This window comes from Thamnophis elegans, chromosome 12 (assembly GCF_009769535.1).
Source record: "Thamnophis elegans isolate rThaEle1 chromosome 12, rThaEle1.pri, whole genome shotgun sequence".
NCBI lineage: Eukaryota > Metazoa > Chordata > Lepidosauria > Squamata > Colubridae > Thamnophis > Thamnophis elegans.
Window position 1 is genome coordinate 9730580 of NC_045552.1, and position 243954 is coordinate 9974533.

A 243954-nucleotide genomic window follows, 5' to 3' on the forward strand; every position below is an offset into this window, starting at 1 on the left:
TATCGTCCGCATATTGATGGTATCTTATCCCGTGCCTGCGGATGATCTCTCCCAGCGGTTTCATGTAGATGTTGAATAGTAGGGCGGATAAGACCGAACCCTGAGGCACCCCATATGTTAGGGGCCTAGGGGTCGACCTCTGCCCCCCCACTAACACCGACTGCGACCTGTCCGAGAGGTAGGAGGAGAACCACCGCAGCACGGTGCCTCCCACTCCCACCTCCCGCAGTCGTCGCAGAATGATACCATGGTCGATGGTATCGAAAGCCGCTGAGAGGTCAAGGAGAACCAGGATGGAGGGATGTCCTCCATCTCTGGCTCTCCAAAGATCATCGGTCAATGCGACCAAAGCGGTTTCTGTGCTGTAACCGGGTCTGAAGCCTGACTGGAAGGGGTCGAGATAGCTAGTAGGTTCGAAAAAAATTTGAAACCCACCACTGATGAATTGGTAGAACACTCCTGCTATCACTGACAGGGCAAGCCACTGGTATATAGAGAACAAACCCTGCTCCCTTCTAACATTGATGATGTTGCCTAGTTAGGTAATAAAATGTCTGCAAGAAAACAATCAAAATCAGAGAGCATCAAGGACGCCACCATTCAACCCTGAGCTGCAAATATTCTCTTCTATGAGTAAACCAGTAAATCAGGGACTGGTTTGGACAAAACTCAGCAGCACTTTTTCGTGCAGCTGTTGATAAAAATAGGATTGCCAACATGATCGCCAACGTCTGATGACGGATACAAGAATACGTAAATACTCTGTATTGTCTTAGAACCTCAAAAATATTTAAGCAGTTCTCGGGGTTATTTGATGGCTGATGGGTCATCTATTGAATTTTCCACCACCGTTTCTTTCTATTCCCAGACATTTGGACAGCGTCTTTACCAAGAGTACACTTGCTATACTGTCTTCTTCATCAGCATTGAGATGTGCCAGATTGCAGATGTGCTTATCCGCAAGACACGGCGACTTTCTGTCTTCCAGCAAGGATTCTTCAGGTAGATCACACTCTAGCACCTCCAAGTGAGATCTTCCTAGACTGGCACAGTTAGGAACATGTTTTTTGAAATCCACGTCTGTTATGCTGCGATACTATACATCAGAACAAAAGGATAGTAGCCAATGGTTGCTTGGAGATGTTGACAGAAATATGATCAGTGAACAAAATATTAATATGAAGGAACCTTCAGGATTGTCCAACAATTCAGTGGTGACTTTGGATATCGAAAGAAAAGTTGAATTAGACTCTTACCTTGAACCCACTTGGTTCATTGAAGAACTGGTACTCATATTGGAAAAGTGCTATTTATAATATAATAGGAAGGATTACAAATATTCTACATCTCTAAGGAGGTTCTTACTAGAAATAATTTTTCCAGTAGGCAAATGGCACAAAATTTAACTTTGCTGATAGATACTACAGCTGGAATCTTTTTTTAACTTTTCCAACCCAACAAATTCAATCTGTTGTTTGATCTCTTGCTCATATACTTAGTTTTCGAATTTGTGTTGGTTGGGGAGTGTTTTCCTGACCAAATGGTGTTACTGTGTTTCCCCGAAAATAAGGCAGGGTCTTATTTTCTTTTGACCCCCATAATGGCCTTAGTTTCAGGGAGGTCTTATTATTTTTGAGGTGCAGGAGGCAGTGAATGTGGTCACCTCATGGCTGCTGCTGTGTTGCAATATTTTCGGGGAGGGCTTATTTTAGCGCATGCACTCAAAAACCCAATTGGGCTTATTATCTGGGGAGATCTTATTTTCGGGAAACAGGGTAGTGATGGGCAAATCTGTATCAAACATGAGGGAATAAGCTCCTTTCCCAGAAAAATTGACAAATTGCAACCCAATCCAAGATCAAATTTGAGTTCTCCCTAAACTTGACCATTTTGGGAATTCAACAACAGAATAGGAATATTTGCCTTCTTACCCTGGAATTGGCTTCTTTCCACTGAGTGATCCAGTTCTGCCAATGATCAATGACCATCACCCAATTATGGTCTATTCAAAGCAGAAAATCAAGAACAGACACACATCTTCCATCCAGCCCTTTTCATCTCTTTCTCTTTCAGAAATAAGGTCTTGGTGATTGCTATTGTGTTCCAGATCTGTGTGGGCTGCTTCCTCTGTTATTGCCCTGGGATGCCCAATATCTTCAATTTTATGCCCATACGGTAAGAACTTCTATCCATTGGTATTCTAACGTGACAAAACCACGTCTAAAAAGTTCTCACGAAGACATGCTACAGGGCACAGTTAGTTAGAAAAGCCCACAGCCACCTCTGAACGTGTCTCCCCAAAACCTCAGATGCATGATTTTGTGTAGTTTGTTTTGTGTTGCTTTGTGGTTTACAAGAGATGGCTTTCAATGCTATACCATATAAGAATCCTAGCAACTCTGGCAAATGTGAATAAGCAAGCCAACGTTCTCTTCCCACATTCTTGCTTCTCTCTTTCCACTGTACGATATTACTACACTCTAAGCATGCCTATAAATCTCAGCTCTCCGGACACTTTACCCTTTATTCAGGAATTAGCTATCTCAGCAAAAAAAATCCCAGACAAAACACAACAATCTTGACTAATCACACACAAAAAACCAAAAGATGAAGCATAGAGATATAGATTTGTCCACTGCAATACATAAACATCAATAACTGTATTTATATATTTGATTTGCAATCTACACTTTATAACAGGAGCTCAAGGCAGGCTCTAGTTCTAATTCCTCCAATTCTTTTCCCCAAACAATAATCCTATGAGGTAGGTAAGGTTGAGAAGGGGTGAGGTGAGGGGGAGCCCAAAGTATAGAAGGAAGCTTCTATAGCTGAAGGTTGATTAGAATTTGGGTCTCCCCATTTCTGGTCCAACCTTTACCACTATATTTCACTGGTTTAAAACCTAGTTATTTTGCCTCTCTTTCACAAACCATTTCTTGTTTCTTTAGGAAACCCCACCTCATATCTTAGAAATCCTTACTCAACTTGCTCTAACATGTATTTTCCTCTAGCTGCACTTCCATTGTCTATTGTTTCTCCTATCCCATCAAACATTTAGATATTAAATTCAGCAAAGCAAGAGTAGCTCATTTACACATCACCTTATAACAACAGTAAGTACAGACACAGGGAAAGACAACAAGGAGTTAAAGAGCTAGAAGGCTACAGCTTAATCCTCCTGATCCAATTCTCCCCTTTAGCTAAGTGGGAAAAAGCAAGTTCCCTCAGAAGAGGGAACTTCCTGCAGCTCGGGTCAGCACCAAGGACAGCAGTCACTACAGCCCTACATTGCAACTGTCCCCCTTTTTCCTGGGACCCAGCAGGAGAAAGCACAGATCACAAACTGAAAAACAAAGCTTTGGGGCCGTATTTGTGTTGCAGAACGATGCTCAGTTCCTGTCTCCTTCAAGACACTTCACTCAAAGATGAGATTCAGCTCAACGGGCTAACTTTTGAAGCTTTTAAGCTTAACTTTGTCCATTCTTTTGTCATCCCCCCCCCCCCGTCCAGATTCCAGTGGTGGTTAGTGCCTCTACCATTTGGACTTCTCATCTTTGTGTATGATGAAATCCGAAAATTGGGAGTCCGGAGACACCCTGGAAGTAAGTTACAAGAATGGGTAAGGAGAGGAGGGAAGCACAAGTTGACATAAAGTTCACAGAAGGCTTGATTCAGACATCTTCTACTGCAATTCCCAATTCTGGATCACTCAGAAATAGTGCTGTACTACTAAGGGTACACCTCTTTGTTTTTCCGTCGTCTGACAAACTGCCGTGGGCATTAGTGATGCCACTGTCACCCTCAACCTGATCCCCATGTTGTTTCTTTCTTCCAGGTTGGTGGGACAAAGAACTGTATTACTAAAGATGAAACTCTGGGCAGAGAGTTGCGCTGCCTGGGCTGCTCCCTGTGGGTGCAAAGTACTACAGTCAGAAGGAACCTTGGGATTTGCTTTCTTCGTTAGCTACACCTTCAACCAAGCTTGCTGAATTCCTTACCCTTCCTATGATGAAGTTCCATACCCCACACGTCCTCCTCCAGCTACTCTGGGACTAGAATCTGCCCATCATCAAGAAAAAATATTTGGGGATGCTGATATGCATGGGGAAACGGACGATCCTTGAGATGGCAACCAAATATAAACATTGGTAGAGATATAAAGTGGTTTTTTTTATACATATAAATATTTAAAAAAAACAGGTTTCAAACCCCAAAGCCTGCAAACGAGGCAATATGACCTCAAGGGAGAGTAAGCTGAGCAGGTTGAGTAAGTGGTTTGCCTCCGTTTGTCCTCTCCATAGGAAAAGCAAAATTTAAAAACAACACCGACTATAAGATATGTAATGGCACATTAGCATCTTTCAACTTCTGCACGATTTGGATTTTTGGTCTCCTTGGATTAGAAGTTCCCAAAGCATAAAGATTACACAGAAGAACTTTCTCACAGTGGATGAAAGGAAAGCAAGAGAAATTCACACACAGGCAAGCAGTCTACGTTCAAGATAACCAGACGTTGAAGCTATACTCTCCATTCCTTCAAATTCTGATTACCCTCTAGCCCAATGGACTGCAGTAAGAAAAATAAATAAATGATATATGCCTCATGACGGCATCAGGCAAACATGACTTATATACTTGCACCATACTTTATGATGCAAGTAAATAATTTTGCTGTTTGCGTAATGGTGTTGTTTTGAAATCATTCATCAGCTATCAAATGGGCAGATCATATACCACCACAAACCACCACCTCCTGTACTTGTGAGACTTCCCTTCCTCCCTGGCTACCACCTTATGAATAAAGAGAATGATCCTTCCATTTTTCTCCAGTCAATTTGCTCACCTATGTGGAGGGAACTATAAGATTGAATTAAAGGGAAGGATCGCCCACAAAGTCTCACTTAATGGCTTTTAAGAACCCTGATCCTGCAGAAGAAAATACACCAAGTCAGACTTTGGGCTAGTGTACTTCATCTAACTGTACTTGCTGATATTTATCAATTACTAGCAGATAACCTGGCATTCCCCAGCTATTTATTTATAGCTGGGGGGGGGGGGAATTTCCGGATCAAATGTAATTTCTAATGTTGGATTTTTCCCCTTACTAGAGGGAGCCCCCTGGTGGAATACTATGAAGCTGTTACCATGGTATCTCCACTGCGCTGCACAGTAGAAGCCATTTTACGGCAGTACAGTAGAAGCCATTTAAAGGCACAACAGGCTGCATCTTAACACACACCTCAAGGGGTGTTAGGGCTGTCTTACCCCCACAGTATTTTTTTCTCCAGAGAGTAAATCATCTGTATGCCAAGTTTGGTTAAAATTGCTGGAGGCATTCCAGAGATATGCTGGATCATACATAGACACACACAGCCATTTTTATACATATAGATTATTATCTTTAAAAGATAAGTATAATATATGCCCTGGGACAAAAATGAATCTTTCCACTTCTGTTGCTTTAGACAAATGGAGGACAATTAGATATATATATACCCACATGGACTAGAGGGTTTCCAAAGAGTGTCACCATAACACCCCCTAAATCTAGCCAGTTACCGTTCACATTTCCTGAACAAAACAAAAATGGTTTGCAGAGGGAGAACTCTCTTGTTGAGAAGATCATGCAGAGAAGAGGGACCTCTCAGAAGGTTGGGACTATCCAAATGACCCTGTGTTTTTCATTACCACTTGGAACTACATCACCGCATCCTCCACCATGAGCATCCATGCACTGTTGCCATATGCAAGAAGGAAAATAAAGGTGCACTTTATTACTGTCCCCATGACAGGCGAAACCATAAAAAGCCTTAATTTTAACTTTGCCATTTTATCCCCAGCTACATATGGTTTTGCCTGCGAACCTTTATACACACCAAAGCCTAAATAACCTCAGCTTCAAGTATAATTCAAGTGTTACTAAAATTCACTGTGCCTTTACCTTTGAGCATCTCCAAACCCCCGTCCAGCTTTAGGTTAGATAGTAGAGCAACAGTTTCTAGGAGTGAAGAGTGCCAGATACATCACGACGCAAATGATGGAGCCTGTAACACAACTGATGTACTTGCATCCAATGTTATAATAAGTGTTACCTTGTGTATGATGATCTTATGACGTACTGTAATTTTTATATTATTGTGGCTGGTTATGGATGCCGACGCAATAGAACTAAGGTTGAATAGGGTAGGAATATGAAATCGTTCTGTACGGGTTCTGTTGGCTTAGTGGGTTGCATAAACATCATCGTAGTGTCACACGGTCCGATGCCTAGAGCCGTTCCGCTGAGCCGCTCCTTCCTCTTCTCGCTGCCTCCAGAGTCTTCGTAGCTCCAATGGCTTCCTCTTCACCTCCAGAGGGCAGCTGCTGCGAGGTTTGGCTTTTTGCCCCCCCCCCCCTTTCACCGGGAGCCGGTGCTGCAGGACCTGCAAATCTGCACGAGCGCAGATCGCGCCTAGGCAGGCAGGAAAGGGCGCAAAATTCGAGGTAGGAAAGATGGAAAAATTTAAAAATAAAATAAAAGCTGTGAGAAAATCCTGTGGATGCTGCAAAATGGGAGAAATAATACTACAAACATATCCTAACTAACACTATTCACTGGAGAGTCACTGAATAGCTCCTGTTAGGCCGAAGACTGAGGTTAATCTGGGGAGTCACCAGAAGGAACAGAGGGAGTGTCCTCAGATTTACCTCAGTCTCCAGGCAATTGGGCCGTAACAATACCCATACAGTGACTCCTCCCATGCCCCACCTTGGAGACACAGGTGTAGAGAACAGCCAAATGAATTCAAACTGGGCAAAGTATAAATAATACTTTTTTTAAATTAGCATCATTCTTGGAATTGCCACAGTGGAACCGATCTCACCGCAGGAAGGCAGTGCAAAGGCCTGTGTGTCTTTACAAACAGAATCCATAGCTGAGCTGTCTTAGGATGTACAAAGACGTGGTCTCTCATGTTGGGAGTTAATAATTGGTGGCGCTTCAGTTGCTGTGTACCAGGGTGACAAAGAGAGCCAAGGAGCTGAAGGAAAGGAGGCCAGTGATCACCGCTTTAACCAGAAGCGCAGTCCAGCTACCCAGGAGGAAGACGTGCACAAACGATCTAGAAAAGCAGAGAGAAGTAGTTGAGGCCTGGGACTTTAAAGCTGGCGGAAAAAAAATCCCACTATTGCATCAAAAGCCCAAGCTTGATTTGTACATCGCGATGAACCAAGATACCGCAAATCACACACACGATCAGCTACTAACTATAAAAATAAACAAATGTTGACTTTCTAATATAAAGACCCAACAAGCTGACATGATGGCTTTCAGTGTTGGATGAATACAACCAAATGTAGCCAAGGAGAGGGGCATCCACTGGGCAGGGGAGGGTTAAAAACAAAAAAGCCAAGATGGTGGCTTTGATCACAGCCGCGTCCCCCGTCTTACTTTTTGACCTAGCACAAATACTGGGGAAGTTCTCCAAGGACTGCAGCAAAGGAAAGTCTCGATTCTTTGAGAAGAGGGGTTTTAAAGAGCCATGGCGAGGATGTGGAAGGCCCAGCTTCAATTTCTCACTCATACAAAAAGGTTACTCAGTTCTGGGGGGGGGGGGAAAGGATTCTTGGACAGAAAATAAAAGAACGGGGAAACAAGGATTTGAACCAAGGATCTGGAAGTTCCCAAGGTTTTCTCTGTCACACACGCAAACCCCGGTAACCTCCCTCGACCACCTTAATTGCACCAAGAACACTCACTCCATAAAGAAGGCTTTGTAGATACTGACACCTAGGAGGAAAGTAAGAGGCAATCGGTAATGTTTGGGTAAATCGTAGCGGGTGAACATCCAAACCAGGGCAGCGGTGGCGATGTAATGAACCTGAAAGGACACAAAACGAGGGATAAGGAAAGACTCCCAAATGCTTTCCAAAACCTACCGTATTTTCCGGAGTATAAGATGCACCTTCTCCCCCCACCCTCAAAAAAGAGGGTGAAAATCCAGGGGCGTCTTATACATTGAATACAGCATTTTGGGCCCCGTGAAACCCCGCCCCCTTTTGCAAAAATGGATGTGCAGAGGCTTTGGGAGACCTGCAAAGGCAAAACGAGCAAAAAACCCCGACTGGTTTTTGCTCGTTTCTGCGCCCCCCCCCCCAGCCCCCAGGAGAATTCTACAAGCCTCCCAAAGCGTATGAAAACCTTGGTTTTTTTGCAAAAAAAAAGAGCCCGTTTTTGTAAAAAACAGGTTGCTTTTTTCTCATTTTTGCCCACCCCCCCCCCCCGCCCCAGTCCCCAGGAGCACTTTGGAAGCCTCTTAAACTTTCTGCATGCCCCATTTTTCACAAAAAATTGAAGTGCACAGAGGGTTTGGGAGGTCTGCAGAGTGCAAAAACTTTTTAAAAAAATTTACCTCTTCAAAATCTTGGTGCATCTTATACTTTGGTGCGTCTTATACTCCAAAAAATACAGTAACTGCCAAGCAAAACATCTGACATCCATATATCAACTGGGATTTATAAAACACTGCAGTATAAAACTCAAATATGTTTCTTCCAAAGCTAGCTAGCTAACCAGCTCTGTCCTTGTCTGATTGTCTCCTTTACAAAGTCCTTAACTTCAGGCTCCTCCTTGGTATTTTGCTGACCTCTAAAGTTCACTCAGTTTCCATTTTAGCTCTTGGGGATGGGGAACCCAATTCCTTACACCAGTGTCTCTCAGCATTAGAAGCTTGAAGATGTGTGGAATTCAATTCCCAAAATGGTTGGCTGGGGAATTCTGGGAACTGAAGTCCACACATCTTCAAATGGCCACAGGTGAGAAACACGGCCTTAAGAGTTTTTCCTCCATCAAAGAAATAGTTTGGGGATTTTTTTGCTGGAGTCGTGTTTGATTGCAGAAAGTTTCACATTCACAGAATGATCTCTTACTTCCCAGCTCTATTACACCTCTGATGGAGTCTTTTAATTTGAACAAATATATATATATATATATTCATGATATATATTTTTAAAATTAAATCTCAATAAATGCATTAAAGTATATGAGCATCCTGTCTGTGAAATATTATTTTATTTCACTCTTTTACATGCAAAGATCCACAAATTTAATGGACGGATTGATATTTTTAACTGGACTGCAGTGGTGGGTTACGACAGGTACGCCCCAGTACGGGCGTACTGGGGCCTGCCGGGAGCACTAAGGACCATTCCGGTATGGTGCTCCAGAGGGCCCACCCACCCGCCCGCACTCTTTACCAGTATTTGAGCAGGTGGAGTGTCGCGGAGGAGTCGCGGAGAGTCCCAGGTGGTAAGTACGCACGCACGCGCTGCGCGCGTTCATGTAGTAGATGCCCGGCTCCATTGCACCATACCAGTTGCAACGGGATCCGGAACCCACCACTGCTGGACTGCCAATCCAAATGTTTCTAGCAAGGAGGCAAATCTATATACATTACCAAAAAAACCCACCCCTCTCAGTAAATAAAAAAAAATCTTCCTAGTCCTCAGTGATTTAATCCTCCTGTCATATGAGGTATTATTTTAGAGCGCAACTGAAAACAGGGAGAAAATTAATACTTACCAGGCTGATGTTGGAATCAATACTCATCTGAATGTATTTCCAATCAAACTCGATGCCACGAGCTCCCACCCACAGTGGGATGCATCTGTTGGAAGCACGGAGGCAATTAGGACGGGAAATAAAGACAGAGACACAAAACTTTGCACCGCAGCCCTGCAGGCTGCCATTTGTTGAGCCGGCATCAAAAATGTGGGCAAGCAAATGCCAACCTGGTTTCTCCCATCCCTTTTGTGAGCAGTGATAAATCCAACTCACCGAGACATAATGAGTTCCGCCGTGGCCCAGCCCAGTGCAGCGACCATAATCTTATATTCTCCTTTTCCCGCGTTCCGGGACATCACCAGGTGGAGACCCACCAAGTCAGCCAGGTCTACAGTAGCTTTCATGAACTCCTGAAACACAAGTCAAAGCTCAGAAGCAGGCAAGCAAACTCCATGTTTCAACCCCAAAGTTTCACTCTCTCTCACACACACACACACACACACACACACACACACACCAAACCCAACAAAGTAAGAGCATTTAGTTAGGTCCCTGAACTGGATCTACAGGCAGTAGCAGCCAGTATTTATACTTATGCTCCAACTATTATTTGCTAATGGACGTGAGATTACTGTGCTACAGATCTGCAAAATATACCGATACTCACTTGCCCCTGTCCAAGGAAAGTACTCAAACCCCAAATTACTCTACACTCAAAAGGTATTTCTCTCAGCAAGACGGTCTTACTAAGGAAAGTAAATACTTATGTAATAAAACTTTCTGCCACCTTGAGCATTTTACATAACAAAGAGGAGGATGCTAACCTTTTCAAGCATAGGGTTTCCCCCCCCCAACAATGGAAAATAGAAATTTCAGTTTCAAAAAAGGCGCCAGCCCCCACAGCTCCAGATCACCAAACTCACAAGATTTATATTGGAGAATGACAAAGTACAAAGAAAAATCCACCAGGGGGGGGGGGGGGGGGAAATCACTGTCCTTTGGATTTTTGTTTTGTAAATACATCAGTCTCTTGAGCACCTGGCAGTATGCAAAATGTAAACTTTTAAGACTCTTCCTTGCTTGCCACCAACCACACTTACTCCAACAAAATCGTACGCTCCTGCACCACCTTCCCAGGTTGGAAAGAATGTAGCTAAAAACAGCATCTGTAAAAGACAGAAAGAGAATAGTCCACTGCAGCATTTTGCCATCACAGGCCTCACATTTGTGCACCCAGTTTCGCATTCAGCCCTTCATCCCTCCTTCAGCAAAAAAAAAAAAAAAAGTGTTAACCCCATTACCTTGCATAGCTGGACAAAGAGGTAGGTGGCTCCTGCTTGCACACATCGCCAGAAGGCATTATATTCTGACCTGCATGAGAGAAACAGCATAAACATACCCTGGATAAAATGTCTTATTTTTGCACAGCATTACACTGGAGATTGCACCATACACTGATCGCCAATGAATGAATGAAAATGCTGCTGCACCATCCTAAAAAATACCACATGGTTTTCAGGGGCTGCAGCCTGGTGTAAACTCCCAAAGCACCATTTAAAGCAGTGTTTTCTCAACCTTGGCAACTTTTATTTGGTTCCACCACAAATCCGCAAAGCCCTTATCCGCGGAAACGTAAGCGCGAAGACTAATTCGCGCCGTTCTAAGCGCTAAGGAAAAACGCAACCCTACCGCGATGACATAATTGCGGAGGGCAAATTCGCGCATTCCCAAGCACTCAGTACCCTAAACCTAACCCTAAACCTAACCCTAAACTTAACGCTAAACCTAACCCTAAACCTAACCCTAAACCTAACCCTAAACCTAACCCTAAACCTAACCCTAAACCTAACCCTAAACCTAACCCTAAACCTAACCCTAAAACAAACCCCTAAACCTAATCCTAACCCTTACGTTAATTGAAGTCGGCTTTCTGCCGCGGCGCCGTTTTAAAGCGCCCTTCTGTTGCAGCGCTGTTGTCGTGGCGGTGATGACGCGCGGTGATGACGTCGCGGCTTTAGCACCGCGATTTTATCACCGCGATTTTGACGAGCGCGGTTTTGTCGTGCCACGCTTTTATATATCTGCATGCATTCTTGCCCAGCCACCCCCAGATTTTCTTCCAAGCCAGGAATCCAGCTCAGAGTTTGCAGCCTCTTCCTTGGCAAGAGGAGAGCCCACTCCCCTTTTTTTCTCACCTGCCAGGCAACTACTGCACCTTAGGGAACGGCCAGGGGCAAATTGCAACAGTCCTAGCCAGGAGTCTGTGTGTGTGGGCGAAGCTAGCTTAGCCCTTGGCCCAGCAAGGATGAGCTTCTGGCTGTGAAACGGCAACTTGGCTTTCGTTAGAGAAGGTTAATTTGCTGGTAGGATATATTAAAAGGATTTTTTTTAAAAAAATTAGCTGTAAAGGCTTCCTGGTGCATTGAACAGCAGTTACTGCAGTATTAAGGTGGTGTTTCTCAACTTTATAAATCTGTGTACGTCAACTCCCAGAATTCCCCAGACAGCCATGTAAAAAGTAAAAAGAAAAAAAATGATACATTAGGCCATTAGGTCTTAAAATCTGCCAGAAAAATATCATAAAGGGGACTAAAGGACTAAGTTTTTTCAACTCTGCAACTTTGGCTGGGGAGTTCAGGCAGTAGAGCTTTACACAGAGGTTTAAAGTTGCCAAAATTGAGAAAGGTTGGTTTAGAGACTGTCTATGAACTACAGCGCAGCCCCTGATGTTGTAAGCAGCCACAAATTCTCACTTGCAGTCACCCTCAGCACATAATATGCACACACACACACACACACACCCCTCTTCCAAGTAAGAAAGACACTCACAGGCCGCTGCATTTATAGGTGATAAAATAGGGGAAATAAGCCAGGGCAAAACAATTCCCAAAGTGGAAAAGAGTCATCTTGGCACACAGGTGGACCAGGTGGGATGGCTTTTGCCACCTAGTACTGTGGTGATGTTCCTATGGAGAGACAGAGGGAGAAAAAAAATCAATCAATCAATCAATAGTAATACAGGGGGTTCCTCGGCTTCCGACAATTGAGCGCAACATTTCTGTTGTAAGTGACAGATTTGTTTATACAAAGGGGGGGGGGGTGTTCCTCAGCTTACAACTGCAATTGAGCCCAACATTTCTGTTGTTAAGTGAGCTTTGCTCCATTTTACAAGCTTTCTTGTAACTGAAGCTATTAAGTGAATCCCAGCAGTGGATGAGTTAGCAACCCAATTGTTAAGAGAATCTGGCTTCCCAGTGACTTTGCCGCTCAGAAGGTGGTAAAAAGGGATCGTGTGACCTTAGGACACAGCGAAGGTCCTAAATATGAATGCGTTGCCCAGCATTGCCATTTTAATCCTGGGGATGCTGCAAAGGTTGTAACGGGGGGGGGGGGGGGGGGGGAAGGGGTCCAAAGTTTTCTCAGGGCCGTTGCAACTTTGTTCACTAAGTGAACTGCTGCAAGTCAAGGAGTACCTGGAGACCCAGAGCCTCCGTGCACGCGCACAGACACGTGTCCTTCTCCCCCCCACACACATTCCAATTTGCCCTTCCCCAACGACCTCCCTTCCAGCAGACTACAACCCCTATCAGCCTCAGCCAGGGAGACAGGATTGAAGGGGTGAAGCGGATTGAAGGCAAGCCATGGACAGTCAGAGTTACCCACACACACACACACAGGTTGGAGATACACACATACACACACACACACACACAAACAAACACAGAGGAAAGATCAGATACACACACGCAGGTCGGAGATACACACACACAAACACACACACAGAAACACAGAGGGAAGGTCGGATACACACGCACGCGCACGGAAGGCCAGATACACACACACAAACACACACGGAAGGTCAGATACAAACACACAGAGGGAAGGTCGGATACACACACACACACACACACACACACACACACGAAAGATTGGAGATACACACACACACACACAAACACACAGAGGGAAGGTCGGATACACACACACACAGAGGGAAGGTCGGAGATACACACACAAACACACACACAGGTGGGATACACACACACAAACGCACACACAAACACACACACACACACACACACACACGGAAGGTCGGATACACATACACACACACAAACACAGAGGGAAGGTCAGATACACACAAACACAGAGGGAAGGTCGGATACACACACAGACATACAAAATACACACAGAGGGAAGGTCGGATACTCACTCACACAGACACAAACACACACACAGAGGGAAGGTCGGATACACACACACACACACACACACACACACGGCTGCTCTTGCTCCCGACTAGAAGCGCCTCAGGGCCAGCACCACCACCACCCCGACCCACCGCTCCAGAAGCGCTCCCAGAAATGCACCCGCGTCTCTCTACGGAGCTCCCCGCTGAGGGAAGCCCCCAAAAGCCTTTTCCTCCCTCATCAAGCTCCCCCGTCCTCTTTTCCCTTCACATACACGTCCTCCTCCTCAAAGGCATCTGCGCGTGCGCCCGCTGCGGTGCCCGGTTGGGTGGTGGTTATTGTAGTTCTTTCCCGCTGCCGCCCCCTCCTTTTTCCATAGAGCCCTGGGAACGCGACGCAATACAATCCCCATAATGCCTAGAGGTTTGGTCGCGGGAGGGGGAAGGAAGGGCGGCTGCATGGAGGGAGTCGTAGTCCTTCATTTAAATCACGTCGGCCTTAACGCGAAGGGCGGCGTGTGGGGAGGATTGCTGGAGAGAAAAGGAGGGGAGGGGGAGAGAGAGGAGGGCGCCTGCCGAGTGGTGCATCCTGGGAGTTGCTGTCGGAAGGTGACAAAATGGATGGGAGTTGTAGTTCTCGAATCTAGTTTGGACTACGGGAGTTCAGTGAAAGTGTAGAAAATGCTTTTCGCCACTTCGTTTTGTAGGCTGGAGCAGAAATCTCATGTGTTGCATTTCTTCCACGAAAAGTATATCGCGGGAAAGTTGCAATCCTTAAGGCGTTTCCCTTCTCATCCAAAAGTTTCTTCAGAACTTTGGAAAAATCCCTTTTTGCCAAGCAGTGATCTCTGAAAGCCTTTAAAGCATAACTTCCTTAGCTTTTTGCTACTTCAGTTTCCTTTATCGTGTTTTCCGGGCCGCACCGAATTGCTTGCAGTTGTGCAGCCTTGGAAATTGAAGGAATGGGTCAGCCAGTCAATCTAAAGAAGTGAGGTGCGTAATATAAGCTTGACAGGCTGTAACGTCATTTGTTCAGGTGTATCAATATTAAATATAGCTTATGTTACAGCTGAACCCATAAATCATGGGTTTTAATGTCCATCACAGCTCTCCTGCCCATGTATGTATCATGCTTGCTTGTTTAATGCTAAGTTGCAATCAGTGATTGTAATTTTATAGGTGTCTCATGGGTTGCAATTTTATATTAATACATGTATTTTTGCCTCATTTTATTTGCCAATATGAGATTTGATTTCTACTTTAGAGTGGCGTTGTTTTATACTGTTTGAAATCAAACAAATCAGTGATTATTCAGTGTAATACATACATAGAAAAAGAAAATACTAATAGCTTTACTATTAGTGATAAGACAAATTTAGAAGCAGAAATTGCATTTTCTTGAGCAAAATAGCTTAGCGTTCTTGCAGCGTTTAAGATTTGAAAAAGTGTGGAGTGTAGAAGTTTCCTATGAAGTGTGTTCCAGAACATGGAGCTGTGAAAACTGAATGCTAGGAGCTGTATCTCAATAACATCTGAGCTAAACATCTGAGCTGGGGTCTCTTTTGATTCCTGTTGTAAAGACAGACCAGAGACATTCTCCATCATATTCACCATTTTACCATTTGCCTCGACTAAACAGTGTTTTTCTTAAAAAAAATAAAACCCTGATCATTGCTGCATTTCCAAATAGTTCTTTCTTCTGCATGTAGAAAATGATTCCATTCAGAAGTATGACCTCTTGTGGTCAGAAAGAATCCTTTGACACGATTGAAGAGCGGTTTAAGAGAGAGGTGTTTGCTTAGCCTTTGTGATCCATGCTGATTTCTGTAAGTTCGAACCATCAATTGTTATACCAGTAGTTTTGATGCGGTTGTATAAAGTATATGAATTTTTCTAACAGGTTATTTAACAGATTAAGAGTTGGAAGGGACCTTACACCATTTCTGAACGATGGCAGTCCGGTCTCTTCTTGAAAGTCTCTTCCAGTGATGAAGCTTTCACAACTTCTGAAGGCAACTTCTTTCCCATTGGTTGATTGCTTAGTCAGAAAATGTCTCATTTCTAGGTTGAATCTCTCCTTGTTCAATTTCCATTCATTATTCCTTGCTTGGCCTTCAGTTGCTTTGGAAAACAGTTTGGCCCTCTTCACTCTGTGGCAGCCCCTCAAATATTGGGACACTGCTATCATGTCTCCCCCCCGGTCGTTCTCTTCACTAGACTAGCCATGCCCAGTTCCTGCAACCGTTCATCGTATGTTTTAGCCTCCAGTCCCCTAATCATCTTGGTTGCTCTTCGCTGTATTCTTTCTAGAGTCTCAACATCTTTTTTATAGTGTGGTGACCAAAACTGAATGCAATATTCTAGGTGTTGTCTTACTAATGTTTATTATACTTGTATAATAAACATTAGTAAGACAACACCTAGTATACTAAGGCTTTATAGAATGGTATTAGTACTTGATCTTGATTGTATCCCTCTGTTAATGCAATTTAGGATTGCATGTGCTTTTTTGGCTGCCGCCGTAATATTAGTTCATATTTAATTGATTGTCCACTAAGATTCCAAGATCCCTCTCAGAGTTACTGCTATTAAGCCTGTTTTCACTCAGTCTACATGTGTCCTTTTAGTTTTTCTTTCCTAAGTGTAAGAGTTTGCTTTTCTCTACATTGAATTTCATTCTCATTTTCTTATGAGAAAAAAACATCCATGAATATCAATCGAAGCAAAACAGAAGTTCCCAGGGAAGCGGCAGCTTCCAGTGCTCAGAAACCTCCTAAAGCATCTTTGTTTGGCATGATCAAGAGCACCAAGTCCACATCCCTAAGACGTTAAGATCACACATGGATACAAATCAAGGTCAGTTTAACTCGAGTGGTTTTTATTTCAACACTTGCAAGATCTTTGAAGACGCTACAGCCGCACAAACCAATGCATAACCCCAGAGAGTAGACTCCTTTCTCTAGGGAGGAACTTTGGTGCAATTTATCTTCACTAAATAAGCTGCTGTGGAAAGAAGGATTCACGCTCACGGATACACACACACACACGTACACACAAAGCTTTACACAAAGTGCAGTGTTTGGGATTCTGTGGTTGAAGCAAAGAACCTATTGACTAAAAGTGGCGAGGCCCTCTAATCGAACAGCCTGGAATGTAATTCGGATTCAGGGTTCAAATCTCCTCCTTGCTGTACATGTGCTTCAGGAGATCTACTACACGACAACTGTACCCATATTCATTATCATACCTGCCAGGGAGAGAAAAAAAACATGAGCAAATCTGTATATTCATGAATGACATTATATAAAAGTTAAAGGCTGGAGCAACTCTTGATATACAATGCCCTTCTCTGAAGTTATTCCATACTTTGGTTTCCCAGATTCTGGAACACTGGGTTAAGGAAAAAATGCACTAACTATAATCTATAATTATAATGTGTTGCAGGCCAGTGGTAGTTGTACAGGCACTCCCTGTTTAGCAACTACCTTGTTTAGTGACCCTTTGTAATAAGACACTAATTTTTAAAAATCATTTTCCATTCAATGCCTGCATTTGTAACCAAATCTGGTTAATGCTAAGTAAAGCTCAATGTATATACTTTATGGATTGGGAAAACATCCCAGTTTTAAATGAGAGTGCATGGGCTTTTTTGGCTGCCGCCACACACTGTTGGCTCATATTTAATTGGTTGACCACTAAGATCCAAGATCCCTCTCACAGTTACTGCTATTAAGCCTCTTTTCACAGTCTATATGCGTACTTTTGGTTTTTCTTGCCTAAGTGTAAGACTTTACTTTTCTCTACATCAAATTTCATTTTCATTCTTATTTTCTTATGAGAAAATCATCCATTTAAATGCCAGGTGTATTTTCCATGTTACAGTTCAATATGTCTCCATTATTTGAATTCTAGCATTAGCTGATGAAATTAACTCTAAAAGGGATGGCCTGGTGTTTTGACAGACTGAAGCCATCTAACTATATCCTTACTGGTGAAGGAAAGCAACTCAAGAAAATTTTGTTGGGCATTTCTCCTTGTGGCAAAAGATCGTGTGATAATCCCCTGGCCATTTTCCTTATGAGCTACAATATCTTGGAAAGCTCAACTGAAAGTCTTGATTATACATATAATGAAAGCAGCAAGAATCATATTTGCCCCAAATTAGAAACTAAACAAGCTAACAATAGATAAAGGACTTGGAGTACTTCAAGACATAGGGAAGATTTTATGATTGGCTAGAGAAAGGAAACTAGAAAAGAAAGGAGAAAATATAGAACCCAGACTATGCACTGTTAAATGGAAAAGGGGGGGGGGGAGGAAGGGGAAATCAGAAAAGAAAATATTAAATATATAAGTATATACTATACAAGAGCGAGATACAAAGGGGGTGAATATAGTTAGGATAGACTAGCGAAGGTAAGGGAATAAGAAATATTAAATTATATTTGGGTTTGTGGAAATACCATCCCAAGAAAACATAAACAGAGACCTGAAAGAGACACCTACAATAATAGAAAAGAGAGAGAAAGGGGAGGAGAGAATGAAAGAAAGATGGGGGAAAGAAGAAATAGGTAAGTAGAGGAGAATGGAAGGGAGAGGAAGAGAAGGAGAGAGGGTAGGAAAGGGAAGAGGAAGAGTAGGATTAGAAGAAAGGTAAGGGAAGAAGGAAGGGTAAGGAGAGGAGGAAGGAAGGAAGTAGAGAAGGGAGGGATGGAGAAAAGAAAGGGAAAATAAAGTGGTGTTACAACTGGAGGAAGGGATGGTAAACAAAGCAACCCAAACTGTATATTATAACCTATTAAATGAAATAACAAATGTATAAAAATGATAAATGTAAAGAAGAATAACAATTATGTGAATGTATACTTAAAATGGTATGTAAGAGAATAAAAAAAAAAAAAAAATTCTGGAAAGCTCAACTGAGAGTCGAAACAAAGGGCTCAGCTTACCAGGAGATGAGCTTCACAAAGTTATCATTGAGGGAGATGCCTGCTCCAGCATCAAAAATAGAGGAACGTTCATCACCAATGAAATCAGTCGAAACCACCTGCAAACAAAGAAGAGAAAATTACAGTATACGAAGAAGATGGAAGGAGACGCTTGTATTAACCAACATCCTGGGCTCAAAGCTTGAATTTTGTGAGTCAAACCCTTCCAAGAGGATCAAGGGCACTGCCACTTGAAATGGAGTGCTTCAAATTCAAATGTTTTGCACGCTTCTTCTATAAATCCCAAATGATTAAGCAGCCTGGCTAAAGGGTTCACTATTTTGGACAGAGTCTACAGACATACCCTTTATCAAAAATTGTGTCTGGCACTGCATTTGTTTTTAACTGTTACAACCTGCAGTTGGCCTTTAGGTTTATCCACACATTCCCCTCTTCCTCATAGCTACATGATGGCCGTGTTCCAATATTTAAGGGACTGCCACAGAGAGGAGAGGGTCAAGCTATTTTCCAAAGCACCTGAAGGCCAGAGAAGGAATAATGGATGGAAACTGAACAAGGAGAGATTTAACTTGGAAAAAAGGAGAAATTTTCTGACCGTGAGAGCAATCAACCCGTGGAACAGAAATTGCCTTCAGAAGTTGTGGGAGCTTCATCACTGGAAGCCTTCATGAAGAGACTAGACTGCCGTCTGTCAGAAATGGTGTAGGGCCTCCTACTTGGCCAGGAAGTTGGACTAGATGACCTACAAGGTCCCTTCCAACTCTGTTAATCTGTTAATCTATCTCATTTCCCATTATTGACATGGCCTCATGACATAACATCATCTCATCTCCAGCCTATAGCTGAGGCTGCTTAACTATATTTGTCTGATTCAAGGTTAAAACGATGTTTCCCATTTTCTCCCCACTCAGCTTTCTATAGGCTCTCTGGCATTTCAGTGGTGTGCTATTCTTGCTCTCTGAGCTTGGCTGTTTGGTTGCAGATATTTCATAATCCACCATCATTGTCAGAGAGCATGAGACTTCCTGCCTGTTTATATATAGTCATTTGCCCTGCCAACTTTGGTGGGGGTGTGGTTTCCTCCTTGGTAGTTCCTAGAGCTACAGATGTTCTCCTTTACTGGGACTATAGTAGTTGCACAAAAGGCACCAGTCTCCCTGCCCACTGGCCTCCCTGGCTATTTTCAGTAGCTGCGGATTTTTTTGATTTTGATTTTATTGACATTTGTAGGCCGCCCTTTTCCCTGAGGGGACTCAGGGCGGCTCACATAAAATCAGGGAAGGGGAAATGCAGACAATAACAAAGACACATATAATAAAAACAGTAACCAACATGCATTCATCATTCGGGAGGGGCAACTATCTTCATCCCCAGTCTGTTCCTTTGAAAAGTGTCCAAGGGCACTAAGGCTTGAGCAGCATGACAAAGCACGGGGCATCTGATGCCAGCTCTTTCTCTACCTGAATAAATAAATGTTCTGACTGCCAGCAAAACAGCACAGGTTAAAGAATGGAAATCCATCCACCCACACCTCTCAGCACAAAACATATACACACACAACACCTCTGTAGAGACAGTACAAGAGCGAGACGGCAAACAAGACTGTAAGATGGAGTGACCGGGAGAAGGAGGAGTGAAAAGAACAAGAGTAAGTTAGGTGACTGAAAGAAGAGCGAGGGAGGGAGAGAGAGAAAGAGGGAGAGAGAGGATAATCCATGGATAATCTGATGGTTGGGCAAGAGTTGATCCACTGGGTGGACAGAAGCTTCCTGGTAATGCACAGAAAGCAGAAACACCCCCCCTCCACTCCTCAGATCAGCTAAACCCACCGTCTTGTCCATCAAAACTCACCCTTTTCCTTCCTTCACCCCAACTCACGTTAACAATTGGTGATGTTTTTCCCACCAGCAAGAAATCCACCAGTGGCTTTCCCTAGCCTGATCCTTATCACGGGCTTCCACTTGTCGGCATTATTACAAAAAGCAAACAACAATCAGCTGTTAGAGCACATTATGCCGGCCTACTCTACAGGTTGCCTTGCATTAAATCTGCTGAAGCTTAAGATAGCTCATCGGAGCACCTTAAAATAATCCTGCAGCTCGCCAACGGAAACATAAACAGTGTGTTTACCTCGTCTTCTGTGTATCCCAGGATCCCTTTCATTGGCCCTTTAGCTGCCTTCTTGATAGCATCTTTAATCTGAGCATAGGTAGCTGATCTAGAAAGGCGGCAGGTCAGGTCAACAACAGACACATCACACACTGGCACACGAAATGCCATGCCAGTCAGCTTCCTGGTGGGGGGGGGGGGTGGAGAAGAGATTTGGTCATTAAAAGGAGAAAGAAACAGTTCCCATGGCAGTGTAGATTTGAAGTGTCTTACAACCAACCCCTCTGTCTTTCAAGGAATGAGGGTGAGATCTGACAGTCTGGCATCTAAGACTAAGACTCCAACTAAGTTGTTCTGACCCAGCTCCCTAAACACGACAAACTCTCTATTTAAATCAATGATTCCTTTATTAGGAGTGCCAGCATCACCAGCAAAAAAGTTTCTGTCTCAATGTAGGCTAACAGGTCTGTCCAGCAGTGGGGTGAATACTCTGCCACATTTATTCATCTCCACCCCCTGCCTTTTATCCCCAGAACTAGGGTGGGGCTTCGCTAGCAGTGGTGGCTCTTCTATCCCAAGGATCAGCCCACAGATTTCCACTGTTCTCCTCTCCTCTGCCTTCGGCACATCCAGGTGTCAGGCACTGGACCCAGCTGTTCCTCCTCTTCCTCATCAGCCACCTCCAGACCTGGGGTCTGTTGACTCTTCATCTGATGGACAGCCCAGGCTCCACCGCTGTCTCTCTCCTTCTAGCTCCATTCCTTCTTCCCCCTCGGAGCTCTCAGGTTGCCTTGATGCTGACCCTAACTCCCACGCCTCCTCCTCCTCCAATTCAGCTCTGGGTGAGGCCAGCAGCCAGCAGGCCACAACCTAAGTATTGCCAACTGCAATAAATATCATTTGGCAGAATCTCTGCTATTTTGTTTTCTCTGTTTTTGCTAATGTCTTTATTATTTCCTTAATGACATCAACAACCTACCACATTGGGGTAGATTGACCCCACTGGGCCAGCAGTCTATCTAACTCACTCAAAATAAGTAAGGATAGGTTTTAGACTAACTCTTTCATTCTTTCATCAAGTAAGCATGGCTAATGATCAAAGGTTACAGAATAAATAATATAAAACATCCGGGTGTCCGAGAAATATTCTCAGAATGAAATCCTGGCAGTTCTATGGTTTTCCCTCATTCTTATGATCAATAATTAGAAATACAGCCTTGCTAATCTCTTATGGTCACATCTTTAGGATTGGCCCAAATGCACAACGCCACCCCCACCCCCTCTTTTCAGAAGTTAAATTTGTTCTGCATACCCATTAAGTTCAGGAATGACCTTGCCCACAGCTTTGGCAGCACCGGTAGAAGCTGGAATGATGTTCTGGTGAGCACCCCTCCCATCACGCCAGGCCTTGGCAGAAGGTCCATCCACAGTTTTTTGAGTGGCAGTGTAAGCATGGACAGTGGTCTGCAGACCAGAAATGTCAGTTGGTAAGGAACAGACGATGCAAAGCATTTTTCAAGAATAGATTTGATCTAAACAAGTCACTTGGGTTTCCTAAAGGGGCCGTTTTTCTATGTACAAATGGAACTAATACATAATACTTAAGGGTGTATTTGCTATCATTTGCAATCTTTATTTTTATCTGCACTGATGCACAAATGCTGAAGACAGAAGTGTATGCCAAAACTTATGGAAAGTTATAGTAAATTTTTTTTTTAAATCAATTCAAACTGGAAGAAGTGAGTTACAAATGATTTTGCTATAAGCAAATACAGTAAAATATGACTGTTAGCCATCCATACTCAGAATTTTACCCGCCCTCCCCCCGCCTGTTACTTGATTAGGAAGCCTGGTATTTAAGGACTGAAAGACAACTATAACTCTATAACTTGGCAAACTGAAAGTTATTGTGTGGGATTAATCGAAACACACCCAGCCATCTCCCGAGGAGTTCCATTATCCATTATTCCCAAACCTCCATAGCTATAAGGAAAGGCAGTATCTGGACCTCATTGGAAGGAGTGTGTGTGTTCTTCGTGGAATGAAGAAAATCATTTTAACCCTGTTTTTTTTCTTTTTGAGATCAAATTGTTTTTACATCTTTGTAGACTGTGTGTGTGTGTGTGTGTGCGCGCGCGCGTGCGTGCGTGCGTGCTTAGCTGTCTTTGGTTTTCTTTCTTTTCTTTTCTATAGTATAGTCTTTATTGTCATTGTACAAAATAAATACAATGAAATTTTCTTTTCTTTTTCTTTGTTGTGTGTGTTCCTTCAAGTCAATATCGACTCCTGACAACAGGCAAATCCCTGAAGCTTTCTTGGCAAGATTTTGGACGTGGTGTGCCCTTGTCTTCTTCCTAGGAATGAAAGAGAACAACTGGCCCAAGAGCACTTCAGTTGGCTTTGTGTCTAAGGACACATCATCTCCAAGCTTCTAACCTGGTGCCTTAACCGTGACATCAAACTGGCGCTCCCGTTAGGAATTTGGCAGTATAAAAATGCCATAAATCAACAAACGAATAAGCCCATTGGAAAGAATGACATAGTTCTCACCATCAGGCCCTCCACAATGCCAAAATGCTCGTGGATGACCTTGGCCAAAGGTGCCAGGCAGTTGGTGGTGCAGGAAGCATTGCTGGAAAGCAAGAGTTACACATGAACCTGAATTTTTTGATGTTGTTCGGCACCCAACCAACTCGCATAATGAAGTTACGTCTCAACACAGATCTATATTCTTGGGTTCTCTTAAGTTTTTCGCTCCATCCCCAAATCCAACAAAGATGAACACACAACTATCATCTCTCCAATGATTCATGCCAATGATTCAGCATTGTTTAACAGGGCTTTGGGGAAAGTTCTAAAGCAGTGTTTCTCAATCTTGGTGACTTTAATTCCTGTGGACTTCAACTCCCAGAATCCCCCAGCCAGCAGTCACCAAGGTTGAGAAACACTGTTTTAAAGGGTGCCATGAGCTTCGAATATTAGCTGAGAAAGCACACCCAATCTTTCCTCGCAATTAAGAGTTTGCTCAATAGGTTGGCCCATGAAATAACCCAACAGAATGAAATTGCAAAGCAATCTTACTCAATTAAGTTTCTTAAATGGTGTGAATAAAGCTGCTAAGACTTGCCTTCCCTGTCAGTGCCTGCCAGTGCCTGCCTTATTGCACAGCCTCCCTCCTACGATTCAGAGGGCCACAATCCTCTTGGCCTTCCAGAAGGTTGCCAGAACCTGGCTCCCCCCCCCCCCAAAGGCTTCAAGGACAGGATATTAGGAGAGGCTCAATAGATATGGGTCTGTTTTTGTGAAATTGCTATGTTGTGCTTTCATTTTCTTCTTTGTACTGGATTATTTTAATTGCCTAAAGGGAGGAAGGGATTGCACTGATTTTGTATAGATTGGTCACTGCCTGTCAACCCATAAGCTTTCCCCCAGGGTTCCACCACAAAACCGCGTTCGACTAAAGGGCGCTCGACGAAACCGCGTAGCTGACGTCATCACAGCGCGACAACAGCGCGGAGAAAAAAGCACGCTGTAAACGCTAAACCTAAAATTAACCCCTAAACCTAAACCTAACCCCCCTAAACCTAATCCTAAACCTAACCCTAAACCTAACCCTTAACCTAACCCTAAACCTAATGCTAAACCTAACGCTAAACCTAATCCTAACCCTTAACCTAACCCTAACCCTAACCTTAACCCTAACCCTTAACCTAACCCTTAACCTAACCCTTAACCTAACCCTAAACCTAACCCTAAACCTAGCCCTAAACCTAACCCTAACCCTAAACCTAACCCTAACCCTTAACCTAACCCTAAACCTAACCCTAAACCTAACCCTTACCTTAACTTGAATCGGCTTGCTTTCAAAGCGCTATTTAAAGCGCCCTTCTTTCTCCACGCTCGCTGTTGTCGCCCTGTTGATGACGTCAGCGACGCGGTTTAATCGGGCGCGCTTTAGTCGAGCGCGGTTTTGTCGTGCCGCGTTCCCCCAGTTGGCCAAGTTCGATCTTACCTCACAATGGTCATGGTAGATGGATCGTACTTCTCATGGTTGACTCCCATAACAAACATGGGAGCATCAGGCGATGGGGCAGTCACCACTACTCGCTTGGCTCCTCCATGGAGATGAGCCTGTAAAAAAAAATGGCAGATTTCTGTTATAAAAGATCAAATTCTGGCAGCCCACAGGCAGTAGAACAAACAGCTTCAATAAGGAGTAATTAGAACAGAGGTCTTCAAACGGGGCAACTTTAAGGCTTGTGGACTTCAACTCCCAGAATTCTGGGAGTTGAAGTCCACAAATCTTAAAGTTACCAAGTTTGGGGACCTCTGAACTATAAGATTTATCCCAGTGCAGCAGAAATCTGTGCTGGCACGTTATAAAAACCAAACATCTAAGTGAAATCTCCTGAAACCCAACAAATAGCACGAAAGGGAATTACACTGGTTCTTATCTCAGAGAAGGGCCCTTCCTCAAGATACTTACCGAAGCTTTTTCAACATTGAGGAAGACGCCGGTGGATTCTACTACATACAAGGCACCTGCATCTGCCCAAGGAATCTCAGTTGGTTTCATGCTATGAAATACAAGAGGACAATCTTTATTCAGACCTGCCCACTGGGACTTCTACTCAAGCAGGAGATGACTTTCAGGGCCTCTAGGCTTCAGCCAAGTAATTGGATGAACGTGTAATGGAATCTCCTCTCCTCCCTGACCTTTAGAAACATACGCATCCCTGACATTCACATGCTCTTTTCTTGTTTAAGTATGCAACTCTCAACTGAAGGTTTACCCTTCCGCAGGAGCACCTCAATTAGATTTGCATGCTGTGAAAAGCAATGAGTTATGCAATAAATGGCAGTTGGCTAAGTTCACACATGTGGCATCCAGACAAGCGAATTGGCTTCATTATAGCTCCTAATCCATACTGTGAGAGAAAGAAGATGGTACAAAATGGAAGAGAATTTGTTAGATTATTCATGACTGGGAGACATGGTAACAAGGTCAGCCAATGAATAGGTATAGCAACTAAGTCAGCCAATGGGAGCCTAAACAGATCTGAGTCTGTGCTGAGAATAGAAACTGACACTACTCTGCCTGCTCTGGACTCTGAGATGAAACTGTTCTCTCCTGCTTGTGTTCTGCTTGTAACTTCCACCACGTTGAAAGAATCTACTATTGGTATTATACATTTATTTATCTGTTAATGTTAATTAAGAAGTTAATGAATCCAGCTGAATCAGTTATCTGTGTGTGCTTTCTGGATTTGATTTTTCTGCAGCAAACTCTGACAGAATTGATAAGATTACCCTTTCCCAAAGAGCCCAAAGCATTGGTTTTATTCTAATATCACTAGTCACCCTGTTTAAATCTGCAATTATGATGCCCTGGGAAGGCATCAGAAAAACAAAGCATTGTAAGAACTCCATCTCCAAAGACACATTCGACAGAGGGGCAACTATATACATTTGCTAAAGAGCATAATTCTGGTTTTCATTTCATTTTTCTTACACCCGCAGGGGCCACACTAATGCAAACCCCATGAAATAGTGTTGTGCACTCTTATAGTCAGGTGAGTGTTTAAACAGCCTCAAATGAAAAAGTCTCAACTTCTTCAAACTGCCATCTCGTAAGGGTAGAGGAGACAGCCAGTTTGTTGCAGGAGTTAAGGCCGCGGGTTGGAAACCACAAGATTGTGAGTTCAAATTCCACCTTAGACACAAAGCCATTTGGGTGAGCTTGGGCTAGTCTTTTTTTCTCAGCCCAAGGAAGTAGGGAACGGCAAACTACTTCCGAAAAATGTTGCCAGGGAAACTGCAGAAGTAATCCAGACTTTCGCCAGGAGACAACAATGATTGGAGGGTGGGCACACACAAGCACACGCACACAAAGATAGTTATATTCTCATAAGTGTCTTTCTAAGCTGCCCAACTACCAAAGCTCCCTGGGCATACTGAGAATATTAAAATACTAAGATATTTTAAGTGGGTAAAACAATGAAATGGAATGAATGCATTACGCTCCGTCTTATTCCCACTTACTTCTGGAATACTGCGATTTTTGAACCGTTCACTACCAGCTTTCCTTCCTCTGCCTTGACCTCTCCCTTGAAGCGCCCGTGAGTAGAGTCATATTTGAACATGTAGACCTGTGGAGGAAAGAAACTAAAGCCACATCATGCCAGGAGAACTAAACTTGTGCCACCTCTCTAGCTTTAATCATCGCCTTCTTTTAATGACCCCATAATCCCTTGCAGGGTGGAGTCTGGGCCACTGAATGAAGCTGAGTGTTTGCTGGCCAGATGCCTTTCCTGTCGCCAATGCAGAGTTTTTTTTTTTTCAGCAGATCTATTCTCATTGTGCCCAGAGAAATATCTGCCTCTACCTAGAATCGAGCTCACGGCCTCCCAATTGTGAGGAGAGAGCTCCACCTCTAGGCCACCGCAACCACTCACCCCTCTAGCTTGATAGAGCTCTAAAAAGAGACCGCCAATCTCCATTTGTCTAGGCATCTGACAGCTGCACAAGGATGCTGGGTTTTCACATGGTGGGGCACCCGATTCTTATAATTGCTTAATAAATGGCCATTACAACCTCGATTCAAAGTTCCAACATCCGCCCACCACCACTGCAGTCACGTGATTGCAATCTGGGTGCTTGGCAAACTGTATTTATGTACATTTGCAGCCTCCGAGATTGCAGGGCTACAACTCTATCTATCTATCTATCTATCTATCTATCTATCTATCTATCTATCTATCTATCTATCTCTATCTATCTATCTATCTATCTATCTATATCTATCTATATATCTCTATCTCTATCTATCTATCTATCTATCTATCTATCTATCTCTCTATCTCTCTATCTCTCTCTATATATATATAAGATGTTTTTTTTTAATTTGTGCTGATAAATAAATAAAGGGAGACTAGTATAGATCTATTTCAAGCTATTTAGCTCTCATCAGCTAGCCATAGTTGTAAAAATCTAATAGATACCTTTCACCCTGGCTTCGCTGATAACAGATAAGAGCCTGTGGCCTAATGGCTAAGATGTCTGCCTAGTATGTAATATAGCCCAGGTTCAAATCCCAGTAAGGGTATGGCTAGCTGATGAGAGCTAAATAGCTTGAAATAGATCTATACTAGTCTCCCTTTATTTATTTATCAGCACAAATACAACACACACACACACACACACACACACACACATATATATATATATATATATATATATATTTGCCAGAATTTTCCAGCAAAAAAATAAATAAATCCCACTGCAAACAATGGGTTTGCTTTATGACTGTTGCAATCACTTAACAAGCGCCGCAAAAAAAAGTTGCCAAATTAGGTCAGTCACTTAATGATTCACTTAACAGCCAGCGCAATTTATGACAGTGATTTTGGGCTCGCTTATGGTCATAAGTCAAGTACTAGTACCTGTAAACAGAGATCATTTCTGTTTCCCAAGAATCACTAAATATCGAGTTAGAAGAGTCCTAACCTCTGCTTACACTCTGTTGCTGGACCTCTCCATCCCAGCATATTTCACAGCAAGAGATGGGGCACATGTAGGAAGGACCTTCTTACCAGGGTTTCAATGAACTCTGACACTTTTCATATCCGGAAGGAAACTAAACTGCCCCGGAAGGAAACTAAACTAATTTCCACAAGAGGTTTCTTGTAGTCTCAAAAGAAAGCCATTACCATGTAGTTCACATCAATGTAAGGGTCATTGACAGCCACGACTTTGACCCCCTTCTCCACGCAGGCCCGAAGGACCAAGCGCCCAATACGTCCAAATCTGCAGGAGCAAAGAAGCCCATCCATTAAAGCACATTTCCAAACCCCTTTGGTACAATTTATTTATTTATTTTATTTATTTATTTGACTTCTATACCGCTTCATAGGGCTTTCAGCCCTCTCTAAGCGGTTTACAAAAAAAAAAATTAGCAAATTGAGTCAGCAACTTGCCCCCACAGTCTGGGTCCTCATTTCACCCACCTCGGAAGGATGGAAGGCTCACAATTAAGGTGAGCAGAAGGGATTACTTAAAAAGAGACTTCCTTTAGTGCAATGTTTCTCAACCTTGAGGAGAGGGGAGAATAGAGAATAGAAGAGAAGAGAAGAGAAGAGAAAAGAGAAGAGAAGAGAAAATAGAGAATAGAATAGAAAGTAGAGAGAATAGAATAGTTCTTTATTGGTCAAGTGTGATTGGACACATAAGGAATTTTTAATTTTAAGACATAAATCTCCCAGAATTCTCAAGCCAGCGTGAGGGAGGTAAGCTCAGGTCCCATGGGCATCACCTCTGCCCATATCTGTTTTTAAAGTGGCCTCTGCAAATTGTTATGGCCTTCGGATAGATAAGACAGCAGGAAGATTCCCAGGAGGCTTGGAAGTCAGGGGTTTGCCTCTCGGTTTCATGTTGCACTTCCACCTAGGTTTCACTGCAACTTTCCAACTTAACGTAAACCATCACATGGTGCAACTCAAAAATTCTGACTGCAGAATCACTAGGGAATCAAACCAGCAAGTTTTATTCAATCACAAAGGCTGTGTTTGAACATGATTGTTGAGATAGACAGACAGACAGATAATCCATTTCATTTTCTTTCATTAGGAGGGCATTTTCAAGAAACTAAGAGTACTGTTTCCTAATGTATGGACTTCAACTCCCAGAATCTCCCAACCTCATCTTCGAATACAAAAGTATCAACCGGGCAAGGAAGAAAAAAAGCTTACCCATTGATTCCAACAGCAAACTCCGCCATGCGTTTTTTAGGTGGTGGAGGCGGTGGAGGGGGTGGAGGTGGAGGAGCTTCTGGCTCTGGCTCTGGGGTAGGTGGCTGGGGTGTTGCCTCTGACTCAGGGCTACCTGGCACTGGCTCCGGAGAGATCTTTGGAGGAGACCCGTCACTGATCTCAAGCCTGGAGGAACATGAACATCAAAAAAAGGGCAAACATAATTGCAAATTTATCTTGGTTGACATTTGTAACCTTCAAGCATAGCCTCATTTTGTGTGTGTGTGTGTGTGTGTGTGTGTGTGTCTGTAATTTACATCTATATATTAAAATCAATAAACATGACACCCTAAAATTATTATTCCAAGCTGAATCTCAATTATTAAAAAAACTACTGCAGTTGCATGAATAGTTTTACTAACTCAATAATTTAAGACCCTATTAACTTCACCGAAAGGTCCTCTCAGTAAATATCTTTACCACATCTCCACTGGAGCAAGAATTTGCATGTATTTTTCTCAAGGACATTCTTGAAATCAATATTCTAGCTATGTCATCCTTCTGTACATTATGTAGTGAACTCTACAATTGCCAGATGTATTCAGCTTACATTTCCATCTTCTAACTACAAATTCAAAACTTACATATATAGCCTAATTTTAGGATTCCATTCCTTCTTCTCTACTGTTTTTTTTTTTTTTTGTAACTTGGTTTGACAAAAACTTTCTGAGAATTCAAAGTTAGCATGTTTACCTTCCATGGGATCAATCAGAATGATTCTATTGTGGCTCTGAAATTATTTTTCTCTTGAACCAGTGTGGTTATGGCCAATTCACATGTAGACTGGTTTCTCTCATCACTAGTCTAAGCCATTCTATTATTTGTTTGCATTTGGCTTAATGCAAAATATAAACCTCATCCATTATGGCTTGTAAATCATGGGTTCTGATCAACGATTGCAATGAGTATAGTTTACCTATTATTAAATTCATATTAAAAATGATTACAATTCTTCTTGTCAAAATTTGACAAAGGTGCTACTTTAGATTCTAAGAGAGAAGGAATGGCAGATCTTACGTACATATCTACTCCAATCACCATAAGATCCCCAACTGTTTCTACAAATTCTTTCAAGGCTAATGGATCTATTATTTGTGAAATTGAAACAAACAAGCAAAAATGAATGCTAGGATATACTGGTATTCCTGCTTTATGTAAAGAATATTCAAGATCATTATTTTTGAGAGAACAACCAAAAAGTTGTTTGATGCCTCCAAACAAAGAAAATCTACAACAAGTAGATGTTAATTAATTTCCATCTGGCTGGGCAGGCTTCTAAAGGGACATTTTGGAAATGTTATTTTTGCTAACATCTATCCCTCCATTGATCTTAGTTTGTGAGTATACATGAAAGTCATTTCTTTCCCAGTACAATATTCTATATTGATAGGCATACCGCTATCCTTTAATGAAGCATTGGATAACATATGCCCCCCACCGCCACGCTACAGCACTGCTGGGCTACAATTCCCATCATCCCCACCACTTCTCAGGTCGGCTGAAGTTGCTGAGAAAAGTAGTTCAACAATGTCTGAAAGATCACAAGCTCCTCATCCCTGTTTCAGGGCGTAAATCAGAAGATCTTACCATTGATTATATCGATTCCATAAACTTCATGGAGGAGATAACAATTAACCTTTAAAGTCTTTCAAGGTGATTTTCTTACCTGAACACTTTGACACTAACTGATGTGCTACACTGATCCATTTTCGGTGAACTATTGCGCTGATTTCATATACTGGCTGACCTATCTACTGCTTCTCTACCTAGAGACACTGAAACAGGATTTCAAAAAAAGTTAATATTCTCAGCTGAGCATTCTTTAACTATTATCAGAACACATTTCACTCCATCTCCATTCACGAATCCTTTTCAAAATGGTTTTCATTTTCTTTTTATGTTTCAATTCACAGACTGACAAATGTAATGTCTTCAAACAACTTGGGATAGGGCAAAATACTTGGTTTCAATTAACTATCCTAAATGTGTATCTTCGAAGGTTTTTTGGGGTCTTGAACTTGAAGATTTGGGGGGGGGGATATCCCAACCAAAGTGCACTTTTTCACTCCCAGCACAGATCTATTACATCAGGGCTCCCTCAAAGTGGTCAATATCAACCCCAACAATTAGTGAGCCTATCCAAGAGGTCAATAAACAGCTTATTTAAAATAAGATCAATAAATGCCTGGGGGGGGGGGGGTGTCAAACGATTGCTCCTGAAAGATTGTGATTAAAATTCACTATTCTCCAACAAATATCAATGCCCTTTTTTGATGCAGGCTTCCCATTAATGATATCAACAGTTCTAGTAAGAAAAGGTATGTTAAACCTTACATTTTAAATATTGCCTATTTTATAAAGTCACTATTATCTATTATTCATTGTGTTGTGTGTTGTTATTAAAGTACTATTTATTACTTTCATGTGTTTCGTGGTCGATGAATAATCTGAAACTTCATAAAGGGATTAATGAGCTGAAGAGTTTGGGGACCCTTGTATTAAATCAAACTAAGCCAGGTAATCCGATGAGACACACATTTTGTTCCAATAAACACATTCTCTGGGACTTTGTGTTTATTTGAAACCATTTTCTGACAGCGCATCCCGCACAACACTTCTTGGCAACTACAAGACAGAACAGAAGCCATCTTCATTTCATCCCTGCCAATTCAACTCTGCAGTATTCCAAAAACACATTTTAGCCGGTTTACTAAAACACTTTACAGATTCATGACAATCTTTTTGTTTAGTAGGTAATTATTTATGTGTAACACTGCACTATCAAAAAGGAAGCTGGAATACATACCTTAAATGCAAAGCCAAATAAAGAAAGAAACCTTTCTTCTGAAGTATAGCAGTAGCAACAGCTTGCAGTTCAGCTATGAAAACTGTTGCTATAGAAATCAAAAATTTGAGAATATGAGCTATCTTCTTGTAATTCTAGGATCTGTTCATCTATTTATTTTATTTAATGTGTATATAAGCTGGCATATTCAGCATCTATTAGTATAAGCATATTTGGCAATGGCTTGGGATTTAATGCTAGCCACAAAAGATTAGCCCAGGAAATATTTCTTCCATACCAATGTAAAAATTGATTATACCGTGTTTGATGCTCCAATCTTTCATATGTGCAATGGAAACGTTTTCACCAATCATAGAAAAAAGAATGCATTCTCATTCTCATTGCAGGCTCTCAGTTGCTGCAGTGCTACTCTGTGGCCAGGAACAGAGTGCCAAGCTTACCCAAAAACATATTAAGGAGGTACCAGTCCAGAACTAGCCTCGTCATGTACAAGCAGTCTGCTGTTGTTTTTTAATATCGTGGTTGCAACAACTATGACCTTGAAGAAGTCACTGGCACAGAATGGCCTCCCCTCAGTTTGCCTGAATTCCAATCCTATACAATGTAGGGTAGGTGTCGTGTTTGTAATGTCACACAACTGTAGCCACAGAAATGTAAGTGGAAATTTCTTAGTACCGACGCATTGATCTTGCTGACAGCAAATGCATTCTAAATTTTCAATTAGAAAATTGGCTCTCCTATTTCAACCCAGTATCTGCCTCCAGCCCTCCATTGCTGGCTTTTGATTTCCATCGCAGAGACAAGAAGCCCAGCTTGCATGCTTCCCTCTGGGGGCCTAGACAAAATGATCCATTCACCACAGCATTGAAGACTTAAATCTCCCCATCAGAGAAAGGTCAGGCATTTCATCCAAGGACCATCTCTCCCCCAAAGTCACCTAGCTGTTGCTGCAATCTCCAATGCAGACAAGCTAGCCAGACACCAGCTGCGCTTTCCTATCCCATCAAGCTTAATGTGGGTTGCCCACCATGACTTAGCAACTGTGCAAAAATCAGGCCACTCTGGCTTAGTCAACTAGTGGCAATTAAAATAAAAAACATTTCAGCACAGTGTTCTGTATGCTTAAATTTAGAACCATCACTGGCTTTAAAGGCTTTTAAACAAATATAGGCAAAATATTTGAGCACAAAAATATGCATCATAGGAAGAAACACACTTGTGCTACATCATCTAATTTGCAATGGGAGGGGTGGTTTTATTCACAATATAACACACTCTTACAATAACATGCAGTACTGCTACCTAGGATCCTGCTGACAAATGGAGGCAGGTTATCCTAAGCCTGTCGGGTTTTTTATGCCAGTGAGAAAGTGACATCAAGAAGGCAGATCTGTGCAATCAGAGCTGAATTGAGAAGCAAGCAAACTAGCGTGGTCTTTTTTTACTTTCTCCATTTCAAAAAAATGTGCAGGTGTTAAATGAACTACGCCTGAAGATCTCATGCATATAGTCACACAATACCTTTTTCCACTTAAGTGTGGATATATCAGGGTATATTTGGACCTAATTTTTTTATATGTATGATTTGGAGAAGAGGGAAAAATAACCCTTTCCTCTCAAACAGGAGCAGGGAATAGAGCGAGGGAATCCAATAGATAGGTTTAAAGGAGCTAGAAGGGGAAAACAATCATACAGTATATAGACAGGCATTAATTTTTCATTGATTTCTGCATCCTAAAGTATTCCCTTTCCTGAGTGAAGGTCAAGGACTGAAGCTCCTCATCTATCCGCCTTTTAAATCTAATCAGGATTATCAATTCCCCTGGCGTTTCTGACGCAGTTGCATTTTTAGAGGGAGCCATTGCACAGACCAGGGAGCACAAGCTGATGACTCTGCATACCCATCTTCCTATACTCCGGGATCTCTTCTCTAGCAAGAACAGGGGATAATCCTTCCTGCTGCATCTCACAAAGGCTGTAAGCTTCGCCAGCTGCTCATAATCCCCAAGACTATTGCAGGCATCCTCTCTTCTCAAGGACAAGGGCCTTTTCCTGTCTGCTTTCTGAGCAACTGCGGTTCTACAGCAACCAGCCCTGCGGTCCCCTCCTTTGCAGCAGCTAGCAATCCCATCTAAGCCATTATTTTCCCCATGACAAATCTAGAAATCCCCTCCAGACATTATCAAGGGGTCGTCAAACCACCCAAAAGCCTCCACTCCAAAGGCTTGAGCAAAAACCAACTCTCACACCCACCCCACCCCCGTAGTCATTTCTAAGGGCAAGATATTGATTGTGTGCCAAGAAGCTACATCACTCCTCAAAATGTCCCACAAAACCCATCTCACCAGGTAAGACCACCTCTGCGCCCATCCCTCCTTCAGCCCACCAACGCTGATGCCCCCCCCTCCAGATAACCTTGCAGGCCTTTCCAAGGTTAACTAGTTTTTTAAGGGACCTTCCTCCATCTCCCACAAACCAGCCTATCGGGGACCCCCTTCCATTTATTTCTGCTCCCCTTTTTTAGGGGCTATTCCTAGGCTTTTCATTTCCCCTTTTTTTCCCTCTTTAGCATCTTGGTTTAAATCACTCCACCACCACCACCTTCTCTTCGTCTGCACAATTCAGGCTTATTTTTATATAACTTCCCCCCCTCCCCGGCCTCATTTTGCTTGGAGGGGGGTCCCTTCAATTACTCCTCTGCCCATCATCCCCCATTAGCTTGAACCATGGCCCCTATGCTCAGGATGATGGGAGGTGCCCCCAACACCCCCTAGACGAGCACGGGGAAGGGGGGAAGCCGCTGAAGGAGACCCCTGCCTCCTTGACGGCCGCCCTGGTTCTCCACCTCCCCTTCCCTCCCGCTCACCTGTCCGCCTTCCCAACCGAAACGAGAGCCTCGATAGCGTCGAACACGGAGAGTAACGGCCAAGAGGTGGCTTATATAGCTGCTAGGCAACGCCTAAGGCTCCGCCCCCTCTCCCACCAGCCAAAGCCTATCCTCCCCTCCTCATCCCTCAGAAGACACGCCTCCGTCTGTCTCCGAGCCCGGGGGCGGGGCGGGGGGGGGGCTCTCAAGGAGCCGTAATGCGCGTGCGTTGTGCCGCTCAGTCAGATAGATGGTGGTACCCGGAGCATCCTAACGGCTGCTTTGGCCTCCCGTTTGCGCGTGCGCAGTGCGGCCGTGGTTTCCTGCCGCGGAGGAAGGAGAATGCTGGGCCTTGTGGTGTCCTTTGGCCATTGTGGGTTGTTAGAATCTTTTCGGTTATGAAGTGGCTCCTGCCAAACGTACGGGAACCTGCAATTGCCATAGTCTATTCCCAACCATGTTAGCCGGGGTGATCTGAATCAGCATGGAGAAAAATCAAGTGTTTCATGTGACAGCACACCTGTGCGGGAAGCTGAGCAGCAAGAGAAAAAAGGCATCTGGTGATGGAGGGGGGGGGGGGACGGTGCAAGAAATAAGTTTGGAGTATTTAATTTGGAGCAACTAGATTAGTTGCTATTTCTCCAATGCTGGTCAACAACTGTATAAGAGAGACAAGCAATTTTCAAATAAACATCAAAATAAATAACTTGCAATGTGTCTCCCCCTTCTTCTTCAAACTTGAATTTTATAGCTTTTATTTTCATAGAGTTTATCAGTTGGATGCTGAGGTTCACAAGATTACACATTTAATATAGATGGCGAGTTTGATTTTGAACAGAGACAGGAAAAAGCTAGAAGGGGGGAAAAACAGATTCAGAGTGAAGACAGAGTAAATGTTTCAGCAGATGAACATAGCAAGAACTCTTCCAGACTGGTTTTGTCCTCTGACTAAAGTTGCTTTTTCTGCCTCTCATTTTTCTGCCACATGGCGCGAGGGAACCACAAGTGCAAGCCGGTTTCGGTTCTAATATTGAGATGAGCCAGCACAATTGAGCTATTAATAATTTAAGAAACGGGAGCAACAAGAGGAAGAAGGATGCTGATGAAACAGTCACTCTCCTCTATGTCCTTGAAAAAACATCTTTCTCAGAGCACACCTACCCAACATGGAAGATTTGGCCTAGGGTTCATCAAAGTGGTCAATATGGACTCTCAAGGATTAATGGAACTATCTACCGGATTGAAAAATGGCTGGGAGTCAATAGGTGGTTAATAAATGATGGGGGATTCATTGGAGTTGATCTCTTGAGGTCTCTGTAGAGTTCCATTGCAATCAGTGCTAGCGGTGAGGTAGCTCGTGGTGAGACAGCATTAACCAGGGTTAGTTGTTCATGTTAATATTATTATATGAATAATTTACAATAAGATTTACAAAAACTTAATTCAAATTCTTAACCAAGTATTCTAAGAATCTAAGGTATTACATATACCACGATGAGATCACAGCTGCCTGTTTATTTATAATTTATTTATTATTCATGTTATTAGTTAAAGTGATATTCAACTTATTTTCATATAAATATTTGAGGGATCAATGAACAATCTGCAACTTCATGAAGAAAACTGGAGAGTTTGGGAACCCCGATATATAGCAAGCTTCTCATCCAATTATATGTTCCGTGACTAGGACAAAAGCAAAGAGCATTCAGTCTTGTCATCAACTCCTGAAAAAGAGGACCACAATTATCTTAAGAAAATGGCTGAGTTTAAACATTATGCAAAGCCACTGTTTTTTGCTTGAATAAAGTCAAATTATCTGGGATCACAATCTGCAACATAATTGGTAAACAACAGCTGGGATTTTACATTGTGCTAAGCCAGATATATTCAAACCATATCCTAACTGCACCTACTGAACTCAGTGCTCCTATTTTAAAACTGCTTTATGGTTGGATTCATTTAAAGATACTAATTTGAAACTAGAAAGCCTGATTTTGCAGGAAGAACAATAATTAGAAGCTTTTAAAAAATCCTATACAGCTGATCTAGATTTTCCACTTCATTCTGTTTAGGAATGAAGGTTGGTTGTCTTAAGTCACATTACTTCCATCACTCAATAGATGAAGATGGCAGTAGCATCGCTAGAAGCATCTATCAGGCCTTCATATACATCACTATCTCCCCCTCAAGGAAACAATTATATCTCAAACAGCCCCAATCATCTTATTTCCAGAATTTTTCATGATTTTTTAGAATCATGTATTGTCTTTTTTCTGTTTCACATCATCACAAGCATCCTTCTGAAGCTACGGAAAGGATCGGCTGGACTAGAGTTTGAAGACAGGTTTTTAACTCTACAGAATTGCACAGATGATCGGTTTGCGGGCCTAGGGCGATGGTGAAATGCAGCTAAAAATAACTCATGTTCTCCATTGAAGCATGCAAGAATTGTTCGACCGAGGACACGCAGGCACAGAGGTTGTAGGGATTCAAATAAGATTCTCTAGGTTACCTGGGCCGATGGGAATTAACCAAAGCAGTAATTCAATTTATAATTAGATCTAGTTGCCAAAATAGGTTAATGTCTCTTTCTTCCCAAAGCCCCTATTTTGTGAGTTGACATCTAGTGATTGAAAAACCAATTTTTGCAAATCATTAAATATATGAAATGATTTGTGTTTTTGTTTTTTTAGGCGTTCAGCTCAAACTGCCATTTTAAATCTTGGCCAAACAGTAGCAAGCAGTTTCGGGAAATCATTTGATTCAGCATGGCAGACTTTTATAGATGTCATTTTCAGACCCAATAAAATGATTTTGAATATTGCAAAGTGCTAAAGGACTTCCTGAACAAAGCAGTGATGACGACGCCTTTGGGAACGATTAGCATTGTTCTTGGGAGAGAAAACAGATGTTTTCCCCCTGTGGTTGGCAGTGTTGGGAGAAGGTTGGACAGATCTTGTATGGGAAAAGGCAAGTTTAGGCCAGGGCGATTAAAGAAAACAGAATGGCAGTGAATAAATTGGAGCAAATAAAAATAAGTAGAAAGCTCAGGTGTCTACGATGAAAATAGGTCAAGAAATAAAGCAAAACTGGAAGGAGTGATTCACAAGAATTATCTACAGAAAAATGGTCGAGTCAGAAAACAGCACAATGGATAAAGAAATCAGTGATCGGATGCTGCAGGTTCTAGCTATCAATTTAGAAAGTTTAAAAAAAAAACCTCTACACATTATTGATCCATTTATTTCAAGTTATTGGTTAGTGGGCTCTAAATTGTTAAGTACAATAAATAAAAGAAGGAAGCTATGTTAAGATTTATATCCTCATCTCTGTATAAGGCAATATAGGTAATGGTCCCTTGCTGCTGATTTTCCCTACCAACAGCATTGGGCTGCGGAGAGGGATGGCCCAAAAACACACGACCAGTTTCCCTGCCAGAGAGAGAAATAGAACTCATAGGCTCCCCAATTTCTAGTCCAAATTCTGTATCACTACACTATCTATGGCAGGGGTGTCAAACTCGCGTCGTCGTGGCAGTGTCACTCCATGTAGCATGATTTCCCCCCGCCCCTTCGCTAAACTGGGCAGGGGCGTGGCCAGCACGTGACGCATCCAGCCTACGAGTTTGACACCTCGATCTATGGGTTCCATACCTAAAAATACTTTTTAAAAAAATAAAAGAACTGCATCTTGCTCCTGTTCAAGAGGACTGCTTCCTTCAAGCTTTACCATGATTTCGCAGGGGTGTCAAACTGGCGGCCCGCTGGCCAGGTGAGTCATGCACAGGCCACGCCCACTCCAGCTCCGTGAAGGGAAAAAAAGATCACGAAACATCACATGGCGGCAACCTTTGACACCCGTGCTTTAATGGAATATCAAGATGACCTGGGGGAAGAGGGAAAGAGAAAAGACCCCCCCCCCAGTGGTTTTTTGGGGGCAGGGAAAGAAACTTAGGAAGGACCCACCCACCCCCAATTGATCAGGCAGTTAAAAATAGCGGCTGGAAGTTTGCACCATGAGACATTATTGCTTGCCAAGAATTAAACACAGGAGACCATTTTCTGTGTTATTTTGTTGCTCACTGCAGCTTTGTGGCAGGCAGTTTCACCCCTATGAAATGCTATGAGTGTTTCTACACATATCTTTGAGAACACCTGTTTATGCTACGAATAATACCCAAGGCACCATTGAAAAATCTCGCTTTTTATTCACAAAGCACATCCCTACATTGTGAAGGCATCGAAGAGTGAAGGTAGTCTTTGTTGTTTCTTATGGCCATTCAACAAGATATGTAAAGGTAGCTAATCTGGCTGGTGAACACAAAGACATTCTGTGCTAGCAACTCATAAGATTGTCCCATTGTGTTGTAATTCCACACAAGAATTATTGCCTCCCGCTGGACAGTTCTAGAGTATCATTCATCTATATTTATTTTTCTCTCTGTAAAACTGCCACAGAGGACTTAACGACAAGTTCCAGGAAAAGATGGATGTACGTCATCCAGCAATGCACAGGTGACAGTTTTCAAAATAAACAGCAACTGCAGGAATCTGTTATTTATTATTGTGAAAATAGCAGAACGAATCATTCACATTTTCTCATGTCCTCCAATATGGTGGGTAATTTTCAGAATGAATGTTTAGATGTCCAATATGCAACCTCGCACACCTGGAAGATATAAGGGCTGGGAAGACTGGACTAAAAACTGGTAACAGGAAGAATTTCAATCCATTCTGAAAATGCTGAACCTAGCCGATACATGTGCTCTGTTCATTTTTATTTTCATTCCTATAAAAATGTAATCTCTTTTTTTAAAAAACAAAAAATTGTAAAAAAAAAACTTGCTCACTTATCACTTAAATATTTACAGCATCAGTAGTTTCATACTCGGATTCTAAAAAACCCTAAAATTATACACATCATTTAAGTAGCAAGTGTGTTTAAAGAACTCCTTTAAAATCAGAATGAAAAAGGTATTACATATAAATTCATCTTCTTTGGAATCCTCTTCAAAATTACAGGGGGGCAAAAAAAATAAAAGACACGTTAGGTGTCCATGGGGCATTCGATGAAATAAAACAATTTCTTTCTGTCTGAACAGTATCCAGCGATCACATCTGAAATGATCCTCTTTCCAGAATAGCATTCAGAAACACATAGCTCTGAAATTCAAAAGGGGCACCCAAAAATGTATTTTGAAAATGTCTATAATACTACGAGAATCTGAAGGAATCTTGAAGGATCCTAGCCTCCCTCTGATGAAGATGAGCTCAGACATTGAGAGGTGACCGGGTGCAGTCAGCCTGGATTTTTTAATGGCTGCTCAGATCCAGCATAAATGCTGTGGCGTTTCATCTTTTATTCTCCTGAATAAAACTGATGCTGACACATGAAGAGTGTTCCTGTAGCCATTCAAAACACAGAATCTCTCATATTCCAGAAAGAGCAGAACGAATTAAACCACCAAGCTTTCTCTGCTGACAGCATGATTCTGTAGAGGAAAGAGAAAATCACGGTTAATCACGGTTAATCGTACCCATAAAATCTCCTCCAGTATCTTCAGAATTGTTTTAAGATTAACAACACAAGATTAAAAGTAAATACCACACTGGCTACGCACACACAAACACACATTTTACAGACAGGCTCCAAGGTGCAAACATTGGCGTCTTGGATCAGGAGCTCACTGAGACATAAAAAAGATATAGATAAATCCAATATAGGGGTGGGGGATGGACCCTTTGCTACAACAGTGATTGCTAATTCGATTTGAAGGGATAGGGGTAATCCTATGAAATCATCTTGATTTATTCCATGCAGAAAATACTTTCAATTTGGTCTGTGATGTGTCTGCTCCTGACTTATTCAACAAGGAATGACTGGATTACACTGCATTAAGCAGTGTAAATACAACCAGACACATGATAACGAAAGACAATGCACAAACCATTCATACACAATAATAATGTGAATATTTTGCTCAAAAGGAGCAACTATAAGCCTAATAACCATAAAGTCTTAATAAGACCACACTTAGAATATGGCATCCAATTTTGGTCGTCACACTATAAAAAAGATGTTGAGACTCATAGAAAAAGTACAGAGAAGAGCAACCAAGAGGATTAGGGGACTGGAGACTAAAACATAGGATGAACGGTTGCAAGAACTGGGCATGGCTAGTCTAGTGAAGAGAAGAACCAGGGAGACATGATAGCATTGTTCCAATATTTGAGGGGCTGCCACAGATGGGAGGGGGTCAAGCTATTTCCCAAAGCACCTGAAGGCCAGACAAGGAATAATGGAGCAAACTGAACAAGGAGAGATTCAACCTGGAAATCGGGAGAAATTTTCTGACAGTGAGAACAATCAGCCCATAGAACTGAAGTTGCCTTCGGAAGTTGTGGGAGCTTCATCACTGGAGGCTTTCAAGAAGAGACTGGACTGCCACCTCTCAGAAATGCTGTTTGGGCAGGGAGTTGGACTAGATGACCTACAAGGTCTCTTCCAACTGTTAATCTGTATCTAACTTCGCTTTATCCACAGCATCTCCATTTATAAAGCATTACAATTGTCCGTCCTTCTCCCCATTTTTTAACCTCACCCTTCGCAGCTTGCGGTCCTCCTTGCCGCGGGAAGACACAGATTCGGTCTCTGTGTACGGAGGCGGTGGAGGAGGAGGAAAGCCACTGCTATCTTCATCCCGTTTTTTCCTGTGGCCGGATCTCCCATTGGAGGCGCTTCTGTGATCCAGGTCTTCACGGCTACCTGCCCGCTGCTTCTTCCGCAGTGCTTCCTCCAGGAGCCGGTTATCATAATGGGTTCGCTCCAGGTCATCCCTACTTCGACTTCGACGCCTACCGTAGCGCTCAGAGTCGTAACGGGAGTCAGGAGAATAATCGCGGTGATGGCATTCGTTGTCTGAGCCGTGCTGGCCCCGACCTCTGTGCTGGGAAGGATAGGAGTCCCGTTCATAGTCATCTAGAGCATCGACTGAGCGGGAACGCGGGCGTCGGCCATAGCTTCGGGGCGGGGAGTCTTCATAACGGTCACGCCAAGTGGCGGGGGGCAGCAAGCGCCGGCTCTCGTTGCTCCGTACGCTTTCCTCCTCCAGGTCACTGATGGGAGACATGGCCTGGCCACGCAGCCTCCCCATGCCCTGCCGCAGCTCATAACGGCGATCGTCTTCATGAAGAGAACTCAATTCACTCATCACAGAGGCTGGAAAACAAGACAGAGAATTAATCCTTTGTTCTCCTCCCCGACAATAAATGGCGCTGCTGGGAAAGGATCAACTGGGCACACTCCCTTTTCCTACACCGAAGGACCTCAGCAAAGTACCTTTCTCAAGCCTCCCATTGGGCTGCCCTGGCCGAGTAGGGTCAAAGTTAGCCAGCTCCTTCTCCATGTAGTAGAGCACCCGCATGGAGTCATCCTGCTGGTTGGCTTGGATGCGATAGCCACTGCGTACAGCTGGGGAAGAGAGATCAATAGCAGGCTTTAGGACATAGGCCGGTCATTTTTTAATTTTTTTTATTTTTAAGGAGCCGTATGCCTCGAGGAGATGGCCAAGTAGGTTGGCAATCGCGTGACTTCACCCAACCGCTGTCGCCTTTCCAACTGCCATTGGAATTGGAAGAGGAGGCAGGATCTTCTCTGCCGATTGTAATCCCCCATTTGTGCTTTGCACCACGTGCTGCTGGTTGCAGCATGAAGCACACGGAGGGGGCGGGGCTGGTGCCAGGAGATTTACCTCTTGCTTCAGTAACAAATTTAGAGTTAAACAAGGAAGCTCAAGGCTGTAACACTATAGACGAGGAGTGTGTGCAATGTTCTCCCTTCCGTTAAGGGGGAAGATCTTTCTGCTGGACTGAGAACTTATCTCCAAGACCCAAGGTTTGAAAAGTTCATCTTTTCAGCACAAGGACCAGCCTGCCGGTGGTGTCTAGCAAAATGTGGCAGGCACAGAGATTGCATGAATCTAAAAAAATAAAAATGCCCCAGGTTGAGTCTCTTCAAACAAGTGTTTGGGGTTCCACCACAAAACCGCGTTCGACTAAAGGGCGCTCGACGAAACCGCGTAGCTGACGTCATCACAGCGCGACAACAGCGCGGAGAAAAAAGCACGCTGTAAACGCTAAACCTAAAATTAACCCCTAAACCTAAACCTAACCCCCCTAAACCTAATCCTAAACCTAACCCTAACCCTAACCCTTAACCTAACCCTAATCCTAAACCTAATCCTAACCCTAACCCTAACCCTAAACCTAACCCTTACCTTAACTTGAATCGGCTTGCTTTCAAAGCGCTATTTAAAGCGCCCTTCTTTCTCCGCGCTCGCTGTTGACGCCCTGTTGATGACGTCAGTGATGCGGTTTAATCGGGCGCGCTTTAGTCGAGCGCGGTTTTGTCATGCCATGAGTGTTTGGAAGGGGTTTTGTTTAAAAGGAGCGTGGTTTAATTTTACGAAGCTTAGATGGCTTGGACTTTCCACCTTTGGTCATACTAGGTAGAAATTCAGCAAGCAGAAATCCTAACATAGCTGCATGGCACCAATTAGATTGATTGATTGATTTGATTGATTTATTACATTTATAGGCCGCCCAATCCCGAAGGACTCCGGGCGGCTTACAGAAAGTAAAATTTTAAGAGAAAGTTTAAAAACAAACAAGAGAAAGCAGATTAAAAGAAACACATCATGCACCGAGTCTAATCAGGGCTGGACCTCGGTCAAGAGGTCAACAGCCCCAGGCCTGCCGGAAGAAAAAGTGGAGGATTTTTTTTTTCCTAAGCAGGAAGGGTACATTTTAAAAATCCAGCTGCAAAGCTAGTGGCACTCCATAAGCCAAGCATTGCAACAGCGTTTCCCATTCTGTGTGATAGGTAAGAAGAATTAGCATCACCCTCAGCTGCAAACAGCTGGGTCAGCCAAGTGAAGCAACGTGATAATTATATTTCCTCTGCTGAACAAAATGTTGAATCATCAGTGTGAGCGGTTTTCCCACAACCAAGCATGCCTGATCAGACAGAAGCAAAAACATCCAAGCAAACAGACAGACAGAAGCACAACATCTAAGCAAACATTTCATGTTTCTCACCAGCATTTGCCACACTGTCTGTATCCCTCAGGAGAGGCACTTGGGAGCTGTTTCCACCAACTGTAAATACAATCAAAAGAGAGGAAAAGGTTTCCATAAAAGGGATAGCAATAGCAATTAAGATTTATATATACCGCTTCACAGTCCTCTCTAAGTGGTTTTACAGAATCAGCCTATTGCCCCCCCACAATCTGGCTCCTCATTTGACCCACCTCGGAAGGATGGAAGGCTGAGTCAACCTTGAGCCTGGTGGGATTTGAATTGCCAAATTGCAGGTAGCCGGCAGTCGGCAGAAGTAGCCTGCAGTACTGCATTCTAACCACTGCGCCACCATGGCTCAGTGACACATACAACCAGTAGTAGGCAGGACAAACTGCTCCCCATGGCTGTATTTCTGAATCCTAGCAGTGGCCTGCTATACAACATTGCAAGCTATGCTTTCACTAAGCACATTACAGTACAAGCCCTGACAAGCCAAAAAATAAGTGGCGAGTTGGTCTAACTCTCTGCTTAATACAACAAAAATCTGCTGATTGAAGATTTCCAAGGGGAGAGAGAGAATTCTTCCCTTCCCCCATTTTTTATCAACTAATTGCAATTGTCAAAGAGATCTAGCATTAGGGACACCCAGAAAAGGCATCCAATTAGATCAGAGGTGGGTTTCTACCAGTTCGCACCTATTCGGTAGAACCGGTTCGTCAAATCTACCGAACCGGTTAGAAGAGGTTCCACCAGTGGACCCAGAAAGCAGGCCACACCTACAGAAGAGGTTCCAAAAAATTTTGAAACCCACCACTGGTCCTTGGATATGATTATTCTACACTATCATGCTCATATTTATAAAACTCAGTGCCTCTGTGAAAGGTAAGGATGACGACTGCGTTTGTGGTGCAATCAGAACATGGCGTGTGTTGAAGTTGTTTTAACGCAAATCAAAGATGCCTTTTAAAAAACAAGTTTACATCCTATTCTTATGCATGCCAGTGCTGTGTGTGAGGTAATTTAAGGTGGTTCTGACAAGTGTCGTCGGCATCTTCATATCCGGTCACATGGGCGGCAAGCCACTCCCATCCGGTCACATGGGCGGCAAGCCACTCCCATCCGGTCACATGGGTGGCAAGCCACTCCCACAAAGTAGGCCACACCCACAGAGTAGGTGCGAACAATTTTTGAAACCCACCACTGAATTAGATTGAGGACAATCCAAAAGGAAACCGAAGATACAACTCAAAAGGGTAAGCCTCAAGAGTAGCACAAGATCTTTTAGACCAGGGGTGTCAAACACGTGGTCCACAGGCCGGATCTGGCCCCCTGGAAAATGTAAGCCATCGCTTCAGCCCAGCCTCCCCAAAGTGAAGAGGAAACATTGGGCTAGCGTGGTTTTGGCCCAGTCTACCCAGTGCAAAGAGGAAATATGCCAGCAGTTTGGGGGAGTGGCGTCAAGCTGGCCATGCCCACCCAGTTGGCTACACCCACCCAGTTGGCCCAGCCCACCTGCCCCACCCCCCGAGGTCAACCCCAGCCCTGATGCAGCCCTCACTGAAATTGAGTTTGACACCCTCATTTTAACTGTGTTAATTCCACTAGCTGTGAACTAGCTGTGGGGCAACCTAAATCCAGTGGAGGCAAGCCACTTACCTGAGCTGGCTCGATCATAATCCACTCCATAACCATTGTACATTGGAGACATTGGACCCATGGGGATCATGGTGCCTGGGGGAGCTGTTTTCAATGGATTGCTGGAGGCATAAATACTGGGTGCATAAACACTGGGGACTCCAGATGTTGCAGCTTTCCCTGCCATGTACACTGGAAAGACAAAGATTTCCAAATAAAGCTCTGGTGTTTGCTTTTTAAGAGACCTTGCACGTGGCAAAGTGGTACAGCCCCGAAGAACACCTGGCAGGGATTACAACCCACAGTTACAGCCATTAACCTTGAGAATGTGATCCCTGGATGAAACTCGATTCCTTTGCAGCCTTCTGGGAATAATAATAGTGCTTCTTTTTTTCAATTTAATGGTCTTGGGTTGGGAGGAGGAGGAGGAGGAGGGCGTGGTGGTAAGGGATGCAAGTAAAGAATCACAGAATATTGATCATCTGTATGGGTAATCCTTGATTTATGACTACTCGGGCAACGTGACCCGACAAATGTGTGCACAACAAAAGTGTGCCGACAAAACCGTGGCGCGAAAACTGCTACGTCATCAACACGTCGACAACAGCACGCTGACAACAACGCGCTGACAGAAGCGCGATTTAAGTTAAGGTAAGGGTTAGGGTCAGGGTCAGGGTTAGGGTCAGGGTTATGTTTAGGTTTAGGGTTAGAGAGCGCTTCTGTCGACGCGGTTTAGAACTCGCGGTTTTGTCACCGCGGTTTCGTCGGGCACGCTTTTGTCGGGTGCCCTTTTGTCGGTGAACCCTCGGGCAATAATGGTTCAAAGTTGTGACAGCACTGAAAAAAGGTGTCTTGCAACCTCAGAGTTACAGCCATCACACCACCCTCACAGCTGTAATTGTGAATTGAGCGCTCGGCAACCAGTTCACACTTCTAATAATCGCCGCAATTTGTAGTCACATGGTCGTAATTCGAGACTTCCGACCAGCAAAATCAATAGGGGAAGCCAGATTTGTTTAACAACCCTGGTTTAAAAAAAATGCCCCTAAAATTGGGTCTGGTCATATGATGACTCATTTAGCGTCCAGAATTCCAGAGTCCTAATTGCGATCATAAAGCAAGGACTCCATTTATTTAAATGTTCTTGGAGAGCCGTTTTAAGCTTGACTGTAAATTAAAGCATCAGAAACAAAACAGTGTAGCTTCAGACACACCCTGAATACACCCAGTTTAGGAATCCAGATAGCCAGTCTGAACTCTGTTTACCGCTGTAGTTCTGAGTGGGATGGCTTCCATCTACCCACCCCTCTCCAGCCAGGCCCTGCTAAGCATTTCCCCCTTAACTGTGGCCCTCTCAATATGCTAAGGGACTACAGGACTTCCAACCAACACAGCTGGAAGTCGCCAGACTGTGGAACATGGTGAATATTTTGCTTGAATCCATACGAATAGCGTATTTATTTCTTTATGTTTCTTCTACTTACAAGAAGAAGAACCTGTTCCTTGAGTCCCGAACATTTTGCTTGAATAAATACAAATAAATATATTCATTTCTTCATATTTCTTCTGCTTACAAGAAGAACCTGTTCCTTGAGACCTGTTTTGACCTAGGCTTCCCAAGAGTGTGAAGCAAACTCCTTGACCCCCAAAAAAACCCTTTTATTAATTTACTGTGAATTCTGCTCATTCACATCCAGCGAAGTCTTTCAAAGGGAGGATTTACAGTCACAGACCTTATCTGGCTTGGAGAGCTGCCAGGCTGATCTCTGCAAAACCTGGCAAGGAGTCTCGGAGAGTCACAAACCAATTAAGCGAACTAATTGTCTCCTGCAAACTCCACTCCCCTTTTGCTCCTCTTTTGTTTCCTCTGGGAGGGGCCATTCATCGTCCACCTGTGGCCTTATTCCCAAGTCGGCCGCTGTTCTTTAGCTGTTCCCTTCGTCTGGCCACTCTGCACATGCGCACACTGGGAACTGGCTCCTGCTGTTCATCTGCCTCACTGATGTCTGACTCTGAAGGCAGCTGATAACTGGCATACGGCTCTGGCCCCCTCTCTGCCTCTGACACAGAGCCCTCATCAGAGCCTTCCCCAGACTCCAGGACTGGCCCAGGTTCCTCCCCAACCTCCTCGCTGTCCGAATCTGCTGCCAGCTCTGATGGCCGCTGGCAGGCCACAACAAGACCCGAACAACTACAGATGTTTTGAGAAGATCTGCTTAACCACTTCTAGGGAAACTTGAAAGAGGATCTGTAAAGGTAACTTACGTGCTTCGGGACAGCAACATTTCTCTGGGCAACAAGGACATCGGAGGTAGCAGCAGCAGGTATGAGGACAGCACTGGCACCAACAGATTCCAAGGAGCAGGAAGACCAGAAAGAAGGCCAGCACAACCAAGACCACAAAGACCCAATCTAGGAAGAAACCATGGGAAGCAGCCCTCAGAGATACAACCAACGAATCCCATTGTATCGAGAGAGTCAGCTGTTGTATGTTTGTTAACATCTACCAAGCGTCTATAAAGATGGGGGAAACAATCCCAGCATCTCACTAACCGCACTCTCGCTTGGTAACTAAACATTTAGAGTTTTAATTACCGTATTTTTCGGAGCATAAGACGCACCGGAGTATAAGATGCAGCAAGATTTTGAAGAGAATTAATTAAATTTTTAAAAACCTCCCAAAAACGGCCCGTTTTTCATGGAAACAGGCCCATTTCCCCCCCCCCCCCCAAAAGGCACGAATAGCCTTTAGGGAGCTTGCAGAGTGCTCCCAGGGGCGGGGGAACAAAAAATGGCCCGTTTTTCACAGAAACGGGCCTGCTTTCCCCCCACAAAAGGCACGAATAGCCTTTAGGGAGCTTGCAGAGTGCTCCCGGGCGGAGGGGGGGGGGGAGATGAGCCAAAAAAGGGTCTGTTTTTCGTTTAAAAAAAGGGCATGGATAGCTGCTGGGGGCTGGGGGGGAGGTAAAATTCCTGCCCTCCCCAGCCCCAGGAGCTCTCTAAAAGCTTCTTAAAGACTCTGCAGGGCCATTTTGGTGAAGGGGGCAGGGTTTTGGGAGGCAAAAAATGCTGTATTCAGTGTATAAGACCCAGATTTTCAGGCTCTTTTTGGGGGGGAAGGGTGCGTCTTATACTCCGAAAAATACAATATATGCTCTGATCTGGGGGGCTGCAGTGGATGACGCCCAAAAACATAGATAAGGTTTCCAAAAATCCCCTCATTTGAGTCTGGCCAGTGGAGCAAAACCCCAAATAAGGGAGTTCCCCTAGGGCAGGGGTCTCCAACCTCGGGAACTTTAAGGATTGTGGACTTCAACTCCCAGAATTCCTCAGCCAGCCGAGGAATTCTGGAGAGCCCTGCCCTTGGCTTTAAGATAGCGGTCCTTGTTTAGCAAAGGACGGGCAGACTTTTGGAATGAACTGATCTGTTCAGTTGGCCACGCCATTTCAGGTGCAATTTCTCCATTCCTCTTTATACAGGTAGTCCTCGACATACGACCACAATCGAGCCCAACATTTCTGTTGTTAAGTGAGAGATTTGTTAAGTGACTTCCCCCCCCCCATTTTTTTTTTACGACCTTTCTTGTCTCGGCTGTTAAGTAAATACCTGCAGTGGATCAATTAGTAACCCAGTCGTTAAGTGAATGGGGGTTCCCCACTGGTTTTGCTTACCAGAAGGTCGCAGAAGGGGGGGGGGGTCACATGATCTTGGGACCCAGCAACGGTCGTAAATACGAACCGGTTGCCAAGCATCAGAATTTTGATCACGGGGCTGCTGGGAAGGTCGTTAAGTGTGAAAAATGGGTCATAAGTCCCTTTTTTCAGTGCCGTTTAACTTCAAACGGTCCCTAAGAGAAACTGTTGTAAGTCGAGGACTACCCATACTGATTTTGTTTCCTTTAGACATATCCCTGTGGTGGATAACACTGGTTCTGAGCATTTCCTCCTCCTCCCCCTATTATTTGTCGATCACCGGACTTTATTATAGTTGACAATTTATACTTCGTGGCAATGTGGAAAATCCCACCTACCATATACCTCTGGGGGATTTGAAAGAACATTTCTTCAAGCAGGGCCTATCAACCCCAACAAGGGAGACCCTTGTCTTCAACTTACACTAAGCAGAAAGGTATCACCAAGGGGGCCATAGAACAAGGACAGAGGACTCAGAAGTGGATTTTCCAAATAAAGAAAGCTCCACCAGCTTTTCATGGACAATCAATACAGGAAGGGAAGAGCACATAACACTTAATAATAGCACTTAGACTTATAAACCGCTTTACGGTGCTCTTACAGCCCTCTCTAAGCGGTTTACAGAGTCAGCCTCTTGCCCCCAACAATCTGGGTCCTCGTTTGACCCACCTCGGAAGGATGGAAGGCCGGGTCAACCTCGAGCCTGGTGAGATTCGAACCGCCAAATTGCAGTCAGCCGGCAGTCAGCAGAAGCAGCCTGCAGTACTGCACTCTTAACCACTGCGCCACTACGGCTACATCCTAGCTTGCATGCCCAACTTCACAGGAAGTGAGAGGTATGAAGCAGACTATGGAACTGCATTTGTAACTCGGCCCAAAGCTTCACAGTACAATAACCCTTTGCTCTAAAGCCCGCATTTTTGCAATGGTGCCAAGGGGCACATTTTTTGGCAACCTGCGAGGAGAACGGGAAAAAATTGCAACAAGGTCACACAGTAAAAGAGAAAGGAAGACAGACAGACAGACAGACAGACAGGCAAGCATTTCAGAATCCTTTGCATTCCAAGCGCTTCTACTTCTAACTTTGAGAAATCCAAGGAGAGGGGATGCCAGGGGGGAGGTGGGGGAATTAAAATAATAGGGAGGGAGAGAAATCAACCCTTTCCCAACCACTTAGAAAGTAAGCATGGAAGAAAAAGGCAGTACCTTCCATTTGCCCTATCTGAAAGTCTGGCAAAAGCTCTGAAACACCGGGGGACTTGCCTACAGAACAAACAAAGAAAAACAGGAGAAAGTTACGAAGGTATCTGGCTGACACGGAAGTAAGGCTTTCTGAGCCAGAGGGATAACTGAAAGGGACGGGCTTCAGGGAAGACATGGGAAACTAGAATCCATCCCGTAACAGGAAAAGCTGCCCGGAGTTTTTATCAAGAGTTGGACAGGACGAGTTGGCAAAGCATTTACAGCAGGAGAGCAGCCAGCAAGGACGCTCGGCCCATTGCTTGACCTCACGTCCCTGCGCAGTCGCGTGATTGCGATTCAGGTGCTTAAGCAGCCAGCTCGCCATTGTGACATTGCAGCATCCTGCAGTCACGTGATCTCCGTCTGCAGCTTTCACGGCTGGCTTCCGACGAGCAAAGTCAATGGGGAAGTTCGCAGGAGGGCATAAATGTGTTCACATGACCATCGGACGCTGCAATCTCGTTGGGAGTCACCTAAGGAGGGGGCGACTGGAATTGCCATCGTATGTTTGGGCAGTCGTATGACATCACACTTCATGATTCTGTTGCTTAGCATTGTTACCGTTGTTAACCGAGGACCCCCTGTATCCTTTACAAGCAACTGCTCTTATACAGCACGGATACCACTAACACCGAGCTTAGTAGATTGACTTGATGCTTCACTGGAAGCTCCTCTTTTAATGACCCCCATAATCCCTTAGGGGGGGGAGAGTCTGGGCAACTGAATGGAGCTGGGTGTTTACTGGCCAGACGCCTGTCCTGTCACCAATGCGGAGATTTTTTTTTCCTCTCCAGTACATATATTCTGTGTGAGAACCCAGAGAGAGAAATATCTGCCTCTACCTAGGATAGAACTCACAACCTCCTGATCAAGAGGCGGGAGCTCCCACCTCTAAGCCACCACACCACTTTTGATGCTTCACTGGAATCCTCCGTGGAAATTAGTTGTAAAAGAGAGGCTGAAAAAGCCAAGGCCAAACTGCTGTGCCTGCACATTCGACGCAGGGTCAGTCCAGGAATTAAGTCAGCAATCTATAATTTGCACCCACATCCTTTCACGCTTCTCCCCACAGGTTTCCTTAGACGATAAGAAAAACTGTGTCTCTGCTGTTCCACACCAAGAGTTAAGAGTTCAATGCCAAACTAATACCAATCATTTGAAATATTCTCTGTAATCTATCAACCTTTTGGCCACCTCCGCTGCACAACGCAGCCCTCTCAATTATTTAGCTAGTCAATTTGGCTGGTCCGTTAATGATTACGCCCCAAGACAAGTTTTCTGTTCTCTGTTTTTTAATATTGGTTTCAAACCTTTCAAACAAACTGGCCCCAGGGAAGAGCACGGAGAAAACGTACTCTTCCTGCCGCAATGGGTTATCTGCACACGAGCAAGGCATAATCCTTTCAGCAGAGAAACAATGAGTGTTTAAGCTTATGGCTTTCATCTTCAAGGTATTTCCAGCTGAACAGGATAAAATAAATGATTAATCTAATTGTTAATTTTAATCTAATTTTTTAAAATTGTATTGTTAATATTAATTGGGTTTGTTTTTGGATACTCTTATTTAATTTCCTTTTTAACTTTTGTAATGTGTGTGTGGTTTTCTTTTAATGTTGTGCGCCGCCCTGAGTCCTTTGGGAGAAGGGCGGCATATAAATCCAATAAACAAACAAACAAACAAGATATGAGGAATGCTTAAAAGGTGACAAGCTGTTCAGAGCATTGCCAAGTGCCTCTAAGTCAGTGTTTCTCAACCTTGGCAACTTGAAGATGTCCGGACTTCAACTCCCAGAATTCCCCAGCCAGCATTTGCTGGCTGGGGAATTCTGGGAGTTGAAGTCCGGACATCTTCAAGTTGCCAAGGTTGAGAAACACTGCTCTAAGTCAAGAAAAAGAAGGTGCATACAGACACATAGACATCCTTACTGAGCAATATGTTTAAAAGATTTCCCTTCCCAGATAAGGCCATACATACATGTTTGTTTGTTTGAACAGTTTATCCTGGCACTACCAGGTGCACCATCCATCGCAGCTCTCAGCAAGGAGTTTGGCAGAAACAGAAACAGGAAATGACAGTCGAATCTTTGGAGACTCTGGTATCTGAAGGGAAACAGCCCCCCCCCCCGCCCCGCACGGCTGTTAACACGAAGCCCAACCTCAAGACAAAATAATGCTGTGTGCATCAAGGCTATCGCCAGGCGCACAACCTTCTTCTTGGTCTGCTCCCTCCAGCGGGAGGTACACACAATTCTCCAGGGAGCATGTTGATGACAACATTGCAAATGTGTGGGAGGAAAATCAGGCCACCAGCATGAGCCAGGACGTTAAGAAGCTATGTAGGGTCACACCCATAAAAATTGATGGTTTTTTTAAAAAATGAAATAAAATCAAAACAATCAGATTTTTTTTAAATGTAAATTTTTTTTATCAGATTTATTTTAATAAAATGCTTTTTGGAGTAAAAATCTACCTAAACAGAGTTTTCTATTTAAGATATATTGATAATTTAGTTTATTCAGCATGCAATGGAGCTTAGTTATGCAGCACGAGGCTGTATATTCGGCAGTATTTACATTTTTGGTCAACTCATTCAGCAAATCCAAGCTCTCTGCAAGCTAAATAGGAAACCTTCTGTCAGGTGCGCCTTCGTTTAATAATCAAGAAAGGAACCACTCAACTCCATGCTTCAGAATTAAGTGTACTTTTACTAATTACAAACGATGAGTAGCAAAGCAAAGCTGAGTCTGAGTAAAAAGGCGCGAAAGCGATAGATATCATGGATAATTCAATCCCCTCCCCTTGGCACCCCATTTCATAGTCCAATAATAATTCACCCAACCGTCAGGTGGGAGATGTCTTCAAAAAGCATCATCAGGCTGGAATGCTGGACAGTTAGCCTTGGCGGGAAACTCCCTTCTTCCACATGCGCAGATAGATGGTCAGGACAGCTCCTAATAACAATCCTCCAGTACATAATGATTCCCCTCCCAAATACCATGCCCCCCTTCCCCGTTTCAATGGCAGCCGAAAAGCAGCAGCAAAGCAGAGGCTGACACCTTCACTGTGTTTGCAAATGTTGTTATTAAAGATTCTAACTACTAGCAAGAACAAGTCCTTACATTTAAAGAGGACCTGTCATTTCAGATCTTTCATGGCAGTGCCTGTTAACAGGCATCCACTCGCCTGTTGCTTATCATGTCCCTCACCTTGTTGTGTCAATGCCGCATCACCGGTCGTCCCATTAAAGTGAATGGGACTGTCGGTGAGTCAACTGCAGGTCAGAGGAGGAGCCGCCGCGGGACAGAGATTACAGGTGCTCTTTAAAAAGAATGGCTTAAATCAAATTGATTTAAACCAAACCTTTTTTACTAGTGATTTAAATCGAAGTGATTTAAATCAAATCTACCCTAGTCATACCATTGAGCCCAGCATCCAACAATCCATAGTGGCCAGCCAGATGTTACACAGAGAAGCTTACTGTAAATGTAGGGCACTGAATAGCTCTCCCTTGCTTTATATCTTCAGTACAACATATATACAGTTGTTATGCATGGAGATTTTCTACAGCTGACCTGGTGAGAAATTATACACAGTCCTTTTCTACTCTTGTAAATTTATCCATTCCTGCTTCTAGCTTTCTTCTACCAGGTATGTTATTTGTATCATCTGTGAGCAGAGGGTCTTCTTCGTTTGGGTAACCTATTATGATAATGGCATAATATGGACTTTAAAATATATTCTAGAATTACTGTTTCAGCTCTATATACTGTATCCAAGAGATTCAAACATAATGCAGAAGATGAACTAAAAGATAGAAGTGGATTTTCAGTGCCATGTTTAGAGCATAATTTTAAGAGAAGGCGTTGGGAGGAAGAGGCTGAAGACAGTTGTCAGCATTTCTATTGATTTTTTTGATAAACAACAAGGAAGCTTTTAGAGGAGTGTTTCCCAACCTTGGCAACTTTAAATTGTGACGACTTCAATGCCCGGAATCCCCTAACCAGCATGCTGGCTGGGGGATTCTGGGCGTTGAAGTCATCACAGCTTAAAGTTAGCCAAGGTTGAGAAATATATTTCCTGGAATGTCTGGATGATAAGACAATTGCCATGTTGGCTGACATTTAAAGGCAGCTGCATCTGAACCTTTCTTGGGGGAAGGTGCCTGGTTCTGAAGCAGAGCATAATTCCCCCTTTTTTATTATTATTCCTGGTCTTTTGAACAGCATCTCTAACAAGGAACATTCAAGATTTGGAAGGCCTACATAGCTCTTCCCTGTTTTTAATGATAAGTCATAAAAGTCTCTCATAGTCAGGATCAATGTTATAAAGCCGGCCAATTGAACATTGCTCATGAAAAAGGAGAAAGGGAACAATACTGGCTTCCCACCATTTCAGACACAACTAGGTATGAAAAAGATGGTGACACAGAGAGAAGTAGCAGCTTGGGCTATTGCAGGCAAGGCATTGGGACTGACCCAGCTGGAAATTAAGCAGACAGTGCAAGGCCAGGACACAGTAAAGGAGGCAGAAAGTGCTGAAGTCCCAGCCATGAAACATATACGTTCTAATTCTCAGGCTGGACCTATACAGATATAGGGGGATGGGGAATAAGAATAGAGTAGATTGGAGTGTTTCAGTTTAGAACACAAACTTATTGGGAGTGGGAAGATGGTAGTTCTGAAATTTCCCTCCTACTTAAAATAGCAATAGCAATAGCAGTTAGACTTATATACCGCTTCATAGGGCTTTCAGCCCTCTCTAAGCAGTTTACAGAGTCAGCCTATTGCCCCCAACAGTCTGGGTCCTCATTTTACCCACCTCGGAAGGATGGAAGGCTGAGTCAACCTAGAGCCGGTGAGATTTGAACCACCGAACTGCAGATAGCAGTCAGCTGAAGTGGCCTGCAGTACTGCACTCTACCCACTGCGCCACCTCGGCTCAAGAAAAGCCCAAATCTATAAATAAAAAATGGGTCAGAAGGGAGAAAAACTGTAGCTAGCTTTCTCCTTGGCATGGTTACGTATGTGTTTCACACTAAAATGGTCATCGGTCCTGCTTTCTTAAGCCAAATATTGATCCCTACAACATGCAAAGCCTTAAACCATGATTTACAAGCCACAATGGGCTAGATTTGCCCAATATGCTATGCAAAACCAAACCCAAGCCAACCACGCTATGCTTTGGTGCAGGTGTGAACCAAGGCTGTGTGCATTTCTGTGTGAACAATAAGGACACTTTTTCAGTAACAGGAGCTGCATGCCGTAAACTCATTCCTTCTGCAGGCAAATCAAAACTAAATTTTACCCTTTTAACTTGATGCGGCTAGTTTTGTGAGCGAGATCCTGTTGGCCACTTGAAGTGGCTTCCTACCTTTAGGGGACTAATGTAATTAAGATATCCTGTTCTCCTTCCTATTATTTGCATGCACGTAAGAGTCTCCTCACTTACCCAATACAATGAGTTCAGCGTAGGCTTCGTTGTTGCCTTGCAAGTCTTGGGAAGATGTCACAGTGCAGTAATAAACACCACTGTCCCCCCAAGCAGTCTGCTCAATGTTGAGGTCAGCATCTACAGGAAGAATGAACAAAACAAGGAACTGTCAAAATGGACACCAAAACAATTCCTCGTGCTCAAATAAAGAATATCCTTCAGCTAAATTCCCTATATCTTTGCTCAAGGTTGCACCACTGCAGCAATACAGAAACCTGAGGATAGTTAAAAAGAAAGAAATTATTGATGAACTTCACAGGGATCAGCTGAATGTGCCCATGATTAAAAAAAAAGAGTAGAGAAAGGATGAGGAAGGCCAATCCCTTATTATGTACCTATTTTCCTATTATCCAAATCCATTTCTCATTTGAATAAAAGAATGAATAGAGCTGGCTGATGAAATGCTTGTGTATTGGTTATGGTTATAATATACCTTTCCTTCGGAAGTTCAAAGTAACATCCACGGTGTTTCCTCTTTCTTTTTCTTTTTTTTTCTTTTTGCCCTCAACCACAACTATGTGAAGTAGGCCGGCTGTGAGAAAGTGAATTGCCCAACGCCATTCAGTGAACTTCTGGAGGAGGAACAAAACTTGGGTCTCTCGGTTCAACCCAACATCTGAAGCAATGCATGACTCTGGTTCTATTCCCAGGATAGCATAAGAACAGATTCTGGTGACCTGGTTACTCATTCTTTAGTAGCATCATAAACCAACAGCTAAAATGTGTTGTAAGTTAATTGTATCCTTGCTATTACAAGATATCAGCAAGGCTGGGGGGGGGTGGGAGACAGATGATTAGCCAAATTTCCTCCCTTTGGAATTATTTTTTTTAGCTATTAGTTCATTCCATCCCATTACTACATCACGGTATCTATGTATAAACTACCTTGTGGCGCACGAGTAACTTCAAAAAGTATGAGTAACTTCGAAAAGCACGAGTAATGTGCTATTTTACAAACATAGCCTTCTATTATATACAAAGGTCATTCTCTAAATATCTTTTCACTTTCTGTAATACAGCGGTACACCAGAACCAAAACTACAAATCCCCCCCCCAACCCTTATAGAACTGAGATAACCAAGGCATTAAAACAACACCATGAATATTTAATGGAGGAAAATCCCTTGAAATAAATATACAAGTGGTGTTATTATTGTTCAATTTTGTTCGACTCTCAGAGACTGCCTGGACTGCAGTTTTCTTGGCAAGGTTTTTCAGAGGTGGCTGGCCATTGTCTCCTTCCTGGGGCTGAGAGAAAATGAATGGTCCAAAGTCACTCAAGCTGGCTTTGTGTCCAAAGTGGGATATAATAGATTGGAGCTTGATCCATGAGATCCCTACATGGCTTAAAACTGTACACACAGCCAAATCAATAGCCGTACAAGGCAGAAAAGTATTCTACTCCAATCTGAAAGCTGCGTGTTTTACTGAAAGGAGGACAAAACATTTAGATAGCTTTCTTACACTGCCCAAAGATGTAAAAAGGACATTCGAGTTTGGTGGCATTATAAATCTAGTTAATAAATAAATGTTTAATTTCCTTGGCCACCGAATAGCACTTCGCCTTCTTCCAGCAGATGTCCAAGTTTAAGATCCCTATTTATAGTTTTAAATGTTTTATGGTATATTTTAATTCTACGTCTGTAAGCAGCCTACTTGCCTCCAGCAGGATGGTAGCATACAAATGTAATAAATAAATAAATAAAACTCTCCCAGTTTAGCTGACGCGTTTCAAGTTTATTCATTTATTTATTCAATTTTTATCACTGCCTATTCCCAAACAAGTTCCTGACCAACATACCTATCAAGTCTAACCCTGATTAGCTTCTCACCCCAGGGGAGATATTTAAATTCTCAGTGCCATCAGAGGATGTAAATGTCCTTTTTTTATTGAAAATGTTTAGAAAAAAAAAACTTTTGCAAATGTTTACCTCCCCCCCCCGCCCTCCCCCCCCAAACTCCCCTCCCAACTTCCCCCCCCCCCCGACTTCCCAGAACAAATACAGGGTATAAATATTTAACAAAGATGTTCTAAAATAAACTTTTAAAAAGTATTATCTTTCATTTGAGCTTTAACTCCTATTTGCTAGGCTAACTCTAAACAGATTATATCATTCCTTGCTTCTTCAGTCATAAACTATCTGGAATTTCTTAGTCCCATATTTATTTTGAATATAGTCAATCCATCTTCTCCACTCCAGTTTATATCTCTCATTTGAGTGATCCTTGAGATATGCTGATATTTTAGCCATCTCTGCTAGGTTTGTTACTTTTAATGTCCATTCTTGAATAGAAGGCAAATCTTCCTTCTTCCAATATTGCGCCACCGTCTTGCTGCCGTTATTAAATACAAAATCAAGTTAGTCTCTATAACAGTACAATCAGTAGTTATACCTAACAAGAATAACTGAGGGGTAAACTTTATCCTTTTTTTAAGAACATTTTGCATAATCCACCATATTTTTATCCAAAATGCTTTAACCTTTTTACAAGTCGACCACATATGGTAATATGTAGCATCAACACAATGACATCTCCAGCATTTAGGTTGTAAATATAGCACAACGGATTAGCAAATGTTCTTAAAGGCACCCATGGGTGTCTATACATGAGAGAAAGAAGAAATGTGAAATGACTAGAGTTCTGACTTGTACACTGCGAAGCCATAGGCAGGTAGTCTTCGACGTACGGCCACAATGGGGCTCAAAATTGATGTCGCTAAGTGAGGAAATGGGTTAAAAGTGAGCTTTGCCCCATTTTACCACCTATCTTGACTGCATTTGTTAAGAGAGTCACTGCAGTTGAGTTAGTAACACGCCACGGTCGTTAAGTGAATCTGACTTTGCTTGCCAGGTCACAAAAGGGAGGTTGTATAGCCCCTGGACACTTCAGTACTGTTGTAACTTTGAACAGTCACTAAATAAACTGTTGTAAGTTGAGGATTACCCAAACTGTGTACAGGGAGAGGATGTCAATATTATATTTGTCCAAGTCAGCGGCTCTCTTGGACTTAGAAATCTTTAAATCTTTATTACGGTCAAAGACCAGCAATACACATTAGTTTTTACACTATATTAAAAATACTAACATTAAAATATGATTAATATAATTAAAATTTATTGACATTAAAAGTGGACTTAGAAAAGAACAGTCATCAATGATGGAGAGAGGAAAATAATTTGTTAATATAACCAATACAATATATTAATGATGAATTCATGACCAGCATTACTTATTAAGTAGACTTTCCTATGAAATACCATTTTCTTTTCTCGCTGGAGTCAAAAATAAGAGTTTGTTTTGAAGAATGGGATCAACCTTGCTTACAGGAGGAGGCGGAGCTGAGCTGACTTAATGCTATTTTATGCAAACTTTCCAAGGGAGTGGCCCCCAAGTAAATCTATATGTCTGGGTGTAAACATGGGAAACGTGCCAGGGGCTGTTCAGAACTCCAATCAAATCCATCAGCAAGGCTGATGCAGAGCGAGAAATCTTTGCAACCGCAGTGAATTTATGGAACCATCACTTACGAAATGTTTCAGCAAGGAGGTGAAGGAAGGGGCTGCACAAAACATGTCAGAAAACCACAGGAACAGACTCAACAACACAGGGGTGTCAAACTGGGTTTCTTCAAGGGCCGGAGCAACATTGTAGTTCTCCTCTATGGGCAGCCGGAGGGGGGGGGGCAGGCTGGATGGCCTCCTGCAACACTTTGCCAGCCAAAATAGAATGCATGGGGGCTCCCGCATAGCCCGTTTTTGGTCAGGACACCCCGTTCTGACACCCAACACCCTGTTTTGGCTGCCAAAGGCACCACGGGCCGGTCCTTTGCTATTTCCAGGCCGGCCCAGCGGGCCAGATTTAAGCACTCCGCGGGCCACATCTGGCCCACGGGCCTTGAGTTTGACACCCTTGCAATAACAGCCAAACTGCTAAAAAGGTCATACGTGGATCTGTAAGTGAGCTAATGGATTCGTCCAAGTTCAGCATCTGGAGGACGGCTTGCTGTACCTACAAATTTTGTTAGCAGCAGGGCAATAAAACCTGCAAATTAGTTTCAGTTTTCTGCATCTCCTTTCAGACCTAAATTATACGTCTGAAAGGCGCCTTCACCGACGCAGCAGTTTTGGTTCAGGACAGCACCCTGCCATATAATTTAAATTCTCTCCTGGGGTGATAGTCGCGCTTGTGTGTGTGTGTGTGTGTGTGTGTGTGTGTGTGTGTTCAAGCATAACTCTGGAACGCCTCGAGCAATCTCAACCAAATGTGGTACACAGATGACTTACCCTCTGGAAAGAAATATTGTGGGGGTAAGACACCCCTAAAACCCCTCATGCGTGTGTGTGTGAGAGAGTTCTGTTAAGGTACAGGCTGTTGTGCCTTAAAATGGCTTCTACTGTACTGCTGTAAAATGGATTCTACTGTGCAGCGCATGGTAACAGCTTCACAGTACTCCACAAGGGGGCTCCCTCTGGTAAGGGGTAGAATCCAACATTAGAAATTACGTTTGGTCTGGACATTTTCTCCCTATAAATAAATACCCAGGCAATGCCGGGTTATCAGCTAGTTATAAATAAATAAATAAATCCATCAACATTTCCGGTGAGGTTGGATCAACAGGCTGTAAACATTTCAAATGAGGAAATGTTGCTTTAAGAATCTTCGTGGAAGCATAAAACCCTGCCAATGTTGGGTTTGATGTTATTATCAGCCTGAATCAAGCCATTGCAGGAAGAAGATCTTGTCATTGAAAATCATGGACCATGATCTACCAGGGAGTTGAAATCTATGCAAAAGTTTCCAAAATTGAGAAATACTAGCCTAAAAGTTACAGTCAGTTCTGTCACTTCTCATTCAATACAAATTCTACCTTGTGCAATTATGAAGGATGTGCAGAAACAGAGATAGGTCATTCCTTTCAAAGCCCAGGGGGCGGGGGGTTCACACTGTGTATTCTTGCTCTACTAAAGCTTAAATCTTATGTCCATTTTTCTTACTAAGATCAAAACTTTGAGCAAGTACTTTAAACCGTGCTAACAATTAAAATTCCGTGGCAAAGCCAAAAAAACAGATTAATGCTGGGTGAATAACTTCTAATAAGGAAACCACCATGCCTGCCTGACAGCATGAATGTCAGCAGCAAAGAAACATATACTACATATTATAAGATAGCTGCTTTTAAAATATGAATATGACATGCACCCTAGACTTGTTGTGCACGGTGGAATCTGTTCTTACAAGAGTTAGAAAAAGAATATAAACAGGGAGAATCGACAACAAAATTAACAAATACCCCTGTACAACAAAAATAGAAAACATCCAAATGGAACCATGGTAGTACAGAGTCTAATCTTGCTAGAACTTGAAAGAAAAGCTCCCGTTGATTACACTAGGATTTTGGGGACAGGGGTCATGCAGTAAATGAGAGAAAAAACATGCAGCATTTCTAAAACTGACCATAGGTGCTTGTTTTAGAACAGGTTATCACAGGCTTTGGAGGTATTGCCATGGACTTTTGACCTGCTAAATTCATCAGTATTGCTCATTCTTGTTTTCAACTTCCCTTCAGGTCCTTGCTATAAGTTATGAAAAACAACACCCACATTAAAAATGAAGTAATATTCAGACTCCCGCAGTGGTTTTTCTGACACACAACACACAAGAGAAAATTGCAAAAGGATTACGAGAAAGTACCTAAGTTTAGTTCCAGCTGTAGGAAACTGAAATATTTATAGCACAAGCCCCCATTTGTTAACCAATAAGTCGTTCCATATATTTTGGAACTGCAACATTTTTAAGACTACAGTGTCAGGGTTCCAAATACCATGTAGAATCAAATCAGAATCGAAGGCAAAACTATGCTTAAAGTCCCAATTTAATAAAGCAGGCATGTTGGCACATAGCTGTGGGATCCCAACTCTGGAAGTTACATCAGAATCCCACCCAGTTAAAAATTCATGATCTTGTCCCCACACCCACAATCCATCACATGGTCCAATCTCCTTCTTCCACGCTGGCGTCCATGCCCAGCTTCTTCCGGTCAGGTGTGAAAGTGCAGAGACAAAGGATGACCTTGGCTTCTAGCAAAGAATGAAAAACAATACATTCCAAAATCCTACTCCTTCTAATCCCCCCTCCCATTGACTATACTTAAAGAAACAGCATAATGAAATAAGAGAAAGTGTGGCAGGCCAAAATTCTAAAAGGAATATAAATGCAGGCCTGACATACAGATTAATAGATTGAATAACAAGAACAGTGTTGTTGTTGTTGTAGTTAGTTAGTTAGTTAGTTAGTTAGTTAGTTAGTTAGTTAGTTGCAAAGTCATGTCCGACCCATCGCGATGCCATGGACAACGTTCTTCCAGACCTTCCTGTCCTCTACCATCTTCTAGAGTCCATTTAAGCTCACGCCAATTGCTTCAGTGACTCCATCCAGCCTCCTCTAGGACTGACCGGTTGGATTGCCTTGCAGTCCAAGGGACTCGCAGGAGTCTTCTCCAGCACCATAGTTCAAAGGCCTCAATTCTTTGGTGCTCAGCCTTCCTTCACAGCCATGCATTGCAACTGGGAAAAACATAGCCTTGATTATACGCACTTTTGTTGGCATGGTGATGTCTCTGCTTTTTGGTATGCTGTCTATATTTGCCATAGCTTTCCTCCCCAGGAGCAAGTGTCTTTTCATTTCTTGGCTGTAGTCCCCATCTGCAAGGATCTTGGAGCCCAGGAAAATAAAGTCTGTCACTACCTCAATTTCTTCCCCATCTATTTGCCAGGAATTAGAGGGTTGAATGCCATGATCTTTCTTAATGTTGAGTTTCAAGCCAACTTTTTCACTCTCCTTCTTCACCTGCATCAAGAGGCTCTTTAGTTCCTCTATGAAGAACAATACTCTATTGCTGACCTGATAACTGGTGCAAAACATCTGGAGATTACCAAATTATCTTCTCATGGAATATAAGGTATTGCTCAGCAACTTTAAAATGTGTGGACTTCAACACCCAGAATTCCCCAGTCAGTCTTGCTGTGGAAACTACATGTTAGACAAAGATCTATAGCTCAAGGCTATGTACGCTGAAACTAAACATTTTCTCTCCACTTATTTAGAAATACATTTTTTCTGAAAAATGTGCATAATGGTTATTATACTTTAGAGGGAAAGCAAGGTTTCTCTGTTGAAAATTGCTCCTTGCATTCCAATACATGTAAATTTATTCTTCTCCAAAAGAAACATGGGGAAGTTATGGAATCTGGCCACACCTAACTTTCTTTGTTCTTTAAAAGGGAACACAAACAAAATTCTGGTATTTTGCCATCTTTCTATTCTGGGCTGAAGGGATTTACAGCTTTTTTATTTTTCAAAGACTCCTTCATGTCATTTTGTAATGTAATTTTCCTGGCTGCAAAGATTTACAATTGCCTTTTTGTAGAAATCAGGGTGTAGGCATCACTTCCCAATGTAGCCTAGAGACAGGATCTACACCTTCTGATCTACCACTCAGAGACTAAGTTCAAATGTCCTTAATTTTTCATATTCCGCTGGATATTGCAATCTAGCTTGAACCTTTTTTTAAAAAAAAACCTGAAAAGTATTAAAAGTAATAAAATAACAAAAGTTTATATCCCCAACAGAAAATTGGACCAATCAACTGAATGCCTATTATTGATAAAGCAAGTTTTACTTGATTTATTTTAGCGTAGCAGGAGTTATTTCAATGTAGAATTTTTAATACTTTTACTCTTCATTTAATTCAATTTCATTGTTCTGAATTCAAGGGCAACCTCAGTTCAAACCCCCAGGAATGCATTTATGTATTTTTTTCAGCAAAAATCCTGTAGTTAATTCTTGAAACCTTAGTGCTTAAAATAGCAAAAAGAAGCAAATATCATGATATCCACTTGGAAATGGGGAGGAAAGCTATATACCACCATTAGGAAAACAGATTCATTGCTTGCTAACAATCAGAGTAAGAAAACAAGGATCATAACACAACACAGCCAATAACACTGACTGCTTACATGTCACAATAAGCCAGAATTCTGGGGTCATGCTACAAAAAAATAAGCCTTATAGCTACAGAGCAAGGGACACGGTGGTTCAGTGAGATGCTGAGCTTGTCGATCAGAAAGGTCGGCGGTTCAGCGGTTCAAATCCCTAGTGCAACATAACGCAGTGAGCTCCCATTACTTGTCCTAGCTTCTGCCAACCTAGCAGTTCGAAAGCACCTAAAAATGCAAGTAGAAAAATAGGAACCACCTTTGGTAGGAAGGGAACAGCGTTCCGGGCGCCTTCAGCGTTTAGTCATGCCAGCCACATGACCACAGAGACGTCTTCGGATGGCGCTGGCTCTTTGGCTCTGAAACAGAGATGAGCACCGCCCCCTAGAGTCAGGAACGACTAGCACATATGTGCAAGGGGAACCTTTACCTTTTACCTTAACATAAGGCAAATTACAGCAATGCACCCATTTCCCAAAGCATGTCTTTCTACACACCCTTCTTGTAGGCGAAGATGACTTTAACTTCGGCTGGGATTGGTAAACACGGACACAGCTTACAGAACTGTGCTCACTCACCTACCTGCAATACTAGCGGAGTATTTAAAAACAACAACTTTCCTAAATCTGCCACCACCTGGCATTCTTGTTTATGCTCTCTGTCTTCACCAAACAACAATGACTATGTGATAAGACTGTGAGCTAGTATTTTGGTGTTCTGTACATACCATTTGTGATACTAATACGCCGGCCCTGATAGAAGTCCCCCAAGGTGACTGCGTTGCCTTGCTTAGTGGCCACAACTCGCACGGTCCTGGAATTGTCTTGACATTCCACGTAAGGGTTGTATCCCGGATTGTTCGTCTGTAGCTGGTTGTTGAGCTGGGTCTCCTGGCTGCCGGGGTTAAAAGCATCAGCTAAGCGGCTTCGGCAGTAAGATTTGTATTTCCACGTGACAATAACAGGCTGAGTTGCTGTAGTCTGATAGTTGCACTGTAGAGTCACACCTTGAAACAGGATGGCTACGTTGAAAGGATTCGGCACAGTGACCTGCATTGCAATGGCAGAATCTGTAGATTGGAGCAGATAGAAGGGAACAGTGAGTAAAAGCAACATCTTTAAATGCTAATTCACTTTCTTTTTACAGCATTCCTTCTTTCCAATTATTACATGACAAGAAAAGCCAGAGCTGGCTTATCTTCTCAGCACAGTTTCCTCGGGCCTGTCAAGAGCCTTATTTCAAGAACTTCAGTCTGCAACCATCTGGAACCTACACTTACCCATCAACTCATCTAAATCAAGCTTAAGGAGAACAAAGAGGAAAAAAGAAGATTCCCTTGTTTTGTTTATAACACTTCAATGTTCAGAACCAAGTTGCATCTACCATCCTCCCCAGCAATTTAAGGTACTATTCGTTACAAGTCCTGAACATAAATGTTCAGGGATCTAAACTGCAAAGATGCATCTACTGCACGATATTCCCAAAAAAATCTACTTTCCAGGATGCCCATCTGGTTGATTCTTAGAAATTCTTTCTTATAAAAGGCAAACAGGTGAACAGTTTACCAAGATCTTCGTTTCTTTTATTCACTCAGGAATCTGCTACTATTTAGAGATGACAGAGAAATAACTTTTTCGCCCAGTCTTACAAAACGGGCAACAAAAAATTCTAGCTTAAGAAATGTCTGTCCGGTATTAATTTAAGTATATAAGTCTGGTACATTCTGATCAAAGAGAAAAAAAGAGAGAGCAATATATCCAGGACTCAGCCTCCAACCTCCAAGTGGCAGTGTAACTTCTTTTCCCTCTGATGTTACTATCCTCTTTATATTCCTTTTATATCTTCTTTATATTCCAGGCTTAAAAGAAACAAAATAAGCAGCAAAAACCCCTCCAAACCAATATTATAAAAATAAAGAAAAAGATTTAATCCAAAGGTAAAAAAAAGAAATAGAAGAAAAACCAATACTTTCACTTTAAAAAGTAGGAAATACTTGCGAAACTTCCGTTCCCACCCCCCCAAAAAAAGGATAACACACTGTCCAATATAGCTTAATTTTGCCGCTTATTTTTCTTTTCCTTGCAAGTTTAACTTAGCTCTGATTTTTGGGGGGCAGTCTCTTTTATAACAATAACATTTCCTCACCAGATGGACACACTTCTCTTTCTGCTTTCCTCCCGTTCCGGAGCTATCCCAACTTCAGCAGCTTATGGCTGCGCATCTGTCGCTGGCAAAAAGAGATTCTCTTGGATGAATCAGGGACTTCGCGATGTCCCTGAGATGAGCAAGACATACTCTTCCCTGTCACCGTCTCTTCGGGACAGTTTAGGTCCAAAAGAACCATCCAGCAGCAAAAGTATTGACTGCGATCTCGGAGCACGACGTATCATTGCGACGTCAGCTCCTCGTCCAAGTCTGGTACATTCTAAGGCAGGGATCCCCAACCCCTGGGTGGCAGCCCACTACCGGATTGTAGCCTATTCGCAACCGGGCTACACAAGCAGCGGGCCAGCACGCACATGTGCACATGCAGCTCAACTTACGTGAGTGGTGGCCTGGCATGTGTGTACATGTGCACGCAGATCCACTTGCCTGAGATGAGTTGTGTGCCCGCCACTAACATAGGTTGAGCTGTGTATATATGTGTGCTCGCATGGCCTGGTTCCCCTCTCCCCGCACCATCCATTGGGCGCTGAGTCCCAGGTTCTAAGGCAAAGTGTGAAAAGTACCAGTTATCAATATCTGTTCTGTGCCTTCTAGAGCCCTACCGAGAACAGAAAGAATCAAGTTTGGGGGTCCTTTATTTCTTTTTTCAGAGGGCTGGGGTTTTTAAACAGAGAAATACCGGGAAACAATACTTTTTATGGCATATATCTCATTGTTCAAAATTTCTGAAACTTCTTCCCTCATCTACACAAAGCCTGGCTCAACCCTTAAGCTATACAGGGTATACACCCCCTGTATCCTGTGTGAATAAGTCAGGCTTCACTGTATAAAGTTCAGGGTTTTCCATAAAATATATACAATGCAGAGAGATATGACGTATAAGTGACTAATCGCAATGTTCACACCACATTCTACTTTTGAACTCAAACAAACTCTGTTATGGTTGAATAGTTGCAAAACCATCAAGTAGTTTCTTTGGATTTGGTTTGGTGGGTTGTATAAACCCAACAAAAATCAAAGCAATGTCGCAAGAGATGACAGGCTGCTATAAACTCTCCAAAATGCATCAATCTTCACTGAAAACGCTTGGAAGAGTAAATTTATTGGGTGCCTAAAAAGACAAGACAGCCGCGCCTCCATTCCTTTTTGGGGAATAGCCTTCAAAAGATCAAAAGCCTCTGGAAAGAGCTCTGACTGTATTTACCAGCCAATTTTACAAGGGATTTTCCACCTTGGCAAAATACCGTATATACTCGAGTATAGGCCGACCCGAATATAAGCCGAGGCACCTAATTTTACCACAAAAAACTGGAAAAGTTATTGACTCGAGTATAAGCCTAGGGTGGGAAATGCAGCAGCTACCGGTAAATTTCAAAAATAAAAATAGATACCAATAATGTTTTTGAATATTTATTTCAAAGAAAAACAGTAAACTAGCGGTGTATTCAATGAAATACTTCACTCACCTCATGATGCTGATGTCCCGCTATGATGATGATGTCCCGTGCAGCCGCGGGAGCGATGTCCCGCCTCCTATGACACACGGCACAGTGATTCCTATCATTGGATCACTGTACCAGAGGAGGTGGGACATCGCTATGTGGCTGCTTGCCATAACAAGGAGGAGGTGGGACATCGTTGCAGAGCGGCAGGAGGGGGAGGAAGGGGAATCGTAAGACAGCCCTGCATTACATTAGAACGTGAGGAGGGGGGATGGTGCGGTGCGCGCTGCGCGGCAAACTGACACAGAGGGAGGGGAAACTCACAGGGGCGCCGGGCCATTCACGAGCGTCACCCAGCGGCATGGCCCCGCCCCTTTTTCTCCTCCATTTCGGGCACATTTTTCACTGACTCGAGTATAAGCCGAGGCGGCTTTTTTCAGCCCAAAAAGTGGGCTGAAAAACTAGGCTTATACTCGAGTATATACAGTAATTCATTTCATTTTTACATCAGTTTCCCCCCCCCCAAACCCCCAATTGTCCAAAAAGAAAAGCCTTTTCACTTTTCTACTTTCTAAGTTTTGTTCTGACAAAGCTAGTCTAACACCCTGTGTATCTTTTAGTCGTAGTCTTCCCACTGGTTTCATTTGTTTTTGTGGTTTCATTCCAGCCTGAAAGGGGGATGGTACCAAGATCAGTTTCCTCCCACAAAGGACCTGCAGTTTCGATGTGTGTGTGTGTGTGTGTGTGTTTGTGACAATCAGCTCCAGTCTGGATCAGTCATCAGCCTTCCAGGAAGGAAAGTCTAATAAGGCACACCTTACAGGCTTCAAACAAATACACAATTGATCTTGCGACAGAAACCAAAAGTTCCTTGATTCTTCCTGAAACATTCCCTCCTTTACAGAGGGTGACAAGCTAGGAGCTGGCTAACTCTCCTTCCCTTCCACGGATTGTACGTTTTACCTTGCAGGAAAATGATAATATGCCAAACACCACACGCCCTGCCATGTATTGATCACATGAGATGTGAAAAAACAACCTGAACAATGTAATAATAAAGGAATTGCTTTGGCTTCAAATCTTGCATTTCAAATGCTTTTTAAGGTTCTTACCAGTAGAGCAGGGATGTCAAACTCAATTTCACTGAGGGCCACATCAGGGTTGTGTTTGACCTGGGGTGGGGGGGGCAGGGTGTGTGGCAAGGGTAGGCATGGCCAGCTTGGTATCACTTGGCCCGCCCAGGTTCCGTTTCAGCCCCAACGGCCTCCTGCAGCCCTCTACCAGAAAAAAATAAAGCCTGGGGCTCCATTCTCTCTGGCAGACGGCTGCAGGAGGTTGTTGCGGCTGAAAACGGAGCCTCTGAGAGCCACACACGGCCCTCCCGAGCTCCGTTTTCGCTGGCAGAGGCACCACAGGCCGGTCCTTCCCTGTTTCCAGGGTGGCTCCACAGGCCAGATCTAAGCACCCTGAGTGCCAGATCCAGCCCTTGAGTTTGACACCCCTGCTGTAGACATACCCGACTAAACTCTTATGGTAGCCTCGGGGCTTGTGCAAATACCCCCCAAAACACTGGATACGGCAGAAAAGCTGTATCTTTGGCTCTATCTGGAAAACCTCACAGCTATACTTTCTGTCCCTACATGAGTTGGAAAACATTTAATTTTCCATCACTGGGATAAGCGTGCACAAGGGAGGGGGGAAAGTCATGGCTTCTTCAAATCACCCCATTTCCTTTCCCTGGAGGGTCTATTCTTTGTTCCTTCCAGCAGGCAAGACAAAGGCAAATGACGAACAGGAAATGCAAAAGGAAGGGGGGGGGAGGCATTTTCCTCCTTTCTTTGGGCTATGAGCCAGGTAAATAGTATATGCTAAGAAACCTTGAGCCCAGAAGAGCCAAGGATATTTTCCTTGTGAAAAGGAAGCTAGCGTTAGTCGGAAAAGAAGGGCTCAGGGAGAGGTGGAAAGAAAACATTTTATTACCAGTAGCAGAAACCCAGACTGAAGTCCACTCTCAACCCCAGAAACCCACTGTGTGCGCAACATATTTTGCAGAGTTGTTGTTAAGAGACAGACTGGAGGAAGCACTATATATGGAAAGGAGGATTATCAATCTAACAACAACAAAACCACAATGGAGGTGTGAATGTGCAAATGCACATCCACAAAAACACCAGCTGCAGATCTAGGTCTCCACACCAAGCCCCATTACTGCCTTTGTACGACCGCACCATCACAACACCAGAACACCCAACAATTCACTGTACCCACATTCCCTTAGCCACGTCCATTAACAATCCCAAAAGTTGCATTTGCACCAACCAACGCGCGATCCTCCATCGCTTTTAACCAAGTTCATTTTAAATGCGGATTTTTTAAAAAACTGGGGGGGGGGGGTAAAAAAAAGCCCTCTTTTCGTGTACAGGCAGTCCTTGACTTACGACCACAATGGATCCCCAAATTTCTGTGGCTAAGTGAGACATTTGTTGTGAGTTTTGCCCCGTTTTACGAACTTCCTTGCTGCAGCTGTGAAGTGAAATCATTGCAGTCCCCTTAAGTGAGTCTGGCTACCCAAATTGAGTTCCCTGGTCAGAAGATCCCAAAAAGTGATCACATGACCCTGGGACACAGCAACAAACGTTCATAACTATCAACCAGTTGCAGACCATTTGAATTTCGATCACATGATCCCGAGGAATGCCACAAAGGTCAGTAACTCTGTAAAACAGTCACTTTCCCCCCCAGGGCCGTTGGAACTTTGAACGGTCACTAAACGGGGCTGTTGTTAAGTCGAGGACTACCTGTATACGACCTCCCCCTTGGGAAGTGCAACAGTAGAAAAGTGGGATCATTCAGAATCCCGATTCAGCAGGTTGCATGTCAACAGGTGCGGATCTGCTTTATCCAGAAAAGCGCTGTTTCAGGCGACTCTCCAGAAAAATCGCCCCGGGGATCCGAGCAAGATCTCACCGCCGAAGATAATAGGGGAAGGAGGAAGGGGGGGGGGGGGTGAGAAGGCTGGCAAAGAAAGCAAAGACCCTTTGGGGTTTCCCCCCCCCAGGCGAAGTCCGCGCGGGAGAAGCCGCGGGGAAAGGCGATTGGCGGAGGGGCGCTTGGCGATCGCCCAATCAGCTCCCGAGTCTCCCCTCCTCTGCGCCCTAAAGAAGTGGTCCCCGAGGAGTCTCCCCTTCAGAGGCGGGCGGAGGGGCAATGAGGGCGGAGGGGTCACGTCGTCGGGGAGCGAGCGGGAACTTTTCCCCACCACCCACCCATCCCCGTTCTTCTCTCTCTCGCTCACCTAAAATCCAAGCGGTGCCCAAGAACCACAACAGGGGCAGCGCGGCGACCAGTCGACGCGTCCTCCGGGTCTCCATTTCCCCAACCTCTGTACGGACTTCGAGCCGGGAAGGAGGGCTGGGGGTATAAGTTGCTCCCAGACGCGTCCGTTTCCAAGCCCGCTTCGCCCTCGGGGGAAGCTCTCCAGTCGGGACTCCGCCACCCGCTCCGCTCTGCTTCGCCTCCGAGGCTGCCCGCGTCTCGGTCCGCGCGATCCACAGGTGCTGCTGCCCTCGCAAGAGGCAACCTCGCCCAATGAACGGAAAGTACCAACTCCTTCAGGGAAGCGGGGAGCCTCCCGCCGAGGCTTACTCACGGGGAAAGTATTCCCCTTTTTTAGGGGGCGGGAACTGACTCACTCGTTTCTTGACCTCGTCTTCACTTTTTTAAGGGCGAGCTGAATAATGACGAGAGAGAGAGAGAGAAAAAAAAGAACAAAGGTCAGACTTCGTGTCTTTCTTTCTACACTCCTCTCCCCCCCCCTCGGGACGATGGTTAAGCCTCAAGGCGTCCTTTGAATGCATTAAGGAGCCAAACTATTTGGGAAAAGGGGGGGAGGAGAGAGTGAAGGAAAACTTTGCGAAGTCTTTCTCTGCCCCCCCCTTCCCAAGGAAAAGTGAACTCGCCCAGGTACTGCCCAAAAGGAAAAAAACACAACTTTCAAATACCAGGAAAGGTGAAAGTTTATGAGCTTTTTTTTTTTTTTTTTTAAGACTGTTGGTCCGGGCGTCTATCTTATAACAGAGGCTGGAATATAAATCGTGGAAAAGCTGAAAAATCTCTGCTAGTTATTTATTCATTGTTATTACTTTTATGTTTCCTATTACTTGTTTTTTTTAAAATATATCACTTTCTACGTGCTGATTTTTTTAAAAAAAATTGGTTTAATAAAAGTCTTTTTTTTTCAAGTTTTCCATTTTTTTATTTTTTACAAATATATCAAATCAATGCATGAGCAGTGTGGCACCTGTTGTGTCATACATTCTAATACAAATAAAACCAATAAAGTTAATCCTAATTATTACATTCAATCAACTTATAAATGTCTAATAATGATACACATTTACATTAGGTTACAATCTGTCATTGTTCGATTATTCCATGTTTTCTCGTTATTGTTTTTATTATATAAATAATAAATACTAATATTCCCCCTTCTCTTATTTCTGCCACTTATTCACTTATAAACATGTCTTTGATACGCAATCAGGTTTTTAAAATATTAATAATATAAAGCGGTCTTGTTAACTGGCCTATTAGAAGATAACATTGTATATAGCAAAATATAGAAAAGGAAATAAAATTCCCATGTGGTGGGGGGGGGTTTCGTAGATTTTCACGGGTATAGGTATGCTGGTCTTGTTGTATTCGGGTCTTTTCCCATGTAAGATTTACATGGGAAAAGACCCGAATATAACAAGACCAGCATGTGTTTGTGTGTTTTCGTAGATTTTCACGGGTGTAAGTATGCTTGTCTTGGTGGTATTCGGTTCTTTTTCCGTGTAAGATTGAAATTGTCTTGGCAACATTTCGGCGAGGTCTCACTCGCCATCTTCAGGCTGCTGTTTTCGGCTTAAAGTGTGATCGGAGCTGCCATCTTTCTATAAATCTTGGTGGGGGTGTGTGGAGTGCTGGCGTTGTTTCAGTAAGTGGATTGATTTGCTGTGTGGCTGTATCACAATTGGTAGATTGGTGCTGATTGATGCTGGCTGTGTGTCCGTTGTTGTTTTGTGTTGCAATGGCCTGGGTGGTGGGTGGGGCTGTTATATAGGGCTGTTTTTACATGTTAGGCAGTCGTATTAAATGCCTCTAAGCCACAAGCTCTCCTCCCTTATCAGCTGAGCCAAGGAAATAATTGTTATGTCAAAGCACCTGGTATGCCCAAATAAGTAAGGGCATGGCTAGCTGATGAGAGCTAAATAGCTTGAAATAGATCTGTACTAGTCTCCCTTTATTTATTTATCAGCACAAATAAAACACAAAAATGGTATTTCTGCCTGGAAGGCTCCTGGAGTGGAGCTGAAAGGGGAAAGGGAAGCAGTAAGCTCCCTCCCATATTTGGGAATGCCAGGTGCTTTGACAAAACACTTATACCAGAGGTGGGTTCCTACCGGTTCGCACCTATTCGGTAGAACCGGTTCATCAAATCTACCAAACCGGTTAGAAGAGGTTCCACCAGTGGACCCGGAAAGCAGGCCACACCTACAGAAGAGGTTCCAAAAACTTTTGAAACCCACCACTGACTTATACATACATACACACACACACATATATACATATATTTATTTATATACATACACATATACATCACACATACATCACACACACAGAGACAGATGCGCGTGCACATGCACGCACATGTGCACATGCGCGCGCACACACACACACACACAAATCCAGGATGTTAAATCGATATTGTATCTGGGTGGGTATCCAGTCTTCCAGAACAAGGCCAGTTTTAACAGCAGTATTGTTCTGCCTATTGTGACATCAGGCGTGGTGTCACAGCTGGTTTTTTTTTTCCTTCCCTGGGTTTCCTTAATAGCTCAGTACCCAGCTTGCCATGTCCAGTTGGGCACCCTTGTTGGCTTTCCTCCTGGGTCTGCTCTTATCCATCGCTGAAGGTAACCATTATGAAGGCCACTGGCTGGGCCAGCCGTGTCTCCCTGGCCAGCCTTGCGTGTTAGCATTTATCTCCAATAACCCTGTCGTCCTCCGCTGTCCCCGCTCTTCGTACAGAGGCCACATCACTTGGCAATACCTCGACCCCTCTTGGACCGATGAGCAGCCCCTCACCTTCTTACGCTCACGCGGGACTTCCTGGCCCCTGTTTAGCCATGACAAGCTGCAGAGGCTACGTTTCAAATCCCGACTGATTGCCGGCACCGGCAGCCTGTACATCTCAAGCCCCACCCGAGAAGACTCAGGGTTGTACACCTGTCGTGCAGGAGACGCCACCCTTGCCTATTACGAGGTTGACTTTCAGGATGCTGAGCGTCTCCACGTGTCACACACAGAGCTGGGAGAGGCCAACTTGGGCAACGTTACGGTGCTGCTCGACCAGGGGGCACAAGCCACCCTGTTCACCTCCTGGAGTCCTTGGCAGTCTTGCAATCGCTGTGGCCATCCCGGGGAACGGAAGCAAGTGGGGTTTTGTTATGCCCAGCTGACTACGATGGACTCTGAGGAGGAAATGCCCATGCCTTGTGGGATGGCTAGGCAGAAGTATTCGACGTTGCCGCAACGGGGACCAGAGCTGAGAATAGAAACCTGCCAAGTGCGCTGTGAGACATCATACTTGGCTGGCCAAGAGGAGCCCCACTGGGTGCCATTCCTGGTCTTCACCAACTACCACCCCCAACTGAAAGCCACTGCTCACCTTCGCTGCCCAGCGTCTTCCATCTACAGGTACTAAAGTCTTTCCTGTCTCCAACACGCAGACCTCCCATTCTGCTTAGCACAACGTAGCTCATTATGTAGTACATTAGAGTGTGGGTACTCCCATCTACTTACGAACCCAATTGAGCCCGACATTCCTGTGGCTAAGTGAAAGGTTTGTTAAGTGAATTATTGCAGTTGTTAAGTTAAGGTCATCGTTGCTAAGTGAATTCGGCTTCCCCAACAACTTGGGTGGTCAGAAAGTTTGCAAATGATCCTGGGGCATTGCATAAATACGAGTCAGGGTCTGCATTTTGATCACATGACCATTAGGATGGCGCAACGGTCGTAAGTCCCTTTTTTCGGTGCCATTGTAACTTTGAACTGTTACTAAATGAACTGTAGCCTGTCGCGGACTACCTGTATCGTAGCCGCTGTGGTTTGCTTATGACATCTATCATTGTAACATACTTCCCAATGACCGATAAGATCACATACTCTCTGCCACATACTTCCCAACGACCGATAAGATCGCACAGGGAGGGCCTTCTCCGGGTGCCGTCAGCCAGACAATGTCGGCTGGCAACTACCCGGGGGAGGGCCTTCTCTGTAGCCGCTCCGACCCTCTGGAATAAACTGCCCCCAGAGATCTGGACCCTACCCACTCTCATGGCCTTCCGAAAGGCTCTTAAGACCTGGCTATTCCGGCAGGCCCCGGGCTGTTGAACTCACGATTGAGTTCCAGCCCCGATTAGACTGGGTGTATGTTGTGGTCTTTTTTAATCTATGTTTCTGTGTTTTTAACTTTCATTTTTAAATGTATTGTTGTAAGCCGCCCGGAGTCCTTCGGGATTGGGCGGCCTATAAATTCATTAAACTTCAACATCAACATCAAACATCGTTTATTCAAATCCACTAAGCAAAAATGTGCTTTGTGGTTCAGCTTAGTGCACTGTATAAATTCAGTCTTTGTAGTTTGCAAACGTATTGATGGCTTATTGCACTGGGACCTGACTACGGTTAAAGCAAGTCATAATTTAACAGCAAGAGCACTTAGACTTATAAACTGCTTTGCAGTGCTTTACAGCCCTCTCTAAGCGGTTTTACAAAGTCAGCCCTTTGGCCCCAACAATCTGGGTCCTCATTTTACCCACCTCAGAAGGATGGAAGGCTGAGTCAACCTTGAGCCAGTGAGACTCGAACTGCTGGCAGCTGGCAGTCACCAGAAATAGCCTGCATTACTGCATCCTAACCACTGAGCCATCGTGGCTTAAATATATCGCATAACTTCTCTGTCTTGTTCCCACATTTAAAACTGCTTAGCTGTAGAGATTCTCAGTCATCCAGGCCACAGTTGTCCCAAAGGTGTTTTTTCAGGAGGGAAACTGGACATTCTTATTTTTACTTTTGAAGGCGTTGAAGAAGCTTCTTGGATGAGAAGCGAAACATCTTCAAAAGAAAAAAACAAGAAAGTCCAGTTGCCTCCTGAAAAAGCACCTTTGGGACATGATTGGCTGTTGCTCCTTTTCTCCATAAACATACCCTACAGGATCTTTAGCTGAAAGGGGGGAAATTTCAAAAATTGTGTGACATTTGTAAGCCAGTCACAAGGCTGCTTCCTCCACATTCATCTAATATTCATCCAGTTTGGGTTGCCATGATGTAAAAAAAGATGTTTTTGAGTATTTGAAAATTTATTTATAGGCCGCCCTTTTCCCTGGGGGGACTCAGGGCGGCTTACAACTCAAAGGGAGGGGGATACAAACAATAACACATAAGGACAATACATAATTAAAAATAGAACACAACATTCATACCATTCGGGTGGGGGTGAGTTACATTCTTTAACCCCAGGCCTGACGGGATAGCCAGATTTTAAGGGCTGTGCGGAAGGTCTGGAGGGTGGTGAGGGTACGAATCTCCACGGGGAGATTGTTCCAAAGGGTCGGAGCTACTACCGAGAAGGCTCTCCTCCGCGTATGTTGAAACTCTGGAAAGAGTGCAGAGAAGATCAACCAAGATGATCAGGGGACTGGAGGCTAAAACATAGGATGAATGCTTGCAGGAACTGGGCATGGCTAGTCTAGTGACGAGAAGGACCAGGGATGACATGATAGCAGTGTTCCAATATTTGAGGGGCTGCCACAAAGAAGAGGGACTCAAACTATTCTCCAAAGCACCTGAAGGTAGAAAAAGAAGCAATGGGTGGAAACTAATCAAGGAGAGAAGCAACTTAGAACTTGAGGAGAAATTTCCTGACAATAAGAACAATTAACCAGTGGAACAACTTGCCTCCAGAAGTTGTAAATGCTCCAACACTGGAGGTTTTTAAGAAGAGATTGGATAACCATTTGTCTGAAGTGGTGTAGGGTTTCCTACCTAAGCAGTGGGTTGGACTAGAAGACCTCCAAGGTCCCTTTCAACTCTGCTATTCTATTCTATTGTTTCTATTATTACTCCTAAGGAGTTCAAATTCCTGCTAGCTTTTTGCAATCACCCAGAGACATCTTAACACAGTACAGTTATTATGCTTGCCACACTTAATTATATAGTGGGGTTTTATTTTCAGAAGGAAACTTTGTTGAATTAGTGCACTGAGGATAGCAGTTTTCCTTATCCAAATTTAATCGCTTCCACTTAGTCTGTCACCAGCAGCCCTAACACCAGGAACAGGAGAAACAGGAAATGTTGATTTAGTTCTCTTGGTTTTGCTTTTATCTCTTGTACCTTGTTAAAAAAAAGAAAAGACACATTAATCATTGACGAGTTACATGAACCTTTCACCTTCGGGTACCAGATGGAGTTCCAGTTCTCCTATTGGCAGCAAGACTCATTTAAAAAAAAATAAAATAACCAGGAGCAACTGAATGAAGCACACACAATAGAAACACAGCTGCAGGAGCTCCAGGATTGAACTAAGCCAAAGCTGCTGTTGGCAGAGTAAGCAATTGAACTTGCAAGTCGATCTGACCTATTATTATTCTCCAGGTGGTAACATCTGATCATCCTTGCCTGGGGCTTAATAACAATAGTTCTTGACTTATAACCATTCTTTTCATGACTGTTCGAAGTTCAGAACATCGTCATTTAACGACCCTATAATGGCTGGATGCCCTTCCTATCACCAATGCGGAGTTTTGTTCAGGGAAGGTAACAGCATTCCATCCGCCTTTGGCGTTGAGTCATGCCAGCCACATGACCACGGAGACGTCTTCGGACAGCGCTGGTTCTTCAGCTTTGAAACGGAGATGAGCATCGCCCCCTAGAGTTAAGAGCGACTAGCACGCATTACCTTTACCTAAGTCTGGAGCTCAGTAGAAGGGAGTCGTTTCCTTTTGTCTTTACTATACTTTTTTTAAAAGAAACTTTACTTGGTTAGGCATCCTGTTAAACCCCAAACAGTCCTTTGAGCCTAGGACTCAAGTCTATTTTCAGCTCCTCTCCTTTTCCCTTGGATCCAACTTAATTATCTACTACATTTTTATGTGCCTACCAGTGGTGGGTTTCAAATTTTTTAGAACCTCTTCTGTAGGTGTGGCCTGCTTTGTGGGAGTGGCTTGCCAGCCATGTGACCTGGTAGGAGTGGCTTGCCAACCATGTGACTGGGTGGCCGTGGCCAACATGTCAAATGTGGTGAAATTCACTTAACAACGCTCTTGCTTAGCAACCAAAATGTTGGCTCAGAAACTCTGGCATTTGAAGCTGCCAAGTTACAAGACCCTTGCACCCCTAACCCTTTAGGTAAAAAAACCCCAGGGGTGTTCAAACTTGACAGCTTTAAGACTTGTGGACTTCAACTCCCAGAATTCCTCCTCCAGTCATGTTGGCTCAGGAACTCTGGCATTGAAGCGTGCAAGTCTTAAAGCTGTCAAGTTACAAGACCCTTGCACCTCTAACCCTTTAGAAAAAAAAACCCAGGGGTGTTCAAACTTGACAGCTTTAAGACTTGTGGACTTCAACTCCCAGAATTCCTCCTCTCACTCTTCATCTTGATGATATGCGGACGGGCACGGGGAGGGAGCTGGAACCGGTTCTAAACGGCACGGTAGATTTGTGGAACCTCTTCTATGGCAGGAACGCACCCCTGGTGCCCACCCATCTAATATACACAACAGGAATTGGGTCTGGTTAGTCTAGAGAAAAGAAGGACCAGGGGTGGCATGATGCCAGTGTTCCAATATTTGAGGGGCTGCCACAAAGAAAAAGAATTCAACCTATTTCCCAAAGCACTAGAGAAGGCAAAACAAGGAACATTGGATGGAAACTAATCAAATAGAAAAAGCAACTTAGATCTAAGGAGACATTTCCTAACAGTGATAACAATTCACCAGGGCAACAGCTTGCCTTCGGAAGTTGTGAGTGCAGCATCACTGAAAGAGGTGACTAAGGCATGAGTAACCACGAATAGGCACAAGCAGTACACAACACAAAGCTTTGGCTGGCCATGGCTGCCACCTGCTTTTTCCAGCAAGAGTTGTGAGTCCAGGGGGGGGGGGGGGCACTCCAATTTTTTGCAATTTTTCTAGGATGAATCGATGGATCAACAAATGAATAGATAAACAATCCTACATACAATTAGGCATTATTTGAAAAGAGAAATGCTGCAGGGTAGAACAGCCTATTTGTAAACTGGGAGTGGGGGAGATTCATGGATTGTTCTAAGCCAGAATGAGTAACCTGTGAATTGTGGGGCCTGTTACTGTACAGTTTTTTCCAACCCCTGAAGCACATTGTTATTTATAGAGATGTGGTTTTGTTCCTTTTTGTGAGAACAATCAGTGTGCTAAGCATCTGCTAAAATACCTAAGAACAGTGAACACCTTCCCCCCCACCCAAGCAGGACACCTGCAAAAATAAAAAATAAAATTAAAATATCCATCCCTTTCACTCCATCTGTACAGTTTTTGAAGGACTTAGCAAGAAAAGGTGAAGATACACTAATTGCATAAAAAAGATTGATTGCCCCTTCTCATCCTTTTTATAACAGATTTTTTAAACAGATTAACAGAGTTGGAAGGGACCTTGTAGGTCATCTAGTCCTTCACCACCCCTGCCCAAGCAGGAGAACCTGCACCACATCTGACAGATGGCAATTCAGTCTCTTGTTGAAAGCTTCCAACGATGAAGCTCCCACAACTTCTGAAGGCAACTTCTGTTCCATTGGTTGATTGCTCTCACTTTGTCAGAAAATATCTCCTTATTTCCAGGTTGAATCTCTCCTTGTTCAGTTTCCATCCATTATTCCTTGTCCAGCCTTCAGGTGCTTTGGAAAATAGTTTGACCCCTTCCTCTCTGTGGCAGCCCCTCAAATATTGGAAAACTGCTCTCATGTCTCCCTTGGTTCTTCTCTTCACTAGACCTAGCCATGTCCAGCTCCTGCAACCTTTCATCGTATGATTTAGCCTCATCATCTTGGTTGCTCTTCTCTGCACTCTTTCTATGAGTCTCAACATCTTTTTATAGTGTGGTGACCAAAACTGGATGCAGTAGTCTAGGTGTGGTCTTACTAAGGCTTTATAGAGTGGTATTAGTACCTCCCTTGATCTTGATTGTATCCCTCTGTTAATTTGTTGGGTGATAAATAAGCAAGAGGTGTATCAAACTAATAGAGTAGAGTAAAGTAAAGTAGAGTGTAGTGTAGAGTAAAGAAGAGTGTAGAGTAGAGTAGAGTAGAGTGTAGTGTAGAGTAGAGTAGAATAGAATAGAGTAGAGTAGAGTACAAATAAGCAATCAGGAAACAGTCCAGTGTTTGCAGATCATATAGGCTGGGCTTATACAACACACTGAGCTAATATTGCAGCAATCCTATGATCACTTAGCATATTGTGCAAATCTCACTAAATAGGAATAGGCAATATAGATGGTTCAAGAATATGAAATACAGAGGGGCTGGTAGCCTAGGCAGCCATCTCTGATATCAAATCAAGGTGGTACAAATATATAAGGTTACCACCTTTTATCTCATTAAAACTGCAACCTCCATTGGCTGCAGTAGTTGTAATGTAATAGAATAATAACAGAGTCAGAAGGGACCTTGGAGGTCCTCTAGTCCAACCCCTTGCTCAAACAGGAAACCATATACCATTTCAGACAAATGGCTGCCCAATCTCTTATATGTTCTACCTTATAATATCCAAATATTACTGTATATACTCGAGTATAGGCCTAGTTTTTCAGCCCACTTTTTGGGCTGAAAAAAGCCGCCTCGGCTTATACTCGAGTCAGTGAAAAATTTGCCCGAAATGGAGGAGAAAAAGGGGCGGGGCCATGCCGCTGGGTGACACTCGTGAATGGCCCAGTGCCCCTGTGAGTTTCCCCTCCCTCTGTGTCAGTTTGCCGCGCAGCGCGCACCGCACCATCCCCCCTCCTCACGTTCTAATGTAATGCAGGGCTGTCTTACGATTCCCCTTCCTCCCCCTCCTGCCGCTCTGCAACGATGTCCCACCTCCTCCTTGTTATGGCAAGCAGCCACATAGCGATGTCCCACCTCCTCTGGTACAGTGATCCAATGATAGGAATCACTGTGCCGTGTGTCATAGGAGGCGGGACATCGCTCCCGCGGCTGCACGGGACATCATCATCATAGCGGGACATCAGCATCATGAGGTGAGTGAAGTATTTCATTGAATACACCGCTAGTTTACTGTTTTTCTTTGAAATAAATATTCAAAAACATTATTGGTATCTATTTTTATTTTTGAAATTTACCGGTAGCTGCTGCATTTCCCACCCTAGGCTTATACTCGAGTCAATAACTTTTCCAGTTTTTTGTGGTAAAATTAGGTGCCTCGGCTTATATTCGGGTCGGCCTATACTCGAGTATATACGGTGCTATCTGCTGAAAAGATATCTGGACTGGTTGGGCAGACTAATTCGTTTTTAGAATATTTTAATATAAAAACTCTTCAAGACTGCAGACCCTCAATGAAGAGGCATTTCCTCTTGTCTCCCACGTTGCACAGAAAGCCTCTTCTAAGATGAAGCTGGGTTCACACGTTGCATTCAACCTCCATGTGGTTAGGTGATTGGTACTGGAGAGTGCTATACGAGCCAAAGGATCATGGCTTGGAAACCGTTAGTTTTGCATGGTGTTTGAGTCCTGTCAGTTGCAATTTGGTCAACAAACTATGGCTTAGTCTGATCAAGGAACCTGGGCATTAAAAAAAAATATGGCCTCTGTTGGCTTTCAATCCTTTCCTTTTATTTGGGATTGATGTCTGATTCTTCCTCTTGTATGAATGACCTTGTCTCTTCCCTTCATCAGCCCTGTCTACTGGCAGGTAGGTCTCACAATGTTGACACACCTTCAGCTTCTCCAGAAGAACTTCAACGTCTCCAGAAGTTCCCAAAGCTTGGACAAAGCCACTGGTGGTGGGATCCTGCACCTCTCCTTCCAGAACGATTCACACAGCACTTTCTACCAGTGTTTCGTGAATAGACGTTTAGCGGGCAAGTTTTTAGTTACCTCTCCTGGCGCGGTGAGCCCACCAGGGGAGCTGGCTCACACTTACTCCATCATTGAGGCCTTGGTGGTGGGCCTCTCCATATTCCTGGTGTTCCTGATGTTTCTCAGCATAATTGAGTCCTGCAGGAGGAAACCAGAAATTACTGTGGTCTAGAAGACGGCGTGTGAACTTTGGTGGACACCTTAGGAAAGAAGGTGTGGATTGCTGATTAATAAAGATATTGACTGACTACAGCATACGTTCAAGTACAGCCTGGGTTTTACATAAAAGAAAAGGTTAAGGTTTGTAGGGTTGGATACAGTGCTTCTATATGCAGCATCACACAGAGAAGGCAAGCCACAATTTCCATCACCCTGCATAAAACACCTGGTTTCCCACCTCCTAAGGCAAGGTCTGGATCCGGTGTTGAAAGAAATGTCCTTCTGGGTTCAGCTCCAAGTGGGGAAGAAGACACTGGAGACATGGAGGCTGCTTGGAAAGATGGTTTATTGTTGGACAGGGCCACATGGCTTGAGCCCTGAACAGAAAAGATGATCACATGCTTCAATGTTGGTGGAGAAGAAGAGAAGGGCTGAGGGAGGGGCTTGCTAGGCTTTTATACCCTGTTTAGTCCCACCTCTCTCTTTCCTGTTCCTGTGTAAGAAATGTATTCTGATTGGTTGTCAGACTCCCATGGCGCCATGCAGGGGGCTACTTTCTAGGCTATGATGAGTTCTCAGTTGCCTTGTGGTCAGTTGAGTAATATCCCTTCCCCCTACAGCTGCAGTGAGGAGAAGTCTTTATTATGTAAAGTGGGCTAGCCTGGCCATCTTAATGGCCCATTAGCTGGGGATGGGCAGAAAGCTATAGGCAACTATTCTGTCTTTTAAAACATGTTTCTTTTCACATCCAGAGAAATATTCTGCCTTTTCAATATTTCCTAGGATATTTCATTTTTCTGGGAGAGGGCTGGATGATAACTTCCCACACTGGCCCGTGAAGGGCTTAGATCTGGCCCATGAAGTCGATCTGGAAATAGTGAAGGACGGCCCCACGGTGCCTCTGCCAGCAAAAATGGAGCTCCGTTTTAGCTGGTAGAGGGTTGGAGGAGGAAGCCATTGCAGTCAAAAATAGAGTTCGCCGGGGGCCCTGTGCGGCCCTCACGAGCTTCGTTTTCACTGGCAGAGGGTCACAAGAGGCCATCACAGCTGAAAAACGGGGCTCATGAGGACTGCAGGCAGCCCTCCCGCGCTCCATTTTTGCTGGCAGAGGATTGCAAGAGGCTGTCGCAGCTGAAAACAGAGCTTGGGAGTTCGTTTTCGCTGGCAGAGCACTCGGACCGCTACAGGCACCCCCGATATCAGTCATGTCAAGCTGGCCATGCCCACCTTGGCCATGCCCATCTTGCCCCCCCCCCCCAATGTCAAACACAACCCCTGATGCGGCCCGTAATGAAATCGAGTTGGACACCCCTGTGCTAAGAGATAATTTACAGTGAGCCTACTACAGCCAACGAACTGTGGATTGATCTATAGCAGGATTGCTGGGCTGGATTGGGCCCTCTTTCTCTTCCAAAATATAGATCAGGGTTCCTTTAAAACATTACACTTCCTTTCTCCCCCCACCCCACCCAGTGGTGGGTTTCAAAAACTGTTCGAACCTACTCTGTGGGTGTGGCCTCCTTTGTGGGAGTGGCTTGCCGCCCATGTGACCGGATATGAAGATGCCGACGACACTTGTCAGAACCACCTCAAATTATTTCACACACAGCACTGGCATGCATAAGAATAGGATGTCAACTTGTTTTTTAAAAGGCATCTTTGGTTTGCGTTAAAACAACTTCAACACACGCAATGTTCTGATTGCACCACAAACGCAGTAGTCATCCTTACCTTTCACAGAGGCACTGAGTTTTATAAATATGAGCATGATAGTGTAGAATAATCATATCCAAGGACCAGTGGTGGGTTTCAAAAAATTTTGGAGCCTCTTCTGTAGGTGTGGCCTGCTTTCCGGGTCCACTGGTAGGACCTCTTCTAACTGGTTCGGTAGATTTGACGAACCGGTTCTACCGAATAGGTGCGAACTGGTAGGAACCCACCCCTGTCCCCACCCCACCCCGAACCTCCAAACAAACCCCTGTTTCAGTGCCAAATTAGGCAATGGCTGCTGCCTACAGTACATCACTGTGACACTAGGGGTCACTGTGACATAAGATGCGCTCTGTATTTTGGGTTGCAATGCCCAAATAATTTGAAGATGAAGGCTGTTTTCTATCCACCGAAGTCCACTCCTTATTAGTGGCCATTACATCTTCAGATAATCCTGAAAAGTGGTTTCCACTCTGTCTGTGTCCCATTTGGAAAAATTATACAATCCTAATTTTTTTAAAGATGCTGTTTTTTATCTGTACCGGTTTTGTATGTGTCAGGAAGATGGGATCACCATCTGAAGCCAGCAAATGGCTTGTTTGGATTAGCTTAAGGTAAAGGTAAAGGTTCCCCTCGCACATATGTGCTAGTCATTCCCAACTCTAGGGGGCAGTGCTCATCTCTGTTTCAAAGCTGTTACCTTCCCACCAAAGGTGGTCCCTATTTTTCAACTTGCATTTTTACATGCTTTCGAATTGCTAGGTTGGCAGAAGCTGGGACAAGTCACAGGAGCTCACTCCGTTACATGATGCTAGGGATTCGAACCACTGAACTGCCAACCTTCTGATTAACAACCTCAGCATCTTAACCACTGAGCCACCTTGCTTAGTGAACCCATTATGGTTTCATTCATTCATTTCAGTGTTTTGCTTCTGTAAACCACCTGGAATCACCACCACGACTGAGTTGGGCAGCCTCATAAATTTTCTTAATGAATAAAAATGTAAAGATCAAAAATATTTGACCAGGAGGAAATATTCTAAATAACATCCTCTTTCATTTTTCCCCCTACACTTTCCCTCTTTTGAATAACATGTTTAGAATAGCAATGACATTTATATACCGCTTTACAGTCCTCTCTAAGTGCTTTACAGAGTCAGCACATTGCCCCCACAATCTGGGTTCTTATTTTACTGACCTCGTAAGGATGGAAGGCTGAGTTAATCTTGAGGCGTTCAGAATCAAACTCCTGGCTGTGGGCAGAATTAGCCTGCAATACTGCACTGTAACCATTGCGCCCACACGGCTCTTGAGAATATTTGTATGCTTGAAGTCGTTTTAGCAAAATAGCTCAAAGAGAAGTGTTACCTGGTCCATCCAAAGGCATCAAATAAGCCAACATTTCAGTTCCTGCCCTCCATGAGGCTCATGTTTCCCCAATACTGCCTCTTTTCATCCTAGGCTTTCACTGAATTCACATATTGGATGAAGATGTAACACAAGTTGCTTGGTCTTTAATTAGAGTCCAACCAGCACAGTTTATGACAAAGTATTGTGCAGATACATTTCATTTCTGCTCATCGTCAAGTTAAGAAAACTTGACTTTGGGGCAATGCACCTCTGTTTCTATGGCTACCCCATGTTTACAAACACGGGTTAGAGGTAAAGGTTTGGGCAGCTGGAGGATGTGATAATTCACAATAAAACGCCCAAGGGCCAGTGAAATATTCAATGCCACCCTCCCAACCTATAGAAATATTTATACTCCGATGAGGACAATGCTCTCTTTCTCTGCTACGAAGTGTAAGGCCTTAGCAGCCAGAGCGAACGTTCCCTGCAGCCTTTGTCCTTACAATGAATCACTGAATCACCCACCCGGTGCACACGGTTGTCGTCAATTGACTCATGGCCGATCACAACTGCCCCTTTGTCTACAACTCGCAGGACGCACAGTGGGTGACTGACACGATTCTCTCTCTCTCTCTCCGTGCCAGGAGCGGTTAGGGTGCAAGGATACTTCATCTTATCACTGAGGAAACAATTCCTTTGCCCGTCTTTCCAGGGAGAAACTAGGCACTTGGGCCTGCCAATATTTTTTTTTTAATTTTAATGTCCCTAATTGCGAATTGCCAAGGCTGAGTGAAGAGACACAGCTTTGATCCAGGCCTTAGGAGCTTCACTCCCATAATAGCACCAGACTTGAATTAAACCAACCCGAGATTTATCTTAAAAAAAAAAACATATCCAATCTACTCAATGGGGCTCATAGATCATGCTTTAGTGCAGTGTTTCTCAACCTTGGCTACTTGAAGATGTCTGGACTTCAACTCCCAGAATTCCCCAGCCAGCATTTGCTGGCTGGGGAATTCTGGGAGTTGAAGTCCAGACATCTTCAAGTAGCCAAGGTTGAGAAACACTGCTTTAGTGAGTTCAGTCTGGAAGGCCAGGAATGACCAAGCCAGTCAACATGGGCTTGGCATGGGCTACAAGCACTGGTTGGTTGGCTGGTTGGATGGCTGCTATCCTGCCCTTAAGCCACATCTGCAGAATTGCTTTGCTTTGGAGGTCATAGCATCTGTTCACAAGCCACCTTCCTCCACCGGGACCTTCCAGATGTGTCAAATGACAACTCCCACCATCCTCACCTAGCCAACCTCTATCAGTTTTGGGAAAGCTCTACTCATAACATAACTAGGACATGAGGCCTGTCGTTGAGATCACAAATGTATTCCTTAAAAAAACATGACAGCTGTTGTGTTGTTAGTGTTTGAGGGGGGGAGGAAGCAGAGGCAAAATAAAGACGATAAAACACTTTTTTGTCCTTAAATGCTACCTGCATCTGACACTAGGGTCTTCTTTTTTTATATATATATAATGTTTTTTAATGTTTAATTTAAAACAAATACAACATCCTTCTTTACATGCTATAGAAAGTGTATCAGTTGGTTACAAATAGACTTTTGTGCATCACTTCCACAGTCAACAAACATAATTCATGTTAACTCGAGCATTTTAACTCAAATATTCATACATGTAACCATCATCATATATCCATTTTCATTTGACTATAATTGTTATTAAAATAATAATAATAATAATAATTTTTGTTACTTAAACAACACATGCCCACACCAGTGGGAAAGGAAAAAATCAAAACACAGAGAAGACAAAAAGAACAAAAAACAAGGCAGGGGGGGGGGGGAAGGAAAAAAACAAAAAAACAAAAAAAAACCACAGGTATATATTATAAAAAAGTATATCAGCTGGTTACAACATGTTTTGGTGCATCTCTTCCATTAATTCATATTAATTCAAATATCTTAACTCAAATGTTTACCATATTGACATCATTATACCTCCACTTTTAGTTGACTACAGTTATTTAAACATCCTTCATCCTTAACTATGCCAAAGATTTAATCCATAACCACATGCTAGCATTTCATTTACTTGTTTGTAAAATCCTCTATTAACATCAAATGCTCATATCCTGTTTTACCTAAACATCCATAATATTTAATACCAAAAATTCCATCTTCCATGCATATACATGACACTAGGGTCTTCTGGTAACCACTGTCTTCTAACCCAGCTGTCACAAACTGGTGGTCCGCAGAAAAATTATTTGCACTAAATCACAGGTCCTCAAACTACGGCTCCTGGGCTGGATGCGTGCAATGAATGTTTGTGTTGCTGCAGAGAGTCTTCCCCCTTTGGGGTCTTTTTGTGTGGGTCGGAGGGGGGCATAAATTCCAACTTGGGGTCTGCTTCTGCCTCCTGGTGCGAGGCTTTGGACGAAGGCTGGAGGGAAGTGGCACTGGTGGCGAAGAGCCGGAGGGCCTTGTTCCAGTGGGACTGCATCACGGCGTGGAACTGGCTGACCATCTCAGCCCGCTAAGCCTCCAGGTGCCGGTCCCTGGCCTTGTACTCCCACAGGTCTTCTCTCTGCTTGGAAAGCTTCTGCTCGTAGTCTTCGGTGAGGTGCTTCTGCTGAGCCTCCTTCTTGATCAGACCCAATTTGAACTGAGCCAGTTGTTTTGCCAACTCTTTCTCGTGGTGGCTGCTTAGCTCCAACAACTGCTTCCTGTTGGGGCCCTAAAGAGCCCGGGCAATCAGGTGAGGAGTGGCCAAAAGAGGAGGGGTGAGTAGAACCCAAGAAGGCACCCCTCGACGTGAGTGACATCGAGTTGGCTATGCCCACTCAGTCACGTGACCACCTAGCCACACCCACCCACCCAATCATTAGGCAGATCATATTAGTGATCCACGGGATTTTAAATTATCCGAAAGGTTGGTGACCCCTGTTCTAGCCAAACAATCTCTATTTTGAAACTGACTTTCATTTAACCAAGGTGTTGGGTTTTGTCTCTTCTTCTCCATCTCCTGGCGAAACCGAAGGAGCTGTCCCCAATTTGTAAGCGTGCAAGACAGCCTTACTTGCATAGAGAGATGCTTCTTTAGCACCCATATGTCCCTGAAGGAAGCCAGGATAATGACCTTGGAACAGGAATCCAGAAGCCATTAGGACAAGAAGAGGTTCTCAAAGAAGCATGTGTTAAGTCCAGGGACGTGGGAAAGTCTTTCAAAAAAGACTCAGACTGACTTTCCCCGATTTCCTGCGGTGTAAGGAGGAGAGAAGGGGAAACAGGCAGATTTTCAAGATTCTGTTACTCTGGTTCATCTCAATATAATACCTGGCCTCCTTGTGGATCAATTTCCTGACAAGGTCTACCTTACAAGTACTCCAGAAGACAGTATTGCTAGCATGGAGATGACTAAGTTATGATTTATTAGCCATATGTGCAGGGGGGGGGGAATCCTATCAGTTTAACAACTGTTTGCTGAGCGCATGCTTTGCCTAATGTGCCTGACCCATGCTGTGCACATGTGTGCAGTCCACTGGAAAACAGCTGAGGTGTGGCAATCCATTCTGCTGTGCCTATCAGCTGGGCTGAAAAATAAGGAAATATAGGTGCGTGTTGCCAGAGGGCGGGCGGGACAACCTGAAGGTCGGCGTGAACCTTCCCCAGACTCCAGGACTGGCCCATGTTCCTTCCCAACCTTCCCAACCTCCTCACTGGATCTGCTGCCAGCTCCGCTGCCCACTGGCGGGCCACAACACTGGTTCTTGACAGTACATTTACTGTGACTTTGTAAAGTTACAACAATGCCACTGAAAAAAGAAACCTATGACCATTTTTCACACTTACGACCATTGCAGCATCCCCATGGTCACGTGATCAAATGTCAGGTGCTTGGCAACTGGCTCATATTTATGACGGTTGCAGTGTGATCAACTTTTGCCACCTTCCAACAAGTAAACTCAATGGGGGAAGCCCAATTCACTTCACAACTGTGGCAAGAAAACGGGACAACGTCCACTTAACAGATGTCTCATTTCACAACAGAAATTTGGGGCTCTCTTGTGGTCATAAAGCGAGACACTTGCATTGGCTAACTCGTTGCAGCAAGTGAAACGGACCTCCCAGTTTTGGGCTAGGCCAACACCCATTCAAAATGGCGCTGGGGCCTGGCTTCCTGTTGATGATGTCTTTCTGAATTCCATCCACCTTCTTCTCTTTAAAACCCTCCTTCAAAGCACTTCGTTCCTAAATCCCTGCTTGCTTCGTTTCTGGGATGTTTTCCCCCCTCCTTTCCCTCCCCGTCCCCTATCACTCCCCTCCTGCCATCCATACGTAAGCCCAGTCACGACATCGTCCACATCTGCACATCACTTCATCCTGACATCTTGCGCCTGCTGTTCAGTAGGACAAAGTCTACACAGGAGCCCATTGTGTGAGGAGGCGCTTTCCCCCGGGGAGTAGATCTGCCTTGTCGTTGGAGCTGACGTATCCTGGTACACTGAGCTGGGCCTGAAGAATCATTTCATTTTCAAGGACATAACTTCTTGGAGAAGAAGCAAGGATCCCAGAAGCAGACGAGAAGCTTTTCCTAGGATTCCGGGGGTGAGCATTTATTAATTCAATACTGCTGTAGCTAGATTATGTTGGGTTCCAGATGTAGTCAGTGATGGGATTCAAATCATTTAACAACCGGTTCTCTGCCCTAATGATTTCTTCCAACAACCAGTTCACCAAACTGCTCAGAGCGTTAACAACCGGTTCTCCCAAAGTGGTGCGAACTGGCTGAATCCCACCACCGGATGTAGTGGTTTAATGCAGGAGGTTGCCATCTCGTTAGATGATTAATTCGTTTCAAACATGGTAAGATGATTCTGTTTACGGATGCCTAGGACTTCCCTCCTGAATCTTCTCCTGACCCCATCTGTATTTGATGAATATTTGGGAGAAAACTCAAGTGAGGGATTTGCCATGGTCCGTAAATCAGTCAAGAAAGAATATGGGATCCATCCTGAGAAGCACATTTGAGAATTTCATCTTCTACGAGATGACGTTCTTCCTTTTTAAAAATTTGCCTTCCAATTAGACTTGACTTCCAGTGACTATGGAGCCAAATTCATGCAATCATTTCTGCTGGATTATCAGATGTGGTTTGCCCTTGTCGTCTTTCCATGGCTGAGAACAAAGTTTTGGCTCAAAGTCACCTATCTTCTCATAATCCATCACCTTCACCGGTACACCAAACTGGTTTTTGAGTGGGTTTATTTAAATAACTTTGATATATTTAAATTAATGTAAATTAAACCCACAATATTTAAATTTAATGTTTTTATATCTAGATATGGATTGGGAGGAAGTCTTGCTTAGCTTACTAAAAGGAAATATATCGAAGAGTATTTCAGCCTTGTGTGTATGTATACAGTATATGACAGAGAAATGGTTTACCTCGTACATCAGAAGAAGGTTAAGATAGAGAGTCCCGGATTAAGGATGACATCACTTCATTCAACAAGGAGAACCCAACTTTTAAATGTTCTGTGTGAAATAAACTAATAAAAAAGAAAAGGTAGCTCTCTTGACTAATGACTAAAATTGGGATCAGAATTAATGTTGTTAAGCAAGACAATGGTTAAGTGAGGTGCTCCTGATTTTATGACCTGTTTTGCCTGGTTATTAAACAAATCACTTGCAGTTGTTAAGTGAATCTCATAGTTCATAAATTAAATCTGGTTTCTTCCTCCATTGAATTTGCTTGTCGGAAGCTGGTTGGGAACCAATCATAATGGCCCTTGGGTGATGCAACTGTTATCAAACATCTTCTTAAAAACTTCCAGTGTTGGAGCATTCACAACTCCTGGAGGCAAGTTGTTCCACTGATTAATTGTTCTCACTGTCAGGAAATTCCTTCTTAGATCTAAGTTGCTTCTCTCCTTGAATCGTTTCTACCCATTGCTTCTTGTCCTGCCTTCGGGTGCTTTGGAGAATAGCTTGACTCCCTCTTCTTTGGGGCAACCCCTGAGATATTGGAACACTGCTAACATGTCTCCCCCAGTCCTTCTTTTCATTAAACTAGACATACCCAGTTCCTGCAACCGTTCCTCATATGTTTTCGCCTCTAGTCCCCTAATCATCTTTGTTGCTCTTCTCTGCATTCTTTCTAGTGTTTCAACATCTTTGTTATTAATGCAATTGCCAAGTTCCCAAATTTTGACCCCGTGACCATGAGAATATTGTGAAAGGTTGTAAGGGTGAGGATTGATCATAAGTCAGAGCCACTGTAATTTTGAACAGTCACTAAATGAGTATTTGTAAGTTGATGACTACCTGTACTGTAGATTGGAAATGATGAAAATAGTGCCTGTCACTCACATCTTGTGGTTTTTCATTAACAACTTGGAGAAGAAGTTTACGTGACAGGATCTTGTTAAATTTTAGACATTCCCTGCTGCTAGTGATGAATTGTGCTCTACCACACCAGGAAGCTACCCCAACATTCTTACTGTACATTCACAGGAAGAAGAATGGGGTCTATAATTTAATTGTAAACTTTGAAGGGATGTAACATTTTCTGCTCTATTCTAAAACTCATAGCAAAAGGCCAATAGTTATGCAAGTTGAAGGCTCTGTGGCACTCGGAAAATAATAACCACAATACTGAAAAAGAAACGGCTTCAAAAAGCAGGAATAGTGACATTTGGACACAACTTAATATGTGATGTTGTCAGAGTGATGGATGCTTTTGCAACCCTAGCTATTTAAAAAATTTTTATCGCAAATTGCAATAACAAAAGGTTTAGTCAGTTTAGTAGTTATTCAGTTTACGTTTCTATAACCTTCAAATATATTAGTAATATCCATGAAAAGGAATGTAGTAGGAAAGTATGTATCTGAACATGTTACTTTGCATTGTAGGTATGCATAGGTATAATCTACTATAATTTCCTTTGAGAATGCTCTCGTTTTCCTTGCCTGCCCATTGCCCACCTACTCACTCTTGCATATCGAAAATGACAGTGAAAAAGAATTTTTAAGATTTTCTGCAGTTTAATATTTTGATCATATTAACATTTTTTTAAACATTTTCTAAGCCTAAAATCTATTCAAACCTGTAGAATATAATTCACCAACAGGAGAATAGGATAAGACTGTGTATGAAGTGTTGGTTGATACAGGGTATTAAAAATAAGATCAGGAATTGGAAGCAGTCCATGTGTTATTTCTACAGTCCATATTCTGTTCTATTCTTTTCCATATTCTGTTCTACAGAGGAATGATTGAGTCTGTCATCTGCACCTCTATAACTGTCTGGTTTGGCTCTGCAACCCAACAAGACAGACAGAGACTTCAACGGATAATTAGAGATTCAGAAAAAACAATGGCTACCAACCTGCCTTCCATTAAAGACTAGTCAAAAAGAGGGCCGTGAAAATCTCTACAGACCCCTCACATCCTGGACATAAATTGTTTCAACTTCTAACCTCAAAACGATAGGGCTCTGCACACCAGAACAACTAGACACAAAGACAGTTTTTTCTCCAAATGCCATCACTGCTTAACAACTAATTCCCACAACACTGTCATATTACCTACTAAGACTCAGGGGTGGGTTTCAACTGATTCGCGGCGGTCCCTGCGAACCGGTTGGTCGGCGAACTCGGAAGTAAGTAACTTCCGGGAACGGTGAAAGGCCCACCCGCGTGCCCACGCTCCTTACCCGGTTTTGACGAGTTCATGCATGCGCAGGACGCATACAGCACCTGCGCGATCCTCCAGGAGCAGCTGGAGCATCGCACAGACGCTAGTACACATGTGTGCACCACGTGCATGCACACGCGCGCCGCACGCGTGCACAAGGATGACGCCGGCCCCGTTCCAACCGAACCAGTTGGAACGGGGCGAGAAACCCACCCCTGCTAAGACTGTACTACTATTATTATCCTCTTCCTTCCTAGTATGATTACATTGCTTATTAGTAACCTATGACTATCACTAAGTGTTGTTATCTTATGATTCTTGATGAATGAATTATATTTTATTTTTCTTTATGTACACTGAGAGTATTTGCACCAAAGACAAATTCCTTGTGTGTCCAATCACACGACCAATAAATAATTCTAATTCTAATGTTTAAAAAAAATATCTTACAAACTAAATATTGAAGGGAGATCTCATTAAAATCTATTCAGGTAGATTTATTTTTATTTATTTGATAATAAAAAAATAAATAAGATTTGGAAAAATCTCTTGCCACCCCCCCCCACCCCATTTTTGCTTTGTCCTTGTGGCAAAGGAATGGTAGAAGTTACAACATATGTTATTGTTACCAATTACGTTGTTCATTCTGGTGTAGTGTTATGTTTTACAGTATATCCCCTTTATTATTAACTAAATTTAAGCTTGTAGAGATTTATCTCATGTGCTGTTGTTATTAGCTGCCCAATAATATCATTAGTTTAATATGGCCCAGTTTTGTTTTATGGACTATAACATTCATCAAGATCAATTACATTTATGGTTTATACGTGGCTGTTTATAATTTTGCTTTTACCCATTTTTATTTTGTAACATTTTTGAAATTTGCTTTTAATCTGGTATGTTTTTTAACCCCCTTTATGCATTTTCTAAGTGGAATTTAGTGCAACAAAAGAATGGGGAGCAGAAAATCTTTTATTTAAAATGGCACTTCGATGAAGCTGGGGTTAAAAATAAACCATCTTGTATGAAGTGGATGCAGTTTGGATTATAACCAGGAGGGGACAGGAGGGGATAACAAGACATGGGCAAAAGCAATTTTGATTAAGGAACAGCTTTATCTTGGAGTTGTTGCAGAGATGAAACAGTTAGACAGCATTTGCTAGTCCTCTGTCATCGATCAATCGCAACAAGCATCTTGAAAGTATGTATTTCTATTCTGCTCTGTGGCGGGATTTATGGAATGTATTGAATCGTGTTTTGTTGAACCAGAGTTTGTTGAACATTGTGCTGGGTTCAGAAGCCAGTGTTCCCCAACCTCAACAAGTTTGAGAGGTGAGGGTTTCAACTCCCAGAATTCTCCTAGGATCCTAGGGTGAAGAAGGATTCATGGGAGTTGGAAGTCCACGCCTCTTAACCTTGCTGAGGCGAGAAACACTGATATAAACCAAAGAACTATGATAAGAAGATGTTGGATAACCAATCGTCTGAAGTGGTATAGGGTTTCCTGCCTAGGCAGGGGTTTGGACTTGAAGACCACCAAGGTCCCATCCAACTCTGTTATTCTATTCTATTCTAGTTTCTATTCTAGTTTCTATTCTAATTTCTATTCTAATTTCTATTCTATTCTATTCTATTCTATTCTAATTTCTATTTTAATTTCTATTCTAATTTCTATTCTATTCTATTCTACTCTATTCTATTCTAATTTCTATTCTAATTTCTATTCTAATTTCTATTCTAATTTCTATTCTAATTTCTATTCTAATTTCTACTCTTTTCTATTCTACTCTATTCTATTCTATTCTAATTTCTATTCTAATTTCTATTCTAATTTCTATTCTAATTTCTATTCTATTCTACTCTATTCTAATTTCTATTCTAATTTCTATTCTAATTTCTATTCTATTCTACTCTTTTCTATTCTATTCTATTCTACTCTATTCTAATTTCTATTCTAATTTCTATTCTAATTTCTATTCTAATTTCTATTCTATTCTACTCTTTTCTATTCTACTCTATTCTATTCTATTCTAATTTCTATTCTAATTTCTATTCTACTCTATTCTGTTCTATTCTGTGCTTAGCGTGGTAAGTAAACCCAACTAAGGTGGCTTGCTAATGGAGCCCTAATGAGTCATCATAACGCCTGAAACATAAGAATGGCATCTTTTTAAAAAAAAATCCTTTAAGGCAGAAATGGAATGGAACCTCCAGTTCCATGGGCACAGGCAATCTTCCAATCCACCAAGGATGGTTCCAGAAACTGCTTGTGACTGTGATCAGTGAAAATGGGCAGCAGAGTTTCCTGCTATTTTGAAGTGCAGAACAGATGGCGTTTACAGCACAAAACTTAAAATAAGCAAATCGCAGTTTTAAAAATGAATGTTTATTGTGAAGAAGTTTGTCCTTATGTTTTGCCAAGATCCAGTTCAATGAATCTCAAACCTGGCCCATTTCAAGACATGTGGATTTAAATTCCCAGGATTCCTCAGCTAGCATGGCAGGCTGAGGAATTCTGGGATTTGAAGTCTACAAATCTTAAAGTGATTAAGGTTAATTACAGAATAGCAGAATTGGAAGGGGCCTTGGAGGTCTTCTTGTCCAATCCCCTACTTAAGCAGGAAACTATGTGATTCTGTACAAAATACTGATCAAGTGTGTTGTTATTGTTAACTACCACTTGCCTTGCTCCAATTTTTACACTGTATTTGCCATTATAATAGCTGTTTGCCTCTATTGTGTGGCTTGGTAGTGCGGTGGTTAGAGTGCAGTACTGCAGGCTACTTCTGCTGACTGCCGGCTGTCTGCAATTTGGCAGTTCAAATCTCATCAGGCTCAAGGTTGACTCAGCCTTCCATCCTTCCGAGGTGGGTAACATGAGGACCCAAATTGTTGGGGGTAAGAGGCTGACTCTGTAAACCGCTTAGAGAGGGCTGTAAAGCAGTATACAAGTTTTATTTGCTATTGTTCATTTGGAGACCTGGTTTGTGAGATCTCCCATATCAGGTCATCCATTAGACCTGACTTGTTGAAAAATATATACAATCTGTGCTACCTCCATCTATAGATTGGATCCACAATGCATGCAATTGTTGAGCCAGTTATAACTAGATTGAGACATAGCACTAAACTACATACATTATGGTTGGTTCATAATGGCTGGGCTTGGTCTGAGGAGTGAATCACAACCATGTTATAGCTTAGCACAGTGGTTACCAAACTTGGCAACTTTAAGACTTGTGGACTTGAACTCCCAGAATTCTCCAGCTAGCTCTTCTGGCTGGAGAACTCTGGGAGTTGAAGTCCACAAGTCTTAAAGTTGCCAAGTTTGGGAAACACTGGCTTAGCACATCCCATGACTCTTATGACCTCCCCTCAAGTAGGGGGGCAAGTGATGCCATCTGCCTTATATGACCTCATATTCAAAATGGCATAATTGATGCAATTCACATAATGCCATGCAACCTGTGCTATCGGTGTGGCCATTTATGGGCACACATGACTCCATCTGCAGGCAATTTTGCAAATTCAGAGCACCTACCAGTTTAGAAGTCAGCCCTTACTGGTTTCATTATAGCTTCTTTCCAAACAAACAGGATGATTTACTTAACCTTACAGAATTTGATTTGCCGTCTTCCTGCATAATTTCCCTAATTGTCATTCCGGCAGTTAATGCTTCACTGTTGGTATCACTTGGTAACATAATGATAAATGGATCGTTTCAAGACACTCAGAGTAATTTAAGAGCTTCAAATTGTTCTTCAAACTTCCTTACTGAGAAATAGCTGTGATTTCACAATGTGGAAACATGACAAATCTTCTCTCCATATGTCGAGTTCTCAAGAATTAATAAGTTGAGAGCCATTTAGGTACAATCATATCAGCCTTCTGTTTACTGCTATGTATTTCTTTGAGGCAGCAATTGTTCTTAACAGGTAAAGCTGTTTTCCAATCCTTTGTAGTCACACAGAGAGATCTTTCTTTGGAGGAAAAAAAAAATACCGTGATTGTCTTTGTTTCAATCAAGGGGAAGAAAATGATAGTCTACAGTTCCTTCAAGGGCAGGATCTGCAATTGAATTTATTAAAAACAGTGAAAAATATATGCTTGATAGGGCTTTTAAAATATTTACAATTCTAACACAAGTAAATACTGCAGATGGCAAGCCTCATTTTTTTTAGGAGCATGTTCTCTTGGTTCTTGCATAAGAGATGCCTCTCTCAAGGTGGCATTTGTTGCAACTGCACAAAATCAATTGATTTTGCAAATTTATTATTCAGAGCAACGCTGTCTTGAGAGGTGAAAACCACTGCTTTCAGTGAAACTTATTTCCAATAATCTTGGAAATCTTTTTTCTAAATAGGGTGAAGCCTGGGAGTGAATGTTTATGGATAGTCTCAGTCATCCAGGTCATGGTTGCCCCAAAGGTGCTTTGTCAAAAGGCAACTGGACTTTATTTTTCCTTGAAGACGTTTCACTCCTCATCCAAGAAGCTTCTTCAGCTTCCTCTTCAGAACTGAAGAAGCTTTTTAGATGAGAAGCAAAACGTCGTCAAGGTAAAGGTGCAGTGGTGGGTTTCAAAAATTGTTCGAACCTACTCTGTGGGTGTGGCCTCTTTTGTGGGAGTGGCTTGCCGCCCATGTGACCGGATATGAAGATGCCGACGACACTTGTCAGAACCACCTTAAACTACCTCACACACAGCACTGGCATGCATAAGAATATGATGTAAACTTGTTTTTTAAAAGGCATCTTTGGTTTGCGTTAAAACAACTTCAACACACGCAATGTTCTGATTGCACCACAAACGCAGTAGTCATCCTTACCTTTCACAGAGGCACTGAGTTTTATAAATATGAGCATGATAGTGTAGAATAATCCTATCCAAGGACCAGTGGTGGGTTTCAAAACATTTTGGAACCTCTTCTGTAGGTGTGGCCTGCTTTCCGGGTCCACTGGTGGAACCTCTTCTAACCGGTTGGGTAGATTTGACGAACCGGTTCTACTGAATAGATGCGAACTGGTAGGAACCCACCTCTGTAAAGGTGCCAGTTGTCAGTTGAAAAAGCACTTTTGAGACAAACCCGACATGGCTGACTGAGAATCTCCACAGACCTTCTGCCTTTTCCCTTGCAAATCACTGCCAACATAGGAAGATGGGAATGCTGCAAGCTGCTGAAGGGATGGTTATAAAATTAAAAAAACACAGGGTCTCATACAGATCTCCTTGGTTATCCAAAACCCTTTGGCTATAATCTTTTTTTTCTCTTAGAACTGAAAGTAATTCCCCCCACCAAACAGAATGAAGAAGATGTTTGTGAGAAGAAGGGGGGGGGGGAAGGTTGGTACCAAAATGGCGTAATAATATGATCACTAACCTCCCCTCAAAAATGTTAGTCTCAGAACTAATTCATGCCACAGATTTTTCACTCAAACTACCCCTCCATTCCCTCAGGTTCTTACAATACAATAATGCAATACAATAGCAGAGTTGGAAGGGAACTTGGAGGTCTTCTAGTCCAACTCCCTGCTTAGCAGGGGTGGGTTTCTCGCCCCATTCCAACCAGTTCGGTTGGAACGGGGCTGGCGGCGTCCTCGTGCACGCGTGCGATGCGCGCATGCACGTGCGTGGTGCACACATGCGTACTAGCGTCTGTGCAATGCTCCAGCTGCTCCTGGAGGATCGCGCAGGCGCTGTATGCGTCTTGCGCATGCGTGGAAGCGCAGAACTCGTCAAAACCGGGTAAGGAGCGCGGGCGGGCGGGTGGGCCCTTCGCCGTTCCCGGAAGTTACTTACTTCCGGGTTCGCCGACCAACCGGTTCGCAGGGACCGCCGCGAACCGGTTGAAACCCACCCCTGCTGCTTAGGCAGGAAACCCTATGCCCTTTCAGACAGATGGCTATCCAACATCTTCTTAAAGACTTCCAGTGTTGGGGCATTCTAAGTTGCTTCTCTTCTTGATTAGTTCCCACCCATTGCTTCTTGTCCTGCCTTTGGGTGCCTTGGAGAATAGTTTGACTCCCTGTTCCTTCTGGCAACCCCTGAGATATTTGAAGACTGCTATCATGTCTCCCCTAGTCCTTCTTCTCATTAAAGTAAAGATACCCAGTTCCTGCAACCGTTCCTCATATGTTTTAGCCTCCAGTCCCCTAATCATCTTTGTTGCTCTTCTCTACACTCTTTCTAGAGTCTCCACATCTTATTTCACTTAATTTAGAAAGCAAAAAAAAAAAAGCAGCATTTTGCTTTATACAGTTTGAAACGCTGCCTTTATCGAAGACAGGAAGATAAAGCTACAGACCAGTTCATGATTAATAGTCCAATATTTGCTGTGTACTTTTTCTAAGGAAGAGTAAGGCGTTAGGCTAATTCTGTTCCTATCAGAAGATTTAACGCAGTTTCATTGGCTTGTTCATAGCCTGCCATGCCCTGAGAGTTTATTATGAATCATAACAATGTCACAAGTCATAAGCAGACAAAATACTTCTTGCTAAATGGACTATAATAATAAGACACTAGTCTGGACATCATGAATCGTGGCATCCTGCTTAAATAATGAGAAAGAAGACTTTAATGACTCTAATCTATACAGGTAGTCCTCGACTTACGACCAGTATGGAGCCCCAAATTTATGTTGCTAAGTGAAATATGTGTTAAGTGAGTTGTTAAGTTAGTAACACGGTTGTGAAGGGAATCTGGCTTCCCCATTGACTTTGCTTGTCAGAAGGTCACAAAAGGTGATCCCTGGACACTTTGTTGGGGGAAAAGATGGCATAAGGAAGAAAGAAAGAAAGAAAGAAAGAAAGAAAGAAAGAAAGAAAGAAAGAAAGAAAGAGAGAGAGAGAGAGAGAGAGAGAGAGAGAGACAGGGAAAGAAAGAGAGAGAGAAAGAAAGAAAAAAAGAAAGAAAGAAAGAAAGAAAGCTCTCAAGACCACCTCCTGACACAATAAATGCAACAATATCTGTTCACCCATCAGAATTTCATGGAAAATTTCCCTCCTTTGGCTAGGAAATGTAAAACAAATTCTTTTTCATCAAACTGAGTGAAAATTGGTAGAGAAAAAAAGCCCATGAGCACTTTTTCCATACACACCAATTGGTTAACAGAATAACAAGAGTTGGAAGGGACCTTGGAGATCTTCTAGTCCAACCCCCTGCTCAGGCAGGAAACCCTATACCGTTTCAGACACAAGGTTGTCCAATTCTTAAGAACCCTCAGTGCTGGAGCACACACTATTTCTGGTGGCAAGTTGTTGCACTGAACAATTTGTTCCAACTATCAGGACATTTCTCCTCAGTTCTAGGTTGGATGATCTCTCCTTGATTGGTTTCCACCCATTGCTTCTTGTCCTGCCTTCAGGTGCTTTGGAGAATAGCTTGACTCCCTCTTCTTTGTGGCATGACGCTGCTGTCATGTCTCTCCTAGTCGTTGTTTTCATTAAAGTAGACCTACCCAGTTCCTGCAACCTTTCTTCATATCCTAAAGGTGCTTTTTCAAGAGGCAACTGGACTTTCTTGTTTTTCTTTTCTCATCTAAGAAGCTTCTTAATCTGTTGCTTCTCCTCGTCTTGGATGAGAAGCAAAACGTCTTCAAAGAAAGACAAAGGAAGTCCACTTGCCTTATGAAAAACCACCTTTGGGACAGCCATGACCTGGATGACTGAGAATCTCCATAAACATTCTTCATATGTTTTAGCCACCAGTCCCTTAATCATCTTTGTTGCTCTTCTCTGCACTCTTTCTAGAATCTCAACATCTTTCTTATATCACTGGGACCAAGCTCTCCATGTTAGCAAATGTGCCCTCCTGAAACTACCATATATTTTTTCTTACACGTGTGTTCTGACCCCCTCCTCCGTCCAGTAACGAAAGCCGAGACAAGCTTAAAGGGAATGTCCTTTAATAACAAGACCAGACTCTCGGTGGCTGAAAGCCAAACAAACAAACAGATAAGGACCTTGGCAGCAAGTCCGACAAACCTTGGCAGCAATCCAGCCTGCCAAGTTAGTTTCTCTTTAGCCAAAGTGTTGACTTCTGCAAGAAGGGCGTGGCACAAGCAGTCTTTTTTATAGTCTGGAGAGGAGCCTAATGACCATCAGCTGAGCGTAATTACCTCCTGTAATTACATAATTGTTCTTGACGCGGAGTAGCTCTTCGACGGCGTGCATCCCGGAACAACTCACTGTTGGTTTCTGGATCACTCTCCCTTGTCTCCTCCCCACTGATCCAAGGCTAAGGCCTGACATCATGGGCACACACCCTTTGGCTTTCACCGCTGCTCCATGCCTCAGGCACCTCCTGGTGGCCAACCAGTCTCTCTGCGCCCTGCTCGGAGTCAGAACCCTGTCCAGGGTCCTCCACATCCGCCAAGGCCGACTCATAGGGCCCCTCACTGTCGGAGTCTGGTGGCAGCTCCAATGGCTCCTTCTGGGCCACAACACACATTTATATAAGAATTGTGTTGGTTTCCCCCCTGATCTCTCCCCACATCCTTGCAAACTTTGGTGAGCATTGCAGAAAATTAGGGCTGAGCATGGGGCTGTTTACTCACGTGTGAAAATTGACACAGGGAAGTTTGTCATGGCAATGTGCATGGCGCATGAGTCCAGCCATAAGGGAGCTATGCTCAGAGGAAGTCAAAACAGGCTCCCCATATGCCATGCAGATTCATGTAAATTCACAGTAATAATTAGGAACGAATCCTGACTTCCTTGTGCCAGAATAGCTGTAGAAGCTGCAGGCAGCGGGGGGTTGAAATGAAAGTCAAGATCCATGCCAGTGATTCAGAGTTCAGCACAAAAGCCTTTTCAATGAAAACACACCCATTTCTCCCAACATAGCTATCTAGGAAGAATCAATGAGGTTCAGCACAGCTGGGGACCTCCAACGATGCTCGGTCTTAACAGATCAACAGAGTTGGAAGGGACCCTGTAGGTCATCTAGTCCAACCCCCACCCCAAGCAGGAGACCCTATACCATTTCTGACAAATGGCAGTCCAGTCTCTTCTTGAAAACTTCTGGGGATGAGGCTCCCACTTCTGAAGGCAACTTCTGTTCCATGGGTTGAAGGTTCTCCTTATTTCTAGGTTGAATCTCTCATTGTTTCGTTTCCATCCATTATTACTTGGCTGGTTTTCAGGTGCCTGTCTTAATTGAGGTAGCGAGGGCTTAGAGTGCAGTACTGCAGGCTACTTCAGCTGACTGCTAGCTGCAGTTTGGCAGTTCGAATCCCACCAGGCTCAAGGTTGACTCAGCCTTCCGTCCTTCCGAGGTGGGTCAAATGAGGACCCAGACATTTGGGGACCATAGGCTGACTCTGTAAACCGCTTAGAGAGGGCTGTAAAAGCACTATGAAGTGGTATATAAGTTTAGGTGCTATTGCTATTGCAGTCTGACTCTGCCCACTGCTAGGAGTTTGATCCTGACCAGCTCAAGGTTGACTCAGCCTTCCATCGTTCTGAGGTGGGTAAAACAAGGACCCAGATTGTTGGGGACAATAGACTGACTCTGTAAACTGCTTCGAGAGGGCTGTAAAAGCACTATGAAGCGGTATATAAGTCTAAGTGCTATTGCTATGAATGCTGCAGCTAGCTCGGAGCGACTCAAAAGCAAAACCCTTCTGCTCAGTGGCTGTACAGGGTAGTCCTCGACTTACGATTACCTTTGGGACCAGACTTTCTGTTGCTAAGCAAGGCAGGTGTTCAATGAGCCTTTCATAGAACCTTTTTTGACATGATCATTAAGCAAATCAGGCAGTCATTAAGTTCATCGGGCTTCCTCCATTGACTTTGCTTGTCAGAAGCCACAATGATGCTGCCACTGTCATAAATACATGCCAGCCGCCAAGTGCCCAGATTTTGGTCATGTGACCACAGGGATGCTGCAACGGTCATAAGTGTGAAGAGCAGTCATTGGTTGCTTTTTTCAGTGCTATTGTAACATTCAATGGTTGCTAAATGAATGGCTATAAGTCAAGGACAGGATTTAGAATGTTTTTAGCAAAATCCTCCCAAAACTCACAGAAAGGTAAGGGCTTTGGATACAGATTTCACTGTTCCAACTGGGTGGATAATGTGAGGACAATTTTAAGGCTACTGTTTCAACCTCTGTTCCCCCGTCTGTATAATGACATAGAAATAACTAAGGTCCATTGATTAAATGTGACCCAAGTTAGGGAGGTTTCATAGTCTTAGTAAGCCTTAGTAAGTCCACACCTAGAATCCTGCATCCAGTTTTAGTCACCACACTATAAAAAAGATGTTGAGACTCTAGAAAGAGTGCAAAGACGAGCAACCAGGATGATGAGGGGACTGGAGACTAAAACGTAGAAAGAACAGTTGCAGGAACTGGGCATGGCTGGTCTAGTGAAGAGAAGGACCACGGGAGACATGATAGCAGCGTTCCAATATTTGAGGGGCTGCCACAGAGAGGAGGAAGGAAGGGGTCAAGCTATTAGCTGAAGCACTTGAAGGCCAGACAAGGAATAATGGATGGAAATTGAACAAGGAGTGAAGCAACCTAGAACTAAGGAGAAATTTGTTGACAGTGAAAACAATCAACCAATGGAACAGTGTGTCTTGTGTGCTCCATCACAAGAGGTTTTTAAGAAGAGACTGAACAGCCAATTGTCTGAGAGGTATAGGATTGCCTGCTTGAGAAGTCAGTTGGACTAGAACAGTGGTCCCCAACCCCCGGTCCGCGGACCGGTGCCGGGCCGTGGAGTACCTGGCACTGGGCCGCGCAGCGGCCGGGGGACATGAACAGCTGCCCAAAGGTCCGCGCGCGCGCTGGTGGAATCCCCGGGCGCTGCTGGTACCGCCGCCACCGCCGCCCCCTGCGAAACCCAAGAGCGGCTCTTCTCCTGCGAGGCGGCTGGCTGAACAGCTGCCCAAAGGTCCGCGCGCGCGCTGGTGGAATCCCCGGGCGCTGCTGGTACCCGCCGCCACCGCCGCCCCCTGCGAAACCCAAGAGCGGCTCTTCTCCTGCGAGGCGGCTGGCTGAACAGCTGCCCAAAGGTCCGCGCGCGCGCTGGTGGAATCCCCGGGCGCTGCTGGTACCGCCGCCACCGCCGCCCCCTGCGAAACCCAAGAGCGGCTCTTCTCCTGCGAGGCGGCTGGCTGAACAGGTGCCACCACTGCGCGCCTTCCTGCCTCAGCCGCTCCATCGCTTCCAAGGAACGGCGGTAGCAGCGGCAGCTTTACTTCTGAGGCGCTGCACACTTCCCCAATAGTCGTCACAGCCCAGGTAAGAGAACGGGAACTTCCCGCCTGGCTTCCAGCCCGCACCGAAAGGGGGCCGTTGGGGTTTTTTGTGGAGCTCGGAAAGACACGCGTCAGCAGTGCGCGTCCGCCTCCTCGGGGCCACTTTTGCCCAAGCGCCCGAGGCAGCCAACCTGGTAAGCAGGTGGTGGTTAACTGGCGCCTTTGCTGCAGGTTTTTCTGGAAGGGGCCACTGCCGCTGTCCGGAGGTGACCTTGAGCTGCTCGCTCGCTCTATGCGGGGCTGGTGGGGCTGTGACGCTCGGAGGTGGCGCGTGTGGGAGTGAGAGGCGCGGGGACTGGCTTTCTCCGGACCGGCTTTCTCTGGGGGGGGGGGGGAAGGCGAAGGACCAGGCTGCAGCGCAAAGGCTCCTGGGCCGTGCGCAAAAGCTCCTGGGCCGTGCGCAAAGGCTCCAGGGAAGAGAGCTCCGCGCGCCCCTGCGCGCGCTCAGCGGGCCACGGTAAAATTATCAAAGGCTGACTGGTCCGCGGCGATAAAAAGGTTGGGGACCACTGGACTAGAAGACCTTCAAGCAGGGCCGGATTTTCCTATAGGCTAACTAGGCTTCAGCCTAGGGCCTCAAGATCAAGAGGGGCCTACATTCAAATTGTTAGCAAAATTAAAATTACACTATTCTAAAAACAGTGAACACTAAAACACTGAACCGAAAATAAGGAGAAATTCTACGCATAGGACTAATAAACAAACATAAAAATGTATTGGTTAAGATCGTTCCAGCACCGCGGCAGTTGGGGAGCCCGCCCACGTTCCCGGCACCGGCGGTCGGGCGAGAGGCGCGGCCGCTCCTAGTAGCCGCCCCGTCGACGCGGAGCCCACCAGCGGCCGGGCAGGTGAGGGCGAGGGGGCCGTGCAGGGCAGCTGAGCACAGCAGGGGAGGCGGCTGGCCTCGCTGCCTTTGCCGCAGAGCAGAGCCGCCCTCCGTCGGGAGGCCAGCTATATATATTGATATATATTGATATATATCACAGTAATTATGTATTTTATTGTCTCTCGTGTAATTTACAAACTTAAAAATGGGAGGTGAAAGGGCCTCATAAGTGGAATAGCCTAGGGCCTCTTTTCATCTAAATCCGGCCCTGCCTTGTATTGTATTGTATTGTATTGTATTGTATTGTATTGTATTATTTGTATGCCGCCCTTCTCCGGGAGGACTCAGGGCGGCGAACAATTCAAGGGGGGAAAAAAGGGGGAACATAAAAGACAAAATACAAATAATAAAAGTAGACAACAGTCCCGCAACCATACATGTCGAGAGGGGAGGGAACTCATCACCCCCAGGCCTGCCGGCATAGCCAGGTTTTGACGGCTTTTCGGAAGGCCTGGAGAGAGGTGAGGGTCTGAATCCCTGCAGGGAGTTCATTCCAGAGGGCCGGAGCTGCCACAGAGAAGGCCCTCCCCGGGTAATAGCCAGGTGGCATTGGCTGGTAGATGGCACCCGGAGGAGGCCAACCCTGTGAGATCTAATGGGTCTGTGGTAGGTAATTGGCAGCAGGCGGTCTCTCAAGTACCCAGATCCAATACCATGAAGGGCTTTATAAGTTACGACTAGCACCTTGAAGCGTATCCAGAGACTGATCGGTAACCAGTGCAGCTCGCTTCAAGGTCCCTTCCAGATCTGATCTTCTATATTCCTTCCTACCTCGTAAGAGCCAGCCTTTCCTTTCCATAGCTCTGCTAGATTTCAGCCTTCAGATTTCCCAGGCAACGTGACCCAAGGCAATTTGGGAGATGCAGTCCAATCTATCTAGAAAGGATTACTTGGTGGAAGGAAATCAAAGCAGGCTTCCCATATGGTTAGGCCAAGGAGCTGGACCCCTTACCAATTCATTTGGAAAAAAAGTCATAAATAATATCCCTCAAGGATGTGACAGGTTGCTAAAATCTCCGGAGCAGTGTTTCTCACCCTTGGCAACTTTAAGAAGATGTGGACTTCAATTCCCAGAATTCCCCAGCTACAGGACAGAAAGGTTTGCAGGCCATTAAAAATGGAACTGCATTGTGTTAGCATGTTATACAGTGCCTTCATTTATCACAGTGTAGCCTTGAGGAATTCCGAACATACCCAAAGCACATTCTTCAAACATTCTCCCTCTTCCCACTATAGTGGGCAGGCATACGCACGCACACGCACACACAAATACACACAGAGCCTGCAGAAAACAATTTCAAGAGCATCATCTGTGTTCCATGTAATAAAATTATATCCCTGCGTTATACAAGTGACCAGGATTGGAACAGGAACATTCACACGATCAGCCAGACATATACATCAAGGTTGCACTACCATAATTTAGTGTTGTACCTATTTATTCCTCTGCCTCTGGGTTGGAATACTGTTGCTTATGAAGTCCATATGGTAAAGGTTCCCCTTGCACGTATGTGTTAGTTGATCCTGACTCTAGGGGGTGATGCTCATTTCCATTTCAAAGCCGAAGAGCCAGCGCTGTCCAAAGATGTCTCCGTGGTCATGCTGGTGACATGATCAAACGCCGAAGGCGCATGGAACGCCGTGACCTTCCCACCAAAGCGGTTCCTATTTTTCTTGCATTTTTACCTGCTTTCAAACTGCTAGGTTGGCAGAAGCTGGGAGAAGTCACGGGAGCTCACTCGTGGCACTAGGGATTCGAACTGCCGAACTGCCGGTCTTTCTGATCGACAAGCTCGGCGTCTTAGCCACTGAGCCACCGCATCTCATATGAAGCCCCTACTTCTATGCATAAAATCCACGTACTCAGGAACAGGCTAAAGCAGAGGGAGTTGAACTCTATAAAGGGGGGAAATCCTGGTGAGATCTCAAAACCCAATTCCTCTCCTGCGCGTGGAGGAATGGAGCATTCTGTCTCTAGCCGTCCAGCCCTCTTCTTTGTTTGGGTGACATTCCGTCCAATCACCTGGATGAAATTCCTTGTTGCCTGTGGGTGGCTCAGCAAATGGAAAGGAGCAATTTTCCTCTTAAGCACAAAAGTGGCGTTTAAACAGCCAGCTCCTAACCTCACCACATAACAAAGGCAAACATTACTGGCCAGCAGGAATCCTCCAGCATTTGGGGGGGCATAAATAAGTTGAATGAATAAAAGTGGTAATGATGCTAAGACTGTCCCCCCACACACACACCCTATAGCTTTTTGGGGGGCACCAGAGAGCAACCCCACTGCATGCCCTGGTGCTCCAGCTGATAGGGACTAGCCAGGTACTAGCCAGTTGATGGGAAAATGAAAGACTTTGGCCAGGTAGCCCTGGTCTCGAAAGACAAGGAGCTGATATCCCTTCACCTCTTGATCGCTGCTCTCCTTCTCTCCCCCAAAATTAGGCTCTCATGCTAAAGGTGTCAGGCAAGCCGCTGTCTGCGCTCAAGCTAACCATCATTTAACTGAGGGCTGGGATAATGACACAGTCCAAGGGAGCTGGTGAGGATGGAAAGAATAAGCTGCTCCTTTTCGGGAGCACCAGGGCCAGCTCCAAACGTAACCACCCACAAGTGCGAGATGTGCTTCGAGAGAGGCAACCAATGTACTAAGCCAAACATTCCCCCCCCCACTCCTGCAGCAGCCTGTCTTCACTCTTCTCCCCCCCCCCCCACAGCACACAGCCAGTGGAATTTGTGTGTGGGCTCTGCTTGCTGAAATGCAGAGCTAACATAATTGGGCACCCACCAAGTCTCCTGTTCCTGGGAAGATGCCGCCAGCTTTGCCCAGATACTAAGTGTGGATGCTCTGACTTACCCGGTCTTGGGGAAACCTGGATTTTAATCCCAGGAGGACAGAACTGACAAGGGCTGCAATTTAAGGTCACGGGATAGATTTGGGCATCGGTCAAGGCTGCCTCCTCCCTCGAGGGCCGAGTCTCCGGTCTCCCCAAGAAGCCCACTGCAGTTTGGCTTTGTTTCCGGTGGCTTCCCTGGGCGCCGGCATCTGGCTCTCCTACCTCGAAGGCATTCAGACGTTCCTCTTTCCTTTCCAGATCTCCCACCCACCCACCCTGCCCGGGAAATTCAGTGTTGGAGGCATGAATGGGCAAGGACAGCTGTAGAAGGTTGAAAGGTAAGGTGCGTCAGAAGTGGTATGGATGTATCCAGACGGTTCCTCTTGCACTCCAGAGCATGAGTTTGTCCCATAGCTTCCTCCCAACCTGTTTGTCAATGCCAAAAAGGCTGCATAACTTCTTCTAAATGCTCTCTCTCTCTCCCCCCCTCTCTCTTTCCCTCCCCCTCTCTGTCTCTCCCTCCCCCTTTCTCTCCCTTCCTCTCTTTCTCTCTCCCCCTCTTTCTCTCTCACCCTCTCTCTCTTTCCCTCCCTCCCTCTTTCTCCCTCCCTCTCCCCCAACTTCTCTCTCTCCCTCCCCCACTTTCTCTCCCTCCCTCTCTCTCCCCCACCCTCCCCTCTCTCTCCCTTCCCCTCTTTCTCTCTCCCCCTCCCTCTCTCTCCCCCTCTCTCTCCCTCCTTCTCTCTCCCTCCCTCTTTCTCTCTTTCTCTCCCTCCCTCTTTCTCTCTCCCTCTCTTTCTCCCCCACCCTCTCTCTCTTCCTCCCCCTCTTTCTCTCTCCCACTCCCTCTCTCCCCCTCTTTCTCTCCCTCCTTCTGTCTCCCTCCCTCACTCTCTTTCTCTCTCTCCCTCCCTCTTTCTCCCCCACCTTCTCTCTCTCTCCCTCCCTCTCTCTCCCCCACCTCTCTCTCTCCCTCCCCCTCTTTCTCTCTCCCTCCCTCTCTCTCCCCCACCCTCCCTCTCTCCCCCCTCCCTCTCTCTCCCCCCTCTCCCTCCTTCTCTCTCCCTCCCTCTTTCTCTTTCTCTCCCCCTCTCCCTCCCTCCCCCTCCCCCTCTCTCTCTTTCTCTCTCTCTCCCCCTCCCTCCCTCTCTCTGTCTCTCTCTCTCTCTCTTCCAACTGAAAGCTGTCTCCAGCTTTGGCAGTTTTCTGCAAACTAAAGCATCCAATTATGAAGCAGCTCACCAGGTTACTGAGGAATCTTATCTGTTATTGGGTCAAACCAGGTTCCAGAGAACAGGACTGCTGAGACCTTGAGTCAGCTTAATCTAAAAGGCTGCATCACTTTGGGATTGAAATTCCCCCGGGGAGGGGGGGGGCTTGAAGCAATTGGAAAATTTTGTGGGGGGGTGGTGGCAAGCAGAGGCATTTCCTTTCCTTTGAGACTTGGGATCAGTCCCTCGGAGTGATCTGAATTGCTGTCTCCCCTCAAAAAGACAATTCCTGGGGGCAGATTCCCTTGCTTCAGTCCGGTTGATGGAACAAGCAGAATGCGAAGTTCATTTGGAGGAACCAGGGAGAAGAGGATATAACTGGAAAAAGTCCTCGGAGGGAGGGAGGGAAGAGCAAGGGGCCAACTCTTTATTTGAGATAGCAACGTCGCTTGAGCTGGTTCCTTTATCTCTCCAGAGCAGCATATTTACTTTGCAAAGAAGAAGAAAAAAATCTGGATCCAATCTCTGCTGGTTGGAGAATTCTGGGAGTTGAAGTCCACACACACATATCTTAAAGTTGCCAAGGTTGAGAAACGCTGCTCTGGCGAAAAGGACCAGATAAACAGGTGCTGAGAAAATACCTTTATGCAAGACCTCAAAGCGGGCACAGCAAGTGAGATCGTAGGGAAATAATCTGAATCGCTTTAAGTCTGTTTCCTTATGTTGTGGGAACAAAGGTTAAAGCAGCTTTCCCCTGTGTTTGTCTTGTCCCCAAGTTATGTTGGGCTAGAAACAGCCATTATCCACAGCTCCTGGGAAGAATGATGGGGTGTTGTAGTCCATCCTGATTGCCAAACAGGAGGTTGGAAAAGATTAGACTGCAGGAATAGCTGAGCCCTCAGAAGCTTTTGCTATAAATGTTTTCTTTCGAGAATCACCAGAATATCTTGCATTTCCTCAGGACTAGCAGGGTTTTTTTTTTGCCTATGGATATCCCACCTTAGAGAGGGACGTGGTGGCTAAGTGGCTAAGACGCTGAGCTTGTCGACCAGAAAGGTCGACAGTTCGAATCCCTAGTGCCACGAAACGGAGTGAGCTCCCGATACTTGTCCCAGCTTCTGCCACCCTAGCAGTTCGAAAGCACGTAAAAATGCAAGTAGAAACATAGGAACCACCTTTGGTGGGAAGGTAAGAGCATTCCGTGCATTTAGTCACGTCGGCCATATGACCATGGAGACGTCTTCAGACAGAGCTGGCTCTTCGGCTTTGAAACGGAGATAAACACCGCCCCCTAGAGTCGGGAACAACCAGCCCATATGTGCATGGGGACCTTTACCTATCCCAGCTTAAAGATATAACCCACCTTTTCACCACCTTTATTTTTGGCAGGAGCTGATGGTCAGGGGGAAAATAAGGTGGAGTCAGCTAAATGGGCTTGACTTAAGCATGGAGATAAGAACCTTGAAAATAAATGCTAGATCATACTCCAAACCAGTCTGCACCTATTCAGAAGTAACCCCTGTTGTGTTCAAGATGACATGCCCTAATTAATGCACTCGGGAGTTCAGCTATGATTAATGAGTAAGATACTTCTAAAGTATTTACTGCATGACTATTTTTTTTTAAAAAAAATCTGACGATGATTATTGCCACTCTGGACAAATGACTGTCTGAAAATGGAAATCTAGAATTAAAAGTATCTGAAATATTCCAGCTGGTTGATGTAGAAAGGGGATGGGGAGAGGTTCGGGTTTCCTTGAACTGGTTTTTAGTCATTGTCATTAATCAGGCAGTTCTCTGCTTGTCCGTTGAGAAGACAGTCTATTTGAATTCACAAGGGTTTGGATAAATGGGTATCATGCTGAATGGAGGACACTCTTAAGAGAATAATGTTATGTGAGATTGACAAGCAAGAGCTCTGGGCCAGCTCTATAATTATGTAAAATGAGACAGCTGCCTTGGCAGCAGATGGAGTGGGAAAGCACAGAACAGTGCCGAAGAACAGAATTATGTGAGCCATATATAGACCTGTCATATCTGGGTAACCAGTAGATGGCAGCAAAAGAGATTCTGAGGCCCTTGACTCTTTGCTGCCACCTACAGGCTGCCCATTCCAATTACAGTGACTCTATTCACATCAGTTATAGTACTTTTAAGCCCTGTTAACTCCTGTGGGAGTCAGATGAGGGAAACCACTTCACACAACCAACCTGTGCCATTTATACTTCTTCAGGCATTGCTCTCTTTATGCTTTCAGATGAGACATGGGGACTGGGTTTGTAAATCCTGCTAAGCCAGATGATGTTTGTTGAATTCGGACTTAACACATTGTCAGACCCAAGTGCTATGGTTTATAAATCTTAGAGCATGCCTTAATGTATTGTGTGAATTGTGCCAAACTTGTTTTCATTAACAAGATGCCACTAAAAAAGCAATCTGATTTAGAGTAATAAAGACAGAAAATAATTGTATTTACTTCCTTGCACACATATTGTGCTTTTTCCCTTAAGTTCAAGGAGGCACCTCCAAGGGTCTTCTTTCATCTTGCCCATACCACTGTAGGAAGTTAGCACCCACCCCCTCCCCCTAGAAGAATGAAATATCCTAGGAAATATCGAAAAGGCAGAATAGGATATTTCCCTGGATAAGAAATGGAGAAACATGTTTTAGGCAGGAAACAGACTCATTCTTAATAGCCCCCACCTTTGTCAATGGGCCATTAAAAGGCCTGAGAGAGTCTATTCTATATATCAAAGATCTCTTCCCTTCAACTCCAGGGTGATGGGATTAAGGCATGATACTGATGAAAGAAATGTCCTTCTGGGTTCGGCTCCAAGTGAGGAAAAAGACACTGGAAACATGGAGGCTGCTTGGAAAGATGGTTTATTGGTGGACAGGGACACATGGCTTGAGCCCTGAACAGGAAAGGTGATCACATGCTTCAATGTTGGTGGAGAAGAAGAGAAGGGCTGAGGGAGGGGCTCGCTATGCTTTTTATAACCTGTACAGTCCCACCTCTCTGTTTCCTGTTCCTGTGTAAAAAATGTATTCTGATTGGTTGTCAGACTCCCATGGGGCCATGCAGGGGCAACCCTCTAGGCTGTGTTTTGAATCCAGGTTTGGTTGAGTTCTCAGATGCCATGTGGTGAGTTGAGGCCAATATTATCCTGCTTTAATCCCATCCCCCCTGGAGCTGAAGTGGAGAAGTCTTTATTATGTAAAGGGACTAGCTTGACCTTCTTAATGGCCCATTGACAAAGTGGGGATGGGCAGGAAGCTACAGGCAGCTATTCTGTCTTTTAAAACATGTTTTCTTTTCACATCCAGAGAAATATTCTGCCTTTTCAATATTTCCTAGGATATTTCATTTTTCTGGTAGAGGACTGGGTGATAACTTCCTACAATACTATTAGTCCTTTGCCAATCTCACCACAGGGCACCTGGGAAGAAGCAATGCTCAACCAAACTTGGACTCAAAACACAGTCTACAGAGTTGGCCCTGCCTGGCCCCATGGGAGTCTGACAACCAATCAGAATACAAGCTCAAGATCAAAGGCCAGAGAGGGCATAAAACCAGGGTCTTTCAGCATCTCGCTCTCTTTTTCTTCTTCACCCAACATCTTGACGCATGTGATCCCCCTTTTCTGTTCAGGAGTTCAAGTCATGTGATCCTGTCCACCATTAAACCATCTTTCCAAGCAGCCTCCATGTTTCCAGTGTCTTTTTCCCCACTTGGAGCTGAACCCAGAAGGACATTTCTTCCAACACCGCAACAGCCCTGTAAGATGGGTTGAGAGAGCCACCCTCAAACACAGCCAAGAACAGCAGCTTCTCCTAAAGCAATATTTCTCAAACTTTAAGATCTGTGGATTTCAACTCCCAGAATCCCCCTGTCAATGCATGCTGGCTGGGGAATTCTGGGAGTTGAAGTTGCACGTGTCTTAGAATAGCCAGGTTTAAGAAACATTGCGTTAAAGCCTTTCCCTCACAACCTTTTTGTTTTTAAAACACGTCTTAGCATTGTACAGATTCTCAGTCATCCAAGTCAGGGTTGTCCCAAAGGTGCTTTTTTTCAAAAGGCAACTGGAGTTTCTGCATCCTAAAAAGATGAAAATAACCAGCTCTCTGCAAGGAATATAAATTTTTCCATTTCCCCACTATCAGAATTGAAGGAGCTTCTTGGATGAAAAATGAAACGTCTTCCAAAAAAAAAAATAACGAGAAAGTCCAGTTGCCTCTTGAAAAAGCACCATTGGGACATGTCTTAACATTGTGGTTTTTAATAACCTGGTTTGCAAGATTTTGTTACGTCTGTTGTAAAGCAGTGATGTGCAGTCAGGGGAGGCAGGGCCCCACCACTGTCATCATGAAAAGAAAAGGAAAATTAAAAGGAAAAAGGCTGAGGTAGTTGCTGCCAGAGTCACAGTGGATGACTCTGCTTAGTGCTTAACTGTTTAAAAAAGCCTCTAAAAAGAGTGCCCTCTACAGGAGGAGGCAAGAGAACCACGTGCCTCATTTAATCTATCTTTATGATCACTCGAGCAGAGTTAAGCAAGGGTTAAAAGCTGAAAAATTCCTTATGTAGAGCTGGGACGCAGACATAGCACCGGAGCGGCCAAAAGCCTCTTTCTTGAAAGCGCCTTTTGCCCACATAGCTGCGGGGCGCAGGGCGCCTCTATTTCGGACATAGCTGCGGGGCGGGCAAAAGCTGCTTTCTTTCTTTTTGCCTCACCAGCCATAAACCTCACCGCACGTCACTGTTGTAAACATACCTCAAATGTTAGCGAGTGTGTGAAATTCAAGGTGGTTTGTGCATTGCAGAGGTCAGTCTCTCACATCTAAGGATTCATATCAGCAAAAGCACCATCCATTGTGCTTTTAATAATGATTTGGCACCTGCTAAAGTTTGAGGAAAAACTGTCCGAAAGAAACCCAGTGGGACGGGGTCATTTGGAAGCAGATTGAAGAAAAACATCCATTATCCATCGTCAGGGTCAAAGTTTTAGGTGAACATGGCAACAGAGCAAGAGGAAAAGAGAAAGCAGTTCTGTTAAACAGGCTGTGGCATGTTTTCGGTGAAAATAACCATAGACACAGACCAATTGTGGAAAAAATGTCTAAAATTGTTTTCTTGCCTGTTTTTCAGACAGTAAGACCTTCTTTTTCTTAGAGCTGCTTAGAAGTTGCATTCTGTTTGTTACCATTCATGAAGTCAATCGTGATTTCAAAGCCAAGTTTTCAAAAGTGACTTGCCAATGATCTGGGCTGGGATAGAGAATGATTGGCTCAAAATCACCCAAACAGTTTCCAGGCGTAAATGGGATTAGAACTCAACATCCGAGCTTTTAATTCACCATCTTAACCACTGGACCAAATGGAATGTGTTTATTCGACCTGCCTTTCCAACTTCCTTAAAAAAAAATGTTTTTATTTTCCATTTTTTCATTTTCATACACTCACATATATACTGTGCATAGCCGGGGCCATACAACATTAAACAATAATCACAGCAATTCCTCTTGTCAACAATACCCCCCAAAATAGAAACCCAATAAGTGGAAACCCTCTTCCACTCTCCATACACCTCTTTCTTCCACCTCCCTCCAACTTTCTATCTTCCCTCTATCATTCCCCTCTACCCTACTTTCCCTCCCCCTCTACCACTCCTCTCTCCCGATCCACTCCCTCCCTTCCTTCTCACCCTCCCTCCCATTCTCTCTCCCGCCCTCTCTACCCATCTTTCTTCTATCCCACTCCTCCTCCCCTTGGTGTATTTCCACTATATGTCAATGTACTCAACTTGTCCTATTTTTACAGAGAAATTAAAGAGAAACAGTATACATGTGAAGTCGCATTACATTGAAATCTAACACATAGTATATATCCCTCCCTCCCCTCATCCTTTCCAACTTTTCTCAATCCTCGTTTATTTCATTTTTGTTTTATTTATTCAAATATATTAGCCACTTAACTAGTAGTAACTGTGAAAGGGATCTTGGAATCCTACTGGACAACCATTTAAATAGGAGCCAGCCATGCGCAGCAGCTGCCAAAAAAGCCAACATAGTTCTAGGCTGCATAAACAGACTGATAAAATCAAGATCACGTGAAGTGTTAATACCACTTTATAATGCCTTGGTATACTGTATTCAGTTTGGGTCGCCACGATGTAGAAAAGATGTGGAGACTCTAGAAAGAGTGCAGAGAAGAGCAACAAAGATGATTAGGGGACTGGAGGCTAAAACATATGAAGAACGGTTGCAGGAACTGGGTATGTCTAGTTTAATGAAAAGAAGGACTAGGGGAGACATGATAGCAGTCTTCCAATATCTATGCTGCCACAAAGAAGAGGGAGTCAAGCTATTCTCCAAAGCATCTGAAGGCAGGACAAGAAGCAATGGGTGGAAACTAATCAAGGAGAGAAGCAACTTAGAACTAAGGAGAAATTTCCTGACAGTTAGAACAATTAATCAGTGGAACAACTTGCCTCCAGGAGTTGTGAATGCTCCAACGCTGGAAGTTTTTAAGAAGATATTGGATAACCATTTGTCTGAAGTGGTGTAGGATTTCCTGCCTGATCAGGGGGTTGGACTAGAAGACCTCCAAGGACTCTTCCAACTCTGTTATTATATTCTAACTACAATGGACTCTGTACAATATACAAAACTAGAAAAAAAGCCCTCAAAACAGCTAAAAGCATTACCGTAAATCAAAGAGACAAGTCAGACTAATAAAAGCAAAATAAAAAGAATTAAAAATTAAAAGGGAGAGGTGGCACAGTGGTTAAATGCAGCACTGCAGGCTACTTCAGCTGACTGCAGTTCTGCAGTTCGGCTGTTCAAATCTCACCGGCTCAGGGTTGACTCAGCCTTCCATCCTTCCGAGGTGGGTAAAATGAGGACCCGGATTGTTGTTGGGGGGCAATATGCTGACTCTGTAAACCGCTTAGAGAGGGCTGAAAGCCCTATGAAGCGGTATATAAGTCTAACTGCTATTGCTATTGCTATTGCTATTGTTGTAGTGGCCAAGGCATCAAGCTACAAACCACGAGGCCAGGGATTCCAGAGAGTTCTGTCCAGTATAAAGTCAACTGAGTGTTGTTATACCCTCTCAGCCTGAGGAAGGAGGCAATGGAGAACTTTCCATTGCCAAGAAAGCTGCAAGGATTTGTCCTGGCAGTTGGCAAGAGTCAAAAACTGACTTGATAAAAATCACCGTAAAAAAAAGCAGAGGGTCTTTGACGAATGACAAACGCCTTGCTCTTTATTCGATATCCCTTCCTGAATTTGCATAGCCCTGATCGGTCTTCAGTTCCATGCCACTCTCGTTGACACCGTTGTTATAAAGATCTGGCTGTGGAGGTAACCTGAGCAAAATCTGCACAGCTTTGAAAGAGCAGGAGTTAAAAAGAACCGACACCCACGGTCGCAACCTCCTTGCCAAGCAAGCTTCAGCCTCCTGGCATGTGCCCAAGCCCAGGAAATGAATGGTGCTGGGCTAAGGAAAATTGGCAGGTCTGGTAGGCTTAGGGAGGTGGGCACAGCAGGGCTGAAATTGCCTCTACGTTCAAGCCAAGCTGATAAGAAAACATATATATCGCATCAGGAGTAATTGGAAATTCTGGAAGGCGTCCCGTTTATGGTCTTATGGCTTTCTGGTTAACAACATGTATAAGGAAACCAACTCAGCTTTAATTCTAGATGAGTAGCAACAGAGTTGGTATTCAGCCTGTTCTGACTGGTTCTGGCAAACTGGTAGCGAAAATTTTGAGTAGTTCGGAGAACCTGCAAATACCATCTCTGGCTGGCCTCACCCCCATCTATTAGCTGCCTCCTGAGTCCCAGCTGATCGGCTGGGTCTTCTTTTGTTGCCCTGCACAGGATAAAAGTCAGTGGTGGGATTCAAATAATTTAACAACCGGTTCTCTGCCCTAATGATTTCTTCCAATAATCAGTTTGCCAAACTGCTCGGAAAGTTAACAACCGGTTCTCCTGAAGTGGTGCGAACTGACTGAATCCCACCACTGATAACAGTGCTGGAAAGCAGGTTAGTGGGGTGGGGAGGGAATGTGGATTTTGCGGTATCCTTCCCCTGCCGCCACCACAAAGCCACGCCCACCAAGCCACACCACGCCCACCAGGCCATGCCCACAGAACCGGTAGCAAAAAAAAAAAAAAAATGGAATCCCACTACCGAGTAGCAGTTGCTCACAAACACAGAGAGAGTTGGTTCTCCTGTTTGAGGACATCCTCAACCAAAACAATTTCCTACTTTTATAGAGTTACAGATGTTTACCTGGAGGGAACAGGGAAACAAGCTGTTCTCTCCAGCTGTGAGCCTGCAACACATCTACCTACAGTTTTTAACCACTGTTTATGGCTCCCCCCCCCCCCATTTTCTGGATTTGGGTGTTTTTTGAACTGTAAACAAACTGCAAGGGTGAGATTTGCACACCCTGGTGAGGGATGAAGCATGCTAAGCTGCTGTGGGACTCTGTGTTGAAGGCAAACAAAATATCTCATTGCTGGAATTGCCCGAAAAGATACCATTGTCAGAAATTAAAGTGGAAACTCCCAAATGCAGCTCCAGGATTCTTCCGAGGGGGGAAAAGAAGGCAGCATCCTATAGAGAGAGGGGGGAAGAGAAGATCAAGGTGGTGGCCATAATGATGCATCCAAAGCCCCAACCCTTTTTTATTTTGTGCCCAGACAATGCACGTAAGCCATAGCTTCACTCACATCTTGCTGCTGCCATCTTGGCTTTTTACTCCCATGGACGGCTCAGTCTTCAGAGGTATAACAGAATAATAAAATTGGAAGAGACCTGGGTGGTCTCTTCTAGTCCAACCCCCTGCCTAGGCAGGAAACTCTACACCACTTCAGACAAATGGTTAACAGAGCTGAGGTGGCACAGTGGTTAAATGCAGCACTGCAGGCTACTTCAGCTGACTGCAGTGCTGCAGTTCGGCTGTTCAAATCTCACCGGCTCAGGGTTGACTCAGCCTTCCATCCTTCCGAGGTGGGCAAAATGAGGAGCCAGATTGTGGGGGCAATATGCTGACTCTGTAAACCGCTTAGAGAGGGCTGAAAGCCCTATGAAGCAGTATATAAGACTAACTGCTATTGCTATTGCTCTTGCTATCCAATCTCTTCTTTAAAACGTCCAGTGTTGGAGCATTTACAACTCCTGGAGGCAAGTTGTTCCACTGGTAAATTATTCTGTCGGGAAATTTCTCCTTAGTTCTAAGTTGCTTCCCTCCTTGGTGAGTTTCCATCCATTGCTTCTTGTCCTGCCTTCAGGTGCTTTGGAGAATAGCTTGACTCCCTCTTCTTTGTGGCAGCCCCTGAGATATTGGAACCCTGCTATCATGTCACTCCTAGTCCTTTTCATTAAACTAGCCATACCCAGTTCCTGCAACGTGTGTTTTAGCCTTTGGTCCCTAATCTTCTTTGTTGCTCTTCTCTGCACTCTTTCCAGAGTCTCCATATCTTTTTTTACAACCAAAGCTGGATGCAGTATTCCAAGTCTAGTCTTATCAAAGCACTATAAAGTTGTATTAACTTATTGGATCCCTGGTGCGAAGAGGTAGCTCATGTGTGCTCATTAGCCCTCCATCCACCTCCCCTGGATTATGTGTTACAGCAGTCTCAGTGTCTCTTATTAAGTATCATTGCATAGGAGCTGCTGGGACAGAGGAGGGAGGCTCAGCGAAAGGTAAGCTCTCAAGCGTTTGTCTTTGAGGATGGAGATTGGCCAGGAGCTCTTCTGAAATTGCAGGTTTTTACCCCGGGTTGTGGGTCCTTGGAAAGCGGTGGCCCCCTTGATCCCGAAGCTGGGTGGAGGTGAAACCAAGTGCATTTGGCAGAGATGGGGGCAGCTGGCAGGGAAAAACAGAAGAGGCCTGGGACAAGAGGGACATTGAGGGACCCACACAGGTTGCCTTTTGTTAAGGGCCCCACCCCGCCAGGATCAAAGCACCCCTTGTCCCCAAGGCCCTGAAGGACGCTGGCGAGTGGGTGTCACTAGCAGGCAAACAACAATATGTGCCTGTCTTCTCTTCCCCGAACAGCTCTTCCTTTTGAAGCGGGCTCCCTTTGGGGATATGTTCCCTGGTGCTGAGGATCACACGGGACTTGCAGGTTATCGGAGAAGGGAGGCACATGGGTAGGTTTAAGGGAAAACAGTCGGAGCCCAGGAGGACAGAGTAGTGGGAAAGGTGGACAGGAGACCAAAATGCAACCAGAACAGTCTGCCCCTGTTTTGAAGGCGAGGTCTACCCATCACGAAATGAAAGCCTTAAGCTAGAGTTGAAATTGACCCAGCTGCACCCTGGTAGAGGCATCAAAAATGCCCTTGGGTATGAGCCATGGCTGTGCAGTGGTTAGAATGCTGCTATATTGTAGGCTAATTCAGCTCCGCGCCCAGGAGTTCGATCCTCACTGGCTCAAGGTGGACTCAGCCTTCCTTCGTTGGGGACCCAGATTGTCGGGGGGGCATAGGCTGACTCTGTAAACCGCTTAGAGAGGGCTGTAAAGCACTGTAAAGCGGTATATAAGTCTAAGACCTCCTATTGCTATGATCAGCAGCAGGCTTGGCTTTCTCAGTCCTGTGCATCGCCCATCTTCTTTAAGGAGCCCAAATCAAGACAGGAAGAATGAAAAATACCCTGATGCCAAATATGCTCTTGAGTGCATCTGTTTCCCACCCACCCCCACACCCATATTTGCGTTTCCTTTAGCCTGGAGGCATTTCCCCCCTCCCCCACCTCTTCCTACAGACTTCATAAGTCTCCTCATTGATTTCCATTAACCTGCTTTGCAGAAGCTCCTGGAGAGATTTGAGAGCCTCAACTGGAAGTGGGGGAAAAAATAAGAGTTCATGTGCTTTGGAGGAAAAGCATCTGTTCTGCTCTAAGCCGCTGCCCTTTCTTATCAGAGGAAGAACCAGGAGCTGTCAAATCAGGCTGTCAAATAAAATGGAACAAGTGGGACTCTAACGAAATAGTGTGGGGTTAGAGTTGCCCCTGGAAGCTGTGTTTCTCCTCCGAAATCTGGATAAGCATTCCCCAGAATAGCTTAAGGAGGAGGAGTTCAAGCTTTACACCGTATTTTCATCCAAAGGTTTGGACGAAAATACATACATGGCTAGAGAAAATAATAAAACAACACATAGACCGAAAACCAGAAATATTTTTGTTAGGTAGGCCAGAAAAATATGGTAAACAGGAGGTATATTTAATATTACATCAGTGGTGGGTTTCAAAATTTTTTGGAACCTCTTCTGTAGGTGTGGCCTGCTTTCCAGGTCCACTGGTAGAACCTCTTCTAACCGGTTCGGTAGATTTGACAAACCGGTTCTACCGAATAGGTGCGAACTGGTAGGAACCCACCTCTGTATTACATGTTTTGAGAACAGCAAGAATTGTACTTGCACAACATTGAAAAAAATGAGGAAATCCCTGCAGAGGAAAATCTAATCAGAAAAATATTAGCCTGTGCAGAAATGGATAGGTTAACATTCAAGATAAAGGACAAAGAACACATAGAATGTTTTTTAACTTGAGATTTGTTTTACCGATGGTTGGATAATAAAAGTAGAAATTAGAAACTGGAAGAATATCATTATATATAAGTAAAGAATGTTATTACTGTTATCCCTGTATATTTGTAAATTGACTCAACAATATACTGCTTATTACGGTAAGCACTTATATATGTTAAGGAAAAATGTATAACTAAATAAAAAAATTTAAAAAGCTTTACACAGTAGACTTAAGACTGTTCAACTAAATCAAATTACATATAAACCAAGTTTCAAGAGTCCCTGTTCCAATTACAGTCTGGTTCTGATTATCGGAACTGAACTGAATTCATTACTGAACAGCCACGGAAAAATCCATTTCTCCTTGTCACCCCTTCTTCCCCCAATTATTATTTTTTCCAAGCAGGAAATTGAGTACCAGCAGTATTTAGAACATGCCAGGTTCCATATTATTTTCTTTGATAAGTCTTCTGGTTGTCTTTCCCCTTTTTTTTCATATCACTGAGGCTCATAAAAGCTCATCAAAGAAATCCTGGTGATTTCAGAGTCTATAGATTGGCTACCCTCAATAGCCTATGAATCTTTGAACTACATAGCAAAATGATCTATTTGTGACATTCTTCTCTTGCAAAAGGTATTGGCTGACACTTCACCTTCTTGCCTTGTGCTTATTTGCTTGCAAATATATCTATTTCGCTTCCAAGTACAAGAACATCACTAATTAATTATAATCTGAGCCCATGATTCCATTTTCTCAGCTGGGCAAAGGATCTGTGAATCATACCAGGGCAGCCATTTCATTTCCTAAGATTTAAAGAGACATCCGTGTTAAATTGTAAATCTATTTCTTCCTGGAAGCATAAGGACTAGAAACATGCTCTTTATATTAAAAAAACAAAAACACGATGCTCCCTGCAGGATGCTTAACTATAATTGTGATGGGGCAGGAAAGGAAGCTGCTGGCAGATTCGAGGACAAAGAAGCAGAAGTTGGAGGTGAATAATCAGTTGCCTTAGCTACAAAGACATTTCGATTTGTCATTAGTTCCGGAGACACACAACTGGAGGGATTTTGCACATCTGATATTGTTTATTCCATCTGGCAACACAGATACCCTTGCGGGGATAATATATTATTTCAGCGTAGCGTTGTTACAATTTGAAAGCATGCTTTTCCCTAGTAGCACCAAAGATTAAATCCCGCAATGGGATTTCTGCATGGGGGCGTAATTTTGGACTCTTTAAAGGCTTCATTCAGGGCATTGAAAATTTGAATTGATTATGTGCCACGAAAATGATGTTGATGCTTATCAAGCACAGAGATTTTTCTTCAGGAAGATTTGGTTCTTCAGCTCTTCCAACAGTGCTGTTACTAAGTCTACCACTACTTCTGCTAGGCATTCTCTTCTCTTCCTTTCCATCTTTCCCAGCTCTAAAGATCATTTGGCTGGTAAAGAATCTTTATTATATCCCAATGTATTGATTAGCAATAGCAATAGCAATAGCAGTTAGACTTATATACCGCTTCATAGGGCTTTCAGCCCTCTCTAAGCGGTTTACAGAGTCAGCATATCGCCCCCACAATCCGGGTCCTCATTTTACCCACCTCGGAAGGATGGAAGGCTGAGTCAACCCTGAGCCGGTGAGATTTGAACAGCCAAACTGCAGAACTGCAGTCAGCTGAAGTAGCCTGCAGTGCTGCATTTAACCACTGCGCCACCTCGGCTCTGATTGAACGCATAAATAACATTGTGGGGTTCCTGGAGCTCCCTGAGTTTGGCTGTTTGCTTGCAGACATCTCAATACCCCGCGAGATAACGTCATCAGTTTGAGTGAATATGTGATTTGCCGCCTGTTTATATACAGGTAGTCCTCAACTTAAACCATTTGTTTAGCAGCCATCTGAAGTTACGAGGGTCCTGAAAAAAGTGGCTTACTACCAGTCCCCGCACTTACAATTGTCATAGCATCTCTACTGTCAGATGGTCAAAATTTGGGTATTTGGCAACCAGCATGTCTGTAGCAATAGCAATAGCAGTTAGACTTATATACCGCTTCATAGGGCTTTCAGCCCTCTCTAAGCGGTTTTACAGAGTCAGCATATCGCCCCCACAGTCTGGGTCCTCATTTCACCCACCTCGGAAGGATGGAAGGCTGAGTCAACCCTGAGCCGGTGAGATTAGAACCGCTGAACTTCAGATAGCAGTCAGCTGAAGTGGTCTGCAGTAATGCACCCCAACCACTGCGCCACCTCGGCACTTACAAGGGTTGCAGCATCCCCAAGGTCATGTGATTGCCATTTGCAACCTTCCCAGTTGAATTCCAACGAGCAAAGTCAATGGGGGGGGCAGTTGGATTCGCTTAACGACTGCACGATTCACTTAACAACCTCAGCGATTCGCCTTGACAGTGCAAAAAAAATGTCGTAAAAATCAGGGTGTGACTCACTTAGCAACTGTCTTGTTCATCGATGAAAATCCTGGTCCCAATTGTAATAAGGCAAGATCTACCTCTCAGTAGTTTACCCTTGCCAGTATTGGAAGGAGTATTGTTACTTCCTTGGTAGCTTCTTTCTGGTTCCACCACAAAACCGCGGTAGACTAAAGCGCGCTCGATGAAAGCACGTACGTGACGTCATCACAGCGCGACGAAAACAGCACACTGTGAGCGGTAAACTTAAAATTAACGCATAAATCTAAACCTAACCCCCCCCAAACCTAGCCCTAAACCTAACCCTAAGCCTAACCCTTAACCTAACCCTAAACCTAACCCTAAACCTAACCCTAAACCTAACCCTTAACCTAACCCTAAACCTAACCCTAAACCTAACCCTAAACCTAACCCTTAACCTAACCCTTAACCTAACCCTAAACCTAACCCTAAACCTAACCCTTAACCTAACGCTAAACCTAACGCTAACCCTTAACCTAACCCCAAACCTAACCCTAAACCTAACCCTAAGCCTAACCCTTAACCTAACCCTAAACCTAACCCTAAACCTAACCCTAACCCTAACCCTAAACCTAACCCTAAACCTAACACTAAACCTAACACTAACCCTTAACTTAACGCTAACCCTAACCCTAACGCTTAACGTAACCCTAAACCTAACCCTAACCCTAAGCCTAACCCTTAACCTAACCCTAAACCTAAGCCTTAACCTAACGCTAAACCTAACGCTAACCCTTAACCTAACCCTAACCCTAACCCTAACGCTTAACGTAACCCTAACCCTAACCCTAACCCTAACCCTAACCCTAACCCTAACCCTAACCCTAACCCTAACCCTAACCCTAACCCTAACCCTAACCCTAACCCTAACCCTAACCCTAACCCTAACCCTTACCTTTATGTGAATCGGCTTGCTTTAAAAGCGCTTTTTAAAGCGCCCTTTTTCTTTCTTGTCGCGCTGCTGATGACGTCACGTACGCGCTTTAATCGGGCGCGCTTTAGTGGACCGCGGTTTTGACGTGCCACGCTTCTTTCTAACTGTATAAAATTATATGTTTAAAAGCGAAGCAGAAAGACGGTGGGTTATTTGCCAAGTGCAGCTCCTTGGTGTGTCCTTTTTGTTAATTCGGGGGCCTTCTCTAGCTTCCTCTTCCGACGGGTGAATCCCAACTATTGAGCTCTGTAACTTGCTGTGCCAAAGCAGCACATTTCCATTCAATAAGCAAAATGGGGTTTATACAATGTGCGATTCCCTCCCCGAGAACTGTATATGATTCAAGATATTCCTGAAATTTCAGGCTCTGCTGGGTGATCTGCAAATTTCCATCAGCCAGTCAAAAGAAGAGAAATATGACGGTTTCATGGAACACTCACTTTATGCTTTCAGGAGGGGTCTTCTGGAGAGGGGCCAAAAAAGTCTATTTGGAGACCACAGCCCCGTGCTCAGAACTCCACCCTTTTTAATGATGCTCACCGTAAGAGGAGTTGGGCTTTGAGCACAAAGATGTAGCTCCCATCTGCATCTACATCTTTGAATGTGAAAAGAAGGGAATGACATGATAGCAGTGAGCCAATATTGGAGAGGCTGCCACACACACACACAAAAAGAGGGCATCAACCTGTTCTGATCGCCCTCGTTCCACACCAAAACACACTCCGAGCCAGAGATAAATTACAGCATTTAATTAACAGACAAACAGGTCCTTGGCAGCAACCTAGCACAGACAAGCTTGGGCAGCAATAAACACAGATAAGGCTTGGCAGAAATCCAGCCTGCCAAGCTCATACAAAGTTCTCTGACATTCGATTCTGTGTTGACTTCTGCAAAGAGGGCGTGTGCACAAGTAGGCTTTTTATAGTCTGGAGAGGAGCCTAATGACCACCAGCCTGAGCACAATTACCTCCTGTAATTGCGTAATTGTTCCTGACGCCTAGTAGCTCTTCGATGGCGTGCATCCAGGAACAACTCACTACTGGCCTCTGGCTCACTCTCCCTTGTCTCCTCCCCACTGGTCCAAGGCTCAGGTGCCTCCTGGTGGCCAACCAGCCTCTCTGCGCCCTGCTCAGAGTCGGAACCCTGTCCAGGGTCCTCCACATCCTCCAGAGGCGACTCAGAGGGCCCCTCGCCGTCGGAGTCTGGTGGCAGCTCCAACGGCTCCTGCTAGGCCACAACATCAACTTATTTTCCAAAGCAGGCAAGACAAGAAACAATGGATGGAAACTAATCAAGGAGAGAAGCAACCTAGAACTAAGGAGAAATTTCCTGTCACTGAGAACAATTAATCAGTGGAACGGCTTGCCTCCAGAAATTGTGAGCATTCCATCACTTGAGGCTTTTAAGAAGAGGCTGGATGGCCACTGTGTCTGGAATGGTGTAGGATCATCTGCCTGAGCAGGGGGTTGGACTAAATGACCTTCAAGGTCCCTTCCAACTCTGTTATTCTGTCCTTGACTTTTTTGATTCCTTCCCCACCGACATCCCAGTACATCTTGTCTTAGTGACAATGAATTGCTGACATTTTCAGCATTCTTTCCCTGAGCAACTCCAGCTCAGCTCATATAACCAGGCCTTGTTTGTCTGATGGGTGAATCCCAACTATTGAGCTCTGTAACTTGCTGTGCCAAAGCAGCACATTTCCATTCAATAAGCAAAACGGGGTTTATACAATGTGCGATTCCCTCCCCGAGAACTGTGTATGCTCAAGATATTCCTGAAATTCCAGGCTCTGCTGGATGATCTGTAAATTTCCCTCAGCCAGTCAAAGGAAGAGAAATATGACGGTTTGCCAATCTTCTTCCAAGAACTGTAATGATATGTGGGAATTATTTTGGAAGCAGGAGGGAGAACCACAGATAGGAGAATCGCTCAAGAGATGTCTTGGCCTACAGAAAGAAGAAGGGCAGGTGAAGCATTGAAAAGAAGGACTAGGGGATGACATGATAGCAGTGTTCCGATATTTGAGAGGCTGCCGGGAAAGAAGAGGGAGTCAATTTATTTTCCAAAGCACCAGAAGGCAGGACAAGAAACAATGGATAGAAACTAATCAAGGAGAGAAGCAACATGGAATTAAGGAGAAACTTCCTAGCAGAGAAAACAATTAACCAGAGGAGCAGCTTGCCTTCTGAAATTGTGGTCTTAAAGACGTTGGAGGTCTTTAAGAAGAAACTGGACAGCCATTTGTCTGAGATAGTATAAGGTCTCCTGCTGGAGCAAGGGGTTGGACAAGAAGATCTTCAAGGTCCCTTTCAAGTCCGTTATTCCATTATTCATTTCAGGAGGGATCCTCCCCAGTTTTCCAGAGAGTAAAAGGAAAGGAACTTTCAGTCTTGCAAGATTTTGTGAACGTAACCTTATAGTAAAGATAGAGCCGGTACTCCTGGTTGGGCTTCTTGTCTGGATTACCTTGCATTGCTAGCAACAGCCCAGGATCCATAACCAACAATCTGGGATTATCAATCCTTAGGTTGCTGTTGCACTAGGACTTCTAGTGTGTAAAGAGCCGAGGTGGCGCAGTGGTTAAATGCAGCACTGCAGGCTACTTCAGCTGACTGCAGTTCTGCAGTTCGGCTGTTCAAATCTCACCGGCTCAGGGTTGACTCAGCCTTCCATCCTTCCGAGGTGGGTGAAATGAGGGCCCGGATTGTTGTTGGGGGCAATATGCTGACTCTGTAAACCGCTTAGAGAGGGCTGAAAGCCCTATGAAGCGGTTTATACGTCTAACTGCTATTGCTATTGCTATTCTGTATGTCAGATGGGTTGGCAGTATTTGACTTTGGCCATCTAGGAGTCCTGCCAGTTTCTCTTCTCCACCCCAAACGGGACTTATGAAATATTTCTGATTTTTGTTTTTAACCGCCTCACTGCTTTTATGCTGGGGACATTTCTCCTTGCATTAAGGGTCTCCCAACAGTTGGGCTGCTGTAGGGTGGGCATCGGATTTCAAAGCGCCACAGTTCTCTGCCCTAAAAGCACATTCAGGCAGGGGAGAATATATGAAGTACTGCTTCCCTCTGCTGGCACAAGGGAGCAAACAGAATAAAACAATGTCTTGGTTGTTGTTGTTTTTTTTAAAGAAGAAAAATATTGTTATATAAGCTTTGCGTTTCATTCCAATCTCTGGGAGAAGATCCCTGCCCAAGTTGGCTTTCCAAAAATTAGAACCAGACAGATGTTAGTGTATAGGATGAAAATCCAACAAAGATACCTTGGATAACACCACGTTCATTTCTCTAGGACAGGATTCACACATCACACCAAGAGCCACTATTTCCTTAACCACACTTCGCCAGTAGTCTGGCTTTACACAAGATAATATGTCAAATTAGACAATATTACAGCTTAGGCAACGTATGAATGTGGTGTGATTACGACAGCCCCTTTCAACTTCCAGCACCGAACGTGGATGCCGGAGGAGGTTTGTGTATGAATTCTCACCAATCATGTGTGTTTGTGTGTGTTTCTCTCCCTCTCTCTCTCTCTCTCTCTCTCTCTGTGTGTGTGTGTGTGTGTGTGTGTTTTCTAGCATAACTTTGGAATGCCTCAAGCAATTTCAACCAAACTTGGTACATAGATGACTTACACTCTGGAAACAAATATTGTGGGGGGGGGGGGGGTAAGACGCCCCTTTGGGGTGTGTGTTCTGTTAAGATACAGCCTGTTGTGTCTTAAAATTGCTTCTACTGTACTGCCATAAAATGCCTTCCACTGTACAGCGCAGTGGAGTTGCCATGATAACGGCTTCACAGTACCCCACAAGGGGGCTCCCTCTGGTAAGGGGGAAAATTCAACATTAGAAATTATGTTTGGTCCGGACATTTTCCTTCTATAAATAAATAACATGGGCAACATCGAGATATTGGCTAGTATTGTATAAAACATCAACAAAGGGTTGAAACAATTTTCCTACTGAGCATCCTCAGGTTCAGGTTGTATTCAGTAGCCTTAAACCTCAATCTTGGCCATTTGATAGTGGACATTCAGGGAATTCCAATCGACATGAAGTAGCTCGGGTTGAGAAATCCTGTTTAAACCCTTCAATTCCTGAATATTGTCTTTGCGTGAATGCACAGCGAATGCATACAATCTGCATATTAGCTGTAACTGACCTAGTTAGGGGAGGCAAACAGGAAACAACTTCTGGTGTACTGGCAAAAATCCAATTTCTCCTTACTGATGGCCTGATGCTGTGCATGCCTGAGGTCTAGCTAGCAGTTTTCTTCTGTAGGACCTCTCTCTACAGAAGAGAGATCACAATGGAAAGGTTAGCCTTCTAGGGCAAAGTTTCTCAATCTTGACCATCTTAAGATGTGTGGATTTCAACTCCCCGAATCTTCAGAGTTGACCTACACACAACTTAAAGTTGCTAAGTTTGGGCAACGCCACTCTAGGGAAATGTTCTACTACGGCAAACAATTGTCCTCTTACTATCAATGTCATCCTACTTCTCCCTTTTTCCCTTAGGTTGACCGACACATTTCTTCAAACATAAACAACATGAAACTCTTCTGCAAGACGCTGCTGGCCTTCTGGGTCCTATTTGAAGGTACTTTTGGACAAAAGAATGAGTTCTGCCTTGGTAACATTCTCCCAAATTACATTGCGATGATGACCCATCAGAAACCCAAGACGTATCTCATCTAATTCTTTGTAGGTTGGGTTTCAAGTTGCTTGTAGACCAATTTCTCACTGGGTTAACTATTAAGAGTTGTCAAGCTTGACAACTTTACGATGGGTGGACTTCAGAATTCCAGAATTCTTGGAATCCACACATCTTAAAACTCGATAAGGATGAAAAACACTGCTGTAGAGTATATAAAACCTTTGATATTCCCTTTAGTGCTTTTTTTTTAGTAGTGAAAGGATCGGGAATACAAAGAGCAAACTCGGGGTGGTGATATGGGCTTGTATCATAATATAGGAAAGATCTTGTGGAGGAAGTATGTGGCTTTGTATAAATACTGTATTCCCCCCCACACTCCCACCAATATATGTTGATGACTGGAGTCCCACTAGCAATAGCAATAGCAGTTAGACTTATATACCGCTTCATACGGCTTTCAGCCCTCTCTAAGCGGTTTTACAGAGTCAGCATATCGCCCCCACAGTCTGGGTCCTCATTTCACCCACCTCGGAAGGATGGAAGGCTGAGTCAACCTTGAGCCGGTGAGATTTGAACCGCCGAACTGCAGATAACAGTCAGCTGAAGTGGCCTGCAGTACTGCACTCTAACCACTGCGCCACCTCGGCTCCTTGCCTTGTTGATCATTATGGACAACAATTGGTGGCAACTTTTTTCTTCTTCCAATAAGAGATGCCAGTCTCAAGGGAAGGAAATCAGGAATCCCCCAGTCTCTACCCTGAAACTACCTCCCATTAAATCTGTAGCGCTGGCAACGCTATTCAGTCTCACTGCTGTGACACTGTCAGCCATGGAGAGAAATGATCTCCGTGGCCTTTCCTGCTGATTCAAAGGCAGGTGAGATGCAGGTAAGACAGCCACAAGGGAGGTTCCTGGAAGGGACCTCAAGTCTACCCCTATTATTCGTCATACCCAATAAGAAGGACCAGTTATCCCAGTCAATATTGTACAAGGCAGTTTTGGGGTAAGGCATAAACTGCCAAACAGGATGAGGGAATGGTGCCATGTGGAGCAAACATGGAGAGAGAATGCTCACAGTCCATAACGAGAAAAGTCAGAATCGGCAATGAAGCAGGCAGTCAATCAATCAGGTGTTTTTCTCTCTCCTTCATTGTGAGTCTCTTCTGCCTCCTTCCAAAGGGGTCTTGGCTGGACCGTGGAGCGCCTGGATGCCCGAACACATCACTGCCTTTGAGGGCACCTGTGTGGTTATCCCCTGCCGCTTCAGCTACCCGGAGGAGCTACGCCCGGCAACCATCCATGGCATCTGGTACTTCAACAGCCCATACCCCAAGAATTATCCCCCAGTGGTTTACAAATCCCGCACCAACATTATCCACGAGAGCTACGTTGGACGCAGTAGGCTGCTGGGAGAGCTGAATTTCCGCAACTGCACCCTGCAGATCTCCCGTCTCAGCCCTGAACTCTCGGGGAAGTATTACTTTCGGGGAGACCTTGGTGGCTACAATCAATATACCTACCCAGAGCACAGCAACCTCGAGGTCATCAGTGAGTATCAGGCAATGCTAGTGGGAAATACCAGTTCTAACTCTTGCTTATAAAGGATTGAGTCTAAGCTAGTGATCCCTTTCAAATAGTACGGGAATCAGCAGCAATTAAGTGATGGAGGAGGCTTCCTTAAATAGGACAGAGTAGAGTAGAGTAGAGTAGAGTAGAGTAGAGTAGAGTAGAGTAGAGTAGAGTAGAGTAGAGTAGGAGTAGGAGTAGGAGTAGGGAATAGAACAGAGCAGAATAGAATATTGGTCGTGTGATTCAGAGGTGGGTTCCTACCAGTTCGCACCTATTCGGTAGAACCGGTTTGTCAAATCTACCGAACCGGTTAGAAGAGGTTCCACCAGTGGACCCGGAAAGCAGGCCACACCTACAGAAGAGGTTCCAAAATTTTTTGAAACCCACCACTTGTCCTTGGATATGATAATTCTACACTATCATGCTCATATTTATAAAACTCAGTGCCTCTGTGAACAGTGAGGATGACTGCTGCGTTTGTGGTGCAATCAGAACATTGCGTGTGTTGAAGTTTTTTTAACGCAAACCAAAGATGCCTTTTAAAAAACAAGTTTACATCATAGCAATAGCAATAGCAGTTAGACTTAGATACCGCTTCATAGGGCTTTCAGCCCTCTCTAAATGGTTTACAGAGTCAGCATTATTGCCCCCACAGTCTGGGTCCTCATTTCACCCACCTCGGAAGGATGGAAGGCTGAGTCAACCTTGAGCCGGTGAGATTTGAACCGCTGAACTGCAGATAGCAGTCAGCTGAAGTGGCCTGCAGTACTGCACTCTAACCACTGCGCCACCTCGGCTCATATTCTTATGCATGCCAGTGCTGTGTGTGAGGTAATTTAAAGTGGTTCTGACAAGTGTCGTCAGTATCTTCATATCCGGTCACATGGGCGGCAAGCCACTCCCATCCAGTCACATGGGCGGCAAGCCACTCCCACAAAGGAGGCCACACCCACAGAGTAGTTTCGAACAATTTTTGAAACCCACCACTGGTGTGATTGGACACACAAGGAGCAGGGGGGTTTCTGTTTAGTCCATATTCTCTGTCTCTTTCTACTCCACAGACAAGCCCACCATTGTGAATCCTCCAGAACTGGTGGAGGGTTCAGAAGTAGAACTGCGCTGTGAGGTGCCGGATAATTGTCCAGACATGAAACCTGTCATCACATGGATGAACTATGAGAAATTGGTGGAGCATTCGGTCTACGCGCAGATAGAGGAAGAAGGCAGCACTTGGTCCCTCATCTCCATCCTGAAGTTCCTACCACTGCGTGAGAACCACGGATATGAGGTGGGCTGCAAAGTCAGCTACCCCAACACCACTTTTGAGTTTGATGGCTTCTCGACTCTGGATGTCAAATGTGAGTTGGCTGTTGATAAGTAGCATAGAACATAGAATAATGGAGTCAGAAGGGACATCGGAGGTCTTCAGAGTCCCAACCCCCTGCTTGAGCAGAAGATGCTATATCATCTTTTCTCTTTTTGAAACCCTTCAGGGCAGAGGTGGGATTCAGCAGGTTCTGACCAATTCTGGAGAACCGGTAGCGGAAATTTTGAATAGTTCGGAGAACCAGTAAATACCACCTCTGATTGGCCCTGCCTCCGTCTATCCCCACTGATCGGGAGGGAATGGGGAAGCAGTAACCTTCCCCTGGAGTGGGGAAGGAATGGAGATTTTATGGTATCCTTCCCCTGCCATGCCCACAGAACCGGTAATTGCGTAATTGTTCCTGAAGCCTAGTAGCTCTTCGATGGCATGCATCCAGGAACAACTCACTACTGGCCTCCGGCTCACTCTCCCTTGTCTCCTCCCCACTGGTCCAAGGCTCAGGTGCCTCCTGGTGGCCAACCAGCCTCTCTGCACCCTGTTCGGAGTCAGAACCCTGTCCAGGGTCCTCCACATCCTGCAGAGCCGACTCAGAGGGCCCCTCGCTGTCGGAGTCTGGTGGCAGCTCCAACAGCACCTGCTGGGCCACAACACATACATATATTAACTTTGATATCAATGAAATTTTTATAAAAATATGCCATTTCCCCAAAAATAAGAACTCCCTGGATAATAAGCCCAATCGGGCTTTTGAGTGCATGTGCTAAAATAATCCCTCCCCTGAAAATAATCCCTCCACGAAAATATTGCAACACAGCAGCAGCCATGAGGTGACCACGCTCTCCGCCTCCTGCACCTCAAAAATAATAAGACCTCCCCCCAAAATAAGGCCAAGTGCTTATTTTGGGAGTCAAAAGAAAATAAGACCCTGTCTTATTTGGGGGGGAAACACGGTATTAACTTTTATATTTTTATACTTTACATTTTTAATATTGCATGTAAGGGGACACCTGTCACCTTAATCTTGGAGAACACTGGAGAACTCCGGCAACAAGACTTGATGGACTCAGGCTCTTTAATTCCCTCCATACTATGACACATTCTGCTGTGGCATTGCTTTTCTGCAACTATCTAAAAGCAGAATTAAAACCGGGGTTCAACATTTAATAAATTATTATACTCCTTGGGTTACAACCATTTCATTGTTCAAAGTTAAAATAGCGTCAAAAAAACAACTTGCAATCGTTTTTCACACTTATAAGCATCCCCCCCATCCCCCCCTGATCAAAATTTGGCTGCTTGGCAACTGGCATGTATTTATGACGGTTGCAATGTGCTGGGGTCATGTGATCACCTTTTGTGACTTTCTGACATTGCGAAGTCAGTGGGGAAATTAGATTCACTCAACAACCATATTACCAGCTTAATAATTGCAGTGATTCACTTAACTGTGGCATGAGAGGTCATAAAATGGGGCACAGCTCACTTAGCAACAGAAATTTGGGCTTGATTGTGAGATCATAAGTCAGGGACTTGCTGTAGTATCTGGAAATGCCCAACATCAGGACCACAACTGTATCTTCCACAAAATGACTCTAGCAAAAGCAAGCCCCGTTTACTAATGTTCAAAGTCCATAATCTTACTTACGTGGCTCAAGCTTCTGTCATAGAAAATTGCTTCCCCATTCTGCATGAGTGGAAGGGATTAGGAGTTAATTTAGCACTTAATTATGTGGTAATTAATGGATTCCTGGCCCCTGAGCCATGTGAAAAGCATGGGTTCCCGGTCATTTTTTGGGCTCCCGGTTTAATTTTAATGTATTCTTCCCCCCTTTTTTATTGTTAAAGATGATCTGTTTTGCAAGTCACACTCCTCAAACGTGCATATTTCATTTCCCATGAGATTTCCTTCATCTCTAATCAATGTCACTTTCTCTTCCACGGGAAAACCAGAAACTGGGAATATATGATTTCAAATGAAAAATGAGCTAGCGTGCTAATAACAGCTTCTCCCCCATTGTCAATCTTCCCTCTTAAATTCTGAATCTGCTTTTAGTTCACATATTAACAAAAAAGCTAAGTTAGCCAGGGAAAGGTTACACACGAACATAAGGGAAAGTTGTTGTTGTTGTTTTTAATTAGACATCTATCCACCTTTCTAAGGGCTTGGCAATCTCATCATTTAATGGAATAAAATAGCTCCAACTCTGCATAGGGAACCAAGGGGGGGAAAGTATTAAGAGGATGTGACCAAGAAAGACAAGATAGCAATAACACTCATAACATTTATAATAACACCACTATAACACCACTTTATAGTGCTTTATAGCCCTCTCTAAGCTGTTTACAGAGTCACCATGTCGCCCCCAACAATCTGGGTCCTCATTTTACCAACCTTGGAAGAATGGAAGGTTGAGTCAACCTTGAGGTGGTCAGGATCGAACTCCAGGCTGTGGGCAGAGTTAGCCTGCAATACTGTATCCTAACCATTGCGCCACCATGAGAGTCATGATGATGATGATGCTGATGCAAAGCCCATACATGCCCAGAGCCGAGGTGGCGCAGTGGTTAGGGTGCAGTACTGCAGGCCACTTCAGCTGACTGTTATCTGCAGTTCAGCGGTTCTAATCTCACCAGCTCAAGGTTGACTCAGCCGAATAATAGGGGTACACTTGAGGTCCCTTTCAGGAACCTCCCTTGTCTTACCTGCATCTCACCTGCCTTTGAATCAGCAGGAAAGGCCACGGAGATCATTTATCTCCACGGCTGACAGTATCACAGCAGTGAGACTGAATAGCGTTGCCAGCGCTACAGATTTAATGGGAGGCAGTTTCAGGGTAGAGACTGGGGGATTCCTGATTTCCTTCCCTTGAGACTGGCATCTCTTATTGGAAGAAGAAAAAAGTTGCCACCAATTGTTGTCCATAATGATCAACAAGGCAAGGAGCCGAGGTGGAGCAGTGGTTAGAGTGCAGTACTGCAGGCCACTTCAGCTGACTGTTATCTGCAGTTCAGCGGTTCTAATCTCACCGGCTCAAGGTTGACTCAGCCTTCCATCCTTCCGAGGTGGGTGAAATGAGGACCCAGACTGTGGGGGCGATATGCTGACTCTGTAAAACCGCTTAGAGAGGGCTGAAAGCCCTATGAAGCGGTATATAAGTCTAACAGCTATTGCTATTGCTAAATGACAACTCCCCAAAAGTTGTTTGCCCTAAGGTGACTGACATCCTCACTTTTTTTGACCATACCTGGCTGATACCTTTCTTACTAGCTTTATCTGCTGCAGAAAGAAAATTGAATATGCACCCCAAAGGTGATCTCTTTATCTGTCCTTTGCAGACCCGCCCCGTATCCTGCAAGTAAACTCCTCTGTGGAAGTCCTACATGGCGCTCACGTGTTCTTGATGTGTATTGTGGACAGCAGTCCAATAGCCATGATTTCCTGGCTCCGAGAAGATGAAATTCTCCACGAGGACTTAGCTGGGAACCTCACGCTCTACCTCGACAATGTAACTCACCTGCAGGATGGCATCTACACCTGTGTGGCGGAGAACATTTATGGCAAAGACAACCACTCCCTTGCCTTGTCTGTGCTGTGTGAGTGCTAACCTGGGGCTCTGGGATGGATTCCCCGTTCTGGAATAAAGGCTATTGATTTTATTTATTTATCAAATGTGTTTGCTGCCCATCTCGTATCCAACAACTCTGGCAGCAAGGATAACCTGGAACCCATTAATGCTACCCAAGGTTTGTACAATATCCTTTGGAATTTGTACAAACCTTGAGTTGCATTAACGGGTTCCAGGTTATGCTTGCAGCCAGAGTTATTGGATACATTTTGAAATGTGTGTTTGTGTGTGTGTGTGTGTGTGTGTGTGTGTGTGTGTGATTTACAGCATACCTCTGCAATGCCTCGAGCAATTTCAATCAAACTTGATACACAGATGACTTACTCTCTGGAAACAAATATTGTGGGGGGTAAGACACCCCCTCCGGGTGTGTGTTCTGTTAAGATGCAGCCTTTTGTGCCTTAAAATGGCTTCTACTGTACTGCGCAGTGGAGTTGCCATGGTAACGGCTTCACAGTACTCCACAAGGGAGCTCCCTCTGGTAAGGGGGAAAATCCAACATTAGAAATTGGTCCGGATATTTTCCCCCTATAAATAAATATCCGGGCAACGCCGGGTTATCAGCTAATGTAAAAATAAAAATGTAAGGAAAATGTTGTTTTCTCAATCCTGGAGTGTACAGAATTGGATTTTTTTTAAAGCTCCTTTTAAATTGTCCTTTTTTAAAAGTAAAAAGATGCATTAAGCTTATCAAAAGCATAGTGTGAGTGTGTGTGTGTGTGTGTGTGTGCGTGTGTGTGTGTATGTGTATTTGTAATGGCAGCAGAGTTTCTCGACCATAAATGTGAGCACGGGTGGATTTTGTCTCCCAGAATTCCCCAGCCAGCATGCTGCCAAAGTTAGAGAATTACATCCAGATGTGTTATGGATGTTTCCAGGCTGCCATGTTTTAATTTCTTTATCTCTACAAAATATGTTAAAATTGGCCAGTGATCATCCTTACATTCTTTGAAACTCTGGGAAGTGCAGGAATCACAGCAAAGTGTCCTCAACAGTTAACTAATGGCAAAACGTGAAGAAACATAATTTAAACAGATTTTTTTCTTCTGGAACCAGAGAAAAAACTTTGGGAGCCACATACTAGCCACAGACCATTGGCTATCCATACAGTACAGGGGTGAAATCCACACCTTTGCTACCAGTTTGGCAGCAATGTGAGCCTAAGTGCCACCTGCGTATGCGCAGGAGCATCAAAATGATGTATGGGTGGGTGGGCGGAGCCTGCTACTGAGCGCTCCTGGCAAGCAAGCGAACAGCGAGGGGGGGGGGTATTCCGCTGTGCCACACGATTTAGATTAGCTGGAAAGCAAGAAATCCTGCTTTCTAGCTAACATAAATCGCATGGCACAGCTGTTTGTCGGAAAAACCAGTTCACCTGAACCAGTAGCAATTTTTGTTTACTACCAGTTGCAGTGAACACCTGGCATCTTTGCTACTGGTTCGGGCGAACTGACCTGAACCGGTAGCATTTCACCCCTGCTACAGTACCTATATAGAATATTGCTACATTTGCAGGAAGAATAACTTGAGTCAAGTTTCAACCTTACTAAATCTTTGAAAGAGTGTCACTGGAATGCTTCTGGAATGTGGAATCTGCTCTTAGATGCGGTGACACCATGTTTTGGGTTTTTTTTTTTAAAAAAAATGCATGTCCTTCTTTGACTTTGTCTCCCTGTGCAGATGCTCCTTGGAAACCCATAGTCAACGGATCCATGGTGGTCCTTGAGGGAGAGCCTGTCTCTATCTTCTGCAGCTCGCAGAGCAGCCCTGAGCCAACAATCACCATCTACAAGGACAAGAAGCCATTAGCCATGGGGGTCTACCAAAGCCAGGTGGAGCTGGAGTTTGAATCCGTGTCACACGAAGACGACGGCGAATACTGGTGCACAGCAGAGAACCAGTTTGGCCAGAGCAGCACTGCTTTCAACCTCACCGTTGAATGTAAGCACTGGCCTTGTGCCCCGAGAGGACCTTTTCGGTTCTAAAGATCTCAAGCACGTTTTGGGATTGGGTAGAATGGGACACTGGATCAAAAGTGGGTTCCTACCGGTTTGGCCCGGTTCGGCCGAAACCGGTAGTGGTATGCCGGCCTGGGTTGCGGGAACCAGCAGCGACCCAGGCCTGCCATGCCTCCGAACTGGTTCCCTGGTCGATGCAGCATGGTATTTTTTTCTTCATTTTTTAATGTTCTGCTCATGCACAGACCTATTTATAGGCAGCTGTGCACATGCGTGTACCAAACTGGCAGTAATGTTGGCAGCAAACACCCCCCCCCCGCGCGCGCATTGGATCATGCCCTTTGAATGCAGAAGGCCTCAGCTATGAACTCTGGCATTTCCAGGAAAGAAAAGCTTTGGGGAACTGTTGGCAGTAAATTTGGATGAAGCTGGAGAAGAGGAACTAGTGAATTCCTCCTCTATATTGTTGTAGACAAAAGGGCTATGCCTCTCCCCACTTATTCTCTTTTCCCGGATGTATTTGTTGGAAGTAGACATCTCAAAAGAATGTGGATGAACCCATTACTCTGTCATATGCCTTTGCATAAATGGAGGAGCTTCCATAGAGAGGACTTCTACAGTTCAAGAAAGCTATTAGAGGCATGGTGTTGCAGTGGTTAGGACGCAGTATTGCAGGCTAATTCTGCTCACGGCCAGGAATTCAATCCTGACCGGATGAGTCAGCCTTCCATCCTTCTGAAGTTGGCAACATGGGGACCCAGATTGTTGGTGCGGGGAGCAATATGCTGACATTTGTAAAATGCTTAGAGAAAGCTGTAAAGCAGGGGTGAAATCCAGCAGGTTCTGAAAGGTTCTGGAGAACCTGTCAGAAGGAAATTTTGATTAGTTCGGAGAACCGGCAAATGCCACCTCTGGCTGGCCCTAGAGTGGGGTGGGAATGGGGATTTTGCAGTATCCTTCCCCCTGGAGTGGGGAAGGAATGGAGATTTTGCAGTATCCTTCCCCCTGGAGTGGGGAGGGAATGGAGATTTTGCAGTATCCTTCCCCCTGGAGTGGGGAGGGAATGGAGATTTTGCAGTATCCTTCCCCCTGGAGTGGGGAGGGAATGGAGATTTTGCAGTATCCTTCCCCCTGGAGTGGGGAGGGAATGGAGGTTTTGCAGTATCCTTTCCCCTGGAGTGGGGAGGGAATGGAGATTTTGCAGTATCCTTCCCCCTGGAGTGGGGAGGGAATGGAGATTTTGCAGTATCCTTCCCCCTGGAGTGGGGAGGGAATGGAGATTTTGCAGTATCCTTCCCCCTGGAGTGGGGAGGGAATGGGGATTTTGCAGTATCCTTCCCCCTGGAGTGGGGTGGGAATGGGGATTTTGCAGTATCCTTCCCCTGCCAAGTCCACCAAGCCACGCCCACCTAGCCACACCCACAGAACGGATAGTAAAAAAAATCTGAATTTCACCACTGCTGTCAAGCACTAGGAAGTGGTACGTAAGTGCTATTGCTATTAGTACATCCTGGATTGCACTTCAATCTCTTTATTTTTCTCCACAGTTGCTCCCCGTATTCTTCCGGACTCCAAGTGCACAGCCGCTCGGGATACAGTGAAATGCATCTGTGCGGCCAAAGCTAACCCAGAAGCTATGATCACCTTTGAGTTGCCCACCCGCAATGTGACGGTCAACGAGACCGACCGGGAGTTTGTGTACTCCCAGAAAACGGGCTACATTGTCACCAGCATCCTGACTGTTCAGAGGGAGGTTGACTCTCAGCTCTATATAGTCTGCTCTGCCAGGAACCACTACGCCACCAAGAACCAGCAGCTCCAGTTCCATCACTCCAGTGAGAGTCCCTGCAGGCAAACACCACCTCTGATCCCTCTGATTCTAATCTATTTGGCCCTAGGCGGTCTGTTCTGACCCGGCTCCCAAACACAACGAACACTCTTGTAGTTAACTAAATGTTCCCTTTATTAGGAGCGCCGAGAGCCATGGCAAAAAGTCTTTCTCTCACACACAACAGGCTAACAAGCCGGTCCAGCAAGGAGATGGATAGTTGTCTGCCACATGTATTCATCTCCGCGCCCTGCCTGTTGGTTCCACCACAAAACCATGGTAGACAAAAGCGCGCTCGCCGAAAGCGCGTACGTGACGTCATCACAGCGCGACGAAAACATCGCGCTGTGAGCGGTAAATTTAAAATTAAAGCGAAAACCTTACCCTAACCCCCCCCAAACCTAACCCTAAACCTAACCCTAACCCTAACCCTTAACCTAACCCTAACCCTAACCCTTAACCTAACCCTAACCCTAACCCTAAACCTAAACCTAACCCTTACCTTTATGTGGATCGGCTTGCTTTAATTTTATTTTTATTTCAATTTTTAATTTTTTTCGTCGCACTGTGATGACGTCACGTACGCACTTTCGTCGAGCGCGCTTTTGTCGAGCGCGCTTTTGACGGGTCACGTGCCTGTTATCCCCAGAGCTAGGATGGGGCTTCACTAGCAGTGGTGGCTTTTCCATCCCAAGGACCGGCCCATAGATTTCCACTGTTCTCCTCTCCTCCCCCTTCTGTGCATCTGCGCATCAGGCACTGGACCCAGATGTTCCTCCTCTTCCTCATCATCCACCTCCAGAGCTGGGGGCTGTTGACTCTCCATCTAAAGCTCAGGCGTAGTCTCTGTTTCTATCTCTGACAGCTCCAATCCTTCTTCCCCCTCGGAGCTCTCAGATGGCCTTGGTGCTAACCCTGAGTGCCACGCAGCCTCTTCAACTCATTCGGCTGCTGGAGGGGCCGGTGGCCGAACAGGCCACAACACCCTCTATGACAGCCTCTCCAGGGCTGCCATCAAGGGCCAGCCTTCACAGTTGTCTGAGAAGGCTGACACATCAACTATCGGCCCACTGCACAGCTAGCAGCCCCCTGATCTTGCTAGGTCTCCTTGGCGGTGCTCTTTCCTATTCAATGGCCTTCTTCCAAGTGAGAAGGCAAGGACTACTACAAAGGACCACAGCTTTTGCATAGCTCTCCGTCTCACTCTGGACAAGAATATGAATTAATAGCTTTAGGAGGCAAAGCATTGAAAAGAAGTTGAACACACTGGCCAGTTTTAGCCTGGAAAATAAGCAACCACAGATTATGTGTTAGAAGTTTTCAAATAACAGCTGGGCTGTCACATATAAGTGAGAGATCAAACTTGGTTGTCTCTGACTCCTAAGAGGAGAATCTAAACTACCACCATTAAATTCCAAGCAAAATATTTTTTTTTTAAATTATACTGTAAAGAACCTTTTGACAGTATAAACTAGCAGAGTGGGACAAAAGGAGGTAGGGAAAACGACAAAAAGCGGTAGATTGCAGTCATGTAACTGCAGGACACTGCAACCAAACAAAAATGCAAGCTAGTTGTCGCCAAGCACCAAAATGTGATCATGTGAGTGTAGGGGATGGGTGCAGCTTCAAGGATGAATCATAATCAGCCATGGTGGTGCAGTGGTTAGGGTGAAGTACTGCAGGCTACTTCTGCTGACTGCTGGCTGCCTGCAATTTGGCAGTTCAAATCTCACCAGGCTCAAGGTTGACTCAGCCTTCCATCCTTCCCGAGGTTGGTAAAACGAGGACTCAGATTGTTGGGGGCAATAGGCTGACTCTGTAAACCGCTTAGAGAGGGCTGGAAAGCATTGTAAAGTGGTATATAAATCTAGGTGCTATTGCAGACTGACTCTGCCCACTGCTAGGAGTTCGATCCTGACCAGCTCAAGGTTGACTCAGCCTTCCATCCTTCCGAGGTGGGTAAAATGAGGACCCAGATTGTTGGGGGCAAGAGGCTGACTCTGTAAACCACTTAGAGAGGGCTGGAAAGCATTGTAAAGTGGTATATAAGTTTAGGTGCTATTGCTATTGCAGTCTGACTCTGTCCACTGCTAGGCGTTCGATCCTGACCAGCTCAAGGTTGACTCAGCCTTCCATCCTTCCGAGGTGGGTAAAATGAGGACCCAGATTTTGGGGGGCAAGAGGCTGACTCTGTAAACCGCTTAGAGAGGGCTGTAAAAGCACTGTGAAGCGGTATATAAATCTAAATGCTATTGCTACAAGTAGCCTTTTCTGCCATGGCTTTACACAGTTGTTCAACAGCTTGCCATTTAAACAAGGACTACCTGTATTAAATCCCTTCTAATTCCCACTTCCGGAGCTCCTCTCTTTGGTGCAGAAGGTCCAGTTTCCATCGATCCCTTGTTTCTTGGCAACAGTGAGATCTATTTAACATGCCCCGCAAATCCAGAGATTTACGATTTACTCAACAGCCTCCATTCAAACAAAATTGTGTTGGCGCCATGTATGAACCAACCCGCTTATGTTTCACCACCATCTTGTCTCTTTACATGGTTTCTCTTTGCATTCACTTTTAAACCTGTCTGTTGACCTGTGTCTTCCTTTCTTCCAGACAGTCTGATGTGGGCAAAAGTTGGACCGGTGGGAGCTGTTGTGGCCTTTGCCATACTCATAGCTGTGGTGTGCTATGTCAGCCAGGCTAGAAAAAAGTAAGTTTTGGGGAGAAGGGAAGTCCAAGCCCAACTCCCTTTGGTTTAAACGCAACTGAAAATGGTTTTTTCCTATGACTTTGACGTAGAAACACACAGCAGGGTTTCCGGTGTAGTGGGTCACCAATCAGGATTTGTGCAGAACTTCAGAATTTAAACCGACCGGATCGAACCAAGTTGCTTCCTGCAAAGGCTCACAGGCCTTTGTTCCTCCTTTACGTCTTATGGGAGGGGACAATCATCTCCAAGCCTTACTCCCAGGTCTCCCTTTTTGTCTTGACTGTTCTTGCCTTCTGGCAGCTCTGTGCATGCGCACACTGGGAACAGGCTCCAGCTGTTCGTCTGCCTCACTGATGTCTGACTCTGAAGGCAGCTGATAACTGTCAGACAGCTCTGGCCCCATCTCTGCCTCCGATGCAGAGCCCTCATCAGAGCCTTCCCCAGACTCCAGGACTGGCCCAGGTTCCTCCCCAACCTCCTCGCTGTCCGAATCTGCTGCCAGCTCTGCAGGTCGCCAGCGTACCACAACACCATCATTGCTCAGGTTTGCCTTACGTCAGTGTTTCTCAACCTTGGCACCTTGAAGATATGCGGACGTCAACTCCCAGAATGGAGTTGAAGCGGTCTGGGGAATTCTGAGAATTCAAGTCTGCATATCTTCAAGTTGCCAAGGTTGAGAAACACTGCATTATTAGAGCCGAGGTGGCGCAGTGGTTAAATGCAGCACTGCAGGCTACTTCAGCTGACTGCAGTTCTGCAGTTTGGCTGTTCAAATCTCACCGGCTCAGGGTTAACTCAGCCTTCCATCCTTCCGAGGTGGGTAAAATGAGGACCCGGATTGTTGTTGGGGTCAATATGCTGACTCTGTAAACTGCTTAGAGAGGGCTGAAAGCCCTATGAAGCGGTATATAAGTCTTAACTGCTATTGCTATTGCTATTGCATTAAAGCCATAATCTTTTAACTACATTTTGGTGTATTATCTGAATCAAAGATCAAAGCGATACATATATGTAATATCTATCCACATATGATACCCATCCTTATTGAGGAGCCCATATTAATTTCCGGAAGAGCGGGTTCAGAACCTCAACTTACAATTGTAACTGACCCCACAATTTCTATCGTAATTTATGACGCTCATAAATTATGTCAACTTGTGATCAAATCCAATATTATGCCCGTAGGGAGGACAGTTGTAAAACAAAACCATGGTCATTAAGCAAGCTTGTCGTTTGCTATTGGAAGTTTTTTGGGGTTTTTTGCCAGGAACTGGCATTAAACACTGGTTTTCCGCAAAAAAACATCGTGAAACACCATTGTGTGACTCAGGATACTGAAAATGGGCATAAATGCATGCACAAATGAATGCCCAAAATGTGCTTGTGTGACCATGGTGGGCGAGAGACAAATGTTTCAGAACTTTAAATCTGAATTGTAAGTCCCATTTTCAGGGTGTGTTGTAACTTTGAACAGTCACTAAGCAGCCAATCATAAATTGAGGACTACCTGTTTTATGTTGCCTTACTCAGTCTTAGTCTTAGTTCTAAGTCTCATTTAGGGCAGTTAATGTTGTTATTGTAATTATTTCCATTACTCCAGAAAAAACAATGATAATCCTGGCTTTGGTCAAACAGAAAACCCTCCTGTTGTCTACAGCGGAGATTACAGGAATCCGGGCAATCTGGAAAAATCAGAGGTACCAATAACTGTACTTATTAAGTTGTTTTGGCAGGACTGTGTTGGTGGGTCCCCTCCGTACAACACACACAACCTCTCTCACATAACCTCTCCTCTGCCTCTCTTTTGCTGCCTGGCTGCAACTGCTGTAAGTTGCTTCTGCCTATAGGCCAAAATCCATTCCAATCTTCTGGAAGGAGAGGACAGGTATATTCCGCACAGCTCAGTATTTTAGAACAAGGCAAACCAGAAAGCTTTTTAGAGGCTCCAGGTGGACGGTTTCTCCATTAGGCCTCATTTGGGACAGTACAGGCAATGGCCCTTAGACCAGGGGTGTCAAAGTCAAGGCCCGGGGCCCAGATCTGGGCCGGCCCATGGGTACTTAGATCTGGCCCGCAGGGCAGCCCTGGCAACAGCGAAGGACTGGCCCGCAGTGCTTCTGCCAGTGAAAACAGGCTTCCGAGCTCCGTTTTTGGCTGCCGTGGACTCCTGAAACCCTCTGCCAGTGAAAACGGAGCTCGCAGAAGTCCGTGGCAGCCGAAAACGGAGCCCGGAAGCCTGTTTTCACTGGCAGAGCGCTCGGGCCACCACAGGCACCCCTGACAGAACTGACATTGAGCTGGCCACGCCCAGCTCGGCTACCCAAGGTCAAACACAACTGATGCGGCCCTCAATGAAATTGAGCTTGACACCCCTGCCTTAGACCCATCCATGAGAAGTGCCCTTCCAAAGGATGGTTTGTTTTGGATATGGTCAGAGAGAGGATAATTTTTCTTCCTGCCTTTTTTTTTTTTTTTTTTTGCACTCGAGTCAGAAGCACTGCTTCCTGTTGAAGGATTAGCTGGTGACATCACCATTGTCCTGGGGGGAGGGTGTGCCCAATTTGGGCTGTTTTCATGTCCCTGGCAGGAGCTAGAGTGAAGGATGGGAGCTCAACCACCACCACCCCTACGGCAGCTCTAGGATCTTGAACATTGGCTTGCTAACACTCCTACCCAGGGTCCCAACCACTCGAGCCCCCGTGCTGCTTTGTTCTTCCTGGTAGCATAACTAATCAGCCCTAAGAATGGTTTCTTTACTCGGGGTTTGCTGGCCTATCGATTTCAGCAGAAAAAAAACCACAAGCACATACTCCAAATATGACCTTGATAAAAGAAGATGAGAAGCTCAGATGGACATTCTGCCCTACATCACTGCCATAGCCATGACTTATTCAACGATCTCATGGTTTCAATCTCTCTCCCTGACTTAAGCTATGCTTCATGGCACCCCAAACTCACTTCATGGCAGCGTTCCAAGTAACACCCCTAACGAAATAAGGCTCTGAAGCTTGAGGTTCCTCAAAGTTCCATTTTATTAGAGGTGTCGTATTGGCACATCTGGGAAAACCCGAATCTGAAAGCTTCCAGGTTTTCCCCACCCAAATGAAACTTCCCTGCCCAACACCCACTTGTGTCAGGCACCGTCCCCAACCGGAGATGCCTCACAGTCACACCACTCCAGGTGCAGGGCAATATGTCCTTGCCTCTCTGAGAAAGGAATGTTATTTTGACTATACTTCCTGTTCTGATCTCCCCCCCCCCCTCTGTACGCCAAGGCACTCCACGACAAGATTACTGCTAGGCAATTTATTCACCGTAAATTAACACACTGACAAGACCTGGGCAGCAATCCAGACTTCCAAGATAAGAAATACACCCGAGAGCTTCTCCAGTGTTGGTATAATTAGTTGAATCCTGCAAACAGCCTCCTCCCAAAGTCTCTCCTTATATACTCTCTTGGGAGGAGCCTAATTACAACCACCTGGATCCAATTATCTTCTGTATCTGCGTAGTTGCTCTCGGCGTTTATCTGCCCGCCTTTGCCTGGCGTCCCGGACCAACTCCCTTAGCTCCTCCCCACTGCTCTAAGGCCTGACATCATGGGCACACTCCCTTTGGCTTTCACCGCTGCTCCATGCCTCAGGCACCTCCTGGTGGCCAACCAGCCTCTCTGGTCCCTGCTCGGAGTCGGAACCCCGTCCAAGGTCCTCCACATCTTCCAGAGCCAACTCATAGGGCCCTTCGCTATCAGAGTCTGTTTGCAGCTCCAACGGCTCCTGCTGGGCCACAACACTTCCCATACTTCATATAATGCAACCCCGCTCCCGGTTTCCCACAGCACTAAATGTGGCAGGCTTGAAGGCCCAATGCAAAAGATGGCTTCCAGGCCTGACAGTTGTCCTTTCTCCCTTTGAGTCATTAGTGATTACTCTTCCTTCTCTAATAGTCTAAAGAGATCTGCTCCCTGGAAAGTCACTGACCTGGCCAAGTAAGTATGGACTTCCCTGTCCACGTGTAATATTGTCATCCTCTCATTGCCCCCTCCTCCTTTCCCACCAATGGAGAATCCATGCATGTGTTTATGGGCTTGTATGTCCGTTCGTGGCAGGAATCTAAGTGTCTGGTCAGGGATAAGAAGCTAAGCATGGTTGGGTTGGGTTATGAACCTGGAAGGGATGTCTCCAGGGAATTCCAGGGCTGTAAGCTTGATTAGAGAGTTGAAAAACACCTCAGAAGAAGACACAGGCGAACCATTTCTAATCTGGTGACAAGGAAACTGCATGGAGTCTTCCATGAAGTCACCAGGAGTTCAAGGTGAATGAAAGGAGATGTAACCTTAATAAATAAAAAGGCTGAGAACATACTGAAACATATAACAAGCCCTTTTTTTAAAGAAAAAAAACCTGGTTGGAAGCAAAGCCTAGGGAGAAATTAATAAGAAAATTCAGAGAAACAATCACAACCTGTGGAAAAGAAACTGATTTTTTTTCCCCTCGTCACAATCCTTATTTCTTTAATTTCCCCTTCGTCTCTGCTCTTGGCACACCCTCTCGAGATGGAAGCAGAGTAGAGCCACTTCCATGAAAAATGGACGGTGGCTTTTACTTTGAGTGTTTAGAAAAAAAAACAGGGTCTGCCCAGCGGTGGGTTTCGCATTTTGTTACCACTGGTTCGCCCCTCGCGCACGGCTTCTGTGCATTCGCCCAGCCTCAAAAATGTGCCTAAATAGGATGGGGTAGAATTTCAGCTACTGGTTCAAACCGACTGAATCCCACCTGGTTTTGCCACAGTAAGCCTGACTAATTTAATTTTTTTTTTCTTTTGCTACCGGAGGCCACATTTTTTTTTTTTTGTCACATTATTATTTTTAGTTCAAAAAAAAAAAACAACTGCCAGGCATATGGTAGTAACATCTCTGAAGAAGGCACAGGCAGATTTTTATTTTCCTGCTCTGCTTTTTCACTTTTGAGGGGGAGATGTTTTTCAGAGGAAAATAGACATGTTAAGTCTGTTAACATACCTCCCTTAGACCAATAAGATCGCACAGGATGGGCCTTCTCCGGGTGCCTTCAGCGGGACAATGCCGGATGGCGACGCCTAGGAGTAGGGCCTTCTCTGTTGCCGCTCCGGCCCTATGGAATGAGCTGCCCCCAGAGATCCGGGCCCTGCCCACTCTCATGGCCTTTCGCAAAGCCATTAAGCTTTTCCGGCAGGCCTGGGGCTGTTGACCCCTTGATGGAGGTCCAGCCCCCTTTCGACTGGCTGTTTGTTGAGTTTCTTTTTTAACTTTGTTGTGTCCCATTGTTTTTCAAAATTCTTTTTAATTTTTTTCATTTCTGTAAGCCACCCGGAGTCCCTCGGGATTGGGCGGCATAGAAATTCAATAAATGAAAATGAAATGAAATGAAATGTTAAAAAGGCTTAACCCAGCTATTTTGCTTGTCGTATGGATCTGCTGCCCAAATAGGATCCTCGCAGGGAATAGCGCACTTCAGTTGGATTTTATTTTTATTTTATTTTTTTGCATGCATTTTCCATGTCTGTGATTTGAAAACATCTATCCTGGCTACGATTTCCAACTTGGGGAAAAAAATACAACCCTTTTCGATGTGGCCTGTCTTGCATTAACAGTTGCCGCGCCTGTACCCAGTTCCAAAAGCAGCTATTGTGTTGTGTGACAATATGTTGGTGTCAAATATTTTGTCTCGTGTCTGAATATCTGAAATACTCAGATATTTCTGAAAAACCTGAGAAGATAGTTCTTGTCAAGTTTCCGTGTTGTTTTGTCATCGTAAAGCTTCCGGGTGAAATTTATGTTGCGTCTATCAGTGGATCTTGGTTAAATGTTTGCATGTAAGTGGACACTTGCCATTTGTGTTCTGTATACATAGCATCCTGTCCCTTATTTCTACCACCTCAGGTCTTGCAGTGAAACGCAACCTGTCTCCCCGCCTCAGATGTTGCTGAACTACACCTCCTAACATCCCTTAGCATTGATCCTGATGGCCAGGACTACTGAGAGTGTCCTCAGCAATATCTGGAAGCCTACTTTGATTCTTCGGGAATAAACCAAATGATGTAACTCAGAGAGTGAGTTGGTGCGAGCAATAACCTGATCTTGTTTGTTTGCTCACCTCCTCCTCCAGTACGGGCGCTGTGACAAACGGCTGTTGAACAAGCGTGAGGACCTGGGGATTGATTATGCCAACATAGACTTCACCAAATTGTCCACCAAGGACAGCTATACCCTGACGGAGGAGTTGGCTGAATATGCTGAAATCCGAGTCAAGTGAGGCCTCTTCTCACCAAGGCCTTTTCTTCCCACTGGAACTGTAGTAGTTGAAAGAAAACCCCGAGCCGTCACCATCCCTGGGCTGGCCATCCATCATCTCTCAGGGGACTTCACAGTATCCACTGTTTTTGATATCCTGATGTTCGCACTCCAAAATACGGGCTGGGTTTTCATTTCCTGGAGAGTACACACTGAAGGTCACACTAACACATATTTGTGAGAGAAAAGGTTCCCCTTTTCTCTCACACATACAAATCCCCCCATAAGTAAACACTTGTCCTTTTGGCCAGCCAACAGGTTAGTTTCAGAATGATAAGAGGGCAGCTCTTTCTGCTTGTACTGTGGTAAATTCCTAAATCTTGGATACCTAGTCTAATTTGCTAGCAAACGATCAACCTAGAACATGATTCCAGTTTCATAATCGCAAGGATCGAATTGACAAATCCAGAACGGCTGTGATCTAATAGGTATCCCTCTATCTGACATAGTTCCATGAAAGAGGTTGCGTTTCTATGAGAAGTTGAACGGATTGGTTTTCACCACAATGCCCAAGAGTCTTGATCCTTCTCATCCAGGCTGGTGAACATACTGTAAGCAGTAGAGTCGGCTCTCTATCTGTCCAATGTTCACTTCACATTCCAGATTCAAGCTGGGGGGGGGGGGACCAAATTCTAGCTCATGTGTCTCGATAACTCTACATCTCTGTCTTTAACAAAATAAAAAAGGAAGCAGGGAATGCTTTAGGCACATCATTTTATTTCTACATGTATAAGACAGCGAACATTCTACCACCTTGTTCCGATTCCAGCAACATAGATTTCAGGTTAAAAAGAAACAAAAGTGATGAGATGACCGAAAACATCACCTAGTGAATTCTAGCATCTTCAGTGCACCAACCAGCTATGGTTGAAGAAATATAAAGCCTGCCCAGCTACTGTCCTTTTGACATAGCGATGGTTGGGTGACTCTAGAAGACGCTATGAATTGCTAGCATGAAAATGACCTTCGTGGTCAAGCCATTTTTACCAGATATGCTTAGATCCAATTTTACATTATGTATATCTGTTAAGTAGAAGACTAACTTCTGTTTCCTAGAATGTATGCTCTGTTTCAACGAGGGTTTCCCCATAACAGTCCTCCGTGATACATTCCTGTTGTTGTTAGCATGACTAATGAAAGTGCTGTGTGTTTTGCTGAGCAACTGGATATTGTATTCTGTAGCATCCACTCAATTCTGTCCGCAGCTTTGCCTTTTGAGATAAAAGGTGCCCTTTCCAATAAGTAAATTTGTTGGGCAAAAGGTCTTCTCTTTCCTCTGCTTGTTCAACCTCCGGAGAACAGAATCTTTGATGTCTTAAATCCAACAAGAACCCCATTGATTTTGACGACACGGGGAGGTTATAGAAGAAACATCTGGGATCCTTCATTACTTGCTGAAGACCTGCCATGGTTATATTGAAAACCTTGACTGTCCATCTTCGTGGTCTTATAGTAAAGCCTTCCAATCATAAAGCAGTTTTGCCTGCAAGAGTGGTTGGACTTCGCTTCACTTGAATGTGTTCAAGCTGGGCCGAGATAACCATCATTTGGGGCAGATTTAATTTGAAAACCTGCACTGAGAAAGAGGTTAAACTGGGTGGTTTAAAACGGCCTCTTCTAACTCCATGATGTTATGACCACGATTGATTAGATGTCCGCTTGGGATAAGGAGTAATGGAAAAGTTAAAAAGCTCCCTTGGCACGTTCTCCAAAAACTAGAATGAGGAAATAATTTGGTTAACATGTTTCATGTTACAGGCAATGACTATGTTAGGTTCTCCAAAGCTTTTAAAAGTCTGTAAGAAAAGCTTCAGGGGCATTCAAAACTGGTGACATTTTGGTGAGCCCTTTTAAAATTATAGTGATATTTTGGAGAAATAGAGACTGTTACAGCCAGAAGCATTATTTCTTTTAATTTCTCCATTCCTTTCGGCACATGGGAGGGTTAGCAACAACTGTCAGCAAAAAGGGGCAAAACAACTAGGATTTCAAGCATCTGAAGCTTTTCGTGTTTTTAAAAATAATCTCAGGAAAAGTTTTTACTGCTTGGAAAGTTTCCAGCTCTATTGTTGCATTGGAATAATGTTTACAGAATCAAATTCCACCTTTGGTTTGGTTTTTAAATCAAGGCTCCTCCTAATCCCCTTGTGTTCCAACACACAACATATCCTGTGTTTTTGTACTGTATAGAAAAAGATACTGTATTTTGCTGATTAAGCAACAGCTGAATCATTGTTTTAAAAAGTTGTCAAAGTTGGGAATTATATGAAACCCAGCTGGGAAAGGAACCCCCATCACTGAGTTAATGAGATGGCGTTCCAATTGGTGTTTGTGAAGAAAAAACTGTAATTCTCAGCTGGCAAGCTAATTCCAATCTCCTAACAAGATTAATACCTAACATTTCAGGCAAAATGTTTCTATTTATTGAAAAAGCACCTTTATTTTTTAAAAAATTGCTTTCGTTAGAAGCTAGGGGTGTAGGAGTAAAAAGATGAAATCTAGTAACATCTGGCTGTTTTGTCCAGGATCCGTTCAGCTGAACTCAGTGAAAGTTACACATTAGATCCAAGCACAAGGAAACCTATAACACTCCACATAGTTAGATTATACCCATCAGCCACAGTTGCTACAGCTGGTGGTCAGAAATGATGGGAGTTAGTGTTCTATAATATTTTGGAGAGTAATTAACTGCCCATCACTGTCCTTGTAACTAGACTTCAGATGCAGCTCGGGAGCAACAATTAAGAATAAGTCTCATTGAACAGAATGGTCCTTATTTCAAACAAGGGATAGGATACCATTAGTGAGGTACGTGCTAAGGGATCAGTTGTATTAGTGGTGGAAGTATATCTTTAAGACTGATAGAAGTTAAACACTCTAACAATCTTCCCATGGTAGATTTGGGGAGTCACCCAAATATTTTAGGGCAGGGGTGTCAAACTCGATTTCATTGATGGCCACATTTGGGTTGTGTTTGACTTCGGGTGAGGTTGGGGGACAGGGGGCGTGGCCATGATGGGTGTGGCCAGCTTGACATCACTTGTGTCGGGGGCGCCTGTGGCGACCTGAGTGCTCTGCAGGGGTGGGTTTCAACCGGTTCGCGGCGGTCCCCGCGAACCGGTTGGTCGGCGAACCCGAAAGTAAGTAACTTCCGGGAACGGCGAAGGGCCCGCCCGGCCACCCGCGCTCCTTACCCGGTTTTGACGAGTTCTGCGCTTCCACGCATGTGCAGGACGCATACAGCGCCTGCGTGATCCTCCAGGAGCATCTGGAGGATCGCACAAACGCTAGTGCGTGCACGAGGACGCCGCCGGCCCCGTTCTAACCGAACCGGTTGGAACGGGGCGAGAAACCCACCCCTGGTGCTCTGCCAGCGAAAACGGGCTCCTGAGCTCCGTTTCCGGCTGCGACGGCCTCCTGCAACCCTCTGCAGATGAAAACGGCGCTCGGGAGGGCCATGCACAGTCCTCTGGAGCTCCATTTTCACCTCGAGCAAGTCCTTTGCTGTTTCCAGGGTGGCCCCATGGGCCAGATCCAGCACGCGAGTCTTGAGTTTGACATCCCTTAGGGTATATGATTGAAGCAACAACTGTTGATCAGGCTGGAATAACTTTTTTATTTCTGATCAAAATTGTTCCTCAGTTTTGGACCTCTGGTGAATCTTCTTCTCAAAGGCAGGATGAAGTATCTGAAAACGATTCTCTGTCCCGGTATCTGAAATCCTGTGTACCAGTCCAATTTTAGCAAAGGTTGCTTTCCTTAAAGTAGCAGTATTGGTGGGGGGGGGGAAGACTTTCTCCCTCTGATTCCTGGGTTCAAACCCCCCCCCAATTTGGTTATGAAAATGTGAAAATATTCCGCTGGCCCTATGAAGCGGTATATAATAGCAATAGCAATAGCAATAGCAGTTAGACTTATATACCGCTTCATAGGGCTTTCAGCCCTCTCTAAGCGGTTTACAGAGTCAGCATATTGTCCCCAACAAGCCGGGTCCTCATTTTACCCACCTCGGAAGGATGGAAGGCTGAGTCAACCTTGAGCCGGTGAGATTTGAACAGCCGAACTGCTGAACTGCAGTCAGCTGAAGTAGCCTGCAGTGCTGCATTTAACCACTGCGCCACCTCGGCTCTATAAGTCTAACTGCTATTGCTATTGCTATTGCTATTTGGCTGATCTAGCCAGCATTCAAGTCTCACTTGATCCACCAGATGCATCTAGGAAACCCATGGATAAGAAGCTGAGGTAGGCCTTCTCTCCCACTACTGCTCCTGGCTATGTAGCATGTGAAAACAGATTGTCCCATGCAGGGGTGGGCTTCAAAAATTTTAGTAAGGGGTTCTCTGCCTGGTTCCTGGGGGGCGTGGCCATGGTGGGCGTGGCCCAGTAAGCTTCCTGCACCATGACAGGAGGGGGGCATTTTTGTCCTCCCTGGGCTCTGGGGGGGCTTTCCTCGAGCCTCTGGAAGGGCAAAAACGGCCTCCCCCAGGAACTTCCAGGAGGCCCATTTTTCGCCCTCCCCAAGCCTCCATATGGGCCCTGTACTTACCTGGCATCCCAAACAGGCCGTGTGGGGACTCCTGGGAGGGGAGGGGTGGGCAGGGCCAGCCATGGGTGGGATTTGCGGGTTCTCTGAACTGGGCAGATTCTTAGCTATAGGTTCTCCTGAACCCATAGCAGCCCACCCCTGGGCCCATGTCTGAAAGCAGCATCAAGACCATTGATTTAAGAATGAGTCTAGCACCCTTTGGAAACCTTCCAAACAAGTGGCTAAAGATCGCAGCATATTCCCAAGGTTTATAACGTCGGTAGTCCTCTGATCAATGTTAACTCTTTGGCTAGTAAGTGTCCTCAAGTAACCTCTGGTTCTATAGTGTTATCAATAAGGAGAAAAATCCTTCCTGTTCATCCTCTCTTCACTGTGCATCCTTATATACAAACCACAATCACATTTCATAAGTACCTTTTTCTAACAGTGTTTCTCAACCGGGGCAATTCTAAGATGTGTGGACTTCAACTCCCAGAATTCCTCAGCCAACATCCTGAATCCACACATCCTAAGAGATGCTAAGGTTGAGAAAAACTGCTCTGAACAGTTTCCACCATGACGTCTTCTGTTTCTTGGGATGCACTGCAGCTATGCCTAGAAGACACCTGCATTTATCCAACTTTTAGATCTTGTTTCTCTCAGATTTTGGAAACCTTGGATCAAATATGCTGAATTATAATAGCCGTCATCCCCAACTAGTTACAGCCTCTTTAAACAGGCTTGGAGTTTGGGGAAATTTTATTTCATTGCTTCTGGGGAACAATAGGCTAGCAAGATGGCCATTTACATTTTTAAAAAAAAAAACATTTGTCTGCACATGGGATCCTTTTCCTGGGGTTTTCCTATCTTTGCCTTGCAAAAGGAAATTTTTCTGCAGCAGGAAATGCTTTGGATCATAAGCCTTCAGAATATTTTGAAACTGAAATGAGTTTTGGGGGGTATTAGAAGGAAAAACTTAAATCTCTCATTAAAGCACTCCTAAAACGGTCTTTACCCTGCTCCCAAATCAACTCAGATCTTATATTCTCATGCTGTTTTCTGCAATCAGCAACTGAGCTGCATCCTAAATATCCAATCAGTGAATAAATGAACAAATAAATCAGCCTTTCCTTTTGTGAGACTGAAGCCCTAACAGAGCTTGTGGATGGCTTGTTTTCTTATTGGGAGAACGAGTGTCTCATTTCAGCTGATGTTTACAGTCTGAATGTTCATGGTCCTTAAAGGGGAATGGTGGCTTGCCGGTTGTATAGATCCATCTCATAGAAACTAGACAGATTTTTTTTTTCAAATGTCCCAAGTTAGCTGCTGATTTACTTTTAAGATGCAGCTGAAACTGGTTGAAATTGTTGCGAATGTTAAAATCCTTAGAAGTTTTCCACCAGGAACAGAAGCTCGGGAAAGCCCTGTTGTCTTCCTTTTTACTGTAAGAGATAAGTAGGGTTGCAAAATTTCAGGCTGCTCCCCACCGACTAACTCCTAAATAGAGTATGATTATTTCCAATTTCTTTTTCTTTTTTGCCCCCTTTTGTCAGATGTAGGCTAGTTTTTAATTGCTCTATAACTTTTCATTTCAGCCTCTCTCTCTCCTCAGCCTCCCCCCCCCAACAATTTCTCCTGTCTGCCCTGCAGCCTAGATTTATTTTCTCTTCCACTCCAACAGTATGCAATCATGACTACAGTTATTAGTGAGGTGGATGGGGATGATTGATTGCAAAACTTTCAGCATGCTATCCTTTCAGCATAATAAGTAGCAAGGGTCTTTACAACTGATCTCTACTTTTTGAACACACTTTTTCAAGGTGGATGGTGGTGGGAGAGGAGGCATTGGGAGAGATAAGAGTTTTCATTGCTCCAGGAAGTGCATCATCTTAGTATTGGGCACTGGTTGAATTTGCGATCTTTGTTTCTCTCTCTTCTCCTCCCTCTCTCCCTCCTTCCTTCCTTCCTTCCTTCATTTTTCTTTCTCTTTCTCTCTTTTTCTCTCCTTCTTTCCTTCCTTGCTTCCTATTTTCTGCCTGAAATCTGATTTTATAATGGGCAGATGTTACAAAGTTTGCAAGTCGATGTCAAAATATTTGTATGGATGTGGGAGGAAAAAAAATGGTGTGGTATGGAATTGCCCTTATTCAAGTTGACATTTGTTATGTTAAAACTCCTGATTCTAAAAACAGGTATTCTCTCCAAAACATATTGGTTATAGATCTCTGAACCATTTCTTCTTCTTCAAAGAGAAGCCATTGACACTAAGATTGTGATTCAATATCCACTAAACTTTTCTTGAGATTATTTTTGAGAAGACATGTAGAGCAGTGTTTCTCAATCTTGGCAACTTGAAGTTGGATGGGCTTCAACTCCTAGAATTCCCCACCCAGCCATGAATCAGGAAAAAAACATTATCAGCTTTCCAAATTCAGCTGAGCGGTGTGGGGAAAGGATTGAATTTGAAATGCACACTTAGATAAAAGGCAACAAGCCAGGAAAGATGATTTGGGCTGGACATGGCATCTTTCAAAGAGTTTCTAACATCTCAAAATTGGGCCTGAGATTCACACACACACACACACACACACAAACACACAAACACACAAACACACAAACACACACCCTGCTCTCTCCTGCCCTTGTGTCAGAATAGGTTCAAATTTAATACACATTCCAAATAAATTATTACACTATGTTCTTAGCTTTGGAACTTGCTTTATTGCATTTCAAATGTGTGCATTTAAAAAGACTTTTCCGCTTCAATGCATAAATGTTGTGATTGTTTCATGCCATGTATGTTGTCCCTCCTTTTGCTGACAGAGGCAAGAACAGCGAGGGAGGTGTCCCTCCGTAGCAGATTGTACTGTAATAAATTTCTGTGACAGGCGCTTAGTAGGGCTTCCTTAATTAGCAGTCCTGACTGTAAACAGACACCGGGCAGAACATTTTTCAACCCACTCACAACTTGCAGTTTGAATTTCCTTAAGCATCTTTTCTCACGTACATTGCACTGAAAAGAATACGTAAACACATTGCCAGGTGTGAACGTGTTTCAGGCAGATTTAAATCTCTGCAGTGAGGTCGGGGCAAGCAGACAAAGAGAACCTGAAGATGAACTCACCTGTCCAGAGTGCAGCATTAATTCATTTAGGAAAAGGAGGAGCTTTTTGTATGCCTGTATTCCCACAACACCGCAAATGTTTAATGACTTTAACCCCTCTGACTTTGTATCCCGAAAGAAATAAAAGGTCTTTTGCAAATTCCATACCGTAGCCCGTTTCCTTGAATAAGCATCTTCAGATACAGGAATGAAATCATCACGACCCCCACTGAGTCCAATATTCCTGTTGCCAAGAGAGGAAATGGTGAATTTTGCTTCTTTTTACAACCTGTCTTGCCGCAAAACAGTTGTTGAGTGAATCACTGCAGTGGTAAAGTTAGTCACACGGTTGTTAAGCGAATCTGGTTTCCCCCATTGTCTTGGCTTGTCAGGAGGTCACAAAAGGGGATCCCATGATTCCAGGACACTGCAACCGTCATAAATACTAGTCAGTTGCCAAGCATCTGAATGTTGATCACTTGACCACAGGGACGTTCTCATCTAAGAAGCTTCTTCAGGGTGGAAGTATATCCTACCTTGAATGATGGTCAAGTGGATGGATTGCATGAAGTTCTCCATGGGACGTAAGTGTGAAAAACGGTCATGAGTCACTTTTTCCAGTGCCGTTGTAATTTTGAACAGTCACTAAACAGACTGTTGTAAGTCGAGGAGTACCTGCACTCTTCCTATCAGGCCCAAACTCAGAGATGACACACTTAGATCCCACTGAGTTCAATCCTTCATTTGCTTACACCTAATGGGCAGAATCTTGCCAAACTAACACTATAACTTTTTAACACACTAGGTATAAACTGAAAGATAATAAGATGTAACGTCCCTGTCCTAATGTCCTCATTTATTTGTGCCCACTTCCTGTGTTCTTATTCATGTTTATTCTTTTTTTATTTAATTTTTTTATTAACAAACATGTAAAATACACACACATACAAAACCTAGACGTACACCACATTTACACAATACAATACGAACAGGAGCTTCCCGTTCTTTCTAATAGCAATTATCAATCGATACCGCTCACCTTATATTATTTCCCCTTCTATCGTATTTCATTTGGATTTCACCCTTCTTAACCCTCTTATTTTACTCATAACTATTATTTTTTGAATTTTGTTATATTCCTTCATTGATTCTTGTTTCTTTCCTCCATCTACCTATACCATTTATCCCATATCTGGTAGAATTCTGATTCTTCTTTTCCCTGGATTTCTTTAGTTAGTTTGTCCATTTCAGCACAATCCATAACTTTTCTTATTATTTCATCTTTGCTTGGAGTTAATTTGTTTTTCCATTTCTGTGCAAAGGCAATCCTTTGTCCCCGTAATTATACATTCTATTCTATTTTATAAGATAATAAGATGTAATGTCCCTATCCTACTGTCCCCATTTATTTGCACCCATTTTCTGTGTTCTTATTCATGTTTATTCTTATTCCTGTTATCTTGTACATGAGTGACAAACTAAATAAATAAAACAAACTTCTTCCCCCCTCCGTATCCAGAACCAGACTGCACACTCTCTTAATATGGGCTGCTTTCTGGGAAAACTCAATGTTGCCAAAACTTTTCCTCATCCCATATCCACATACTAACCGTCATGCTTCCTTAAACTCCCTTATATTCCCTCATTTAAAGGTCCTCCCCCTTCTTTTACATTCTTTTAGACTCTTGAGGTTGTTGTTTTTATATACAGTTTCTATTTTAATACATATGTTTTCTATCTTCTAGCTTTTCATAATTTTTTAAGATTCCGATGTAGCTTTACTTTTTTAATCTGCTCTAAATCGCCGTTCTTATGCTGGTTTTGACCGTAATTTTTTTAAAAAATCCATTCGATTTGCCAGACGGTTTGCTTGAAAATTGGCCTTGGGGGAAAAGGGCACTCTGTTTTCCAGAATCTTCATTTAAAATAAGAGGGATGGTTCTAGAAAACAAATCACAGCTCCTTGGTAAAGCGCATACTTTGCATTCCAAAGGCTGTGGGCCTCACCCCCTACACTGAAAAGAACCAGAGACACAAGATTTAACAACGATTTCTTTCATTGGGGAGAAGGATGTGTGGCATTTTGTAAGACTTGCATTCATTCATAGGTGTTTGGTGGAGAACAACTGGGAGTTTTAAGTACTCTAATGTGGGAAGTTATCATCCAGCCCTCTCCCAGAAAAAATGAAATATCCTAGGAAATATTGAAAAGGCAGAATGTTTCTCTGGATGTGAAAAGAAGCATGTTTTAAAAGACAGAATAGCTGCCTGTAGCTTCCTGCCCACCCCCACTTTGTCAATAGGCCCATTAAGACTAGCCAGGCTAGCCCACTTTACATAATAAAGACTTCAGCAGCAGCTACAGAAAGGCCTGATAATAATTGGCCTTTTACTCAACTCTCCACATGGCATCTGAGAACTCATACCTGGATTCAAAACAGCCTAGAGAGTAGCCCCCTGCATGGCACCATGGGAGTCTGACAACCAATCAGAATACATTTCTTACACAGGAACAGGAAACAGAGAGGTGGGACTAAACAGGGTATAAAAAGCCTAGCAAGCCCCTTCCTCAGCCCTTCTCTTCTTCTCCACCTACATCAAAACATGTGATCACCTTTTCTGTTCAGGGCTCAAGCCAAGTGGCCCTGTCCAACAATAAACCATCTTTCCAAGCAGCCTCCATGTCTCCAGTGTCTTCTTCTCCACTTGGAGCTGAACCCAGAAGGACATTTCTTTCAACACTAATAAATGAGAAACCTACACTGTTTTCTATAGAGGGCAGCTGCTATATGTACGCTGCAAAACTCCAAAGGCAAACAGAACAGAAAAATCTGTCTCCATCTTTCCATCCAATGGCTGTTTGGGTTTTTGCAACCCAGATATGAAAGTCCTTCCCCCCCATTTCAAAGAGACAGCCACCTTAAGATATTTTCTGAGCCCAAACTCACCTACTGGTATTTCTGTAACTGTTGAGTTACCACAGCCAGAGGGACATCATGGTTACATTTCACAGGAGGCTATTCGGTTTCAAGAACCTTTCTGAACAATTTGCTACCCCAGATATCTGCAGTCCGGCCTCCATCCGCATTGCCAAACACAGAGGTGACCAGATGGGCTCCATCTAGGAAAATGAGACAGCATGGGGGTAGCATGACTTTGATGTAAGAAGGAGGGAAGGATAACATTTGTCAGGCTTTAAAAGATTGTAGCACATGAGACAACTCACCATCCATGGTCCTCATTTCAGACATATTTCTCTAGCACTTATATACCCGGCATGCCCTTGCCATGCCTCCCTCAAATTCTTGCACATTCATTTTTTCATCCTTTTTTCTCTGGATTGTACTGTTGAAAGAAATGTCCTTCTGGGTTCGGCTCCAAGTGGGGAAGAAGACACTGAAGACATGGAGGCTGCTTGGAAAAATGGTTTATCGTTGGACAGGGCCACATGGCTTGAGCCCTGAACAGAAAAGGTAATCACATGTTTCAATGTAGGTGGAGAAGAAGAGAAGGGCTGAGGAAGGGGCTTGCTAGGCTTTTTATACCCTGTTTAGTCCCACCTCTCTATTTCCTGTTCCTGTGTAAGAAATGTATTCTGATTGGTTGTCAGACTCCCATGGTGCCATGCAGGGGGCTACTCTCTAGGCTGTGATGAGTTCTCAGATGCCTTGTGGTCAGTTGAGTATATTATCATGCCTTTCTGTAGCTGCTGGTGAAGTCTTTATTATGTAAAGTGGGCTAGCCTGGCCATCTCAATGGCCCATTAACTGGGGATGGGCAGGAAGCTACAGGCAACTATTCTGTCTTTTAAAACATGCTTCTTTTCACATCCAGAGAAACATTCTGCCTTTTCAATATTTCCTAGGATATTTCATTTTTTTTCTGGGAGAGGGCTGGATGATAACTTCCCACAGTACAATCTCTTCTGCAAGCCTCTTAATGGCGGGCTCATTCCTTCCAAAAGGTCAGCTCTGTTGATGGGGAACAATTCAGGTTCTGCTGAATTCCCCACTGAATGTGAAGGGCTACCATTTTGGGCTAGCTCTAGAAGAAAAACCCGGTGACCAAGGTCTCCAATGGGAATAATTCTTACTGGGCATATTGTACAGCTGAATGCTATTTCTGGTCTAGTCTGCATTTCACTAGTAATAATAATTACAGAATGAGAGAAGATTACAATACAAGCCAGCATTCCTTGATTTAAGGAAATGTGTTTTTTTCCCCAATCATTTAATTTATTAGCACAGGGGTTCCCAACCATTTCTATACCCCGCACCCCTAGAATGCTTCTGATATACTTTTGCACCCCTTAAATAATTATAATGCATATAATATATATGCATACATAATGCATATAAATAATTATATGCATATGTTTATACTTAAACAGTATAATTTTGAAACTTCCAAACCCAAAGTTTTCACACCCCCTGAAATATAAATAATTATATGCATATGTTTATACATAAACAGTATAATTTTGAAATTTCTAAACCCAGGTTTTCACACCCCCTGGAATATCCCCCTGGAATCCCTGATTTAGCAGCACCCAAGCTACATAAAAAAACAATAACATACTTGGCTCATTGGAGTTAGGCAACTAATGTAATAAACAAGTATATAAATAAACCCAAACAGATAATAACTTATTTCTAATTGATAATAAATCTGTTTGAATTTACAGTAAATAAATATACTGCATATTGAATTACCTACCATGGTCAGCAACCTTAGAGGAGCGTTCGTACAGTGTGTTAAAAGCTAATTGAGTCATGCTACACTCCATGGACGTGCCTGATTGGCTTAGCTTTATTTTATTTTTTAAATCATTGTTTCTTTTGAATTGATACAGCCGCCCTTAAACACGCTTTTCTCCGTTTATTGTAACTCTCGGGCCCAAATTAAAAACAACAACGGAATTGCAAGAGCGCAACGCCTCTACCCTACTTGACTTTCCAAGAGATTTCCCCTCGTGCTCTTGGACCACAACTCCCGTCGCCCCCCGCGGTAACAGCCCTTGCTCATGACAGCTGTAGTCCATCCCCCTCTTGGGTCTTCAGCCTACCCGGGTAGCCACAAACTACACGTCCCATAGGGCGTCGCGAAGGGCCTTCAGCAGAAAATGGCTCAGGAAAGGCCCGCGCGGGGAGGGGGGGGGGGGGGGAAAGGACCACATTTCCCGGCGTGCTCTGCGGGGGGGGGCGGAGTCCGTCTGGAAGGGCGCCGGCGTTTGAGAGGGCTTGGGGCGATGGCGAGCGGGGAGAATGCCGCGGCGAGGAGGGCGGGCAGGACGGGGGCATCGCTGGCTCAGGACCTCCGGCGCTGGGCGGCTGAAGAGATGAAGCTTCCCCCGGGCAAAGTTCCCTCCGAGAGAGACGCCCGCAGGTGGGTGAAAAACGAATGATGGAGAGGGGCGAGAGGGTTTCCTTTTTTTAAAAAAAGGTTTTTTTGTTTATTTTCCGTTTAAAAAAAATATAAACATTTCCTTCCTCTTTTCCTTCCTTCCTTCCACTTCCTTCCTTTCTTCCTTCCTCTTCCTTCTTTCCTTCTTTTTTTAAAAAAAAGTTTTTTGTTTATTTTCCGTTTAAAAAAAATATAAACATTTCCTTCCTTTTTTCTTCCTTCCTTCTTCTTCCTTCTTTCCTTTCTTCTTTTTTTAAAAAAAGTTTTTTGTTTATTTTCCGTTTTAAAAAAATATAAACATTTCCTTCCTTCCTTTTTTCTTTCTTCCTTCCTTCCTCTTCCTTCTTTCCTTTCTTCTTTTTTTTAAAAAAAGTTTTTTTGTTTATTTTCCATTTTAAAAAAATATAAACATTTCCTTCCTTCCTTTTTTCTTCCTTCCTTCCTTCCTTCCTCTTCCTTCTTTCCTTTCTTCCTTCCTCTTCCTTTCTTCTTTTTTAAAACAAAAAGTTTTTTATTTTCCGTTTTAAAAAATTATAAACATTTCTTTTCTTTCTGTCTCCCTCTGCTTTCCTTCCTTCCTTCCTCTTCCTTCTTTCCTTTCTTCTTTTTTCTAAAAAAAAAGTTTTTTGTTTATTTTCCGTTGTAAAAAACTTCTTCCTCCCTCTCATTCTTCACCCCCAGAATGTGCTCAGGTCAGTGTGCTGACATCTGGAAATATATCATCCGCCACGTTCATCATCAGAGGTAGGAATACAAAGATGGAGATCGGATACAGGTAGCTGACTTACAAGAGCTAATTTAGTGACCTTTCGAAGTTATAAAAAGAGTGAAAAAAAAGTGATTTTTGACCCATGTTATTCTGCACCTTAAGCACATTTTTCAGAGTGTCTCCTGTGCGCTGTTGAACACTTTCGTCTTTCTTATATTGCAGGAATGTCAAGAAGATTCGTGGGAACTTACTGTGGTATCCTTTTCTTAATCCTTTTTTCTGAATAAGAGTCCAGTTTTCATCTCACTTTTCCTTCCTGGGCTTGAGAGGTTAACCCCAAAACCTTCCAACTATCACGATTGTTTCTCCCCACAATGCTTCCTATTGGTTGCAGCAAAACAATGAAAAGTATTGCAATAACAATGTATACTTCGAACACCTTGGCTGTTTAAATCTGCTGTTAATGGTGGAAAGAAAAAAGAGATTTAAAAACCTAGCTCTGATCACAACGTTTTGCTGAAACACTGTCTAACCCAGGCCAAGAAAATACCTTGAGAAAATGTTCAGCGAACCTTTCTTTATTTCACAAAAAGATAAATTGAGGGATGGGGTGGGAAGATCAGCTGGCCGGCATGCATGCATGTGCCAGAAATCCAAAGACCAGGTGGCCGGCACGTGCGCCCACAGAGAGGCCTCTGTGTGCCACCTCTGGCACGCGTGTCATGGGTTTGCCATTGTGGGTCTATCCCAAAGGATGTCCAAACAAGTTAAAAGATTTGTGTCCTTGATCCTATTTTTTGTCACACAGGTATCAGCAGATGGAAAAGGGTGAGGTGAGTAAGAACACAACAAGGCAAAAATGTTGCTTTGTCTCCAAAGGTTTGGGCTGAAGGTGGGGGAGTGTGGGGGAGCTCTCTTGATGTTAGGCTGCTATGTCCTCCGTCAACCTTGAGCTGGTGGCAACTGGAATCCAGCAACAGCAGTCCAGGGTATGGGCTTCTACCACTTGGAAAGAACCATGTCTGGGAATGTTGATGGCTAATGTCAAGAAGTGTGAATGACATGTGCTCTACATGGGGCTGCCCCTGAAGAGTGTTCGAAGACTGCAGTTGGTCCAGAATGCAGCCGCGCGAGCGATATTGGGTGTACCTAGATACACCCATGTTACACCCATCCTCTGCGAGCTGCACTGGCTCCCCATTGGTCTCCGGACGCGCTTCAAGGTGCTAGTCGTTACTTTTAAAGCCCTACATGGTTTAGGACCTGGCTACCTGAGAAACCGCCTCCTGCCACTTACCTCCCAACAACCAATAAGATCGCACAGGTTGGGCCTCCTCTGGGTGCCGTCGACCGGACAATGCCGGCTGGCGGCTCCCCGGGGGAGGGTCTTCTCTGTAGCTGCGCCGGCCCTGTGGAACGATCTACCCGTAGAGATCCGGACCCTTACCACCCTCCCGGCCTTCCGTAAAGCCACCAAGACCTGGCTGTTCCGGCAGGCCTGGGGCTGTTGATCAATATCCAGCCCCACTTAGACAGAATGGATGATGTGTAATTTTAATAATTGTATCTTTTATCTTAAATTTTTAAATGTTTTTTATCTTGCCTGTAAGCCGCCCAGAGTCCCAAGGGAGTGGGCGGCATACAAATTTTATTAAACTGAAACTGAAACATGGGCTGCCTTTTGCGACAAGTTCTGAAAGAACTTCTCTAGGTCCTCCAAAGAGAACTATGGCCATCACAGCAAGGGTGGGCTTCCAACTTTGGAACCTTTTAAAGAATGAGCAGGAGGGTTAATTCTATGACTGCTCAAATACGTGTCGTGGCCCACCAGCGGAGCTGACAGCAGAGTTACACAGTGAGGAGGTTGGGGAGGAACATGGGCCAGCCCTGGAGGCTGGGGAAGGCTCGGACGAGGGCTCTGTGCCGGAGGCAGGGACGGGACGAAGGCCATCTGGCAGTGATCAGGTGTCTATGGAGCTAGACAGCAGTAAGGCAGAGGAACAGCTAAAGCCTGTTCCCAGTGTGCGCATGCGCAGAGCTGCCAGAAGAAAAGAACAACTCAGAAATCAGGGTTGACTTGGGAGTAAAGCCACAGGTGGAAGCTGATTGCCCCCCCCCCATAGGAAATAAAAGGGGAGTGGGCTTTTGTAGGAAGCAATTTGTTCGTTCGATTCATTTCAGGAGTGTGAAGATCTGTCCGTGAATCTCAGAGACTCTGTGCCCAGTCTTCCCTTGCACAGCCCCTCATTTGGGAAATATTTACATGGCAGCTTTCCCAGATAGATGAGGTCTGTGGTCATAATTACTCCTTTGAAAGACGGTTTGCCAGGCCTTGATTAACGTGAATGGGAGGGATTCACATTCTTTTAACAAAGGTTTTTTTGTCGGGACCAGGACTCTGCCTCGTACTTTTTGGGGAAGCCTAGGTGAGGACAAAAGGAAGCAGGTTTCAGGTTTCGTTTTATTTTTCTGGTTTCAGGTTTCGTTTTATTTATATGCCGCCCTATTCCCAGCGGGACTCAGGGCGGCTCACAAACCCAAAAGGGGAAGGGAAACACAAGAACCACAAATACAAGCATTTAAAATAGCCAACAGACACACAATCGAGAGGGGAAGGGAACTCATCAACCCCAGGCCTGCCGACACAGCCAGGTTTTAACGGCTTTTCGGAAGGCCTGGAGAGAGGTGAGGGTCCGAATCTCTGCGGGGAGTTCGTTCCAAAGGGCCGGCGCTGCCACAGAGAAGGCGCTCCCCCGGGTGATAGCCAGATGGCATTGGCTGGTAGACGGGAGCCGGAGAGGGCCAACCCTGTGTAATCTAATGGGTCTTTGGGAGGTAATTGGCAGCAGGCAAGAACCAAAAGATGGATAGGTGGCCGCCTTGGTAATGTTGCCGTTTGATCTTTTGTTCTCAGGGCAAACCCAGTGCCTCTGAATCGGATAAAGAATGTCGCAAGCATCTAATCCAGGCCATCTCTCGCTTGAAGGAAGAAGATCAGCAGTTGGACCTTCAGATAGAAATGGCGCAGCGTGAGTTCGTAGCCAGCGGTGAGTTCAGAGCGAAACAGCGGGGGGGGGGGGGAACGCTCCATTGCGAACTCCTCCGAGGACTGTTGGGCTGGGTTTATCAGCCCCCTTGGCTGAATCCCAGCACCGAAACCCATCCCATAGAACAAGTGAGCCTCCGCTGAAGGGTCAGCTCTTCACATCTGCACACCCTGATTGGCCACGTATTCCTCTCTCCCCTTGGCATCTAGAGGTCACCCTGGAAACGGCTCAGATCTGGGATGCCAAACGACGCAGTTTGCTCCTGAAGGCCTACGCCACGCAGGTGACAGCAGAACGCCAACAACTGCACCAGAAAGGCGCCCAGGTCAAGGGACGTTTGGAGCAGTTGGAAGAGATGGAGAAGTACGGGCTCAGTTCCTCGGTCCCTTTACCCCCCTTGGCAATAGCAATAGCAGTTAGACTTATATACCACTTCATAGGGCTTTCAGCCCTCTCTAAGCGGTTTACAGAGTCAGCGTATCGCCCCCACAGTCTGGGTCCTCATTTCACCCACCTCGGAAGGATGGAAGGCTGAGTCAACCCTGAGCCGGTGAGATTAGAACCGCTGAACTGCAGATAACAGTCAGCTGAAGTGGCCTGCAGTACTGCACCCTAACCACTGCGCCACCAGTAAGGCAAGAGGGGATCTGGTAGATTCCCAGCTGGTGGAGCTTTAGCGGGAGGGAGGAAGAAAGGGTGATTTTGGATCACGTGTACTAAGCTGTGGCTTGATTAACCATGGATTAAGGAGCAGACACAGCACGCTGGATTCATTGCTAATAAGTGCCACAGTGATGGCGAATCCGTCTATGGCCCCGCGAGCTGTAGCCCCAGCTCAGCTCCACCGCGCCTCCCGCCAGCCATCTGATTTTCAGGACTCTGCCATGCGTGTGCGGGGGATGGGGAACATGCGGGAGACACCCGGGGGATCACAAATGCACGGGGATCACACACTCATGTACAGGGGGCGTGCGGGCGGTGCAGCGTACCATCACCACTCTGGCAGCCCATTTTTGGTCCCAGGAGGTGCAGGGAGTCGCGGGGAGAGCGCAGGGGAGGGTCATGCACGCATGTGGGGGCGGTGGGAGCACTGGGGCAGGGGTGTCGCACATCCATATGGGGGGAGCACAGGGGAGTCATGCACATATGCACAGGGTCAGCGCACACGCTTTCAAAAGGTTAACCGTCACTGCGCTGCACTAACGCAGCCTTCCCTAGGCGGTGATTTCCAGAATGGTGGAGTCCTAGAACGATTAAGGCATTATTGGGAGTAGAAGTCGGTGTTTCTGGAAGACACCAAATTCACCAAATCGGTTCTGAAGCCTTACGAGTTAGCGCAATATGTGAACCCAGCCTGGGTTCTCTTTTCAGCCAGCTGGCCTGGGGAAGAATATCTCTGGCGTTCTTCAAGTGTGGAGAGCAGAGGTCCATCTAAAACTCCCTTGGGGTTTTCTTTCAGGAAAGCCAAGACAGCCGTGGTTTTTGGTGATGGCAGACACCCTGAGCCTCGCTTCCCCAACTTGGAGCCCGAAGTCCTGGTAAGGCCTGGTTTTACTTTTTGGCCGGGGGGGGGGGGGGAAAGAGTGAGAAAGGCTTTAAGTTATACTTGGGGTCCACGGGAAGAAGCTGAGCGATCATTCAATGTGGCCACAGCACTCCATTAATGGTACTGAGTGCCTAGTCCTCAAATTTAGGGCCATTGCAGCAGCCCCACATCAATATTTGCAACTACAAGGTATGCTTCAACAGCCTCTCCCCACCCCTCCTCTGCCTTTTTTCAACCCTCTGCCCTGTGCTGCCCTCTGACCTTTAATGTCCTTCCTCTGACCCAAAGGTGCTTTTTCGGGGGGCAACTGGACTTTTCGTATTTTTTCTTAGAAGACGTTTCCCTTCTCGTCCAAGAAGCTGCTTCAGTTCTGACCGGGTGGTGGGGAATGGGAGGATTTGCACTGCTTGCAGGCAGCTGGTCATTTGCATCCTTTGAGCAAGACGTTAAGGTCCCCCGGAGATTTATCTGTGTCCTCAGGGTCACCTGAGTGGTGCAAATGGGTGTGGAGCAGTGGTGGGATTCAGCCGGTTGGCACCTATTCGGGAGAACCGGTTGTTAACTTTCCAAGCAGTTCGGAGAACCGGTTGTTGGAAGAAATCTCCTTTTGTTTTTCCCCACTTTTCAGGGATAATCCTGTAAGGAAGGCAGGAAGGAAACATTCTGGTGTTGTTTCTAGCCTAATCTTGATTGCCCTGCTTACAGAAACTGCCTCTCTGGTTAACCCTTATTACATTGCCACAGCTAAGGCGAAGCGTCCATCGATGCGAGTGACCTTGAGTTGGCCACGCCCACCCAGTCACATGACCACCAAGCCCTGCCTATTCACCTGGTCATTAGGGCAGAGAACCGGTTGTTAAATTATTTGGGTCCCACCACTGGTGTGGAGCCCTCTTGGAAGGACTTGTGTTGGGGATTGGAGACAGAGAGATGAGGTCGTATCCCTCCCCCTCTGTTGAGAGAGGGCTGTTCAGTTTTGACATAGATGGCCTCTTTTAAGAAGCTTCTCGGATGAGAAGCGAAATGTCTTCAAAGAGAAGAAAGATGGGGAGGGAGGGAGGAAGGAAGGACAGTAAGAAAAGACCAGAAAGTCCAGTTGTCTCTTGAAAAAAAAAAAAAAACCAACCATGGGACAACCATGAATGACAGAATTTCTGTAGAAGTTTTTAGAGAGTCGTTGAGGCCACTTGGAGGTTTGCCTGTGTCCTCAGGGTCACCTGAGTAATGCAAATGGGTGCGGAGCCTTCTTAGCTGCAGGATCCTTCCCCATGAGCCTTCCCTGTTTGAAGACAGGCGCAGGCTGCCTGGCCAAATGGTTGTTGCCCTTCAGTTTGAGATGTTTTTGAGAGATTTTGAATATTTGAATTCTCTTGCGCTGGTTAACAGCCGCAATAAAGTCAAGAATGGAAAAGTGAAAAGATACGGATTGTATGAAAAGCTCAACCCAGGTTTTATGCCCTTTTCCCCCCTCCTAGCGGGATGTCCAAGAAAGCTGCCAGCAGCGTTTCCGATTCCTGAAGACCCTCTTTGAAAACAGCGTCACTGGGAGCTCTCCGTAAGGGTCCTTCCTCTCCCCTTCCTGCCATTGGTACCTTTTGGCTTAGAAAACAAGACGGGCCTAAAGTCATGTGTGAACAGCCCCAAACCAGCTTCCTCTTTAAAGTTCTGACGTGTTTCTTTGGTTCTTCCTGGCAGAGGGGCAGATGAGGAAGAAATGAATACTACTTACCAACACTGGCTGAGCAACGTGGAGGTAAGGCAGACTAGGATACTGGAGCAAGAGTGGGAAAACTGATGCCTTACAGACATTGTTCCCAGGTCCCTTCGGTTGGGGCTGCTGGGAGCTGTAGTTCAGCCAGATAAAGAGAACCTAAATAGCAATAGCAGTTAGACTTATATACCACTTCATAGGGCTTTCAGCCCTCTCTAAGCAGTTTACAGAGTCAGCATATCGCCCCCACAGTCTGGGTCCTCATTTTACCCACCTCGGAAGGATGGAAGGCTGAGTCAACCTTGAGCCGGTGAGATTTGAACCGCCGAACTGCAAGCTAGCAGTCAGCTGAAGTGGCCTGCAGTACTGCACTCTAACCACTGCGCCACCTCGGCTCTTCGAAGCAGTGCCGTACACAGCATTGGGAAACAATCTTTTTTTTTTTAGCCTTGGAGATGCACTTTGCGCCTTCCTCAAGAACAGTAGGATGCTGAACCGGACATTATCAAGGCTGCTAGATACAGTGGAAACATTTAGATCCTTCTCAAAGTTGGCAACTTGAAAAAGTGGGTGGACTTCAACTCCCAGAATTCAGTCTGGTGGGGGAATTCTGGGAGTTGGAAATAATCTTGAGTAGCAAACATAAGATTAAAATCCAACGCAAGAAGAATTCATAATGATAAACCACAACGATATAATAATAGTCATAAATCTCTGCAGGGATCGAGGTGATTATTTTATGCTCCAGACAAAACAATCCACATTTTTAGCCCAGTTCGCTCTGGGGGTTGCGTTTGATTTCTTGGTAACCATTACTTGCACAAGCAGTCTATAGCGCTTAGACTTCTATACCGCTCCACAGTGCTTTACAGCCCTCCCCTAAGCTGTTTACAGAGTCAGCCTCTCGCCCCCAACAATCTGGGTCCTCATTTGACCCACCTCGGAAGGATGGAAGGCCAAGTCAACCTTGAGCCTGATCAAAATTGAACTGCCAAATTGCAGGCAGCCGGCAGGCAGCAGAAGTAGCTTGCAGTACCAATGTTCCACCATGGCTCTTTAGTCCAGACATTGGATATTGCTAGCTGTGGTAATAAAGGTTTGTCATAGAGGTTGGCTCAAGCTATCTCAGCTATCTGTTTTGCGTCTTCCTACAGAAAGTTGTGGGTAGCCATCCTCCCACCCATATCCTTTCAGCTCTGGAGCACTTGGCCCGTCAGAACACAATGAAGCTACAGGAGGTGACGGACAAGATCAACATCTCCCAAGATGTGGCTGCCCTCAAGTAGGTCCTGACCATTGGCTAAGAAGGGCTTAATGATGGTGACCTTCCCAGGGTAACATTGAAGGCCTCTCCATTGCTAGCAAGAGTATTCAGCATCCTCATGGGATTATTGCTTTTGAGGTCATGATTAACATGCACATAATACTTTCTGTTCTCAGCTAGTTTAATAAGTGCTGGCTAAGGACCAGTGAGATTTCCCAAAATGCCTTAGACCACTCCCAGAGCTCTAGGGAATTGTGGGAAGCAGTTTCCAAAGTATTGCTGCTAGGTAAACCTGGCTCAAAGGCCAGTGTATCTGTTCTGACCGAGGCTTCCCAAGAGCATGAAGCAAACTCCTTGTCCTGACAAAAAAAATACCCTTTTATTAATTCACTATTTATGCTCATTCACATCCAGCGAAATCTTTCAAGGGAGGATTTACAGTCACAGACCTTATCTGGCTTGGAGAGCTGAGAGGTCGATACCTGCAAAAGGCGTTCAGGAGAGTCACCGGATTTTATTTTATTAAATAAATAAATCTTGGCTCTGGGTTTTATATTGTCATGGAAGATTTGCAAGCCCCATTCTGCTCTCTTAGGTTCCGTTACGACAGCCCACACCTGCAAGATGTCTCGGGTTCTGGAGACAAGCTACCTTCTGTCCGGGTTCTTATACAGGTGACTAAATCGGATCTCAAAACATATTTTTCCAACTTCCATTTTAGAATGGGAATAGAATAGAATTAGGAATAGAATAGAATAGAATTAGGAATAGAATAGAATAGAATTAGGAATAGAATAGAATAGAATTAGGAATAGAATAGGAATGGAATAGAATTAGGAATAGAATAGAATTAGGAATAGAATAGAATTAGGAATAGAATAGAATTAGGAATAGAATAGAATTAGAAATAGAATAGAATTAGGAATAGAATAGAATTAGGAATGGAATAGAATTAGGAATAGAATAGGAACAGAATAGAATAGGAATAGAATAGAATTAGGAATAGAATTAGGAATAGAATAGAATTAGGAATAGAATAGGAATGGAATAGAATTAGGAATAGAATAGAATAGAATTAGGAATAGAATAGAATAGAATTAGGAATAGAATAGGAATTAGGAATAGAATAGGAATGGAATAGAATTAGGAATAGAATAGGAATAGAATAGAATTAGGAATAGAATAGGAATGGAATAGAATTAGGAATGGAATAGAATTAGGAATAGAATAGAATTAGAAATAGAATAGAATTAGGAATAGAATAGAATTAGGAATAGAATAGGAATAGAATAGAATTAGGAATAGAATGGAATTAGGAATAGAATAGAATAGGACAGAATAGAATAGAATACAACAGAACACAACAGAATAGAGTAGAATTCTTAATTGGCCAAGTGTGACTGGACACAAAAGGAATTTGTCTTCGGTGCATAAGCTCTCAGTGTACATAAAAGCTATAAGTGATAAATCATTTTCGTTTCACAGCCAGAGCAGCTGTGGTGAGGTTTGAAACAGCCTGTTTCTGGGTGGAACATTCTGACTGGGGTGGGTGGGTGGGGGCATTAATAGATTAAATTCACCTGGTGGATTTCCTGTATGCTCTATGGGGGGAAATCCTCACCTGGGTCTCTTTTCTTTGCGTGGGACAGGAGGGCTGGAGCAAGTGTGAGGTGCTGTGTGTGCAGCAGGTTCCCCTGCATGCCGAAGAGAAAGGCCTGCTGGCACGTCTCGAAGCCCTAGTTAAGGAGATGCACAGTCTCCTGTCTGACGGATCGGAGTGCTCCATCCTGGCCAGGTAAGAATCTTCCAGATGGGCTTCCGATGAGGGAGTGATGACAAGGAGTGGTGCGGTGGCCCAGAGGTGGAACTCTCGCCTCACAATCAGGAGGCTGTGAGTTCGATCCTGGGTAGAGGCAGATATTTCTATGGGCACACTGGGAATATATCTGCCAAACAAAACTCCGCCTTGGTGACAGGAAGGTCATTCGGCCATTAAAACACTCTGCTAGCTTCATTTGGTTCCACCACAAATCCGCGAAGCCCTTATCCGCGGAGACAGAAGCGCGAAGATTAATTCGCGCCGTTCGAAGCGCTAAGGAAAAACGCGACCCTACCGCGATGACATAATCGCGGAGGGCAAATCCGCGCATTCCCAAGCACTCAGTACCCTAAACCAAACCCTAAAACAAACCCCTAAAACAAACCCCTAAACCTAATCCTAACCCTTACCTTAATTGAAATCGGCTTTCTGCCGCGGCACCATTTTAAAGCGCCCTTCTGTTGCCGCGCTGTTGTCGCGGCGGTGATGACGCGCGGTGATGACGTCGCGGCTTTAGCGATGCGATTTTATCACCGCTATTTTGACAAGCGCGGTTTTGTCGTGCCATGGCTTCATTTAGTTGCAAAGGATTACGGGGTGGTTAAATGAAGATGATGATGAATGAGATTTGTGTTTGTGTTGCTGGAACTGGGTATGTCTAGTTTGCTGAAAAGAAGGACCAGGGGAGACACGATAGCAGTCTTCCGATATCTCAGGGGCTGCCCCAAAGAAGAGGGAGTCAAGCTATTCTCCAAAGCACCCGAGGGCAGGACAAGAAACAATGGATGCTTTTTGTCAAGGACTACCTGTACTTCATTCCCAAATGCCCACTGAAACAACCAGACCTGTAAGTTAGGCTGACTCAGTCCTTTCCCCTCACAATCCAGGACGGTCTTTGAGCTGGAGCTCCGGGCGGTGAGGTTGCGAGGATACAGGGATGGGCTGCTGCAGGGATGCCAGGAACTGGAAGAAGCCGTGAAGGCCCGCTACGCAGAACTGCAGAACTTGCAAGCCAAACGCCAGCGCATCCTGGACTTCCGCCATTTGGTGGTAGGCGTACAGGTGGAGGAGAAGGGAATGGGAGGGAGGTGGGATGACCCAGGCAAGCGGGGCGTTCCTGCCGGCGTTACTGCCGATTCAGCGCACCAAAGATGTTCATTCCCAAACTTCTGGTTGCGCCATTTTCCACCCTCCCCAGGCTTCAGGAAAGCCTCTGGAGCCTGGGGACGGCAAAAAACTCCCCCTCTTTGGAGGGGCGCACACGCACCGGTAGTGCGTGTGGTCGTGCGCATGTGTGCAGGTGGGGACGTGTGCGATAGCGTGTGCATGCCCAATTTTGGCACACCATTAGAAAAAGGTTAGCCCTTACTGCGCTAGTTTGTCGAGGGACTTGCATCCCCGTCGTTCTCTTCCTGGTTCCACCACAAAACCGCGGAGGACAAAATCGCGGTCGCCGAAAGCGCGCATTTGACGTCATCACAGCGCGACGAAAACATCGCGCTGTGATCGAAAAATGTAAAAATAAAGCGAAAACCTTACCCTAACCCCCCCAAACCTAACCCTAAACCTAACCCTAAACCTAACCCTTAACCTAAGCCTAAATCTAACCCTAAACCTAACTGTTAACCTAACGCTAAACCTAACGCTAACCCTTAACCTAACGCTAAACATAACCCTAACGCTCAAACCTAACCCTAACCCTTAACCTAACCCTAACCCTAAACCTAACCCTTACCTTTATGTGAATCGGCTTGCTTTAATTTGATTTTTATTTCAATTTTTAATTTTTTTTGTCGCGCTGTGATGACGTCAAATGCGCGCTTTTGTCGATCGCGCTTTTGTGGACCGCGGTTTTGACGGGTCACACTCTTCCTCTGCTTTCCTCCCACAGAATGAGAAACAGCAGCATATTCGAGCCCTTATCAAAGGGACTTCCTTTCTCAAATCCCAGCTTCGCAAGAACCAGGCTGAGGTGAGATTGCCCATTCGCCCCCCCGTCCGTCCGAGGCCTCTGCTCATCCCCCGTTTGACTCCTTTAAGATTTGAGATATTAAGTATATACTATAAAGATACCTTGCTGTTGACAAATAATTTCAATAATGAAGTAATTAAAAATTGGTATATATGTGAAGTGACTATTTAGAATACCTTGTTGAAAAATGAAGGAATAACATCTTTGTTTGAATGTATGACGTACAAGGACAATAATGAACATAAGCCTACTCGATAGATGATTGGTGGGATTATACATAATTGAAAACAGTGATGTACAAATATAAATGGTTGGTAAAAAAAAATTCATATCGGGATATGTGATTTTATTTATTTATTTAATTTAATTATTTAATTAATTTGTATGCCACCCACTCTCAAAGAGACTCAGGGCGGCTAAAGGTATATGGTTATTAAACAGATAATCAAGAAAGTAAGGGAATTAGGTTTATTGGGGAAAAAATATATATTAATTGTAATTGAATATACACTGTACAGTGAAAGTGAGGTACCTAGTTATATTAGATGAAAAATCTGTGATTGTAAATGTAATTTGAGAATATGGATGCAAAAACACTTGTAACCAAACGACATGCTGTATGTGATGGATGAGAATTTTTTTATGTTTTTTTTTTTATGTTTAAAAATAAAAACAAATTCCCCCCCCAAAAAAAAGATTTGAGATATTAAGATTTCAAATCTTCAGCGTACAAATCACACCTCGGTTTCCCCAACCTTGGCCACTTTAAATGTGGATACTGATGAATTTATGTCATATGTATATCTTGATTTTTTTTTTAATGTGATTTGGTCCTCTCTCAGTTTGTAAACTTATAAACGTGCCTCTCCTTCAGAACCAGGATTTCATACAGAAAAAACTGCTCCCTCAGGCGCAACAGGTGCAGCTGGAGACTCAGCCGCTTCACGACAGGGTAGGCCGCGAGGTCCAGCATTTCAAAAGCATTGCCCTGCCTTCTCTGCTGACCCGCCAAATAGCTGGGTGAGTCACCTCCAGGCGTTTTCCGTGTGGCTGGGTGCAACTCTTAAGGGCAGGGGGCGGGGGATGTTTTGAGTCCTTTTCCAGAGATTTTCCTTTTTTCCAAAGCTCCAAAGAGTCCTGTGTTACTACCCTCCCCCCCTCCCTCTTTGAGAAATAAATCAGCTGGGAGAAATGACTTGGGTGGCTTGAGAAAGTGGGTGCCATTTGGTGAGAGTGGATAACAAGCAAATGCTCTATCCGTGAAAGCAGTAAAATAATCCTGGTTTCGGACCTGGGTACCTGAGAGACCGCCTCCTGCCGATTACCTCCCTCAGACCGATAAGATCTCACAGGTTAGGTCTCCTCCGGATTCCATCAGCCAGCCAATGTCGGCTGGCGACTCCCCAGGGGAGAGCCTTCTCTGTTGCAGCTCCAGCCCTCTGGAATGACCTCCCCGTGGAGATCCGGACCCTTACTACCCTCCTGGCCTTCCACAAAGCCACCAAGTCCTGGCTGCTCCAGCAGGCCGGGGGGCTTGTGAAACACCCAGCCCCACGGAAACTGTGAATGTTGCGCCTTTTTTTTAAAGTGTTGTCTTGTCTATTTATCCCCTTTCCCTTGTCTGCTGTGAGCCGCCCGGAGTCCTCCGGGAGTGGGCGGCATACAAGACAAATAAAATGAAATGAAATGAAAAATGAAATGAAATCTCCTCCTGAAGGTCATTTCCTACAAATGAGGTTTACTGAATATCATTTTTAACCTTTCTTGGCACTTGCCTTTCCCGGAGACAAAATTTCAGGAGCATTGTTGGCCCCAGATTTTTTTTTTTTTTTAAAGAAAATAGACTTGATTTTTCTTTTCATGCATGACAGGGGTGGGATTCTACCGGTTCAGACCAGTTCGGGCGAACCAGTAGCTCCAACCATCAGGTGGGAGTGAACCAGAGGTGGGTTCTTATCGGTTCAGCCGAGTAGGCAGTAATTCGGCCGGCCACGCCCCCGAATTGGTTCTAGCAGCGTGGGCACCACCATCTTACCTTTTGCTTCTGTGCATGTGCAGAAGCAGGATTTTTACTACTGCGCGTGCACGCATAGCGCGTGCCCGCCCAAAGCTCGTCCCTAAGCAAACCGGCAGTAGAAGAAGCCGGAACCCACCCCTGGAGGGACAATCAAGTGAGCCCACCCGCCTGTCTCTACTGTTTACTGACTTATATCTTCTCAGCTGAGAGTGGATTGCTGCACCTCAGCTGTTTTCCTCCCCAGCAGTAATGTGGAAGGAAAGTTGTCTCCAAACTGTGCATGCGCGCCCCACGCAGGTCAGGCAGGTGCGCACGTGAGAAGCATGCGCGCAAAGTGCGTGATCCCCGAGCCGGTTGTTAAGCCGGTAGGATCCCACCACTGATGCCTGGAGGATTAAGCGTGACTTAACGATGGTCAGTGCGATGTAGGTTCAATTGCAAGGGGGTGGGGAGAACAAACCCCTTCTTTTTGCCGTTGTCTTCCAGGTCTCACATCCCAGCCCACAAACTTTCCATTCATCGCTTAAGCCGGACGGCACCCTCTGAAAACCGGGCCTTTCTCAACGTATGCAACGGAGTTAGCTTTCCCCTTTATAAGGTAGGGTGCGCCTCTCTAGACCAGATGAAGATGAATTTGCTGGATTCATTGTCGAAGATGGGACCGAGGAAATCCATTTGGATTGTTTTAGAGACTCTTCTCTTCACCCTCCCTTCATAAGTCATTAAGGAATAAGGGGAAACTTTGGGAAAGGGGAGAAATAAAGGGGAATAAAGCAAGAAGCACGTGAAGAAATGGCGCAGTGGTGAGAGTGCAGTACTGCAGGCTACTTCTGCTGACTGCCGGCTGCCTGCAATTTGGCAGTTCAAGTCTCTCCAGGCTCCAGGTTGCTTGCTCTGAACTACAGTCACGAAATCTTTTCTGTCAAGGCGATTGATGTATTGGAAGCCTACAATGTTGCATTAATTTCTTTTTTTCCCCCCCAAGCGGAGAATGTCACCTCTGCCTCTTGAATTGGGTTCCACTTGAGACTGGTCTGGGGCACCTTTTTCACGTTCTTCTGATCCAGGGATGTCAAACTCATAGAGGGCCGCATCAGGGCAGTGGTTGGCCACATGGGGGCCGGGCAGGTGTGGCCAACTGGGTGGGCGCGGCCAGCTTGGCGCCACTCCCCAAACCGTGGGCATGTTTCCTCTTCGCGTTGGGTAGACTGGGCCGAAGCTACGCTGGCCTTTCCTTCTTGCACTGGGTAGGCCAGGCCAAAGCCCCACTGACCCAATATTTCCTCTTCGCATTGGGAAGACGAGGACGGCCCTGTGGGCCGGGTTCAACCACATTGCAGGCCAAACCCGGGTTGAGTTTGACACCCCTGCTCTGATGGTTGTAAATCGTATCTGTGAGTGTTCTTTCTCTGCTTTCTTAATCCCTTCCCCTTTTAGGCTCCTGAACAGCTCCTCTTCCACCTGGTGGAGCTGAAGAAGATGCTGGCTTACCTGCGTGTCCAGCTGAGCTCCAAGCAAAGAGCTTTGGGAAGCCTGCAATACCAGCTGGAGAGTGTCCCAGAGCCCGATGTGCCAGGTAGGGAAACTACTGATGATATAGATAGATAGATAGATAGATAGATAGATAGATAGATAGATAGATAGATAGATAGATAGATAGATAGATAGATAGATAGATGATAGATAGATAGATAGATAGATGATAGATAGATGATAGATAGATAGATAGACAGACAGACAGACAGACAGACAGACAGACAGACAGACACACACACACACACATAGATAGGGAGATAGATAGGGAGAGAGAGAGATGATAGCTAGATAGACAGACAGACAGACAGACACATAGATAGATACATAGATAGGTAGGTAGATAGATAGGGAGAGAGAGAGAGATGATAGATGGATAGATAGATAGATAGATAGATAGATAGATAGATAGATAGATAGATAGATAGATAGATAGATATAGAGATGATAGATAGATAGATAGATAGATATGATAGACAGAGAGAGAGAGATAGCTATAGCTGTGTGTGTGTGTGTGTGTATTTAGTGTCAGTATTTAGTATTTAGTGTTAATATGTATGTATGTATGTATGTATGTATGTATGTATGTATGTATGTATGTATGTATGTATTTAGAGTCACAACCCCTGGTATGCCCAAATATGGGAGGAAGTTTACTGCTTCCATTCTCTGTCTATCGGCTCGTCACAAAAGACCATCTAGACAGAAACCCAATATTTTTACTGTTGCCTTTGTTACATTTGTGTTGTATTTGTGCTGATAAATAAATAAAGGGAGACTAGTATAGATCTATTTCAAGCTATTTAGCTCTCATCAGCTAGCCATACCCTTACTGGGATTAGAACCTGTGCTGTATTGCATCTTAGGCAGATGTGTTAACCACTAAGCCACAAGGTCCTTCTCCTTATCATACCTTACATACCTATCTCCCTGGCTCAGCTGATAAGGAGAAGGACCTTGTGGCTTAGTGGTTAACACATCTGCCTAAGATGCAATACAGCACAGGTTCTAATCCCAGTAAGGGTATGGCTAGCTGATGAGAGCTAAATAGCTTGAAATAGATCTATACTAGTCTCCCTTTATTTATTTATCAGCACAAATACAACATAGATGATAGATAGATAGATAGATAGATAGATAGATAGATAGATAGATAGATAGATAGATGATAGATAGATAGATAGATAGATATAAAGATGATAGATTAGATAGATAGATAGATAGATGATAGATAGATGGATAGATGATAGATAGATAGATAGATAGATAGATAGATAGATAGATAGATAGATAGATAGATAGATGATAGATAGATAGATAGATATAAAGATGATAGATTAGATAGATAGATAGATAGATGATAGATAGATGGATAGATGATAGATAGATAGATAGATAGATAGATAGATATTAGAGTAGTTTATATATATCTATATATATAATATTATAATATATATATTTTTGCTGTTTCTCTTCCTTCTTTCTGACCCTTGAGTTTTTGTTGAAGTTTCCCAAAACACAGAGGTCATAATCCTGCTTCAGAGTTCCAGTCCTCCTCTCTTCCTGCCCAGTCTGTGAACAAAAAGAGACACTCTCCCTGCCCCCACCCACCCCCGCCATCCTTTATCCCACTGTGTAAAAGCTATGCCGAGAGGCGAACATTTCAATGATGTTTCTCCATGCCTGGTGCCCTCGCCACATCCCCACTTGGGGTTGTTTTTCATTACATGGCAGGTCACAACCTGCAGTGAGCAAGGCCTTGAAACTTGGTGGCGCAGTAGTTAGGGTGCAGTACTGCAGGCTACTTCTACTGACTGCCTGCAATTTGGCAGTTCGAATCTCACCAGGCTCAAGGTTGACTCAGCCTTCCGTCCTTCCGAGATGGGTAAAATGAGGACCCAGAATGGTTGAGGGCAATATATGCTGACTCTGTAAACGTATTGTAAGCAGCTTAGAGACGGCTGTGAAGCAGTGTGTTTGGGCCAGTCACCGCCTCTCAGCCGTATAAAGAAGGCCATGGCAAACCACTAATGAAAAACCTTGCCAAGAAAATTGCAGAGCAAGAGCAGGCTGACTGTAAGCATTGGACCTGCTCGAATGGAAGGGAAAATGATGGTTAAGATGGCTCTTTTCTTTTTCTGTCCCCAGCCTTGGTGGGAGAGGTGCAGTCCCACGACCAGAAACAAGCCTTTTTGCTGCTGCCCTGTATCCAACGCACGATGGATCAGTGCCAGGGTCTCATCAAGCGCCGGCCTGAGATCCAAGCTGTTATCGATACCTGGTGAGTGAAGGGACCCTATCCAGCAGGTATTGAGGGCTGGTCAAAACGAGGGGAGGTGTCAGGTTAATGATTTAAGAGCTGACCAGCTGCTACGATGATGCACCGATGTAATGATGAGTCAGCAAAGTTTTTTGCTGTTATCCCTTTAAGAGCCTGTATTATAAGAAGAGGCCCTGTTTGGGCGTGTTTTTCTCTCTCTCTCTCTCTCGCCGTGTGTTTTTTCCTGCTATAGTTGCTGTTTGTTTGACTTCTGCCTATACTACGTGTATGTACAGTATATATTATTTTTGTAGATAAAACCACTACTTATTACAAACCTCTGTTTGCTGTTACTATTCCTGGGTTGTCTCGTGTAGTAAAGCTTGTCCGCACTCTTGACAAGGAGGTGCGCCACGTTCGTACATCTTTTACGTTCCGTCTCTGTCTAGGTGGGAGCAGCCAGGACAGTTTGTTCTTCCTCACGAGCGCCGCTACGGCTTCACTTTGCAACAGTGGCTGGAGCGTTGGACCTTGGCTGCCAAGAACCTGCAGCAACAGCAGATGTGGCTTTGATGAACTTCTGGGTATCAGCCTGAGAAGCCGGACGGTGTTCGTGGCTCGCAAGATGCAGCGCCCCGGGAGACAGTGCAGTTATGCCTGTGCTTCCATCCGGCTGCTGAAAGGCGGCTCTTAATTTCACGCAAGGGGGTACGCAGTTTACTGTGCCTCACCTCTCCACCCTGTTCTTCAAGGGAGGCTGGGGGAGGATGTAATGTTGAAGGTTCATCTCAACAAAGTAGCACCTGTGTATTTTCCAAGGATTTGAAATAAATATGAAGTACATCTTCATTCATTCAGCTTTGCCTTTTTCTAACCTTTTTCCTTCCATAACAGCTAAGAGAAACACACACCTAACTGCTCCCAAAACACGACAGACCCTCTGAAGTTAACTCAAAAATTCCTTTATTAGGAGTGCCAGCAGCCCTGGCAAAAAGTTTCTCTCTCACCACAGGTTAACAAGTCCATCAGGCTGGGAGATGAATCGTTGTCTGCCACATCTATTCATCTCTACTCCCTGCCTTTTATCCCCAGAGCTAGGGTGGGGCTTCGCTAGCAGCGGTGGCTCTTCCTTCCCAAGGATTGACCCACGGATTTCTACATCTCCCCTCTCCTCTGCCTTCTGCGCATCTGCACAGCCCCTCCAGCAGAGAATCCGAGGAGGAGGAGGAGGAGGCGTGGGAGTCGGTCAGCATCAAGGCAACAGAGGGGGAAGAGGGAATGGAGCAGATAGAGAGAGAGAGAGGTGGAGTCTGGGCAGTGTTCAGCCCTCAGAAGGAGAGTCAACAGCTCCCAGGTTTGGAGGTGGCTGATGAGGATGAGGAGGAACAGTTGGGCCCAGTGCCTGACGTGCAGATGCGCAGAAAGCAGAGGAGAGGAGAGCAGTGGAAATCTATGGGCAGATCCTTGGGACGGAAGAGCCACTGCTGCTAGCGAAGCCCCACTCTAGCTCTGGGGATAAAAGGCAGGGGACGGAGATGATGTGGCAGACAACTATTCATCTCCCGGCCGAACAGAGTTGTTAGCCTGCATTGAGAGAGAAACTTTTTGCTGGGGGTCCTGGCGCTCCTAATAAAGGAATCATTGCTTCAGCCACAGGGGGGGTTTGTTATGTTTGAGGAGCTGCGTCAGAACAGGCTGCTTCCAAATCCGTCAAAGCTTTTGCCCAGTCCATCAATTAATTGGGGGTTTTTTTTCATTTAAAAAAAAGTTGTTTTTTTTTAAACTTTATTTCAGGTTTCATTGCCAGCTTTCAGAACTGACGTAGTTTACAATCAATATAACAAAAAGGAAATCTGCATTTTTCTAACCCCTATGTACAAAGATTTCTGACTTGAGGCCGATATAATTTTGACCTCTAAAAAAAAAACAGGCAACGGCTGTTTAAAAAGCCCGCTTGCCGTCTTCCTTACAAAGGCACAGATGGAAGCAGATACTTAAGGCAGTGTTTCTCAACCTTGGCAACTTGAAGATGTCCGGACTTCAACTCCCAGAATTCCCCAGGCAGCATTCAATTCTGGGAGTTGAAGTCCGGACATCTTCAAGTTGCCAAGGTTGAGAAACACTGACTTAAGGTCTGCTTAAAAGCAATGGGCCCACCAGGAGGAGTTCAAAAGACGAGCTCATCCTGGAGAATCTCTTTTCCATCATGAGAGGCGGAGCCCTGTTTTGAATGGTTTAATAATGGCTGAAGGAGAAGGAAGGGGATGCTGTGTGTGTGTGTGTGTGTACAGGATTCTCTGTGTGTGTTTGTGTTAGGAGAGGGGAGCAGATACCCTCAAGAATGGTATTCCTCCTCTTTCCAAACTGTCTGTGAAAATCGAGATATTTAATGGTGGTCAAATCCTACCAGTTTTTACTCCTTGAATCAAGAGAAGTAACGGCCAGGCTTTCATTTGCCAAATATTCTATACGTTTACTCAATGTGTATTGGCTGCCTCCCTTCTCTAAAGCTAGGATCAAGACCCCGATTCTATATTTTTTTGGAGGGGTAAGGAGAGGATTATTTTTACCTATCCCACCCCACGCAAGCAATAACTTCCCTGCCCCCAGAAAAAAAAGAACCCCACTGTTGTGGGTGGGGGGGTTTCCCCCTTTTGCTCTGCCCCATCCAAAGAGGGTCTGCCCCCTACTCTGCAGTCCAGCGCCAGCAGTTCTCACACCCCTTCTTTGTTTTAGAACGTAGCTTAAAAGGAGACCAGAGTCTTCTCCGAGGGAGCCGGTCCTGCTTTCTCTTACGAGGTGTTTTTTTTTTTTGGTGCGTAAGGAATGAAGAAAAGGTTTCTCTCTTTTAAGGCGGCTGCGTGCTAAATCTGCAATTTCTTATCCAATTCGGCCAGCAGGCCCCGGATGTCGCAAACGAAGCGGTAGACGTAACGCTGGCCGCTGGTCTTGTGGATGATGTTCTTGTGGTAATAGTAGCGCAGCCCCCGACTCAGTTTCTCGTACGTCATGCGAGGCTTGTTCTTACGCTTGCCCCAGCGCCTGGCCACCTAGCAGGAAACGAGAGGAAGGGGGGGACGGGGAGGGGAGGAATGAGTAAGCAATCCATTGGCACTGATAACCAGAAGCCCGTTTTAGCCCGATTCCTTACTCGAGCGTTGCTTACTTGTGGCTTTGTGCCCAGATAATGCCACATGCTGCCTTGCCTTTGCCCGTTGTGGCTACTCAAGCTAACCACAGAGACCATTTTAGCAATTGAGGGAGAGGGAGGGCCGCAGTGGATGGGGCCATGATGTTTCTTCTGTAGTTTCAGGAGCTGGGTATGTCTAGTTTAATGAAAAGAAGGACTAGGGGAGACATGATAGCAGTCTTCCAATATCTATGCTGCCACAAAGAAGAGGGAGTCAACCTATTCTCCAAAGCACCTGAGGGCAAGACAAGAAGCAATGGGTGGAAACTAATCAAGGAGAGAAGCAAATTAGAACTGAGGAGGAATTACCTGACAGAACAATTAATCAGTGGAACAACCTGCCCCCAGAAGTTGTGAATGCCCCAACACTCAAAATCTTTAAGATGTTGGATAGCCATTTGTCTGAAACGGTTTAGGGTTTCCTGCCTAGGCAGGGGGTTGGATTAGAAGACCTCCAAGGTCCCTTCCAACTCTGCTATCGTATTGTATTGTTTAGGAGAAGGATGGAGCTTTACAAGCGATGGAGTCCATTAAACTCACTGTACCGTTGGCTTCAGGATGGCGGGAAACCTCTGGTCTTTTTTTTTTTAATAAGTTTTTTTTTTTTTACAAACATTGCGTGAATAGTGGAACCTGGGTATCATACATTCTAATACGAATAAAGCTAATAGCATTAGTCATAGTTACTACTTTCAACCAACTCATATATTTATAATAGTAATACATATTTATATAAAGTTACAATCTGTCATTATTTGATTACCCCATGTTTTCTCTTATTTTTGCTCTTATTATATAAAAGTGTAGACACTGATATTCCCTTTTTCTCTTATTTCTATCTCTTATTCTAACTTTTAATCATACCATGTTTTCCCCAAAATAAGACGTCTTATTTTCTTTTGACCCCCGAATAAGCACTAGCCCATATTTTCGGGGAGGTCTTATTATTTTTGAGGTGCAGGAGGCGACAAGCATGGTCACCTCATGGCTGCTGCTGTGGTTGCAATATTTTCGGGGAGGGCTTATTTTAGCGCATGCGCTCAAAAGCCCTATTGGGCTTATTATCTGGGGAGGTCTTATTTTCGGGGAAACGGTATCTGAAATTTCTGGTCTTTGATAGGGGGACCAAGTTCAGGCCTGGGTTGTTTGTATGTCCTAATGTTAGGCCACGGTTTGTTGAATAAGCCACAATTGGTTACAGACAACCCATTAAGCCAAGCCAGCCATGCCCACATCTGAAACTTACTGAAATGCAAACATCTGCAGCTTTCTACCTTCATAAGGACTAAGCCCTTGATTTAACAAAAACTATGTCATCCTGAGGAGAATGTCCCCATCCAAATCCTGCTTTCTGTATTCCTGAGAGACTCTTTGCCGCAAGGGAAGAGCACCATGGGTTGTACATAAATGAGGGGAGGGTGAGGGGGGGACTCACCTCGTGGGGGTCACAGAGCTTGAATTCCCAGTCGTTCCCTGTCCAGCGGATGAGGGCTTGGCAAGAGCCATCCTGCAGGAGCTCCAGCAGAAAGCGCCATAATTGAATGGGTCCGGCCCCTGCCATAAAAACAAGGGGTGAAGAGGGGTGACTTGGAAACGGTGCTGGGGACTCAAATGAGCGCAGCTGTTCATTGCAACCAGAAGAGAAAAAAACCGCCTTTAGGAGATGCCACTTAAAAATAGAGGCAGCCTTAAAATAAAGGAAACGGGGGGGGGGGAGGGAGAAGGAGGGAGGGAGGAAGAATGAAGGAAGGAAGGAAGGAAGGAAGGGAGAGAGAGAAAAAAATGAAAAAGGAAAGAAAAAAGAAAAAAAACCTTGAAAAAAATGGGCTGCTTAAATGACTTTTAAGTCATTTATTTATTTATTTATTTATTTATTTATTTATTTATTTATTTATATATTAGACTTATATACCGCTTCATAGGGCTTTCAGCCCTCTCTAAGCGGCTTACAAATTTTTAGCAAATTGAGTCAGCAACTTGCCCCCACAGTCCGGGTCCTCATTTCACCCACCTCGGAAGGATGGAAGGCTGAGTCGACCTTGAGCCGGTGAGATTTGAACCGCTGAGCTGCAGATCACAGTCAGCTAAAGTGGCCTGCAGTACTGCACCCTAACCACTGCGCCACCTCGGCTCCATTTAAGTCGTAAAATGGGGCAAAATTCACTTAACAAATGTTTCACTGAACAACTGAAATTTAGGCTCAATTATAGTTGTAAGTCGGAGGACTCCTGTACTGTAACTCAAAGCCAGAGGAACGGAATGGCAGGTACCCCAAATATAGGACGTTTCTTAATTTTGGAGTCACCACTGAGAAGTCAACCTCATACCTGACCTTAATGTTTGGGCAAGCAATTAAAAAAGTCATTGTCATTCCAGACCCTTTAAGACCTGAAGCTTCGTGTCAGGGCGTTATGGGTTTCTGTAGTCTCCCAACCCATGCTCCCCAGTCAACATTACCTGCCCGATCTTTAGGTAAAGCGTTGGTGTTCTTGCTATCAGCCGGGTCTCTGCGTTCCCGTTTTTTCTGGCTCCTGATTGGCGAATCGCATTGGCAAGAATCGCTGTCCAAGGCACTGGATTGGCTGCCTGAATCGGGACCAAGGGATTCAATCCAATATTCTAAAGGCAATGACAATGGATGAACAGGGACGTAAGCATGAAAGTTTGTAAGCCCTGCAAGATCAAAGCCTTATAAAAGTACAAGAACCATATGTGTGTGTGTGTGTGTGTGTGTGTGTGTGTGTTTAGATAGATAGATAGATAGATGATAGATAGATAGATAGATAGATAGATAGATAGATAGATAGATAGATAGAGCCAAGGTGGCGCAGTGGTTAAATGCAGCACTGCAGGCTACTGCTAGATCAGCAGGTCAGCGGTTCAAATCTCACCGGCTCAGGGTTGACTCAGCCTTCCATCCTTCCGAGGTGGGTAAAATGAGGACCCAGATTGTTGGGGGCAATATGCTGACTCTCTGTAAACCGCTTAGAGAGGCCTGAAAGGCCTATGAAGCGGTATATAAGTCTACTGCTATTGCTATTGCTATAGATAGATAGATATAAAGATGATAGATAGATATAAAGATGATAGATAGATAGATAGATAGATAGATAGATAGATAGATAGATAGATAGATAGATAGATAGATAGATATGATAGATAGATGATAGATAGATAGATAGATAGATGATAGATAGATAGATAGATAGATAGATAGATAGATAGATAGATAGATAGATAGATATAAAGATGATGATAGATAGATGATAGATAGATAGATAGATAGATAGATAGATAGATAGATAGATAGATAGATAGATAGATAGATAGATAGATAGATAGATAGATAGATAGATGAGAGAGAGAGAGAGAGAGAGAGCTTGCATTCACACAACACTTTTAACCAGTCCCTTCAAGCAGGGGTACTCAACCCCCAGTCCATGGATCGGCACCGGTCCGCAAAATGGTAGAAACCGGGCTGTGCAAACAAGCGAAGCCCAATCCGCGGGATGCAGGCTGCACATGAAACCACACCCCCTCTGGCCCACTGAAGAACCTCTCTCCACGGAACCGGTCCCTGGGGGCCAGGTTGGGGGGCCACTGCCTTAAAGTCCCAATAGCCTATGGTGCAAAGCATGTTTTAATGAAGCACATGATTGGCTGGTTGGTTTATAGTTCAGGTTCTTCTAGAACTCACAGAACTCTATCCGGTTGGCCCAGAGTCTCCCAGCCAGCTTTCATGCATAAGACGGGTCTAGAACTGACAGTTTGCTAGTTCCTAGCCTGGTTCTTTAACCTCTAAACCAGGGGTGTCAAACTCAAAGCCCGCGAGCCAGATCTGGCCTGCGGGGTGCTTAAATCTGCTGCTGGTTGAGGAATTCTGGGAGTTGAAGTCCATATATCTTAAAATTGCCGAGGTTGAGAAACACTGCACTAGAGTGAGATCTTGCAATGGACAGGGCTTCTTATCATCTTAATTTAATGACCCCATAATCCCTTGGGGGGTGGAGTTTGGGCAGTTGAATGGAGCTAGCAGAGTGTTTTAATGGCCAGATGCCCTTCCTGTTGCCAACGCGGAGTTTTGTTCAGCAGATACATATATTCTCAGTGTGCCCAGAGGCAGAAATATCTACCTAGGATTGAACTCACAGCCTCCTGATTGTGAGCGCCACCTCTAGACCACCGCACCACCACTCCAACTGACAGGGCTTCTTGTGCTGCCATTAAATTTCACAAATTTCTCATGGACCTTTTTTAGGTCCGTGAGAAAATATGTGAAAATAAAGACAAACATGCCTGCACACACAGAGTGATAATGCAAGTTGAGAAATATCACCAGAAAATTTCTAAAGCATGTTGAAAATGAGTTTTTTTAAAAAAGATTCAGGAACTTGAAGGGTAGTTTGGAGGACAGGAATTATACAAACTCTTGCAGATCTGAGATTTTACCTTCCTTCTGATGTTCTTGCTGATCTCCAGGAGGAAGTTGAGCAGAAGACACCTGTTCTCCAGGAGAATCGGGATACAGAACATACCAAGGGTGAGGAGCAGCCGAGAGGCCACTGGAACCCTCAAGGCTGTGGGGGACACTGTCTTGTTGAAGCACCATTCTTGAAGCTGCAGGAGATTCAAAATACAGGTGTCATCAGAATCATGGGAGAATTGGTAGTCCTATCTATCACTTTACTCATCTTGTGTCTTTCTATAAGCATAGGTTTTTATAACAGGTAAAGGTTCCCGCAAATATATGCTAGTTGTTCCTGACTCTAGGGGGGGGGTGCTCATCTCTGTTTCAAAGCCGAAGAGCCAGCACTGTCCGAAGACATCTCCGTGGTCATGTGGCTGGCATGACTAAACGCCGAAGGCCAGTGGTGGGATTCAAATAATTTACCAACCAGTTCTCTGCCCTAATGACTAGCTGGATAGGTGGGGCTCGGTGGTCATGTGATCATGTGGGTGTGGCCAACTCAAGGTCACTCAGGTTGATGGAGAACTTCACCTTAGTAGTTACAATGGTAATAAGGGTTAACCGGAGAGGCAGTTTCCGTAAGCAGGGCAATAAAGATTAGGCTAGAAACAACACCCAGAATGTTTCCTTCCTGCCTTCCTTACAGGATTAGCCCTGTAAAGTGGGGAAAAACAAAAGATTTCTTCTAAAAACCGGTTCTCCGAACTGCTTAGAAAGTTACCAACCGGTTCTCCCGAATAGGTGCGAACTGGCTGAATCCCACCACTGCCGAAGGCCCACGGAATGCTGTTACCTTCCCACCAAAGGTGGTCCCTATTTTTCTACAGAAGGAAGTAGGAAGCAGAAGGAAAAGTATTATGATGGTAAGATCTAAGGAATGGTCCATCTATTGTCCGCATCCAGAAGTTTTGAAGAAAAGACTGGATAATCATCTCTCATTAATTAATCTTCAATTAACCAGTGGAACAGAAGTTCCTTTCAGACATTGTGGTTGTATCATCACTGGAGGTTTTTAAGAAGAGACTGGACAGTCACTGGTCTGAAATAGAATATGATCTCCTGCTTGAACAGGCAGATCTCCAAGGTCCCTTCCAGCTCTCTATTCTGATTCTGATGGTTTACCTGATTCCCCTACACATTGCAGAAGGTTAGACTAGATGATCTTCTAACCCATTCCAACTCTACAACTTTCCACTTCTCTGATAAATGAGACCAGTGACTTCTGATAAGTGCCTTGTCTGGGAAACTTCAGAAGAATTCTCATATCCACATATAATGAAAATTGCCTTTTATGCTGTACCTACATTGGGACAAATACTGCAATATTCCTGTTGTAGTAGCACAGTAGTTGTTTATTATTACTATTATTCCACCTACTCCTCATTCATATTTCAGATACCTGTGCCAATTCCCATAATTCCCAGAGAGTTGTGCTGGCAGGGAACCATGGGATGGATAGTCTAACCTTTCTAAAGGGGAACGTTTTTGGGGAAGGCTGATGACTGGCAGCCTTACAACATTTCGGCAAAGTTTTTAAACCTTCACTTCCTCTTGTTGCTTTAACTCCCAGTTGTGTCAGTTTGACACAGAGGGGCAGTAATTTCGTATTGGGCTGTTATGTTGCTTCCTGCTCTATCTTACTCCAAAGCCATGACCAATTTAACTAATTGCATGGGATGTTTTTAAAAGGGGAGAAGGGGGAGAGCTGCTTTGTTTAATCCGCCCTCTTGCCAAGTCATTGCATTCATGCACTGAGAAATGCCCACGAGGACTTGTGACATCGCCCATCTCACTTCCCTTTCAACAGGTACATGTAAGGTATTCTTTCTTAACTTCACCATTTTCAAAATGATTCATAGAAGAAGCCTGAAGAAATCTTTCTCCTTCAGTGAATGTGCAACGACGGCTAAGCTACAGCGTATAGTTATAACAGGAGCAAATCTAAGCAGGAATGATTCCCCTGTATACACAGGTGGGCTTCAAAAATCTTAGCAAGGGGTTCTCTTCCCGGTTGCTGAGTGGGTGTGGCCTAGTCTGCCTCCTGCACTACAAGGGGGAGGGGGGCGTTTTTGCCCTCCCCAGGCTCCAGAGGCTTTCCTTGAGTCTCCGGAAGGGTGAAAATGGCCGAACGGCCCTTAGGCCCGCTTTTCGCCCTCCCTGAGCCTCCACGCACGCCCTGGACTTACCTGCATCGAAAATGGGCCACATGGGGACTCTTGGGAGGAGATGGGTGGGCAGGGGTGGGCAGGGCCAGCCAGGAGTGGAATTTGGGGTTTGTCTGAACTACGCAGCATCTTAGCTAGATGTTCCCCTGAACCCCTGCAAACCCTCAGAAACCCACCCTGGGCTGTATAAGTCACACTACTAGCGAGGCAAATTTAGATATTTGCAATCTGGCTTCCAAGAAAAATAAGTAAAGCAACTAACTAAAAAAAAAACCACAAATGAAATTATTTGAACAGATACAAGCAAGCATGCCCAATGTATAGCATAAATATTTATGTGTCTCAAAGGCATTGTTGAAAGGCATCTGGACTTAATATTTAACCGAAGGCTACTGGTTGGGGGGGAAAGAATGAAGAGGAGATTGTGCAACAAATTCTTTATTGCAACATTTTACTTTGTTCTTTTTTTTTTTATTTCGCCTTTGATGTTTTTATTTTTCACTCTTTGGTATTCTTTAGGCTTTGGCAATATAATAATTAAACAAAAAGTTAAAACTTTTTGTGTTGTTTTCATTTTTTTTTAGGTTTTTAAAGAAAACACATAAACATAAATGCAAAATAAAAAAAACACGTCAAGAAGATAAAAGAATAAAGCACAAAAAGGAGGGCCTAAAAATCTCAAGGAGGTTATAACTTCAACCTGCATTATTAATGGATGGCTGAATATAGTGCTTAGATTACTAAAAAAAATCACTGTTCAGCTTTAAGCAAGGATAAATATCAAGAATCATGGCCAACACAGTAACAAATTGCCACCTGAAATTAGAAGCTACAAAAATTGAGTCAAAAGTGAGCATCTGTTCTGCTTTATATATTCCAAACATTGAAGTTTGAATCAATTGGCAGTGAGGTTTGAGTCTGAGTTTGGCAGCCACGTTAAATGTGTTTAATAAATAAATGAACCTGTTAATCTTCATTTCTCATCAAATGAGAATTTGGTAGTTATGAGAGTTTAAACCCCACATGTCAGAAAAACACAAGTATTTCCCCACAAGCTTTCTCTACTCCCCCTTCTCTCCTTCCAAATATTTTATACTTATTTATTTTCATTTATGTATTTATTTCATCAAGCATGAATTAAATAACAGATATAAGTATAGACATCTGTACAAATAAATACAATACAATACAAATACAATAGCAGAGTTGGAAGGGACCTTCTAGTCCAACCCCCTGCCTGGGCAGGAAACCTTATACTGTTTCAGACAAATGGCTATCCAACATCTTCTTAAAGACTTCCAGTGTTGGGGCATTCACAACTTCTGGAGTCAACTTCTGTTCCACTGATTAATTGTTCTAACTGTCAGGAAATTTCTCCTCAGTTCTAAGTTGCTTCTCTCTCCTTGATGACTTTCCACCCATTGCTTCTTGCTCTACCCTCAGGTGCCTTGGAGAATAGTTTGACTCCCTCTTCTTTGTGGCAGTCCCTGAGATATTGAAAGACTGCTATCATGTCTCCCCTAGTCCTTCTTTTCATTAAACTAGACATACCCAGTTCCTGCAACCGTTCTTCATATGTTTTAGTCTCCAGTCCCCTAATCATCTTGTTGCTCTTCTCTGCACTCTTTCTACAGTCTCCATGATTATGAGCATACAAAATGAATATAAATACAAGGGAATATTAGGACAGGGACAGTAGGCACGCTGGTGCGCTTATGCACGCCCCTTACAGACCTCTTAGGAAAGGGGTGAGTTTCGACAGTAGAGAGTCTAAGGTTAAAGTTTTGGGGGTTGGGGGAAGAAACCACAGTGTCAGGTAGTGCATTCCAGGCATTGACCACTCTGTTGCTGAAGTCGTATGTTAATGGATGGGCCTTCTCCGGGTGCCATCAGCCAGACAATGTCGGCTGGCGACTCCTCCGGGGAGGGCCTTCTCTGTAGCTGCTCCAACCCTATGGAACGACCTATCCCCAGAGATCCGGACCCTTCCCACTCTCTCGGCCTTCCAAAAGGCTACTAAAACCTGGCTATTCCGGCAGGCCTGGGGCTGTTGACCTCATGAATGAGGTCCAGCCCCGCCTAGATTGAGTGCATGATGTGTTTTTTTTTAATCTGCTTTTCTTCTCTATTTTTAATTTTTATCCATTTTAGAGTTGTATTTCTATAAGCCACCCAGAGTCCTTCGGGATTGGGCGGCATATAAATTCATTAAATTTGAATTTGAAATTTACTGAAGTCGTAAAATCAACCAAAACTCACCACCATGGTACGGTTCCCTGTAGTCTGGATCAGAAGAAACCTGTTTCAATTCCACAATAGTCTTGGTGTACTCAGGAAAACCTAAAAAGAAAAAGAGACCATTCTATTAATGTTTATTCTTACAGTGACGGTGTGTGGTGTGAGGGATGGTGCATTTTCTGCTGCTTATAACTCTATTGCTAAAGTGACACTTAGGATCGTTCATAGATGAGTTCTTGAAAATCGATGGATAAGCAGTTTGAGGGAAAAAAAACCATGGGATTTTGGTTCTATATATGATAAAAGCAGCAAGATCTTTTGCAAGCACAGAGATAGAAGGAGCTGCAGATTCCCACAATGGAAGAATGGAGGGTGAAATTAATGGAGCTGGCTGAAATGGTGAGACTAAAAACTTTGATTAAAGAGAATAACACTTTGGAGACCACTTTTGAGCGCTTTGCTTGAAATGAAAAGAAAAATTTTTTTTTTAATTTTGGGGGATTTGATGATGACAACTATTCATGATTACTAAAAATAAGGAGAGAGAAACTGCCATGAATAAAAAGGGCAACTTCCAACTTCGATACAGTTGCAAACTTTTCATTTCATTCATTTTTTTTTTTAAAAAAAAATCCATCAGTCATACGTCTATTAAAACTAAAATACTGCTTTATGGTTAAAGAGAATAGTTAGCAACATTTAAATTCAAATCTCTATGAACCTGCCTCCACACTATTCTTAATTTCGTTTAATCTTTCCCTCTCAGATTTGTTTAATGTCTAAAATAAAGCCTTAAAAAAGAGAAAGGAAATAAAATCATTCCTGCTTGAATTTTCATAACTGTGTAATGGATTCAAGAGAAGAGAGAGATGGAAAGGGAAGAGGAAAAATGCACCCTCTTAAAATGAAGGCAAAATTCTTATAAAGCACCAGTTGGATAAATAACTCGGGACGCTTATGCTGGGACCTCATCCCAACTTCCTCTGCTGGCGAGGATGCTAGTTACCTTTTAAGCCAAGGGATTCATGGATTGGCACTGTCTTCTCAAAACCTTCCAGTTCAGCAAGGTAACTGCCACCAGTCCAGCTTGGCAGCTGCTGCTCCATCTCATTTTCTTGTAGAAACCAGGACCCCATGTCACCAAAATCATCTTGGAAAATCTTCCTGTACTCTTCCGAAAAGTCTTGTGGAATATAAAGAGAGAAAGAAAAGAATGTAGGAGGTGTTCATATTCTTTTACTATATGTACCCAGACTCATTGCTGGAATGAGCAATAGCCTGATTAGCAATAATCATTAGATTATTATTATTATTATGTGGTTAATCTTTGGTGAGATTCACAGCCTTTTGGGCTGGTTGGTAGCTCAACAGCTCGAGTCCTAACCAAGGACCTAGGAACTGTTAAGGTAACATCGGAGGATATAAGCTGTTCCAAGTAGGGTGGTTTTTTGTAGAATCAGAATGTTCAAGTCTGATAAATTTAAAATTTCCAAATAGCAAGGTAGCCCTTTAGGTATTGTTCCAAGGGCTCCAATTACAATCAGGACAACCACGATTCAGAATCCAGACTGACAGGCCCTTGGCCCACAACACACCTGACATAACAATAGTTGAAAAGAAAAAAGTATGGTTCATTGACATTGCAATACCTGGAGATGCACGAATTGAAGATAAACAGCAAGAAAAAAATCACAAAGTACCGGGACTTGCAAATTGAAGTTGAGCGACTGTGGAAAAAGAAATCGTCTGTTGTCCCAATTGTAATTGGAGCCCTTGGAGCAATACCCAAAGGGCTACCTCACTATTTGGAAATTTTAAATTTATCAGACTTGAACATTCTGATTCTACAAAAAAACACCCTATTTGGAACAGCTTATATAACAGTTCCTAGGTCCTTGATTAGGACTCGAGCTGTTGAGCTACCAACCAGCCCCAAAGGCTGTGAATCTCACCAAAGATTTAATAATAATAATAATAATAATAATAATAATAATAATAATAATAAGATACACAGCTGGTATAGTTAACTGGACACAAGCTGATTTGGACCTTTTGGACCGAAAAACCAGGAAACTAATGACAATGCACTACAGTTTACATCCACATGGTGATACTGATAGACTGTACCTGCCCCGAAAATCAGGTGGCAGAGGATTATTACAAGTGAAGCAAACAGTTGAAGAAGAAAAACATGCACTGGCTGATTATTTAAAAGAAAGTCAAGAACATCTATTAATCGAAGTAAAGAACAAAAATCTACTGAAGGCCCAACAGACGAAACAAGAATACAGAAAAGATGTGATAAAATCAAGAATGGAGAGTTGGCAGAACAAAGCACTGCATGGCCAATTTCTGGAAAAAATAAAAGATAAAGTGGACAGTGAACAAACTTGGTTATGGTTAACAACAGGTACATTAAAGAAAGAAACAGAGTCACTAATCCTGGCTGCTCAAGAACAAGCTATCCGCACAAATGCCATTAAGGCCAAAATCGAAAAATCCTCTGATGATGCCAAATGCAGACTTTGCAAAGAAGCTGATGAAACTGTTGATCACATACTCAGCTGCTGTAAAAAAATCGCGCAGACTGATTATAAATTGCGGCACAATTCAGTAGCACAAATGATCCATTGGAATTTGTGCAAAAATTATAATATTAAAACAGCAACAAACTGGTGGGAACATCAGCCTGAAAAAGTCACCGAAAATCAGATGGTCAAGATCTTGTGGGATTTCCGTATACAAACCGACAAAATACTGGCGCATAATACACCAGACATCACACTGGTTGAGAAAAATAAGGTCACAATCATAGACATCGCAATACCAGGTGATAGCAGGGTCGCCGAGAAGGAACATGAAAAAATCGCAAGATACCAGGACTTAAAAATCGAAATTCAACGACTATGGCACAAACCAGCAGTGATAATTCCGGTGGTAATTGGCACACTGGGTGCTATTCCAAAAGCACTGGAATTACATTTAAAACAGTTAAAAATTGACAAAATCACCATCAGTCAAATGCAAAAAGCCGCACTGCTTGGATCTGCACGCATATTAAGAAAATACGTTACGACGTCCTAGGCCCCTGGGTGGGGCCCGACTAGTAACCAATGCCAAATCCGGTGAAACAACTGGCCGCTGTGATACAATTGTATAATAATAATAATATATTAAAACAGCAACAAACTGGTGGGAACATCAGCCTGAAAAAGTCACCGAAAATCAGATGGTCAAGATCTTGTGGGATTTTCGAATACAAACAGACCAAATACTGGCGCATAATGCACCAGACATCACACTGGTTGAGAAAAACAAGGTTACAATCATAGATATGCAATACCAGGTGATAGCAAGGTTGATGAGAAGGAATGTGAAAAAATCGCAAAATACCAGGACTTAAAAATCGAAATTCAACGACTATGGCATAAAACAGCAGTGGTAATTCCAGTGGTAATTGGCACACTGGGTGCTATTCCAAAAGAACTGGAATTACATTTAAAACAGTTAAAAATTGACAAAATCACCATCAGTCAAATGCAAAAAGCCGCACTGCTTGGATTTGCAAGCATATTACGAAAATACGTTACAACGTCCTAGGCCCCTGGGTGGGGCCCGACTAGTAACCAATGCCAAATCCGGCGAAACAACTGGCCGCTGTGATACACTTGTATAATAATAAATTATTCAAGATAGTTACAGCCCATTGCTATCTCTGCATTTGTAGCCTGAATATTCATGCAGGACACAAACATGAAATAATGTTTATTTCTTTGAAGCTGATGCTACAACAAATCTTGGCACCTGACAACCTTGGTAGATTTTTCAAACATCCTGATTAGTCCTGATTATTGTTGGGATGGGAAACCACCTGAAAATGTCAAGTTTCAAATAAATAAACGACCTCATGCAGGTAGCCTTCGACTTATGACCACCGCTGAGCCCAAACTTTCTGTGCTAAGTGAGACATGTGTTAAGTGAGTTTTGCCCTATTTTACGACTTTTCTTGCCCCGTTTGTTAAGTCCGTCGCTGTAGTTGTTAAGTGAGTAAGGGGGTTGCCATGTCAATCAGGCTTCCCCATTGTCAGAAAGTCGCAAAGGGGGATCCCAGGACCCCGGGACGCTGCAACTATCGTAAATATGAATCCGTTGCCAAGCATCTGAATTTAGTATGTGGTCTGAACAGTCATAAGTCACTTTTTTTTCCAATGCAATTATAACTTTGAACGATCATTAAATGAATTATTGTAAGTCTAGGACGGTCGGTAAACAAACCACCACCAAATAAGGCAGGGCCAACTTTTTCCCCATCTTGCTGCCAGAAGAATCCTATGGATGTAACGAAGGGGGCTGAGCTCAGCTCTAACAAACTTTCTACCTTTTCTTACTCTTTCTAGCCAGAAATGTTGGGACAGGCATTTTGATGATCTATCTATCTGAATATCTTTTATCTGCATGGTAACTCTCCAAAAGGTGAGCAGAAGTGGTCCAAATTTGTGGGGGGGGGAGAAGAAGCCAATCAAGGACAAACAAAGTTTTTAAATGCACCAAAAACAGCTGTGGGCTTTAGGGAAACTCCCACCCCACTCCAGTTGCAATCCGATAGAATAGAATTCTTTGTTGGCCAAGTGTGACTGCACACACAAGGAATTTTGTCTATAGAAGAGTTAGTTGGGCAGCCACTCCAAAAGTTGATATTACTCTTCCATTCTCAGCTTTCTTCCTTCCTTCATCCCTCCTGGTCACATGTCCCAGAGTGGAGCATAGGCAGACACCCCTTGCTTTCCAATTGCACCCCTACTTATAAACCATGTGGCCACAGCTGGGGAAGGATTTGGCAAGGGTTCCAGAAGAAGACACGCTCCGCGTGTTTCCTCTGTTTGGGTCAGAGGTGCAAGGACTCGCCGAGGCCAATTTAGTGGCCTGTCACAAACGAGACAAAATTATGGTTTTGTTTTCCAAAACATCACTCACCTGTTGCTTCGATCTCTGCTCCAACAGGGACCGTTTGCACTGGGTTATCCCTCCAGTTTTCTTGCCAAGACTCCATATCTGGATAGAGACAAATAATATCATCCCCACCTCACTTCCTGCAAAAACCATCTCTTGCCCTGCTCAGCTGTACTCGTCCTGCCTGCTTGAGCAGGCGGATGGTCCATTTTCATCCCTCAAGTTGCAATGCAATGCAATGCAATGCAATGCAATGCAATGCAATGCAATGCAATGCAATGCAATGCAATGCAATGCAATGCAATGCAATGCAATACAATACAATACAATACAATACAATACAATAGCAGAGTTGGAAGGGGCCTTGGAGGTCTTCTAGTCCAACCCCCTGCCTAGGCAGGAAACCCTATACTGTTTCAGACAAATGGCTATCCAACATCTTCTTAAAGATTTCCAGTGTTGGGGTATTGGCAACTCCTGGAGGCAAGCTGTTCCGCTGATTAATTGTTTTAACTGTCAGGAAATTTCTCCTCAGTTCTAAGTTGCTTCTCTCCTTGATTAGTTTCCACTCATTGCTTCTTGTTCTGCTCTCAGTTGCTTTGGAGAATAGTTTGACTCCCTCTTCTTTGTGGCAATCCCTGAGAAATTGGAAGACTGCTATCATGTCTCCCCTAGTCCTTCTTTTCATCAGACTAGACATACCCAGTTCCTGCAACCGTTCTTCATATGTTTGAGCCTCCAGTCCCCTAATCATCCTTGTTGCTCTTCTCTGCACTCTTTCTAGAGTCTCCACATCTTTTTTACATTGTGGCGACCAAAACTGAATGCAGTATTCCAAGTGTGGCCTTACCAAGGCATTATAAAGTGGTATCAACCATGTGATCTTGATTCTATACCTCTGTTTATGTAGCCTAGAACTGTGTTGGCTTTTTTGGCAGCTGCTGCACACGGCTGGCTCATATTTAAATGGTTGTCCACTAGGACTCCAAGATCCCCCTCACAGTTACTACTATTGAGCAAGGTACCACCTATACTGTACCTGTGCATTTTGTTTCTCTTGCCTAAATTTAGAACCTTACTCTTTTCACCATTGATCAGGAGAGAGACAGAATTAAACCTTTCCAACCCAAGACTAAAGCCCCCATCTGCCACCAAGTTTCATTTCTGGAAAAATAAATAAATAAATGCACTTGCCCGCCTTCAAAACATTCTAAATAATGTTTCAATTATTTATCATTGTATAAGAATGTTGGGCTGCATTCATAATGTGTGTTTCACTTAACATAAACTCTTACTAGTCCACCTTGCAATGATCTCTTAAATAATCAGTCGTTCACTGGACAGAAATTGCTGTAGTTCTTTATCTTATCTTACACTGTGCTGATTGTTGCCATTGTTATTTATATGCTAACTAGACTTTAACAATGACCTGATTTTTTTTTAATGATGTAAATTATTCACTTACGTAAAACCAACTAATGAAACATTGAAAATTCTTACCTAATGCACGTGTGTGTGTATGATACTCATATAAAACTGAGAAATATTGAAAATTCTTATCGGCTAGATGTAAAATATTTTGCAGGATCTGGGACATGTATGTTTGCCTTCATTCATAAACTATTTTATCTATGTAGAGATTCAGATTTACATGTACATAAATATAATAGTCACTTACGTAAAGCTATTTTGTGAAGTACTAAATATTCTTATGTATATAAAGTGGAAATTCATTAACACACAAACAAATATAAATTAAATGTTATGTCTCTAATTATACCTTTCCAGAAAATGGATTTATTCAGTAACTCAATTCAATAATTAAAACCAAGATAGATTCAAACCATGGGTGCCATTCTGGAGAATTTGGGGGTGATCCACCTAACCTCTAGTGACGAGAATGAACTGAATCGGGTTTCCCTAATTCAGCATCATCTAAAACTGTTGGCAACTTCCAGAATTCCTTTGGCCATGATAGCCAGATGCTCCAGATGTTTGCATCTCAATTTGGCAGGACTAAATGAAATAGCTTTTCGCGTGTATCGGCCTGCAGATACTAGATATCAAGTCTGACGTTGGTTGTGGGCAACAAACGTATTTTTGCGTGAAATTTCATACACACACACACACACAGACACATCATTCCAACACAATCCTTGCTTCAACTCCTGATTGTACTCACCGCTTTGCAGGGGTCTCTTAAGGGATGGCCGGCTTGGAGAAATTTCTTGCAGGTAACGAAATCCCAAAGTTTAGCGGCACAAAATATCTTCTGCTCCTTGGACTATGAAGTTGGGAGAAGAATAGTTACACCTAGGAGTATCTCTGGCCAGTTGGTTTCTTCTGCTTTCCTCATAAAAGCATTGGCCGGCACTTATCCCTTGCCAGGGGTCTTTACCATTCCCACCCACCCACCCACCTTTTCTCTCTGTATTCATATCCTTGGACTTCTTTTGCTCCCATTGGTTGAATAAAGGAGTGAGTTTCGTGACTTTTTCTGTGTTTTTGAGGGGAGGGGGAGGGAGGCAGACGGATTTTCCATGTCAGCACAGCCAGCGTGTGTGTCTGTGTGTGTGTGAAAGGGACAGGGAGAGGGTGGGGAGGGAGAGAAAGTGTATATCACGACTTTGCAATCCCCAAGGGGCAACCAGGTGGCCAAATTTCAGAGACAGAAGGAAGGTCGTGAGAGGAAGCGAGGCTGGGATGTTTATCTCTCAAAAACACAACACAGTTCGCCAAATCTTCTAAGCAATGCTGGTCCTCCCAACTCCAATCAATCTTAAAAGGAGACACCGTGACTTCCTCCAAGGCCTGCCCTGAGCCAGAAAAAAACTAATTTTTTCTCACTGAGTCAAACGCCTCCTAACCCAGGTTGATTTTCCCTGAGACCCAACACTGTTTATCTAGGAGGCAGAACGAAGGCAATTCAAAGAGTTACACACGTAGAAAGCTCTTCCTAAGCTGCCGGATCACAATTCTCAACAAGGCGTGCACGTTGAAGGGAGGGAGAGCTAGAAGTCAACACAACCCTAGAAGGAACTAAGTTGGCCAACCCTACTGTTGTACTTATAGGCTGGGCCAAAGGACAGGAGAGCTGAGCTTAACAAATACCAGCAAGGAGAATTGGGTCACAATCATAACAGGGGGGGGGGGGAATGTAAGCCAGCTGTGGTTATCCTATACCCAACTAAATTCTGGTGCTTCCAATAGGAGAAATCCAACTGCTACTTAAGAGAAATCTCCAAATATTTACCTGCAAAATATCTGGAGATTTTTTTTTTAATCTGGAGACAGTTTTCCCCCAAACGGCATCACTCTGCTTAACAACTAATTCCTACAACACTGTCAATAATTTACCAAGAATATCTCTTCCTTCCTAGTAACTATCTCTCCCCACTTATGATTATAACCGTGTTTTTTTTGTTTTTTTATTTACTTTGTCAACAAGTACAAGGAAACAAGTATGAAAACACATGAAAAAGTGACACAAATAAATGGATATAAATAAGGAAAACATAGCCATAAACGCATAAAAAGAGTACATATAAATGGGACAGTAGGACAAGGACGGTAAGCACGCTGGTGCACTTATGCACACACCCTTAGGGGCCTCTTAAGAAATGCGTAAGGTCCATGGTAGAGAGCTTAAGGTAAAAGGTATGGGGGGTTAGAGGAACTAACCACAGGATCAGGTAGGGTGTTCCGTACATTTACGACTCTATGGCTGAAATCGTTTTTTCCTGCAATCAAGATTAGAACCGATTACATTGAGTTTGTATCTATTGACAGCCCTTTTGTCATTGCAGTTGAAGTAAACGTAATCATTGACAAGTAGGACTTTATGGCAGACTATCTTGGGCACTAAGCTCAGGTCGAAATGTAGACGGCGTAGTTCATGGTTATCCAGGTCTAAAATTTCAAGCCTGCTGGTATACGGAATTTTATTACGAGCAGAGGAGTTGAGTACTCTTCTTGTAAAAAAACGTTGGTTGTATCTTTCAATTTATATTGTTTGTATTATTTCTTAGTACGATTTGATAGCTTATTAGTAACCTTGTCAATCAATTGCAATTTCGTTGCAATTCCAATCCAAGTATTTAAAGAAAGCGTCTGTCAAATAGATTGTCACTAAGTGTTGTAACTTTTTTTATTCTTGATGAATGTATTTTTATTCTCCTTATGTACACTGAGAGCATCTGCACCAAAGACAAATTCCTTGTGTCTCCAATCACACTTGGCCAATAAAGAATTCTCTTCTATTCTAATAGCATATTAGATATTCTCACCCCACTTAGGTACTAATAAGCAGCTTCCTAACACAAGGGATGCTTGTATTGAGAAACAGGAGTGGAGTGGGGGGAAGGACAAGCATTAAAAAAAAACAGAGTCTAGTTGCATTGTGATGTTGTGCTGTGCAATTAAAACCAAATTGCTTGATTTCGGCCATGTTGACCACACACTATCTCTCCTGCGCACTTTTCTCTAGGACAAGCAATGAGTGGCAAAATTTCCCAACCCATAGAGAAGCTAGTCCCCTTGTACTTAAACAGCCCTAAACCACAAAGCCACAAAATTGAGTAATGGCTTGAGATTGGGCAAGGAACACACAAAAGGACTCTCCACCCAACAAGCTTGTTGCCACCTAATTGAGCCAGAAACTAGCCCCACATCTGAGTCTCAATTCACCTCTCCCAACCTGGTCCTCACTCAATCAGCTGGACTGCAATCCCCCCCCCCCCATCACTACCTGGGCAAGGATGATAGACCTCTGTCGTTCAACACATCTGGGCAAGCCTTATTCAAGGACAAGGATGCCTAACTTTGGCCTGGATGTGATGCCCCGTAGAGGCTTGATCCCCCAGGGTAGATAGGATGAAGTTGTGGGTGACATTCAGTCCCCAAACAAATCTGATTTCACCGTAGTTCCAACCCAAGAATTTAAAGAAAGCATCTGTCAAATTGAAATTTGCAATACAGTGGCAACTGAAGGAGGAGTTGAAGGCTACTTATAGCCATGGGGTCTCTGTCCTTCATGAAACCTGCAGTCCGGCTTCTGTACCCCCAAAGCCCTATGCGCTCTCCATCCTCATCCCATGAACAGGCCCCTCGCCCAGCATTCCAACTGCCCCAATGATCCTTCGGAAGAACTCTTACGTGTAGGCTCATGCACGGCTCCTATTGATTTTGAGGGCGCTCCTTTCTGTGTCCCTTCCAGGGAATCTCAGCAGAGAGGTGAGTGGGTGGGTGGGTATGCCAGCCTCCGAAAATATGATGTGAGATTGTGCAATCAGCCCCAGCGTTGAGACAAGGAGTGCACAACAGCAACCGGAAACCACAGGGCCCCCACGCCTTACCACCAAGCACAAACCAGGTGCAGCGGAGCTCAGAAAAGTAGTAGAAAAAGAGGAGGAGGAGGAGGAGGAGAACGTAGAGTGAAATGAAACTGTCCGTTTGCTCTGCCTAAGTTGGAAAGCTGAAGGTTTTTTTAGCCAATAGCAAGTGTTGGGGGGGGGGGCTTTCCAACAAGCTGAAAGTAGCAATGACCAAGGCAACAAGTTGCTTTTTAACAGAGTTGGAAGGGACCTTGTAGGTCAACTAGTCCAAACCCTCCCCCTACTCAAGCAGGAAACCCTATACCATTTCTAACAAATGGCAATCTCTTCTTGAAAGCCTCCAGTGATGAAGCTCCCACAACTTCCGAAGGCAACTTCTGTTCCATTAGTTGATTGTTCTCACTGTCAGAAACGTTCTCCTGATTTCCAGGTTGAATCTCTCCTTGATCAGTTTCCATCCATTTTTCCTTCTCTGGCCTTCAAGTGCTTTGGAAAATAGCTTGACCCCCCTCCTCTCTGTGGCAGCCCCTCTAATATTGGAACACTGCTCTCCTGTCTCCCCTGGTCCTTCTCTTCACTAGTTGGGCACAATTTCTTTTAGTGGGGGAAATATCTTAAAAGTAAATTATTATTTTTTTTAAAACCCAAGATAATATTGCAGCCTCTCTTTTATCTGATCCCTGAAACATTGGCTGGATAGAGGCAGAGAAGAAGCCAAGCATCTCTATTTCCCAAAACATGATTTAAAAAACATGAAATAGAAAATATGGTAAAATATTGGCCAGTTACCCAACCATCCCCTGGATCTGCCCTTGGGGTTGAGGGCAGGGCTGGTGGCATGGTCCACCTTGAGTACCTGTTTCTGTTTGTTAAGAACAAAACTTGCACCCAGAAAATACAATTTACATTCCTTTCCCTGAATGGGCCATTTAGGACAGGCATCCAGAACCCTAACCAATACTGTACGTGGTAAAGGTAAAGGTTCCCCTTGCACATATGTGCTAGCCGTTCCCAACTCTAGGGGGCGATGCCCATCTCCGTTTTAAAGCCAAAGAGCCAGCATTGTCCGAAGACGTCTCTGTGGTCATGTGGCCGGCATGACTAAACATCGAAGGCGCACTGAACTCTGTTCCCTTCCCACCAAAGGTGGTTCCTATTTTTCTACTTGCATTTTTACATGCTTTCAAACTGCTAGGTTGGCAGAAGGTGGGACAAGTAACGGGAGCTCACTCCGTTATGCAGCGTTAGGGATTCGAACTGCCGAACTGCCGACCTTTCTGATCAACAAGCTCAGCGTCTTAGCCATTGAGTCACCGCGTCCCCTTACTGTACATGAGAGGCTTTCAAAGATCCGCCAGATTTAGAATTAAACATATCACTGCGCTTTGCAGCATAATTGAATTAACCCATTTATTTTTTATTTATGGGGAAAAAAAACACCCACCGAACTACAAAGTAACAAAAGAGGTTGGGTTCACACAATGCTCTAAGCCAGGGGGATCGGACCAAGATGAATTCTAATTGAGCTTGCCACATTGTATGTGAGTGGATCCCCTAGTTTTGACTCTTGAGATGACTGTGAACCACCACTGTTAATGCTGTTGTGGGCTGTTGCTGCATCGTAAAGCATTAAGGCCCGTAATTTGTTTCATAACATGTTATCTTAAAAATAAGATACTGAAATAAAAAAAAATAAGAAAACGGAAACCAAGTTTTCAAAGCACAAATTCCAAATAACTAAAAGAGAACTCTGACGTGAGTTTCTTTCTACGGGGCTCAACCTTGGGATGATCCACTCATTTGTAAATGAGTTACAAATAAATAAAGCACGTGTAATTAAGAACAGAAGAGTACAACAGAGGTGGAAGGGACCTTGGGGGGTCTTCTAGTCCAACCCCCTACTCAAGCAGGAAACCCTATACCATTTCAGACAAGTGGTTGTCCCGTGACCGCCTCCTGCAACATACCTCCCAGCGCCCAATAAGATCTCACAGGGTGGGCCTTCTCCGGGTGCCATCGACCACACAATGTCGTCTGGCGGCTCCTCGGGGGAGAGCCTTCTCTGTAGCTGCTCCGGCCCTAGGGAACGATCTACCCCCTGAGATCCGGATCCTCCCCACTCTCTCGGCCTTCCGAAAGTCTATTAAGACCTGGCTGTTCCAGCAGGCCTGGGGCTGCTGATCTTTGACTGAACTTCAGCCCCACCAAGATTGAGTGCATGTTGCGTTCTTTTAATTCGTTTTATCTTGTATTTTAAATTCTTTTTAATATTTTTAAATTGTTTTTATGTAAGCCGCCCGGAGTCCTTTGGGATTGGGCGGCATACAAATCCATTAAAACCTTAAACCTTAAACCATTAACTCGATGGCCAAGATTCATGCTGCCCAGGATGCACGCAGAATGAGAAACCAGAAAGAAAATTGCCAAGTTTAACATATCGTGTGGATGCAACCAACAAGCTGGCTGCAGCCCCAATTGAGTAGATTATGCAGGCACAGCCTGGTGAGTGTATTCTACTGCAAGAGGGGGAGGGGGGTAGCAGAGTGAGCGTGCTTTCAATGGAGCCCATCAAACAGAACTGTTAATTGATGGTATCTGCAGAAGATCCGTCCTGCAGAGATGAAAGACCAGACAGTCGCATAACGAGAGAAGTCTATCGTTGGATGGCCAGCCCCTCGAATGCTTTCAGCAGCAAAATTTAGAACCAGGGCCTGGCACTGAGGCCAGGAAACTATAAACAACACATATCATGGTATCTTCCCCCTTTATCAAACCATTATAAGAAGAGACAAACATGACCATTTCAGTAGCATTTCCGTAGGGTGAGTGCAGTTAGCATGGGATTTCTAAGAAGAACGTGTGAAAAACAAGAATAGATAAGGTCAAGAGTATTGAATGAGGGCTGAATTCACGTGGCTTAAGTACGAAAGGCGATGGCCAGTGTAAAACGAATATGCTTCAGATGGTTTGGTCATACAGAGAGAATGAACAAGGATCAAACTGGAAAACAAATGAAGGAAGATTGGATGAGTTGAGAGGAGCAGAAAGGCACAAGAATTCAAATTTGGGTGGGGTTGATAGAAAGTTTGATGAAGAAAAGCAGCATATCTATATACGTAATGGAGGTAAGAAAGATAGAAAGATGTGACAGTAGAGGTATAGTGAAGGATGTTGGCTTGAACTCAGAAGCATTTATAGGATAGCAAAGATTCAATAACTTAGTTGCACCCACCATTTAGATTTCTTTTATCTTCCTCTTGCCTTCATTTAAATGTATTTGGATGTAGCTCTATCGCCTTCTCTTTTTCCAGTTTTATGCCTATATTAATTTGTTCTTTCTTACTCTTTATCTGTGTTTAGCATTATTATTACTATTTGCAACAACAGGATTGTATCACAGCGGCCAGTTGTTTTGCCAGATTTGGCATTGGTTACTAGTCGGGCCCCACCCAGGGGCCTAGGACGTCGTAATGTATTTTCGTAATATGCGTGCAGATCCAAGCAGTGCGGCTTTTTGCATTTGACTGATGGTGATTTTGTCAATTTTTAACTGTTTTAAATGTAATTCCAGTGCTTTTGGAATAGCACCCAGTGTGCCGATTACCACTGGAATTACCACTGCTGGTTTGTGCCATAATCGTTGAATTTCGATTTTTAAGTCCTGGTATTTCGTGATTTTTTCATATTCCTTCTCATCGACCCTGCTATCACCTGGTATTGCGATGTCTATGATTGTAACCTTATTTTTCTCAACCAGTGTGATGTCTGGTGTATTATGCGCCAGTATTTTGTCTGTTTGTATGTGAAAATCCCACAAGATCTTGACCATCTGATTTTCGGTGACTTTTTCAGGCTGATGTTCCCACCAGTTTGTTGCTGTTTTAATATTATAATTTTTGCACAAATTCCAATGCATCATTTGTGCTACTGAATTGTGCCGCAATTTATAATCAGTCTGCGCAATTTTTTTACAGCAGCTGAGTATGTGATCAACAGTTTCATCAGCTTCTTTGCAAAGTCTGCATTTGGCATCATCAGAGGATTTTTTGATTTTGGCCTTAATGGCATTTGTGCGGATAGCTTGTTCTTGCGCAGCCAGGATTAGTGACTCTGTTTCTTTCTTTAAGTTACCTGCTGTTAACCATAACCAAGTTTTTTCACTGTCCACTTTATCTTTTAGTTTTTTCATAAATTTGCCATGAAATGCTTTGTTCTGCCAACTCTCCATTCTTGATTTTATCACATCTTTTCTGTATTCTTGTTTCGTCTGTTGGACCTTCAATAGATTTTTGTTCTTTACTTCGATTAATAGATGTTCTTGACTTTTTTAAAATAATCAGCCAGTGCATGTTTTTCTTCTTCAACTGTTTGCTTCACTTGTAATAATCCTCTGCCACCTGATTTTCAGGGCAGGTATAGTCTATCATTATTATTATTATTATTATTATTATTATTATTATTATTATTATTATTATTATTATTAAATACCATGATGAGTATGATGTATGTATACTTATATAGAGAAACTGGCAGGAGAGGTACAATTAGTAGTCTTAAATCAAATGGTTAACTTAATTATTGTTTGAGTTCTGTTTCAATATTATTCTTGCAATGGGTTTCTATTTTCATAACAAGGGTGGGTTCCTGCCAGTTCTAACCTCTTCTATAGAAGAGGTTCCACAAATCTACAGTGCCATTTAGAACCGGTTCCACCTCCCTCCCCCCACCCGTCCGCACATCATCAAGATGAAGAGCGAGAGGAGGAATTCTGGGAGTTGAAGTCCACAAGTCTTAAAGCTATCAAGTTTGAACACCCCTGGGGTTTTTTTTTTCCTAAAGGCTTAGGGGTAGAAGGGTCTTGTAACTTGACAGCTTTAAGACTTGCGTGCTTCAAATGCCAGAGTTTCTGAGCCAATATTTTGGTTGCTAAGCAAGAGCATTGTTAAGTGAGTTTCACCACATTTTACAAGTTGGCCATGCCCACCCAGTCACATGACTGGCAAGCCACACCCACCTAGTCCCATGGCTGGCAAGCCACTCCCACCCCAATCACATGGTTGGCAAGCCACTCCCACAAAGCAGGCCACACCTACAGAAGAGGTTCTAAAAAAATTGAAACCCACCACTGTTTCATTACCATGCAGTACATCACAATAATCTATAACATAGTTTTCTGGGGCTTGAATTTATTTATTCTGCAGACAACCCACGGAGGTTAATTAAACCATGACTTGAAGTCAACTTAATGGGGTGAGCTAAAAACCAAATAGTTGCATTTATATCCACCTACTAAATTTAAATAACAATAGCCATGGTTCATTTTCTTATTTCCCTTGTGCAGTCCAAAGATAGTCTAGGTGGTTAGTTTAGATAATGTGCAAAATCAGACTATGGATAAATTAAGTAATCAGGTTAAATGTGCAATGGGTAGATACAGTCATCTTATTGTACATGGCTCACCAATAGTGATTTGTTCAATACAATATAGGCCCAACTTTCTAGTATATTGTAAAGCAATCTAGAGCCTGGTTGATGCCTCTAGATCAGTATTTCCCAACCTTTGCCACCTGCCTGGGGAATTCTGGACATTGAAGACCACACATTTTAAAGTGGTCAAGATTGAGATACCTTGCTCTAGATCCGTGATGGCAAACCAATAGCCTTGCGTGCCCAAAGTGGCATATGAAGCCATGTTCTCCAGCACTCACAGCCTGTTTGTCTTCTGGGTTTCTGGGGCACATGCATGCAATGATCAGCTGTCCTTCATGCATGAGGCAGTGCCAAAAACCGGTGTGCACATGCAAGCCAGCCAGCTGATTGTTGGGTGTGCATGTGTGACAGAACCTGGAAGTTCAATGTTTCCGAAGCACGATCCCTTTGCATGCCAAAAATGAGCCTGGGCGTGCGCATGTGTGCTCGCCAGCTGATCATAGGATGCGTATGCACACTAGAACCCGGAAGTTCGGCTTTTCCAGAGCATGGCTTCGAAGAGCACATGCGTGGTGTTTCCGCGCAATCTTTTCAACACTCGGTTGCCATCACTGTTCTAGGTCCCTATGCAGGAGTGGGTTTCTCGCCCCGTTCCAACCGGTTCGGTTGGAACGGGGCCGGCGGCATCCTCGTGCACGCGCGCGGTGCACGCATGCGTACTAGCGTCTGCGCAACGCTCCAGCTGCTCCTGGATGATCGTGCAGGCGCTGTATGCGTCCTGTGCATGCGTGGAAGCGCAGAACTAGTCAAAACTGGGTAAGGACCGCGGGCGGGCGGGTGCGCCTTTCGCCGTTCCCGGAAGTTACTTACTTCCGGGTTCGGCAACCAACCGGTTCGCAGGGACCGCCGCGAACCGGTTGAAACCCACCCCTGTCCCTATGTTATGAAGCCACTTCAGCATATAAATAACCAATGACTTCAATGAGGTCCCAAGAGAAGAAGCACGAGATAGAATAATCAGCTGTGTGGTCATTTAAACGTTGTTCCTGCTCATAGGATCAGATCAGATCATTCTAATTAGAATGACTCCAATCCAAAATTCACATCAACAACGTTCAGCAATTTACTGAATAAATGTCAATTAATCTCAATTAACAAAGAAACAGACTGTATATGGATGCATGTCTCGTCCATGTGACATCTGACAAGTCTCCACCTGAGAATCACGTTTTCCACTTCTTCCCCTGTTTTCTTTTCAAATAAACTCTTTTCTCAACGTTTTCTTAACCCAGACAAAACTGACTGGAATCTCACTGATATCATGGACACTGTATCCTTCATTCTAACAAAATGATCTCATCAGTGGATTAACTGCATCCTCACCTGCCCACTGGACCATTGTGTGTCTGTTGATGTCTCTGCACCACCTCAATTTTTTTTTAAAAAAAATATTCCTTTGATTAAGCAGAAAACATAAGTAAATGAATAGAGAAGTGCCCTACTGCCAAGCAAAACTCCAGCCCTGAGATAATTTTTATAGGAATGCCACCCGATTCTACTTGAGGCTCCAAGAAACTCTACAAAAAAGAAGCTCAGGAATTTCAGGTTATATCTTTGCTGAGAAGAGAGACCAATGGTACAGAAAATAATAATAATAAAAATAAAAATAAAACAAAGCTAAGATGGGCATCAAAAGCAAGAAGAAAGCTGCCCATAAATTTAAAAAAAGGTAATCTCATCCTATTGTCTCCCAACCCCTGGAGCAGGATATGATTGGCTACAGGTGGAAGCCATTTTGTGAGAGTGCCCACAGGTCACTCACTCACCTAACAGGTTAGTCTCTCAAATAGGCTAAAATAACTTCCCTACCAACGGCATAACAGAGCAACAGCATTCACTAACGTAGCTGAGACAGAATCAAGGATCACAGACGAAATCACCGAGCATGAACTTATAAGCAGTTTGCAATTCCGGGTCTCACTGAGATCTAAATTTCAGTAAATAATTCATCAGGTTTCCCTGTCCTCAATCTAGGAGGCCCCCACTGTAAGCAATGCCCTTTAGCTGAAGAGGGTAACATGGCACAAACAAGGGGGCTTAAGTTGACAGAAGATACCTCTGAATGTGTACAGTGGCTTTCCGACTCCAGAAGCTAATTTTCAACCCATAAAAAAGCGCCTGCTTTAAAGATCAAGCTTTGGGTCCTCCTGACTTTTGTGGGGCGCATCCCTCTTGGTCTTGCTTCCTGCAAAAAATAAATCAAATGAGCCTTCAAGAACAACCACAAGTCTTCTTCTGCCCTCGTCCCTCTCTCTTTTCCACCCGCCGTCTCCCATGTCCTCGTCCCTTGTCCATTGCAGTCTCAAAAAAAAAAAATCTCTTGACTTACCCATTTGTAATTTGAACAAGAGGAGGAAAAAAATGCATCTAAGCCAACAATGCTATTTAAAAAAAAAAAAAAAAACTTTCAGAGCCTGTAAGCTTGGTCACACCAATAGGAAACCAGCCCTGGCGGTTTGAGTGACTTCACTTCCCAAAATTAGACACACACACATACACACCACACACACACACATACACACACACACACACACACACCAAGCCTTGTTCATCCGGCCCCCTGCGCAAGATCAGCCCTTGCCAATGCAACTCATCTGAATGCCCATGGAGGTCTAGGCGGAAAGCAGCAGGTAGAGGCGTGCCATGGATTGCACCATCAAGGTAAGTTCTGGAGAAGTTCCTCCATCTTTGTGAGCAGCTGATCTCCCTTGTTTTGTGTCTGTCTTCCAGTTTGCACTGAGCTGGTCTCTGGTTCAGTTCCTCTCTGTCTCATACACACCCAGCTCCAGAAACAGGGGCCCCCTCCGCTCTTTCCTTCTGGTACAAAAAAATTTCCTCTTCCTTCCCTTTCGTGGCGGTTGATGTCTCTGAGTTTAAAAAACCCAAACCAAACCACCACCAGACACTTTCAGCTGTGAGGCAGAGAGCCCCTTGCACCGCTAATTCTGGCCAACCAAACGAACACGCAGGCGAGAGAGTTTTGGGGGATCCCCATACTTTGTCACAGCCGGACGCAGGGGATGCGTCTTTCCCCAAACCATCAAGATTTGCCCAGCGAGAGGTGATGAAAATGGCATCTCCATGCCAAAATACAGAAGTCTTGGGGTAGGATACAAAGTGTTGGGGGGACACGTCACCCCCAAATTGGAATGGCTCCCCTGTGGTAAGAGGTCAGTTCACTTTATTTTTATTTGATTTTTATTTCTTGCTTTCATCTTCTTGTTATTAATCCATTTTTTGATTTTTGTCAAGCTTTTTATCCTTTCCAACTTCAGCTTCTTTTAAATTCGTTCGTTATGTCCAACTTCAGCTTTTTTTTAAAATTCATTTGTTATTTCCAACTTTAGCTTTAGGCTCGTCCATTCCTTTTACATTTTGTTTTCCTATGCAACATACATTTCTGACCAAACAGAGGGTGACTTGTACAAACATTGGAGGCTTCGAAATTTGATCAGCTCAAAGATATGCCTTCTTTTAACCACGCTGTGCTCTTGAAAAAAAAGCAATTAATAATATTAATAATGAGCTTAGATGGGGAGAGAATTTTCAGAATTCACGGAGGGGAACTTTTCTTCTTGAGAATATATAGCTGAACTCTTCTCTAAGGATATGCATTTTATCTTGGGCTTGGCATTATTATTGGCAAGGAAGGAATCTGTGCTGGGATTTTAACTGTCGTTTTAAGTGCTGACCTGTTCAGATTTTTTTAAAGACGAGGGAAATGGAGCCTTGCTTAATCATTTGCAAAGAAGAAGCAGGATTGGTTTGTCACAGTGAAACAAGCAAGCCAGGGCTTCGTTGTCTGAGCTGTTGTTGGAAGTTGTTGGCTCCCCTTGGCTTCAAGGGGAGGCAGAGACCATAGAGCAGTGCTGGCTGGGGAATTCTGGGAGTTGAAGTCCAGACATCTTCATGTTGCCAAGGTTGAGAAACACTGCCATAGAGGCTTAGACTCACGATTAGCAAAGGACCCGGCCTAACATTACCATCCATCTTCCTTCTCTATGACCTTTCGGACTAGCTGGTGAATACAGCTCCGCAACCTCCAGGTTGAAGAGACCACTGGTGTCTTCTGTCTCTTGAGGGTTCCCCCTAATCTTGAGAGCGGGTCTTGGCTTGGGCATTGACTTTAGGATTTTCTGGGAATGCTTCAGGTGTGAGAGAGTCAGGATTTGCCTCTTTGTTTTTCTTTCCCTGGTCATTCTGTGGCAGGAATAGATAAAAGTTGCCTTCACAATCTGCCTTTCCGTGGGGACACAGAAAGAATGATTCCGTTTCCAAAAGAACATAAGGCTCTGCAGTTTTCTTTTCTTTAAGTCAAGCCAAGTTAACCAGGCACCACCCCATCCCCGCGCTTTCTGTTTTCAAAATAATTCGATCTACAAAAGATCTAGCAAGAAAGTGATTCGAGTTTGGTCACCTGCTCATCTCTGCAGACCAAGGGGCTCTTAATGGATGGTGGAAGGCTAACATAGACCTGGTGAATGATTGCTGTTAAAATGTACAAGGAGAGAAAAAACAACAACGCCAGTTTGATTGAGGGAGGAAGACCCCAGGCTACAGATCAGGAGATTCTGAGTTCTAGTCCCGCCTTAAGAATGAAAGCCGGTTGGATGGCTTTGGGCCAATCATCAGGAGACCGTGAGTTCTAGTCCCTCCTTAGACGGGAGCTCACCTGGGTGACTTTGGGCCACTTTGTCTCTCCAGGACCAACTCACCTCACCTCACACGGTTGTTGTTGTTGTTGTTGTGGAGAAAATTGGAGGAGGAAGAAATGCCTTGACTTATTTATAAAAATAATTTTAAAAAATGCCATTTTTGAATTTCTGGAGCTGGTCTATTACCATTGGGCCAACCAGAAACTTTAAGAAAGCAGAAGTAGAGGTTGCCAACTTTTTAAACCCGGTTATTCTTCTCCCCACCACCTCCATCCTGTGTGTAATTGTTGAGGTTAGCAGGTGAGAGAACATTTGACTTCGGGGCGATGCAATGTGGATTCTTCAAAATTGGTTTATTCTGTCACTTGCCAAGTCTCGGCTGGGGGCTATGTATCGGAGGTATTGTTAAAAGAAAACTCTCTTGTCATGCCAGGATCCTTTCCATAATAATTGCAAGGATACAAAAAGAGTGGGCTGGATCTGGTCAAAAAATCTTCCAACTATTAAGGAAAATTTCTGGGAAACTCCCACGCGCAACATGGAGCCAGAAAGCAATCAAATGATCTGGGTGTCCTCTAACAACAATAGTTTCAGAAGCAATTTCTGGTTTCCTCCTGGCTCCATGGCTTTGCCAGCACCTTCTTGAGATACTCTGGGGGCAAATCCAGAGCACATAGTAATGGCGAATTCCACAGTAAAACCCCTGTGCAACCAAATCCTTTGCATCTCTTCATAATCTCCAGCACCATGTTATTCCTGATATGACGATAGAATTCCCTAACTTGCTATATTATACAGCATGCTGGCTGGAGACTTCTGGGAATTGAAGTCCATCCACCAAGGTTGAGTGACCCTTGGTTATAAGGGTTAATTATGAGGAAAGGCCACGTTTGACTCCATCCTCAGCCATGGAAATTCCCCGGGGTGATTTTGGGAAAGTCATTCTCTCTTATCCCAATCTATTTTCACCAGGTTATTGTTACGGAGATAAAATGAATGGCAGTAGCTGCCAAAGCACTTTTGGGCAAAGGTGGAATATTAATCTACCCAAGAAATAGACTTCCCCTGTGACATCCGTCAAGTTTTCCCAATTTAGACACGCTCACATCTCTTGTTTTTTTCATGTGCTCAATCTAAACCTACATCCTTGAAGATTTCCTTGTGGTCTCTCACCCCAGCTTGATTAGTTTTCCCAAGCTTGCCCACTCGGGCTGGGAGCAGCCCTTCAGCTGGGCAACCCCCTAAAACAGTGTTTCTCAACCTTGGCGACTTTATGTCCTGTGGACTTCAACTCCCAGAATCCCCCAGCCAGCACAGCTGGCTGGGGAATTCTGGGAGTTGAAGTCCAAAGGACTTAAAGTCGCCAAGGTTGAAAAACACTGCCCTAAAGGGTCTCTTTGAGCGAAGATAAGGCGGCTTTCTTGTCCCAGGTACCGTTTCATGCCCAGCCCTCCAAATTTGAAAGTTCCTTTCTCCCAGCCTGTCCCGATTCTGCAGATCCGACCTCTTGCTACCCCTTTGCCCCACCAGTGCCAAAAAAATTGCTGGAGCAAAGGAGATCAAGTGCCAGTAAAACCGCCAACCACCCCTCCTCCTTCTCCTCCCAGACGTAGGATTTCAATAGCCAAACAGGAAATTCTGCGCACATCTCTCCCATCACCTCCTCCTCTCGATCCTTTATTACAGAAGATGGGAGAGCTATTTAAAGACCCCCACAAGCTAACAGGGCAGCTCTGAGCTTCTCCAGCAGTTCTTATCAGCAGCAACAGAGGCTTCCGCCATTGTGGCCTCAGACTTCCTGCTTCGGCTTCCTGTGCTAGCTGTCCCACCAAGCATCTCCGAGCTGCAACCATAACTCCCCCCTCCTCTCATACCGCTGTCCTCCCTCTCTGCCATGTCAGCCTGCCCGCCTCACATGTGAGCAACACGAGTAGATTTTCCTTGCTCTGAGCAACGTGCAGAATCCCAAACATGTTCCTTGAGCCTCTCGGGGGGGGGGGGGGTAGGATTTGCAGTTCTCCATTCCCCCATACAGATAAGCACATAGATCGCCATGCCTTACGATGGCCACCAGTGACAGGCAGGCCTTTACTGCAGAAAGATGTCCTCTTGGCATATATTTATTTTTTCCAAACCTCGCTTTTGTCCTCTCTTTAGGTCATTTCACTCTTGCCCCCTTCACGCAGCGGCTTTTACGTACGTGTGGGAAACGAACCGTCTTCTTTAAATGAACGCACACTTGCTGTTTGGTTTTTAGAATGTGTGTTTTGTTGAAGCTCTCCTTGGTTTGGCTCTCCAATTTTTCTTTTGCAAAGCCAAATTCTAAACGTAAAGAATTATTTTTTTAAAAAAAAAATTCTTACCAAACTCTGCAAATTAGCCCTTTTTTATCATTTGTTTGTTCTTTGGGTTTTTTCCAAGAAAATATGGTCACCATATTTAAAAGCCTCCTGCTATTTTTCGTGAGTCTGAAAGGTGTCTGTATCCCAAGTGGGGAGGAAATTCCCATGGAAGTCAGGACTTATGCTTGTTTGGCAAGAAAAACTCCATGGAAGATTGCACTGGGGAGGGGGGGGTGTAACTGGTTCTGAGGGGTGGGGCTTTAACTTTAACTTTTAATAGATTTATATGCCGCCCAATCCCGTAGGACTCCGGGCGGCTTACAGAAAAAGTTAATATAAGGAGATTAAAATAAGAAAACAATTTAAAAAGAAACAATTTAAAAACAACGCACCATACACTCAATCTGGGTGGGGCTCAGAGGTGGGTTCCTGCCAGTTCGCACCAGTTCGGTAGAATCGGTTCGTCAAATCTACCGAACCGGTTAGAAGAGGTTCCACCAGTGGACACGGAAAGCAGCAGGCCACACCTACAGAAGAGGGTCCAAATTTTTTTTGAAACCCACCACTGACACACACACACACAGACAGACAGACAGACAGACTGAGAGAGAGAGAGAGAGAGAGAGGAGAGAGAGAGAGAGAAAGAAAGGAAGAAATAAAATAAAAAAAGAAAAAAGAAAGAAAAAGAGTGAGAGAGAGATGAAAGAAAAAAGAAAAAAGGGACAGAGACAAAAGGAAGGAGAGAGAGAGAGAGAGGGAGAGAGAGAGAGAGAGAAAGAAAGAAAGAAAGAAAGAAAGAAAGAAAGAAAGAAAGAAAGAAAGAAAGAAAGAAAGAAAACACATGGGCGGCAAGCCACTCCCACCAGGTCACATGGCCAGCAAGCCACTCCCACAAAGGAGGCCACACCCACAGAGTAGGTTCAAATTTTTTTTGAAACCCACCACTGGTGGGGCTGGACCTCATTCCTGGAGTCAACAGCCCCAGGCCTGCCGGAACAGCCAGGTTTTAGTGGCTTTTCGGCCAAGAGAGTGGGGAGGGTCCAGATCTCTACAGGTAGGTCGTTCCACAGGGTCGGAGCAGCTACAGAGAAGGCCCTCCTCTGAGGAGCCGCCAGCCGGCATTGTCCGGTCGACGGCACCCAGAGAAGGCCCAGTCTGTGAGTTCTTATCGGCCGTTGGGAGGTATGTGGCAGGAGGCGGTCTCTCAGATATCCAGGTCCTAGGCCATGTAGGGCATTAAAGGTGATGACCAGCACCTTGAAGTGTGTACGGAGACCTATCGGAAGCCAGTGCAGCTCGCGGAGGATAGGTGTAATATGGGTGTATCTAGGTATACCCATAATCGCTCGCGCGGCTGTGTTCTGGACCATGCCCACTGACACTAATCTCCAGGGCTGTCATCCATCTATCAAGAGTCTTCTAGGAGTTGCATTAAGTCTCTTCGCTCTTTCAAGCAAAACTGTTTCAGCAGTGCGAGTCTGGCTGATTATTAGTTTCCATAATACCCCTGATGAAGCATCCTTTGGGGGGATTGTGGAAAATTGAGAGAGCGAAGAGACTTAATTGCAGGCGCTCCCCGTGATTCTATTGACACGCAAAATGGGAAGCAGATGCGGCATTGGTCATGGAATAGATTGGGAGCTCAGTGGGAATAGATTGGGAACTCAGGAAAGAACTTGGTAAAATGCTTGAGCCGTGTATCTTCACTTCTTGCTATATATCACCCTGTCCGGCCCATATATCCGCAGAATTGATAAAAGAGAGAAGAAAGGTTGATTCCTGGTCCAAAGCTTACGGTCATAAAGATCAAGATACGATGGTGTGGTCCGATTTCTTCTCAATTTTAATTTATTGTTTATAATTTCAAAAAAAAAAAGGAAAATAAATAATACTACTACAAATGCAGCAACTACGTCAGCATAAGCAGCAGACTACTGGGGAATAATAACCAACAAATTTCAAATAACTGGCACTCTAAACTATCACTAGTTAATATATTCTAATGCACCATTAATAACTTAGGACATTTCATGGCCCATTCTTAGTAGATATATGCCTCTATTCACAACATGCAAACTGATAACAGGAAAAAGAAAATATTTAAATAAACAATACATGGAAAAAATACGGCAACTAATGCTGTGGACAAGTGGTTCCCAATGTTGGGCCCATGCCCCACAGGGGTGGGGGGCAATGTGAATTTTAATGGTGGCAATTTGAACCTTGTTTAAACCAAGTTAATGGCCTTTTAGGCTGCCTCCATATGAGTAGAGTTCACTTTTTGAGTAAAGTAAGAATTATATCTCATTGGGGAAGGAGGGGGGGGGGGGCACCAGGATTTTAAAGATGCTTAGGTGGGGCCTGGCCAAAGAAAGGTTGGGAATCACTGCTGTAGACTATACATCAAATTAAAATATAAATTCCAGAAGCCAAATTGGGGATGCGACACAATGCCATGCCTAGAATTATACTCCAGAAATGGTTTCCAAATAAGACTGAATTCTTCATCACTCTTGTTTTTTTAAGATACGAAGTTATTCTAGACATTCCCCATTCAATTAACATTCTTCCGTAGAGGGAATCAGAGATCTTTTCCAATAAAAAGCATATAAAACCCCCTGCATCTCTCATCATGTAGTGCTTGTTCATTACATTTTGAATAAAGGTAAGGTGTGGCGATGTATAGCAAAAATATCTCCTTGAAATGGAATAACAACTGTCAAAGTTCTGTCTTTAATGTGTGTTGCAAATGAAAACAGGTGGTCTGTGGATCATTGTTGTGGCTGCAATCTTGATGTTTTGACCACATGCATGCAGAATGATGTCACAATGCACAGGATGTCACTTGCTCCCATTCGATCCCTGGACACATCTGCAATGCTTAAATCCAGTTAAGGAATCCAATATCTGAGGTAGCATTATTTATCTTCGTTGCACAGTTGGCCAGATGTTTAGACTGAGTTTCACAGTTTTCTCCACCTACCGAGTCCTTTCCCAAGGACCTGGATGGGCAGATGTTGTCGTTTGATGGAGTTAAAGGTGTTGTTGTAGGATATTATAAGGTATTCCAAGTAAAGCTGACGTTTGCAATTGACTGACGTTGATTTTGTCAATGCCAAGAGTATTAAAGTGATGCTCCTGATGTTTTGGGGTTGCACCCAAGACGCCTATCACTATTGGTGCAATCGCTGTTCTCTTTTGCCACAGTTGTTCTATTGTACCTCTTTGTATTTTTATTCTTATCACACTTTTTAAAGCATTGTCTATATTTAATATATTTCCATATTTAACATACATGTCCTCTATGACTAGCTACAAATTACGAATGGTCTTCATCTCAAGTTTGTTTTGATTAGAAAGTCAGCTTTGTGAAAAGCCTTTTAAAAAAAAAAATCAATGACCCAGATGGAAATTTTTGTGGCTACTTCCTTATCAGAGTGGTGGCAGGAGTTAAGTCAATCTTTTGCTGACCGGCAGATAAACTTGATTCTATATGATTTACCTGCTTAATCTTCACCCTGCAGTCTGTTATTCAAAGCCCAACAAGTCTGTAATTCCATTCAACACTTTTAGTTTCAGATTACATTATTTTTCCCTTTGGATCAAGTTCCAAGTCAAATTCCAGAGTGTCCATACAAGCCTTCTAGCAAAAATCTGATCTGCAGAAATGAGCCAGCAAAGTTTTGCATTGCATAGAAATCTACGCAGGCACCTACCACATTTTTATCATTCAAATCAAGATCCTTTCAACACAGTGCAGGTCCTCCTTCACTTAACAACCACAACTGGGACGGGGATTTCTATCACAAATCGGGATGGTCTTAAAAGCAACCCTCCTATGAATGGACCTGGTATTACAAGTACTTTGACTGTGGTTGGTCCCAATCCTTCAAGGTTCCCACAAGTGTCGATTAGGCAGAATCAATCCTCCACAATCGAGTTTTAGTATTCTCCCTGGAGGCTTTAAAAAAAAAAGTCTGTGAGTGTTTCTTTGCAAGTTTGCACGTTGCTTCGCTCTGTTTGGGCACTTCTGCAAACTTTAAAACTTCAGGCAAAGATAAATATTTCAGTTTGTAGAAAGTGCTGTGCTGTTTTGGCCCTTATCGGTAGCAATCCTCATTTCTAAAATCTTGGAAATTGTATATCTCGGAGGGATAATGTTTAAATTTCCTCCTGCTGTCGTCGGTTTTCATGTTTTGTTCTTTCGGTCTTAAAAAAAAAAAGTGATGTGTCTAAAATAATTCCAGGTGGGACAATGTGCAGTCACAAGTCTCAGTTCCTTTGGTTAATTGGTCTCTGTTTTCAGTTCCTATATTACCACGCTCTGAGTTGATCAAAATGCTGTCGTTTTGAGTAACTGCTTGGTGTGTTGGACTACAATTCCTACCCTATTATGCAAGGTCAGCACTGTTCAGATTGTCCCCTACTGCAAAAAATAGTTTGGTAGGATATACATTCATTCAAGACTCACCTAATATTCCAGTGGGGGCGGGGGGGGAGGAAGCAAAGGTTTTCCTTTTCACAAAGAGAGACAAGGCAACATGTAGAGAATTCTCTCTTCCTCTTTTATTCTCCACATTAAGTATGTGCGGTGGGTTAGTAGGGAAGAGCAATAGCAATAGTAATAGCAGTTAGACTTATATACCGCTTCATAGGGCTTTCAGCCCTCTCTAAGCGGTTTACAGAATTAGCATATTGCCCCCATAGTCTGGGTCCTCATTTCACCCACCTCAGAAGGATGGAAGGCTGAGTCAACCTTTGAGCCGGTGAGATTTGAACCGCCGAATTGCAGTTAGCAAGTGCAGTACTGCACTATAACCACTGCGCCACCTCGGTTTTAGAGATTTTAGTAATAATTTGTGCTTGGAATTCTGCACTTTGATATGCCCCATGGGCTAATCAATAAAGTGATGATGAACTTATGGCACGCCAGAGGTGTGTTCCTACTGGATCGTACCGGTTCAGCTGAGTAGGTAGTAACTCGGGCGGCCACGACCCCCAAACCGATTCTATCGGCAGCGGCGCCATCTTGATTTTTGTTTTTGCACATGCTCAGAACAATCTTCATTGCAAAAATTTAATCCCCCCCCCCCCTTTCTAACATTGTGCACATGCGCAGACCTTTGTAGGTGGAAATGTGCATGCGCACTGAACTAGGCTGAGAGAGAGAGAGAAACTTACCCCAAATCACCAGGCAGGTTTCCATGACTGAGATTGGAGGAGAACCTTGAACAATCCATGCTAGCTGAGGAATTCTGGGAGTTGAAGCCCACATCTCTTGAACCTGAGAAATACCAAGATAGCGGATAGAGCACACTTGTTCGGGGTTGTTCCAGGATACAGGACAAGAAATAATGGTGGATATTAGAAAGCATAGATTTTGCCTAGACATCAGGAAATCTTCCCCAAGAGTAAGAGAGGTTCAGCAATGAAATACTCCTTCCTTCCCTGGAGGCCATTCAACATGAGCTAGGTGGCCATTTACCAAGGATGCTGGAATAACCGATTTTTGCTCTGGAAAGGGAATTGTGCGAGATGATCTCAAGGTTCATTCCAAACCTTACTGTTGTGGCCCACCAGATTCGGACAGTGAGGAGGTTGGGGAGGAACAGGGGCCAGTCCTAGAGTCTGGGGAAGGCTCTGATGAGGGCTCTGTGTTGGAGGCAGAGAGGGGACCAGAGACATATGCCACTTATCAGCTTCCTTCAGAATCAGACATCAGTGAGGCAGACGAACAGCTGGAGCCTGTTCCCAGTGTGTGTATCCACAGAGTTGCCAGATGAAGGGAACAACTAAAGAACAAGGATCGACTTGGAGTAAGGCCACAGGTGAACGATGAATGGCCCCTCCCAGAGGAAATAAAAGAGGAGCGAAAGGGGAGTGGAGTTTGCAAGAGACAATTAGTTCCCTTAATTGGTTCGTGACTCTCCGAGACTCCTTGCCAGGTTTTGCAGAGATCGGCCTGGCAGCTCTCCAAGCCAGATAAGGTCTGTGACTGTAAATCCTCCCTTGAAAGACTTTGCCAGATGTGAATGAGCAGAATTCACAGCCAATTAATAAAAGGGGTTTTTGTCGGGACAAGAAGTTCGCTTCATGCTCTTGGGAAGCCTCGGTCAGAACACCTTCTATAGTTCTATGAACAATTTATCAACATTTTGCTATATGTAGTACTTGACGTATGACTACAATTGCAACCAGTAGTAAGGGATGCATCATGTCCAATCTAGGATGTTTGCTGCAGTCATTAAATCAATCATATGGTCCTGAAGTGAATTTAGCTTTCCGCATTGACTTTGCTCATTGGAAGCTGCTGGGAAGGTCGCAAACAATTATCATGTGACCTCAGAATACTGCAACCATGTAAATACATGCCAATTGCCTAAGCAGCAATCATCTGACCATGGGGGGACACTACAATGGTCAAAAGTATGAGGACCGGTTGTAAGTCACTTTTTCAGTACCATCGTGCCTTCAAACAAATGCAAGCGAGTAACTGCAATATATTTTTATTACTTTTGCACTGTCAGTTCAGAAGGCCAAACTTTCAGCATCAAAATCACAAATATTTTGTGAATGAGCCCTGTTAATAAAGGCCTGTCTGTTATTTCCTGTACGAAATTTCCATCTGGCTGTGTTGTGTAAATTCAACTATCATTCATAATCAAAGATGTTCCATATTCTCTGATCACAAGATAGTATCCCCAATCTCTGATGAAATACAGGCAATAAAATTCATACGCCAATAAATGTGTTCGTTTTTAGTCTCTCACAAGACTCTTCCTTGCAAAATGAAATCCTTCTAATTCTTATCTAGCTAGGAATCAGGAAAATGGTAATATTACATATGGAACAATACCTTCTGGAATAAGACATGGGATCCTAAACAGGCATTTTTGATTACAACTTCATAGCATCTTCCCGTCTGATGTTCTCCTCTTAAATTTCCCACAAATATTGCTAATTATGGATGCTTAGGTATGTCATTTTAAATGCAATTAAGATAATTAATTCTCAACGACTCCAACACAGAGGTGGTATTCAGCCAATTCTGACAGGTTTCTGTTGAACCAGTAGCAGAAATTTTGAGTAGTTCGGAGAACCGGCAAATAGGCTGGCCACGCCCCCGCTGCCTCCCAGCTGATCTTCTTTTGTTGCCCTAAACAGGAGAAGGGAGCTGGAAAGTAGGTAGTGGGGTGGGGAGGTAATGGAGATTTTGCAGTAACCTTCCCCCAGAAGTGGGGAAGGAATGAGGATTTTGCAGTATCCTTCCCCTGCCACATCCACAAAGCCATAAAGCCATGCCCACAAAGCCACGCCCATAGAACCGGTAGTAAAAAGTTTTGAATCCCACCACTGCTCTAACACCTACATACAGGATTGGAGCCGATCTTTAAACACATGAAATTAGCAACTAGGGCCTCAACCAAACTTACCTAGATTAATACTTCATCCTGTTATCTTATAGTACCCACAAATTATGATAATGAATTTCTTAGAAATGAGCCTCCTTATTTAAAACAGAAAGCAAATTTGCAGAATTATTTAAGCATGGCTCGCATTTGTAACACTGGGCTCTTGGCCTCTGTGATATTCCATCTTGACAGTCTAACTTCCAGGGATTTTTTTTTTTTTTTACAAACGTGCCCAAATCACAAAACCCAAATTGAAAGCCGAGGATTTTGAGAAAGTCAACATCATCTTGAAAACGTAAATCCAGTTTTAGATCTCCACATCTGATCTGGGTGCTTTTGCACATCAGAGCTTTATTCTTAACCAAGCTGATTATATCGCCTGCAGAAACTATAGTGAAATGTAAACCTTGTCATTGAATTGAAGGAGGAATTAATGTCTTATAATAATTCCTTATATTAATATAAATGGCAAGAGAACATAAACAGGAGTTTTTGGCAGAAGCATTGCATTGCAGACTAGATAATGCCACCATTTTTTAATTGACAATTCAAAAGTAACAACAGGGCTGAAAAAAGTGATTTGCAGCTGGTCCTCACACTTATGACCATAGCATCCTGGTGCTACGTCCTCCCCATTTGCAATCTTCCCTGCCAGCTTCCAACAAAGTCAATGTGGGAAGCTGGATCCACTTAACAATCATATGATTCACTTAACAAGAGATTTGTTTAACTAACGAGGTAAAAGAAAAGTTTATAAAAAGGGGCACAACTCACAATTGCCTTGCTTAACAACAGAAATGCTGCACGCCCCCCTTGCAGTCATCAACTGAGGACTATCTGTCTACAAGGCCCCCATTTCTTCGCTGCAATAACTTTTTTTTGTAAACAGTTTTTTATGTTTCCTTTCAAATTCATTCTTACATATACATTCTTATAATTATTTAACATATATCAATTCCTGTCATTTTTCCGCCTGTATATTTACATTTTAATATTTTCTTATTTCCCCTCCTCCTGTATTTATCATGTATCCTCTGAGATATTTATTTCATGTTGTGTTCCTTTTTCTTTCTATTTATATCTTTTTTTTCAAATCACTCATAAAACCGCCCCTATGTCCTGTAGTACAGTGGTCCCCAACCTTTTTATCGCCGCGGACCAGTCAGCCTTTGATAATTTTACCGTGGCCCGCTGAGCGCGTCGATGACCAGCGCTAGTAGCGTAGCCTTGCGCAGGCGCAGTTCAGTATGGCTAGCGTAGATAGCGTAGCACAAACTGCGCCTACGCAAGGCTACGCTACTAGCACTGTCTACGCTAGCCCTACGTAGCTGCGCAGGCGCTCTTAGGTTTTTTTCAGGAATCGGCCGGCCGCTGCAGCGATCATGGCCCCCAGCCGCTGCAGCGATCATGGCCCCCGGCCGCTGCGCGGCCCGGTGCCAGGTACTCCACGGCCCGGCACCGGTCCGCGGACCGGGGGTTGGGGATCACTGCTGTAGTACACTGATTCCTCTTTATCCTTTATTCTCAATGTCAACCTGTCCATTTCTGAACAATCTAATATCTTCTTTATTACTTCCCATTCCCATTCTTGGCTGCAATAACTTGAAGGACCACTAGATGGGAGTGCAGAAGACTTCATGTGAGCTCTGTGGCTCCATCAAAGGGCTTCTGAGATATCTACAGCTCAGACACTGAAGTCTATATAATGTTTTTATGGCAAATGAATGGATTAACATATATTGTTCTACGTAAAAGGCCTGCGATTTTTTTAAAAACTGGCTTTTGCTAGTAGGTGTAGCAATTGTCTGGGTTTATGAACTGAGCAGGAAGAGGACAGGGGTCTCATTCATTGACACATCTCCTTCATTCCTTGAGATGCACACCCCTGGATCCTTTTTTTACAGCCACACTGCAGAGTTTCCAATTTTGATTTTCTACCCTAACCAAATGGGGAAACATGGGAATATGAGGGTTTCCTTTTGAGTTTCCTTTAAGACATGATAGCGGCAGTCCAGTATTTGAGGGCTCCTACAAAGACGAGGAGATCAACTTATTTTCCAATGGACCAAAATGCAAGACAAGAAATAATGGATGGAAATTAACCAAGGACAGAATCAACCTAGAACCAAGGAGAAAAATCCTAATGGTTAGAGCAATCGACCAATGGAATAGCTTGCCTTCAGAAATTGTTGGTGCTCCGTTATTGGAGGCTTTCCAAAAGAGATTGGATCATCATTTATCTGAAATGGTATAGGGTGTCCTGCTTGAGCAGGGGGTTGGACTAGAAGACCTCCAAGGTCCCTTCTACAATTCTATGTTCTAAGTAGAATTCAGCTCTATGCAGTTTTCCTGCGTTTTTGCCCATTCTTTTCTTCTGTGTTACTTACTTTTTCAATTTCCCATCAATCTTTGCTGACAATCTCCCAGCCATGATTCAACATTTTCACTGATTTGGAGGACACCCAAAGCTGCTACTTCCCGACTGGGCAATTTAAACACATAAATATTGAAAACAAAACCTAATGCAGATTTTTTTTTTGCTTGTTTATTGCAATTTTTAACAGATTTATTTATTTTTATTACAGTTTTTAAATCTCCCAATACTGTAACCAAAGCTCTCTGGGTAGCTTTATGGTGCATGTTTTAATTCTTATAGGGATTCTCAAATTTTGCAGTACCACAACCGCTTCAGGGTGCCAGGGGTAACTGCCAAATGTGATCCAAATAGTGAACGGCTGACATAACCATATAATTGATCCACATGGCCATAGCTGCCATTGTGATGTTATTTACCACATCCTGTGGGCAACCTTGGAACATGCTGACTTCTGTCTCTGTAATACTGATCAAATATTGCTCATGGCAGCCTGGGGTGATCTAAAAACTCTACATAATACATACATATTATATTGTCCCCTGGGCCCATTGTCTCCTTCCTTTAAAACAGTGGTTCTCAACCTGTGAGTCGGGACCCCTTTGGGGGTCAAACGACCCTTTCACAGGGGTCACCTAAAACCATCGGAAAACACGTATTTCGATGGTCTTAGGAACCGAGACACCAATTTGATGGTTGGGGGTCACCACAACATGAGGAACTGTATTAAAGGGTCGCGGCATTGGGAGGGTTGAGAACCACTGCTCTAAAAGATAACGGTAAAGGTTCCCCTCACACATACGTGGTAGTCATTCCCGACTCTAGGGGGCAGTGCTCATCTCCGTTTCAAAGCACTGTCAAAAGATGTCTCCGTGGTCATGTGGCCGGCATGACTCAACACTGAAGGCGCATGGAGCGCTCTTCCCTTCCCACCAAAGGTGATTCCTATTTTTCTACTTGCATTTTTTCATGCTTTCGAACTGCTAGATTGACCGAAGCTGGGACAAGTAACGGGAGCTCACTCAATTACGCACCCCGAGGGATTCGAACCGCCAAACTGCTGATATTTCTGATGGCAAGCTCAGCGTTTTAGCCACTGAGCCACCACGTCCCTTCCTTCCTTCTTCTGGGAGATATTGAATCACAGTTTTAAGCGCAAACCAAAGCCATCTTAAGGCTTGATTTGAACCCTTCCTCCTGCCATTCACTGCAGGATTCGGCCCCTTCTGCAATTTGGAAAAAGACTGGGGCAGAAGACCAAGGATGAGGGCGTCTCTGCTCTCCCCTTCCTCTCAGATACACCGAGACGGCCACCAAAATCAAGTTGCATTGAAAGAATGATTGAAAATGGAAAATTAAGAGGACTTCTATCTGGGCTTTCCTCGAATAAGCTTCTGCCCGCTGCTTTAGACAGAATAGTCCTTTGGCTGGAATCCAAGCCATTGTTCTCTCCCTCCCCATCTCCTCCTTCAGCCTTCGAGGTGCCCATGTTTTGCTTTGGAGTTGGGTGTTACCCACAGTTCTGCATTACTGGCAGTCTTTCGGCCACACCCACCCTTTTGTGCAACGCAGCGCAACAGTGAGGCAATCCCATCCTTGCGTGATTGTGCAGTTTGGTCATTAGGAAGGCTGGTGTAAAAAAGGGTTTTGTATCAGCAAAGGGAGGTTTTTCACAGCCAATAGGCATCAGGAGAGGGTGTTGAACAATGGAACTTCCATGTTCAAGAGCAGTGTACCTCGACACCTACAGCTACTGCTTTGAGATGACCAGCCATCTCCGTGGGGCCAATAAATCTCTATTTATCTAATGTTTGGGAGATAGCATGAACAGGTGGGGGGCTGTTTCCATCATTCCTGATTTCTAAAATATCCCCCTAGTTACTAATTATTTCCTATGTTTTCTATAGAATCATCATTAGGCTGCTACTTGGTTGATTGTCTCATCATGCTCATTGCTAGCATGTTGGTGTTTGCTATAATGGGACGCCTGAGTCTAAAAATGTGTGTTTACTATAAGATGAAAACCCAGTCTTAGAATTTAAAAAAGTTTGAGCCTAGGATTTTGGAGTACTACAGTAGAATTGCATGGCATTTGCTTCTTTCCAGAATAAGACTACCAAATCCAGGCTGCAATACTGCAGAAAAGGCATAGGTGGCAGCAAAGAGAAATGGGAAATCCTTTCCTGCCATCTAGTGGTCGCTTCGACCATTGCATCCCAGACTTTGAACCTCTATGCTTCATACATATGGAGTGAATTCATACACCATAATAAGCCAGGCTAAGAAATTATGGTTATATGCAACAGTCTGAGCCAATGTTTCTCAACCTTGGCAACTTTAAGGCCTTTGAACTTCAACTCCCAGAATTCCTCAGCTTGCTGTATTATACAGGATGCTGGCTGGGGGGATTTTGGCAGTTGAAGTCCACACTTCTTAAAATTGCCAACATTAAGAAACACTAGCTTAACTCCAAACCAAGCAGTGCTCATTCCAATTTAATACGGGTATGTTGTACATCAGCCATAAAAAAACCCCAGCAATTCTTCTTTCTAGGGTAGCCTCCTCCAACATGGGCACTTTCTGGCCATGATTCCCAGAATTTTGAGCTGAGGTCTGGAAGGCATCCATGATGGAGCAGACAAGAATAGAATAATAGAGTTGGGAGGGACCTTGGAGGTCTTCTAGTCCAACCCCTTGCTCAAGCAGGAAACCCTATACCATTTCAGACAAATGGCTATCCAACATCTTAAAAACTTCCAGGGTTAGAGCATTCGCAACTTCTGGAGGCAAGTTGTTCCACTGATTAATTGTTCTAACTCAGGAATTTTCTCCTTGGTTCTAAGTTGCTTCTCTCCTTGATTAGTTTCCACCCATTGCTTCTTGCCCTACCTTCAGGTGCTTTGGAGAATAACTTGACTCCCGCTTCTTTGTGGCAGACATTCTTCGTTTGATCATTGGTCTTGTAAAATACCTTCTTCTGCTTTGGCATAAACCAGAGATAACCAGAAGAAAGAGATTTATCTCCTGGACGATTAATTGAATCTTCCAGGTCAGTGGAAGGCTACTTCCAGATGAATGGATTTCAGTGGCTGACTGGAGATCTCTGGGTGTTGGAAGCCATTCATCTTAAAACTTTGGCCAACATTTGAAAATTGTGGTTTTAGTCCCTGAGAGCTTTCCTTGACCAGCTGAAGAACGGAGACTATTGTGTGCAAAACAGGCCTGCTAAGAAGCCAAGCACAGTTCCTCCCCACTTTGTCTCTGAGTTTTTGCATCTGACCATAGCATCTCCTATCAAGACTGCAGAAATGTCTGCTCAGCACACGGCCAACTTCTGCTTTTAGTTCTCAACGGAGTTTGCATTGCAGCACCCAGGTTTGGAGGTGGGGGTGGGGGTGGGTGCCAGATTCAGATTCTCCACAAAGACCACATTGGAGCAAACAGTCATTTCGCAAGTCTCAGGACGCTGCTTTGGGGGGAATCCCAGGTGTCCTGAACCAAGGCAACTCTGAGCACAGGCAGAGAGGTTCCCCCCCCCCAAAGCAAGCAGATGCAGATGTCCTTTGCTAGCCAAACCGTGCTGAGTACATTTATTGTGATCCTCCACTTACAACAATTCGTTTAGCACCCCTTTGAAGTTACAATGGCACTGGGGGGGGGGAGAGAAAAAGCTTAATGAAAGGTCCTTGTATTTACTTAATTTAGAATTTAGAATAACAAGAGTTGGAAGGGACCTTGAAGGTCTTCTAGTCCAACCTCCTGCTTAGGCAGGAAACCGTACACCATTTCAGACAAATGGCTATCCAACATCTTCTTAAAAGCTTCCAGTGTTGGGGCATTCACAACCTCTGGAGGCAAGTTGTTCCACTGATTAATTGTTCTGTCAGGAAATTTCTCCTTCTAAGCTGCTTCTCTCCTTGATTAGTTTCCACCCATTGCTTCTTGTCTTGCCCTCAGGTGTTTTGGGAAATAGTTTGATTCCCTCTTCTTTGTGGCAACCCCTGAGATATTGGAACACTGCTATCATGTCTCCCCTAGTCCTTCTTTTCATTAAACTAGCCATGCCCAGTTCCTGCAACCGTTCTTCATATGTTTTAGCCTCTAGTCCCCTCCTTGGTTGCTCTTTTCTGCAGTAGTTTATGGTCTATTTTATCAAATACCTTACTGAAGTGAAATTAATATTTTCTTTGGTAGTAACGAGCCTCATAAAAATCAGGTTGCAAAAGGATGGAGGGGGTGGAATGTGATTAGCTTCAAATGCCAAGTATACAGTCACTTACCTGCAGTCCAGCCACCTGGCCTTCTGGGGATCTTGAATGCATCTTTGTTGTTCTCCTCTGTACTCTTTCTAAAGTCTCAACCTTCAGAAACCCTTACAACCCTCACAATATCCCCGTTAATAATATGATCAAACTTCTGGCGCTTGGCAACAGGCGTGTATTTATGGCGATTGGAGCATCCAAGGGCCATGTGATCACCATGTGCAGCCTTCCCAACTGGATTCTGGATCAGCAAAAAATCAATAAGGGGAAGTGGGATTTGCTTAATGACCATATTGATTCACTTAACAATTGCTTAACAACCGTGGCCCAAAAAAATAATAATCATAAAAGGCACTTAACAACATCGCTTAGCAATGGAAATTCTGTTCCCAATTGCATTCATCACGGGAGGAGTACCCGCGTAATGATCCAAACGATATAAAGTATTATCTTAAAAGGTAACATTTACTTGTACCTTTCCTAAATCTTTAAGACTCTTTAAAAAAAAAATCTTTAAAAAAAACATATATATGTAAAAATCTCAAAGCCAGAACTGCTGGCTTTCTGGTCACAAAATTGTTACTCAGATTAGCTAGAAACCTCCCAACTCCATGTGTGCGTTATGCAAATCTCGGTTACATCTTCCCTTCGGTTCGTCGGCTTGCAGCTCAAGGTGTTGTGCAAATTAATCCAGCCTTGCAGGGTTTGTTTAGGAATAACTGTTTTGTGCGCACGTAGAAAGTGAGTTAGCTTGGCAAGCTAGTTAAGCGTGTTCAGTGATTGCAGCCTCCGCCTTCAGTAGGGGCCACCTCCCAATTCTGTGGTTTAAACCGAGAAAGAGCCGTGTCTTATCTGAGCAGTTCTTTTCGTCTGGCGGATTATTGCACCTTAATTTCATGACAGGTCAGGAGGATGGATGCAGAAGTGAACGAGCTCCTGCACGTTTAACTGTTATTTGAATTACGGAATTGAAGGTTCCTGCTATTGCTCATTTGATTTCAAGGACTGGTGGGGGTGGGTGGGAGGAAATCTTGCCATTTTTCAGTCAGGCCACTGAATAAGTTACCTTCCCCAAGGACAGTGTCATATTTTAATTCAGTTCTTCACCTATCAAATACACTACATTTGCAGATTTTGGCGAATAACCCAGAGCAAGTCTTCCATCAGAGCAATTGAATATATTTATTTTTATCATCTATGCCTTGAAGACTTTCTTCTTTCTCTCTTTCTCTCTTTTCCTTTCTTTCTTTCTCTTTTTCATTTCCTTTTCTTTGTTTCCTTTCTTTTTCTTTCCTTTTCTTTTCCTTTCTTTCTTTCTTTCATTCTTTCCTCCTTCTTTCTTTTTTTATTTCTTTTTCTTTTCATCCTTCCATCTCTTTATTTCCTTTTCCTCCCTCCCTTTTTTATTCTTTCCTCCCTTCCTTTTTTCTTTTTCTCTTTTCTCTTTTTCTTTCCATCCTTCCATCTCTTTATTTCCTTCTTTCCTCCCTTCCTTTCTTCTCTTTTAATTTTTCTGTCCATCCTTCCATCTCTTTTTTTCTTTCCTTCTTCCCTCTCTCTCCCCCTTTCTTTCTTTCTTTTTTCTTCCTGCCTTCCATTTCTTTTTCTTTCTTTCTTTCTTTCTTTCTTTCTTTCTTTCTTTTTCTTTTCTCGACTGAGCTGTATAGCTGCCACCTCCCTATTTCCTGTGCCAAAGTTGTGTCACTGGCCAGGAATCCCAGCAGCAGACAAGGCAGAGAGGTGAAAAAAAATCACATTGTACGGCCCTGGGAAACGTCAGCTATGTGATATTAAGAAAGAAAGATAAAAGTGTAAAAAAATAAATAAAAGAAACTGGGGAGCTTTAGGCAATGGGCAGTCCTTGACTTATGACCATTTGTTTAATGACTGGTCAAAACCTCAATGGTGCTGAGAAAACTCATTTAGTCCTTCCAGCTGTTGCAACCTCCCCCAGTGTCATGTGATCAGATTTTTGGACCTGGGTGACCAGCAGGTATTTACAAGAGTTGCAAGGCCACATGACCTCCTCTTGCTACCTTTCCGAGGAGGTTCCCATAAGCAAAGTCAAAGGGGGAGGATGGATTTGCCTAACATCTGCGTGATTCCCTTCATGACTCCGGCAAAAAGCCATAACATGGGGTGCAACTCATTTAATAACCACCTTGCTTAGCAACATTCAGGTCCCAGCTGTGGTCACGAGTCAAGGACTAGCTATATCCCTTGACTCTATATTCTATATTCATTTTCTCTTCTGCATGCAATGTCTCTCTCCTTCGTCAGTGTCACCCATTCCCCAGGTAATCAAGGAGAGAAGCAAGTTAGAACTGAAGAGAAATTCCCTGAGAGTTAGAACAATTAATCAATGGAACAACTTGCCTCCAGAAGTTGTAAATGCTCCAACACTGGATGTTTTTAAGATGTTGGATAACCATTTGTCTGAAGTGGTGTAGGGTTTCCTGCCTAGGCAAAGGGTTGGACTAGAAGACCTCCAAGGTCCCTTCCAACTCTGTTATTCTAATGTAAAAAGCTCCTTCCATCTTATTCTTGGAGGCCAGGTGTGGTCAGAAAAGTCAAGATGGCAGCCAGGATGGGACCACCAAAGAGGGTGGCCAAGCTCATAACGGCAGTGGCACAACTGAAGCTCAGACTGTTTTTCTAGGTGCATTGCATAAAATAAATAAATAAGCAGAGCTTTGATCTCATCATCCCCACCATGCTAGCTGGGGGAATAATGGGAGTTGAAGTCCAGAGAGCCCTTAAAATTGCTAAGGTTGAGAAAACCCCCAGTGGAAATTGACAGCAGGCAACTCCTAACTCTGCTGTCTGCTCCTCATTCTTTGTTGAGATCAATCAAGGGGTTTTTTGAGGGGTCCACCCAGTCTAGGAATCTGTAGGTCAGTTTGGACCCACCGATAGGTTTCTTAGTAATTTGTAAGCGACGGACTCTAGATTCCCATTTAAGTGAACAGGGCCGGAAATGAATAACCGGGTGTGGATTTCCTGCCTGGAAAGATTGTGATTTCCATTCAGGCCTCCAGGAAGTTAAAACTAAATCCTGAATTCAGATCCTTCATTCAAAAGCCTGCGGCTTGGTAGGTTGTAGGAAAGGCGATAAATGAGCAATGCTGTCGCATTAAACAACAATACTGCTAACTTGGATGTGGCATGTTATGGGACCATCAGAACGAGTTTTTAAAAAAATACTTAGGGTCTTTTCAACCAGAAATTGGACTTGATCTCTCTTCAGTCCAATGGGGTCGATGATCTCCTCTGATTTTTCTTAATCGTTCCTCTGGTCTTTTCCCGTTACTTCGCTACCTTCTCCTGCAGGAGGCGCTGTCGGTTGTAAGTGAGGACCAGTCCATCTTCGACCCATCCTTTGCCTCCTCACACCTCTTGAAGACTGAGGTGTCTCCAGTGGACGATTATGGGAGCAAGGAAGAGCCAGGGTTGGAAGATCCCACGTGGTCAGCCCAGGTCAATAGCCGAGGCCATATGGTGAAGCAGGAGAACGAACAAGTCAATTGCTCCAGCAGGTTAGAAGCTTTGGAAAGCAGCAATCCAGATTTCGGACTTATTTCTTTCTTTGTTTCATTATTAGACCTTGAAAATATGTGGACTTCCCGGAATTCCCTAGCCAGACATGCAGGCTGAGAAATTCCAGGAGTTGGAAGTCTACATATCTTCAAGCAGCCAACGTTGAGAAATTGAGTTGGGTTTCAACTCCCAGAATTCCCCAGCCAGTCATGCAGCCTTGTGGCCATGCCCATGCTAGCTGGGGAATTCTGGGAGTTGAAATCCACAAAGCTTTTAAGTTGCTATGGTTGGGAAACATTGCATTAGAAGTATATCCTGCCTTTATTTTGTAAAACCCAAATTGGCATCCGTAATTACCTTGTTAGCAATAGCAGTTAGACTTATATACCGCTTCATAGGGCTTTCAGCCCTCTCTAAGCGGTTTACAGAGTCAGCGTATCGCCCCCACAGTCTGGGTCCTCATTTCACCCACCTCGGAAGGATGGAAGGCTGAGTCAACCTTGAGCCGGTGAGATTTGAACCGCTGAACTGCAGATAGCAGTCAGCTGAAGTGGCTGCAGTACAGCACTCTAACCACTGCGCCACCTCGGCTCTTTTTTGTTTTCCCCATGATAGCCACTCTCTGAGAGTGATTGCCCCTAAAGACACTCAACCAGTTCCCATGCCTAAGAGAGAGAAGACAAAATCAGTCTCCCAGGTTCTAGTCCAAAACCTTCCCCATCACACCACACTGGCTTTTGGACTGAATAAGAGGGACAGCCCAAAGACGTTGCCTTCAGGGTAAACCGGTTGATTGATCTAGAATGATGTAGAAGACTGTGCTCCTAAATGCATCTCCTGCTAAAGGTTGAGGCTTGGAGGAAGGGTTCTACAGCCGTGTTTCTCAACCTTGGCAACTTTAAGATGTTCTGGGCTTCAACAACCAGAATCCTGGGAGTGGTAGTCCACACATCTTAAAAGGATGCCAAGGATGAAAAGAGGGGATTGACTTCCATAGGATCCTATGGTTTTTCAATCCATAGGATGAAAAAGGGATTTACAAGAGTCCCTCCTTGGCTTCACATCTACGGTGGATGCTCCACAGATGTGCTCCTTGCCCATCTTGAGTGAGGACCTCCTTCTCCTATATACCTACTTCTCTCTTCCTCAGCAGACCATCACCGGTGGAATGCAGTACCACCTGCAGGAACAAAGTGGAGGCGGCGGTCGACACATCCCAAGTGCCCTACCCAACTGGATACCCCAACCAGCGTAGTCCCCCTGTTTCTTCATCCAGAGAGGAGAAGGTCATTGTTCCAGCAGGTTGGTAGAGGATATGGGTCCACCACCATTTGAAGATTCCGTCTTGTTCCACCAGATCTCATGCCTTCCTAGCAGCTTCCAAGGCCTGCTTTAAGCCACTAGCCATGGACCTTTTCTCTTCTTACTCTGATCTCCCCTCTCTCCCTCACAGACCCAGGTGTTTGGAGTTGCGACCACGTCCGTCAGTGGCTGGACTGGGCAGTGAAGGAGTATGGCCTTCCGGACATCGATACCAGCCTCTTTCAGCACATCGATGGAAAGGAGCTCTGCAAACTTGGGAAGGAAGGGTTCCTACGCCTCACTTCTCCCTACAACACCGAAATCTTGCTGTCCCACCTCACCTACCTGCGCCAAAGTAAGACCATGAACAAGCTCAGGGGAGGGGGGGAGGAACCGGGGATGTGATGTCAAGTTTCTGTGAAAAGAGGAGTTGTCTCTGCTGCATGGTGAGAATCTGAATCCCAAAATTTTGGGAATTGGTTTATTAGATTTTTGTTTATCCCGCACATTTATTACTTTATAAATAAGGTGGTGAACATATCTAATACTCCTTCCTCTTCCTAATTTTCCCCACAAATACTTTGTGAGGAGACATGGGCAGAGTGTGAGTTATTGGCCCAAAGTCACTCAACCGCTTTCAATGTTGAGGTGGGACTAGAACTCACAGTCCCCTGGTGATTGGCCCAAAGTCGCTCAACCACTTTCAATGCTGAGGTGGGACTAGAACTCACCACCCCCTGGTGATTGGCCTAATGTCACTCAACCGCTTTCAATGCTGAGGTGGGACTAGAACTCACCATCTCCTGGTGATTGGCCCAAAGTCGCTCAACCTCTTTCAATGCTGAGGTGGGACTAGAACTCACCGTCCCCTGGTGATTGGCCCAAAGTCACTCAACGTCTTTCAATGCTGAAGTGGGACTAGAACTCACTGTCCCCTGGTGATTGCCCCAATGTCCCTCAACCGCTTTCAATGCTGAGGTGGGACTAGAACTCACCGTCCCCTGGTGATTGGCCCAATGTCCCTCAACCGCTTTCATTGCTGAGGTGGGACTAGAACTCACCGTCCCCTGGTGATTGGCCCAATGTCCCTCAACTGCTTTCAATGCTATGGTGGGACTAGAACTCACCGTCCCCTGGTGATTGGCCCAAAGTTACTCAACCGCTTTCAATGCTGAGGTGGGACTAGAACTCACTGTCTCCTAGGTTTTAGGTCAGCATCTTCACCACTACATCAAACTGCCTCAGTTTGAATCCCATCATAAAACCCACTTACTTATGTGAACAAAACACCGCTGGCCCTGCATAATCCTGGTTTATCTTTTTTAAAAAAAAAACACCTTGCATCCAAGTTAGGTCATTTACTCTAACGCTGGAACTTTCTGCAAATTGCATTTTGTGGGGGTTTTTTCCCCTTAAAGGGGAGGGGATATTGAAACAAAACGGGCCTTTTTGCTTTTCTCACCATTCCTTCTCGTTTTCCTTCCTTCCTCTGCCAGGCAGTCCCACTTTCACTTATCCATCTGCACCAGTTATCACCCAACAGCCTCCTCCGCCTCCACCCAGGGTCCAAGTTAAATCTGGTGAGTTCGTAACAGAAACCTACAGGCCAGTGGTGGGATTCAGCCAGTTTGCACCTATTCGGGAAAACCGGTTGGTAACTTTCTAAGTAATTCAGAGAAGAAATCTCCTTTTGTTTTTCCCCATTTTACAGGGCTAATCCTGTAAGGAAGGCAGGAAGGAAACATTCTGGTGTTGTTTCTAGCCTAATCTTTATTGCCCTGCTTAGAGAAACTGCCTTTCGGTTAACCCTTATTACATTGTCACAGCTAAGGCGAAGCGCCCATCGACGTGAGTGATGTTGAGTTGGCCATGCCCACCCAGTCACATGACCACTGAGTCCCGCCTACCCAGATGGTCATTAGGGCAGAGAACCGGTTGTTAAATTATTTGAATCCCACCACTGCTACAGGCTACATTTCCAAGGGCAGAAGGGTGAGAAGAGGAAGCGAGGCTTACGTTGATAATGATTCCTTGCTTTCTTAGTAACCGTTGACCCTGGAGCTCTTCACTCATTTTATTCCTTTTGGTTTGCAACAAGAAAAAAAACAAAAAGCCCCGTGGGGAACAATGGGTTCGCTTCACAACCACTGCAGAAAAAAAAATTGTAAAAAGTATTGTAAAATCAAATGCGGTCACGTGATGACCTGCGATGATCACCACAACCGTCAGGCCTTTGAATTTGTCGTCTCTCTCTTCTCCAACCAAATCAGCGTTTCTCCAACTTTGCAACTTAGCTGGGGAATTCTGCCAGTTGGAATCCACCCAATCTTAAGAGGTTGAGAAACACTGATCCAAAGGGTGTTGTTGTTATTGTTGTTGTCATTTGCCTAACAGGCCATCTTTGTTCTTCATTTGATGTAGAGTCTGCCTACGATGAAATCCGGAGAAGCAGCTGGGGCAGCAGTACAGTGAACACCACTCCCAAAGGTATCGCTCCTAATTTCGCTCGTACACCTTGAATTATACTGCCCTGCGATTTATTTTGAGTTTGGTTTAGTGTAGTGTAGGAAGAGCAGGGGTTAGAATGCAGCACTGCAGGATACACATCGCCTGCAATTCGGCAGTTCGAATCCCACCAGGCTCAAGGGTGACTCAGCCTTCCCTCCTTCCGAGATGGGTAAAATGAGGACCCGGAATGTTTGGGGGCAAACATGCTGACTCTATAAACCGCTTAGAGAGGGCTGTAAAGCACTGGGAAGCGGTATATACATCTAAGCGCTACTGCTATGCTATTGCTAATGTGCCAAGCTGCCTACCATGATTTGCCAGCCACATTCCAGGATTTCGCTATGCAAACTCAAGTCAATTCTTGTTTGTTCCATGAACCAAATCAAGGCTTAGCCTGCGTGAGCTAAGTTTGTGTCTGGGTTCACCCCAGATGGTAGATTGGGCTATACTGGAGTTAGATAGCTTGGGTGAACCTCATCATTGTAGTGTACATATCCGGGTATTGGGGAAGGTAAAATCAAATCGTACTATATTCTGGAGTTGTCTGAAGTGTAATTAGTGCTTTTCAAGGGAGACTGGATTTGTGTGTCATATGATTGGTTTATAGTCTGCTTGACAACTTTAACATATGTGGACTTCAAATCTCAGGATTCCCCAGCCAGCAATATCCACACATGTTAAAAGTTGACAAGGTTGGGAAACACTGGACTGGTGGGTTATATAACCATATCCACCACCCGCACCCCTGAATTTGGAGTGAAGCATGTAAACTCTGCTGTACCATTGAGGTTCTACTTTCATTCCAGAATTGGAATTTGCAATTTCACACTCGGGGCCCAGTTAATGTGGGCCATGAATGCAATCATCTTAATGCATTTGTGTCTTGCACATGGGATTTCTCTGGTTCCTCTATAACAGGGGTATCAAACTCAAGGCCTGCGGGCAGCATCCAGCCCACGGGGTGTGCTTAGACCTGGCCCGCGGAGCCACCCTGGAAACAATAAAGGACCAGCTCACGGTGCCTCTTCCAGCTCACCACCCCCCGAGCTTTGTTTTTGCTGGCAGAGGACTATTAAAAGAAACTAGAAAGAGGGAATGTTTTCCCCTTTTGCATTTGAGCATGCAAGGGACAGGAAAGGAGAAAGGGAAAGAGGAAAGATAAAGAAAAAGAAGGGAAGGTGGGAAGAAAGGAAGGAAAAGGAAAGAGGGAAAGGAAGAAGAAAGGAGAAGGAAGAGGGAACAAAAGGAAGAAAAGGGAGGAAGGAAGGAAGGAAGATTATGAGAGTGAGAGACTGAGGGAAGTCGTGCCTTAGCACTTGGCCACCACAGGTGCCCCCAACACAAGTGATGTCAAGCTGGCCATGCCCACCCTGGCCACATTCACCCCAGCCCCCCTCCCAGGTCAAACACAACCCTCATATGGCCCTCGAGTTTGACACCCCTGCTCTATAATGTACAGGTGGGTAGATTGAAGGGATCCGTGCTTCCATATCCCCAACTAAAGAAATGGCATCATAGCCGCCACTTAGTTCTGCTTATTTTCATCTTCCTTCCTTTGAAGGTTCCCCACCACAGATCCAAACGGTGAGCCGGATCCCGGATTCTACACGCATGGCACCTGGTAGGCTGATACCTCGGGCCCCTTCTCCTTCTCCATCTTCTGCTTTACTTTGGCGTGTCACATAAGAGCCTACATTCCTCCGCCTTTACCAGGGGCCTGATGCCTAATATTTGTGTGCCTCGCCATGCAGGAAAACAGCTTCTGTTTGTGCTATATATTTATTTTTGGGGGGTATCTCGGGAGCAAATGAATTGCTTTGAAATTAGCTGCTTAGCCAGAAGTATGGCAATGAGACTAATATGCATTCGTTTCTCGAGTTAATCCAGTGGTAGTCAACCTGGTCCCTACTGCCCACTTGTGGGCGTTCCAATATTCATGGTGGGCGATACGGTTTTTTCCTGATACTGAAGCACTTTCCTTTTTTTAATTTAATTGACTTCCCTACTTAGAGCCGAGGTGGCACAGTGGGTAGAGTGCAGTATTGCAGGCCACTTCAGCTGACTGCTATCTGCAGTTCAGCGGTTCAAATCTCACCGGCTCAGGGTTGACTCAGCCTTCCATCCTCCCGAGGTGGGTAAAATGAGGACCCAGATTGTTGGGGGAGATATGCTGACTCTGTAAACCGCTTAGAGAGGGCTGAAAGCCCTATGAAGCGATATATAAGTCTAACTGCTATTGCTATTGCCATTGCTACTTTATAAATCATCATTACTGTGGAACCAGTGGGCAAAATTTTACTACTAACAGAGATACAAAAGTGGGCGGTAGGTATAAGAAGGTTGACTATCCCTGAGTTAATAATATGCTTGGCCCGTACCATTTCATCCGGAGAGGGGAAAGGGTTAGCCAATTACCAGTGCTCGCCGTTCCTAGAAAGTGTGACAAGCTAGCAGGTAGAGCCACGTTAAGACCTCCGTGGTGTCGGTTGCAACTCAGTCTGCTGGATTGTAGCCTGAGCCAGAGAGCTATCGTAGCAACTAGGAGAGGGCTAGGTGAGAGAATTTGTGACCTCTTCCACATACGGGGGAAGAGATGGGGAGGGGATCCCCTCCGATGCACCCAGTACACCTCAACTGTATCCAAGTCGAGTTCCTCTTATTTCCTTCTTCTTCCCAGTAGATCCATACCAAGTCCTTGGGCCCACTAGCAGCCGCTTGGCAAATCCAGGTGAGCCATCCATCTTTTGTCCTGGGGGGTGGAGCATTTAGCATCCAGCGGTCAGGCCTGAGGAAAAAAATACCTTCTCTCAGCCTGGGAAAGCAGCCAATGGAAACGGGAGACTTCACCCACCGATTGACGATGGGAGAATTCTATTTTCAGACGTGCAAGGCTTTGTGAATGTAGAACTTAAGAACGAAAGTAGAATGAGCTCATCCAGTTGTGTTCACATGTCTGGTCTACTTGGGAAGGTTGCCAACTAGCCCCCTAAGATCTCTCTTGGCCCAGCAGAAGGTGGGTTGGAGTGCGAGCGCCTTGGTCATCCCGGGAACAAGCGGAGGTTGATGCTCAAAGAGTTGCTCTTACTCCAACAGGTAGCGGTCAGATCCAGCTGTGGCAATTTCTCCTGGAGTTGCTCTCGGACAGCAACAATGCCAGCTGCATCACCTGGGAGGGGACCAACGGTGAGTTCAAGATGACGGATCCCGACGAGGTGGCGCGACGTTGGGGCGAGCGCAAGAGCAAGCCCAACATGAACTACGACAAGCTGAGCCGGGCGCTGCGCTACTATTACGACAAGAACATCATGACCAAAGTGCATGGCAAACGCTACGCCTACAAGTTCGACTTCCAGGGCATCAACCAAGCCCAACAGGGGCAGCCGGGGGAGCCAGCCCTTTACAAATACCACCACACGGAACTGCCTTACCTGCCCCCCTACCACCAGCAGAAGATGGGCTTCGGCCTGGGCCACAGCACGCAGATGCCCGCCTCGTCCTCAGGTTTTTTCGGCCCACCTGCCCCGTTTTGGAATTCCACAGGGGGCAATCTCTATCCGAACCCCCCGGTGTCCAGGCAGGCTACCAACCACCTGGGCTCTTTCTTCTAATCTCCAGAAAGTCCTTGGAGCGACCTGAACTTCTACCAGAAGATCTCAATTACACAAACGTCCACCACACCCAGAAACTGGGATACGGGGAATATCATCTTGAACGTATTCGTGGTCATCATGAATAAAGAGGGCGGGGGGGGAGTACCACTCCCCGCCACCAGCAGGCGCTGTTCTGCTGCACTATCAAAACAATTGTGTGATCATCTAATCCACTCCTGGACTTAAGCTGGAAGACTTTAGCAGCCAGATTTTGTGCTATCTTCACCTGAATTTTGCAGAGATAACCTGGATCTCTGAATTATAGGAGACACAGATGAGTTGCCTCAGCTTACTTAATTCCCCACCCCCACCACCCTCCATCTAGTATTACACCATGTACATTATGGAAGCAGGAGTGGTATGTTTCTTCGTATATGAAGTAGCGGCAAGGATGAGGTTATCACCTTATGCCAGTGTTCCTCAATCTTGGCAACTTGAAGTTGTGTGGACTTCAACTCCCAGAATCCCTCACCCCCCCAGCATGCTGGTCTTGCATCCTGAATGGAGAATTCTGGGAGTTTGACATCTACTCAAGTTGCCAAGGTTGAGAAACATTACTTTAACGATTGCATTATAGTCATTTTTAATCTTTTCAGAAGTCAAAGTCCCGTCTAAACCCAAATGTCCAACATTTTCCCTCTGGTGCTGGCTCTGAGCCATTAAAATACTTAAGTTGCAGTACTAGAAGGATTTTGGGGAGCTGCCTTCCCAAAATATTTCAGAGTTTTCTTTAGTCAGATTTATTAAAACGTATGGGGGATATCTAGAATTCCGGGAACTTTTCTCAATTTAAAACCAGTATATCCTTAAGTAGTTTAGGGAGATTTTCTGAATTTTCCCCCTTAACCACCTATACTCTATAAGTCCCTCTAGTGATAATGTTTTCAGGTGGGCCTGCTGAATCATTTTCAGTTTGGAGACCAACTCTTGCAAATTCAATTTCAGATGAGGACCAAATTCAACAGACTCGCTTTCTCAAAACTAGGACATTCCAGAGGTGTGGACTAGGAGGCCCATGATTCCCAGCTAGCTAGTTAAAAATGTTTATTCTTTTGGAATTATGGGAATGGTTGTTCCAATGCATCTCAATTGGCCCAGACTGGCAAAGATTGAAGTTCTTGGGGAAAGAAAGAAGCAAAAAGTTAACTATAGTCCTGTTTGCTCTTATAAAATGTAATTTTCCTTGGAATTTCAGAAAGTTTCATACGACGACAAGGGGGGTGGGATGGGTGAATGGACTTTTTTTACTCGTAATATGGATGGCTCAATGGAAGCACAATAAGTGTATAAACTACTGAAGCTGTAGGGTGGACTGAACAGCAAAAACATGGCTTTAGATGTTCCTCTCTGGAAAGAGCTACCTGCAATTTTAAAACTAACAGTAATGTTACTGTACTAGCTTTCTATTTATAGGAATACCTCATCCTTATTATTATTATTAATATACACACTGGAATCCAACACCTCTAGGCTGCAGTAGCATAGTACTCTATGATCCTATGGGTATCAAGTCAAATAGTCAGGTAGCAATGGTATAACAAGCCATTGTGTGTATAGAGACTAAAGGATCTTGCTCCAACAGAATAGGGTTTCTCAACCTCTGCAACTTTAAGATGCGTGGACTTCAACTCCCAGAATTTACCATTCCCAGCACGTCGGCTGGGGAATTCTGGGAGTTGAAGCCCAATCATCTTAAAAGATGCTGAGGATCAGAAGCACTGATGTAGAGCAAAGGGGGAAGGTTCCTCTCGTATACCAACGTGTCCTGGTGTGGGTCCCATTTCACTTAAGAACTTCTCTAACAAATCATGAAATGGTGGATCTGAAAGGGGCCTCAGAAGCCATCTAGACAAACTCCATCCAGGGTAGAAATCCTGCACCTGTGGCTCTCAGAACAGATGTCCCTCTTTGAGAACCTCTAATGAGGACACACCACTGCGCAAGACTGATCTCTCTACTACTAAATAGTTCTTATCGATGATGACGCTTCTCTTAAAAAAAAACCTCCCCCCCCCCCCCCCGTGTTTAAAGAACTATTTTTCTAATTTCAAATGCTGAAAATCCACTCATTGGGAAGTAGACGGTTTTGCCCGGTGGAAGAAATGGCTTACACTTCGCAATCTTGATGTATGTACACTCTCTTTGTGCATAAATCAGGATTTAAACAAACTTTTGTATTTATATCATTCCAAAGATATAGTGACTTCCAACCAGGTGGGGGGAATGGAGAGGAGCCAGGGGGTGGGTGTTACTCAGCAAATATTCCTTTACACCAGGGGTGTCAAACTCAAGGTCTTGGGGGGGGGGGCGCATCCGGCCTGCGGGGTGTTTAGATTTGGACTGGGGAACCACCCTGGAAACAGCGAAGGGCTGGCCCACGGTGCCTCTGCCAGCAAAAATGGAACTTGAGAGGAATGCAGACGAGCACCGTTTTCATTGGCAGAGGGTTGCAGGAGGCTGTCGCAACCTAAAACGGAGCTCAGGAGCTCATTTTCACTGGCAAAGTGCTCAGGACACCACAGGCAACCCTGACACGAGTGACATTGAGCTGGCCACACCCACCCTGTCACCCCCGAGGTCAGACACAACCCTGACGCAGCCCTCCATGAAATTGAGTTTGACACCCCTGCTTTACACCAATACAGTCAATCCATTTTCAGTATGGGCAATGGACACAATATTTGCAACATGTGAAGTACAGGTCACCCTCAACTCACGAGCAGAACCCAAAATTTCCGCTGCTGAGCAAGACCCTCGTTGGGTGAGTTTTGCCCCTTTTTACCTACCACGCCACAGTTGTTAAGCGAATCATTGCAGTAAACAGGGTTATTAAATGAGTCTGTCTTCCCCACGGACTTTTGCTCATCAGGAGGTCGCTAAAAGATATCACATGACCCCAGGACAACGGAACCGTCATCTAAACATGACAGTTGCCAAGTGTCTGAATTTTGATCACATGACCACGGAGGGATGCTGCAGTGGCTATAAAGCGTGGAAAAGAAAGATAATCCATCACTGTTTTTTATGTGTTGTTGTAACTTTGGGTAATAATCAGACGAATGGTCGGATGTCAAGGACCACCCGAATATAGAACTTCAGGATAGTGCCTTTAGCCCACAAAATCATGTCTGTAGCAATTTAACTGCCTTCTGCAACACAGAGATGTACAGTAGTGCACTTAACTTTTGTGAATATTTTCCCCTCCCCAATGCAACCACACACACCACTTCTCTGTTCTAGAACTCCATTGTTTTGTACTTGTTTACTGTGTATTAAAAGTTTGTGTTGTGATTTAACTGATGAAGCTCTGTGGATTTGATGGGCGAGTCACAGGAACGCTTGGGTGACTGTGGGGGAAAATACCCTTGAAGGAACGTGGGGAACTTGTAACATCTGTGAGAGTGCAAGGACCACAATGTACGACATTGTCAAATGCTGCAAGCAATGGATTTGTGCCAGATGTTAGGACACGAATAGGGGAGGGCAGACTTTTGTGATGCTGGAATACATCCTTTTGGCATCGTTAAGGTTTCCTGCAGACGCTGCCACTGAAGAATTTCGTGACAGCAATAGCACTTATATGCCGCTTCACAGTGTTTCACAGCCCTCTCTAAGCGGTTTACAGAGTCAGCCTATTGCCCCCAACAATCTGGATCGAGGATCGAACTCTTGGCAGTGGGCAGAGTTTAGCCTGCAGTGCTGTATTCTCACCACTGCACCACAAGAGCTGTTTATAAGATTAAAAGGAGGCAAAAGAGGGAGAGGAGTAGGGGGGACAGCAATAGCATTTAGACATATACCCCTTCACAGTGCTTTTACAGCCCTCTCTAAGCGGTTTACAGAGTCAGCCTCTTGCCCCCAACAATCTGGGACTTCATTTTACCGACCTAGGAAGGGTGGAAGGCTGTGTCAGCTTATTATCCAGGGAGGTCTTATTTTCAGGGAAACAGGGTATATCCATCCATTCTTGAGACTCTTTTCAGATTTAATCCTCAAAACTATTTCCCTAAAGCCTTTCACCTAAACCGGCTATTTCTTAATTTGGGGAACTTAAAAGATCCGTGGACTTCAACTCCCAGAATTCCCCAGCCCTCACTGGAGTTGAAGTCCAAGTCAACATCTTCAAGTTCCCAAGGCTGAGAAACTCTGGTTGAAGGATATAATCCCAGTCGGTAGGAAGGCACTAAAGGTCGTAGAAACCTCTACCCTAGGAATTTGGGGAGGGTTTACACGATCTGGTTAAAGACATAATCCCAGTCCGTGTTTGCGTTGTATGGAAATGCGAGAATTGTGGACACTTTGTAGCCAAGAAAGCTGACCTGACCCACATTAATCTCCCAAATTTGCTCATAGATTGGCTTGCTAAAAGAAGAGAGATACCACCTCTGTCAGCTGAGATGTGGGGAGACGGGACCGCCTTATTTGGGGACTTGCAAAAATCAGGAACTGTTTACTGCTTTTATTTTATTTTTAAACGCGTAGGCTTGGCTAGGCTATATAGCAATGTTTCTCAACCTTGGCAACTTGAAGATGTCCGGACTTCAACTCCCAGAATTCCCCAGCCAGCATTCGCTGGCTGGGGAATTCTGGGAGTAGAAGTCCGGACATCTTCAAGTTGCCAAGGTTGAGAAACACTGCTATATAGCTTCTCTCACTAGGTATGAACATCTTCTGAAGCCGTTTCACATTTCTTTAAGAGCTCGTTAAACCCAAAGGAAATTTTTGAGCTTTTTGTAATCTTTCAACCCCTTCCACCTCCTGCTCCCTTTATTTGTTTGCTCAATGGAATTTCATCTGTCTGCACAGCTGCTGCGTGCCCCCATAAATCTCCTCCCCAATTAGGGTCAAAGCTCCTGCTTTTCCAAGCTTCTCCCATCTGCTTCCTGCTCTTTGGCTGCTTTTCCTGTTTGCTCAGCCCCAGGATAATACAAACACCTCCTCTAAGA

At 44.3% G+C, this 243954-nt stretch overlaps 9 protein-coding genes and 2 long non-coding RNA genes across 22 annotated transcripts in view; 6 read left to right on the forward strand and 5 right to left on the reverse strand.

Annotated features, from left to right (window-relative positions):
• LOC116515993 (potassium-transporting ATPase alpha chain 1-like) overlaps positions 1-5074 on the forward strand; it is a 19422-nt gene extending 14348 nt beyond the window's left edge. Inside the window, 4 exon segments of the mRNA XM_032228335.1 lie at positions 869-1002; positions 2074-2175; positions 3511-3602; positions 3836-5074. Coding sequence (XP_032084226.1) covers positions 869-1002; positions 2074-2175; positions 3511-3602; positions 3836-3864 — 357 coding nt within the window. The 3' untranslated portion in view covers positions 3865-5074.
• Positions 5075-5754: 680 nt separating this feature from the next.
• On the reverse strand, positions 5755-14112 carry TMEM147 (transmembrane protein 147). Of its 3 annotated transcripts, none has more exons than XM_032228576.1 (8): positions 14006-14112; positions 12371-12507; positions 10843-10912; positions 10642-10707; positions 9815-9951; positions 9560-9644; positions 7738-7859; positions 5755-7100 (listed from the first exon to the last, which is right to left on the reverse strand). In XM_032228576.1, exons 2-8 carry the CDS (start codon positions 12445-12447, stop codon positions 6980-6982), a joined length of 678 nt encoding a protein of 225 aa, XP_032084467.1. In that variant the 5' UTR covers positions 12448-12507; positions 14006-14112; the 3' UTR covers positions 5755-6979. The 3 variants fall into 3 exon arrangements, with proteins under 3 accessions (XP_032084467.1, XP_032084466.1, XP_032084468.1); XM_032228575.1 differs by having other exon boundaries at positions 13884-14007; XM_032228577.1 differs by lacking the exon at positions 14006-14112 and adding an exon at positions 13912-13968.
• Positions 14113-14347: 235 nt separating this feature from the next.
• Positions 14348-23269, forward strand: LOC116515166. The gene is made up of 3 exons (XR_004256213.1): positions 14348-14723; positions 15440-15556; positions 23062-23269. It is a non-coding gene; the product is annotated as an uncharacterized LOC116515166 (long non-coding RNA).
• Positions 16588-35355, reverse strand: GAPDHS (glyceraldehyde-3-phosphate dehydrogenase, spermatogenic). Of its 2 annotated transcripts, none has more exons than XM_032227065.1 (11): positions 35268-35355; positions 29536-29721; positions 28498-28594; positions 26831-26937; positions 25275-25365; positions 24801-24919; positions 23339-23420; positions 22101-22252; positions 20810-20972; positions 18680-18777; positions 16588-16977 (listed from the first exon to the last, which is right to left on the reverse strand). In XM_032227065.1, exons 2-11 carry the CDS (start codon positions 29562-29564, stop codon positions 16902-16904), a joined length of 1014 nt encoding a protein of 337 aa, XP_032082956.1. In that variant the 5' UTR covers positions 29565-29721; positions 35268-35355; the 3' UTR covers positions 16588-16901. The 2 variants fall into 2 exon arrangements, with proteins under 2 accessions (XP_032082956.1, XP_032082957.1); XM_032227066.1 differs by lacking the exon at positions 35268-35355 and adding an exon at positions 31262-31320.
• A 4099-nt stretch (positions 35356-39454) lies between these two features.
• On the reverse strand, positions 39455-71956 carry LSR (lipolysis stimulated lipoprotein receptor). 3 transcript variants are annotated; one of them, XM_032227546.1, is made up of 10 exons: positions 71305-71954; positions 65129-65470; positions 56363-56482; positions 50879-50935; positions 48245-48391; positions 46001-46171; positions 44363-44422; positions 42606-42737; positions 41869-42485; positions 39455-40758 (listed from the first exon to the last, which is right to left on the reverse strand). In XM_032227546.1, the coding sequence occupies exons 1-10, from the start codon at positions 71378-71380 to the stop codon at positions 40723-40725; spliced, it is 1758 nt and encodes a 585-aa protein (XP_032083437.1). In that variant the 5' UTR covers positions 71381-71954; the 3' UTR covers positions 39455-40722. The 3 variants fall into 3 exon arrangements, with proteins under 3 accessions (XP_032083437.1, XP_032083439.1, XP_032083438.1); XM_032227548.1 differs by lacking the exon at positions 42606-42737 and having other exon boundaries at positions 71305-71956; XM_032227547.1 differs by lacking the exon at positions 50879-50935 and having other exon boundaries at positions 71305-71951.
• Positions 71957-73905: 1949 nt separating this feature from the next.
• Positions 73906-82339, forward strand: FAM187B (family with sequence similarity 187 member B). Its single transcript, XM_032227425.1, has 2 exons — positions 73906-74750; positions 81985-82339. Exons 1-2 carry the CDS (start codon positions 73906-73908, stop codon positions 82337-82339), a joined length of 1200 nt encoding a protein of 399 aa, XP_032083316.1.
• Positions 82340-108030: 25691 nt separating this feature from the next.
• MAG (myelin associated glycoprotein) lies at positions 108031-151210 on the forward strand. Of its 2 annotated transcripts, none has more exons than XM_032228508.1 (11): positions 108031-108412; positions 128738-128819; positions 130056-130424; positions 131507-131803; positions 135109-135366; positions 137079-137339; positions 138904-139191; positions 141796-141892; positions 143493-143589; positions 145839-145880; positions 147813-151210. In XM_032228508.1, exons 2-10 carry the CDS (start codon positions 128771-128773, stop codon positions 145869-145871), a joined length of 1749 nt encoding a protein of 582 aa, XP_032084399.1. In that variant the 5' UTR covers positions 108031-108412; positions 128738-128770; the 3' UTR covers positions 145872-145880; positions 147813-151210. The 2 variants fall into 2 exon arrangements, with proteins under 2 accessions (XP_032084399.1, XP_032084400.1); XM_032228509.1 differs by having other exon boundaries at positions 148039-151210.
• Positions 151211-154714: 3504 nt separating this feature from the next.
• On the reverse strand, positions 154715-160850 carry LOC116516105. 2 transcript variants are annotated; one of them, XR_004256308.1, is made up of 3 exons: positions 160568-160850; positions 158800-158972; positions 154715-156095 (listed from the first exon to the last, which is right to left on the reverse strand). It is a non-coding gene; the product is annotated as an uncharacterized LOC116516105 (long non-coding RNA). The 2 variants fall into 2 exon arrangements; XR_004256309.1 differs by lacking the exon at positions 160568-160850 and adding an exon at positions 159078-159210.
• A 214-nt stretch (positions 160851-161064) lies between these two features.
• Positions 161065-179981, forward strand: HAUS5 (HAUS augmin like complex subunit 5). Its single transcript, XM_032228674.1, has 19 exons — positions 161065-161236; positions 161936-161998; positions 162186-162218; positions 162772-162796; positions 164878-165010; positions 165220-165373; positions 166470-166548; positions 168032-168111; positions 168252-168309; positions 169422-169549; positions 170127-170205; positions 171181-171326; positions 172238-172400; positions 173242-173322; positions 174197-174342; positions 175826-175937; positions 176777-176915; positions 179021-179153; positions 179582-179981. Exons 1-19 carry the CDS (start codon positions 161100-161102, stop codon positions 179703-179705), a joined length of 2013 nt encoding a protein of 670 aa, XP_032084565.1. The 5' UTR covers positions 161065-161099; the 3' UTR covers positions 179706-179981.
• A 1953-nt stretch (positions 179982-181934) lies between these two features.
• ETV2 (ETS variant transcription factor 2) lies at positions 181935-209110 on the reverse strand. 2 transcript variants are annotated; one of them, XM_032228020.1, is made up of 9 exons: positions 209023-209110; positions 198326-198427; positions 196168-196245; positions 192200-192376; positions 191215-191295; positions 186772-186939; positions 184780-184941; positions 183758-183876; positions 181935-182182 (listed from the first exon to the last, which is right to left on the reverse strand). In XM_032228020.1, the coding sequence occupies exons 3-9, from the start codon at positions 196241-196243 to the stop codon at positions 181997-181999; spliced, it is 969 nt and encodes a 322-aa protein (XP_032083911.1). In that variant the 5' UTR covers positions 196244-196245; positions 198326-198427; positions 209023-209110; the 3' UTR covers positions 181935-181996. The 2 variants fall into 2 exon arrangements, with proteins under 2 accessions (XP_032083911.1, XP_032083912.1); XM_032228021.1 differs by lacking the exon at positions 209023-209110 and adding an exon at positions 201298-201679.
• Positions 209111-209545: 435 nt separating this feature from the next.
• LOC116515790 (retroviral integration site protein Fli-1 homolog) lies at positions 209546-242402 on the forward strand. Of its 4 annotated transcripts, none has more exons than XM_032228017.1 (9): positions 209546-209627; positions 231342-231547; positions 232699-232850; positions 233002-233205; positions 234347-234430; positions 235272-235337; positions 236920-236979; positions 238039-238086; positions 238452-242402. In XM_032228017.1, exons 1-9 carry the CDS (start codon positions 209610-209612, stop codon positions 238964-238966), a joined length of 1353 nt encoding a protein of 450 aa, XP_032083908.1. In that variant the 5' UTR covers positions 209546-209609; the 3' UTR covers positions 238967-242402. The 4 variants fall into 4 exon arrangements, with proteins under 4 accessions (XP_032083908.1, XP_032083909.1, XP_032083907.1 ...); XM_032228018.1 differs by having other exon boundaries at positions 232702-232850; positions 238036-238086; XM_032228016.1 differs by having other exon boundaries at positions 238036-238086; positions 238452-242401.
• The last annotated feature ends 1552 nt before the right edge of the window (positions 242403-243954 follow it).

Coding starts and splice junctions, on each gene's coding strand:
- FAM187B (XM_032227425.1), top strand. CDS start 73,906: ATGTCCAGTTGGGCACCCTTGTTGGCTTTCCTCCTGGGTCTGCTCTTA. Junction 74,751..81,984: donor CCAGCGTCTTCCATCTACAG/GTACTAAAGTCT, acceptor TCCCTTCATCAG/CCCTGTCTACTGGCAGGTAG.
- GAPDHS (XM_032227066.1), bottom strand. CDS start 31,302: ATGGATCAGTGTAGCACATCAGTTAGTGTCAAAGTGTTCAG. Junction 29,722..31,261: donor GTTAGTGTCAAAGTGTTCAG/GTAAGAAAATCA, acceptor ATGTTCCTCCAG/GCTTGAGATCAGTGACGGGT. Junction 25,366..26,830: donor AAAATCGCAGTATTCCAGAA/GTAAGTGGGAAT, acceptor TGTATTTCATAG/CATGAAACCAACTGAGATTC.
- HAUS5 (XM_032228674.1), top strand. CDS start 161,100: ATGGCGAGCGGGGAGAATGCCGCGGCGAGGAGGGCGGGCAGGACGGGG. Junction 161,237..161,935: donor TCCGAGAGAGACGCCCGCAG/GTGGGTGAAAAA, acceptor CTTCACCCCCAG/AATGTGCTCAGGTCAGTGTG. Junction 168,310..169,421: donor ACTGGCTGAGCAACGTGGAG/GTAAGGCAGACT, acceptor GTCTTCCTACAG/AAAGTTGTGGGTAGCCATCC.
- LSR (XM_032227546.1), bottom strand. CDS start 71,380: ATGGAGACCCGGAGGACGCGTCGACTGGTCGCCGCGCTGCCCCTGTTG. Junction 65,471..71,304: donor GGGCACCGCTTGGATTTTAG/GTGAGCGAGAGA, acceptor TCCAATCTACAG/ATTCTGCCATTGCAATGCAG. Junction 46,172..48,244: donor ATGTTGCTGTCCCGAAGCAC/GTAAGTTACCTT, acceptor TTGTCTTTCCAG/TGTACATGGCAGGGAAAGCT.
- ETV2 (XM_032228020.1), bottom strand. CDS start 196,243: ATGGAGTCTTGGCAAGAAAACTGGAGGGATAACCCAGTGCAAACGGTC. Junction 191,296..192,199: donor TGAATCCCTTGGCTTAAAAG/GTAACTAGCATC, acceptor TTTTCTTTTTAG/GTTTTCCTGAGTACACCAAG. Junction 182,183..183,757: donor AGCTCTGTGACCCCCACGAG/GTGAGTCCCCCC, acceptor GTTTCCTGCTAG/GTGGCCAGGCGCTGGGGCAA.
- MAG (XM_032228508.1), top strand. CDS start 128,771: ATGAAACTCTTCTGCAAGACGCTGCTGGCCTTCTGGGTCCTATTTGAA. Junction 137,340..138,903: donor TTTCAACCTCACCGTTGAAT/GTAAGCACTGGC, acceptor TTTTCTCCACAG/TTGCTCCCCGTATTCTTCCG. Junction 143,590..145,838: donor GCAATCTGGAAAAATCAGAG/GTACCAATAACT, acceptor CTTCTCTAATAG/TCTAAAGAGATCTGCTCCCT.
- TMEM147 (XM_032228576.1), bottom strand. CDS start 12,447: ATGACTCTTTTCCACTTTGGGAATTGTTTTGCCCTGGCTTATTTCCCC. Junction 7,860..9,559: donor TTGATTCCAACATCAGCCTG/GTAAGTATTAAT, acceptor GTGTCCTTTCAG/GTTCATTACATCGCCACCGC. Junction 7,101..7,737: donor TACAAAGCCTTCTTTATGGA/GTGAGTGTTCTT, acceptor CTGCTTTTCTAG/ATCGTTTGTGCACGTCTTCC.
- LOC116515790 (XM_032228016.1), top strand. Junction 232,851..233,001: donor GAAGGTCATTGTTCCAGCAG/GTTGGTAGAGGA, acceptor TCTCCCTCACAG/ACCCAGGTGTTTGGAGTTGC. Junction 235,338..236,919: donor AGTGAACACCACTCCCAAAG/GTATCGCTCCTA, acceptor CTTCCTTTGAAG/GTTCCCCACCACAGATCCAA.